General features: G+C 38.8%; 2 protein-coding genes and 1 pseudogene across 17 annotated transcripts; 1 reads left to right on the top strand and 2 right to left on the bottom strand.

The window, feature by feature from the left end:
- Positions 1 to 101419: 101419 nt before the first annotated feature.
- On the bottom strand, positions 101420 to 106230 carry BBS10 (Bardet-Biedl syndrome 10). 2 transcript variants are annotated; one of them, XM_045187328.2, is made up of 3 exons: positions 105974 to 106230; positions 104032 to 105580; positions 101420 to 101711 (listed from the first exon to the last, which is right to left on the bottom strand). In XM_045187328.2, exons 1-3 carry the CDS (start codon positions 106156 to 106158, stop codon positions 101703 to 101705), a joined length of 1743 nt encoding a protein of 580 aa, XP_045043263.2. In that variant the 5' UTR covers positions 106159 to 106230; the 3' UTR covers positions 101420 to 101702. The 2 variants fall into 2 exon arrangements, with proteins under 2 accessions (XP_045043263.2, XP_024435501.2); XM_024579733.3 differs by lacking the exon at positions 101420 to 101711 and having other exon boundaries at positions 102040 to 105580.
- Positions 106231 to 108098: 1868 nt separating this feature from the next.
- On the bottom strand, positions 108099 to 287719 carry OSBPL8 (oxysterol binding protein like 8). 15 transcript variants are annotated; one of them, XM_045187329.2, is made up of 26 exons: positions 287585 to 287709; positions 242870 to 242923; positions 236450 to 236558; positions 220239 to 220277; positions 214015 to 214051; positions 203575 to 203712; positions 167318 to 167388; positions 162916 to 162993; positions 160791 to 160892; positions 158265 to 158468; positions 155939 to 156023; positions 154412 to 154583; positions 151081 to 151318; positions 150286 to 150470; positions 146766 to 146847; positions 146377 to 146475; positions 144535 to 144631; positions 140446 to 140544; positions 137902 to 137999; positions 136113 to 136202; positions 134468 to 134604; positions 132682 to 132867; positions 132265 to 132352; positions 116794 to 116899; positions 114987 to 115089; positions 108099 to 112504 (listed from the first exon to the last, which is right to left on the bottom strand). In XM_045187329.2, exons 3-26 carry the CDS (start codon positions 236489 to 236491, stop codon positions 112372 to 112374), a joined length of 2709 nt encoding a protein of 902 aa, XP_045043264.2. In that variant the 5' UTR covers positions 236492 to 236558; positions 242870 to 242923; positions 287585 to 287709; the 3' UTR covers positions 108099 to 112371. The 15 variants fall into 15 exon arrangements, with proteins under 15 accessions (XP_045043264.2, XP_024435485.2, XP_024435484.2 ...); XM_024579717.3 differs by lacking the exon at positions 242870 to 242923 and having other exon boundaries at positions 287585 to 287719; XM_024579716.3 differs by lacking the exon at positions 242870 to 242923 and having other exon boundaries at positions 287574 to 287710.
- On the top strand, positions 262200 to 262293 carry LOC112322169 (small nucleolar RNA SNORA48; annotated as a pseudogene).
- Positions 287720 to 288358: the final 639 nt, after the last annotated feature.

Below are 288358 nucleotides of genomic sequence, written 5' to 3'. Positions count from 1 at the left end.
CTGTTTGCCTCGGACTACTTTATAATGCTAAAGAATTTAAATTCAGTATTATCTAGGAAGGAAAATAAAAAACAAGCCCAAACTCTCCTGAGCCTAGAAACTATGCTTCCAGCAGTTCTTGCCTTTATCAAAGAATAATTAGTATGTGATATTCTGCTACCTACTGTGCTGACAAATTAAACCAAAATGTTTATCTCTGGCTCCATCTCCCCCTCAACTCGGCTGCTCTCTGGAAGAGCCAGCCCTGGCGCAGATGGACAACTGGAGCGCACGCGGCATGTGCGACACAGCCCGGGATCACACGTAGTTAAGAGCCAATACTCACAGGGCAGGAAGGGAGAAGGGCCACAGGGGTTACACTAGTAGACCGGATGGGGATCGTGGAAGTCACTGAAAGAAAGCTCTTCCATCCAAAATCTATCTCAGGGGGATATTGCCAAGAAGCAGCTTATCTCATACACATGTACAGTCAGCTCCCTGCAAACTTCGTGGTTTGGTTCCTGGAAATACCCATAAAGTTGAGAGAAAAACTTGTAGCATCCATAGTTCTTGGGAAGAACCCATCTTTCCTGGTGCCATTCAGATCTTGGACCTGATGTCAACCTCTATTGGACCTCTATTTTAAAAACTAATCATCTAATGACATGTGATGTTACTAAGAGCTGCTGGGAATTGGAACAATCGTCATCATTTACCATTCTTAAGTACCCTAAGGAAGCTTAGAAGTAGAGATTTTTAACCGCATCCACCTGGTTTATCATTTTTCTCTTTCATGCATATACTCCAAGTATGTATATAACAAGACCACCTTACAGAAATAGCAAAAACATAAGCACATTAAAGTAACATGGACCTAGCCTGATCGCCAGCAACAAACCCACTGCAGCCAACATGGCTTCAGAGCCTTTTCGCTCCACACCAAAGCCACAAGGCCATTCATATAAAAAGTTAAATTAGGCCAATTAACATTTTAAATGCACAATTCCAAAGTTAGTTGTACTACTTTTTAAACTCCTTTCTTTTTAAGCTCCTTTGAAGGAAGAATAATATTTTCCTTGCTTTTGTCGACCACACAATATCTATTTCAATGCTCAGTAAATACATCCTCTTCCTCCAAAAGACTGTAGAATTCATTAGGCACAAAATAACATTTAATACATATATTTTTTAGAAATTAATAAAAAAGAATATTGACTTGAAAGAATACTGAACTGTGAAAATTAAAATTAAGTCAATATTTGAATTCCTGTGATTTATCAGTAAAATAAATCACAAGTAAAATACTGTTGAATCAAATGTTTTATAAACAGGTACTGACGGATCTAAAGATAAAATTCTGAATCAGCTCTTGGGAGGAGGGTGGTTTGGAGAAAGTCATTTATAGGTTCTGGGCTTTATTTTTCCTACTCCATCCTGATGAATCTTAGAAGAAAACGAGGGGTTGGGTTAGAAGATCATCTCTACAGTTTCTTCCAACTCCAACTCCTGTGACTGTAATGTGTATAATCCATAAGGATAAGCAGGTACTGGCCCATCAACTGGTGGGCCAAATGAGTCTTTCTAAAACATATTTTAAATTGTATTTTGTTTTTAGAGAGAGGGGAAAGAAGGGAGAAAGAGAGGGAGAGAAACATCGACGTGTGAAAGAAACATCAATCGGTTGCCTCCAGTACGAGCCCCAGCCGGGGACTAAATCCACAACCCAGGCTTGTGCCCTGACCAGAAATCAAACCAGCAACTTTTCACTTTGCAGGACGACACCCAGCCAATCGAGCCACACCCGTCAGGGCAAAATGACTCCTTATAATGAATAAACCATGAACAAAGCCAGCCCCGAGATGGCCTCCCACAATCCCACTTTCTGATATTCACATGCTGTGTAGTTCCCTCCCACATCATGCTAAAGTTGGTCTGTTTGACCAGGATCATACAGCAAAACTGGCTGCACGTCCCGCCTAGATCAAGTCATAAAATCAGGAGAGGAATTGAAGCCTTTTGCTGACAGCCCCGTGAATGTGCCTGGGCTCTCCTCACAGCCTCAGTCCAGCTTTCACGAGCTGGCAGCCCCAGCTGACAGCCTGACGGCAGCCTCGGGAGCCAGAATACTCAGCTGAGCTGCCCCTGGGTTGCTGACCCTCAGAGACCATGCACTACAATTTTGTTGTAAATTGCAAAGTTGGGGGACACTTTGTCATACAGCAGTACACTTTTCCATCCCAAATTTCTTCCCCTTCCGGTGGCACATGACTGGTGTCAATTTCACCAGTCCTGGAAACTACCCAATTTGTTTGGCAACATATATGTTGTAAGAAAAGGTACAAGTTAGGACTGACATTTTCTTAGCCATCTGGTTTTAAAACTAAGCTTCACTCAACCCATAAACTTTGTTTTTGAATCATTGATCGGCTGCATCTCAACCCACAACCCAGGCATGTGCCCTGATCGGGAATTGAACCAGAGATTACTTTTTGCTTTGCGGTATGATGCCTAACCAACTGAGCCACACCGGCCAGGTCCACAACTTTTTTAAAGAACCAACATGATTACATGTGGTAGTGGTTTCGTTGTGATTTCCATTTCTCCTTTTTCAAGATTACACCTTGCCTTTGCCAAAGATTCCCTTCTTTTCTGGCTACCCAACTGCTGCATTATTTATCCACTCTCACGCTCTCTTCTTTGGCCTTCCTATGAATCAGCTGATTGCCTTAACAGAAACACATCCGGAGTGCTTGTTTCTTTTTCAATACCTCTTCAACTCATACACTTGCTCTTAACTGTATGACAAAATGAACTTTGAAGAACCTTGAAGACTGTTTATATGTTGGTTGCAAACAGTTCCCTCATGATTTTACCAAAGAAATAAAGGCAGTGTAAAAAATTATGACACATTAGAACAAGAGAAGGCAATTACTGGGTATTGTCTAGACAAGATATATCCACTTCCACATCATAAATAATTCACTGAAAGTAATCACATTCCCTTTTTTCCCTAGTGAAAAGGAAATTAGAAATTTTGTATAAAGTATGCATTATTGTACCTGAGCAGATCTTTGAGAGCAAAAGCTCTCTTACAACCTCATTGTAATGACACCAATAACATCTCTTGTGTATATTAGTTAGTTATGATCTTGAAGTCACATGGTCACTTGCTCCCCGAGCACATGCAGCTGATTCAACCTAGTACCAGTTATCTTTTTTGGCATAACAACCACTTAGAAACTTAGTAGCTGAAAACAACAACCACTTATTAAGCTGGTGTTGGCTGGGGTCACTCATGAGTATGTGGGCAGCATGTGGTCAGCTGTTAAGTGGCTGTGCTTCTGGGGGTGGGCTTGTCTGGATGAACTCATCTCTTGTCTGAGACAATTACCTCTGCTCTAAATTGTCCTGTGACCTTGAGCATGTTACCTAACCTCTCTGATCCTCTCTGCTGGATCATTCTCATCACTGTACAAATATGCTGTTATTTCTCTCACACCAAAAAAGTCCACTTTTATCTCCAGGTATCACCCTATCTCTGCTCATTTTAATAGCAACATGCTTTGTAAAATGTCTATACTCACTGTCTTCAACTCTGTTTTTGCATTCTTGCTAAAACCCACCTCAGAAGGTTTTAGCTCATAGCACTCTGCCCAAACTGCTCTAGTCAAAGTGACCCATGATCTTTTTTTTTTTTTTTTTTTTTTTTAATATATTTATTGATTATGCTATTACAGTTGTCCCATTCCCCCCCCCACTCCACTCCATCCTGCCTACCCCCCTCCCTCCCACATTCCCCCCCTATAGTTCATGTCCATAGGTCATACTTATAAGCTCTTTGGCTTCTACATTTCCTACACTATTTTTACCCTCCCCCTGTCTATTTTCCACCTATCATCTATGCTACTTATTCTCTGTACCTTTCCCCCTCTCTCCCCCTCCCACTCCCTTAATGACAACCCTCATGTTCTAGTTGTTTGCCTAGTTTGCTCTAGTTTTTGTTTTATGTGTGGCCGTTAATAACTGTGAGTTTGCTGTCATTTTTACTGTTCCAATTTTTGATCTTCTTTTTCTTAGGTAACTCCCTTTAACATTTCTTATAATAAGGGCTTGGTGATGATGAGCTTCTTTAACTTGACCTTATCTGAGAAGCACTTTATCTTCCCTTCCATTCTAAGTGATAGCTTTGCTGGATACAGTAATCTTGGATGTAGGTCCTTGCGTTTAATCTTGGGTAATGTAATTATGATGTGCCTTGGTGTGTTCCTCCTTGGGTCCAGCTTCTTTGGGACTCTCTGAGCTTCCTGGACTTCCCGGAAGTCTATTTCCTTTGCCAGATTAGGGAAGTTCTCCTTCATTATTTGTTCAAATAAGTTTTCAATTTTTTGTTCTTCCTCTTCTCCTTCTGGCACCCCTATAATTCGGATGTGGGAACGTTTCAAGGCGTCCGGGAGGTTCCTAAGCCTCTCCTCATTTTTCCAAGTTCTTGTTTCTTCATTCTTTTCTGGTTGGATGTTTGTTTCTTCCTTCTGGTCCACACCATTGATTAGAGTCCCAGTTTCCTTCTCATCACTATTGGTTCCCTGTACATTTTCCTTTGTTTCTCTTAGCATAGGCTTCATTTTTTCATCTGTTTTTCGAATAGATTCAACCAAGTCTGTGAGCATATTGATAACCAGTGCTTTGAACTGTGCATCCGATAGGTTGGCTATCGCTTCCTCGCTTAGTTGTATTTTTTCTGGAGCTTTGAAGTGTTCTGTCATTTGGGCCATTTTTTTTTTTTTTTGTCTTGGCGCCTCTGTTACTTTAAGGGGCGGAGCCTTAGGTGTTCACCAGGGCGGGGTAACGCTGGTCGCTGAGCTGTGACGCTGTACGAGGGGGAGGGGCCGAGTGGGAGCAATGGCGCCCTCCTCACTCTCCTCTGGACCTCAATCCTTCACTCCGCCACCCACAATCAAACTGGGCCACTCTGGTGCTGGTTCCCGAGTAAGTGGGCCTGTGCACACGCTAGGCCCCTGTGGTGACCCATGATCTTTAGAGTGTTCAATCCATGAGCCACTTCCAATCTTCGTTTTATCTGACCTATCAGCAGCCTTAGGCATGTACAATCAGTCCCTCCTCTTTGTAACACTCCCTTCACTTGGCTTTCAGGCAACATACCCACCTGGTTCCCCCCTTACCTCACTAGCTTCTTCTTCCAGGTCTCCTTTGCTGGCTCCTTATCTTCCCAATATATTAACGTCAGAGTTTCTCCAAGCTAAGTGCCTGGATTTTTCAACTCCTTCCCTTCCCCTCCCCTCCCCTCCCCTTCCATACCCTGTTCTTTGTCTGTACTGACTTCCCTAGTGATCTCATCAGTCTCCTGTTTTAAGTATCCCCTTTCTGAACCTTTACCACCAAACCAGTTATAATATATCCAGCTGCCTGCCAGATGTCTCCACTTGGATGTTGTGTGTTTCCCATTGCTACTGCAACACATGATCACAAATTTAGTGGCTTAAAATAACACAGACTTGTTACTTTGTAGTCCCACAGGTCAGAAGTTCAAAATGGGTCTCACTGAGCTAAAGTCGAGGTGTTATTAGGGCTGTGTTCCTTTCTAGAGACTCCAGGAGAGAATCTATTTTCTCATTTTTCCAGCTTCTAGAGACTGCTGGCATTCTTTCACTTGTGGCCCTTCCCATCTTCAAAGCCAATAGTGGTCAGTCAAGTCTGGTGCACATTGCCTCCCTCAGACACCGAGTCCTCTGCCTTCTTCTTCCAGATTTTAAAACTTGAGATATTTTGCTCACACCTGGATAATACAGGACACCCTCCCTATTTTAAGGTCAGTTAATTAGCACTTTTCATTTTATTTGCTGCCTTAATTCCTCTTTGCCATGTAAGCAAACCTATTCACAGGTTACAGGGATTAAGACCTAGATGGCCCCTTCCGGGAGCCGTTGTCCTGCCTGCCACAGATGTCTTCAGATGTCACATGTCACATATCAAAACCAAACTCCTGATCTTAGCAATCTTGCTCCTCTCTGTCTTCTTCAACTTTAGTCAATGACCACCTCACCCTTCCAGTAGGTCAGACCAAAAAGTTTAGAGTCATCCTTATCTTTTCTTTCTATTTCATGTCCAGTCTATTTGCAAGTCCTGGGGACTCCGTCTGCAAAACAGACTCAGAACTTGACGATTCTCGCCACCTGCAGTGCAAATACATTGGGTCCAGCCCCTCCCCCATATTGTTAATGGGCTCCTGGTCTCTGCGTTGTTGTCGTAGCCTCCTAACTCATCTCTCCGGTTTCTGCCCTAGCCCACCAGCACCCCATTCCCTGCTGGCCCCCACCAGTCTCTTCTCATGTAACATCCAGATGATACTTTTACTACACAAATCAGATCATCTAATTTCTCTGCTCAGCCCCCAACCCAGACTTTTCAGCTCCCTAAAAGTCACTGTCAGCCACACCACAGGACCTGGGCATTTCTCCTACTTCTTTGACCTCTTCTGTTCCATCTTCACAAACTTTCTTCATTCCACCCACGGGGCCTCCCTGCTTTGTAGCAACACTCCAGGCACCTCCTCAGGGCTCTGCACTTGGCAGTTTACTCTTTGTGGCATTTTCTTCTCCCAAAGGTTTTTATGGGCCTCTCTTCCTCTCCCTCAATCTTTGCTCAAAAGGCTGCTTGTTGGTGAGATTTTTCCACATCAACATCTTTTACCTTAAATTGCACATTCACAGATGCACACACACACAGAGCTTTTTCCTTCTTTATTTTTCTTATTTTTTAATTTTTTTAAAAAACAACAGAAATCTATTCTCCCACAGTTCTAGATGCTGGAAGTTTGAAATCAGGGTATCAGCGGAGCCATACTTCCGCTGAAGACTCTAAGTCCCAGGGGTGTCCAACCCGCAGCCCCCATGCAGCTCAGGATGGCTATGAACACGGCCCAATACAAAATCGTAAATTTATTTAAAACAATGTTAGTTATTTTGTGATTACATGTCACAATGTATTTAATGTGTAACCCAAGGCAACTCTTCTTCCAGTGTGGCCGAGACACACCAAAAGTTTCGACACCCCTGATAGGAGAACCCTTCCTGCTGTTCCAGCATCTGGTGGCTGCGGATGTTTCTTGGCTTGTGGCTGTGGACTTGCCATCTTCACCTCCATCTTCTGTGTCTACCTCCTCTTCTCCATGTGCCTCTCCTCTGGTGTCTCTTATAAAGGGACACATTTCACTGGGTTTAGGGCCCACTGGGACAAGATTCAGGATGATCTCATGTCAAGATCTTTAACTTAATTACATCTACAGAGACCTTTTTATCCAAATAGAGTTACATTCACAGATTCTGGAAAATGCACATATTTTTTTGGGAGCAACCACTCAACTCACTACAAATGCAGGAGACTGAATAGTTGCATGCCGCCCAAATTCATCTTGATCTTCAATATGATGGTATTTGTCTTTTTTCTCTCTTTTTTTTTTCAGTTCTCTCTTCATGATTATCTCATTTATTCATCAGCTCATTCATGCAACACATATCTGTGGAATTCAACTTTTATGCCACACTTTCCCCTATAATGGTATTGCTGCGACACATAAGACATTGCTCCTTGATTTCATGGAGCTAATACTTCAGTCATTAAATTCACCAAAAGTGTTTTTTTCCCTAAAAGATAGCTTTATTATTATGACAGAACATGGAAAAAAACAGTGAGTTGGGCCATGCTAAGAATTCAGAGAGCAACAGTTTTTATCATGAATGGTATCTTCCACCAGAGTCCAAGGATGAGATGATCTCTGCGAATAGGTATGGAATTGACCTCTGAGTTCCCTGGCAGCTAAGCAAAAAGGAAAACCTGTTGAAATACCTCCCTTTCACTCTCTCATGCCATGTCATTTTGGAAAGCCTAGCCTTTCCTTATGTACTTGGAGGAATTTACTAAATGGGCTTGTATGTAAAATCTGTTGAGTAGCATCATAAAATTATGTGCCCTAAATTGACAAAGTGACCAGGGGCCTCACGAAAGCATTTTACAATGCACTGGGAATGCATTGTGTTCTAGAAATGACAATGCGTGTACATGCTTGCTTTTTATATAATTTAAGAAAGCCCCCAGGAAGTTAGTATCTTACATTAATTAGTACTTAACTCCGCGTGTATATGTTGAGAACAGAATGTTTACTGTTGTTTTTCTTTTTGATGTACACATGTTAATATGAACGAAGGAGTTAAACTGGAGGCTTTTACCTGTTCCGCACTAACCTCACAGGGCAGAGATGAACTCAGTCGTTCTGACGGCCATGGCTCCACGTTCCTTTGTCGTTAGTTGGGTTTAGATGATGACCTTCAGGTCTAGAATCAGCACCATTCTCTCTAAGTTTGAGTGTTGGTACAACCCACAGGCCATATTAATTTTATTTTCAAATGTCAAAATTTTAATATTCAGAGCATTTGAAACTGTGTAAATGTCCTTACAGAATATATTTTAAAAACCAAAGTGTTATCATTGGTTTTATCCTGCCGCGTATACCAAAGCGAATCCCAGAGACTGCAGCAAACACATTTTCATTTTCGTATTAGTGAGGTCAAAAGAGGAAACGAGTTCATCACCTGGAAGCTAAAACTCAGTGACAGCCAAACCTCAAACTTACACTTCCACGAAAATTAAAATCTCACGAGTGTCAAATATCACTAGTGTGAGGCTCTTGGGTGGTCAGTCTTATTCACTCTAATAAACCTGAAGAACCCCCCAAATCAGTATTATAATAAACAGGTAATAGCTGTTTGTCTTTGACTACATATCATCTCTGTTCACTTCGCAGGCCCCCTCTCAGTCCACTGAGCCGCACCAGCCAGGGCACTACCATTACTTCTGGTATCTCAGTTACTTCAGACAGCATTCTATGACATTCGGTGCTCAATAAAATACTTTAACACCATTTTGAAGCCTGCTCTGTGTGCTATGGATCATTCATTGCACATGGATATCTAGACAAGGGGGCAAAGTGCTGCTGAAATACTTGGGAGTTTATTTATTTAGCTATAATTCCAAAGCTTGGGTGTGAATATTAAGGATAAAGCCTGGAAGACTCAGAGCAGAGAGCCTGTGCCACAAACTATAGAAACGGAAAGAATAGATGATAATATCACAGGAGAGGAGGATGGAAGTGAGCCATGTGTTACCAAGGCCTTGATATTCCTAAGACCCTTCCAGAAATTTAGACCAGACCTGGAAAACCCTGAATGTGGCAATTTATCTAAAAAAATAAAAATTTCAAAAATGATTGGGTTATAATGATTTGGTAAGACTATGTTTTCTACAGTCTACTCAACATAAATTGGGGGCATGAGATTCAAATTCAGTTATTAAGCATTTTATTTAACAAAAACTGAATGTGCGCACACCTGAGCAGTAAGTTCTGTGACTACAAAACTTATATGCAGCACACCAGCATTTACTGGGCTTCCGCAGCAGTGTGGGCACTACGCTAGGGGTCTTCTACGTATGACCACCTTTAGTCATTCCAGCAGAATAAGTAGTCCAAGAGGCTTGTTGGGTATTTTCCACTGGCTTCTCCAAATCCTTACCCCCACTGCTCTATGCCCAGGAAGGCTGACCGACATGAACCACATGAGCTGGTCAACCTTATCCACCTGCTTCTTGTCAAGTTTGGACAATGGGAAGGCCGGTGAAGAGTGAGATCAGGACACACGTTCCCCTGACTCGATGTCATATTGCCACGTGTGGTTAGAGCTCCTTTCGGGAAGCCCTCTGCATGTTGCTACTCTGTGAACTGAAGGTTTGTGTTCCCCCAAATTCATACTTTGAAGCCCTAACCCAAAGTGATGGTATTTGGAAGTGGGGCCTTTGGAGGTAATTAGGTTTAGGGGAGGCCATGAGGCTGAGATTAGACCTTATAAGAAAAGGAAGAGAGAACAGAGTTTGCTCTCTCCCTGCCATGCGAGGGCGCAGCGAGAAGGCGGCTGTGTGCGAGCCCTGAAGCGAGCTTTCACCAGGAACCAAGTCTGCCAGTGCCTTGGTCTTCCTGGACTTCCCAGTCTCCAGATCTCTGAGAAACAGTTGTGTTGCTTAAACCGCCCAGTCTAGCCCTGGCCAGTGTGGCCCAGTTGGCTGGGCATCGTCCAGCAAAGCATTCAATTCCCAGTCAGGGCACATGCCTAGGTTGTGGGTTTGGCCCCCAGACCAGTCAGGGCTCTTCTGAAAGGCAACTGATCGATATTTCTCTCTCCCATTGACATTTTTCTCCCTCTCTTCCTCTCTCCCTTCCCCTCTCTCTAAAAATAAATTTAAAAAATAATAAGAAATAAGCCGCCCAGTCTATGGTATTTCATTATGGCAGCCCCAGGTGACCAAGACAGCTACCCTCTCATTGTTCCAGGAACTGCTGTCTTCTGTTGCACCTCCGGAGAAGGTAGGAGCTCCCTGATATTGCTAGTCTCCAAGTACTGCTAAATTCCTTCTTGGTTTCCGTGACACCTGCCCCCATTTTATAAATGCTTGCTTTTCAGTGACCCCCTTGGCGTGTGCCATTTCCTTCCTGCTAGGACCCTCACTGACACACGTGTATCCCCTGAGTGGAGACTTCTCAGCAGGGATTTCCTCATGTTTTGGGGCTAAGTAATTTTTAATGTCTCTTCCAACTCTGAGTCTTTTTATGCTGCTTACAGTTATACCAATACAGACATTCATTATGTTTGTATTCAATTATACATGAAATAGCAACACAGTTTTGTGAAAACTCTACATTCTGTTGAGCAAATTATTTTGTCTACCCTCCCAAAAGCTGTTATTTTGTAAACCCTGAATTCAAGAGAAAAACAAAAAAGAAATGGAGGAAAAGTGACAGTCCATTGTCAGTGCTGGAAGGCAGCCATCACATCAGGGTCCCTCGGGACAGAGGCCCTGGAGAGTCTGCGGCCTTGGCCTGGGGCGGCTAGTGTTCTAACTAGAGGTGGAATGCAGAGCCAGGAACTCTGCACACGAGACGAGGAAGGATTCCTGTCCACAAGCTCAGCTGGTCACAAGACTCAAAAGTTTTGTTTTGAGGTGTATGTTATTGCTCCCGAAAGCAGCATTTCTCAGTGAAGTGTTTCTTTTGTGTTTAGCTCCCTGTAGAGCCTGAGTCCGCAAACTCAGTGGCCAAATACAGTGAGAAAAGTAATGATAGAAAGGGCCCAGGGCCTCTTAAACAATTTCAAATCTCTCCCATCTCCTTTTGTCTTAAAAGCAGGAATAATAGCAAAATTGTTGTTCATGCTGTAATTCTTGCTCACAATACCTAACACTTGTCTAACGCTTTATAATTCATGGAGCTTTTCATTTTCATCCTCAAAAGACTCACACACAACTGTGAAAATAGATAGGACAGGTGTTTTCTTCCATTTTTGTTATTCGGTTTTTTTTTTAAGGCCTCTTAATGTCTATCTCTTTCCATTTCAACCCTTTGATTTTTATGAGATTTCACAAATGTGACTTTTCCTGACCTTAGTGATGTGTTAGTAATGCTATGTGTTCTATATTGTTTGTTACATATCTGTTTGCTGACTCTCTACCATAGACAAAGAGCTATAATCAGTGTTTTTGCAGATGCTGGAACAATGGTTTCCCATAGAACTTCTGCTATGATGAAAATATTCTACACCTATAGTGTCCGATATGATAACAAGTAGCCACACATGTGGCTGTCGAGCACTTGAAGTCTGGGTAATGCAAATGAGGTACTGAATTTAAAATTTTATTTAATGTCAATTTAATTTATTTTGTTTAATATTATTTAAATTTTAAATATTTGAATTTAAATAGCTAACGGCTACTGGTTGGACAGTACAGCTGTAGAACAAAAGTAGCTACTCCTGTTTTGTAGGTCCCCAGAATGCAAAGTGATTGTATTACAGAAGTGGGTGGCCAGCAGCCCCATGGCTTCAGAACAACTGCAAACTATCGCATAAAATTTAATTGAGTGATGTGAATGGGATAACGTGAATGGAAGAAAGGCTTTCAGGAAGTACTATGATGGAGAAAGGCAGAGCAGAGGGAAATGAAAGAAAGAGAACTGCTTGAAGAAGTAAGGGAGATGGATCGTGGAGAGTAGGTAAGTAAGAGGTAGGTGTTTCACACATTCCGATGAAAGGCTTTGAGGCAAAAGTGAAGTGAATGTGGGTATTGATCCTAATTAATGAAAGGTGGCAGAATATGCCACCCCAAAATATTCCTCCTTGACATTTTGATTATTTTGAGAAACAGCAGACACAAGAGAAGCTCTGAAAACATAGTAGAAGTTGCCCTATTGTAAGGGAAATTTGTATTTATAAGGAAATCTCCATTTATAAGGCTGTCTCGCTCTCTGTACCAGGAAGAGAAGGATGACTAAATTATAAGAAACTCTTGTCAGTGGAGAAGACACCAACTTCTCCACACCCTCTCTATTTTTTTCTTTAGCTGAAGATGACATTTAAGCCTGAGTTCTAAGCCATCTCTGAGAGTTATGCATTTTTTTCCTGGGCATCTCCCATTTATACATGAAGTATGCATGTTAATAAACTTCTTTTTTCTCTTATGAATTTGTCTTTTTGTCACAGAGTTGCCAGCAGAGAATTCAGCAGGGTGGAGGGAACATTATTTTCTCCCCCTGCCCCACAGGAATAAATGTAGGAATGTGCATAAAGCACTGAGTCCAGAGGCAGACAGCTGGTAGACCCAGGAGTAATGGCAGTTCTCATCACCATCAGATGCTCCCATAAAGCATTCATGAGTATAGACATAGACCACGTGGGGAGAGCAACTCTAAGTCACCAACCAACAGGATCAGGTGGAAAACGGGGCCTAGTTTCAGGGCCCAAAGACCCCACAAAACATAACAGCAATGGGTCTGAGAATCGGGGAGAAGTGAGGGTGAATTTCATCAAGCCTTTATTCGAGCCTAGGGCAGGCTTGGTGGGTAGTCTAACTTGTTTGAAGGGGCTGTAGTGGGAGAGACAGAAGAGCAGGGACAAACACTGGGTGAACTTGAGGCTTCAATATGAAGAGAGAAATATAACTAGTAAATGTCATAAAGTTAAGAAGGTAGAATCATCAAAGGTGATCATCATCAAGGTGAAGCAGGCTTGGCCACAGATGGGCATAACTGGTCTAAAGAAACAGCCTCAGATGGAAGGGAGGGTGATTAGTGCTGCCTGTCTAGAAGACAACCACGTGTGTGGAAACCTGACACTCAGGTGGGAGAGTACAGTGGAGAACATTTGGATGAGGATAAACGTGGAGAGAAAGCAAAAATGATAAGTTGTGGGAGGATACTAAAGACAGTTCCATCAGAAGTAGGAAATAAAAGTTGTATTTTTGAATCAGGCAGCAAATGCTGGCCAAGCTACAGAAAATTATGCTTGGTTCAGTTAAAAACAGTGCATCAAATAAATCTGTACTTGAAAGTCAGAGTATGGTGGTGATTAACTGAATGGACCGCAAAGGTGAACAGGTCTAGCTTGGTGGGACTTGTTCTGAACTCCTCTGTTTGCATCATATTGGAAATGGAGACCCCTACTCTTTCACAAATAATGTTTATTTTATCTAATGACTTTCTGCTTCACTTCTCTTTCCCTTTAACACACGCCCCGCCACACACACACTCCTACCAAACACAGATTGCAGGACAGTGCTAGTCAAACTATCTGGGGGGAAGAATCAGTTCTTCTTTTCCCAATACATCATGAACTTACACTTTTATAAAACACAGCAAGAATAATAACTAGAAAATGGAATAAAAAGATATACAAAATACAAGCCAAATTTTCTATTCCTAAATTCAAACACATATAGAACCACTCTGACCTATTGCTCTAAAACTTTCTAAATGCTTACTCTTTATTTATTACTTATTTCCTTATAGGCTGTGTTAAAAATATAATTTAGATGACAAAAACAAACTTCATTTATCAGTTCATGGAGCAGACAGCCTCCTTCTAGACAACTGCAAAATGGGGTGAAAGGCAGGAAGCTTTTTATGGCATAAAGAATAAAGAACAAAGAAAAGAACAACAGAAAACGTCTGATCGAGGGGAGTCACATAGTTCGCGGTGACAAGGAGCAAGGAAATAGACAGAGAGCCGAGGCTTGGCTTGACGTTTCTGGTCAAGTGGAGCATTTTCAGGGACAGGAAAGTTGTCTAAATTGCAGTTGGCTGACATGGCACCTGGGCAGGAGTGGTTCTGTCTTGGACCTAGAAACTGATGACAACAACTAGCAACAAATAATTTGTCATCTGGCACCTGCCCACGGACCACATTTTGAATAGCATTGACTTAGGTGCATGAAGATTTGTTGAGTGATACATTTCTGTATATACACAACACAATTCAAAACAGCACAGTAGTTCACCTTTTCCTCGAGGATTTGTTCCAGGTGGATGCCTGAAACTGTGGATAGTACTGAATCCTGTATATACTATGTTTTTCCTTATACATGCATACTTACATTTTGGCTTAAAGGGAGCCCTTTACAGCTTTTCTTTGACATATCTGAATTGCCAGTGTCACTACTCTTGTGCTTTGGGGACATTATTAAGTAAAATAAGGGTTACTTGAACAAGCACCGTGATACTATGACAGTTGATCTGATAAGGGAGTTGGCTATTAAGTGACTAATAATCAGGTAACACAGGAAGCGTGGAAATGCTGGAAAAAGAAACAATTTATGCACCAGATGGTGTGATATTTCATCATCCTACTCAGAACAGTGTGCAATTTGAACTTAGAAATTATTTATTTCTGGAAATTTCCATTCAATATGTTTTTGAACCGCAGTTGACCGTGGGTAACTGAAACAGTGGAAAGCAAAATTATGGATAAGGAAGACTACTGTATTATCTTTCTGCACTTCAACTATTCACACCTTTAAAATAAAGAAGACCATTTAAAGTTAATCTTGGGGAGTCTGGATTTTATTTGAAAAGGCCTTTTAATTTCTTTTCTAATTTTCTTACACTCATAAATATTAAAAAATATCAGTTTTCCAATGGACTCTTGGGTTCAAATAAAAATATATTGGAGACCCCAAATGAATTCTATGGCTATGGATCTCTAATACCCAATCTTTTTCTGTTTAATGTGTTTCTTGTTAAGAATATTGCAATTCTTGAATAAAAAAAATTTAAGATACTTATATACTATACTGTGTCGCCATGAAAAAGAACTATCAGGAAATGATTGAGTTTTGACAAACATCAATGTTTTATTGTTGAAAATAAGGACTTAGAAAAAGAAGTGTAGCCAAGAGAGAGGTGAGGTCTAATACTGCAAGGATTTGCAAATGTGCAGAAGTACAAATTTGTTCATCAAAAACACATGAACACAACTGGCTTAAAGGTTCATTTACTTAAAAATTCCCTCATCTGACATGTTCTTTAACCCTCCCAAATATTAGGATTCATGTATAATCATATTAGAGACCTACAAAAGGAAAAGAAGATGCATATTATTTAGGAAAAACAACCTTGGGAAAAGCTGTAAAATTAAAGCTCAAAAGCTGTTGGCATTTATTTCTCCCATAATTCCTTAAAATTTTGAATACTTTGTATTCTATTTTTATAGAATGTGTTTAGTGTTTTAACATTTCCAACAATAACAATGAGCAATCTAATCTGACTTCTATTTAAGAGAAAGACTTTCTTGGTGTTTTATTCACTTTATTACTATATAACATGAAAAAGAAATGTAATGGGTGATCCTTGATGGGATCTTAGATTGGAAAAAAAAACCCAAACAAAAAACCCTTGACAAGCCATTTTTTAAGGCAATGGAAAAAAACTGAACGGAGGCTTTGTATGACATGATTTTATTATATCAACATTAAACTTCTTTGTGTGATGGAACTGTGGTAGTATAGGAGAATGTCCTTGTTCTTAGAAGACACATGATGAAATATTTAGAGATGAAGTGTCATGATATCTACAACATACTTTCAAATGGTCCAGGATTTTTTTTTTTTTAAAAAACTCACATTGAGCCCTGACGGGTATGGTTCAGTGGATTGAGCGCTAGCCTGCAAACCAAAGGGTCACCGGTTCAGTTCCCAGTCAGGGCACATGCCTGGGTTGTGAGCTAGGTTCCCCAGAGTGGGGCACCAGGGCACCCAAGAGGCAACCACACGTTGATATTTCTTTCCCTCTCTTTAAAAATAAATAAAAAATATCTTTTAAAAGTACACATTGATATAGACAGATAGATGATAGACAGATAGGTAGATAGATAGAGCAAGCCAGTGTGGCAAAATATTGATTATTGGTATATTTAAGTAAGTCTGTTCCTAGCTCTGCATGGCCTGGAGCAGAAATGCAAATGGAAGCTCACATATCACATGTCTACATATTTAAAGTTATAAGGCAAAATAACAAAAGAGTAATACATGTTCTATCCTTTAATTTGACTATTACCTTTTTCTGTGTATATATATATTTTTTTAATTTTTACTGTTATTCAATTACAGTTGTATGCCTTTTCTCCCCATTCCTCCACCCCACCCCATATATTTTCATTTAAAATTTTTTTTTATTTTTAAGTATATTTTATTGATTATGCTATTAGAGTTGTCCCATTTTTTCTCCTCTTTATTCCCCTCCACCCTGTACCCCCACCCACCATCATTTCCCCAACTTAGTTCATGTCCATGGGTCATACATATAAACTCTTTGGCTTCTCCATTCCCTGTACTATTCTTAACCTCCCTCTGTCTCTTTGATACCTACCATTTGTGCTTCTTATTCCCTATACATTTTCCCCCATTCTCCCCCCTAACACTCCCAGCTGATAACCCTCCATGTGATCTCCATTTCCGTGAATCTCCTCCTCTTCTAGTTGTTCGTTTAGTTCATTTTTGTTTTTGTTTTTAGGTTCAGTTGTTGATTGTCGTGAGGTTGTTGTCATTATACTGTTTGTATTTTTTATCTTCTTCTTTTTCTTAGGTAAGTCCCTTTAACATTTCATATAATAATGGCTTGGTGATGAACTCCTTTAACTTGACCTTATCTGGGAAGCACTTTATCTGCCCTTCCATTCTAAATGAAAGCTTTGCTGGATAGATTAATCTTGGATGTAGGTCTTTGCCTTTCATGACTTTGAATATGTCATTCCAGTCCCTTCATGCCTGCAAGGTTTCTTTTGAGAAATCAGCTGATAGTCTTATGGGAACTCTTCTATAGGTAACTGTCTCCTTTTCACTTGCTGCTTTTAAGATTCTCTCTTTATCTTTAATCTTGGGTAATGTAATTATGATATGTATTGGTGTGTTTTTCCATGGGACCCACTTCTTTGGGACTCTCTGAGCTTCCTGGACTTCTTGGAAGTCTATTTCCTTTGCCAGATTGGGGAAGTTCTCCTTCATTATGCTTTCAAATAGGATTTCAATTTCTTGTTCTTCCTCTTCTCCTTCTGGAAACCCTATGATTCAGGTGTTGGGACATTTAAAGTTGTCTCAGGGGTCCCTAAGCCTCTCCTCATTTTTTTGAATTCTTGTTTCTTCATTCTGTTCTGGTTGAATGTTTATTTCTTCCTTCTGTTCCAAATCATTTATTTGAGTCCCAGTTTCCATCCCTTCACTGTTGGTTCCCTGTACATTTTTCTTTTTACTTTTCATAGCCATCACTTTTTCCTCTATTTTGTGACCATACTCAACCATTTCTGTGATCATCCTGATTACCAGTGTTTTGAACTCTGCATCTGATAGGTTGGTATCTCTCCATCACTTAGTTATTTTTCTAGAGCTTTGATCTGTTCTTTCATTTGGGTGATATTTCTTTGTTTTGCCACACCTGTTACATTGTAAGGGGCAGAGCCTTAGGTATTCACCAGGGTGGGGCAATCCACATTGCTGCATTGTGGCATTCTATGTGGGGGAGGGGTCAGAGAGGGAACAATGCCACTTGCTCAGCACTCACCCCACTTTCAGTCACTTCCCCCACTACCCACAAGCAAATTGGGCCCTGGTGCTGATTCCTGGGTGGGTGGGTTTGTGTACATTCTAGGACCCTGTGGGTCTCTCCAAGGAACTCTCCTGTGAGACTGGGAGTGTCTCCTGCCACCACAACCCCCACTGGTTTTTACTGCCAGATTTTGAGGCTTTCTTTTTCTGTGCTGGAACCCTGGATTGCATGCTCTGTCTCACTCCCCAGTTGTTCCTCCTGGCTTATCCACATGCAAATGTGGGACCACATGGTCTGCCAGCCACCACCTCGCCATATGTCCTCTCTGCCCTTGCTGCCTGTCTCCACCCCTCCTACCTGTCTGGATGAATGTTTCTTCTTTAACTCCTTGGTTGTTGGACTTCCATACAGTTCGATTTTCTGGCAATTCTGGTTGGTTTTTGTTTTTAAATTTGTTGTTGTCCTTGTTTTGGCTGTGCAAGGAAGCAAAGTGTATCTACCTACATCTCCATCTTGGCCAGAAGTTATTTGTGACTGATATTATCTTTATAATAACCTAGAAGCTAAGTTCAAATTTAGAATTCACAAACTCTGGACTTCTGGTCAAGATGGAGGCACAGGTAAACACGGCTTACCTCCTTGTACAACCACAGCAAAAATTACAACTAAGCTGCAAAACAACTATTAAGCAGAATCAACAAAATTGAGCTGTATGGAAGTCTGACAACCAAAGAATTAAAGAAGTCACTTTAATTTAGATGGGTAGGAAGGGCAGAGACATGGAATAAGTAGTCTCACACCCATGTGTAAGGGGTAAAAATCAGAAGGAATATCTGAAGAGCAAGAGACCCCAGCCACACACCAGGCCCCCTAGTTGCAGGAAGATAAATTCTCATAACTTCTGGCTATAAAAACCAGTGGGGGTCGGGTGGTGGAAGAAACTGCGATTCTCAGGTGTCTCCTCTTAAAGGGTCTGAACAGACTTAGGACTTACACAGACTCGCTCCCTCTGGGCTCCAACACTGGGGAAGCAACTTGAAAGGCACGAGTGGTACACAGGGAGAAACTGAAGTGTCTGACAGCAGGGCAAGTGCCAAGAGACAGCTCCCTCTTGGACAAAACTCCAGTGGCCAGGCAGCAGCCATTGTCCTTTCTCTAAGCCCTCAGCCACACAGAGCAACAGAATTGTGACACCATATCTGAGACTCCATCAACCTGGTTCACATGGGTTCTCCCACCCTGGCAATTACCTAAGGCTCTGTCCCATCAAACTTATGGGTGTGTTTTTCTACATTAGGCTATGCTACTAAGACAGGGAGTCAAAGCAGCTCTATCTAATACATAGAAACAAACACAAGGAGGCTGCCAAAATGAGGAGACAAAGAAACATAGCCCAAATGAAAGAACAGAACTCCAGAAAAAAGAACTAAACAAAATGGAGATAAGCAATTTATCAGATGCAGAATTCAAAACAGTGGTTATAAGTATGCTCAATGAACTCATTGGGTACTTCAATAGTATGCAAAAGACCTAGGCAGAAATAAAGGTTTTACTAAGTGAAATAAAGAAAAATTTACAGGGAATAAACAGTAGGGTGGATGAAGGTGAGAATCAAATCAATGATTTAGAACACAAGGAAGAAAAAAAATCAATCAGAACAGCAAGAAGAAAGAATTAAAAAAATGAGGACAGAGTAAGGAGCCTCTGGGACAACTTCAGAAGTACCAACATTCAAATCATAGAGATGCTGGAAGGGGAGAGCAAGAAATTAAAAACTTATTTGAAAAAATAATGAAAGAAAAACTTCCCTAATTTGGTGAAGGAAATAGAGATACAAGTCCAGGAAGCACAGAAATTCCCAAACAAGATAAATGCAAAGAGGCCCACTCCAAGACACATCATAATCAAAATACCAAAGGTTAGAGATAAAGAGAGGATCTTAAAATCAGCAAGGAAAAAGCAGATAGTTACCTACAAAAGAGTTCTTATAAGACTATCAGCTGATTTCTCAAAAGAGACTTTGTAGGCTAGAAAGTACTGGCAAAAAGTATTCAAAGTGATGAAAAGCAAGGACCTATAACTTAGATTATACTGCCTAGCAAAGCTATCATTCAGAATCAAAGGGCAGATCAAGTGCTTCCCAGACAAAGTAAAGCTAAAGGAGTTCATCATCACCAAGCCATTATTATATGAAATGGTAAAGGTACTTATTTAATAAAAAGAAGATCAAAACTGAACAATAAATGACAGTAAATTCAGAACTATCAACAATTTAATCTAAAAAAACAAATTCAGCAAACAAGTAGAACAAAAATGGAATAATAGAAATGGAGATCATTTGGATGGTTACTAGTTGGGAAGGTGAAGGGGTAGAATGGGAGAAAAGGTGCAGGGGTTAAGAAGTACAAATTGGTAGTTACAGAATAGGCAGGGGGATGTTAAGAACAGTATAGGAAATGGAGAAGCAAAAGAATTTTTATGCATGACCCATGGACATGAACTAAGGTGGAGGGGGATTTACAGAGGGAATAAGGGGTGCTCGGTGGAGGGGGCAAAGGTGGAAAAATTGGGACAAGTCTAATAGCATAATCAATAAAGTACATTTTAAAAAAAGAATTCACAAACTCCTACAACTTTTATGCTTACAATATAGCAATGCAAGGAGAGCCAGCCCTGGTCCTCCTGGCCTGCAGTCAGCCCCTTTCTTTTCCCACTCCAGGTCCATTCTGCACCATCAGAGGCCTTAGGCACATGTGTGTGAACACCTTAGTTCATGCATTCAAGCACCATCTGAAGGGTAGCAGAATATGCCAGCCTCAGATATGCCACTTTGGTGTAAGGATTATTTTGAGCTAAAGACAGTTGAGAAGCAGCAGATGTAATAAAAGCTCCCTGCCCTCCCTCTATTTGTCTAAAAGCAGAACATAAATTTTCAAAGGTGTCAGTCCTTCCCTCTCTGCCAAGACGGACAAAAGTTAACCCCCTGAGATAACTAGATCCTCTCGGCCCGGAGATGGCACCAGAGGTACCTACATGACAGGCTTTGCTGACCAGCTATTCTCTACCATGAGCTGCCTATGGATTTGCCTTCCCATCATTTGCTGCCCCTAGAGATTTAAGGCTTTTTTCCTCCCTTTATCTTGTGACTTCTGTAAACACTTGTTCCTTTGCTAAAATACTATATAAATTCAAGTTGTACCTAAATCTTTGAGCTACTTATTTCCCCCTGGGTATCTCCAATGTGTATATGAAGTATACATGTTAATAAACTTCTGCTGGTTTTCTCTTATCTGTCTGTCTTTTGTTATAGGAGGCCTAGGCAAGAACTCAGAAAGGTAGAGGGAAATTGTGTTTTCCTCCCCTACACATGCATACCACAGCTCCCCAGTCCCACAAACAGCTGTTTCTTGGCTACCTTCAGGCCAAGTGTGTTCACTGTGAATGAGGTCTAACCTCAGGAAGTGGGAACCTCCAGAAAGATTAAAGTGGCAGGAATTTCATGGTCTAGGATACCTGAAGCATGGAATAAAAGTGAGAGTCTCTGGGTGGGAGATGAGCTCAGATGGGTGTGTCTCTTGGCCCAGAATACTCCTCACGTCTTAGGGAACAGCAAAGCAACCCTCCAAAGTGTGTGGTAGTATTGGATCTAGGTGAAGGGATATAGATTTTCAATTTTTAACTTTAATATTTTGTCATGCTTTTTCCTACTTTTCTAAAAATGCATTGGAGATGATTTAGAAAAATATCGATTTTGTATCCTATTCTTTTTACGTATCATTCTAACAATTGCAGAAGAGGAAACATAATTTTCTCTTTACCTTTTGGTTTTTTTTTAGCCAAGGGCCCCATAATAAGAGATGGATTAACAAGAGAAAAACAAATAAATTTATTAACATGTATACCTCATGTATAACTGGGAGATACTCAGGAAAACATGAGTATGTCCAAGAGATGGCTTTAAGATTCCAGGTTAAATACCATCTTAATAGAGAAAAGGGAGGGTGGAGGTAGGCCTCCGAGGGGACAGCAAATCATTTTTAGGAAATATGAATGGACTCTTGGAAGAATAAATGCGGGTATGATTGTGACAAAATCTTCTCTGTGATAAGAGTCAATCTTCCCTAGTTGATTAAACTCTGGGGAGGGACTCTGTGACAATGGAGTTCTTTCTGGAGGCTCTGTCTTCAAGGAGATGAGGGGAGTTCAGAGAAAGCTGCTTCATGCATTTACTGTTTTTCAAGTGAATACAACTTAAAATAATACGCCAAGAAGACATACCTTGAAGTGGCATTCCTGAACTCCTACAGTCATCTTTTGGTGTGGCATATGCTGCTTCCATTAACAATAATTATTTACTAATGATTAAATTTCCTTGAAAACAAACAAGCACAAAGTCTAATATGGACACATAGAATTTTGAAATTATAATTATTTTTTTAATCCTCACCTGAGGACATTTTTTCATTCTTTTCAGAGAGAAAGGAAAGGAGAGAAGGAGACATTGATGTGAGAGAGACACATGGATAAGTTGTCTCTTATACATGCCCAGACCGGGAATGAACCCACACCCCAGGCATGTGCCCTGACCAAAAACTGACCCCACAACCTTTTGATTCATGGGACAATGCTCCAACTGAGCCACATGGGCCAGGGCTGAAATTATAATATTTAATAGACACCAATTATCCTGGTTCAGTATGCAGGGCTTCAGCCCAGTCTTGCAGGAAAAGTTAGATAAGATTTGAGAACCTAGACAGAAGAGGAATAGGGAGAGCTCTTGTGGTGGAGAACGCAGGTGAGAAGTAGTAGGAATACCTCTGATATAGCTGGGAATATGACAAATCTGCCTGACCAGTTTTGAAATAACTTCTGGCTATCACCTCGGAGGTGGAGCAGAGTTTTTCCACCCCAAAATATGCTTTTTGGGAAATACTGATTATTTTAAGATGGTTATTTTTAAGAAACAAAACTAAGAAAGAATTTTGACCTTCTCCCAAACTGTGTAAAAGAATTTAGATAGAGGATCTTGTGGAAGGAAGTTATCATCATAAAAAACAATAAATAGTTTAATGTGAACTAAGTGTGATAAACAGGGAGGAGCCTAGCAAAGTCTCTTGCTAGGGGTTAGACTCCCCTCTGTGTCCCATTGCTTCTGGGTGGCCTGGCAAGAATTTGTTTACCCAAGACTTCCAGCCAAGATGGAGGTGTAGGTAGATACATTTTGCCTCCTTGTACAACCAAAAGAAGGACAACAACAAATTTAAAAACAAAATATAACCAGAACTGCCAGAAAATCAAACTGTATGGAAGTCTGACAACCACATAGTTAAAGAAGAAACATTCATCCAGACTGTAGGAGGGGCAGAGACAGGCAGCCAGGGTGAAGACTCACAGCAAGGCAGCAGCTAGAGGACTGGGGCCAGCAGGGTGGTGGCTGATGGATGGGGCAGTCCCACATTTGCATGTGGATTACTTGGGATGAACCACTGGGAAGTGAAAGAGACTACACAACCCAGGATTCCAGTGCAGGGAAATAAAGCCTCAAACCTCTGACTGAAAACACCTGTGGGGGTTGAGGTGGCAGGAGAAACTCCCAGCCTCACAGGAAAGTTCGTTGGAGAGACCCACAGGGTCTTAGAATGTACACAAACCCACCCTAGCCACCCTGCCCACCATGGATTCAACACCAGAAGGGCCCAATTTGCTTGTAGGTAGTGGAGGAAGTGACTGAAGGCTCACCGAGAGCTGAGAAAGTGGCATTGTTCCCTCTCTGACCACTCCTCCACATAAAGTGCCACAACGCAGCAAGGTGGGTTGTACCACCCTGGTGAATACCTAAGGCTCCACCTCTTATTACATAACAGGAGCACTGAGACAAAAAAATACGGCCCAAATTAAAGAACAGATCAAAGCTCCAGAAAAAATACAACTAAGCGATGAACAAATAGACAACCTGTCACATGCAGACTTCAAAACACTGATAATCAGGATGCTCACAGAAATGGTTGAGTATGGTCACAAAATAGAGGAGAAAGTGAAGGCTATGAAAAGTGAAATCAAGGAAAATGTACAGGGAACCAACAGTGAAGGGAAGGAAACCAGGACTCAAATCAATGGTTGGGAACATAGGAAGAGATAAACATTCAACTACAACAGAATGAAGAAAAAAGAATTCAGTAAAATGAGGAGAGGCTTAGGAAACTCCGGGGCAACTTTAAACTTTCCAACACCTGAATTATAGGGGTACCAGTAGGAGAAGATGAAGAACAAGAAATTGAAAACTTATTTGAAAACATAACGAAGGAGAACTTCCCCAATCTGGCAAAGGAAATTGACTTCCAGGAAGTTCAAGAAGCCCAGAGAGTACCAAATAATTGGAACCCAAGGAAGCACACACCAAGGCACCATGATTACATTACCCAAGATTAAAGATAAGGAGAGGATCTTAAAAGCAGCAAGAGAAAAGCAGAGTTACCTACAAAAGAGTGCTGTAAGACTCTCAGCTGATTTCTCAAAAGAAACCTTGCAGGCAAGAAGGGGCTGGAATGACATATTCAAAATCATGAAAGGCAAAGACCTACATCCAAGATTACTCTATCCAGCAAAGCTATCATTTCGAATGGATGGGCAGATAAAGTGCTTCCCAGATAAGGTCAAATTAAAGGAGTTCATCATCACCCAGCCCTTATTATATGAAATGTTAAAGGGACTTATCTAAGAAAAAGAAGATCAAAAATATGAACAGTAAAATGACAACAAACTCATAACTATCAACAACTGAATCTAAGAAAATAAAAACAAAACCAAAAATGAACTAAACAAACAACTAGAATAGGAAGAGATTCACAGAAATGGAGATCACATGGAGGGTTATCAGCTGGGAGGGGGTGGAGGAAGAATGGAGGTAAAGGTACAGGGAGTAAGAGGCACAAATGGTAGGTACAAAACAGACAGGGGAAGGTTAAGAATAGTACGGGGAATGGAGAAGCCAAAGAACTTATATGTACAACCCATGGACATGAACTAAGGTCGGGAAATGATGGTGGGAGGGTGGGTGCAGGGCAGAGGGGAACAAAGGGGAGAAAACAATGCGACAACTGTAATAGCATAAACAGTAAAATATATTTTTTAAAAAAGAAAGAATTTGTTTACCCACTGTTTGCTCCTTATCTACCTGTGAGTTGCCTACTTTCCCTTTGAAGTCTAAACTACTAGCCCCTTCTCCTTATTTCAGTAAGGCAAATAAGGCTCATCTGCCCCATTTGTCTTCCTGTCCCCTGTTCTTATGGAACCCCCCATGAACATACCTACTAAATTTGGTTATTTTCTTCTCTTAATCACTCTCATGTGAGTTTTATTATTAGCTTAGCCAGACGAACTTAGAAGTGAATAAGGAAAATTATTTTATCTCCCCCATACCTCCCTGGGTAAGAGATAAGAAAATGAAAATAAACTATCTTCATTCTTGTAATGAGGAGCCCTTGAATTTATGGGAATTGCTTCCCAATGGTTTCTCTGCATTTTTTTTTAAACGGTGAATTTCTTACAAAGAAGGTCCAAATTCCTTATTTTAGTTTAAATTCACACTGTTATTTTTATAGTTGGAGCGGAGGGTAACTGTGAGCTGTTCACTAAAATTGCCAGAACACGTCAGGCCTTAAGGGATTTATATTTCAAACCTTCTGACTTCACTGTTTTTGCATTGATTGAAGATATTGACTGAACTTATAATCAAGTGGAACGTCAGTCAGAGTTGGAGAAACCTCAGCTGCTGCCATGCTAAATAAAGGCTTTATTTACCTGAGGAAGCAGAGACTATAAAGATGACTTTAGATGAAAGGATAGGGGTTCATGAGAGTTCCTCTGAAAAAAAAAAAAAGGAAGGAAAAAGCTTCAAAGCACCAAAAACCAGGTTAGCCTTGAAGATGACTCACTGGAAATGACTTTAGCTAGAGTGACTATCAATTAGGCTAGTCGCCAGTGTTTGCTCCCCCTGAGCAAGAAGGTTGAAACTGACTTCAGATGCTTAGTCATTAACACACACATGGGAATCTGCCAAAGAATCTTTGAGGAGCAGAGGCACATGGGTACAGAAGACCTCAACCCAAAAATTAGGAGAATACATTAATAGGACTACTAATAGAAACTATTTATGCTTCTTAGAGACAGCATTAATTCTGAAATTGCTTTTTTCTGTTGCTTTAGGAAAAAAGCTAAAATGAAAGAGATGCAGAGTATGTTGCTGTAAATAAACCATTTACCATTGATGAGATTGTCATTTACTCAGCAAGCACTTCTAAAGCACGGATGCTAAATACTGGAGATGAAAAGGTGAATGAACCAAATAGCTGTAGCCTTGAGCAGAGGAAACAATGTTTTAGGAGTTGTAATGGAGGCAAATGGAAATAAACGGAGGCAGTACAGCGAAGGCAGCATGTTTGGAGAGGGTGGTCAGGGAAAGGTTTACAGAAAAGCCCCATGGGCCGATTCTCGAAGGATGAATAGGAGTTTGCCAGTTGAAGCAACGCTTTCTCTAGAGGAAAAAACATACCAAAGTGTATCAGAGCATTAAAATTTGTAATGACTTTCACATCGATTCAGTTAATTAGCTCTTTTCATTGCAGAACTTTTTTTTATTCCAAGCTTTACCTTTTTCTTTTACTTTTCTTTATGTTTTAGACATGTGTTTGTGGGCAGTTGGAGAGGGGTGAAGCCGACAGCACCCAGAATGACATCTTCTGGATCTGTTCTGTGAACCTAGTTCGTCTAAGAGATTCCTGGAAGAACCATGTGAATGAAAAAGAGCATTTTAAAACTTTGGTCTTTCTCAAAGGAAAAATAACCCTATTCTTTTCTTCACATAGTTAACTTTTGATTATTCAGGGAAGTAGGGATGGAAATTAGGATAAGCAAATCAGGAAAAATAGGGAAAAGAAAAAAAGGAAACAACAGTCAAGTTAATTTTTTTTTAAATCAGAGTAAAATGAAAGAATTAAAATCAAGTGTGTCGGTTTCTACACTGATATGGACTGAATTTGCCCATTAAAATCAGACACTGAGTGCTTGATCTTAAAAAAAAATAATAACTGCCCTAAATGCTATTTTAAGAAGCATTTGAAAAATAATGGCAGAAAGGAAACAGAATAGTAATAGAAATTCAGAGTTATCTCAAAACACGCATTTGCTCACAACTTTAACGTATTTTCTCCATCAGACTTCATGCCTCAAATGAAGTCATTTTGTGCCTGGTCAGGGCCTGGCCCTGCGTGGTCGGCCTGGGGCCAGCTGTAGTGTGGGGGTCTTTGACCTCATGTAGGAAAGATTTCACATGTGAGTCCAGGTGACTGTGAGGATACATTTATTAAAGCTGGGGACGGTGAACCAAGGAAGGGCTAGCACAGAAGCAGCAACAGGAGAGCCTAGGCTGGGCTGCCTTAGCTCCCTGGGAGGTCAGAGGGCTTTGGGGACAGGGTCAAGGGCCCGGGACAAACTGTCAGCTGCCCACTACCTTAGAGTTTAGGAGATGCGTGCCTGTGGGGGAAGACGTGGAAGAAGAAGAAGAGGGGAAGGGGAATGAATGGCACGGGCTGCTCCCCAGAGGGAGAGCCTGCGCTGGGTCCTTTGTCTTGAGGCTTTTCTCTCTCTCTGGCAGGGGGGAACCTTAGGGACATCTCAGGGGAGGGTTCAGCAGAATATTCACCTGTTCTCCAGGTGCCCTTGTAGGGTCATGGTCTCTCTGATTGGTCAGTGACAGGGCAGGGGCTCTTTAGTCATTGCAGTTGGTTCAGGAGTCACCCACCTGATTTTGCCACTTTTCTGGGCTTGGAGCTGAAACACACCAGAGGCCTAGATGTTATCTCCAGGGAGGTGACCTTCTGTATCTGACTATACGTGGCTCAGCCGTTTTGTTCAGCTATCTGTCTCAGTTTCCCTATTCCACTTGCCAAAGAATTTTTCCAGCTTCTTATTCTCCTGCCTCTGTTAAAGCCAAACTGGCAGTTTTAGGTGTCACTAACCCACACCTACAGTGCAGTTCCCTGTGGAAATATGAAGAATGTGTCTCAAAGTCGGTTATGCCGGCAGCACCCAGTCAGGGAAGTGGAAGCTGCATGCGGTTCTTCACCAGAGAGAGTTCATGTGCAAAGCTCGCTACAAAAGTGCTGGGGGACAAGGAGCGAAAGGAGGTCAGCGAGGTGGCACAGAGAGAACAAGTGCGGGAAAAGGCGACCACTCCTAGGTCGGGGTGAACAAAAGGAAAGCTGGGGTTATCCGAATCTAGAAGCTTGCTGAAGAGGTCATGGCCCTGGCGTTTGGATCTCTGAAAGGCGGGTGCTGCCCAGCTGGTGCTGACACCTCAGAAGCAGCGAAATGTGGCTGGTTCTGGTAGCGTCAGGAAGAAGCTGAGTTTGTTACCCACTGACCCTGCTGGAATGAAGTGCTGTTGCTGGACTAATGCTGACAGAAGCAGCACTTTCCTGCCTTTTTCTAATGTCCTTTGTTGGCAGAACCCAACAGGAAGCCAGCTGATAAAGAGGGTGGCTTTGGAGCTGAGCGGTAATATGCCAGTTACCAGCACCATCTATCCCCTTTGGCTTAGTCAGCATTCACACATGAGAAAACACACACACAGTATATATTTGAACATCCACACGCAACACTTTGTGCTTCTGACTGACAAGACTCAAGTATCTGGTACAAATGAAGGTGCTCTAACATTCTCCCCCAAATGTGAAAGCACAAAGTCCCAGGATGCCCATTTAGGGCAGATGGTCACAGTATCCATTTCTGGATGATGTTAACAGAACTAGTTCAGTTATATTCAGATAACCTAAAGATTATAGTATAAAAGTAACCAATAAGGGGAAAGGAGAGGGGATAAAAAAGAGATTAGCTAGAAAGAAAACATGCAGAACTGCCTTGGTTTTCACTTCTGTATCTGCTCAAGATCCATATTTGATATTTATAAATTCCTTATTCCACTATGTGTTCCGTATTTTTACCTACTTTCAAAACTCTGAATCTTTACTGTTCTTTCTTTATTGCTGCTGTTTTCTGTTAACTTTTTCTATTGGGTCAGTTTCTAAAGGGTGCCCCCAGGGGCCCTCTGGGGTTCCAGACACAGTTCTCTCTACTCCACACAGCAGCAACCCCTTTTCCCCCTGGTAATCAGGATCCATTCCCCACGTTCCCCATGGAAATCAGGATGCATTACCCAGCCACTTTGGCAACCTCTTCTTTGCCTGTTAATCTAAGATTCTTGAAAACTTAATCGGTTGCTAATGGAGAATTAAATGTCTCAAATTTTACTCTATTTATACACTAACAAGTTAACCCACTACAGTTTTGTGGATACCAGAAAACACAAGTCTTCTGAGTCAGACACAAAGGACTGCTTATTATTCATAGCAATAGAGTTAGCCAGGGGGCCAGCATTTTTCACCTGTTCCCCAAACTCCAGTTCCCACAGAGCGACATGCAGAAGGCCAGACAATACATGTACCCGGAGAGGGTTTTGTTGTAGGAGACAAACACTAAAGTTAGGTAGTTGAATTGTTTATATTGAGCACTGAGCACATTCTTTGCTTTGGACAGAGACATCTTTATTTTCTAATGTTGTAAGAAAATGTGATTTGCTCTGGAGGCAGAGATTCTATCTTCCAAGGCTGTTCGCTACATAAACAATCAGGAAAAGATAGTATAGAACAAAGGGCAGTCCAAACCTAACTTGCAATACCTGCAGAAACTGAAAAATTCTTGGAGAATTGTCTCCCAACACTTCTTCATGTCACATTACAAAAGATATACGTGGTGGACATGCCCCAGGGAAATTCACTCTGTTCATTCCTGCAGGTTACTGTTAACCCTAACGGTTTCCTGGTAAAGAAGATGGACCACATGGAACTCAGGGTTTCCTTTTATCTAGAGAGGGTACCTCTGTATCTTATAACCCTGAAAGTTAGCCAGGTAGCCTCCTTGACATCATTCCCTCAAAATTGTAAGTGTGGCAAATAGGGTCATACCACTGGAATGGGAAAACGTCTAACCCAAGTGTAATGGTCTGAATATTTGTGTCCCCTCAAGATTCACACATTGAAATCCTAAACCAAGGTGATTGTAATAGATGAGGCCTTTGGGAGGGGATTAGGTCATGAGGTTGGAATCTCATGGTTGGGACTAGTGCCCTTATAAAAGAGAGTTCAGAGAGTGCGCTTCTCCTTCCACACGAGGTTACTGCATGCCCTCACCAGACACTCAGTCTGCTGGTGAATTGATATTGGACTTTCAGCCTCCAGAATTGTGAGGAATATTTGTTGTTTATGAGCCATCCAGTTTATGGTGTTTTGTTATGGCTGCCTGGATGGGCTAAGACATCAGCAAAGAAAAGAAAGGAAAGAAATGAACTTGGGCCTTTTTTTATAGCCCAGAGCAGAGTTGATTGAAGCCATTTCAGGCCATTCTCTAGAAGTCAACAGTTACAACCTTCTAAGACATGGACATGAGCCCTATACCCTCCCAGGAGAGGGCATCTGTGATGCCTGCACGGCTTTTTCTGAATTTCAGGTGAGAGGAAACAGCTTCCATCAACCCAAATACAGAAGAGAAGTCACATTTTTAGTTTTCTGAGGAAATTCCATACTGTTTTCCACAGTGGCCTCACCAGTCTGCATTCCCACCAACAGTGCACTAGGTTTCCCTTTTCTCTGCATCCTCTCCAACATTTGTTTGTGGATTTGTTTATGTTGGCCACTCTGACTGGTGTGAGATGGTACCTCAATATGGTTTTAATTTGCATCTCTCTGATGGCTAGTGATGGGATTATACCCTAAGAACCCTGAAACACCAATCCAAAAGAACCTGTGCACCCCAATGTTCATAGCAGCACAATTTACAATAGCCAAGTACTGGAAGCAACCTAAGTGCTCATCAGCAAACGAGTGGATCCAAAAACTATGGTACATTTACACAATGGAATGCTATGCAGCAGAGAGAAAGAAGGAGCTTATACCCTTTGCAATAGCATGGATGGAACTGGAGAGCATTATGCTAAATGAAATAAGCCAGGCGGTGAGGGACAAATACCATATGATCTCACCTTTAACTGGAACATAATCAATAGAAGAAAAAAGCAAACAAAATATAACCAGAGACATTGAAGTTAAGAACAATCTAACAATAGCCAGGAGGGAGTGGGGTGGAGACAGTGGAAAGAGGGGATTACAGGAACTACTATAAAGGACACATGGACAAAATCAAGGGGGTGGGTGGAGGTGGGGGAGGGAGGTGGGTTTGGCTGGGGTGGGGTGGAGGGATGGGGAGAAAAGGCATACAACTGTAATTGAATAACAATAAAAATTAAAAAAAAAAGAAAACAAAAAATCTCCAGCTTTTTTTATTAGTTTCACACTGCATATCTTTCTTTATCCCTGAATCTATCTGTCTTTATATTTAAATAAATCTTCTTGTATACAACAAAAAAAAAAAAAAAAAAAAAAAGAAGAGAAGTCACTTTATAGAAGGGTAAAGTCTTCTTTTCTAAGTCAGTTTTTACCTTATGGTCAAAGAACATTCACCGGAAATGGGGCTTCTCTAATTTTGCTGAAAGAACCTCTGGAAAGATAATACAGAACTGGGACTGTCAGAATATCACCACCAATGTGTGCATCATCTTGGACAGGGTATTAACTCACTGTGGTGGATTGGTGTCCCTGGAGAGCCCTGTGCTGGAAGTCATAACAAGATTACCTGACTTTGTCCCTGTGTTATCAATCAACCCTGTGGTTGATGAAATTATATAAAATAATCAACCCTGGCTGGTGTGGCTCAATGGATTGAGTACCTGCCTGCAAACTGAAAGGTCACCAGTTCAATTCCCTTTCAGGGCACGTGCCTGGGCTTCGGGCCAGGTCCCCCATTGGGGGTGTGCACGAGGCAGCCAATTGATGTTTCTCTCACACATTGATGTTTCCCTCCCTCTCTTTCTCCCTCCCTTCCCCTCTCTCTAAAAATAAATAAATAAAATCTTTTAAAAACTCAGATAAGCCTTTCATGCAATGACTATGACCAAAAGCAGTGAAGTAAAATAAAGCCAGCATAAATGAACCCCTATTAAATCTAGAAAACCTGTGAATTTAGGCTACTGTCACTAAATATCAGGATTTATAATTTACAACAAAACTGGAGAGAACTGAGTACTTTTACTTGGCCTTTTCTCTCATTTATGCTTATTGCCTGGCCTCTGTACGCACCTGAGTATGGGACCCTGATCTGGTTGACAGGCCCTACCCCACCTGATACTTGGGTTTCCTCTATAACATCTTCAGTCTATGCATAGTCACAGCAAATCCCTCCCTGAGGCAGCCAACTCCATCTGTAATCAGCTCTGAACATGAAGAAGTTCTTACTATTGAACTGAAATGTATCTTTGTAGAGTCTCCACTAATCCTAGTGCTATTCCTGGAGGCACAAACCATGCAGAACATTAATAAATACCAAATAATGCAATAATTTTTGCAGAGTATTGCAAAAGTATTACATGCCCCGGGGTCTGGCATGTAATAGGCACTCAGTAAATGTTGGTTTCCTTCTCTGCTTTATTTTTTCATTTAACAACTATTTCTTTTAACAACATAGAATGTCTACCATGTGCAAGACACTGCACTGGGACCTAAAAATAAAAAGATGAATAAAACACAGTCCCTGTATCCTGAAACTAACTGGTGGGCTGAGACTGATCTATGTGTATTCTGTTATAACACTGGGTTAGAAATATGTACCAGACCCCCAAACTAGAGCAGGACATTCTACTTTATTTTTGTGGGGAACTAGGGTAGCTCAGGTGTGTAGTTTGAAAATCATTTATCTAGGACTTAAAGGCTGGTGTGTACTTTCAGAGCAGAAATCACATCGCTCATGGCTCAGTGAGAATATGTAATTAATTTGGCTTGGTGTTAGGGGGTTAAGGACCTAAAGAGTCAGCATCAGTTGGAATCTGCCTTCACTAATACTTTCATTTTAAAATTTTAGAAATGTGAAAAAGTCTGAGACAGTAGTCAGCACGGTGAGCTGTAGGTACAAAGAAAAAGAACATCTGGCCCATTTTTTGGTTATTTACACATAACATGGAAGACAGTGTCAAGGGCAGAGAGGCAGAGGGCAGGGAGATGTGAGGAGTCCCTGCCCAGACCTTGGGGCCTGTAGATAACACTTAACCTCATGATCCGCTTATTACCCTCCCCACCCTATGGCCTCTCACTGGAGGTTTGGGGGTTGAGTTCAGTTTGTGATCTCTGCAACTAGATAATGTTTAAGTTAAGATAACTCACCATAAGGAGGGAATTCTGACAATTGGAGGGAATGGAGGTTTCTAAATATATATTTGAGAACCTCTCTGACACCACAAGCACAAGCAACAAAAGCAAAAATCAGCAAGAGGAACGATGTCAAACTAACAGGCTTCCATACAGCAAAACAAAACAAAACAAAAATAAACAACATAATGAAAAGTAAACTCAGATATGGGAGAAAATATTCACAATCCCTATACTTAATAAGAGGTTAATACCCAAAATATATAAAGAACCCATTCAATCCAATAACAACAGCAAAACAGTCTGATTGAAAAATGGGCAGAGGAATCAATGTTGTTGTTTTGTTTTTTCCAAAGAAGACATCCAAATAGCCGACAGGTACATGAAAAGATGCTCAACATCACGAATTACCAGGAAAACGCAGATTAAAACCACAACGATATCACCTCACACGTTACAATGGCTGTTATCAAGAAGACAGGAAATAACAATGATATGGAGAAAAGGGAACCCTTGTGCAGTGTTGCTGGAATGAATGTAAATTGATTCAGCAAGTCTAGAAAAAAGTATGGAGATTCCCCCAAAAAATAAAAATAGGACTACCATATGATTCATCAATCTCACTTCTGGGTACATTTTCAAAAGAAATGGAAAATAGGATAATGAAAAGATATGTCCACTGCAGCATTATTCACAACAGCCAGGGTATGGAAGCAGCCCAAGAGTCCACCAAGGGAGGAGTGGGTAAAGAACACGCGGTACCTGTATTACATCACTCAGCCTTGAGGAAGGAGATTCTGCCATTTCCAACGATATGATGGACCTTGACAGCATTATGCTAAGTGAGAGGAGCCGGACAGAGAAACACAAGTACTGTATAATACCACTCGTATGTGGAATCTAAAAAAGCCGAACTCAGAGAAACGGACAATAGAATGGTGGTTACCAGGGACTGCAGGGTGAGGGCAATGGGTAGATGTTGTTTGAAGGTACAAACTTGCAACTAGAAGATGAATAATTTCTGGAGATCTAATGTACAGCATTGTGACTATAGTCACCAACAGTGTATTACATATTTCAAAGCTGCTAAGAGAGTAGATCTTAAACGGTCTCACCACGTTATGCTAATTACATGACTGAAAGTGTTAGCTAAGCTCTGGTGGTAATCATACTGCAATATATAAACACAGCACATCAACATGTTGTACACCTTGAACTGATACAACATTATACATCAACTACTTCTCAATAAAAGAGAGAGGGAGGGCGAGAGCGATAGAGGGAGAAAGAAAGAAAGAAAGGAAAGGAAAAGAAGGGAGGGAGGGAGGCAGGGAGGAAGGGAGCTCTTTCTGCAGAGAGCTCCTCTGCAGTACTTTGCTGAGGGAGAGAAGGAAGCCTGTTTCGCTTTTGCCAAATTGCCTAGCAAAGGATGTGGGAGAGAGGGAAAACACGGCCACTCTGAGGAGCGACACAAGACAGGCAGGCTTCCCGGAGTTGCAGGGCAGAGCCTAAACCAGAGCAGGCATCACAGCTGCAAATTGCACCCAAGGCTGCTTGCAGAGTGGCCACCTGCAGGGCCACCAGTCCTGGACCTGCTGGGCTGTGGAAGCACAGGCATGCTCGGGAAGCACCGGACACCTCCAAGGGACAGGGTCAGACGTGGAGGCAGGGCTGGATAGAGTGTGCGCATACCGGCTCACTGCCTCCTGCACTCCACATTTCCATCCTCGATACCTATGCAATATAAAAATTGGGGAAGCCCTCGAACTTAAAATTCAAGGTCACAGACTTGCTTAGTCCTGATTATTTTATATTGTATCTCTTTAGGTGGACAAATTTCCCAAACTTTGTATTTGGACCATGAAGAAAAACTTTTCTCAGATCCTTTTTGCAGTATTTATATTTACAAGAGTTGGGATCAAACTATGGGTAGGATTGATACTCTCAAAGTGAAAGCAAGTCTTTGCCATCCCCAAATAAAGGTATATAGGCTTTAGGACAAGGAAAGTAAATAATCAGGTTAAATATGTCCTATTTAAACTCCCCCTGGAGTCCTCTGAATCTTGTGTTTGTTTAAGTGCCATACCTGAAGAATTTTAAATTATTATTATTTTATATATCTACCTTCTCCAAACAGAATTTAAGTAGACAACCCAAACCATGTTTAAAAGCTGGTAAACAGGAGAATGGATTCACTCCCAACCACGGCATGTGAGAAAGGAAGAGAGGGAAGCGCGCTGTCTCTGTCCCCAGTGGCAAGCCTGTCAGTCTTTCCTACAGAAATAAAAGCAGCAGCATTTGCAGGAACAGGTACTAAAATAATTTTGAAGTATTAGTTTTCCTCTGTTAAGTTTTTATTACATCCTACACTTCCATAATCAATATATAGTTTTATTTTATATGCTTAACATTTTATGTAATGGATAATTTCATTCTGATTTTTTTTCACTCAAGATTGTTTTTAAGATCTCAACATATTGTTACATATATATCTAGTTCATTCATTTTAATGATGATAGTCCACATATGACTGTATCACAGTTTATTTATTGATTATGATATTATGAAGCATTACCCTTAATAGTAAAGAACTGGAAATAAAAGGCATATCTGCAAACAAAAATTGTTGAGTAAATAATGGTATAGCTACATCATCGAATATGTCCAGCTAGTATAAAGAATGAGGGGAAGACCTTAACTTGGAAAGATGTTCATGATAAATTACTAAGCATATAGAATGATCTTGTTTTTGTAAAAATAAAAACCCCTTTATATGTGTGTTGTGTATATGATGTTTTCATGTTTGTATAAACATGAAAAACATACTCAGTAAGCCCAATGAAAAGATACCCAATAACAAATGTTCATATGGCATTTACTTGGCAGTAGAACTGGATTGGTGGGGAGGGAAGAGAAGACTATATATTTTATATGCTTCTGTGTTGTTTGATTTAGCATGTGTTACTTTTACAGTTTAAAATAGCCACAATAATAAAACACTAGGGAGAGAAAAGTAACTCTTAAACTCAATTTTTGCTTCAGACTCATCTTTGTTGCTAATTGTTAAAATGCCATCTCCCAAACAATCTCTCCCTGCCCACTTCCCTCAAAAATATTCCTGAAAGTCTCGATGTCTATGCTAATTTCTCATTTTTGTGCCCACAAAAAACTGACACACGTTAGTTCTCTCTACTACTCATCTTTCCAGGGGTGTTTAAATTTTTGAAGGGCTGAGGCTGGGCTGCAAGCTCTAACTTTATTCATCTGAACACTTTTACAATCTCAGACAAGGGGGGCATGGCGAGGGGAGCAGTTTTAGGGAAAGAAGTCATTCTGGTGGCCCTCACTCCTGAACCCATAGGAGACCACTTACTGCAACCAGAGGTACTCAGGCCCAGCCACGGGAGAGGGGTGCTGCACAGCTCCTCACGATCACAATTTTAGAAAACCCTTTTCCATTTCATACTGAAAAGGCTTTTCACACATCATTCATCATCTTGTGAAAATAATAATAATGATAATAATAATAATTATTTATCCTCACCTGAGGACATTTTTACATTGCCTTTTAGAGAGAGAGGAAGGAGGAGAGAAGCATGGATTGGTTGCCTCCCAAACACACCTGGCCCGGGGATGGCATCCGCAACCTGTCAGTTATGGATGATGCTCCAGCCAACCGAGCCACCCCGGCCAAGGCCATCTTCTGGAAATGAAATCGTACAGATTCCAGATTCTCCTCACCTTTGCTGTTCTTTTAGACAGCAAAGGCGAGGAGAAAATTTTATTTATGTTTTCTTCTTTCTTGCTACACATAAAGTTCTTGAATCTATAGAGAAATCGACGACCAGTTATTTATTTTTGTCCAAGGGGACGAGCCACCTAGATTTATCCTTCAAGGATAGGATTGCTTGGACTCAGCTCTACGACCTGAGGCAAACAACTAATAACGTTGGCAATATCTCCTAAGCTGTCGTTCTTCTATGGTGGGTCTGCCGGAGGACCCAGAAATCCCAGGCCCACTTGTCAAGTTGATATTTCCAGGGGTCTAATTTGAAACTTTTAGTTGTGGTGAAGGTCAGTGAGACTGGTTCAATTTACATTTTCAGCTCACTTTAAATGCTGGAAGAATGGACACAACTGTCCTTGAATGACAATAAAAAATTAAAAACCTAAACATTAAAAAAAAGGCTGGAAGAGAAGTGAAGCCAGCAAAGGTCTCCAACCCCACCCCATCCCACTGCGCTCTCACTTGTGGTCTGGGAGGCAGCTGGCCGGCCAGAAGGGGGTCCAGGTGTTTTGTTCTTATTTACCTTGAACTCAGTGTTGCCTTTTACTAGCTCTCTGATGCTTTGCATATTTCCCCACAATATAAAACCATTTAACCAAAAAGAGGAAAGTAAACAGAGGGGCCATTATCACAGGACACTTTACCGATTTCCTTTGCAGCAGTGGCTCTCAACCAAAGCAGGTTTTGTCCCCCAGAGGACATGTCTGGAGACGGGCTACTGGTGTCTGGTGAACAGAGGTCACAGATGCTGCTGAATGTGCTACAGGGCACAGGGCAGCTCCGCACAGAGAACTCCCCAGCCCCAAACGCCAATGATGACAAGGCCGGGAAGTTCTGCTTTTAGATACTTGATCTACTGCTCGGGTGTGACTCTCGATGGAGTCTGTGGGGGCTCCAGAGATTCTCAGGTACTCCTTTGCTTGTCATTGCAGAAACTAAATGGACCCAAGTGGCTTTTGAGTTCTATGACACAAAATTAGCATCAGAATAAAATCTCTGGTGAACATTAGATGTATCATCTTCAGAGAACCTAAGTGAGATGTTTCTAAATCTCAGTAAAAATATACCTTTTGGTCTTCTTGCAGTGTTGTACTAAACAAGGTAGAAAAATGTCAAAACTGCTTTAAAGAGTATACTGTCTCTTCAAGGAGAAGTCTGTGGACCACCTGAACCAGAATCACCGAGAGTGATTATTTAAAAATCTCCATCTACTACACCCGTATCGCTGAGTGTTACACATGCTCCCTAAATTCACCTGTCTGCCCCTGCCACGTCGCAATAAGCAAACACCTGTAGAACCACCAGAACACTGTCTGACAGCCAATAAATGTTAAATGATTAATGATCATTTGAGGGTATAATAAAAATTTGGTCTTTGTCCCTGATTCCTAGTACAAAGCTCCTAAAACTCTTGGAATTAACTGGCTTTTGGATGTTAGTGAGAAAACTCATAGACAGCCCTATGTAGCTACAGGATGGGGGCTGGTTGCCAACCAAAAAAATCTGTTTGATTAGAGGGTTAGAACTTTTATCTCTACCTCCACCCCTACCTCTGGGGAGGGGAATGGGGCTGGAGATTGAGTTCAATCGCCAGTGGCTATTGATTTGAGCAATCATGCACATATAATGAAACCTCCATTAAAAACCCTAAGTAATGGGGTTCAGAGAGCTTCCTGGTTCTGGCAGAGCAGTATGCCAGGAGAGAATAAGGAAGCTCCACCCTACCTTCACCCCACCTTCACCCGACCTCCCTCCATACTTTGCCTTATGCATCTCTTCCATCTGGCTGTTTCTGAGTTATGTCCTTTATAATCAACTAGTAGTAGTAAGTAAATCATTTCCCTGAATTCTGTAAGTCATTCAAGTGAATATTATATCTGAGGGTGGGGGTGCGATAAACCCCAAACTGATAGGCAGAAGTACAGGTGCCTGGGAACCCCACTTGCAGCTGAAGTCTGAAGTGGGAGCAGTCTTGTGGGACTGAGCCCTTAATGTGTAGGGTCTGTGCTAACTCTGGGTAGTGCCAGAATTGAAATGAACTGTTGGACACCCAGCTGGTGTCATAGAACTGGAGAACTGGTTGGTGTTGCAATGATGTACTTCATGTCAGAAAAAGCTACATAATTATCTTACCCTAAATTAACATAGAAGCCATGGAAAGAGAGAGTAAATCATATATCAGGAAAATAATATAGCTTTAAAATCTTAATATGGTAACTTTTCAATGATATTTTTAGTAAGTTAAACTATTTTAGAATTTTTTTCCTAATTTTTGATTCCACATATATTAATATATTGTGCTTATATATATTAATTATAAAGTACCAATCCCATATTCAAAGCAAGGTATTTAAAAAATATCCACCACCCTCAAAATGTTCCATGATATCATGCAAGACCTTTACTAACGCAGAATCTATAGTTTATCTACCAAGAATTCTTTATATAAACAGTTAGTAATAATAACTCCCAAGAAATGTGACTCCTACTTAGAATACTGCACCAGCAGAAATGAATGAGTAGCACATTTTTAGATGCTGCTATTCACACAGTATCTGTGGGAGGACAAGGAGAGTCCTGTAGTCTTTTCTTTACACATCATTTACTTCTTAACAGCACGTTGACAACATGTGAGCAGCAAGAGAGAATTTGAAGACTCAGTGCTTCAAAAAAAAAACAAACAAAAAACAAAACTTTGATACTGCAACTTATTCTAGAATCCCAACTTTTAAGGGAAAAAAGTATAGGATATTTTCATATAAGTCAATATCCCTTATCAGAAACCTTTGTGACTGGATATTTAATAACTCAGAATTAAAAAAAAAATTAGAAATGTTATGCATTTTATACCATATTTTACGCACTTGCTCAGTGGAGTCTGCATGAACCAAGTTGTGACCCCCTGAAGTTCATATGTTGAGGCCCAAACTCCTATGCTACTGTATTAGAGATAGGACTTTTAAAGAAGGGATTAAAGTTAAGTGAGGTCATAAGGGTGGAATCCTGTTATGATAGAACTGGTGTGCTTGTAAAAGAGGAAGAGCACCAGGGATCTCTCTTTCTCTGCTATGTGAAGACACAATGAGGAGGCAGCCACCTGCAAGCCAAGTAGTGAGCCCTCACCAGAATCAAATCAGCTGGCAACTTGATCTCGGATTTCCCAGCCTCCAGAATTGTGAGAAATTGTCGGTTGTTCAAGCCACCCAGTCTGTGGTATTTCATTATAGAAGCCTGAGCAGAACCACAAAAACAAACATATTAATATTTCTGCAGTGAAATATATGACTATTAAAATTTAGAGTGCTAAAGACTATAAATAGACTAGTATTATAGTTTATTTACTCAACAATAAATCAGTAAGTGAAAAAGTAGAATAAATATTAACCAAAATTTTTTTCATTTCTAAGAGAAATAATAAAATTACAATTATATACAGGTTAAAACTATAATTAGACCAAGTTAAAGGTCTATATGTGAATACACACACATACAAACACATATATATAAATGTGTGTGTGTATATATATATGTGTGTGCACAAATGCACATACAAACATTCAATAAATGTTTCTTATTTCTAGTTACTTGAAGATCTTGCATCAGAGGACGTGTCAGTTATCTATGTACAGTTAGATATCAGATGGTGGGTCAGGAGCAAGATCCTCAAGTGAGGAAGCAGCAGCACCTATCCAAGGCCTTTAAGACACTTCCTCCAGCTTCACTTCTGCCCATGATGGAGTAACTGGGTCCAGACTCGCCCTCCTGCTATAAAAAAAATAAAATATAAGTGGATAAAATACATTAAACAGCTGGTTTTGAGCATTAGGTAGGATTCACTGCAAGACTGTGAGGCGTGAGAGAGCAAAAACAAGTCAGGGGGGCCCTCTAATCACCCCCACTTCCTCCTGGAGGCACCATTCGGACCACAGTGCAGGGATGTTGAGCAGGGCATGGTGGTATTGTTGATGCCTCAGAGAAGTGAAAGTCGCTGGGATTTGTTGATAGGTATACCAAATAGGAAGGTGGAATGCAGAAAAAGGGCCCTAAAAATCTGATTTGGGCTTCTCCTGAGTCTCTTGATGAAGAGTAAGCTGCAAATACATGGAATGAAATTCCATGAGGCCAAGCAAAGAAAGACTAGGGAGCTATCAGCTGAACAATTCCCAGAGCTCACATGAAGGTCTGAGAAAAACTAACTAGCCTTAAAATAAAGGCCACTCTTAAACCCACTGTGATAGGCTTAAAAAAATAAGCCTTGAAACATTCAGACCTTGAAATGATCAAGCCTAGCACAACAATGGCCAACACTCCTTTGGGCACTCTTTATAGGAGCCCCAGAAGATACAATTTTACCTATCAATATCCAATGTCCATTTACTAGACATTTGAAAAAACAGGGAAATGGGATTCACACCCAGGAGAAAAGGATCAACTGGTAGAAACAGATCTAGAAATGACAGAGATGAGGAAATGAACATTTGGGACTTTAAAGTGGCTATTAGAAATATGCTCAAACATTTAAAAGAAAATATCAATACACTGTATTTTTCGGACTACAAGATGCATCGGGCCATAAGACACACCTATGTTTTAGCGGAAAATAGGAAAAAAAACCCCTGCTCCACCACTTCCCCCCACCTGCCCCCTGCAGCGAGCCGTAAGCTACATTCGGACTATAAGATGCACCCCCATTTTCCTCCCAAGTTTGGGGGGGAAGTGTGTGTTATACTGTATTAGTCAGTGGGGATGGTAGAGGCTGAGTGAGCATGTGTACTGTGTGGCCATTGCGTTCAAAATGACTGAGCAAGTAGAGCAAGGTATGTGCATCAAATTTTGCATTAAACTTCAACATTCTTCCGCGGAAACTATTTGGGTGACTCAGAAGGCTGCAGCGAAGGACAACTGGTGATTGGCAGCTTCATCACAATTCCCCCACTCATGCATCACATCTCATGCAGAGTTTCTTGCAAAACATCAAATCACCCAGGTGACTCAGCCCTGCTACAGCCCACATTTGCCACCCAGCAACTTCTGGCTTTTCCCAAAACTAAAATCGCCTTTGAAAAGGAAGAGATTTCAGACCGTTGATGAGATTCAGGAAAGTACGACGGGGCAGCTGATGGAGATTGGGAGAATTGTGTGAGGTCCCAAGCTGCCTGCTTTGAAGGGGACTGAGACGTCATTGTCCTAGGTATGTTGTTTCTTGTATCATTTATCTTCTTCAGTAAATGTTTCTATTTTCCATATTACATGCCTGGATACCTTCTGGACAGACCTCATATATGTAATTGATATCCCAGAAATAACAGAAGGACAAAAAAGTATTTGAAGAATTAATGGTTGAAAACTTTCCAAAATTAATGAAAGCTCTAAATCCATATGCATTAATTTTTCATCACCTTATAATATTTTACCACAAGCTTAGCAATTTTGCATCAAGAGGCTGACATAGAAATCCTGTCTTGAGTTCCCAGCCTGTCAACCTGCCCCACAGATTCTGGAATAGCTAGCCCCCACGATCATCAATCATGTGAGCCAATTCCTTAAAATAAATCTTTTCTGTATGTGTATATATTATATTAAAAATCATATCTGATTGATTTTGTCTCCCTGGAGAACCCTGACTAATACAGTGGCCTTCTGAATATTCACATTGCTTTCAATGTTCAATTTTTGTACATCTTGATTTATGACAAAAGTAGTGGTATGTGTTCACTGCTCCAATTTCAAATCCATTTTATCAGTGTGTGGTCATGTTTTGCAAGTTTTACTCTTTGCAATGTTTTCTTTTCATTGGTTCTTTTAAAAAAGATTTTGTTTGTTTATTTTTAGAGAGAGGGGAATGGAGGGGTAAAAAGAGGGAGAGAAACATCGATGTGTGAGAGAAACACTAACCAGTTGCCTTTCGCACTTTCACCAACCAGGACTGGCCTGCAACCCAGGCATGCGCCCTGACTGGGAATTGAACCATCGACCTTTTGCTTTACTGGATGATGCTCAGCCAACTGAGCCCCATTGGTCAGGGCACTTTTCATTCGTTTTTGCTTGTCACTGCATAGGAAACCTTCCACAATTTGCCATTTTGGTTTTGGCCATATATTGTTTTTGATTTGATATTCTATTTTTCACTAAGACACCATGATCTGTCCCCTGTAATAACATTTCTTACTGCATTATTGATTAAAACAGATAACTCCTTTTCTTCCTTTCCTCTTCTTCCTTGCTACCCACAGCGGCAGCTTTAACTCTTTTCAAAGAGCAAAATTAAACCCAAATTTTAAAATAAAAATGTGTATGGCAGATGTGATACTGATGGGTACGAGCTCTGAGACACAACTAAGGTCAGAACTGTTTTTGCTCACAAGTGAAGCTTCTCCCTGCACTTACAAAGACCTTCTCTTTTTCAGAGTCTTTGGGGTGTTGTAATTGCTGATAAAGGATTGTGGACCTGTACCCACCTCCTGCTGAAATGCCACACATTTGGAAATCTACTTGTCCTTGTTTGACTAAGCAATAAGACAGAATGTTCTCCGGGAAGAGAGCTCTCCCGCCGCCCACTCTGGTTGCACATAGGACAGAATAAGGTGATGGTGATCTCATCCTCTGGCTTGACTTCCTTGGCCGGGCTGCCAGAGCAGTGGCGCCCAGAGCCTCCAGATCCATCAGGCAGAGCGGACTGATGAGCTGGCCTTGGCTCTCACTCCTCTTTGCTGGTCTAGCATTTTAAGCCCCGGACAAGTTGGCACGCAAAAGGAATCCCAAATATCAAATCCTGTAAAAGCTTCCCTTGCTCTCTGAGGGCCTCTACTGTCCAAATGTTTGTCCTTGATGAATATGCTTTCTTGATCCACCAAATCTGTGCCACCTATTAGGAAATAAGGTGATTCAGGGATTGATGCTAAGGAGCTGTGCACACCTGAATTCTCTTCTAGAGTTAGATGCATACTCAAAAAACTATACTGGTCAACAACGCACGTTGTATTCTTCAGTCGGGGTCTGGCCAAGCCTACATGCACACCCACGTGACCTACAGCAGACCATGTGCAACTTGGTGAATGCATTTTACCCAGATTCGTCGGAGCTCTTAGGCTTTTTGTCTTAGTCTCTGGCCCTATCAAGGAAAAGGAAGCCAGACCTACAGCATAGTTACAATCTTCCCTGTTGAAGGTGAAATGAGGGGATGCAGGAGGCATGGGAGGAGCAGTGAATATCTCCTGTAAGAGCATCCCTGATTTGTATTCTTTGACATATTATCCCATAGACTTCACTTCTAGGCCCTGTGGGATGAAAAGTACCCAAAGAGTCAGTATCAGAACATTTTCCCTAAAGCAGACTGATTTCAACCCTTCTGATAAGACTGTTCTCCCCAGAAACCTCTCAGAGATTCTTCTTGCCCTTAGTCCTGTTCTCGAGGGAAGAGCAAAGGTAGCCGAGAAAGTGGAACTCTAAGCCTCGCACGGCCAACACAGTGGATGTTTTACAAAGTGAGGTTGAATACATCAAAATGGAACAAAACTTCTTAAAATCGCAGTCATCCCCTAACTCAGAATGTAGCATAGAGGATGCCGCTCAAGTCATTTGCCTACTTACTACCCTGGAGAAAAAAATGATCTCTTTGGTCTGAGGCTAATGGTGAACTGAAGCAGTAAGAGATGTAAATGTAGTATTTGTTGCATTTGGAAATAAGGGATCAAAATAAGTCCCAACTTCTTCTTCACTTGTGTTTCTTTCTGTACTTTGGGATATGAATCAAAGACATCAAAGATTTTGCCCTGCCAAATATATGCCAGACCTCAACACAGTCTCTGTAATAGAGGTCACCCTTTAATAAGAATGCCCAACCCACAGAGATTTATTCTCATTCCACCCTCTGGATTGAAATCTTGTCCCAATGAACTTGTCTGCCTGGGCTGTGTTCAGAAGAGCCCAGACCTGAAATCCAATCATCCTGCGCGTCAGAGCACTCACCCTGATGTCATCTCATCAAGTCCGTCTTCCTTTACAGACGACACACTCTCATGGCTTAGACGCATCTTCATTCACGCGACCTGAGTCGTCTTTTTAAAACTTGTTTTGTTTTTTTATCTTAGAGAGAGGGGAAGGGGAGGTGAAGGAGAGGGAGAGAAACATCGATGTGACAGAGAAATACCGATTGCACCCCAACTGGGGACCGAGCCTGCAACCTAGCCGTGTGCCCTTACCAGGAATTGAACTGGTGACCTTTCAGATTGTGGGATGATGCCCAACCAACTGGCCTGACCCACACCAGGTGGAGAAAGCTCATTCTGACATGTAGTCAGATTCAGACCGATTGCCAAGGCTCATTGAAAACTCATTGATAATATACACAGTCACTTGTTGATTGAAATATTATCACTGATTAGCCACTATAATCAGTGACTGCTACTATCACTGATTAGTGTAATCCTATTTGTTCATTATCTCATGATAGTAGCTTGAAACTATACCCTTGATAGTGTTAATTTAAAAATCCATTTTTGGTATTTATGTGTTGAGAGCTAGGAAAGAGGGCTAGGCAATTATAAGCATTGCTAAGCATAAAACCTCTTGAAGGTCACCAGAATAGATAGGGGAGAGAAACAACATTGTCAGCCAAAGTAAGGGTAAACAATACGTGATTTGCAGAGGGCTTATTCTGAGTTACAGCCAATTAGTTAGAGGGCCATAAAACTTTAGGTGCCAGACTCATCTCAGGTCTGGACCCTTATCTTTAAACTGAGGGTACAAATTAAGTGGGACAGACAGATGGTTCTTATCAACAGGAGACAGACAGATAGTTCCTCCTGACCCCAGAGCTAGGCAGAGATAACCGCAACTCCCGCTTTTGTAACTTGCTTGCTTGCTTCTCACCGTATAAAAGAGCTAGCCTGTGAGCGTTCGGTGCGACTCCCCTTTGCAGCCTTAACGGGCACCCTGGGAGTTCGCCCCTGCGCAGGTAAAAATAAAGTACCATCTAAGTGCACTCCACACATCTCCATTTGATTTTCTGCTCGCGTTCGGGATACAACATATGCAAGTAAAGGCTTAACAGCTTCCATGAATTACATGTTCAAAAATGAAATGTTTTAATTTCAGCTTTTTATCTAGTACCAAAAAATGTCAGACTTATCCCAAGCCTAATGTGATATTATTAATCCCATCTTACATATGAGGACACTGTACAGACGAGGCACAAAGAGGCGGCATAAAATGTTCAAGGTCACATACGTAGTACAGCTAGCACTTGAACTCAGGGAATTTGCTGACAGAAACTGTGTTCCTAAGCATTATGTAAAACAGCATCTCACTAATATCTTCCCATTTCAAAGCCCGAAGGCCTTCCATTATCTGCCCCCTTACCACCCCCTGCCCCCTCCACACCTGTGGTCTCATTTACTGCCCTGCTCACTCCACATCAGTCACACAGGCCTTGCTGTTCCTGTAATATTTGTAATGCACGCCCACCTCAGGGCCTCTGAAGCTGTTCCAGCCACAACCCTCTGTCCCCAAGCATCCTTATGACTCTCCTGCTCACTTCTTTTGGTATCCATTCAAATGTCATCTCAACCAAGCAGCCTTCCCTGACCTCCCCGTCCATAAATGAATCCCTTTTGTCCTCTGTCTCCTCGCTCTCCATTATCTTAACCTTGGGAACTGTGATGTTTACCCAGCTCTGTCTAGAAAAAAGATGATCACTTTTCTCTATGGGTTGATTATCTGAATGTGAAAAACAAAATAACACTTCTAGAAGAAAGTTTAGGAGACCACCTTTATGATTTGGGACTAGGTAAAGATTTCTTAAGACACAAAGAACAGCAGCCATAAATAAAATGGTAAATTGGATTATATAAAATTAGAAATTTCTCTTCACCAAAAGACATCATTAAGAGAATGAAAAAGGGAGCCACAGAGTGGGAGAAGATATTTGCAATACTTACAACTGACAAAGAATTCTTATCCAGAATACATAAAGAATACTGCAAATCAAGAGAAAGACAGGTGGCCCAATAGAAAAGTGGGCAAAAGACACAGACAGGTGCTTCAGAAGAGAGGTCATCAGAATGGCCAATAAGCGTATTTTTATTTATTTTTAAATTTACCAAACATGTGGAATTCCAATTAAGATCCAAGGATCAGAAATTCCAGAAAAGTCAAGTGCTGTGAGGATGTTGCCAGAGAATCAAGTACAAATAAGACAGCATCCGTGTCCACAAGGATCAAACCCTTAAAATACACAACGTAATAAAGTGAAAGGCAGTAGGTATAAAGACAAAGATTAAAGCTCATGGTGGCTACATAGCTTAATCTGAATATAAGAAACAGGGAAGCTTTAGACGAGGTGACACAGAGCTGGGCCCTGACAAGTGATCAGATGCATGCGCTGAAAGTCTGCACCTTCCCACTCCAAGGGACCTTGCAGGTGTTCTGTGGATGGTGGAAAGGGAAGGAGGACATAGGAGCAAGTCAGTTCTGAAAAAGTGGGACCCTTTCAAGGACTGGTGAGCCATGGAACTAGAAACATCAGGGATCACTCTGCACACACTCAAAGAGAAAAGCGACCAAAGGCACTTCCTCTTTCATTCACTCACTCCATCCAGCAGTGGAATAGACTCTGCCCCTGGTTTGGCTCTTGCTGTCTGACCCCCTCCCCCAATTCTCAGTCTCGCCTTTGCTTGCAAGCCACTGAAATAGATTCCTTTCGGTTGTTTCACATTATTTTTCAGGGTGCAGGTTTGATCTGATGATATCCTTACAACTCATTTTGGGTTTCGTTTCTGTATCTTTAGTGAAGTCACTTTTGTAGGTTGTCAGCCTTTGGCCTCCAGAAGCTTCAGGACAGGTAGAACATGTGCTACTATTTCAGCTAACTTGTTCTGGGTGTGGGACACAAAGTGCTGCTCCTTTAAAAGATTTCCAGTGTGAGGCTTCACAGAAATAATGAAAACCCTGTCAACCAGTGGGCAAGAATTTCAAAGCAGCCCTTTTATCTCTGGTGTGGGGGCGCTCAGGTCCGCCTCCTTGGCTGTCAGTCATTCCAGTTCAAGGCGCAGTAGCTTTGCTGTTCTCAGAAAACAGTGAAGCCCTCCTGGAGCCATTTGGCAAAGGCGTTAAAAAAAATTACCTGACTTTCCAGAGAATGTAAGTCATTTGCAAGTGGGTCTTCAGTGGAATTTCAGGGACACCCTCCTCAACAACAGAACCAAGCACAAGTGTGTGATCCTCGCTGGCATGTTTTGCTCCGATTCATTTAGGTTGCAAGGATTTGGGTGGGCTCTTTTCTCTTTTTGCTTTTTCTGAGGGGAGGAATCACTATAATTGTCTAAAAATAACAACTCCCTTTTTTAACATTTTCCTGTAATTTTAATTTTTGATTTTAGAGAAAGGAGAGGAGAGGGAGAGAAACACTGATGCGAGAGAAACATCAACCAGGAATTGAACTGGCAACCTTTCGGTTTCCGGGACTTTGTGAGATGATGCCCAACCAACTGAGCCACACGGGTCAGGACCCTTCTTTAGCATTTCCTTACAGTTTTGTGCAGGGCACTGAGAAACAGGAAAGAATTACAAGACCTAAGAAAGACTTGAATAGGCTTTCTGAGGAACAAAGGAAACTTAAAAAGCTAAAGAAAGTGCATTAAGTTCATCAACAACAGGTTAGAAAACACCCCATGTGAAATCTTAGTGGATGGCTGCAATACTAATAGTGAAGTGAACCGCAATTCAACCTTAAATTTCACCACCAGCCTAGGGGCACATTCTTTGGGTGTGTGGTTTTCAAAGTGTGTTCCGTGGAGCCCTCAGGCTTTCCTAGGGTTCCCGAGAGACAGAGTGCCTCAGGGGTGGAGGTACTAAACCTGCCCATCATCTGAGGCCTCCTGTCCCGCTTCGACAACGTGATCTGGGTTTGTACGTGTTTTACAATTGGTGTTCCCTGTAAGGTTTGTTTGAATCTGTAAAATGTTCAAGAGTGAGAGAGAGAAAAGAAGAAAATCATTTGGAAATTGCTTGGAAATCATTATTATGGACCATTTCTCTCAGCATCATCTAAGAGAATGTCCAATGAACCTCCAGCTCTTCAATAAAGTGCAAGCACCTCAAAACTGCAAGCAGTTCCCTTAAACATGGGCATGCAGGGCACCTGCCTACGGCCCTGTAAAAAAGGGGGCCTCGTGTTTTTGAGTGCTGTTCTTGAAATTCTTCTGTGTCTCCCCTAGTACCTGGGACTGGCTGGTTCCAGCAGTGCATCCAGGGGAAGAACCCCTAGTTCACATGGCTCCTGGGCCCTGTTTTTCCTCTTTAGAGTACTTTCTGAAATTCTCTCTGGTATGGGTAGTCAACCAGTTGCCCCAAGGAACTCTGGAACTTGTCCCTATGGGTTGTTTGTTCTGTGGCTGGACGCCAGCTCCAGGAGAACAGCCGGACCAGCACATCGTTCCCACTGGCCAGGGGAGTATTTCTTTCACAGGACTGTTTAAGATTGGGGTGCCAGAGCAGTGCTGACATTCTAATGTGGGGTTGATGACACTCACAGTGGACATAAGAAGAAATCAGGGCAGTGGGCAACTGACAGTCCTCTGCCTTTCTCTGAACTTGAGCTACGTGTGAGGCCCTGAGCACTGTCTGTTGAGTAGCCCTGGGGCACCTTTTCTGGTCTCCAGCAAAAGGTGGTTGATGGCAGCAGCAGGAACCCTTCACCTCCCACCCCTTGTGTTGCACTCAGGGCAGTACCACACTCCTTTTGCGGGCTATGCACTGCGTACCAGGTGGTGCTCTGGGGGCCAGGCCTGTCTACGCCAATGGCTTTTAAGATCGCTGCTGTTCAACGGCAGCAGTCCCTCTCACCAATGTCGTTTCTTTCCCCTGATTCATATGGTGACATTGTTCTCTCTCAGGTGGGTCTTAAGGCCTGCCTGATGAGGGATGGATATTCCTTAAATAAATGGAACTATGCTTTTCCTACTAGGCCAAAGGCACCTACTATGCTTATTACAGGTGGTGGTGTGGAAGGTAGGAATATGTTTAACTTTAACAGAGTTTGGGGCTTAAGTTATCAGAAGGTGTAGCAGCTTCTCCTTTTGTGCCTTGGAAATCCCTGAGCACCATGTAAGATGCTCAGCTATCCTGCTGAAGAGACCGTGTGAGGAGTCCAACTGGAAAGGGAAAGGCCTGAGAATACACAGGGAGAAGAAGAGCCCAGCTGAGTCCAGCTTCCTGCTGTCCTTGCCAAGGGGCCGGACTTGTGAATAAAGGAAGCATCTTGAATGTTCTAGCCTCATCCACAGCTGCATGAGGGTCCTGTGTGACATCCACCTAAGTCCCAGTCAATCCTATGGAATCAAGAGAAACAACAAAAAGGCACCCAGCCACTAAGTTAACTGATAACTAAACCAGAACTCCACAGGCGAGGATGGGTCTTGGCATCAGGCATGGATGAGAGAATGTTGAGTAGGGGATGTGCAGAGAGTACCATTAGTAAGCCCCAGATCTAGAATCACAAAGCAGGGCTCACAGCCTGGATGGGCAGTCAGGGTGCAATAGGAGGCACCCATATCCATCACAGCTGTGCCCATGCTTATTAGTGACTTCGCCATCCTTCCCCACTCTCTGTCATGCTCACTCTGTCAGTTCACACTTGATCAAGAGAGCTGAGGCATCAAAGAAATTCAGTGTGACATCTGTCTATAGCTAGGCCAGGCAGTAAGGCAAGGTGAACATTCAGCTGGCAGGAAGCTACGGACAGGAAGCCAATACCTGATTAGATGTTGTAACAGAAATGGCCGAAGCTGATTACAGTGAGTCCTCTGCTCTCCGGTCAAGGGCACAGATTTTATCCCAGTTAATTTGGCTTTATTCCATGGCCACAGACTAAACCTTTAACCCAGCCAGCTGTCCAAATTGGATTCCCTCCATTTATCTTGGAAGAGGATGAGACACCATGTCCAATTCATAGCTTTTCTCAGGGAAACACTGTGCTGTGAGTGAGCCCATCTGTAAGAGTAGCATCTTCAGAAAAATAACCAAGTTTAATAGTCATTCACTCCTCTCCTTCCTCCCCATACTCCAGCCTAAATTTGTCCCTCTGTTTGAGGTCCCTATGTATGTTAGTGGGATCGCCCACCTCTACTCAGTCCCCCAAGTTTAAATTTTGACATCATTGTGAAGTCTCTCTTTCCTTCCATCCCCTACACCCAATCTACATCTTGATATCACTTCTTCAGTGTTCCGTAACTCACTCTCTTTATTTCCACAGTCCTACTTTAGGTCCACATAACTTACATGGAAGCTTCCAGGGGCTTCTTAAGCAGGTCCTACTCTTTTTTTTTTTTTCCCAATCTATCTGTTGCATCTCTGCAAGAATAATTTTCCTAAAATATGTTTTGATCATGTCATTTTTCAGCTCACCGTCCTTCAGTGGCTCTCAAATTTCCTACAACAGAACCACAAACTCAAATGCTTTTGGATGATTTAAGTGTAAGATGTGACTGAATGTTTAGGGAGCTGTGCAGACCTTCTGGCAAGTGGAGAAAATGGACCCTGCTAAAGGCATTTGCAATCCATATTTTTAGAACTACTGTTCTCACCAAATGAACCACAAAATTTCACAAAATAAAGTCCAGACTCTTCATTTCAATAGCCAAAGCTTTCCATTACTGGATTCAAACCTACTTTTCTAGACCCATGCTTTCAGTGTTAATGTGTGGTGTAGAGACGGCATGGATATGGCACATGACCATGACTCTTCCAACCCTGGTCCATGAGAGAACTGCCACTGGCCATGGTCCTGTTCCCTGTTGGGCTCACATACAGCCTCAGGATCCTCCTCAATGCAATGCTCTAGAGAGCCCAGTGGGCTTAGTCTTCCAGTTGAAACCTAGTTGCCATTGTGTGTAGCTCATTTCTGATCAGCTCCAGCCCAGGCTGAATCCCCTGCGTTCACTGTACTGTTCTTACCATGCAGACCAGAGCATTTCAGCTTAGTTGAAAGAAGCAGCTTGGTTTAGCTGTTTTTCCCTGGCTGACACTCTGGGCTGCCTCATAGGCTGCATGCTCTAGGCTCAAACCCCTTTTTAGGTGAGTTGCCTCACCAGTCACTACAGGTCCTGGCAGGAGACTGATTATGATCCTGGCAGTTTGCTCCAGAGAGTGTTGGATGAGAAAACCATCTTAGCAAAAGCAGATTTCTTGGGAAGTCACTCATTCTTACACCCCACCCCTACCCTTGCAATGATGAATGCTTTCGAAAGACCAGACCCATGGTGACACCGCTGCTTTAGCAGGACTCACTCACAGCACAGCTGGCCCACCGTATTCAGACTGTAGGTTGTTAACATTGTCGACATAGATTCAAGCCTTCTAGAAGCACCATAACTTAGGCTGCCAGTGGGATTGGGCTCAGTGGTGTATGTGGCTTGTGGGAGATGTTTATACTATGGTGCCTACGTCAGACTGTGTCCAAGAGTTCTCCTTTGAGGAGTTTATTCCATTCTGTAACCATCCCTTTACTTTTTTTCAATTTAATTGGGGCCTGCATTTTCCAAAGAGTCCAGTTTTCCTCTTTGTTTGGCAAGATGCTTATACTTTCTTCTAAAGCAAAGGACTACTCTTTGTCCTAAAAGAGAAAGTAAGACAGATTCTTATCACATCGCACAGACCAACTGGAAAACCAAAGGGAGGGGAAGGAGGAGTAGAACCATCTACTTCACAGCATACCCAGTGGGCCTCACGAACCACATGCACCATGGCCTTGGCCCACTGCGTGTGTTTCACCTGTTTAGAGTTCCAGGTTTTTGTTTTATCTTGACTTTTTACGCTTCAGAATAAACTCTGCTATGGACTGAATGCTTGTGTCCTCCCAAATTCAAACATCGAAGCCCTAACGATTCATGTGACCATATTTGGAGGAGGGGCCTTTAGGAGGTTTGGACCACAAGGGTGGGGTGCTCAAGAATGGTCCTAGTGCCCTTACAAGGAGAGACATGAGGGACACAATCTCTCTCTACCATGCGAGGACGCAGCAAGAAGATGACCATCTGCAAGCCAGGAAGGGGGTTCTCACCAGACATGGGATCTGCCAGCACCTTCATCCTGGACTTTCCAGCCTCCAGAACTGTGAGCAATAAATACCTGTTGTTTATAAGCCACCCAGTCTATGATAATTTGTTATGGCAGCCCAAGCTAACTAAGTTAACCCCCCACAAGTATTAGTTATATTTGAAGAAAACAAAAAAGGTAAAATCCATGCTGAAGACACCTGCCAAAGCACCTCCCAGGGAGAGTGATTATTTCTATCAGTTCCATCTCCACAAGGGGTGGCCAGAGGCATCACACAGGGAGAATCCCCTAGCAGAATGGGAATGTGTCAAAGTCGGGTTTTTGTCTTTAATAAAGACAAAGACACCAGTGGGACTGTGTGTGTAACTGAGGTGGCTACATGTGGAGAAAGCAGAACCTGATGGCCCCTGTGGGGAAATGAGCCCTCAAACCACCCATGTGTCACCAAAAGCTTGCTCCTCATTGGGAATTTGTCTCAGCCATGGTCAGGGCAGCCCATCTGGTCCCTCCCTGGCTCAGAGGACACACACTGTTCCCAGGGCCTGCAGCGGAGGGGGTCCGTTAGCCTCAAGGTCCCTGGTGCACGAGGAAACTCATGAAGGGTTTTAAAATGAAATTTTATTTTTATCAACTGTTTTCCCCAACTTAATTTATATGATCATTATTTTTATGGAGAAAATATATAATTTTACCAATGAGAGGTACAATGTCATTCTTACCACCGCCTCCCCACTCCTCCACCCTCTGCTCCATCGCTGACAGGATGTCTCCGGATCGACGAGATGCAACACCCAGTAAGGAGTTTTGCCCCGAACGGCCTCACAGCTGACTATTGGAGGGCTGAGGATGGCGACCTGGCTGGTAAGGGCAGACAGGAACCTGGGACAGTTACCAAATGTTTGCAAAAACCCAAACTAGTAAGTATGTGGACAAATGGACAAAATTATGTCCCTTTCCTGATCATCACAGGGCATTTTGGGTTCTCTCATAGTTAAAATTTTGTTAGGAAACAGGAGTGCTCAGAAAGACTAAAAACATCACAAGAGAGCATGAAGAATTAATCAGGGAAAAGCATAGAGAGAAGGCTGTAACAAATAAGAGCATATACAATTTCTCTCACGGTATCAATGGTCAATCTCTTGATACTTCAACCTTTCTCAAAGCCACCTATTATTTCCATCATCCCGGAATCTATTTCTCAACAAATATTCAGGTTTTTAATTATTGCCTTATATAAAGTCAACTGTACATCTCCCGTGTTTTGTCTTGTCCTCTTTCTCCCAAATGCTGCCTGAAATGGCAGCCCAGGGTATAGGGTGTTTGATGTTCTGAGTTACCAGGAGGTCTGGGCTGTAAATAAATCATAAATGTACCATATCATTCATGAATTATTCATTTCACTTGTGCTTTCTATAGAACACTATGCATCAAAATCGAGTCCAACGTATGGAAATCTTAGGTGGTTTCAGATCATTAAAATAGCCGGTTATTCAGCCTTGTAGAAAGGTTTCTTTAAAAAAAAATCTATGTCTCTATAAAAATTCTTACCATCTGGAAGAAGTACAGTCCTCCCTACATATACCAAAGCCATAGAGAACACAAGGGGCTCAGAGAGATAGAGTCCTAATGTAATGGGGTGTATATTTCAATTTTTTACATTGAAAATAGTGCTTTCTCATAATGTGAACCCTTTTCAGTCTTTGGGCTTGTATCCCAATTCTATGGGCTGAAAAGATATTTTCTCCTTTTCCACAAATGGAACACAGGCTTCCCCCAACTTACTAAGTCCCCAACTTATTAAATTCCAAAGCTTCCTTCAGAAGTTGTTTGGTTGGAACAAATCAGACACATATTCTTCAAGAAACATGAGGAGTGGTTCTGCCCCAAGAAGAGCTCACAGCCTGTTAACCCATAAGTACCAGAAAGATGGACCTAATGCTAAAGAACATGGTGATCAAATACAAGCATACCTCTATGAAAAACCCTGTTTTGTATTTGAACTTGGGATGGGAAGAACAGATCTCTTGACATTGCTTCTTTGTTCCTGTCTTCCTCAGATGTAATATCACATATGTCTGAGGCTGTTGCAGCCAGGCCAGGACTTGGAAGAGTGGGAAAACCAGCAGAAATTAAGAACCACCACACTAGTGGATATAAACAATGAACGGGACGAGACTTCTTGCCAGCACAGGCCCTCGGCACCTCTCCTCCCTTTTAGGCAACCTCCCAAGACATTTAGAATAAGTGAAAAGGTTTTACTCTCTGGGCTCCACTAACATCTTATTTTTAAATCAAAGTTATTTTTCCTTCCTGATATACTAGGAAACAGGACCTTCTGTTCTGGACACCATTTTTAATAGTTCTTTTTGCCTGTAAAAAAGTGAAAGCAAACCCAGAATTGAAATTTATATCAACTCCCCCCCCCCCACCTCAAGGCATAAGTCATAGGAGGTTTGCTACACAGAGAACTCAGATAAGACCCACCTGTATTTCAGTGGACCATGTTCTCGAGACTTCTGTCATGTGTGTGTCATGGCGGTTTGGTGTTGGAGCGTGTGAGAGTCAGTGAGAGTCTGTGTGGTGTCCTGAGGTCCGGAGGGTGGGAAAAGGTGGAACTAAGAAAGCAGGAACTCCAGATACTGAATCAGTGCTGTAGAACTGGAGACCCAAACTGTTCTTTCATTCATTTATTCATTCTCTTTAGTTACTGAGCACCTATAGTATGTGCAGAATTATGCTGGGTCCTGAGGGGTGCTAAGAAGAAGATATCTGATCCTCTTCCTTAAGAAGCAATGTCATAGAAAGATAGACATGCAAACAATTACAAATTAAATGCAATTGCCACAGAGTAGATATATACATTCAAGCAAGGGAAGCAAGAAAATAAAAACACTTAATTCAGTTGCATTGGCATGGTGGTCGTAGTATGAGATTCTATTTTGAAAAGAGATACATTGAAGCCAGGAATATGTCAGTTTTAGTCCCAGGGCAAAATTCTTAGGTTGACCAGATCACCTCTAGGGTGAGCTAGAGAATTATACTTGGGAGAGTAAATAGAGGTTTTCTCAGATTTTTTGTTTTGGACTTTGGTAGGAATTATGTTTGTTAATGTCAGGGGTAGGTATACATCAGAGGGCTTTTTAAAAGCTAACAATTACTGAGCACCTGCTATGTGTGCTAAGTACCATACGCAGATTTAATCTCACAACAGCCCCCTAAGGCAATGACTACCACTGCCCTCTGGATTAAGAAACAGAACCAATAGGATGTAAGCTCCCCCTCTCTGTATATAACCTGTGCGTGCCTATTGGCTTATTGAGGAGGTCTCCCCTGATAAACCTGGCATTGTGGAAAGACGAACGTGTGCAAGTGACTCTTTTCAGGGATATTCCCTTGCTCATGACAGTCTGATTGGCTGGTGCCTTGGCCCCATTTGGGGTTAAGTATTTGAATCTCAACCCCGACTCATCCCCTTACCCATTCCATTAACTTAGAGATAAATTTCTTAACTTACTGGCCTCAGTTTCCTTCTCAGTGAAATGAGGGGTGAGAATAGTGCCCTGCTTGCTGATATAACATGAGGATTATTGAGAGAGTGTAGCCTTGGCTACATGGCTCAGTTAGTTGGAACGTTGTTCCATGCACTGAAAGGTTGGTGGTTCAATTCCCAGTCAGGTCACATGCCTGGGTTGTAGGTTTGATCCCCAACCAGAAGGCAGCCAATCGATGTTTCTTTCTCACATTGCGGTTTCTCTCTCTCTCTCTTCCTTCTTCTCTCTCTAAAAATAAAATAAAATAAGTAAATGAGAGAGTGTAAATTAAGTGCCTGGCATAGAGAAGGTGCTCAAAAAAAAAAAAAAAAAAAAAAGGTAGCTATCCTTACAAGGCACTTAGCACTGTGCATAGAGTAAGTGCTTCCTAAAGAATAGGTATCATCACCTCATTGTTATTTAGTGCTTATTGACATCCTCTAGAAAACCCTGTGCTGGCCGAACAGTGGAAACAAATGATCTCTATCTGCTGACTCAAAAATTCTGCAAATCTATGGCAGACATATTTCTATGACTCCAATACCAGAAATTGATGTGCTGTCAGAGATTCCCTTTAGAAGGACATATTTTCTTGGGGTGCGACCTGTGCCTTTCCATTGCTAATGGAATGATTTCATGTGCATTTGCACGTTAGGCGGAGTCGCCCATTAGAAGACTCATTGTACAATATGTTGTCCGTGTTCCAAGAGGGCAGGCTCAGGGATACCCTGATTGTGTCCAGATGGTCTGGGCTGTTTATATGGAACTATGTCATCATCATTAAATCAGGAAATTTTCAGCCAGGAAAAAAGCATTCCAATTCTTCTTGGCATACACTTGTAATTTGCACATCTCGATCCTGACCCTTCTGTGGATCTCCCTGGGCCTCCAGCTCACTCCCGAGGTTTGGCAGCACCCCCGCCCCACCCACAACTCTCCGATGCTGCCTGCAGCATTCCTGCATTGGCGTCTGCATTTCCGGATGGAATGACTCTCTCTTATTTAGGTGTCCCCCTTTTAGCCAAAAAGAAATAAATGATCTAATTATTATATAATACTATGAATATTTAAAATTATTAATTATAGTATGGATATAATAATATGAATTCTAATTATTATAAACTCTCTCCTTGATTTTCAGGCCCCAAGTAAGGATCCTAAACAAACTCCCTTCCTTGGGACAGTTTTTAGAACACGCTTCCCCCAAATATGGCACCTTGACAGACTGAATGTTTGAAGCTGAAGGAATCCGAGAAGCAATATGTGCTGGAAAGACCTTCCTCACTTTCCCTGAAGCAGGACATAAAACTTTATGTGAGGAGTGCTCTCTCTAAATCCGGAGAAAAGCAACAAACAGACTTCGCTGGTTCCCCAAGTTTACTACACTTCGCTCACACGTTTTCATTCTATCTCATTTTCCCACAACTCTCCACTCTTTGTCAAGCCTAGTATAAAACACCCAGGTTTGACCACTTCTGTGGGTCTGTTTCCTCATGGAGGTTTTCATGTCATGTAAAAATTATGTTAAATAAACTGATATGCTTTCCCCTTGTCAAACTGCCTTTTGTTATAGGTGTCCCAAACAAGAATTTAGAAGACTACAGAATAAAGATATTTTTTGTCTCCTATACTTGCTTTTCTCACATTCCTGAGGTGACTTAGAAATTTATCTCCAACCAGTTCATTGTCTCCTACACTGAACACAATTCCTCATCAAAAACTTTTGAGGTCTAATATGTTCCATAATTCTAATATTTTTCATAATTTAGAATTGCCTGGCTTTTAGAAAGGTAACATGGGACACAGGCTGTACTTTGAGTAACATACCAGGCAGGATCTGGGGAAGCACCCCATAATCAAACACATTTATACTTTAGTATCAAAACATAAAAATAGTCAACCAAGAGGCAGATGATCTTGTATCATGTCTGGTCAGATTTTACAACCACGTGAGTTCTCCACAAATGTGTAAGAAAACATTTTCTTTCAGAGCTTTTGGACTTTGAAATCGTAGTTATAGGATTATGGACTTGCGATAACAATTTGGTTCATAAACAAACTTTGCAAGAGAAAGAAGTCTTCCGTTTTATGATTCTTTCCACATGAATGGTGTCCCTATGGCCTTGCACTCAGCCACCGGGGAAGTAGCAGAGGAAGGTGGTTGTACAGACTGATTGACTTGATTGGTAACCTTGGAAAAACCAGACTGGGCATGCTCCACTCAGCCCTATTGATTTTGCTCTTGGGAGGGAGCCAGTACTCTGCCATGTTAGGACCTGGCCCTCTGCCTAACTTAGTCACAATCTGTATTTCAGCCTCAGAATTTATTTATTTTCATTATTACTAATGAAGATGTGTTTTGATCTTCACCTGCCACCCTTTGTTTTGTTTCTCAATTGGTTAAGAATTCAGGTGAGAAGAGACCTGATCCTTCAGAGATTCCACTGTTTGGTCCTTGAGTGGGAGTGTGGACATATTGAAACAGTAGAATTTTGGTTGAGAACAACATTCCTGTGGGGAGGATTTGCAGGATGCTGTGACCTGGGGCTTTGGGGCCTAGATTTGGATGTGCGGGCAAGGCCTTTGACTTGGGTGGTTCGTGACGGTTTCCTTAACCACAACAGAAGGTGCTTGTGGTTTTAAGGAAACTGCAAGGTATTTACTGTATTTTTCCGTGTATAATAAGCACCCTTTCTGCCCAAGTCTTTTTGGGCAAAAATAAGGAAGTGCATTATACATGGGTATAGTGATTACATGCCATGGGTATAATAATCCCGTGTATAATGCACACAAAAATGTGGGTGTGCATTATACATGGCAAAATACAGTAACCTTTGCTCCAAGAGGTCCAGGCAGGATATCAGATACAAGTGCCCCCAGCCCAGACTGAACACTTCCACTTTACACTGTCCTAGGCTTGTGCTTTGGGCATACTTCTCCATAGCTCATGCACCACTTTCTTATTTGCTTATATACGAGGATCTGCCTATCTCAAGTATACTTTGGTCCTTTGAGACCTAGTATCTTGTACCCCAATGTTTTGCGTGGTGCCTGACATTTAGTGAACATTCAATAAACATTTGTTGAATGAATGAAGAAACACTGTATGCAGCCTCTAAAAGAAAAGGCCAGACACACCGTGTAGTTCAATCTTCATAAGCTGAGACCCTGCAAGGCAAAGGAGACCGGAGCACCAAGACTGGGTGTTGCGATCTAATTTTATTGCCTACTGCCTTGGCCCTAGGAAGAGGGACATTAAGATAATATTATTGAAAGAAAGAGAAGAGAGAAAGAGAGGCAGAGAAGGAGGGAGGAAGACCAGGTCATTGACTTTCAGGACTAAATACGCATCTACCTGTTGAGAGGCACTTTCTCTCCTTCCTCACAGCTAAGGTAGAGTAGAAAAAATTATTCAAAATGATGTCTGGCCCATCAAATGTTATTTTTAAAAGGAAGAATGTAGAATGTGGAGGAGAGGTTGAGAATACGCGTGAGTGTGTGAGAGAGAAGTGAGCAAGCTTGCAAGTGAGGAGGACGACTTGCATGAGAAAAACAGAAACTGAGTGTGTGTGAGGGATGGAGACAGAAACACGAAGGAAGAGGGGCAGGAAGGAAAGTGGGAGGGATGGAGAAAGGAAAAGACCTAATTCATATAGTACCTAGTATTAAAACAGGAGTTTTCTCATTATCAGTAGAAGTAGTAGAAGCTTTCAAAACAAAATAAAACAAAACAAAGCAACAACTTCATAAAGTTTAAAACACAACCTCCCAGCTGCCTTTGGATGTAAGATGTGGCCCACTGATCTCACCAGGGAGCCATGGCAATAAGATAGTCTTGGTCCACTGGCAGTTTTGCCCGTAGACCTTGACCAAGGGGCCTTGTGCCTCAGGGCAGCTTGAGGTTCAGAGCATGTTTCTTCAATTTTATTTATTTATTTAAATTTATTGGGATGACATGGGTTAATAAAATTATATAGGTTTCAGGTGTACATTATCTCTATATTGTGTTACGTGTTTGCCATCCCAAGTTGACTCCTCTCATCGTCATTTATTCCCCCTTTGTCCTCTCTTTACCTTCTTTGCCCTCCCCCACCCCACTTTCTCTCTGGTAATCACCATACTGTTGTCTATGTCTATGAGTTTTGTGGGGGTTTTTTGCTTAATCCCTTTACCTTTTTTACCCAGCCCCCCCAACACTCCTTCCCTCTGACAGCTGTCAGTCTGTTCTCTGTATCTATGAGTCTGTTTCTTTTTTGTTTGTCAGTTTATTTTGTTTCTTACATTTCACATACAAGTGAAATATATGTTACTTGTCTTTCTCTGGCTGACTTATTTCACTTAGCATAACACTCTCCAGGCCCATCCATGTTGTTGCAAAAGGTAAGGTTTCCTTTTTTTTTTTTTTTTTTTTTTTTTTTAACAGCCCATTTCCATTGTGTAAATTTACCACAGCTTTTTACCTACTCACTTACTGATGGGCACTTGGGGCTGCTTCCAAATTTGGCTATTGTAAATAGGGGTGCATATATTCTTTCAAATAAGTGTTTCAGGCTTCTTCAGATATATTTCCAGAAGTGGAATTGCTGGGTCATAAGGCAATTCCATTTTTAACTTTTTGAGGTAACTTCATTCTGCTTCCCACAGTGGCTGCCCCAATTTGCATTCTCACCAAAGCACAAGCTTTCCCTTTTCTCCACATCCTTGTCAGCACTTGTTGGTTGTTGGTTTACTGATCATAGCCATTCCAATAGGTGTGAGGTGATACCTCGTTGCAGTTTTAATATGCATTTCTCTGATGATTACTGACGTTGAGCATCTTTTCATATGTCTATTGGCCATCTCTATTCCTCTTTGGAGAAGTGTCTATTCAGGTCTTTTGCCTATCTTTAAATTGGACTGGGGGATTTTTGGTGTTTGGAGTTTTGTGAATTCTTTATAAATTTTGAATATTACCCCTTATTAGTTGTATCACTGTGAATATGTTCTCCCATCCTGCGGATTGTCTTTTTATTTTGTTGATTGTTTCCTTCAATATGCAAAATCCTGAATTTCTTTAAGTCTCCTTCTGGACTAGGACTAGCCTAGGCTAGCAATGTCATCTGGGAAGGGCACAGCAAGCTTGCACTAGATTCATGCCTTTGGGGACATCCTGGGGTGCTGAGCCAGGCCTCAATGCCAGAGGCCAGCTTGGTGAGCAGATGTTTCTTTCACACGATCATATGTGACTGGTTCACTGGAGTGATCCTGACAAGCTGATATAGAGAAGCTCCAATTTTAATATAAAAAGGGGCCCCACACACACTTGGAGTAGCCTACCCACTAGCTCTGCTCTTCCATGATCATGTTATTCTGAAGAAAGATGTAGAGCCCACCTAAGAAGTTAGGGAGGGAATTACTGAAATAAGTGGGGACTTCTGGTCAAGATGGTGGCATGGGTAAACACAGCTTGCCTCCTTGCAAAACTATAACAGGGTGCAGTCGAGGGGGTACCCAAATAGGGATTTGTAATGGGATCCAGAACTCAGGGTGTGCAGGAAATATTAGTAAAAATACATATAGGATGTCCTCACCCCTCTCCCCCCAGGTCTGAGCTGGAGGATGGGACACATGGGGCAGGGCCACTGAGAGCTGTTTTGTACAGCAACAGCTGTGCAGCTAACCTCTGGCATGGTCACTTAACATTATCTATTACATATCTATAACCTTTAACTGGTTTCATGGATATGTTAAATAGCTGTGGCCATGCTTTGAGCCAGGGAGATGGAAGTGACTTCCACCCAAGGTGTAACTAGGAGGCAACTCCCCCTGGTTATAACACCTGCGTGAGAGCTTGGAGATGATTTGCTCCATGCCATGGGGCCACACCTGCCCAGACTTACTATGGCAGCCCAGTAAAGAGGATGAATACGGGAAAGCTGGCAGGTGTAACTGATTGTGGGAGGAGTCAGAAATGGGGCTGCAGAGGAAGACTGGCACTGGGATTTAAAACCCAGGGGTGGCAGCCATGCCTGGTTGGGACCATGTGGCTTTGGGGTGCTCCCTTTTGCCACATGGCTTAGGAAGAAGGAGAGACTTTGCTGGGAAGGAAAGGGGTGAAAGGACTCTTGCTGGTGGGCCATGAGAAGGTGCCACATGGTTTTGGATTAACTGGAGATTGTGGTGGCCACACAGCTGATGGTGCCAGGAGCCTGAATCATGGACTTCTACTTCTTTTCCGGAGATATGGTACTCTGGACTGCACAGAGGGAGAAGGAAGGATTGTGTGTGTCTATGGGTATTCTAAAGGACTTTAGTATTTTAATGAAGACATTAAGTCATTACTCTAAGTTTGCATAACATTTTGAATAAATAATTTCTTTTCACCAATCTCTGGCATTGAGAGACGTCTTTCCCCTGGCAGTGGACAAGGTGAACCTAGTACAGGGTGTAGGAGGTCCCCAGAGAAAAGAGGGAGGTCCTTTCAATAATAGTATATCATTCACCCCCTGCCCTGGGTCTCTTCTGTAACGAAACCACAACCCAACTATAGAATAACCATCACTCAGAACATTAAAAAATCTAGTTGAATGGAAGTCTGACAACTATGAAATTAAAGAAACCACATCCATCCAGACTGGTAGAAGGGGCAGAGATGTGGAACAAGCTTGTCCCATGCCCACTTATGGATAAACATTTGGGAGGGATATCTAGGGAGCAAGGAGTCCCAGCCCCGCACTATGTCCCGCAGCCTAGGGTTCCAGTGCCAGGAAGATATAAGTCCTATTATCTTCTGGCTGTAAAAACCAACAGGAATTGAGTCAGTGGAAGAAATTTCTGAAGTCCCAGGCAGTTCCTCTTAAAGAACCCACACACAGACTTACTCAGCCTCACTCCCTCTGACCTCCAGCACAGGAATAGTACTTTGAAAGGCACCAGGGGCATAGAGTGAGAAACCTAAGTGTCTGGCATCAAGGCTGGAGCTGGGTGACAGCTTTCTCCCAGACAGAAAGGCAGAGGCCATTGTCCCTTTTCTGAACTTTCCCCCAACAGAGCCACAGAGTCAGCAGGCAAGTGCCATATCTGAGACTCCATCAACCTGGCTAACACTTTTCCCTGGTCCGGGGGTGCCCAAAGACTGTCCCAATCAACTTGCGGCCCACCAAAGCTGCTTTCCCATGTGAATGCCTGGTCTTGGCTCATGCTTCACAACTTTCTAAATCCTCTCAAACAAGCAACAGCCAGCCTCATTGAACCCCCAGGCTCCATACCTCTTGCTAAGTGGCCACAGGCCCAGCAGTAGCAGCAGCCAGCCTAGATTCACAGCTTGGCCTAGTCTGGAAATCTCCAAGTGTAGCACAAGTAGCAGCAATCTCAGGTTGCTTTATAGCTCAGGCAGGGTGGCCCCAGGTAAAACACAAGTGGGGGCTGACCTTGGCCTGAACCACCCAGGAAACCACAGAGCCTGGGCACCCAGTGGGCAGTTACAGACCATGTCAGAGCATTACCACCCTGCCCCCACACAGTTGATCCTCCACAGAGGGCGGAGGTTGGTGGTCACTGGTCACAGCCAGTCCTTGCATCTGACTGACTTGGGTAAATTAGGTCCCTCCCATTGACCTGCCACAGCAATCAAGGCTCAACTACAAGAGGTGTGTGTACTCAGCCCACATGAAGGGTGCACCTTGAGTACTCAGCTTGAGTGATAAGGGAGGCTGTGCCACTGGACCATACAAGACACTTACTAGATTAAGCCATACTATCAAGACAGGGAGTCGTAGCAGCTCTACTTAATACATAGAAAGAAACACAGGGAGTCTGTCAAAATGAGAAGGTAAAGAAACATGGCCCTAATGAAAAAACATATCAAAACTCTAGAAAAAGAACTACACACAATGGAGCTAAGCAATCCATCAGATGCAAAGTCCAAAATACTGATTATAAGGATGCTTAAGGAACTCAGTGAGGACCTCAACAGCATAAAAAAGATCCAGTCAGAAACGAAGGATATACTGATGGAAATAAAGAACAATTTACAGGGAAACAACAGTAGAGTGAATGAAACCGAGAACCAAAACAATGAGGTGGAACATAAGGAAGCAAAAAACAGCCAACCAGAACAACAAGAAGTAAAAAAATTCAAAAAAAAAAAAAAAGAAAGAAAGAAAGAAAGAAAGAAAGAAAAACAAGGTTAGTGTAAGCGGTCTCTGGGACAACATCAAGCACTCCAACATTTGCATTGAGAAAGAGCAAGAAATTGGAAATTATTTGAGAAAATAATGAAAGAAAACTTCCCTAATTCGGTGAAGGAAATAGACATGCAAGTCCAGGAAGCACAGAGAGTCCGAAACAAGATGAATGCAAAGAGGCCCACTCCAAGACACATCATAATTAAAGTGTCAAAAGTTAAAGATAGAGAATCTTAAAAGCATCAAGAGAAAAGTAGTTAGTCACCTACAGGGGAGTTCCTGTAAGACTGTCAGCTGACTTCTCAAAAGAAACTTTGCAGGCTAGACAGGACTGGCAAGAAATATTCAGTCATAAAAATCAAGGACCTACAGCCAAGATTGCTCTACCTAGCAAAACTATCATTTAGAATCAAAGTGTAGATAAAGAGCTTCCAAAACAAGAAAAAAACTGAAGGAGTTCATCATCACCAAACCATTATTATATGAAATGTTAAAGGGGCTTATTTAAGAAAAAGAAGATCAAAACTATGAACAATAAAAGCAAACAATGTAAGCAAACAAGAAGAACAGAGACAGAATCATGGATACAGAGAGCATTTTGATGGTTGCCAGATGAGAAGAAGGTATGTGGGAATGGATGAAGAGGTGAGGGGACTAAGAAGGACAAATAGGTAGTTACAGAATAGTCATGGGGATGTAAAGTACAGTATAAGAAATCGAGTAGCCAAAGAACTTATACACATGATCCACGGACATGACCAATGGTGTGGGGATTGCCTGAGGGAGTCGGGAGTCCTGGGTAGAAGGGGACAAAGGGGTAGAAATTGGGATAACTGTAATAGCATAATCAATAAAATATAATTAAAAATATAAATTAAAGAATTTTTAAAGAAGAAATAAATGGACTACATTTCCCAGAGGACATTGTAAGGCTCTAAATGTATATATCCAGTTTGGGGCAAAAGGAATGCTGGAATTTTACAGAGAAAATACTTGAATTGTGGAGTACTGTATATGTTAAATTAATCTTGGCCAGAGTGCAATTGCTTTGGAATATAACATGAGAGCCAAATCAAAAAATTTCCCTAAAAATGGAGACAAAGATTCTGCTTCACTCAGTAAAATTGTGTTCTCAACGAGTAGGAAGTGGGAACAGTGAGAGATGGAAGAAAATAAATAAAAAAGAGGCTTTGGGTCAAGAGGGTGTTGTAGGTAGGTAAATGCATTTTCCCACAACTGAATCAAAATTAGAACTAGACTAGAATAACCATCATTGAGGCCGCCTGATATCTAGGCAGACTTATTGAAACTCACTTCTCTGAGCTCCAGTCCTGGGGCAGCAACTCAAATGCACCAGAGACACACAGGGAGGAACTGAATTATCTGGCATTAAGGCAAGAGCCGGGGACAGTTTTCTCCCAGACAGAAGTGCTGACAGAGGCACTTCTATTTAGTTCTTCTCTTTAGTTCCATTCTTTTGATGAGAACTTCACCCACAGAGCTGGCAGGCAGGCACCACATATGACTGTCCATCAACCTGGCTCATACTGTTTGTCCCACCTTGGTGATTACCTGAGACCCCTCCTCACCCAACTTGTAGGGTCACCCAAGACGTTTCCAGTGGCTTCTCCATACAAATGGCTCGAGTTTCAGACTTTCTTAAAATCTCTCGAACAAGCAGCATTTGGCCTTAGAGAGCCTCATACTTCTCACTAAGTGGCCCCAGGCCACGCACTAGTGGCATCTGGCCTTGGTTCACAGTACAAGTATCAGCCACATGCAGATCCATTTGTAGCTTATGCTGGTGGCCCTGGGCCAAACACAGGTCATGACTGACATTGGTCTGCACTTCCTGGAAGGCCCCAGAGCCAGTGCACCCAGTGGACAGCTTGAGACCACGTTGAAGCACCACCCAACCACCTCCATAAGCAACACACTTAAGGGTCAGGCTCAGGGGGCACCTACTGAAGTAAGTCCTGCTCCATGGGATGAGCCCCTGCACAGCTAATTCTTCATGGCAGTCACAGCCAGTCCTTGCAGCCAATTGACCTGGAGGTAAATCCCTTCACTGATGTACCAATAGCAATCAAGGCTCAACTATAAGAGGAGGGTGTACTCAGCCCACACAGGAGGGCGCACCTGGAGTGCCCAGCTTGGGTGATAAGGGAGGCTGTGCCACTGGACCCTACAGGACATCTACTAGCCTGGAAAACATAGCAGCAGCTCTACCTAATACACAGAAACAAGCACAGGGAGCCAGCTAATGAAGAGACAATATGTCCTAAATGAAAGACTAGAACAAAACTCCAGAAAAAAAACTAAACAAAATGGAGACAAGCAGTCTACTGGATGCAGAGAGTTCATTGGTCACAGGATGATCAATGAAGTTAGGGGAAGAGTAGATGAACTTAGAACTTCAAACAGCATGAAAAGGGGCAGAGAAACCATAAAAAAAGAAACAGAAATGAAGGATACAGTAACTAAAATGATGAATAATTTACAGGGAACCAACAGTAGAGTAGATGAAGCCAAGAATCAAATCAGCAGTTTGGAATAGAAGGAAGCAAAAACATCCAACAGAACAGGAAAGAGAAAAAAGGAACACAAAAAACTGAGGATAGTGTAAGGAGCCTCTTTATCCTCACCTGAGGACATGGTTGTTGATTTTAAAGAGAGGGGCGGGGAGGGAGAGAAGGGGGGAGAAAAACATCGATGTGAGAGAGAAACATCAATCAGTTGTATCTCATATATGCCCTGACCAGGACTGAACCCACAACCTAGGCATGTGCTCTGACTGAATATTGAACCCTGCAGTCTTTCAGTTTATAGGATGATGTTCCAACCAACTGAGCTACACCTGCCAGGGCAAAAACCTATTTGAAAAAATAATGACAAAGAAATTCCCTAACTTGGTGAAAGAAATAGAAGTAAAAGTCCAGGAAATGCAGAGAGTCCCAAAAAGATGAATCCAAAGAGACCCACACCAAGACACATCATAATTAAAATGTCAAAGGTTAAAGACAGAGAATCTTAAAAGCAGCAAGAGAAAAGCTGTTAGTTACCTATAAGCAAGCTCCCATAAGGCTGTCAGCTGATTTGTCAAAAGAAACTTTGCTGGCCAGGAGGGACTGGCAAGAAATACTCAAAGTGATGAAAAACAAAGACCTGTAACCTATATTATTCTACTCAGAAAAGCTATCATTTAGAACCAAAGGACAGATAAAGAGGTTCCCCCACACAAAAAGCTAGAGTTCATTACCACCCAACCAGTATAACATAAAATGTTAAATGATCTTCTTCAACAAAAAGAACAATGAAATGACAACAAATTAAATCTAAAAAATAATAAAAGATCAAGCAGAACAGAAACAAACTCATAGATACAGAGAATATCTTGACAGTTGCCAGATGGGAGGGGGTTTACGGGGATGGGTGAGAAAGGTGAATGCATTAAGAAGTATAAATTGATTCTTACAGAACAGTCATGGGGATATAAAATGCAGCATATGGGATATAGTCAATATTCTAATAACTATGTACAGTGTCAGATGAGTATGAAATTCCGGAATGATCACTTAGTAATTTATATAATGTTTAGTCACTGGGTTGTACGCCTGAAACTAATACAGTATTGTATGTCAACTATAATTGAAATTTTTTTAAAGATTAATAAAAGAAATAATTAGGGACTAATGGGGGACAAAACATGACACTATTTTATGAAAACAGGTTGTTAGGATGAACAGGACATTGAAATTGGGAGCTTTGGTGGTTTTGCTACAAGAAGATGAACAGCCCTGAGCCTGACAACGTCTTCAGAGTGTCTGAGCCTACGCTGAGATCATAGCTTACAAGGATTCTCACACTTAGGAAGTGGGTGCCTTATTGAAAATGCAGATTCCAGGGTTCTGATTCCTTGGTTCTGATTTGTAGCCTTACCTGAGGCCCAGGCACCTGCATTAAACTTGCTTCAAAGCTGCTTCTGATACAGGTGGTCCATGGACCACAGGCTGGGAAACACAGATAAAGTCAAAATTCTTCTTTAATGATTAAAAGAAAAACATGTTACAAATGCAAACACAAGCACTTCCTCCAAGTCACAAGGTTAAATTCCAGGCCCCTACAGAGCCCTATTTGGATCCTACCCACAACTTTCTACCCATCCCTGCAACCTGAGGTCTTGACCCTCTCCTTTTATGGGGTTTCCCAAGCACACAAGCTGTTTAGATGGTAAGGAGGGCCTTGTATGAATCTGAAGGCTATTTTCTTTCGTGCAAACAGTTCTTCTAGAACACTGTGTAACTGTTTTTTTCCATGAAGTGGTAGGAAATAGGGGAATGTGGTAGTCCTTTTTCTGGGTTCAGAAAAGAAGAGAGCAATTGTCCAGCACTTGAGTCTAAGTTTAATTTTTGTACATGCACTGCAGCTTTTAAAAAACATTAAAAAAATACTTTCCCCAAGCAGTTGAAATGTAATTGCTTATACTGGCATTTTCCATGTAATAAATTAAAATGATAAAGGAGCCCTGGCCAAGTAGCTCAGTTGGTCGGAGCATTGTTCCAAAGACCGAAAAATAGTGGTTTTGATTTCCAGTCAGGACACATACCTGAGTTACAGGTTCGAGCCCCAGTCGGGGTGCATATGGGAGGCAACCAATTAATATTTCTCACTCACATTGATGTTTCTCTCTCTTTCAAATCAATTTTAAAAATAAAAATAAAATAATCAAGAAAATATTTACCGTAATTGATTGTAAAAGGCTACTCAAGCGGCTGCAGAACACACAAACAGCCCTTTTCCGATTTTAAGAGGGTGGGAAATAGTTAACCTGCCTATTCGACTGGTGCTCAGAATATGTTTGTAAGAATAAAGTCCATTTTCTTTTTCTTTTTTTTTGTCAAAAGTCGTTGCTTTTAATTGTTATTTCATATTTATATGCCCAAAGAAATGAATGGGTTTAAAGTTTATTTAATTCAACAGCTTTTTCCTGTTGTCTCAGAATTTCACCTGAAATCTAAAGCTGAGAACAACAGCTAAGGAGTACTCTAAGTTCTAAAGAAAGAGATGTTGGACATGCCTACTTAGGGCTTTATATAAGTGGCCACATGTGATTGTGCGACTCTCAGCATTTTATCCACCTTCAGCTTGTCTAAGGGAAGGCTAGGAATTTGGTGGAGGAAAGAGGCTTTCTTTGAAGAGAGTTGTTAGTTAGGAGAGTGGGCTCTGGACTGTCCCTCTGCCCCAAGCCAAGTGAAGAAAGCATCCAGAGAATGCCCTGGAGCTGGGGCTGTCGTGCCTGCCACTAGAGAAAAGGGCAGCTCCACTAGTCCCCAGCTAGATGCTCACTGAGGCACAACAGTTCTCCTCCTATTCCCCAATGTCCGGGCCCCCAATGGACTGACCTTCTAGGTTTTAGTGGGGATGGGAGGGAGGGAGGTAAGTCTGTACACTGCATTCCAAGAGACCAGGTGGGCACCAGGGGCAGACACTGGGCACAGGAGAAAGAACTGCATGGGAATTACCCAAAGAGTGCATTAGACAGAGTGGAAGTCTGGGTGTGGTCATGGACAATGTCCTTCAAAGTGCCTGCAAATGATCCTCACAGGAAAAAACAAACCAGCCTTTGAGTTTTTTCAAAGAGAGAGAAGGCATTCAATGGTCAAGAGAGATGTTCAAACAACTGGCTAAATCCTCACATTTTGCACCTCTTCCTATCACCCTCTTTCCTTTCACCTCTTTCTCCCAATGTGGAAGAGTCAGTAGAATCCTGGAGGACAGGAGAGGATGTGGAGTCAGAACAGACCACAGTCCCCTCCTGGTTCCAGGGTCTGAGCATACACTAGGCCTGAGCAAGGAAAGGGAAGAAGGTTTGAACCAGAAGAGAGTGCAAAAGTCTGACATGATTGGTCAGATTTTCTAATTACTGAAAATGAGATCATTCTAACACCTGGGCAGGTAAAGCCAAGGATCTGCCTGAGATACTGTCTGAGGGCAGGGAAAGGATGTTTGATGTTAGCAATAGAGGAAAAACAAAACAAAACAAAAATGTGTTCTGGCTGAATCATGCGGAGTCCTGCCCATTATTAACCAGATACCTTTGCAATGTGCATGGGCAGCAAAGGATGGAAACATGAGTAAGGCTATTGCTGTCAACAAATAACTTGATCAAGTGTAGCAGGATTCCTTAGTGAGACGGAACGTGCTATTTGTTCTCTGTGACTGTCCAGCCTCCCCAGGCTAAGGAGAAAGCTGGGATCACTGGCTCTTTTCCCGCAAGGAGGTTTGTGTTTCAGGGTAGACAGCAAAATTACAGGAAGACAATCTGTCCTTCTAGCTTTTGTGAAAAGTTTTATAATTTAAAAAAAAATATTAGGCATCCAGTAAAAAGAGGCAGAAGAAAAGAAATATCTTTGAGGGCCAAGAGAGGGGGAAATTTTCCCTAAATGGAAAGGGAATAAAATTCAGCTGGATCCAAGGGCAGCTGGCCCTTGCCCCTCCTTCCAACAGCAAGCACCATAACCAGGAGGACAGAGCTTGGAGTGGGTCACGGACAAAGGGCATGTCCCAGCCATTGGGTTCTCTTCAAGGCACTGTGAAGGCCTGCATAATAAGACCAAATGATGGGCTGGAAACTAGAGGCTCATAACTCTCACTATCTGGGCTCAGGGGTACCATTTAGGTGCCTTAAATTCTCATTCATCTCTAGGGAAGATTGAATTCTCCAATAATCTGGAGGTATTTGGACATGGAATCAGATATAATATTGTTTTTTAATTGACATCCATTGACCATCTGAATTTGTAGTTGAAACCTCATATCCACTCCATGAGCAAAGAAACAAGCCAAACTGTGCCTTGATAAGTGCCAAAAGAGAGGTGTATGTTAAGAAGTTCAAAGAAAAGTTTCCTAACAAACCACTGCAGGGAGGAGATAGATTTGAGATAAACTTTGCATGTTACAGAGGGTTCCAAGTCACAGCAAGGGAGGAGGGATGAGTGTAGAGCATCAGCGTCAGCAAACGCACGGAGATGGAAAAGTCCAAGAGAAACTGTATAGAAGCTTTACTGAAGGAGGGTGGGAAACTGGAGGTTGCCGCTGGAATCCAGGTGAAAGGTCATGAAGGGCAGTGACCTTCCATTGCAGGAAAGGCTGTGCTAGGCATGGAGGTGGGAGATCTTAGACCCCTGTGGGTGTGAGACCAGAGAGGCCTTTAGGCATCAAGCCCAGCTGACAGGAAATATTATAATGATATTATAGAAAGGGAAAAGAGTGGAAGAGGAGCTGGTTTACAGTGGACAAGTTCTAAATTTAAACTAGTTTAACCTGGTATAGTATATGGATGCACAGCTCAGTAGCAATGTCGGGGGAGAGTCAGGAGGGCCTGAACAGCAAAGTTGCCTGTGTCCCTTACAGAATGTCTCAGAATGATTTGGGGACGGGGCAGGGGGGTTGGGGGGGGACTGGGCTGTGATAATGAGGCACAGAAAACTGCCGTGTGGAGAAGGGAAAGAAAAAAAAGTATGGCTCGGTCCAGATACTGGACCAGAAAAGAACTGGTTTTAAAGAATGTTCTGGTTTCCTTGGGACTTACCCTCATTTTCCCCAGTGTTCCGTTTAGCCCTGGGCCCCTATGTCTTTCCCAGCACCTTCTAGGCTTCCTGTCCCATGGACTTTTCTCAAAAAATGGGATGAATACACATCCGAGACCCAAATGGACTTCCTGAGCTCGGAGGAGCACTGCCTCTTTTGACTTGGTGGACCTGGGTACTGTTTCTTTAACCCACTTGGTCTCAGTTTTATTACCCCTCCCCAGTTGTTTTAATAATAAAATACAAATAAAAATGAAGTTAGTAGGGTTTTTCTTGTAGAGCAGAAGTAAGATAATGCATAATAAAGCAGCCTACAGAGTAACTGATAAACATCGAACCCTCAGCAAATATTGCCCCTTCCTTCTTTGTGCCCTGCACCTGTCCGGAGTAATTGCAGGTAGAGATGAGGGCCCCCTGATGAAGCAGGCCTGAATTCCCCCGGAAGGATGCGTGGAGACCTACAGCCCTAGTCAGCTCTATAGATGGCAGCTTCACCCTTTTAGTTGCTCAGGCTGAACCCTGAAGTCATCACTGATGCCTCTCTCGCTCTCACATCCTACACACATCCCTCGGCAAGTCCTTTTGGCTTCGGGCTTTACCATCAAAATGTATCCGGAATCCGACAGCTTTCAACACCTCTGCAATAGCTACACACCCATCCACCGGAATCTCTGCCCCGGCTAATTGCGGCAGCCTCCTACTTGCTCTCGCAGCCTCTCCTCTGGCCCCTCATCCCCAGACTGTTTTCCCACACAGCAGCCGCAGTGATCTTTGTAAAAATGTAAGTCAGATCACATTCCTCTTCCGCTTAAAACTCCCCAGTGACATGTCACCTCACTGAAGATCAAATCTGAACACTCGACCATGGTTAACATAAACTCAGTTCTGGCTCCTCTCTGGCATCATTTCCTACCTCTCTCCTGGCCCTCTGACCTCCGAGCAGTGTCTGGACAGGCTTGGCCCTTGCTGTTGCCTACCCTTTGAATGTTCTTCTGCGATACTGTACAGTTCCCTTCAAGTCTCTCTGGGATATCTCCCAATCTCTTTTAAAAAACAAGGAAAGAAAAAAATCTTGAAATCTTATTTCATCAGAAAATTTCTCTCTCCCCCTTAGACAAAAGAGCAACCTCTCCCTAGCCCTTTACTCTTTTCTGTTACCCTGGTTTGTTTTATCCTTCCTAGCATTTATCATCACCTGCATTACCTGTTTCCTCATTTAGTTGTTTTTTAAAAGGTTCTTTCCACTAGACCATTAGCTCTGTGAGAAAGGGTTCCATTTCCCCCCCTCCACTTCTGTATTCCCAGTACCTAGGTGATCATGGTGTCTCATTTCTTTTCACCAAGAAAAATATCCCTGGATATGCCTCTTGAAAAGCTGCTCCAGGAAGGCTCCCACCCTAGTTTTTCCACAAGGCATGTTGGTTTATTTCCATCATGTGACATCCGATTAGTGTCTTCTCAGACAACTTGAAAGTGGTCTACACCTGCTGGCCCAGGTCTCCGTCACAGGCCAGGGATCCCCCACTACTTGAAAGTTCGCTTTCTGCCAGTTTGCTTTTAGAGAAGACCTACATTAATACCTTGTTTTGCTAACTGAAAGAAATACAAAGCAGATTTTTGCTTTCACAAAAAGTGAAAAGGGGAAAGGTGAAAATAGCAGTCAACTTGGTTTTGCAATTAGCTGTTGGGGAGGCAGGGCACACGGGGGTAGGTGGGGGGTCAGCGCTGGAGGGTCCACTGAACTCCTTCCCGGGAACCACGCTCAGCACCTCAGCATCAGCCTCTGTGGCTTTGAGCTCTGCCTGTTTGAGCGTTTGTGCTGTTTTGTGCCCTCGTTAGCAAGACATGCCCTAAGCTGTCAGAAAAGCCCAAGGGAGCTTGTAAGGGTGTTATGCTTAGCATACAACTGGACATAATTAAGCATATTTGGGGTAATTTAGTAGATTCTATCCTGGATCTGGGAATGCTAAAAATATTTCATATACATTAATGGTAATTGCTTTTTCACCTTTTTGCAATTCGGGGTTAGGAAAGGTTTCATAGGAATGCTCTGCTTTCAGACAGCACCAGGAACCTGTACCTACCTCTTTCATTACAGTCCTCTATGATTGGCAAGTCCTTTCTATTGTTTGCTCTTTTCCCGAGTCTCCTCACTGGAATGTGGGCCCGAGAGGGCTGGAGCTGCTCGCCTTCACTCAGGCCACGCACTTTCACATAGTGGCTCACACACTGGAAACTCTTAATAAACTACTGTTAGCTGAGTGGTGAATGAACGCATGTGAATGTAGTGGGAAAGAGAAACGGCTGTTCAAACAATCAAAAGAAAGTCTGGCTACAGATGCTTCCAGCTTCTTAAGAGGTGGTGTGTTTCTTAAGGGAGAATAGACTTTCATGCTGCTCCCTTCCGAGTGTAGGAGACTGGTGTGCCAAAGACTTTGATCTCATTCAGGGAATCGCTCATTTCTCAGCTTCTATGGGTTCTCTGCGCTACTGAAGGGCAGACATCCCGAGAATGGCCTTTTGTTTGGAAGAGCACCCTATTGAGGTCAAGGATTTACTAAGGGAGGCTTTCATGAGTTCACAGCAGTGAAGTAGAGAATAAAACTGTTCTACATTAAAATGAGTAGTCTATTAGCTTGCTAGGGCTGCCATAACATAGTAAAACAGACCAGTGGCTTAAACAACAGAAATTTATTTTCTCACAGTTCTGGAGGTCAGGAGTCCAAGATCAAGGTGTTGGCAGGGTTGTTTTCTTTGGAGGCCTCTCTCTTTGGCTCGTAGTTTGCTACCTTCTCCCTCTGTATTCCCATGGTCTTTCCTCTATGTGAGCCTGTGTCCTAATCTCCTCTACTTATAAGGACACCATTAATATTGGATTAGGGCCCACTTTAATGACCTCATTGTAACTTAATTACCCTTTTAACGACTCAGTCTCCTCCCTGGTTGGTGTGTCTCAGTGGATCGAGTGCCGGCCTGAGAATCAAAGGGTCACCAGTTCAATTCCCAGTCTAGGGCACATGTCTGGGTTGCACGCTATGTTCCCAGTAGGGGGTGTTCGAGAGGCAACCACACATGGATGTGTCTCTCTTTTTCTCCCTTCTTTCCCCTTTCTAAAAATAAATAAAATCTTAAAAAAAAAATAGAGACCCTGTCTCCTTGTGTGACTGGCTAATTTCACTTAGCATGATGTCCTCCAGGTTCATCCGGGTGAACCTGCATTTGGCAGTTACACATTGTAGGATTTCCTTCTTTTTCAAGGCTGAATACACACACACACACACACACACACACACCCCACATTTGCTTTATTCATTCATCCATCAGTGGACAGACAGGCTCTGGTCTATTCTGGCTACTGTGAGTAGTGCTGTAATGAGCCTTGGAGAACAGACATCTCTCGAAGGTCCTGGTGCCGGTTGCTCTGGATAGACACCCAGCAGTGGGATTGCTGGGTCCTATGGCAGTTCTATTTTTAATTTTTTTCAGAAGCCTCCATAATGTTTTCCATAACAATTTCCATCAACAGCATGAAAGAGTTTCAATTTCTTCACAGCCTTAACATCCTTATTTGTTGTCTCCTTTTTTTGGTGTCGTCTTTTGTGTTTTCTTTGATAATAGCCGTCCTAACTGGTATGAGGTGATACCTCATTTTGATCCCACTTATTTGAAGTATCTAAAATAGAGTCATAGATGCGGAGCAAAGAATGGTCGTTACCAGGGACTCGGGGAGGAGGAAATTTGGCGGCGGCGTTCAATGGACATCAAGTGTCCGTCGTTAAGATGAGTGAGTCCAGAGATGTGCTGTACAGCACGGTGCCTGTGACTAGCAGGGCTCCGGTGTGCACTGAAAACCGTTAGGGGTAGGTCCAAGTTCTGTGCTTCCGACACACACACGGAAGGAGGGGGGCGGCAGGAAACTCTGGGAGGCGATCAATACGTTTATTACCTTAACTGTGGTGATAGTTTCATGTGTGCGTGCGTGTGTTGAAACCCATCAAATTGTATACATTAAATATGTACAGTTTTTGTGTATCAGTCACACTTAGATAAAACTTAACATATCTCTAAATACAGTTACATTCACAGGTACTGGGAAGTTAGAACTTCAACATATGAATTTTTGAGGGGAACACAATCCAGCCCATAACAAACAGGTGTCAGACAGAGGATGGGAAGCTGAGAATAGGAGGAGGAGGAGGAGGAGGGAACACAGAAGCCCCACCCCATGGAGGGAAGCCAGGGATCCTGTGGAGGGAGGCAGACAAGGTGGTAGAGCCCACAAGGTGTCTGCCCTTCTTCCAGAGGAATGCAGTTGGGCTGGGCATATGGCCGCCCAGATAAAAGCTGCATTTTCTAGTCACACTGTGGCTACATGTGGCCATGGACTATGGAATGTGAGTTAAAGGGAGGGACCGAATGTCCACAATTAAGAACAATCCGATCACCCTGCATTTCGACTCTGTCTGTTACCTGTGAAAGGGAGCATGGACTCGTCTGCAGCCCAGCTCTGACTGTGCAGCCAAGGACAAGGCTCTGGGGGAGGCGGGGAGACAAATGCAAGGAGCTTGGGTACCTGCGTGACCATGTGGAGTCATCCTAGCCATCCCACTACTCCCCTCAAGGCTGTTATGTGAGAGTGAACTACATGTCTGCCTTGTTAGGCCCTGTATTGATGTGACTGCATTATCACAGTCCTGCCATCACCCAAATTAATACAGGCAGCAAAATATCTTCCGTGGCCCCATGATTAAGGTATTAAAAAAAACACTTGCTATGAAAATTTATAACTTAAAAATAGCAAAATGTATAATCAACTCACTGTAACCATCTAGTTTTATTTGTTCATTCATTTTATTTTTTTAACCCCACCCAAGGAATGCTTATTGATTTTAGAGAGAGGGGGAGGGAGGAAGGAAAAGTGAGAAACATCGACATGAGAGAGAAACATCCACCAGCTGCCTTTCATACGCGCTTTGAGCAGGGATGGAACCCACAACCCAGGCATGTGCCCTGACTGGGAATTGAACCATCAAACTTTTGGCTTGCCAGATGAAGCCCAACCTCCTGAGGCCAGGGCATAACCATCTAGTTTTAGATTTTACTAACTTTTAACTATGTTTACTCCATCTGGCTTTTTTTTTTTTTTACTTTATCTGTTTTTTTAAAGATTTTATTTATTTAGTTAGAGAGAGGGGAAGGGAGGGGAAAAGAGAGGGAAAGAAACATCAGTGCGTGGTTTCCTCTCATGTGGACTCCACTGGGGACCTGGCCTGCAAACCAGGCATGTGCCCTGATTGGGAATCGAACCAGCAACCCTTTGGTTCATGGTCTGCACTCAATCCACTGAGCTACACCATCCAGGGCCATCTGTTTTTTTTTTTTTTTTTAAAGAAGTTTTAAGAAGAGGGATATTTTATTTTAAATTATCTGCTAAACTGCTCAGCATTGTAAAACTATTGATTGTTTCAAACTTTGAAGATGTTGGCTACATGTGAACTTCTTTCACTGATGGAAAAAAAAAATCAGAGAAATATGTGCTGTTTTCCTCTTGTAAGGTGTCAGTACATGAGAGCAGGGGAGGGGAGGGGAGGGGGGGAGGGAAGAGAAGGACCATAGGAAGTGGAATGCGAAGTGGATTGAGAGTTTAGTGGGACCAGGAAATCTGAGCAAAGAGTGAGTACAGCAATGGAAGCAGCTTGGCTTTGCAGAAATCTTGGGAAAATCACTGAACTCTCTACAGAATGTAGGATAGGGACTCATTATTTTTTTTTAAACATTAAATATATAAGCAAGTACATAGACTAGAGGACTTAGGGACACAAAGATGGCAGTCAACATGTGTTTATACATACATGCTTGCATGAAGAAATGGATGAAAGAATGAACCTGGTACTGGGCTACTAAGTGAAATGTCAGCTGTGGTATTTAAACCCCAGAGGACCTCCTGGACCAGGAGGAAAGCAGAACAAATGCGTGTCACCTGTCTGATTCTTCTAAGTTTCTGACCCTTAATCTAGAATTTTAACTGGTACTCCTTCACCTGCCCTGTACTGAACCTTCATTTGCCTTTGCCTTTGCAATTACTGACTCTCAGTTTGTCTCCACCTCTCTCACAACTGTGAAGGGGGATGCTAGTTAAGAGGCTGATTTGCCACCTGCAGTGAGGTATTTAATTTGCTTTATTTGGCCATTTTTTCTCCCAGTAAAGAGTACATAAATCACTCTGCGCTCTGAGGGCAATGCCACCGAACCATGAATATTTTGATCTCTTGATGCCTTTCCAAACATGTGCCTCATGTTTCCTAACATGAAAAAGCCAATTATGAACTGTCCGAATGTAAGGACCGTGTGTTTAAGAGGCAGATAGGGGCCAGATAAGAGGGGTACTGGTTTTTAAATATTTTCTTCATGGTTTTCAGCCTTTCCTAATTGGGGTACAAGTGTATGTTTAGATAATCTGTTTTGTCCGATATAGGGAACCGTTCCACATGGCAGTGAGGAACGTAGCCCAGCCCCTGATTTGGAAAACTGGCAGGGAGCGAGTGGGCACACAGGAACCGAGTGGGTACACAGGAACCGAGCCCACAGATCGGTTTTCCTGTGGGGAATCAGGTCTGCATTGTACCTAGGCTGCTTTGAGACTTGCTTTTTGATAAAACTCCCTCACCCTGAATTGAGGCAGCAAGTGTGAACTACATATCTTTAAAGTAACTTCCTTAAATCTGTGCTAAACCTCCCAAGTATGGAGTAACCAGTTCAACCACTTTTCCCCTTGCATTTGCAATATCCTTTTCTTTGAAGTAATTACCAACATCCTCTCCTTTGTTATCTGTAAAAGGTGGCCATCTAAAGTGAACCTGTACACAGTAAATGAGGACTGTCCGGATGTAATGTACCCAGAAAAGCAATAAAAGCCTGTCCAGGCAGGGGCCCTCTCTCACTTAGAGAGCTGCCGTGCTGTTCCTTTTCTCCACAGGACTCCCGTAGTCCGTGTGAATTTTTTCATTGCAGCCACAACACACGGACCCCGGTGGCTGGAGTCCGCATCAGTCTGATTTTAAAATATTAAACCTATTTCCTCCTCCTGTAGAAACCCTCGTTTCTGAGATAGTAACTCCATCTGCACATGCATCTCAAGGTGGAGCGCCAAGGCTGGCGATCAAGTTTCCCAATAGGCCTGGAGAAATTGCCCTAGTTAAAATTAGTGGAGAAGCCCTGACCAGGTGGCTCAGTTGGTTGGAGCGTCGTCCTGTACACCAAAAGATCGTGGGTTACATCCCTGGTCAGGGCACATACTTAGGTTGTGGGTCTGATCCCCGGTTGGGGCACATATAGGAGGAAACCAATCAAAGTTTCTCTCTCTCTCTCTCTCTCTCTCTCTCTCTCTCTTTAAAATCAATAAATATATCCTCAGCTGAGGATGTTTAAAAAAAATAATTAAATTAAATTAATAAGGAAAACCAGAAATTTAAATGGTTATTGTGTTGTCACAATGCCCATGAATTAGATTGGGAGACTGTATGGAAATACAAGAATAATTTTAGTCTGGCAGCAATTTATAGTGTCATATGTGGAAGGAAATTTCTCAAATTTGGTTATTCAAATCTCATTTCTATTTTAGCCAGTCTGTAGATCCTGTGTAGAGGATCAGATTGTGTAGATAAAATTCTTGGCAGAATTTCTGGAAAAAGGACCCTTCCAAGATTATCTGATTCTACAGAGGTCTGTGTCTTTCATTGTCCTTGACTATTTTGCAGGTATGTAGAAATTGAAGTTAACTTGTGGAAGGCCAATAGTGATGCCACTAATTCCCATTGTTAGAAATACAAATGAATGTTGTCTAATGAGGGTGCACCAATTTCCAGTCCATGTAAGAGGCCGGTTTTGCATCATTCAGCAAATTCAATTCAGGATTCCTGATTGCTTAAATACATGCTTTTCCTTTGGAGTTTCCTTTGCATCAGTTTTTACTTCTTACTGGCTTCCTCAATAAATAGTGGGTGAAATAAAAAGAAAAACCTTTGACACATTTATTTTATATTTGTATGAGTCACAATTTTTAAAAATCATTTTTTAGCATCCTGATTCTCCAGCCACTTAGTTCATCCCAAAAGTTGGGTTGGCAAGGAGCAAGGAGAGAACCTGGAGTTTCTGAGTGAGTATTTACCGAGAAGCGACTAGTTGAATGAGCTACTTATCAGGGCAAAATAATGCTTACCCTCATTCCTGCACAGAGAGGCACTAGATTTGTTTATTTCAGTACAGAGTTTAAAAAAAAAAAAACAACACACATTACATGTTTGCACAGGCAAATTTGAGGACTGCTGCCATTCCTTTTTTTTAATCCTACATTTTAACAAGTTCACTTACATAACAAATAAAAAAAAGGTAATAACATATGTTTTGATGGCCTTAGCGAAACAGGATAGAAAACAAATGCCATTGGATATCTCTCCCCCTCACCTCCCAGCACTTATCCTTTTACCCGTTCTCATGTTAATTCTATTCTCCCAGTCTGCCTGTCTACAAGTTTTGACTTATTGGCTGCTAGCATCTCAGTATCTCTTACTGGTATCCATTGTGGAAAAAAACAAAGGCACCATTAGCATAAGTCTTTTTTTCAAAGCTGTCCACAGGAGGAGCATTCTAACTTGGGAAGGAGGGTGGAAATTTTTAAAGGGCTTCAGCAGGCAGGGTCAGCTGAAGTTCAGCTAGTTTCAAGAATATTTGTTCAAAGATGGTTCTCAGGAAAGGGAGGAATTATTATAACTAATTAGTGGCCATTGTTTGGACAATTTGAATTTACCAAGAGCAGTGGGAGGAATCAGGAGGGGCTGAGCTCATGTGCAGATGAGGATGCAAAGCAGCAGCGGACAAGGACATGGAGGCCCCTATGGAAATGCTTCAGTCCTTGAGCCACAGAGACCCTTTCTCCACATGCAGTTGGCTAAATCCTAGGAAAGGATTTGTATGGATCTGAGTTGGTACATGTGCCTATCCCTGAACCACTCACAGTGGTCAGAAATAGGGTCAACAGCAAAGAGCTGCTGTCAAGCCAACCTAAAAGCTAGAGCAGGGAGAGGAGCAGCTCTTGAAAGGGAGTAGCCTAGACCCAACCCATGAGTTATCACAGTGAGCAGGGCAGCCCCCACCCTTTCCTTCCATTTGTGTCCATGAAATCCCTCTTTTCCTCCTTCCAGGTAAACAGCTCAACCTTGCCTTTAGGGGAGGACCAAATCGGAGGACTCTGCCTAATGAGTGTGAAGAGCAAACCTAGTAGGAGAGGAGAAAGCTACTTTCTAGAGTATCCCCCAACTAGAACCGCTGAAAAGCCATTTTACTGTATTAAAGACAGAAACTGACATAGCCCTAATGCCCAGATTTCTTTTCCTGGAGTCCTTAGAACTTTGTAAATGATCTCTATGGTCACTTAGGGAAGATAAGCAAGTTTGATTGTAATAAACATCTGAGTATTGGCTGTCCTCTGTGTCTCTTCATTCTTTTCAGTATCATATTTTTAGCAACAAAACCCTTTCAAGTATCCAATGCCCATTATCCCTCTTTCTTATAAAAATAAGACAGGTCTGCCCAGTGAAAAAATTAAGTTACTGGTAAAAATATTAAGATTAAGAGGAAAGGGTACTTCCAGCCAACACGGAGGTGTAGGTAGATACACTTTGCCTCCTCACACAACCAAAAGACAGACAAAACAAATTTAAAAACAAAATATGACCAGGATTGCCAGAAAATTAAACTGTATGGAACTCTGGCACCCAAGGAGTTAAAGAAGAAACATTCATCCAGACTGGTGGGAGAGGCAGAGACAGGTGGCCAGGGTGAAGAGGACTTACCGCAAGGCAGTGGCTGGCAGAGCGGGCAGTCCCACGTTTTCGGACAGATAAACCAGGAGGAACAACTGGGGAGCCAGACAGACCACACAACCCAGGGTTCCAGCACAGGGAAATAAAGCCTTTAAACCTTTTACTGAAAAAACCTGTGGGGCTGAGGTGTCAGGAGAAACTCCCAGCCTCACAGGAGAGTTCGTTGGAGAGACCCACAGGGTCTTAGAACGTACACAAACCCATCCACCTGGGAATCAGCACCAGAAGGGCCCAATTTGCTTATGGGTAGTGGGGGAAGTGACTGAAAGCCGGCTGAGAGCTGAGCAAGCTGCATTGTTCCCTCTCTGACCCCTCCCCAACAATGCAGCAAAGTGGGTTGCCCCATCCTGGCAAACACCTAAGTCTCCGCCCCTTACTATGTAACAGGTGTGCTGAGATAAAAAAAAATATGGTCCAAATGAAAGAACAGACCAAAGCTCCAGAAAAAACACAACTAAGCAATGAGGAGATAGCCAACCTATCATATGCAGAGTTCAAAACACTGGTAATCAGGATGCTCACAGAAATGGTTGAGTATGGTAGCAAAATAGAGGAAAAAGTGAAGGCTATGTAAAGTGAAATAAAGAAAAATATACAGGGAACCAACAGTGAAGGGAAGGAAACTGGTACTTAAATCAACATTTTTGGACCATAAGGAAGAAATAAACATTCAGCCAGAACAGAATGAAGAGACAAGAATTCAAAAAAACGAGGAGAGGCTCAGGGACCTCCAGGGTAACTTTAAAGGTTCCAACATCTGAATCATAGGGGTGCCAGAAGGAGAAGAGGAAGAACAAGAAATTGAAAACTTTTTTTTTTTTTTTTTTTACTGCTGTGGCTAGGACTTCCAATACTATGTGAATAAGAAAGGTGGAAGAGGACATCCCTGTCTTGTTCCCGATCTTAAGGGGAACACTTGTAGTTTTTGCCCATTGAGTATGATGCTGCCAGTGAGTTTGTCTTATATGCCTTTATTATGTTTAGGTGTGTTCCCTTTAATCCCACTTTGTTGAGAGTTTTTATTGCAAATAGGTGCTGGATTTTATCAAAAGCTTTTTGTCTTCCCATTTTGGCTGCTTCTTTGTATTTTCTGCCTTAGCTGCAAAACTAATCAGTCAACAAACAGATCAGTTGTTGATCTAATCAAGCTGTGATCAGCAGCCTGGCTTAAGGTATCTCACAGCAGGGCAGAGTAATTCACTATTGCTTCCCCTCAGGCTGATGCCACTTAGAAGGGAGTGCTCTGTCTGAGAAAGATGGCTTCTGTAGTACAGGGGATGACTCAGCACATGGATCTTGGTAGCTGTTTCTTCAGTTCTCTCCCCAGAGCCCCACCCCAGACTCTCCTCAAGCATTTCTAGTCCATTCTGACCTCCCTCTGCCAGAGCCCAGGGTATGTGGCTGCAAACGAAATTGTGTGTGTTGGCCCTTGAAAAGTCTCTCTGCATCTCCAGCCATCTCTCCCTGGGAGACAGAAACCCTGTTGCTTTTCACAGTTGGATATTATCTGGGTTCCTTTCCAGCTCTGGTGCTGTAGGCTGGGGAGCCCAGCTTGGGGTTTAGACCCCACAGTTCTCAGGGGGAAATCCCTGGATGCTGAAATATCCCTCGGGCACTTCAGCTGCTGCCCATGGGAGCCCAGCCAGCCCTCTCATGCCTCCTCTGCACTCCCTACCAGCCTTGTTGTGGTGAAGTGGTTTCTTCTGTCTGTCGTGATTATAAGGCTTCTTTCCGGCGAGTGTTTAATTGATTATTCTTGATGATTTTTCTACAGTTTAGTTGTAATTCCAGATTAGTCCTGGGAGGAGGTTAGTGTAGCTTCTACTTACTCCTCCACCACCTTGGATCTGAATTTCTTCTTTTCATTTCTTGAGCGCAGATTCTATTTGAATTGGTGATGGAACCAAGGTAAGCAAAACTTAATAACTGCAATGTCTTCACTGTCTACATTATGGTTGTGTATTTCTTCTGTAGTCATGACTTCTGTCTTCTTGATGTTCAAGTGCAGACCTCTGTTATGCTTCTCTCTCGTAATGAAGCCAATGCACATGGATCTACACAAAGTGCTGTCAGGATGTACTGCTTAATTAAGAGTCAGCAGCTCTGTAAGACCTCAATGCTTTCTCCAAATTTCACTTTCATTAAAAGGTCTCTGTGGAAACTTCTTGCTGCAAAATAATTTCAGGGCAAGTGGCCCTTACGCCCACATCAGCAAGTGTGACATTTTTGGCGGCAGCTGCTGTGCAGGTGAGCCCAGCCGACTCTCAGAGGAGCAGCCAGGCCACCACTTGGATGACCATGACCACAGCCAGGGCAGCCGGGACGCTGAAGAACGTGCTCCAGAGAAGAGCATGCCCGGATGAAATGCAGACAGAGGAGCGTGTATATCCTTCACACCATTCTTAGAGTGTGCTGCCAAGGGGTTAGTGACTGGGGAGGAAGCCTACGCATGAGCCCATGTTGGTCCCCGCACGCTTTCGGTCCTGCCATTCCGTACCACTACTCCTCACAGCCCTGGGGCCTGAAAGTTCCAGCCTCTCCAGAGGCAGCAGTCCCAGACTCTTGGTTGGCTCCCTGGATACCCCGTCCCTTACTGTTTAGAAATTGAAAACTTATTTGAAAACATAATGAAGGAGAACTAATCTGACAAAGGAAATAGACTTTCAGGAAGTCTAGGAAGCTCAGAAAGTCCCAAAGAAGTGGGACCCAAGGGAGCATGTACCAAGGCACATCATAATTACATTACCCAAGTTTAAAGGTAAGGAGAGAATCCTAAAAGCAGCAAGAGAAAAGGAGACAGTTACCTTCAAAAGAATTCCCATAAGACTATCAGCTGATTTCTCAAAAGAAACCTTGCAGGCAGGAACGGGCTTGAAAGGAGTATTTGAAGTCATGAAAGGCAAGGACCTACATCCAAGGTGATCCATCAAAGCTATCATTTAGAATGGAAGGGCAGATAAAGTGCTTCCCAGATAAGGTCAAGTTAAAGGTGTTCATCATCACCCAGCCCTTATTATATGAAATGTTAAAGGGACTTATCTAAGAAAAAGAAGATCAAAAATACTAACAGTAAAATGACAACAACCTCACAATTATCAACAACCGAACCTAAAAAAAGAAAACAAAACCAAAAATGAACTAATCAAACAACTAGAACAGGAACAGATTCACGGAAATAAAGATCACATGGAGGGTTATCAGCAGGGAGGGGGTGGGGAGAGAGGGGGAAAAGGTACAGGAAATAATCATAAATGGTAGGTACAAAATAGACAGGGGGAAATAAAGAATAGTATGGGAAATGGAGAAGCCAAAGAACTTATATGTATGATCCATGGACATGAACTAAGGTGGGGGAATGATGGTGGGAGGCAGGTAGCAGGTGGAGAGGAATAAAGGGGAGAAAAAAGTGAGACAACTGTAATAGCATAATCAATGAAATATATTTTTAAAAAGATTGAGAGGAAGGAAATATCTGTCCTTATTTTTTATATTTTGCAAGAAGAACAAGTTGGTTACACATTATGGTCTTTAAAGTCAAAATCCCCAGAATTTGAACCCTGACTTCCCACTTAACTTGCTCCATCACTGTGGACAAATACTCAACCTCAGTAAGTCCCAGTTTCCTTATTTGGAAAATGAAAAGTAACACCTACCGGTATGTGAGTAAATAGCAAACCATTGAATCTGAAATATATTAAAATTTAATAATGATCAGTTTTTCATGATGATGATAATGATGAAGGTACCAAAATATACTCACTTATATGTTTTCAGCCCCCATGACTATTTTTAAAATAGGATTTCAGGATTAGAGGGGAACTCACAGAAGACATCAGCCAGTGGACAAGCCTCTCTAAAGATACTTCATTTGCTCCAGGGCCAGAAAGGAGGAGAGCAAAGTGGGGATCAATCGGAGGAGCAGGATAAACCTTTGCCCTGAAGAAGGGGGCAAGAGATCCAGGGAGCCAGGGACAAAGGAATTCTCATTTTAGAGAGCTGGGTCCAGGCTTTGTCTTTTAGGTTGTGTGTATTCATCCACGTGTATGTGGATCTATGTGTGTTCATGCGATATGATGATTAAACAGCATGTGACATCAAGAAACTATCAACATTGACACTGATTACAGATGCTGGTGAATTACCAATGTATAAAGGGGAAATGAAATTTGGCTTAGCTGTGAAAAAGTAGTACTAATTACAGTCATTTACATGAGCCCCTCACCATTTGCGCTTAATTACCATGCAGCAGAATCACAGTCATGTGTATCATTAAATATGTGCCCGGTTAACTCTTATTTTAGTCGTCTTGACTGAGTCATCGTCTCTGCTCTGCTAAGACACCTGCTCAGAGACACATTGCTTAAAGTCTCCCCAACGTGAGGGGCTATCAGGAGGGACCTGATTCCCTGAAGTTGCAGAACAGACTGTGAGGTTGTATTGACAGTTACTCCAGTTTAAGAAGACAGCTACAGACCACATCAAAGCCCCACCACCCTGCCCCTGCACAGTTGATCCTCCACAGAGGACAGAAGTTGGTGGTCAGTGGTCACAGTCTTTGCATCTGACTGGCCTGGGTAAATCCCTCCCATTGACCTGCCAACAGCAACCAATCTCAACTACAAGAGGAGTGTGTACTCAGCCCACACAAAGGGCACACCTCAAGTACCCAGATTGGGTGATAGGAAAACTGTGCTGCTGTACCCTACAGGACATCTACTACACTAGGCCACACTACCAAGACAGGGAGTCATAGCAGCTCTACTTAATACATAGAAACAGACACAGGGAGGCTGCCAAAATGAGAAGACAAAGAAACATGGCCCTAATGAGAAACCTTATTGAAGCCCCAGACAAAGAGCTAAACACAATGTAGATAAGCAATCTATTAGATGCAGAGTTCAAAACACTGGTTATAAGGATGCTCAAGGAACTTAGTAAGGACCTTAACAGCATAAAAAGATCCAGTCAGAAATGAAGGATATACTAACTGAAATAAAGAACAATCTACAAGGAAAGAACAGTAGAATGGATGAAGCCAAGAATCAAATCAATGATTTGGAACATAAGGAAGAAAAAACACCGAACCAGAATAACAAGAAGAATAGAGAATCCAAAAGAAATGAGGATAGTATAAGCAGCTTCTGGGACAAATTCAAGAAGTCCAACATTCATATCATAGGGGTGCGAGAAGGAAAAGGGAAAGATCAAGAAATTGGAAATCTATATGAGAAAATAATGAAAGAAAACTCCCCCAATTTGGTGAAGGAAATAGACATGCAAGTCCAGGAAGCAGAGAGAGTCCCAATCAAGATGGATGCAAAGAGGCCCACTCCAAGACACATCATAATTAAAATGCCAAAGGTTAAAGATAAAGAGAGAATCTTAAAAGCAGCAAGAGAGAAGTAGTTAGTCCCCTGCAAGGGAGTATCCATAAGACTGTCAGCTGATTTCTCAAAAGAAACTTTGCAGGCTAGATGGAATTGGCAAGAAGTGTTCAAAGTTATGAAAAACAGGGACCTACAGCCAAGATTGCTCTGCCCAGCAAAACTATCATTTAGAATTGAAGGGCAGATAAAGAGCTTCCCAGATAAGAAAAAACTAAAGGAGTTCATTATTACCAGACCATTATTATATGAAATGTTAAAGGGACTTATTTATGACAAAGAAGAAGATCAAAACTATGAACAATAAAATGGAAAAAATACAAATCTATCAACAGTTGAATCTAAAAAACAAAGTAAGGAAACAAGAACAGAGACAAAATAATGGATATGGAGAGCATTTCGATGGCTGCCAGATGGCAGGAAGGTATGTGGGAATGGATGAAGAGGTGAGGGGATTAAGAAGGACAAATAGGTAGTTACAGAATAGCCATGGGGATGTAAAGTACAGTGTAGGAAATGGAGCAGCCAAAGAACTTACATGCATGACCCATGGACATGAACAATGGTAGGGGGATTGCCAGAGAGTAGAGGGGGGCAAAGGGAAAAAATTGGGACAACTGTAATAGCATAAACAACAAAAATATAATTAAAAATAATAAATAATATTTAAGGGATCCGTGATTTAAAAGCATCCTTGCTTAATGATAATTTATTTCAAGTTAACTCGATATGCAAGTCAATGAACATCCCCAGAATACATTTGCATTTCCATAAGACTTTAACACCTTGTCAGCTTAGCAAGAGAAGCAGGGACAGAACTGTAGTGTTGTGGTTAACAAAGGAATAGAAGCCTGGGTGGGGGGGGGGGGGTTAGTTACTTCATGACTGTCACACATTGAGACGGGCAGATTCCAATGTCCCTCCTCCGTGGGTCCCACTTGCTGCAGTGAGTCTGGGTTTTGCAGCTTTTCTGTTGAAAGACCTTAAAAGGACTGGAATTTGGTTCCTCGGTGACTAATTTCCCCTGTAATAAAGAATGACAATTTTAAAAATAAATCATTTGGTTATCATCCTTGGAGATTAATTGGGTAATTAATTTTAGCTGAGTGCTTCTGAAACATAAAGTGCATGATACGTCTTAAGGATTGATGGCCCCGTGTCCTCGTTAGGCCTGGAGGACGGAGATCTGATCACAAACGCCGCGGTCATGGCTGCCTCCCCGGGGGCTGCACCGACCCCCTTAGAGAACTCGCTGGGAAGGCAGATGATGTTCAGGGTCATTTTCTCTCCCAAGACTGAAACTCTGAACTCTAGAAGAAAGAACTCAGCTTCCTGGTGGCCCTGCCACAGGCTATCCATGCACCATATTGATTTTTCTGGGCAGGGCATCACTTTCGGGGTGGTGCTGATGCAAGTGGCTTCTTATTTCCATGGAACCCTTGGCCAACACAAGAATCTCGGGGACTATGGTGCAGCTGAAGCCCGTGCTTCCTTTCTGTAGCTGCTGGCTTTTGAACACACCGACAACTAACATTTTTTAAAAAGAGTAAGAAAGAGACAGGATTGAGTTAATGATTAAAAACATGAACTTGAAGTCACCCAGCCTGGGTTTGGATGTGGCATAACTGTTCACTAGCTACATGTTCGTAGCTTTAACTATTACTTCTATGTAGATAACTCCTAAATTTAACTTAGATTTATTATTTAAAAGTGACTATGCTAGACTCTTTACAGGACTTGGCGACTGCAGTAGACTAGGCCAAAAGCTGTGTCTGTGTTCTAATCCCCAGAGTCTGTAAATATTAGCTCATGTAGCAAAAACAAACATACAAACAAACAAACACAACTTACATGGCAAATGGCGTGATGACTTTAAGGAGGTGCTTATCCAGGATTATCCATGTGGGCTGTAATCGAGTGACACCTCCTTACAAGAGTCAGTCAGAGGGCTGAGGGGGATTTGACAGAGAGAAGAGGAGGAGGAGGATGTGACCAGGAGGAGGATGGGACCCGGAAGGCAGAAGTTGCAACAATGTGGCCACAAACCAGAGAAACCCTGGAGCCACCAGAGGCTGGAAGAAGCAAGAGATTCTCCCCTACAGTCTTTGGAGGGAACACAGCTATAATGACACCTTAATTTCAGACTTCTGACCTGCAGAACTTGGAGAGGATAAATTTGTTATTTTAAGCCACTCAGTTGGTGGTAATTTGTTACAGCCGCCACAGGAGTCTGATACATGGGTAACTGGGTGCCCGTAGGGTTCGAAGTCACAGGACAGGGCCTGACATAGTTGCCAGTTTCCGGCATAGCCCTTCACCAAGACTGAAGGCAGAAGCGCAGGTCAACGAAGAAGGTGGCGAACGCTGTTTGGGACATGCTGGCTGCTGGAATGGACCATCTCTTCTGGGTCTCTCCCCCTTATCCTGCTCAGTACAGCCCTCACTGCTCTTCACCTGGGCCAGCTTGTTTTCGCAGTGAGGAACTTCGAGAGACTCCTTCCAGGACAAAGGGCAGGCTTGCTCAGTGTTTGCATAAAACAGCATGTTCCTCAAGCCCAGTGTCCCCTTCCTGTTACACGATCCACTGCCTATGAGGCGTCTTGTCTGGCTCACCGTTTTACCCTCGTGGGACTTGGCTGCAAGGGCACTGCTGTCATCAACATGCTGAGGCTCACGCCGCTAGCTGGGCTGTGAGTACTTAGGACCTTTGTCTCTGGACCATGAGCCTTGTTTCTTTTGCCTGCACACATGTAACAGTACTAGGCTCACTGAACTGCTTGAAAGTATGGTAAAATCAACCTCAACCAGACCTGAGTTGAGGTTCTGTGGGTCCTTCTGGAAACACGCAATAGGAGTTGAGTAAATGAGTCTGCAGCCCACCGGAGACATTCGGGCTCGAGATAACAGACTTGGAAATCATCACATGAAAAGTCCTCGTCAAAGCCATGAGTTTGAATCGTGTCACCCCGGAAAATTTTATGAAGTGGGAAGGGAAAGGAAGAGAGGGGGTGGTAGGGAGAGAACCCTGAGGAACACTGGTGTTTATGGCGTAAGGAGAAAGAGAACTCAAAAAGTAGATGAAAATGATGCAAATATTTTCCTACATAGTCTCTGAATCTCAGTAATCTTTCACTTATTATCTTTGATTCCTCTGTCTTCTTCTCCTGCACCTGATTGGTTGTTGTTTCTAGTCAAGCCTTGAATCACACTTTTTCTCACACCCATCCCTTCTCTCCATTCCGAGCTGACATTCGAGCTTAGACTCCACATCTACTGCATAAATTCTTTTCAATAACCTCCTAATTGCTCCCCTTGCTTCTGTTATACCAGACAATCTGTCCCACACAGTGCTGCCAGATTACTTTTCTTAAAATATCACTTGGGTTGACTCACTCTCCCCGGTTAGGAATAGTCCATAGTTCCCAGTATGTCTGGGGTTCCTATTTCTTTTGTACCCATTGACCCTGACTCTTATCACAGAACAAGAACTGGCATTAGGAGAGATCACATTTAATTGTGAGAGAGAAGCAGCAAAAGAATGGGGGCGGGGAGAAAAATGGGAAGGGCACTCTAGGCCGTGAGGGGTTGTCTTTGTCCAGTATTGGATGAGTTTTGCTCAGGGCTGAGTAAGCTATAAGCTGCAGGCCAAATCTAGCTAGCCACTTGTTAGTGTAAATAAAGCTTTATTGGAACACAGCCACTTCCGTCATTTGCATTTTTTCTGTGGCTGCTTTTGGGCTGCAACAGCAGGGTTGAGTAGTTGAGGCATCGACCGTCTGGCCTGTAAAAGTCTACAGTATTTGTATCTGGCCCTTTATAGAAAAAGCTTGCCAACTCCTGGTCTAGTTACAGCTGCAAGATGGGACATACGAGAACTCAAGGAATGTAGAAAAGGATATTTTAAGAAGTGATGCTAAGGGTCACCAACTGGATGGGTCCTGGGAGATGGCCTTTGAAAGTTTTCTGTAAAGATGTGGATTACTTTTAATGCTGGCCAGCTTCACTGCGTGGTCTCAGAGATGGAGCCACAAGGCCATCCCAATGAAACCCTCTTCGTGTATTAATCCCTTGGCATCTTTGCTTACACCATTAATCTCCCTTCCGAAACGTCTCCTCACACGTCTATGCCTACTTGATTCCTTTAAATTCCTTCCCTCAAACTCCAGCTCCGGTTCTGTCTCTTTGCTTCCCCTGTCCTTACTGAACACAGGACATTCACCTTGCATGCTGATAGCCGCATCTCATCAGAGCTCCCTCGTTCCGACCTTATAGACTGCTGTGTGTTTTTGGTTAGTCTTTTCATGGTGCGGAGCTATCTCCCTACAGATCTCAAGCTTACTGAAGCCAAGGACTGTGTCTTCTATATCTTTTCACCACTTCCACAGCTTCTGGCAAAGGGACTTGAAAAAAATTGTGTTTGATAAATTTACTTGTAAATAATGAAATCATCAGCAATACTAGAAAACAGATTATCTAACTTCCAAGCCCCACAGAAACGCTATGCCCAACACTTTCACACAGTGTGGGTCAGTTTTTAAGCCACTGGGTTATTGCATAAAATGCCAAACCTAATAATGAGAAAGCGAGGATGACTGGGCTCTGATCTGTGATATCCACCTTGCTGATATCCGGGCCTGAAGTGGTGGCCTTAACTCCTCACCCTCCCTGAGCACCGCTCCCGAAAGCCCCAGCTCGGAAAGGCCGGCTTCTCAGGCAGGAGGAAAGTTTGCTGGCCGTGCATGTAGCAGCCTTCCATTGGCGCAATCTGGGATCTTGGTGGAAGTGTGGACTAATGTCCTATTTTTCTGTTTTAGGAAACATGTTTCCAGGAGTTGTTCCATATATTTCTTTTTTTATTTAAAAAAATACTTAAAAAAAGATTTTATTCATTTACTTTTAGAGAGAGGAGAAGGGAGGGAGAAAGAGAAGGAGAGAAACATCGATTAGTTGCCTCTCATATGTGCCCAACTGGTAACTGAATCTGCAACCTGGGCATGTGCCCTGACCAGGAATTGAAGTGGCAATCTTTCACTCTGCAGGACGATGCTCAACCAACTGAGCCACCCTGGTCAGGGCTAAAAACACTTCTTATTTGAAGCATAACACACATGTATAAAAGTACACCATCCCATAAATGTACAGCACAATGAACATTACAAACTGAAAACAGCTGTGTAACCAGCTCTCAGATCAAGAAACAGAAGGTTATCCACACCAAGAAATCCACATCATGCTCTCTTTCAGTCCCTGGCTCCCCAGCAGTCCAAAGGGACTGCCCTGCTGGCGTGTAACAGCATCGACTAGTTTTGCCAGGTCTTGTACCTTATATAAATGAAATCATGTGATCCGCGTGTTTGTACCTGGCTTCTTTTGTTTGTGAGATTCACCCGCGGTGTTGAGTGCAGTCGTAGGCTATTCTTTCCCATTTTGAATAAATCAAATGTGGCACATTTACGCAATGGAATGCTATCCATTTCATTTCCGTTAACAACATCTTACACTGGAAATCTCAAAAGCTCAGCTGTTGAAAGTGAAGTCCAGTGCTGCAACGAACACAGCATTATTCTCAAATCTTTAATTCCACAGAAGCTTAGTGGCATCAGCATCTTGCTAAGGATAATGTTACAGGCATTCTATCAGCTTCTGAGCCACCAAAGCCTGTTTTGCTTCATGTCTGTTACTGTTCTTCTAACACATAATAGTCTCTTAAATTCCATTGTTAAGCATCATTGTTGATTTTGGAACTGTATTCGCACAGCAACATCTTTTCAGAATAAAAATAGAGCAACCAAAAAAGTCAGCATGCACATTAAAGTAACTTGATTTATTACCTCTGAAGACTTTCCATAGCTGTAAAAACATCTTACTTTTAATGACGAAGACTATGCTGCATTTAGTTTACTCGGATGTGTTTTTCCTCGCACTGACACACACGCTCAGAGACGCACAGGCACACACACACAGCTCACTCTCACTGACCAGAGGCTTTTAGCCTCAGCACCACTAGAGAGGTTCAACTTCATTGACACAGTTGATCCTGCAGGAATTATTACTGTTTGGATAGAATCTGAAACCCATGTGATAGGAAAATTCACAATGTCATGGTACCTCTCCCTAAAAGTGCCTGCATAAAAGTATACTTCTTAAAATTCAGATTTATTGAGGTATAATTTATGTCTAATACAGCTCTATGAATCCCAACAAACATGTACACTCTTGTAACCACTGCCACAATCAACATACAGAATACCCATCATCCCTGAGTTTCTCACACTGCTTTGTAGTCAACTCCCACCCCCAAATCTGCTCCCTGGCAGCTGCCTGTCTCAAAAGGTGTATCAGATGGTTTTCCCTCCTTTGTGGGACACAGAGAAGCAGAGCAGAGGCTCGTTCCTGGCGCCCTCTCCAGCCTGCACCTGCAGGGCTCCCCCTGTCCCCGCCCCACCCACCACATCCTGTGCCTCAACCTCTCCACACTTCCACCCACAGCTTTACCCCTGGTGTCCCTTTCACCTAGAACGCTCTTCGCTTCCTTCTCCATCTAGTCAGTTCCCACTGGTCTTTGAGATCTCAGGTTCACATCATTTCCTCAGAGAAAGCTTTCCTGACTAGTCCCAATCCTTCCACGCGGCCTTGTGCACGTGCGAAGCAGCAACTCGACATTGGTACAGTATCATTTGATTAGTGGCTATCATCACATTAAACTGTGAGCTTCATGAGGGCAGGGACTCTGCCGGGCTTTCTCATGGCGTATTCTGAGCATACAGCTCAGCAGTAGGGACTCAATGAAGACAACGCAGATGAATATATGCTTCGAAGCTAGCACTGTTCTAAATGTTTAACTTTGATTCTTTCAAGGGTGTGATTAAATAAATATTATTATTTCTGTTTAGCAATTGTAATGGTCTTAAAACCATAACTTTTTTGCTGTTCCTCCTTCCAAAGGGTGGAGTCTCATTCTTCTCCCATTGAACGTAAGGTGACTCAGTGACTCACTTCTAATGAATAGAATAAGCAGAAGTGACAGGATCAGAGAAGACATTGCGCTTCCTCCTTGCTCTCTCTGGAGTCACTCGCTATGGGGGAGCCAGCTGCCATGTTGTGCAGACGCCTCAGCAGCTCTATGGAGCGGCCCATGCGTGAGTAACGGAGGCCTCCTGTCAACAGCGTGTGACTGAGTGAAGCCGATCCTTTCACCCCAGTCAGGTTGTAACCCAAAGCCGGTCTGGCTGCCTGCTGCTACGAAAGCCAGTGCTCGAGAGGCAGCTGCTGATGTAAAGGAACATGGTTTATTTGCAGATGCCGGCCATCTGGAAGATGAGGGACGCACGTCTCAAAGCCCATCTCCACCTCTCAGTGGAGGCAGAGGATTTCATAAGGAGGGAGAAGGGAGCAGAACAGAGAGATCGAGGGAGGGGGTTGAAAAGTTCTCTGTGTGCAGATGAGCCCAGTCCATCCTGATCAGGGAAGTGATGGTCCAGTGCGCGTCATCCTGGTTTAGTCACCCTGGCTTCACATTATCCCCGCCTTCAAGTCATCCTGGCTCCACGGACGAAGGTCAGCAGATCTCTTGGAACTGGGACGCCTGAAGGTCAGATATGTTCATCTATCAGCCACATATCAGCCAGAGTCCGCACTTACAGACACAACGTCCAAAGAATGGTGGGGCGGTTACAATTTCCAACGTCACAATTTTCCACTGTCACAAAGTCTTCAGATTACTGCAGCCCTGACCAACACCTGGAACAATAACCTTATGAAAGACCCTAAGCCGGAACCGCCCAGCTAAACCGCACCCCGATTCCTGACTCCCAGAAACCATGTGAGGAACAAGTGTTTGCCATTTTGAGCCACTAAGTTCCATTATGCAACACTAGATAACTAAAAGGACTGATGAGGGAAGTAAAGTAAAGCAAGTTTAAATAGGTTGTTAAAGGTCACACGGCTAGTACACGGCAGACCCATGGCCCAGACACAGGTGTGTGTGGCTCTAAAGCCCACGTGTCTGCACAGTGCTGCCTCCGGAAGTCGCTCAGTGTGGCAAATGCAGACTCACTTGGCTGTGCGATTATGAAGTCTTTGCAGATCGGTTCATGTCACAGTTTCAGGAGGTCGCTTTCCGGATTTCCAAAGGAGCTGCTGACTGGAAGAATTTCCAAAAGAATGATGAATAAAAAGGAAATTCTAATGAAGAAGTTGAAGGGTACTGTACTATTTAAAGAATTTCTTTGAAGACGTTTTGAAGATGAGACTGAAGCAAGTTTGTTATAAATTAAAAAGAGATAACTTGAAAGTAACCTTTTTCCTTGGCTATATTATGGTGTTGTAAAACAGTTTTCACAGGGTGTGAATGAATTCAAGTAGATTGCTCGATTTTTATATATATTTGTGTTTAATGTTATTATATATCTCTAATATATGTATGTATTTAAACACTTATATTTAGTACTTATAAAGGAATAATCGAAACTCAGTGTTTCCCTGAGATTTCTTAGTTACCATTCCCAAGGCCCAAACTGAGGCAAAGACTTCTTAAAGGACCCAGAAAGTGACAATCTTAAAATACAACCTTAATTAGTCATTGTAAGCTAATTATATGCATGCCTAGTGGTCTTCCAGTCTATGTTGATTAGACCTAATTATCTCCATCCCATCATCCTGGAATGACTCATTTCCCTTTCTCTCTCTCTGCCTCCCATTTTCCCAACCAAATTAATAAAACATTCCTTTCATCTAAGCACTCCACTAACCTTTATATTCTTTCCTTATTAAAGCATTGCCTCAGTCCCCTTCTCATGCAGGAACATTGCTGAGCCACGGCAAGTGCTGGAAGCATCTCTCTCTGTGGTTCCACCTTTATGTCTTCCGGGTGGGACTAATTGAAGAATCCCCAGTGGCACAGAACACGGAACACCTTGGTTCTCTCAATGACTTTGCCTTTCCAGAGTCTCCACTGACCCTGGAGCTGGGGAAAATGTGTAATACCGAGAAACAGCACTTGGGGCTCTAGCCAAAGGAAGCCCATTCTGGTGATTGCTTTCAAAGCTAATGATTAAAATTAGTCTCCTGTCCATTTCACAGTCCTTCCCCCGAGAGCAGCTCCCGGTGCGTGCTGCGAGGCGTCGGCCTCTCTTCTCCCTCCCTTTTCATGGCCTGCTTCTTGGTTGCGGGGTGAGTGGAGACTGGCGGAGCTAGTTCAGCTGTGCGAGCACGTGAGTGCTGGCACACTGGAGGTGACAGCGAGGACATTGTCCAGTTTCAGTTGGTCCTCGCTGCTACTGTACCTGCCACTGGCGATGAAAAGCTGGCAGTGTCTGTGGCAGGGATGGAGTTTTAGGGGGCCCAATAAATAACCCCCCTCCCCGCTGAAAGGCAGACACAGGAGTCAGGCGGAGGGAGACAGAAACACCACAGTAACGCCCGGTAAGGCTCACACTGGCCGGCAGGGCTCAGAGAGCTGCGTGCAGCAGGCAGGGCAGTGCTCCGTCTCTGAACCACCCAGGCCTGGTTTCCAGCACGACTGACTCCTGTCACAGGCCTAGACGCTTGAAGATGACCATACATGCTTCCTTTCTCCGAACCAAGAGAAAGAAGGGGAGTGCTGAGCCAGGTCCACACAGTTCCTCCACCCAAACGCACCAGTCGGGTAAGTCCCTTTACCTCCCCGGGGGACAGGCAGTGAGACAGAAAGATGAGAGTCATCTCAGTCAAGCAGGTCAGAAACAACCCATTAGCGCCTAAATATGTACGCATATTTGTATATGACTTTATAAGCAGCGTAGTGAAAAATAGGGAAGGGTACCTGGTAGGTGGTTCTCAGGATCACCTGGTTGGGGTGCAGACTGGGGACCGGGGTACATGTGAAAGGAGTGAGGTGATAAGCAAAACAGGAAAAGAAAGCAAGTCACTAAGCACAGTATGATGTGATCACTACATGTATATGAACCTGGCGATGTCTGTGGCAGAGGTGGGCTTTAGGGGACTGTGTGTGTGTGTTTGTATGTGTGTATTTGCTATTGCATTAAGGGCTGATATTCACAATTCTTCAGTCTGCATTGAAGGGTTAATGCTTTGCCAATGAAGGGGATACCACATAACTGGTTCATAAACGAGCTTGTGGAATGTGCTTTCAGGTTAAGCATGCCATGGGGACTCATTTCTCTGGCTGCAGCAGGGGCGTCCCTGTAGCCGGGGCACAGATCGCGGAGTTGTTCACAGTGAGAACCCCCTGGGGGTTCACGGAGCACATCCAACCGGTAGCTGGGTGTGCTTACTCTGGGCGCGAGAACTTTGGTTGCCATGATCGGGGGAGGTAAGAACACCCCTCTTTTACTTGATGCTAAATACATCCAAAGGAGCCATGTGAATGACAGAGACTGCAAGAATTAGGCATATTTTATCATCATGTTAAGCTAAGATAAATGTGACTAGATCATATTACAGCGTCATCAATACATGGGGCTACAGACTTGGAAATAAAATTTCCTGCTGAAAGCTACCCTTTAAAATGAACAAATAATTGTTCAGAAGAGAGACATCAGCCACCTGTAGGAAACAGAATGGCTTCCAGGCTGGTAGAAGTCAGCAGTGATTTGGTATTTTACGAAAAAACTGTCCATCAGAGTTGAGGAAGCACGGGCAACAAACACAAGTGGAGCCACCGAGGCACATGTTGCTGGGTCTATCCAGGCACCGCTCGGGAAAAGGGAGCCTTAGTCATTCTCTCGGTTGGTCTAGTCCTATCTATTCATGGACCCATTGAACTTTAGTGAGGGCCTGCTAGGCCAGGCACTACGCTGCTGCTGGAAAATGGAAATGAACAAGTCAAAGTCTTCATGGAGTTTGCATTCAGTGGGGAAGTCAGTCAACACACACACACACACACACACACACACGCACTCCAATAACATGAGGTCAGTGCTCTAAAAAGGCTTAACAGGGTAGGGGAGATAGAGTGAGTGAGGGAAGTTATTGGTAGGGAACATGGCATTATTTCAAATTGAAAGGTCAAGAAAGGTATTTCCGAGGAGGTGATATTAAAACAGAGATAGGTGAATGAAGTGAGGAGTGAGCTACCTGCAGATCGAAGGGGAAGAGAATTCTGAGCAGCCAGAGCAGCGAGTGGAAAGCTCCGAGGCTGGAATGAACTTGTCTGTGCTCAAGGAACAGAAAGGCAGCTAGTTCTGTACTCGTTAGTGCTGTTTGTCAAATGTTCTGGTTGTTTCTCCTTCCAAACACAAGGTAGGACTGCACTACCTGGTTCCTCTGTCGATGGGTAGGTCATGTGATTAGCTCTGGACAGTGAGTCATGAGCAGAAATGACAGGGGCCATTAATGGAGAGACCCAATGAAGGACCCTCTGGAACACTTTCCTTTTCTGTTTCTGGCGTGGTGATTGAAATGCTCTAGACAGTGGCTGCTCCGTCAGCCTGACTCCCAGAGTGGGAAAGAAAGCAGTGTGGGAACAGCACCCTAGCTGATCCCTAACAAACGTGAATGTGAGCAAGAAATAAATTCGAGTTTCAAGCCTCTGAGACTCGGAGTTGTTACCTTACTGTGGCCCGGCCTGTCCTGACTGACGCAGTATAACCGGTGGGGAGAAAGCTGGAGGAGAGCGGTAGGAGATGGGATCTAAGGGATGGGCAGGGGACACATTGTGCAGAGCCTTGTAGACAACAGCAAATTTGAATTTCATCCTGTGCGAATGAGAAACCTCTGGAGGACTTTGAGCAGGAAAATCACATGATTTGCATATGAAAAAAATCAGTCATGTAGAGGCAAGTCCTTGTTCGTGGGAAACATATGCTGAGGTATTTAGGGATAAAGGATAATGTCTACAACTTACTTTCACGTGGTTCAGTAAAATGTGTGTTCCGTGTGTCCACGCACACGCCCTTCGGGGGTAAAATGGCAATCGACGTACCTAGGTGAGGGAATTGGAGGTGTTCATTGTACTCTTTTTCAAATTTTCAGAGAGTTCACATTTTTTAAAAATAAAACGTTGGGAGGAAATCACTTTAGGGAACTACAAAGGAAGCGAAGCAAAGAGGACCAGGAGGAGGCTGCTGTGAGAAGCGGTTTGGGCTGGAGAGGGCATGTGAGAACTGGGTGCATGTGAAGTCCGCGTTGTGCGTGGAGCCAGCAGGCTTTGCTGCTAGACTGGCTGCGGGATGTGAAGGGAAGCGAGGACTCAAGGCGTCTCTTAGGTTTTTGTCCTGAGCAAGCTTGAGGTTGTTGATGCCATTCACTGAGATCGAATCGCAGGGGAAGACCTCAGTTTAGGGGATGGGTAGCAATTCTGTTCTGGAAACATGGATGGTGAGCATCCCAATGGAGACTGGAATGGCAGTTGGACAAGGGAGTTGGGAATTTAGAGAAGAGGTTGGCTGGAAGTGTGCAATTTTGAATAATCAGCATGGTAATGGCACCCCAGTCACGGAGCTGCACAGAACCCCTTGCAAAGCAAGTGTTTGCTGGTGGAGAAGAGGGTCAGACTGAGCACATGGTGGGCAGGGGGCAGGGCCACAAAGTTAAATTCGATTTCCCCTCAGATTGCATGCTTGCTGAGCAACACTTGATTATTACTTGACTTCACATATAAATCATGCACAAAGGAAAGCTTGGTCAGATGAAGCTGGGATATTCTAGTTCCCAGGACAGTTCTCATAGTAAATCATTAAATTGATCACAGAAGTTTGGTTCGAGTCAGCCGGAGACAGATCCGTCTCCAACCTGCTGACAAAATCCGGTCTGGCACTCTTCATTAGCTCCCAGGAGCCTGCTAAGAAGGAATGTTTCCAGAGCTGGTGAGAAAACCCCAAGCCGGTGTAGCTAAGAGAATATTCCCTGTTTTGGTTATAAACCTTTTCTTTTGTTAAAGTTCTATTGATTTGTCGCTGTGTCTCTCATGTACTTTTCCTTCCGTGCTTTTTTCTGTATTGTGGACACTAGCACAGACGGCCCCCTTTCCTCCTCTTTGCCAGCCTCCCCCGGTCCTCCGCCCCCTTCCCTGCAGCCATCCTCTCCACATTGTTGTTTGTGCATTTCCCTCTGTCAGAATCCCTATTACTTTATTACTACTGGGGAGTATTCTCTGTGTTTGTTCTAAGTTTTTTTAAGTTTCATTTCAGTGTGGATAGTATTCAAAGGGTTTAAAAATCAAAATGATGAAGTATACATTGACAATTCACCTTCCCACCTCTTCCCCACGTGTGTTTCCCTGCAAATCACCGCCCCTGTCCACTTTGTGTATCCATCTGAAGTTTGGGTTGTTACCAATCTCTTGCTGTCACAAAGACGCAATGAATACAGGGTTGGGCAAAAGTAGGTTTATAGCTGTTCATATGGAAAACAATACAAAAATGAATAAATAATACAATAAACTGTGCTTCACAAACTCCCAACTGTAAACCTACGTTTGCTACACCCTGTTCATATGGTTTCTGAGCTGTAGGTTTTGTGTCTGCTGTGCTGTGATGATGGGAAGCACATATTATATTCTTTTTGGGAGGGTTGAGTAATTTCTGATACAAGTTCAGGCTCAAACTAACTGCATTCCTCTCCCCCTCCCTTTCAGTCTGAAACGTGGACACCATGACAATTCCAGTAAAACGTGATTGTGAATACACAGCTGCTCTAGCTAAAGCAGGTCAGGGATGTTTGGGCTCAAGTATTTAATGCCTATTGTTGTGGGGATAAAAGTGGCTTGTGCTGACTGAATGGGGGAAGAAAGGAGGTTCATAAAGGTTATTGGAGAATATGTGTTTACGAGAGGTGGCCTGGGATGTAACTTAATAATAAAAAACTCAGCTAATAAGTTAATAAATGTAGTTGTATTTGTTTCCCTCCCATGGTGTAGCAGGTTATATTTTCCACAGATAGCTGCCTCAATATATATCATCTCATATGCTCTTCTTATACTATGACATCGACACTCTTCCCATTGAGTGGTGGGGCCTGTGTTCTCTCCACTTGAACTTCAGCTGACCGTTGGGACTGCATCAGTCAGCAGAATACACTGGAAGTCATCCAGCTAAGGCCAGGCAACTCCCAGATCCATGAGAGGTATTAACAGTGACTCAGAGGTAGTAGGTTTTGAGGTTATTCATCCTGCAGCAACAGAAAACAGGAACATGGCCTTGACTTTGAGTTGTCTTTACATTTCCTTTGGTCTTGGTTCTTTAATTTTTATTCCGATTTCACTGTGATTTTGTCTGTTTTTGTTGCAGTCACCCCAAACCCTTTGTGGAAGAAGGTTTAAGTACAAGGTAATTACATTTTAAGAAGTGCTCTTCTCTCTATCCAGTGATGTAAATTCTGTGGCCATTCTATAAATAAGGATAACCCATGAAAGCAAGCCTTCCCACAATTTTTGAAGGACTATTTTTAATTAAAAGAAAAATAGACTTTGTGTATACCTGTTCCACAGTTTTTGCCTTTTTCTCCCCCCAAACAGATCCTTTGTCCATGAAAGTTTGATAGAAATAATTATGAGCTCATTCAGCAAATACTGATAGTTCCTCAACAGACATATATTGGCCTACTCTTGTGTGCCAGATATGAGACCAGGGGCCAAATGTACAAAGACTCAGCCCCAGTGTACATAGGGGCACCTCAACTAGTGATTATTTGTAGCTGTAAAGCACCCACCATTTGCAAGGCATGGGGCAGGTCTGAAAAAGCCTTGGAATGTCTCCAGTGGCTAAGGACTATTTAAAACAACAGCAAAACAATAATAACGCAAAACTATCAAATGACCTGGCAGGCAGTTAAGAAAAATGGAAAAAAATTTATACAGCAAATTTATAGTACGTTCGTATAGCTATGAATTCAGTATAAGAAACAGAACCCATATTCACAGACATGAAATAATGTTATTGTGTAGCATAAACCTTACAAAATAAAATTACATTTAATGTAAAAGACCATGCATGAGATATTGTATTATAGGTTGTTATAGTTTTAAAATACATGATTAGTCATAACTTTTTCAAGTCTACCTGTTATTAAATTTTTTAAAATAATTTTCCTAGATCCCATCCCCACCCCAGTAGTGTCACTGTCTGTCCATGAGCCGCTGAGGGGCTGCATCGTCGGCCTGCTGGGGTGTGTGCCGCACCTGGCACTGTGCGCGCTGATCAAGGACTTGTGAAGTGAGTAAACTGGAAACATGTACTCAGGAGAACAGATTAAAGATAACAGTTTTATTCAACAAGCACTTCCGAATACTTGGAGTAAACACAGTACTGTCTCGGATGTTACAGAGAAGTACTAAAAGTAGAAGACACTGCCTTATCCATGGGTAGATGCACAGTATCACCAGCATTTGTAAACCTTTACAATAAAATTAAAACATTTAAACTTCACCTTAGAAATAAATAGTTCTTTAATTATATGTTACTATTGAATTCTGGCTACACACCAAATACAAGAAGAAAAAAAAACAGCAAATACATTAATTATTTTTATAAGCTCTTAGGGACCAGGAGAAAATTAAAAGTATGAATTCATACCCTTTCTGGAATTAACTTTTAACTACAGACATGAAAATAAGTTCACAACCACAAAGCCCTATTTCTGGTGGCATCTACTCAATGGCGTATGGATGGCGAGAATCCAGGGTTTCCACATGGAATGGAAATAAACGAGGACCACATAAAAGTAAAAACCAATTTATGTTTTTTGAAAAAGGAATACAGATTCTGTGCTCATTGCTTTAGAAGTTATGAATATGAAAAATAAATTGTTTAAAATGAAGCAAATAATGTATTTTGTATCATAAACAGTTAAAATAGGGTGGCACTTGAAGACCGCGTCGAAACCTGAGATCAAATGACTCTACAAACTAAACACAGACAGGAGAGGGGGCAGGTGCGCTGCTAACGACTTTCTAAGTTGCGCTGTTTTTCCTGCCTTGACTGAATTAGCTTGAGAATCAGTGGTCATAAACCTGCTTCACTATATGGCTTGAGTTGGATTGTAACTGTTTTATAAAGAACTCATCTCATAGCTCCTCTTCTGAATCTTGATCATGAACTTCCTGAGGCTGTCTCTTAATACTGATTACCAAATCAATGGTTAAAATTTTTGCCAAACACTGAAGAACTGAAGTTAGTACCTGGTACTTACCAGACACTGATTCCAAACCCGTCTGACTGCTCACCACGGGCTGATTGGCTTGCAGTGCACGGAGAGCTCTAACATATACTTGTGGAAAGCTGTGATTTCCTCTCTTAGACTTACACAGGATTTTGGGAATGCTTAAAAGTGCATTAGCTATTACCACACTCATTAGGGTTGCCTCTGATTGCTGGCTTTTTCTGGCATAGTCGAGGAGATAGTAATGTAACAAGATCTCAAAATTCCCACCCACTGGCAAAACACAACCTGCCGATACAGATGAGGAGCAGTAACTCTGGGAAGTACCCACCTCCAGCGACTTACATCTCACGGGCAACATAGTCCTCTTTCCGGCGATTTTGGTGATTGACAAATTTTCATAAGAAATTTCTATCCTAGTATTTTCCGTTGTTGAATCAGCAGTAGGATCACTCCTAATAAATGGATCACGGTCATCCATCACCCTGGGTTTGTTTGCAGATAACCATCTCAGAGTTTCATCTGTCTGCCATGTATCTGTGGGCGTCACTTTTGGTGTTGAACATGAAGTATGTGTTTCTAATTCTGCACTTGGAACGACCAAATTCGAATATACTTTTAAATATGTTTGAGTTTTTGCCAGTTCATCTTCGTTCTTTACATCTATGCCTTGATATGGCCTTTGTATTGAGCCATTAACAAGTTCCGATGACTGACCACTTTCTTTGTTTTTAAGAGGACCTGATGTATAATTTTGGCCACTGACTTGTGTCATGTAATTTAGATGAAGGTCTTTAAATAACTGCCGAAGCATTCTAAGTGCTCCGCGGAAAGCATCCTCATGTTGTCGAACCAGACCCTGCACTGGTCCACAAAGAACCACACAGTGCGGTATAAAGGAACACGCGCTAATCAGGCCGAGATGAGCATACCTTTTGGATCTAAGTACAAGGGGCTTACAAAATTCCAGCGCAGCGGTGTTCGAGACTCCGCGATGTGAAGAGGCTTGTGGCAGCACAAAGGGAGAAAGGCCCGTGATCCTCTGGATAAGAGAAATTTCTTCGGATGATAAACATTCCACCACGGATATGCCATTCACCTCTGCATAGTAAATAACTGAGTCTGGTTGTTTCACACTGGATAGGAGCAATTTTACATTCTGACTCTGTAAATATTTCATTATTGCTCTTGTCCTTTCCATAATCCAAAATTGAGATGTCTGAAGCTGTGCCTCTGAATTTAGAATAAACTCGGATCCCGAAGTTGCAAAGACGGGCGGCACGGTTTCTGTCGCTAGCGCTACTCTTATGTCCCCATCTGCTGGACAGTACACGGAAAAGTCTCTGTGAAGCACAAGCCCCGCTATGATCCGGGAATCTGCAACTGGAAGGCCAGTGACACCAACGTTCAACTCTACAAAACAGTCATCCACTAACTCAAGCACTTCTTCAAACCCACGTTCACCAGCCATACACTTGAAAAAGTAGTCACACACTAATTGTGAAATAAAGCTGTGGTTATGTCTTCCCACTCTTCCACAAAAGTACGCTTCTAAGAGCAACTCTAAAGAGCTCCTACACAATGTTCTCTCTTCAGTGGACGAAGAGAAGATGGACAGAAAGTGTCTGCTTAAGCAGTGGTCCATAACATAGTCTAATATTTGTGTCTGAAATGTTAGAAGAGCTTGGGAAATATATTTCCACTGACAACAATTTTTCCAATGCCTTCCCTGGGTTTGAATATTTTTGGAAATGAGAGTGTCTTTTCCTTTGTCTGTGACTGCATGAAGTTCTCTGAGCAAATGGCAAAGAAAGATAATAAATGTCTTAGCACCATCTCCTGTTTTTCTTAGATGACTGGAAACACATGCCACCATCACCCTGCACAAAAAAAGAAATAAAACTACTCAGATTTTCAGTGGGCTGCCTTCCGACATCTAGATCAAGTTGAAACCACGTTTTTACAACTATGAGCATAAAACGAGAATGCTGTCCCTTTGCTATGTCCTTAGTTTTCTCTTTTCCAGGTTAGTATTTTCTATTCCAAGATTCTAGGAGCAGGGGGAGAAGTGAGAAATATTCTTAAAAGTTGACACGATTTGACGTCCAGGGCGGTGTTCCCCAGGGCTGCGCTCTAACCCTGAGCATACACTGGTCTCACCCAACGTCAGTGTCTTCCAGGAGCACAGCCTCAGGGGCACCGAGTGCAGGGAGAAAGCCTGGGGCGGCCGTCTCTAGTACGCCCTAGTGGGCTGGAGTGTGGAAGGCGGGTACCTGGCCACGGGATGGTCTAAGTGCAGCGCCTCCAGAAGGCGACCTCCATCCCGGCTGAGCAGCACCTCGCCGGTGGGCCTCGTACACAGAACCTGCCGACCCTCCGGCCCCACGCAGCAGCTCATGATGGTTTCCAGCACCTCTGCGACCTGCAACGCCGCCTTCACAGACCCGGCAGCTGCCATCGCCCACCGGGTTCGCCCGGTGCGGGTCGCTCCCCGCAGAACCCCGCGACCGCCGGGGCGGAACCACGCACGGCCGGAAGCGGAAAAGGCTGGGAAGAGCCGGAAGCCGGGGCAGCTGGGCTTCTTGGTTGGGCGCGGAGGCTGCCCTTCACGCATCAGAAAAGCACCGCTGTTCTGCCAGTCGGGGATGGCGGCCCAGTAGCCCGCGAAGGTAGAACAGGGATGGGGGGTTCCTGAGAATTGCCCCTGGATCGGAAACCGCAGTCCCTTCCCAGATTCCTGTTGAATTCATTTCCCTCCGGTGGCTTCAGCTGCCGCCAAATCCCTCCGTGTCCCAGGCCTGCTTCCGAAGTCGGCGCTATAGTGGAATATAAATGAGGGAATGATACCGGGGGTAGAACTCGGTTTGTCCCTGTTCTCGACCAAAGCCCCTTGTCGCTTCGCACACCATCTCTGCGCTGGACTCATACATATTCTGCCCACTCTGCATCAGCTGTTCTTCCATTCACGATAGCAGTTTGGGGATGCAGGACGGACAGCGAGAGCTGCAGGCTTTGTGCTCTTCGCAGGGGTCTTTGCCACATTTCCTGAGCTCAGATATCAATGAAATCGCGGCCACAACAGTTTGCTTGAACTTTAGCAGAGGTGACCTGTGAAGATGTGGCCACATTGATGGTCAACAGCATATTTTAAAAAACAGTCCATTATTGGATACATTCTAACGGCAGGAAAAGAGGAAAAAAACCCAAACCCATCCTGTTAGGCAGAAAGGCCGTCCTGTTTTATGTATTAAAAAAAACACTCTCAAAGATGAAATGGTCAGGAACATGGGCTTAAAATTTAGCCCTGGATTTGCTCTGCCATTCATTTATCTGTGACATTCAGCAAGTAACCATTTTTGTCTCCAGTTCTCTCACCTTAAAAAAGTGGAAATAATAGATATGTAAATGAAAATTCTCTTAAGGTTTTGAGGGGGGTGACAAGGTTTACAAAGCACTTTTTTTTTTTTCCATGGTGCCCAGCATATACCAAGCACTCAACAGTCTAATTTTACAGCTCATCCACACGTCACCAATGTATGGGCCCAAAATCTGTGGGATATTCTGTAAGGGGCAGGGGTTGATTAGCATAACAGCACAACACAGGACACCTATTGAGTGTGGTTAACATCAGTAAGAAAATTATCGTGTAGACGTTTCATTGGCTTTGAACAGTGAAGGGCAGTTTCCCTTATGCTTTATTCCTATGCTATAATGTGTAAAGTCTTCCCTCCTTTCTCCCAAAACTAGTAAGAGACGCAACTCAGTATGAGCCAGAAGCAACTGGGCCTTGAGGAGAGAGCAAGAAAGGGAGAGGAGGAGGATGGAGAAAGCTGGAGAGGAATAATTTCTTGGAACTCACCTGATGCTGACTCAGTATAAACATATAGGTGTTCTGAAGGGGGAAAAAACTTTTTCATATGGGTTTTGTATATATGCTTGTTTAATAGTATGACACCTGCCAAGGTTCTTCCCATCACAAAGGGGTTACATACTCAATATATATTAGAGCAGAAGGTTATTCCAAACATTTAAAAGTGGCATGATTGGAGTTTCATTTAAGGGTACAGAGGAAAGAGAATGGGCATTGCAATCAGACTTGCATTCAAACTTGTGCTCGCTATCAATCTTACTCTATGACGCTTTTGGAATCATTTAACTTCTCTGAGCCTCAGATTCTTCCTCTATAAATTGGGGCTAACTTCCACTTATCTTAAGGTTATTATTAGAAGTCAAGAAGAATGAATATAAAGTACCAAGTAAATTAGGGATTCTAATTGTTAAACCCCTTCCAAGACCTGAAATGTCCTTCAGAACTACATCCATCAAAAATTTTAATTTAAAAATTAGTACTAAGTAATTTAGTCACCATATGTTATATTCAAAGTCACTTGATCACAATTTTCTTTTTGAAAATTTTATTTAGAATGCCTACTTGTAGAAGTTAGCATAATTTTACAGATCATTAGAAAAATTCAGTTTTTTCATCTCTGCAAACATAATAGGTCAGGAATAATAGGTTAGAAAGGTAATACATTACAAAACAGAAGCCTATGACTATCTGTACATTTACGATGCACCTTAAGGAAAAGAAATGGACAGTGTGCTGTACTGCACGTAACATACTTTTATTCTATTATACAAAACCGACCAGTGGTCGTGTTTGACTTGGTAAATGGCCATCAATCAGAATATTTCACTCAGCTGTGTATTTAGCTAAAAAGTGGGAAAGATTTCAACTGACATTCTGTGGCTCATCAGTCCAAATGTCTTGTGGCATTTTTCTTTAAATAAATTTCAATATTGTATATTGTAATACTAAAATAATATTACATGATAAATGCATCAATATAATGTTCTACTGTTTTAGAAAGTAATTCACATTCATTTTGTCATGGGTTTCTTGCAGGTCTTCTAACTATATTAATGATACCGAGGAGACACTGGTCCTATGAAATTTTAACAGTCCATCTTAAATTAAAAACTGTAACAAAACAAACAGTATGTTAAGAGTAACAAAAAGTAAATTAAATATACTGAATTCACACTATAGGTAAACAAAATGCAACCAAATTACATAATAGTGGCAGATTACACATTTTTAAAGAATCTCTCAAAATAAGATAGAAGCTGAAATGTAAACTTAGTGATTTGTGTACACCCCCCATTGACTCAAATTGGAAAATTTGGTATAAATGTTAATTTTAACATTTTAGTGCTGTACACTTAACATCATTCAAACTAATCTGCAGAACCATGTATGGCTCATCAATAATGCCGTTATTACCTATCAAACAAAATAACCCCCAAAATATTCATTGCTCACTAGAAATGCTAAACACTGGAAAAAAAGGAATTTTATACATTTGTTTTCTTAAATGTTTGACTAAGATACTCTTCAAAAAGTTAAAACTGCCTTTCACAGAATTTTGTGTGTTTATGGCACAAGTTGACACCCAAAACAGTGTGAATTCCATCAAAAAGGCACTGTTTACAATACTCAGAAAAATCTGACAAAGGGCTACTTTAATGATGTTTGAGAATGAAGAATATATTTGAAATAGGTAAACAGACAACCCCTTATAAAAGTACAGCATTACCATCGAAATATACTTAGCTATATAAAAGGAAATAGGATGACAAAGAGAAATGACCCTTTATGACACTTAGGCCTATAAACACTGAATCATACTGTACAGTTCTGTAACACAAAATGAGTAGAAGTATTTCTTAAAGGCACAAAAGCGTGAATACTACTAAATGAGGGTTATATTTTACAAGGCCAACTTTTTCAATGGAATGGTGACAAAGATTACACTATATCTTCATAAGTGATACAAAAAACTACTGACATGAAATACAAGTAAAATATCTATTGCTGAAACTTATTTCACATGCCCTATTTATTGTCTTTTCCTGGGCCAGCTACATCTCACTAAATGGTGAATGACTGAAGGCATAGTACATTTAACAACCAAAATAGAAAAGCACATGCCAATAATTCCTACCTAAATTTTCATGTGAAAAAAATAAAATTTTTGATTAAATGAAAAAGAAATAAGGTTTTAAGTCATATAGTTCTCACACAACTGAGAACTATGCCGCATTTTCCAGACGATAAGACGCACCCGCCCAAATTTGGGAGGAAAATGGGGGTGCATCTTATAGTCCGAATGTAGCTTACCTGGCTCACTGGGGGGTGGGGAGGCGGGCAGCGGTGGAGCAGGGGTTTTTTTCCCCTATTTCCTTCTCTAAAACCCAGGTGCGTCTTATGGTCTCGTACGTCTTATAGTCCGAAAAATACGGTAAATCACATTTATTATGAATCCATTTGTGAAGGAAGATTACTTTCAGAGAACATTCAAAGTCAATTACATATGTGGCTAACTACAAAGTTAATTATGTCTTTTGAAGGATTCACATACTAAGCCTGGTATACGTACTGATCTAAAATTAAGCCACCAATTCCTGAGTTTTGTGTTCAGTTTGCAGAAAGCAACTCATACAAATAAAAGCATAAGAAGACTAGATTAGATACATGCTTTTAGTGTAACAGTCGTGAGTAACCCTGCTCTTTCTTACGAAATAGTTTTTGACTCTTTGGGTGATAAGTACCCATAACATCTGCCCTAAAAGGAAAATTTAAAAAAATAAAGAAAACAACTACCTTCCCAATCTTAGAAGATACCTATTCAAATAAACACTATTTAGACCAAATGTATATAACCCACAAGTGGATAAGACTAAAACCCCAAAAGGGGGTTACCAACAAAAATTTTAAGTTTTCAGGGTTTAATGATAAAATGACTTTTGTGATCAGCCAATCAAGTTATATATAATATAAATTAATACTAATTTAAAACATAAAAAATATCAAATTGTACAATATTTACAAAATATATATCAGTGAATAGGCAGTTGAGCATAACATTGGTGGCAGAATGTGAGTACAAAAATCCTATCAAGTATGAAACAAAAACCCCCACTTGTTATACCTATACTTATACTGGATATAGGTTCATCTTAATTATGTTTTAATCAATTTAAAAAATGTTTTACATGTACATATGGAATACAGCGATGTTTTGCCAAAAATCCATGGGAAGTGGCTCTTCATACAACCTAAGAATCATTAAGATAGATATATTGGTTAGGAAGAAAAAACAGGCTTTTTATCATTTTCAATGTTCATAATTTAGCAACCATCCTTTGACTTTATTTTTACCATGACATTAAACAGCTGATGCATCTTACTAGTGCCTAACAGTCTGTTCTCAAAGGCAAACGTAGACAGAGCAATTATTCTGACCTCATTTTCATTAACAACCATTTCAAAATTGATCCTTTGGGGATTCTAAGATATATCTTAGAACAACATGTTCCTAAGCTTAACTTACATTTGCAAAAATTGCTTTGAGTACTATATTTATGTAAAAACATAAAGTAAAAATATTAAACTAGGAACAGTTTAGGAAAAATTTTGCCTGTGACTGAACAAAAGGAATCTTTAAGAGTTATGGTTTTGCAACAGAAGTTACCAAGACCAAGGAGGAGAATAAAAAAACTAAACTTCAGAACTTTATGATCTTCTTAAATGCTCAACTTACTGCACATTTTAAAGAAACCAACTTTATTGTACACATAAATGCCACCACAAAAAGTGTCTTTTCTTACCACCTCTCTCCTGTTTGGCTTTTGAAGTAAAATGTTGGTTTTAATTTCTTCTACTTATTCACAGAACACACTAGAGTCTAAATGAAATCTAAAATGAGTTTTTCATAATGAAAAAACATGAATTATTAGCATTACATGTGCCCTATAAACATTTCTAAAATTTGGCCTGTGTTATTGGACTGAGTTTGAAAAAGTAAGAAAAAAGGACAGCAACCAATTTCGACCACAGTTTTATCAGCCAAGTGCCTAAGGTGGTGTTATACAGGTACAACAAAGATAGAATCGACAGACCCAAGCAGCTGCATACCAGTTTACACTGATATACACATTACACGTTTGTACCTGTAGCTACAAATATTAAATTCGAGGGTGTAAAAAAAATCTTGTATAAACTTTAAGAAAAGCAATTTGCCACCTTGTATCTATCAATATATCAATTTTGACCACACTTTTTTCTTGCTGTTTCTAAGACAATTGAGTCAGATGCATTGGAAAAGTTTTTTTTTTTTTAACAGTACAGTCTAGTGAACTATTTAATATGTGTATTATCCCATCATTTCCCATTTTGTAATTCCTTTTTGATAGAAGTTTGTGCCTATTATGTAGAAAACAGGTTATCATACATATATTTATAATATTAATAGCATTTTTGTTATGAACATTAGTGCTACATCTCAGAACATACTATAGAATACGAAGACTACTTACTATCAGGTATACATAAGACACAATTGTGTACACATGTGGATTTATCGTACTCACATGTACACACATTCTCACAAAAGCTAGAAATGTGGCACTTAACACATAGCTCACTTTAATAACCAAATAGAACAGCTCTTGTATCAGGTTAAGGATAAAAGGTATGAAAGGTCAAAACCTCCGCATTTGTCTCTAAGGTTTCGTTTCCGAATGATGTTTTAATAAAGACCAAATCAACTTGAACATTGGTCCCAGGCCGGATCTGATCACTCCAGTCCATTGATTCAACTGTAACGAACTATTTAAACATGAAGTTTATTATGATTTGGAGCAAAATCAGGAGAAAAATGATGAAGTAGTCTTTTTGTTGCAGAAAATAATCCGTTGCAGGTGCGCTTGAAACTAAATGATTTCGAAGAGCCATAACATTTCTACAAAAATAAGCAACAGTACATTTTTTAATTATTTGTCAAAAAAGTTAGTACAGAACTTATAATTTGATCTATGGCCCACAACACTTAATTACAGTAACAAAAGTAGCTAGCTCAATCAGTTACTATTACTAGAACAGAGAGCTGATTATGCTATATGGCGCTATTATTAGGTCATGTCTAACTCTATATTCCACATTGTACCAAATATATCACTTAATGATGTGCATCAAGCATAATTATTAATGTTTGGTGATTTGAAATATATCACCTTCTTTATTGTTACAGTAATTTTAAAACAAAAGTTTTGCTTCTTAGTTGTTCCACTAAGATATTTTTATCTTAAAGGAGACAGAGGTGGAATTGGAGAAAAACTGTAAATTACCCAGGAAAATATAATACAACAGATTTCATTACATTGCTAACTTAAAGAATGTTCCACAAGTATTTCATACCTGAATACAAATAAAATGTCAATTTAATCATGAGGTGAGTTTAAGTTATCCTCATGCTTTTGGCTGGAAAGGACATATGGACAGAGACAAAGGGGGGAGGATCGAGGGTGGGAGGTGGGGATGGGTGAGGTGGGGTGGAGTGGTGGGGGAGGAAATGGAGACAACTGTACTTGAACAACAATAAAAAAATAAAAATAAAAAAATAAAATGAGACATAATGGAAAAAAAGTGAAGAACTTTTCTTTTTCTGACTTCTTCTATTAAAGGCTTTCCGGTATAGAGAAAGAAAAGGAGGCAAAACAATTACAAGTAGGCTCAGTTTACAAATATAATTAGAAAACTTGAACACTTTATATAAGGGCTAATGATACCAAGATGCAGAAAACAGGCTCCCTGCTCTAGAGGAGCTAATGGTCCAAAGGGGCAGGGGCCGGCGGGGGTGGGGGGGTGATAAAGAAACACTTACAAAAATAACTCTGTAGTGCAGTCAGTGCTCATGTATGGAAGGAACATGTATAGAGAGCTTGGCAAGCTGAGTGGAGGGATTAGTAACCCTACAGGGCAAGGTGAGTGACTGGACATGCTACAGAAAGGGTGGCACTTGAGTTATATTCTGAAGGATAAACAAGGATTTTTTTTTTTTGGATGGGCAGGGAAGGAGGAAGGGCCATCTCAAATGTATATTCAGTGTGGGCAAAGACCAAAAGATGTGAGAGCAGAGTAAATTCTGAAGATGTGAGGAGTTTCATTAAGACTCGAGCATGGGATAGGTGTAAGGGAATAGCAGGAGATGAGGCGGTACGAAAAGGGAAATATCTTTAACAAAATCTTCCGGAACATCTAGTACTAAGCACGGAGTATACAAAGCAGGTTGACGAGTATGAAGGGATTAAACGACGACGACAACAAAACCTCAGTCAGACAGCAGTATGGTCACGACCAGAGGGAAATGAGGACATTGAGGGTGTAGGGGAGGCAGGAGAGGGGACATTTAACAACCAAAACAAAAAAGCTCATGTCAGTAATTCTTCCCTAAATTTTCATGCGAAAAAAATAAAATGTTTGATTAAATGAAAAATAAAGATATAAGGCCTTAAATCCTATAGTTCTCAGACAACTGAGAACTAGAAATCACGTTTTTTATGAATCCGTGTGTAAAGGAAGGTTAATTCCAGAGAGAGACATGACTTGAGGTGGTGAACACACAATACAATATACAAATGGAGGTATTATAGAATTGTACACCCTAAACCTATATGATTTTATTATCCAATGTAACACCAATAAGTTCAATAAAAATAAATAAAATGGGTTACTATGGGTTTTATAAAAGTTATTTGTAAAGTGCTTGGAACAGTGCCTTGCACACTGTAAGCAACTCTATAAATGTTTATTAGTATGAAAAAAAAATTTAACATCTGATATAGCAATGGGAGGCAATCAGTCGGCCGCTAGCAATCCATTGCTAGCCTTAGCAATGGAGCAGAGTAAGCATCCTTTTCCCTCTAAGGAACCTTCGCAGGTGTTAATGAACTTCAGTTGCTGGATCATGGGGAGGGTGTGTGGGGGAAGGTCTGGGACTGTCAGTGGAGCACTTGAAGGTCTCAGAGTAGTGGCTCTTTACCCACTGTTATGAAAATATTTCAGTATTTCAAAAACTGGTGCATCATAATTAAATATTAGCCATGAACGAAGGGGACTGCAGAATCCTTTGTTGAGGAACGTTTTCAGAAACCACCCCACTTCCACATCCAGCCCAGCTACAATACATTCCTAGTACGCTACGGTAGTAAGATAAAGAGATTGCAATTTCACCCTCACAGCTGAGAACAACCAACCTCCCCAGTCCCCCAATAGTTTAGCGCTAAAAGAATTTCATACATTTGTCATCAAGTGACAGAAGCCGAGGTTCTATTCTAGTGTAGCGATGATACTGCAAATGTAAAGTTTGCGTATGATTTCCTATGTAACAGGATCCTTAACTACTCCTCTGGACTCAAAGGAATGTCACTGTCAGTATATATTACCTTTTAATTTCTTCCTGTGTTTGTTTTATAGATTCGATGGAATTTTGAATGTCTCCCAGTTCTATCCCTTTCTTTCTTCTTGTACTTGGTTTTACTGATTGAGCTAAAAGAACATTTAGAAAAATGTGGTGAAATAGTGACCATATTTAATTATAAAAAATCTACATTTCAGCTTAATGATTCTCATGCAATAAAAATTTTCCCAGGCATCATTTTTATGATTTAAAGATTAACATAATAATATGAATACTCTACATTTTTGAAGTTTCAATCATATCCTTCCAAAACTAGAATACTAAAGATATATTTAAAGTAACCATGAATTAGTAAATTTTGGATGGTATCAGTTTTATTTTTTAACTAATTAAAACAGACAAAAATAGTTCATTAAAATACATATATTAATTTGGGAAAGGTAATACCCTCTTCTAACTCTTGCCCATCTGCATACACCTGGGGAAGTCAGCTTTTTGAACCACATTTTCAGTTTTATATTCATTTTAATGTCATCTTTATTCCCCTAGTCACCTAGACTTTAGGGTGTCCCATCTGCGGGCCACAGGCTGCATGCAAGGAATTTTTTGCTTATCTGTGGTGGCAGATATCACGAAAATTATTCACAGACCTTTTTTTTTTTGCATAATTTTGCATCAGTTCTCATTTGTGTTTGTGTATTTAATGTGTGGCCCGAGACAACTCTTTTTGCAGTGTGGCCTAAAGATGCCAAAAGGTTGGTCATCCCTGCACCTTTCCCATTGCTTTTGATACCTCTTCTACAAACTTTTATTGGCATCCTGCCACCTGTCTTGGGTTTCCCCCCCCCCAATTCCCCTTATATATCTACTCCTTCCTTTCTGTTTTTGTTCAGATATCAACCTCTTTCTAGGTCTCAATTTTCTCATTTGTAAAATAGGGCTGATAACATACAAACTTCATATGGTTGTAGTGAGGTGTGTTTATAGTTCGGCACACATTAAGTACTCAATAAATGTCAGGTAATATAGTGGAGGGATAAGAGAAGAGAGTGAAGTAAAGAGCCAAAATATCTGCCTATATTACATACATATTGCCTTATGGGATATGTGGCCTTAGGCAGGTGAACCTGTGTCTCAGTTTCCTTCTTACTAAAAGGGGAATAACAGTGTGACAAATACTGCCTTCTAGCACATGGGTGACATGTAACTCCTGTTTTTAAACCTTTATTCAGTTTATTTCTCTTTACTCCATTAGCTTACCCACTGCCTGCATTTCTTAAGCCTAGACTGCTGTACTGTAATTCACTATAAATTCATCAGAGTCCCTCTAACCACACTCCCTCAAACTTAATTCAGCTACCTTGCCTTTCAACCCTTAGCTAATTTTCTTCTACTGATTTCCTGGCATTTTTCATTTACTCACCTCTCGTGTTATCTCTGTAAAAATGAGCTCTCCAGTTTAGTGTTAGCTTAGAGACTATGCCTTTAAAGAAATCTTTTTCTCAAGTGTTTCGGATATTACCTTAATCCTTTCTTGACTATATCTCAATGTAGTTCAACACAGTCTACACATTATCTGACTTGAACAAGAATGGCACACTAGTTAATTTGGTCTCTAATTTTGATATAGTTACATTTTAACTTGTCTGTGATTTCTGAATACTACACTAATTTATTCTGAGAATGAAAAACTCTTTTGAAGCACAGAACTAAGCTCAAAGCTCAAAAAACATTTCATGCATTGAAATGACAAAGCCATCAACAATTTTTCAGAAGCTAGTCATTTAAAAAATTAGACTCCTTTAGTGAATAATCTGCAGTAATATTTTTACCTTCACTTCCAGATGAGTCCTGGATATCAGGTTCTGGGGATGAATAGCCTTTTGCCACTTTCTTCTGTTGTCTGGTTGGCTTATGTTTCATTTTGGGGACACTAACCTGAAAAAAAAATCATGCTGTTATGTGAACTTAGCCTTTATAATTAAAGACCAATGTACAACTGTCAAAACTATCTGTTCAAAGGCATAATACATAGACATAAAAACAAAGATGAAGTAGTCTAATTAAATTTAACAAATAAGATATAATACATAGTCAAATTGTTTTATTTAACTTTAATAGAAAATATTAATTTGGCACAAATATCAAATGAAGATTGTATGTTTTTTATATACTTTCCCTCCCACTCCTGATCACTGTCCATTCAGCCTCCCCACCCCCCACTAATGGTTATTCATTGCTAATTGTTTATATATCCTTCAGGAGACATTTTAATGCAAACACAAATATAAATACAGAACCCCCCTTTTCTAACTGTATGAGTACCTCTAGTTGAATGTTAAATAATAGTGTTCTTTTTAATCATATTACCTTATTCCCAACATTATAAAATTTCCACTGAATGATACTGGGTTTCCAATAAAATTATCCACTTTTAACAATATCTGGATAATATAGAAAGCATCTTATAGTAAATAACACTATTATTTTGCAGAGCATGATTTAAACTTAGTAAAAGCACCTGAGTGCATGAACAAAAGCATATCAAACCGTCCACTAGGACTAAATTTTCCTTAGAATAATAAACTTTATACTTTATTTAATAAAAAAGCTTGCAATTTCGGAAATAAATCTTAAATTTAAAAACCCAAATGCAAGAAAACTAGAATCAAAAGGGCAAGATAACTTACATGCTTAGAAAAACAGGAAACCAGTTGTCATATGCCTTTAACTCTGTTCTTAGCTATTTACTGTTCTTCACAGGAACTACCTCTAATTACCTATTCCTTGAAATAATTTTGTAAAATATCATTCATATGCCTAAAATCATAATACAATTTTTAAAATTTTATTATAGAAAATAATTAGGCAGGTTATGTATTCAGCCTACACTGTGTCCTCCTTCTTCACGTGATGGAGACTTAAAATTCTGTAACATTTAGAATCCAAATCCACATTCTTAAAGTAGGTTCATACTGAAGACTGATGACTGGTGAGAAGCTATTTCAAATGACAAGAGGAGTCAGCAATCTAACATTTGATATACAGAGATTTATTATGATCATAAACTCTACTTTTATGAGGAAATACAGATGCACCGTGTGTCTCTATCACATTAGTGTTGTTAAAGGAAGAAACAAAATTTAAGTATTTTTTGAATTTCTAAATTGTGACATGTGTGTATAAGTATATTTTGCCATTCAATAATTTTTGAGTGTACAATTCAGTACATTCACAATTTCTCCTTCCCTTGGTCCCTAGTAAGCTCCAATCTTTCTATGAATTTGCCTATCTTATATTTGATACCATATGTAGAATCATACAATATTTGTGTTTCTGTTTTCAATTTTTTTTTTGTAGTGAAACTGGAATCATGTCAAATCTATATTTAACTTTAGAGGAACCCCCAAATTATTTTTCACAGGGGTGGCGCCATTTTATATTCTTGCCAGCAGTATACGAGGGTTCTAATTTCTCCACATCCTTATCAACATTTATTTTTCATTTTAAAATTATTACCATTTTATTGGTGTGAAATAACTGACCTCATTGTGGTTTTGATTTGCATTTCCCTCATGACTAATAATGAGCATCATTTTATGTGCTGTTGGCCGTCTGTACATCTTCTTTGAATAAATGTCTATTCAAGTCTTCTGCTTATTTTAAATTGTGTTGTCTTTTGTTGCTAAGTAGTTCTTGATATATCCTGGATACTAAACCCTTATCAGAAAAATGACTTGCAAATATTCTCTCTCATTCTGTAGGTTGTCTTTCACTTTGATAATGTCCCTTGAGGCACAAAAGTACTGAGTTTTGATGAAGTCCCATTTATCTATTTTTTGTTGTTCTGTGTGTTTTTAGTAACATATGTAAGAATCCATTGCCAAATACAAGATCATGAAGATTTGACCTGTTTTCTTCTAAGAGGTTTATGGTTTTAACTCTTATTTTAGGTTGTAAAATAAGAGTTAATTTGGAGTTAATTTTTGTGTATGGCATGGGGTCCAACTTTATCCTTTTGCATGTGGTAATCCCAATGCCCTAACACCATTTGTGGAAGAGACTGTTCATTTCCCACTGAGCAAGCAGCCTGGCGACTTTGCCAGAAATCAACTGATCATAGATACGGGTTTATATCTAGACTCTCAGATCTAGTGTTGGTCTATATGTCTATCTGTAGGTCAGTAACACACTGTTTTGATCACTGAAGTGTTGTGGAAAATTTTGAAACTCGAAGTGTGAGTCTCCGAACTTTTTTCTTCTTTAAGATTGTTTTGGCCATGAGGGCCCCTTGTAATTCCATATGAGTTTGAGGACTGGCTTTTCCATTTTGGCAAAAAGAAAGCTGCTGTCATTTTTATAGAAAGAGCACTGAATCTGCAGCTTTCTTTGGGTAGTACTGACATCTAGGCAATATTAAGTTTTCCTACCTAAGAACACAGAGTGTCTTTCCATTTATGTGGGTCTTCTTTATTTTCTTCAGCAATGTTTGATAATTTTCAGCGTACAAGTCTTTTGCCTCCTTGGTTAAATTTATTACTAGGTATTTTATTCTTTTAGGTGATACTGTAAATTAAACTGCTTTCTTAATTTCCTTTTGGAATTGTCCATTATAGGTTATAGAGAAACAACTGATTTTTATACTCATCTTACACCCTGCAACTTTGCTAAATTTGTTCATCTGTTCTAATAGCTTTCTTACATGGATACTTTGGGATTTTCTACATACAGAATCATATCATCTGTGAATAAAGGAACTTTACTTCTTTATTTCCAATTTGGATGCCCTTTTTTTTTTCTTGTCTAATTTCTATGGCTAGAACTTGCAGTACAAAGTAGCCGTGGTTAAAGTGGGCATGCCTGTTCCATTTGTGATCTTAAGGAAAAAGTTTTCAGTCTTTCACTGTTGAGTCTACTGATACACACACACACACACACACACACATTTTAGGGTGCTGCATTTTGTTAAATGCTTTTTCTATGGCAAGTGAAATAAGCCTGTGATATATCCCTTCATTCTATTAATGTGATGTATTATACTGATTAATTTTCTTATATTAAGCTATCCTTGCATTCCTCTGATAAATCCCACTTTGTCATGGTATATAATCTTTTTAATATGTCACTGGATTTGATTTGATAGTACCTTATGGAGGATTTTTAATATTTATATTATAAATTATTTTGGCCATCTGTAATTTTCTTTTCTTGTGGTATCTCTATGTGGCTTTGGTATTAGGGTAATGCTGGGCTCATAGAATGAGTTAAGAGATAAGTTAGTAGAAGAGATGAAGTTTCCCATCTCTTCTATTTTTTTCTTTGGAAGAATTTAAGGATTGGTGTGTGTTTTCTTTAAATGTTTGTAGAATTCACCAGTGAAGCCATCTGGGGCTGGGCTTTACTTTGTTTGGAGGGTTTTTCCCCCTAAGGTTTTATTTATTTATTTTTAGAGAAAGGGAGAAAGAAAGAGAGGGAAACGTCGATGTGCAAGAAAAACATCCATCAGTTGCCTCGTAGGCACCAAGTGGGGATGTGTCCCGCAACCACGTGCCCTGATGGGGAACCAAACTGGCAACCTTTTGGTTTGCCAGATGGTGCCAAACCCACTGAGCTACATCAGTCAGGGCTGTTTAGAGGTTTTTTGATTACTGATCCAATTTCCTAATTTGTTATAGGTCTGTTGAAAATTTCTATATCTTTTTGAGCCACTTTATTTAACAGGTGTTTTTATGAATTTGTCCATTTCATCTCAGATAATTTGTTGGTATGAAATCGTTCATATTATTCTCTTATAATCCTTTTTATTTCTATAAGGTCGATTGTAATGGCCCCACTTTCATTTCTGATTTTAGTTATTTGTGTCTTTATTCTTTTTTTTCTTAGTCTAGCTAAAGGTCTGTCAATTTTGTTGACGTTTTCAAAGAAACAACGTTTAGCTTCATTCATTCTCTCTTGTTTTTCTATGCTCTAGTTTGCTCACCTCTGTTCTAAATTTCATTCTGCTAGCTTTAGGTGTAGTGTTCTTGTTCTAGTTTCCCATTATATATTAAATTATTAACTTGAATTCTCTCTCTGTTTTTGAATGTAGGCATTCATAGTTATGTATTTCACTTTGAGCACTGCCCTTGCTGCATCTTGTAAGTTTTGGTGGGTTACGTTTTTGTTCTCATTCATTTAAGTGTTTTCTAATTTCACTTCTGATTTCTAATGTGATTAATTGGTTAAGATGTGCTAATTTAGACATATTTGTAAATTTCTCAGTTTTCCTTCTGTTATTGATTTCTAGCTTTATTTCCTTGTGGCTAAAAATCCTTTGGATGTTTCAAACTTTTGAAAATGTACTGAGACATGTAATATAGCTTAACATATGGTCTGTACTGGAGAATGTTTCATGCGCACTTGACAAGAATGTGTATTCTGCTGTCGTTGGGTAGACTCTTCTCCCTATGGTAGGCCTTGTTGATTTATTGTATGGGTCAAGCCTTCTATTTTCTTGTTGATCTTCTATCTAGATGTTCTATTCATTGATGACAGTATTATACTGAATGATGCATCCATTGCTTAGAATGGTCTATTTCTCCCTTTATTCTGTCAATGTTTGAATCATATATTTGGGGGCTTCATTAATTTGTAGATATGTAGCTGTCACATATTCTTGTAAAATTGACTCTTTTATCAATAAATAACATCCTTCTTTGTCTCTTGTAACAGTTTTTGACTTAAAGTTCATTTTGTCTAATATTAGTATAGACATCCCAGCTTTGGTTACTATTTGTATGGAATAACTTTTTCCATCCTTTCATTTTACTCTATTTATGTCTTTCAACCAACAATGATTCTCTCATAGACAGCATAAAATTGGATATTTATTTTAATGCAATTTTCCACTCTGTTTTTTGAGTGGAGAATTGAATGTATTTACATTTAATGAAATTATTGATTAGAAAAGACCTACTTCTGCCACTTTACTGTTTTCTGTATGTCTTATACCTTTTTTGTTCCTCATTTCCTCCATTTCTACCTTCTTTTATGTTTAGTAGACTGTCTTGCAGAAAATTATTTTAATTCCCTTCTCATTTCCTTTGTATATGTTTTAGATATTTTCTTTTGATCACTATGAGAATAACATTTAAATCTAAATTTATAACAATCTAGTTTGAATTGATACCAACTTAATTTCAATAGCACATAAAAACTTAGTTCCTATAGAGCTCATCTTCCAACCCTTTATGTTGTTGTCACAAATTATATCTTTATATACTGTATGCCCAATAACAGATCTAATTATTATTCATTCATTTATTTTAAATACTGTTAAGAAATAAAAAGTAGGGTTATAAATTAAAACTACAATAACACTGGCTTTTATATTTGCCTGTCTATTTCTCTTTACTGAAAATCTTTATTTTTCATATGGCTTTTAGTGTCATTTCAGTATGAAGAATTTCCTTTAGCACTTAATTAGGATGCCCCAAAAGCCCATTTAGGTTTTTCCATAAAATAAAAGACACATTTTTCATTTTCACCAACAACTTCATTGAGCATGTTGGCTTTCTCCTGCATGGTACTGACTGTTCTCAACATTTGGATTTGATTGCTATCAACTTCAACCAGTCTACCTGATGGTGGAGCATCGTCCAGCAAAAAACTCCAGCACGAAACTTCACAAGTCGTTTTTGATATGTTCAGTTACAGCACCTTCTCCATACACTGCACAAATATTTTTTTGCATTTCAGTTGCATTTTATTTCTCTTAAAATAATAAAGCATAATATGCTGAAAATATTCCTTATTTTCTTCCATCTTTAATATTTAAATGGTGACATAAATATTCACTAATTTTGGTATTTAAAAAAAAATTCACGCTGCTATGACAGGTGTCACAGTACAATCTAACAAAATTGTTTCAAATGAAGTTCAAGACAACTAAGCACTACTAGAGCCATCATACGGAAAAAAACAAATGAGCTTCTGGCCAACCCAACACAACAGGTCGAGTGGCACTGAACTCTCTCAGCTTTTGTTTATCGGGAAATATCTCAATTTTACATTTCCACCATTTCCAAAGGATAGTTTTGCCAGGTAAAGAATTCTTGGGTGAGAAGATTTTTCTTCCAAAATTTTAAATATGTCCTTTCATGCCTTCTGGCTTCCATGGTTTCTGATAATAAATTGCCTATTACCCCTATTGAGGATCCTTCATATGTGACAAGTTGCTGCTTCTTGACCTTTCGAGATTCTCTTTGGTTTTTGACAGTTTTGCTTATTATATCTCGGTGTGGGTCTCTTTGAATTTATCCTACTTGGAATTTCTTGCATTCCATGGACTTATAGATTCGTATCTTTTATTAAATTTGGAAATTTGGAGGACTTCTTTCTTCAAATATTCCTTTGCTTTTTTTCTCTTCCATCTATTTCTGTGACTCCCTTAATGCCTATGATGATTCACCTGATGGTAACCCATAGGTCCCTTAGGCTCTGTTCACTTTTCTTCATTCTCCTTTTTCTTCCTCAGATTACATAATTTCAATTGTTCTATTTCTAAATTCATGGATTCTGCTGATAAATACCTCCAGTGAATTTTTCATTTCTATTATTATATTTTTAAGCTTTAGAATTTTTTTGGTTTCTTTGTACAGTTTCTCTTTATTGATATTCTGATTTTTTAAATACATCTTTTTCTTGATTTCCTTTAACTCTTTGAGGGTATTAATGACAGTTGTTTTAAAGTCTTCTTCTGGAGGGATCAAAGATGGCGACAGAGTAGTGGGCAGCTCCCTTCATCTGCTCTCAGACACTGACTAGACTGGAAGTCAGAACAGAGCGGAGAGCCAGTGAGAGCATCTGGGAGTGAGAGTGTGGGTGCAGAAGAGTGCGTAGGACTGCTCAGGCACCCGGCTGCCTGTGGGGCGCCTGCCGGACTATGGCAAGGGCTTTTAGGCAGAGAGGGAGCTGAAGACCGGGCTTTCTAGACAGACTACTACTGCCGCCCAGCCCAGCACTGCTGGCTGCACAGAGTAGGGGCGGGTGTAGATTGGCTCTGGACCCACAAGTTACCAGGGTGGCGAGAGAAGGCCCGGTAGGTGTGGGCTCCAGAACTGGCACAGTGAGAACAGGCAGGCATGAGGCTAAAGACCTCTGGAGGGTGCAGGGACAGCACACCGGTACCGTCTTGTGTTAAGAGCAGAGCTGAGGGCATCTTCCCAATGCTCACTTTAAAACTGGCGGAGGCCCTGTAGGGAGGTGGTCAGTCCTGACTGAAAGACTGTGATTTTTGGGGAGAGGGAGCATGGGAGAACAGGATCCCCAGGATCCATGTTACACCATGGGGGCCATAGAGAAACTCTTTAAAAAAAGGACTTGGCAGGGACCCGGGTGCACAGGCTTGTGTGCGCAGGTAGGATCTAGTAGCTTTGCTAACCAAAAAAACACAAGCAGAGAAAACACTGAACGGGAGGACCCAACCCAACATGGCTCACAAGCAGAGGGCAGAGCAGAGTGGAGAATTTGGGCTGAACTTCCTGTGAGAGAACAGCGGGCTTGGGTCTGGAAGGCAGGAGCTGAATGCCTGAGATTTGCTCCCATCAGCCAGAGCCTTTCACAGACAGGGGAACCCGACACTCACCTCACCTGCAGGATTACAGGCTTGGCAGAGTGGTGAGGTCAGGCCCAGTAGTTGCCTGCTGATGTGTACATTGCCTCAGTGGAAAGAAGAAGAAGGCCCTGAGCCAGACACTACGTGCTACACAGCTCCTCGGGCCCCGATTTACTAAACCCAGCAGAGCAGAGCAAATAGAGACAGGTGCCACTAGCTATCTTCTCTCCTGCAAAGCAGTTTAACATTCATTTTATATCCTTCAAGTTTGGGCATAATATGGTACTATGTTTTATAATGTAGTTAATTTCAAATCTCATATATTGCTCTTCCCTTCTCTTACTCCATACTACCCCTTCCTCCACCTTTGTGTATTTCTTTTAAATTCTATTCTCTCTTGCTAGGACTTGTTGCCGCTCCAGCCTCCCCAAACCATTTGTGATTGTCATTAGTCATCTCACATTCCTTATCCCATTATTAAAATACCCTTACTCTCTCTCCACCTTTATCAATCTTTGCTCACAGGTAGCAGATAAGGTGGTGGTTGTTATACTTCTTCAATCTTATTTCTAGATGGTGACTACCTTTGTAATTTAAATCTCAAATTTCACTGTCCCCCTCTCCTTCTCCATATTGCCTTCCTCCTGTCCTTCCCTTTTTTTATTTTAAATGTTGATTTTTCCCTGTCTTAGCCAGGTTTTCATCCCTCACTTTTCATATTCCTTCTTCCTCTGTCCTCTCAAAATAATTTGTCTTTCCTCTAGACATCTCCTAAGTTCTTCCTTCTTTCCTTGTGCCCTCTTATTTCTATTCCACCTGTATAAATCTTAGCTCATTGGTTGTTGATATGTCTGTGGTGCAGGTTTTTCTGCAATTAGGGCCATATTATTTTATTATTATTTTATTTATATAAATATTTTCATTGTTGTCTATTTTTTCTCTCACTAGATATGTACAAGTATACATAGTTTCTTTAAATTTCGGGTTTAGCCTAATACTGCACACTTCTCCTCTCTAACTCCGTTCAACCTCCCATCCTCCCTTTTACTTATGCAGTAAATTTTATTTTCTTTCCCACTGTGCCTTGTCTCTATTCCCTGCTTTTATTATTTGCCCCTCCCTCTACCCTCATATTTGTTTTTCCTTTCTTATAATAGTCTTAATCTCTTTACACCTGACTGACATTGGCACATTGGCTGTTGATAGTGTAACTGTGGGTGAGGGATATCTTTGCAGGTGTGGGTTCATTTCCTGGGCTGTTTGATTTTTGTTCTGGCAGCACCTGTACAACAGGATACGAGATGTGGAGGGAGGAGTGACTTTCGGTCTTTAGCCAGAGGGAAGAACCCACCAAAACCCAACTACGACCACATAAAAGGCATAAAGGACAGCAGAAGAGCATCAAGCTCAAGAGACCAAGGAGATTGCACCACTGAGTCCCACAGGTCTCCTACCACAGAAGATCACATGATGAAGACAGGCAGTCAAAGCAGATAAATCTTACAAGCCGAAAAAAATAAGAAGAGCCATCTAAAATGGGGAGACAAAGAAACAACCCTCAATCGAAAGGAAAGGAGGACTCTCCAGAAAGACTGCTAAATGAAATTGAGGCAACCTAACTATCAGATCTCAAGTTCAAAATAATGGTTGTAGGGCACTCAAGGAGCTCAGTGAGAACTTCACAGAACTCCAGGGAAGCTTCAAGGAACTTACTGCAAACTACACCAGCATGAAAGGACATAGAAATTATCAATAAGAGACAGGAGAAAATGAAAAATCAATATCTGGAATGAAGAACACAGTAGAAGGAATTAAAAACAGGTATGATGAACAAGAGGATCAAATCAAGGACAAGGTAGAAAAAAATAGCCAGGCAGAGCAAAAAAATGAAAAAAGACTAAAAAAAAAATGAAGAGGGATTAAGGGAGCTGCAGGACAACATGAAACATACTAACATCCATATAATAGGGATGCCAGGAAAAGAAGAGGAGCAAAGGATATAAACTTGTTTGAAAAAGTAATGACAGAAAATTTCCCTCTCCTGATGAGAGAAAATGTCATGCAAATCCAGTAAGCACAGACGGTCCCAAACAAGATGAACACAAAGAAGCCCACTCCAAGACACATCATAATTAAAATGGCAAAATTCCAAGACACAGAGAGAAACTTAAAGGTAGCAAGGGAGAAACAAGTAGTAATGTATAAGGAAGCTCCAGTAAGGCTAGCAGCTGATTGCTCAACAGAAATACTACAAGCCAGAAAGGAATGGCAAGAAATATTCCAAGTAATAAAAAGTGACAGCCTGCAACCAAGACTACTAACTTAGCAAGTTTAAAATGGAAGGCAAAATAAGGAGTTTCCCAGACAAAAGAAGGCTAAAAGAATACAACTCCACCAAACCAGCCTTGCAAGACATGCTAAAGGGACTGCTTTAAGATGGAAAAAAAGGAGTGAGAGAGAGAGGAACACAGGTACAAAGGAGGTACAATGGCAGTGAATAAGTACCTATCAATAATAACCTTAAATGTAAATGGATTAAATGCTCCAATGAAAAGACACAGAGTAGCTGAATGGATAAGAAAACATGACCAAAACATATGCTGCTTACAAGAGACCCACCTCAGAACAAAAGACCTACACAGACTGAAAGTGAAGGGTTGGAAAAAAATATTCCAAGCAAATGGACTGCAAACAAAAAAGCTGGCAGAGCAATACTTGTATCAGACAATATAGATTTCAAAACAAAGGCCATAAAAAGACACAGAGAAGGTCACTTCATAATACTCAAGGGGAGAATTCATCAAGAAGACACAAACATTGTAAACATATAGACCCACCATTGGCACACCCAAATATACAAGGAAAATCTTGGAGGACTTCAAGAAAGATATAGACAGCAACACACTTATAGTAGGGGATTTTAACACCCAACTATCAACAATGGACAGATATTCGAAGCAAACAATCCACAAGGATACCTTGACAGTGACCAACACCCTAGATCAAATGGACTTAACTGGTATATACAGAAACTTTCACACCAAAGAATCAAAATATACATTCCTTTCAAATGCACATACAACATTTTCAAAGACAGACCACATGATAGGACACAAAACAAGCCTCAACAAATTCAACAAAATTGAAATCATATCAAGCATTTTCTTGGACCATAATGGCTTGAAACTAAAAACTAGCCTAAAGGAAAAAACTCAAAAACAGTCAAACTCATGGACACTGAAGAGCATGCTATTAAACAATGAATGGGTTAAGAATGAGACCAACGAAGAAATCAAGAAGTTTCTGGAAACAAATGGAAATGAACACACAACAGCCCCAAACTTAAGGAACACGGTGAAGGCAGCACTGAGAGGGAAGTTCATAGCAATACAGGCCTACCCAAGAAAGAAAGAAAAACTCAAATAACCTAACCCTACAGCTACAAGAAATGGAGGAACAACAACAAACAAGCCCAGAGCAAGTAAAAGGAAGGAAGTAATCACGATCAGAGCAAAATTAAATGACATAGAGACTAAAATAACAATTCAAGGATCATTTCTTTGAAACAAAACTGACAAGCCTTTAAGCAAACTGATCCAGAAAAAAACAGAGAGGGACCACATGAATAAAATCAGAAACAAAAAGAGGAGAAATTATAGCCAACACCAAAGAAATACAAAAGATTGTAGAAATTACTATGAACAACTATATGCCATGAAATTTGAAAACCTGGGCAAAATGGACAAGTTTCTAGAAACATAAAATCTTCCATCTGAATCAGGCAGAAGAAGAAAGCCTGAATAGACTGATAACAGCTAGTGATACTGAAGCAGCGATCAAAATGCTCCCAACACTCAAAAGCCCTGGGCCTTTCACAGGAGAATTTTACAAAAGATTTAGGAAAGAGCTAATCCCTATCCTGCTCAAACCATTCCAAAAAATCCAACAAGAAGGAAGACTCCCGAACTCTTTTTATGAGGCCAGCATCTGCTGAATTCCAAAACCAGATAAAGACACAACAAAGAAAGAAAACTGTAAGCTAACATCGCTGATAATCATAGATGCTAAAATCCTCAACAAAATATTAGCAAACCACATCCAGGAATACATTTAAAAGATGATACACCTATGATCAAGTGAGATTCATCCCAGGGGTCCAAGGATGGTACAATATTTGCCAATCAATAAATGTAATACATCACATAAACAAAAGGTAAGACAAAAAAATCACACGATCACATCAATAGATGCAGAAAAGGCATTTTATTAGCTACAGCACCCATTTATGATAAAAACACTCAGCAAAGTGGGAGTAGAGGGAGCACACCTCACAATAATAAAGGCCAGATACAAGAAACCTACAGCCAACATCATACTCTATGGACAAAAACTAAAAGCCTTCCCACTAAGGTCAGGAACAAGACAAGGGTGTGTGCTTTCATGCCTTCTGTTCAACATAGTATTGGAAGTCTTGTCACAGCAATTAGACAAGAAAAATAAAAGGCATCTAAGTTGGAAAGGAGGAAATAAAACTGTCATTGTTTGAAAATGATGTGATAGTGTACCCAGAAAACTCTATAGACTCCACCAAAAAACCACTTCACCTAATAAGTGGATTTCACAAAATGGTGGGATACAGAGTCAATATTCAGAAGTCGAAGGCATTTTTGTATACCAACAATGAAATATCAGAAACAGGTATTAGGGAAAAGTCCTGTTTACTATAGCAACAAGAAAAATAAAAGTACCTAGAAATAAACTTAACCAAGGTGATAAAAGACCTGTATTCAGAAAACTACACAACCCTGAAGAAAGAAATTAAAGAAGCCACAGATAAGTGGAAGCATGTATCGTGTTCATGGAGTGGAAGAATTCACATCATCAAAATGGCCATACTACCCAAAGCATTTTATAGATTCAGTGCAATCTCTCTAAAATACCAATGACATATTTCACAGATATAGAAGAAATATTTCAAAAATTTATATGGAACAATAAACGACCCCGGATAGCCTCAGCAATTTTGAGAAAGAAGTACAAAGTAAGAGGGATCATGATACCTGATATCAAAGTATACTACAAGGCCACTGTAATCAAAATGGTCTGGTAGTGGTATAAGAACAGACACATAGATCAATGGAACAGAATAGAGAGCTCAGAAATAAACCCAAGTTTCTATGATCAATTAATATTTGATGAAGGTGGCTGGCACATGAAATGGAGTAAAAATACCCTCTTCAGTAAATGGTGTTGGCAGATCTGGACAGGTACATGCAAGAAATTAAACTAGGCCACCAACTTGTACCATACACAAAAAATAAATTCAAGGAGGTTAAAAGACTTAAATATAAGTCATGACACCATAAAATTCTTAGAGGAGAACATAGACAGGAAAATTTCTGATATCCCACACAGCGGTATTTTCACTGATATGTCCCTTGGGGCAAGGGACATAAAGGAAAGAATAAACAAATGGGGCTACATCAAATTAAAAAGCTTCTACATGTCTAAAGAAAACATCCGCAAAATAAAAAGGGAACCAACCACATAGGAAAATGTATTTGCCAATGATACCTTGGACAAGGATTTGATACCCAAATTATACAAAGAACTCACAGGACTCACACCAGGAAGACAAACAATTCAATTAAAAAGTGGGCAAAGGACCCGAGCAGATAATTCTCCAAGGAGGACATACAGAAGGCCCAGAGACGTATGAAAAGATGCTCAGCATCACTAGCCATCAGAGAGATGCAAATTAAAACCACAATGAGATACCACTGCAAACTGGTGAGAATGGCCATCATAAACAAATCAACAAACAACAAGTGCTGGCGAGGTTGTGGAGAAAAGGGAACCCTAGTACAGTGTGGGTGGGAATGCAGACTGGTGCAACCACTGTGGAATTCCTTAAAAGCCTAAAAATAGAACTGCCTTCTGATCCAGTGATTCCACTGCTGGGATTATACCCTAAGAATCCTGAAACACCAATTCAAAAGAGCCTATATACCCCTATGTTTATAGCAGCGTTATTTACAGTAGCCAAGTGCTAGAAACAACCTAAGTGCCCATCAGTAAATGATTGCATCAAAAAATTTACATTTACACAATGGAATACTATGCAGCAGAAAGAAAGAAGGAGCTCATACCCTTTATGATACCATGGATGGAACTGGAGAGCATTACGCTAAGTGAAGTAAGCAAGGCAGTGAAAGACAAATACCATACGATTTCACCTATAAGTGGAACCTGATAGATAAAACAAACAAATGAGCCAAAAGAAGCAGAGACATGGAAATAAAGAACAAACTGACCGGGACCCGAAGGGAGGGGGCAGGGATAATGAGGGAAAGATGGGGAATGTATACAAAGGGCCCATGGACAAGGACAATGGGAAGGGGATTGTTTTTGGGAGCAGGGGTTGGACAGGGCAGGGGAAAGCAATGGGGGGAAAATGGGGACAACTGTAACTGAACAAGAATTTAAAAATACAGTCTTTTTCTGGTAAATCTGATGCCTGGACTTGATCTGGGATGGTTTCTGTCAATTAGTTTCGTTCTGTTTAATGAATCATACTTTCCTATTTCTTTGTATGCTTTGTAATTTTTTGTTGAAATTTGGACATCCACTTATTATAATATGACGACTCTGGAAATAAAATTCGCCAGCTCCCCCAGGGTCTGCTGTTTTCCGGATTGTTGAATTTCTTCAGTGAACTTCCTGAACTAGTTTTGAAAGTAACTGTATTCCTTGTTGTGCACAGTCCCTGAAGTCTCTGTTGCTTAGCCGTGCTAAGCCAGTATTTTGACAGATTTCCTTGAACATTAAGAGCTAAACAAATAAAAACAGAATGCAAAAACAAACAAAAAGTACTCTCCTGGTCTTAGCAAACTGACTCTATGCAGGAGCACTCTAATGCTAATACCAGGGTTTGCAATGAGCCCAGGTATTAGCCTGAGATTAAAGCTTAGAATTTTTTCAGGTCTTTTTCTGAATATAAATATCCTGCCTTGGACATTTGCATGGCTTTATAAATTTCCCCAAACACATGGGGCTTTTCATGCTCTAGTTTGCCCAAGGATCTCTCCCCAGCTTTTCTTTCCTGGGCCTTACACGACCTATCGTATGTTTCAAAGGTAGTCTTCTGCCCTGGGTGTCTGCAGTTTGTTAGTCTGGCTAACAGAACTTCCACGCATTGCCTGCAGCCTCTCTAGCTGAGCTCTGAATCAGACGAACCAGAGATGTGGGCCCTGCATAAACCTTTCAGGTAGCCCCCAGACAGGTTATAATAAATGTATAAAACAATTTGTAAGGTCTGCTCTCCTTCTGGAACCAAGACTCACACTGAGAATGTAGGAAAATTTCAATGCTACTGCACCAGGAAGGGACTGCGGCCAGGGTAAGTAAAAACGCCATAAAGCTTCCCTTCGGCTTTGAAGTCATCTCTTTCTTGATTCAGTGTCACCTAATTACTGCAACCCTCTAAATGTTTTCCAGAGTTCTGGGAGTTCTGGTTCTGACAGTTTCTACTTGCTTTTCTGGGGGTTGGGGGACAGGGGAATGAGAGCTTGGAACTGCCTACTCTGCCATTTGCTGACCCCAAATCTTAAGTTTTGAAACCAAGTTTTAAGTGCTGGTGGCCAAAGATCCTAGTAAGGATTTAAAACATTGTATTTCTAGCAGATTTAGATACTTTTTTGTTACATACCATTGGAGTGCGATGTTTGACTTTGGTCTGGATAACGCCATCTTTTTCGAACTGCACCATATCATTAAGGGGGTCCCAGGGTCGAGTACTAGGAAAGTTAAAAAAACACCATTTGTTTAGTGACTAAACAAAACACTCAAGAACTTTTTCAAGGGTTCGATTAGATTTTCTTTGGTAATTATAAACAGAGCTATAAGATTAAGATTTGTCATATATAATATTCTGATCCTCAGCTTATTTTATAGGCTAACTACTATCATGAAGTCAAATTTATAATAAATAGGACATCAAGTTTAAATCTCACACTAATTTATATATATATTAGGATATATGTATATCCTAATACAAAACTGACTAACAATAAGCATTCCAGAAATAAAGGCAACAAACTAACAAACTATGCTGATAATTACTTACTCTGCAAACTTGTAATGCCATTCTCCCGTGAGCGGATCAAGTTCAAATAACTTGCAAGCCCACTCTTCATTTTTCGTTTTCCGATCTCTGGCAGATTGTCTTTGAGCTTCCTCTAAAATGCACTTCTCTTGAGTAGCTTCCGTTTGGTCTTTTACGTTTATGGCTCGAGTTACTCGCTGCCAGAGTCTAATACGTGTGCAGAAATAGTATAAAAAAGCAACAGAAAATCAAATATAAATTAAATAGGTTTAATTCTCCTTGAGAGAAAATGATACCAAAGTGAGTTTTTGTCTTTGACACAGCTTATACTGAAATGCTCACAAATGAGTGCAGATATAAAAATGTCATCCCTGAGTAGAGCGACAGAGTGGAGACTAATTCTTCTCTTGGCAAGAGAAATTTATTGCATGGGTTCTTAAACACACGGCAATGAGTAGAGCTGGCCCAAGATAACAGGAATGTAATAAAGGCTCAAGAATCTAAATTCTTAATAAGCTCCCCAGATAAGTTTTATACATACTATTTAAGATCCACTGGCATCAAAGATACAATATTGTAATGCCATGTTTCTCAATCTTGAATGTAGGAGTTATCAGGAACTGTTAAAATGAGAATCTCTGGGAGTAGGCCCAGTTGTTTTTTTAAAAATGTCTCCCAGGTGATTTTAATGTGCAGCCAGTGTTGAGGCCGCTGATTTAACAGAAAAGACTGAAGTAAAAATCCTTTCTCCTACTAAAGTTTAGTTTTATATCAGATAAACAAAAATGTAACATGTACAGTCCACTAATCTGGGAAGATAGCACATTGGGACTGAAAGAACAAAGGCAGACAGACGTGAGTTGAATCCTAGATCTGCCACTTCTTGGCTGGTGGACTTAAGTTTCTTATCCTAAGACTTGTTTTCCTTATCTTTACAATACGTTAAATTGGGTTCATATCTCTAAAGTTATTGTATATGTTGGCAAAGCTTTACTCTGAGTCAGGAGCATTATGTGGTTACAGCTGAAACAGAATTTCAGAACTGGTACATAATATTCTTTCATCTTTGACAACTCAATTTTGAGTGGAAGTACACAAACACTTGAATCCAACTGGAGAGAATGATAATGCATATGGCAGTCTGTAGTAAGGACTTGACTGCATAACGTATACAAAGTACCCAGCACAGTGTCTTTTCCACAGATGCCCCCTCCTCCTAACACAAAGAAATACAGTAAGAATAAAACTGGACAATGTGTATACAATATATTTGGTTCAAAAGCATTACAGAATTAGCAAAAATTTTATGACTTTAAGAGCAGAAAAATGGACTTAATTATTACCCAACTAATACAAGTCCTCCTGAAGCCTGCATGTCCACTGGCATTATTCATGTACTTTAGAATAACGAAACAAAAGTAGATTTCTGCGCCACATCTTTCAACTAGAGTTCTACATAACTTACCCAGGTCAGAAAACAGCTGCTAAATAAAACCCACGAATCATTAATTAGCCCCATAATTGTATTCAGATAAACTAGAAATTCTTTTTTTTTATTTTACTAGGCCCTGGCGCAGATAAGAGTAAAAAGGAAAAAGTTTTGACTTGGAGCTGCAAAAATGTAGCATGGTTTGTATTAAATTTATTTGACGTTCATATAAACTAAAACAGAATCCTGTCATATCTCACAAAAACTATTTTGCTGAAGTAAAATATGACTGAAGGCAGAGAAAAGTGATCACACTTTTGAGGGATTAAAAAAATACTCTATGTCATCATAAAATTGGCTGAAAAATGGTATACTTACTTCTCTGATTCAAATTCCCCCTGCTCTTCAAATTTTACAGTGTGCCTTATTAATCTCCGTTGCTTAATGTCTGGTGTAGGGTTCCAGAAAATCTCTGAATTATCAGTCTTTTTGTCATTAATAAAAACTTCACTATCCTGTATTTAAAGAAATTAAACATTAATGTAGAGAATTATCTTTATTTACAAGGGTGTTATATTGTTAATACTATAATAATAATACTACTTCCTGATATTTAATCCCACAGCTAAACACATTTAAAAAATATATATGTAACTAGTACTTTTCTAAAAGCCCAAATCTTTTGTCATTTTTAGAAAAACACTAAGATTAAATATGTAATACTAGAATTTTAAACTTTGACTGAATACATAGGAAGTTTGTGAGAGTTTGCAAGTTTTACTTAATACGCAAATTTCAAACAGTTATATGCAAAGCCTCCCAACCATGTCGGAACTGCCAAAGTGGACCGAAGTGCTTGCTGCAACTACCAGGAGATGCAGGTGACTTACACACACAACACACAAAGAAAAACATGGGAGCGCCTCGTTCAGCATTAAAAACTTGAGCACGACATCAATTTCATTTAAAAAGATTTTTATCTTTTGCCCTATGATATTCAGACATAAGTTAATTTAAAAAATTACAGACGGTATGTGACCTTTAGTTAAGTTTCTAGATCCAGTTTATTTTTCTTGTATTTCTTATCATTTTCTGCTTATTATAATGCATAAAATGCTACACCTAATTTCACAGTGAGAATGCTTCTAGGCATTAGCATGATGTGATACATTTTATTCATTTAAGCTTCTGTTAACAAAATTCCATAGTTCTGAATTTAGGTCAACAGAGAAATAAATAAAAGCCACTGCTCTCACATACCACTACAGCCTTCCCAGGTTCCTGATAAGGAACTATGACGCTAATTGGAACCACCCCTCCCTGCTCGGTGCCAGGCAGTATAATGCTGTACTAAAAGCACAGCCCTGGAGCCACAGTGCCTGGGCTGGAATTCTCACTCCATCACTTAATTTCAGCCAATTTTTAAAACTCTGAGTCCTCGGTAAAATGGGGACAATAACAGTACCCACCATAAGAGTTATTATATTAAATATTAAATGAGTTAATATGAGGGACATTTTTAAACAATACAGTATATAGTAAGTGATACATTAAATGTTAGCTGGTTTTGCTGATTTAAAGTTTTGGAAATGTAACACATTACCTACAACTAGATATTGTTGATAACAGAGCAAAAAATGTTTGTTAAGCTGCAAAATATAACCAGAGACATTGAAGTTAAGAACAATCTAACAATAGCCAGAGGGGCACGGGGAGGGGACAGTGGGGAGAAGGGTTTTCAGGAACTACTATAAAGGACACATGGACAAAACCAAAGGGGAGGGTGGAAGCAGGGGAGGAAGGTGGGTTGTCTAGGGTGGGGTAGAGAGGTGGGGAGAAAATGCAGACGACTGTAATTGAACACTAAAATAATATAAAACTTGAAAAAAAAAGTTTGTTAAGCTGAAGCTTATGTTAAATAGTGATGATTTTACCAATGGAATAAGTGAGTTTATAAAATGTGATGTTAATTTTTTCCCTAGAATACAATTTTTTTGTTAAGATAAAATATAAAAATACTTACCCAATGGCCTTCCAAAGTAGCTAAGACTTCTTTTCCCAGTTTAAGTTTCCCTGATATTTGATTGACACAGTCACTACTACCTAGAAATGGCTTTTAAAAGAGAAAATGCTAAATAAACATTTTGCTTTTAATTTACATTTAGATACAGTGTAGGAGAAAAAAAACAGAAAAAGTAACTGCATAGTAACAGTGCTGTTGAAGGCAGAAATGGTGAAATACTAACTCAAATTTTAGTTATAAATGTTTAGTAAAAAGAAATTTGAATTTGTTGTTATGGAAAAAATAGGTTTAAAAAACCAGACTCTGTGAAGCTCAAATACGCATATTAAAACAGATCACACTGATATGCCTGACTCGAGTCCTGCGCGCGCTCTCATGTGACTCAAGTGTGCTCTACCAACGCTGCGATATTCGGAGCGAAACTAACTCAGGAGACCTAGAGGATGTAACTAATCCACTAAAGAAAGAACACCCCTCCTTCAAAATAAAACAGTAAAATAATACTCGACCAAAAATCCCTGCAAAAAATAAAATCACAAGAATTACACTTTGAGTTACTATGTTGTAATATGGATGTTTCTCCTCAGTGACAAAATTTTGGTGCTCCAATCTAACCCTTAAATGTGTCATAAATTACTTAAGACCTCTTTAGTCATGATTTTCAAATATTATTATCACCATACAAAGATTTGCTAAGATGAAAAAAAATCAAACAAATGGTATTGCATCTAATAATAATGCTTAAAAGGTTCTTATTAGAGAAAAGTTGCTGATCAGCTGGATATCAACACGGGGGCTAACAATAAATATGAAATAGTTCATAGAAATATTTTTATCTGAACATAATATACTGTCTTATACCAACCACTGAACCGTGAAAGGTCTTAATATTTCCCTTTCACTCTAAGGCAGACAGGATTTTCCAAAGCTTGTCTCATGCGTATCCGCCCTTCCCCCCAGCCCACGTGCTCTTCCTCAATGATACCTTGCCACCCTCCACTGAGAAGTGGAGTCTACACTCCTTCCCCCTTGAAACTGTGTAGGTTTGTAACTGGTTAACTAATAGAGGATGGTGGAAGTGATACAATTTGACTTCTGAGGCAAGGTCATGGATGGTGATGCAGCTGTCACTTTGCTCACAAGGACACTTGCACTTGGAGCCCTGAGCTGGGGTAGTCAGTCTGATGCCTTGAAGCTGCCATGCTGTGAGGAAGCCAGGCTACGTGGAAAGGCCACGTCCACAGGTGTTCAGATTAGCAGTCCGGGTCTATTAGTTACCCCAGCCAGGCACCAGACATGTCTCTAAGTGACGAGACTTCAGGTGATTCCCAGCCTTAAGTGAAGAGTCACCTGTAGCCTGCAAGTCTTCCTCACTGAGGCCCCAGGCATTATGTAGCAGAGATGAGCCACTACCAGTATGTCCCGTCCAAATTCCTGACCCATAGAACCCCTAAGGATCAGAAAATGTTGTTTTCAAGCTGTGAGTTTTAGAGTAAACGGTTGGGCAGAAACAGGAACACAACTCCGTCTTCGTGTACACCGCTACAGCTCAAGCACTGAAAGATTTCTATCCATTTACTTCTTAGATCTCATGCCACCCATTTTATTAATTAAAATTTAAAAATAAAAAATGAGTTTTTATTGATTTGGATCTCCCAAGTTTACCCTTTCATGAATTCTGCATCCTTATATTTAGTCTTTAATTAGAAACTAAACTGTGTTCTTAGTTTAATATTTATAGAACGCCTCCTCTTTAATTAGGTGGTACCTTCTATCATTCTCTACTAACCTTTAGTTTAAATTCAAGTATTGCACTATATCCAGTTTTTTGACATGTAATATTGACTGTTCCACCAAGCTCCAGTGTCATTGTGCCATAAAGAATTCCTAAAGAAAAAAAAACAATTTTGATAAAAGGCTGAAGAGAGACACTGGCTGACAATAAGCAGAGCTTTAAAATCTAATTTCCTTCTAGGAGAAACTAATAATGCAAGGGTCTTCTACCCTTCTCAATAACAATCTATAATGTACATATAAAGTTAGTCCTGTAGAATTTAAATAGATAATAATTAATCCACATTATTTGCAGATTCTGTATCTGCAAACTTACATACTCAAATACAGGATCCGGCACAAAAAACACCCCCTTTTTATTACAAAATCTTTTACTACAAAATCATAAGCATGTAATTCTGTAACATAACAATACCACACTCAAGCACACCATATGACATTTTAGGTGAAATGTTCAAATTAAAACTATAAATTATCACACCCATATTATTACCCTGCCAACCAGACTCAGGCAGGTACTGCTGCCGGACCCTGTACATTAGTAATCCCCAAATCACCACCCGCAGCATTTTTGAAGTCATGGGCATGGGCAGACTGGCGAAATTGTGAGTTGTCCAATGTGCACATTCTCAGCTTAGGTTGAACAAGGCGATATTCTGCCTTGTTGTTTCATCTCTCAGATGGTAGTAGGTATCTTTTTTGCAGTATAATTAGTGCCATTTTTCACATTTTTGTTGGTAATTTTACTGTTTGAACTGTCTCCCTAATGTAGTACTGAAGTGCTGTCTAGTGTTCCTAAGCACAGAAGGCTGTGATGTACCTCACAGAGAAACTATGTGTTAAACCTCGGTTCTGATGTGAGTTATAGTGCTGTTGGCTGTTAGCTCAACAGTATGTTAATGAATCAATAGTATATATTAAGGCGTCTTTAGACATAAACAAGGCTACGGGTTGATTGGTTGATAAAAATGTGACACGAGGCACACCGGAAGTGTTTCTCCTAGGAGCAATGGTTCAGTACTCATTAATTCAGTGTTTGTGGTGACTTTATAGAACACAACTACTGCAAATAGCAAGAGTCAACTGTGTAAGACAAACAAATAAATCCCCCTAAATAGGTTCTGTGGCTAAATGCTGGGGAAATTCTGAGTTGGACAAAACAAAAATCATGTGCGTGTATCTGCTCCTGGAACAAGCTGTTAAGGCACTCTTAATATGCAAATGCACGATGTTCATTTCCAAGAGGGGAACAAACTCTGCAACACTTCTCACACTCATTCAGCTACGGAACTCTTATTATGTAAGACAATCTGTGACACTAGTGACTTGGGGAACAGATCTTAGAAAATACACAGGGTAGAAAATAATCATTATTTCCTATGCTCATTCACAAAGGGTTATAATTGCTTCTTTTTTCCATGGAATAAGAACAATACTATGAAAAAAAATTCCCCTGTTGCTGGTTGGATATGGTATTGGGTATCATTTTATTTATTTCCAATGACACAAAATTTGAAAATATATTTATCAATTCAATTAGTAATTTCAGATATTTCACTTCATGTTTATTTCAAGAACCACACATGAAGCTCTAAGAATTATCTAGCCTTTGGCCACAAGTTGGCCATTCTTGTACTTAGCACTAGGTTGGTTCATGGTACAGTAGATGGGAGTCGATAAGCCTAGAATTTAGTTTCAGCATTCTTATTAAATATCTGGTTTGGCCTTGGATAAGATTCTTAACCCTACCAGTTTTCTCATCTGTAAAATGAGGCCATATTAAGTAAGTTCTATGTTTCTATGAATCAGTTCCTAAAATGGAGGATAATTAGCTAAAAGAGTTTTTTTTAAGAAATGGGTTGGAAAGGAGGATACAGACAATGACCAACCTGAGCTGATGGCCTACAGCACAGTAGTGCAGATGGAGAACCTTGACTCTGCCACGTCCTAGCCGGGCAATGTCATGCCGAGTAACCTCTTTGTGCCCATTTTCATTGTCCGTAAATAGGGGTAATATAACCTGCTTTATCTGGGCTGCTAGAATGACTGAAATTATAAAGTACACAGACTAGCTGGGTGTCTGCACTGTTGAAAATTTATTTTAACACCTGTATGTGGAGGAAACATAATATGCTAAAGAAATTTCTAAATGAGGATGAGAAAAAATTTTAAGGGACTTGACAAACTGAAAAACAATAAATTAAAATTTTAAAAAGAGGTGGTATTGTAAGAAGATGAAAATCACTTTCAAGGATTCTGAAATAATGGGTAGTTTCATCAAATTTTTAAAACCTGCACTTAAGGCAAATGAAATTCCATTACTGTAATTAGTATGTGTCACATAAAGTCCACTGTACATTAATTCACCACAGAAATATTCAGCAGATGACAGCAATAGTATTAAGTATCTGTAAAACAAGGATGCTTTAAAACAAGACTGACTTCCCATCAGTCTCAAAACATAACAAATTACAGCTGTATCCATTTATTTAAAAAGAAGGTTTTAGGAGTATCTCACTCAAGAATGGAAAATATTTACCTTTACAATGAGCATATGGCATTGTCATTACATAATCTTCACCTCTATTCAAGAAAGTCAATCGTGCTTCTCCATCTAATATTGCAGACAGTGAGTTCCCTGAAATAAATGTTTGTTAAATTCCCCAAAATTAATTCAACCAATTCAAAAGAAATGAAATATATTTAGGACACCTACCAGATATCTATATGGTATGTCTTAAAAATAAAAATGTCTCAATCTCAATGTGCCCAAACATATATTTGTTATCTTATATCCAAAACATGTTTGATTCATATTTCCATTCTTATAAAATGAGTACTTTTAAAAGTATAGTTTTGTGCCCTGGCCGGGTGGCTCAATTGATTGGAGCATCATTCTGTACACCAAAAGGCTAAGGGTTTGATTTCCGGTCATGGTGCGGTCATACCTAGGTTGTGGGTTTGATCCCCGGTTGGGGCATGTACAGGAGGCAACAGGTAGATGTTTCTCTCTCACATTGATGTCTGTCTGTCTGTCTGTCTGTCTCTCTCCCTTCCTCTATCTCTAAAATCAATAAACATGTACTCAGGTGAGGATTAAAAAAAAGTATAGTAATATGCTCATTTATGTTATTCACATGAGGCTCTTACGAAAAATCCTGAACATTTAGGACATGCAATAACACACTATTTCACTGTATAGCTTAATTTGCCTATTTTTGAATAAAAACATTTTTTCTTCGTAAGTCACATTATTTAAGTCCCAAGCTTTTATGTACTTTTGACATAATAATGTTATAGATACTTTAGAAAAATAAAAATACACATAACCCATGAAAATAATAACAAAATTTCAGGGTATTTTCTTTTAGCTTTTCTCCCATATGTATTCCTCCCCTATCACCAATTTTATTGCAGTGTAACAAATTATATACAATAAGAGAGCCATTTTAAGTGTGCATTTTGATGGCTGTGACAATTGCATACAGTCATATAACTACAACCACAATCAAGATACAGAATTTTCCATGACCCCCAAAGATTTCCCCTTGCTCCTTGAGAGTCAATGCTTTCCTCCATCCCCAAGAAAACACTGGTCTGGTTTCTATCACTGTGGTTTTACCTATTCTATAGATGGCACCACAAAACACGTACTTTATTGTGCTTGACTTCTTTCAATTAGCAAAATGGCTTTTAGATTCATCCATGCTCTTATGCCAACATTTCAGGCTATTTTAACACTATCAAAAACTCTAGTGTAGCTCCCCAGCTATTTGAGTTTTCTTTAATTTCCTTCAGCAATGTTTTGTGGATTTCAGTGTGCAGGTCTCACATCTTTCATTAAATTTATTCCTAAATATTTTATTTTTCAGATACTATTTTAATCAAAGTTGTTTTTTAAATTTCATTCTGCAAGTGTTCATTTTGTACAATTGATTTTTGTATTCTGACCTTGTATTCTGCAACCTTACTAAATTTACTTAATAGTTTTAGTAGTTTTTGATATATTTTTATGAATTTTCTATGTAGTGCAGGTATGTATATGGCTTAACTTTTTCCTTTCTAATCTGTATGCTTCTTTTAAAAATTATTTATTTATTTATTTATCTATTTATTATCAGAGAGAGGAGAAGGGGTGGGGGAGAGGGAGAAAAACATTGATGTGAAGAAGAAACATTAATTGGTAGCCTCACATCTGTGCCCTGAGCAGGCAATGAACCAGCAACCCAGGCATGTGTCCCGACTGGGAACCCGACTGGGAACCCAACCGGCAACCTTTCACTTTGCTGGACAACACCCAACTAACTGAGCCACACCGGTCAAGGTTAACCTGTATGCTTTTGAACTTGCCTACCACACTGGCTAAAACTTCTAATACAATTTAATACAGAAGTAGTGAGAGTGAACATCCTTACCTTCCTCTTGATTTTAGGGAAAAATTATTCAATTACCACCTTAGGAGTATGAAGTTGGCTATATATTTTTCATAAGTCCTTTAATTTGGTCCTAATTTGTTGACAGATTTTATTGTGAATGGGTACTGAATTTTGTAAAACACTTTTCCTACATTTCTTAAAATGACAGTTTTCCTTTATTCTATTAATATGAATTACATTGATCTTCAAATGACATACCTACCTTATATTCCTGATATAAACCCCACTTGATTATGATATTCTTTAAATATATTGATCATGATACTCATACATATCCATTTTATATACCCTTTTATGTATGTTCAAATATTACCCCTTATAATATTGATTTGTTACTAATCTGCTAGAGACTTTACAAGTATATTAAAGAGATACTGATTTATGGTTTTATGGTTTTCTTCCAATGTCTCGTTTTGGTGGATTGAATAACGCTGGCCTTATAAAATAAGTTGTAAAGTATATTCTCCTTCCTGTTTTCTGTAAGAAGTTGGATACAAATGATATTTTCTTCCTTAAATAGTTAGATGAACCCAAGGTATCTGGGCCCCGAGTATGTCTTTGAAGGAAGATTTTATGTTACTAATTCAATTTCGTACACTGACTTAAGACTATCACATTTTTATATTCCTTCTTGAGTCAGTTTTGGAATCTTGTGTTTTTCAAGGGATTTGCCCATATCATTTTAAGCCGTCAAATTTCTTGGCATAAAATTGTCCTTAATATTTCCTTATCATCACTTCTGACTCTAAAGGAACAATAGTGATTCTGCTCATTTACTTCTGATGTGTATTTTCTTAAAATTATAAATTTCCCTCTAAACATACTGCTTTTGCTACATCACATGAATCTTAATGTTATATTTTCATTACCATTTAGATTAAAATATTTAATATTTTCTCTTGTGATTTCTTCTTTGGCCCATGAATTATTTAGAAGTGTGTTATTTAATTTCTAAATATTTGGAATTTATCTTGATATCTCATCATTTATTTCTAATTCTATTTCATTGAGGTTACAGAATATACTGTATATAATTTTAAGTCTTTTAAAACTTAGGGAGTTGTTTTATGGTCAAACACATGGTCTAGACCAGTAAAAACACTACACATGTATTTGAAATAATGTGTATGCTATAATTGTTGACTGTAATATTTTAGAAATACCAAATACGGTAAGGAGGTTGATAGTGTTCTTCACGGTTATAAGCTATTTACGCTATAGTCAGAGTAAGGGTGTGGATGAAAGGAAGGTGCAATGGGAAGGAAATAACAAATATACGCAACCTTCAGAAGAAAGCAATCACCCTTTGAAACAAACATAATCTAAAATGAGGCAAAAACAAAACAAACCCAAATAAAACTAACATTAAGGGAAATAAAAGACATCTTGAAGAAAAATAAAGGCGTACATCAGGTTCCTGGATGAAAACCACTGTCCGAGTTCCATGTTACAGACCTATGTTCCATGTTGCCTATGGTTCTCCACCTCCTCAAGTAACCAAAGATTGCTTTTGGTTGACATATTTTATTTTTCCTATCTTACCATGATTATTTTTTCTTTCAAGTTTAAAATTCTTCAGTTAAAATTTAATTTATTGATTTTTCTCCATTTAAAATTAATCTTAAAAACCAAATAAAAGCATTTAAGGTTATAGATTTTCTACTGGTGCATAGTTGTGGTCATGATTTATTTCAGATTGTCAGTTTTTGGATTAAGGTTTCTTACTGTAACTATATTTCTATTCCCCCTTGTACTTGACAAAAGCTTTTATTGGTATGTTTTTGGGCGTAAGGTTAAATGTTATTACTAACTGACACTGGACCAAGTATTCTAACTGCACGCGGATTCTTTCTCCCTCCGTCAAAGACTGAAACAGAAAAACCACCCCTCAGGTACATAAGATGAAGAAGTACATAATGCACTCGAAGGGCTACATACTGGGCAGTCATCACTCTGTTTTTTAGTAAGTGGAGTTTGTGATAAATTTACACATACGGCGTGTATACTTAGATAAAATGGGTCATACCTGTCTTTATGAATGGACAAAAGATGACACTATAAAAGAAAAGCCTGTATCAAAGTAAAGACACCTAAAATGACATAAAACTTTCTTACTGAAAACATCTGAAGACACCGCCAAAATAAAAGCTCACTAAACATATACTATCTTTCAGAAAGAAGAAGAAACTCACCATAGAACTTGGACTTAGCCAGGATACTACCACTAAGGCAAAATCCGTCCTTCCGGTTACTAACATAAAAGGCAGATATTGGTGGGTGATGGGACACCTATTGAACACAGGAAAAAACATAGAATACAGTAAGTATATTATTGCAGTATTATCAAAAATTCAAATCTTAAAAGTATACTCTATTAATAAAAACAAAAACTTGGTAAGTAAAAATTAAATATTGATAATAATCATCCATCTCCAAGATGTTCCCAAGGAACCTCACCTCCTGGTATTCACACCATATGGTGAGCTCCTCTTACATGGTACCAAAGTTGGTTTATGAGGAAGGGATAGTATGTCGCTCTGAAATTAGGTTATAATGCAGAGCCCATCTTGCTGTGTTTCTCTCAGATCATTATCTCTAAGAAGCCAGCTTGTGTACTGTGAACAACCCAATGGAAAGGCCCAAGTGGTGAGGAACTAAGTCCTATTGTCAAAAGCCATGTGATGAGCTTGAAAGTAGAATCTTCCAACTCGGTTAAGCCTTCAGAGGATTGCAAAGCTGGATGACATCTTGAATGCAACCTCATTAGCGACCCTGAGCCAGAACCACCCAGCTAAGGAGCCTCCAGGTTCCTGAACTTCAGTAATAATAAATGCTGCTTTAAGCCATTACGTTTTGGCAGTAATTTGTTACACAGAAATTGATAACTAACACAGTGGCTATTCTTCATATAAATTACGAATAAGTGTAGGAAACTAACCAAAGCTTTGACAAATATGTTACTTTAGTTACCTAATAATTTTAATATATATACATATATCTTATGTTTTCTGAAACGAGAGAAAGCTTAAATCAAACTCTTCTCAAGAATTATAGTGAATTAAAATGTAATAATCATTTTATTATATTAAAAATTAATATAGATAAGTGGCTGCAATCTGAGGAGTATATTAAAATTTCTAAGCAAGAGGAAGGTTCTCAAATGCCTCATGGTCTCCTCATCCTCCTTGCAATCCAAGTGATAATTATTACAAGGATCCATTATTATTTTAAGATAATGTCATATTCCTCAGATTTGTTAGGATGAGGGGGAGATTAACAATCATGAATATAGATGTACATAAATTTAAATTAATGAACGATTAAAACTAAGTATTTTCTGACTGTGTACTATATGTACAATAAAGAGATGAATTGTGGAGCTGTATACATTCAAAAAGCTAACAATTCAATTGGGGAAATATTCTATAAAAAGTTAATACAAGTGTTAAAAGAACAGCTGAGTGGACAACCACAAAAAATAACAGAGAAATGTGAGAGGAGAGAAATCACGAGGAGCTGCGGTCACCCGGGTCATGACAGATGGGCAGGTCGGGGGCTGTGTGGATGAAGAACAGCTGAAAAGAACTATTGGGATGGGGGAATTAAATGTAAAAATACTACGAAAAGAAAGAAGTGTCATACTGAGTTACCTAATTGTGAACAGACAGATCTGACTCACACATGCATGTAAGTTGAGATAAATTTTAAAAGATATGGAGGCCCTTGAATGCCGCACAAATGGATATAAATTTGATTTAGGAACTGGAGAAACACTGAAGAACTTTGGCAAATGGGCGGTTGGGGAGGAAAAAATTATTTTTGGCCACAGGATTTTATGACTCTAATAATAATACTCGTGAGTGTGGTATGTAGTAGTACTCAGGACTAAAAGGTAAAATGATTACTAACTGTTCATTAATAAAGGTTAATCAATAGTGACTTTACTAAATTAATATTTTCTATAAAAATATCCCAGTAACTTCTAAAAATATCCCAATAATAAGTTTTGTTTCTCTAAAACACATTTCTAATACCTGTTCAGCAATATAAAAAGTTTTGCTGTTTGTTCTGGGATGAATCCACAAACAACGGAAAGTCTCACCAAGAATAGGATTATAAGGTTTCTTCAGTCCCTAGTAAAAAACATAGAAGGTTCAAATTACACATATGGAAAATTCAGAATAGTTCAAACCAGTCAAGTTGTCTTTAGCTGTATTATGTAGGAGCTACCCTTACAAAACTTCACAGTAGTGACATGAAATAAAGCTAAATAACTTCAATCACAATACAGGACTAAGTGATTAAGTATTTTGCAATTTTGCTAAAACAAGGCCTTGCAATGCAATTATTAATAAATCGAAAGATAACAAAAACCAGAGCATTCATATATATGAGGCTGAAAAAAGTAAAATATAAACATTACCTTTGGCTTTTTATAGAATCCTGATAAATACCATTTCACTACTTTCTTCAAACGGAAATAAGGATTTTCTTCAAGAGCAGTCCTAAAAAACAAAATGGTAAACCGAAAGATTTTACAGGATATATCACAAATTCTCCCTCATATTCATCAAGCCAACAAGTGAGTATGAGATATGACTGAAAAGCATTATTCATATTTAAAATAGATGGCAAAAACAACCATGTATATCAGTTTGTAAAAATTTGTCATCATCTGGCTACTTTCTTCCCTATTTTTCCTATTCTTTGACATGCTGCCCAGGTCTTTTCTCAACTAGTTTGAAAACTCCAAACCAAGATTTTTCAACTGGGGTTCTGTAGAACCTTAGATGTTGCTAAGGCTTCTGTGAGAAGTTGTGATTGGAAAAAAAAAATGGATTTTGAGATCTATGCATTGTTTAATGCCTAGCATTTGCAACAATGTGCCAGTGGCCAAGCAGCCTCATTAATAAGTTTGTAAGAGGTCTTCAGTCCCATATGTAAGAGAAGGGCCATATCCACTTGATTTAGTGTATTCTCGTTTGTTGATGTTAATTAGAGAAGGTCAGTGGTAACTGGTGAGTGCTGTAGTACTTGGAGGGAGGACAACGAGCTGACGTTAGCCTCTCCGGCACAAACCACCTCCCTAAGTATAGGATTGTATGTCTTTTTAACCCCTTGTAGAAAACAAAGAAATTTCTAATCACAAATATGGAAGATATAAAATAACTTAAAATAATCAAAACGGGTTTTAACCCATTTTTAGCCTTCACCCTCCCTATGTGCCACCAAATGATTTTCTACAGCAAACAAATTCTACCAGTATAACATGTAATCAAAGAATAATTTTCATTTTAAAGAAAAAAATATCTAGAAGTCCTGACTCAGGTAGCCCCTTGCCATATTGCTGATACTGTAAACATTGCAAAACATTGACTGTATACTTGAGAAGTGAATTCTACTGAGAAGCTAATTTATTATTTATTTATTTGAAAATTTAACTATTTATTATATACCCTTTAAGAATGTCTGAAGGTCCGATGTGGTGATTTTTGAAGATAAACTGTGAGCTGGAAGGGGCTAGGCCTAAGCTTACTGACACTTGTGCCAAGCTGAAAGGCTGCACTTTGCGGGAGCACCAACCTTCCAAACTCTCTTCCTACCTTGACTTAAATTCTCGTACTACAATAGTTTACCTTACATTTTACATACACATGGGACAAACAGTTTAAAACTCAAAGCAATATAAAAAAGTATATATGTCTTGCTATTGTCCCATCTCTCCACAGTCTCCCTACTTATGTCCTGTAACTTCTTTTAGCTTTGTTTAAATAAAGTTTTCTTTAAGCATGAAGAAAAAACTATGTACTCTTTTTCTATTAAAAAAAAGTATCAAACCACACACATTCTTCTGTGCCTTGCCTTTTTCACACGCACACACACACACACACACACACACACGCACAATGCTGAAGACCTCTCCTTACCAGTTTACAGAGTTTTCTTGAGTGCGGAAGCACTCTACATCATTTAACCAGCCAGCTGTGGCTGGACACGTGAGTATCTCTTCTTGTACTGTCGGGTTGGTCAGAAAGTTCATTTCGTTTTTTTCTGTGCTATGGCTCTAGTGCTCAGCTGTCTTTAACTTCATTCAAAACAATTTTGTTAGATTGTATTGTGACAGCTGTCATATCAGCATGTGTTTTTTATAAAATCACCGAAATTGGTGAATTTTTGTGCAGCCATTTTAATATTGAAGATGGAAAAAAATACACAATATTTTCGGTATACTATGTATTATTATTTCACGAATAGGTAAAAATGCATCTGAAATGCAAGAAAAGATCTGTGCAGTATATGGAGAAGGTGCTATGACTGATCAAATGTGTCAAATGTGGTTTGGAAAGTGTCTAGGTACCACTGACATTTTGGTCAAATCATTCTTTGCAATGGGGCTCTCTTATGCTTTGGAAGGTTTAGCGGCACCCCTGGCCTCTACCCACTAGAAGCCAACAGCAGGGCATTGCCAACATACTCAAAATATACAAATCAATAAAGTTACTGGTGAAAATTAAAAATGTGCCTTTTATCGAAAAAAACTAAAAAGACTTTTTGGCCAACCCAAAATGTCATTTGTATACGTGGAGCTGTATCTGTAGCTCCACAGGACTGCTGGATCAAAGGACTCACTGCATCTATAATTCTGGTAAGGACTCCCAGATTCTCTTCAGAGGTACTGTGCTAGTTTGCATCACCCAGCAGTGCGTGAGTGCCTGCTGCACACAGCCTTGGCAATAACATAGCGCGTGCTACCAGAAAAGTGCAACCTTTCAATTTGGGAAAAATGTGCATCTCTCAAGATCTTACTGTGGTTCATAGGAATCTATCTCACCCTCCAAGAGAAATGAATTTCCAGACATAAAAAGAAAGAAATACAATAAAATATAAGGCATAAATGGGGTATTACAGCCTTTGGACTTCTGGTCAATGTGATAGGTGAAAAAGCACCTTATGTCTGAATCGCATTTTTCTTATTTTGTGTGAGGTATGCATGTTTAGGGACTATTTCTACTTCTTCATTTTTAAACTAGTCATTTCCTCCACTCCTTTTCTATTAGGTTGTTGATCATTTTCAATCACTTTGTATAAGCACTTTTTATTTTATGGAGATCAACATTTTGTCTATGAATCAATTTGCAAAAACCTCCACAACTTATCAATGATCTTTTGATTCAGTTCATCATTTTTGAAATGTTACTAATACAACTAATATATTAATAATGCAACTAATAAACAGAATGCAGATATTTATACAGAACCTAAAAATCAGGTGACAGGGCAGAATTTACAATCTTAGAGGACACAGTGCCTTGAAACACCACTGCAGCTGGAGTGGTCAAACTTGGAAAGGTATGTACAAAATCGCTGTCTTTTACTGCTTCTCCAAACACCTGTTGGGACAGCGACAGACAGTTCCTCTCCCACCTCCTTTCTGCCTGCCTTATTCAGAATTACACTCAGGATCAGCTGGCAGGAAAAAAAGCAAAGATGAAAGTGGGAATTTACTCCAAGAGCCAGCAACTGGCGGGCATCGGGTAAGCTGTACGTGCCTCACGAGCATGCCGAGACAGTAAGTAGAAACAAAAGCACGAGTCCCAGAATGGGACCTGAACACCGGCTGAAGTGAGGGAGAACAAAGAATGCCAGCTACTTCCCCCGGTGGTAGGCCAGCGAAACACTCAGGGAGCCCATGAGAGCGGTGCTGCCGGGTGAGGGGGAGAATTCCTGTCTTCTTCAAGCTTGTGATCTCTCAGGTCAACTGAGAACAGTATACCAAAGTATTAAATACGCTTCCTATTCAGGTCGACTATAGGAGTGGTGGAGAAGACAGTGGTATCTCATTACAGCCTAATTTTGGTAAGGCATAACCACTGAACAGAACCCTGAAAAATCTCTAAAACCTTGAAGTTATCTTCTATTTTAAGAAGTAAGAATCTACTTACTCAGATAAGAAATCTGCATGGTAGTAGTAATCTGAAAGTTTATCCAGGAAAGAACGAGGCTCCAAAATGAATGTCGGCAGAACCACCCTGGACAGGTCCATGCCGGGACGCACTTGTTTGAGCAGCGTCCAGATAAGGCTTTTGTTTTCTTCAGACACAGTTTCTGTTTGAGAAGCCTCACCTGCCTTTAACAATTAACAAAAATACTGAAATGTTATATTTATTTCAGACACACAGATGTGTAGAAAAGGCAACTAATGTTGAAAGTCTGAACTCTCTTTTTGACCATTCCAAGCAATCTTGAGAAGTGAAAATAACCCATTAAATAAATAAAGTCTATAGCTATAAAATTTAGGTAAAAATGAAAATTGTAAGAGATATAAAAGTAAATGATATACTCATAAATAAAGAATCCATTACAAAAATATTATACTCCATTATACTATTATTAATTCTGTGCCCTAGCAATAATAAGAAAGTGATAAATTCATGTTTCCTTGCAATTTACTTTGTATCTGGCACAGAAATCTAGCAGCATCTTATTTCAAAAGCAAATTTGAAGGAAATTTAAACTTTAAATTTAATAGACTATATTCATATTTCTATGAGTACTATGTTTTTAGTTGTTTATAAATCCTGATATATTTCATATATATGCAACTTTTAAAATAAAATGTCTCACAGAAATATTTTTTTTGAAAATAAACAATAGGCCAAACAACTAACATATTCAATTTCATTTGAAAATTTTCAAGAAGCAGAAACCTCAAATCTCTGAAAACCACAGACTTTTACCTCTCCCAGTTCCTCATGGCTCTGTTCACTGTACGTGGTCTCCTTTAAAGGCTCGACAGGCTCAGGTTCGATGTACGAGTCATCTTGTCTTTCTGATGTGTCCGTGTCACTTTCTTCACTTTTCCCCATCACCTCATTGTCAGACTCATCGTGCTCTTGATCATTTTCTTTATCAGATTTATCAGAATACATATCTTGGTCCTTAAAATGCTGCCGTTCAATTTCACTATCATTTAACCTTAAGAAAAAGAATTATTGGAAGGAAGAATAAAAGAGGTTAAGAATATTCAATTTATAAATAAGGATGATATGAAACATTTACCGAGAAGTTACTGTGTGTCAGACATTGTTCTCAGTGTTTTATACAGTTTTAGTCATTTACCAGCAATCCTGGAAACAACCCTATGAGAGAGGTAATATTATTCTCACTTTACAGATTAGTAAATGGTACAGAGAAGTTAAGTAAAAACTCTGGGAAAATGTTAAAAAATATGACACTGAGCTCTTTGGCTCTCTACCACTTGGGGCTAAAATTGTCCAAAAGCAAAATTTTAGACTATCACTTGCTAGATTTTTTTCTCAGTTTTGCAATCATCACCACCTGAGTCAACCTCACTGTCACTTGTGGTCTGAAGGAAAACTTCATGTCAAGATCATCAGAGAGACTTCCAAGTGAACTGGAATGAAGTTCGGCTTTCCACTTGCACAGGTCTCCAAAGTTACTCACAATAAGTCCAAGAATAAGATGAGAAAATGTAAAAGGTAAGTAATTATATGTATATAATACCTGATTGATAAGTTTAATCTTGAGAAAAAAGTCCAAGGAGAATTGGAAATGAAAATATTAGCCTAAGGAAATGAACCGGTAATCTAACATGGGTAAGAGGCTATAACCATTCCTGTTTACACTAACCCTAAAGTGTTCAGGGTTAATAATCTGAACAAAAAAAGAATATTAAAAAAACCTCACTCACAGAATCAAATTTTTTAATTTAGAAATTTCTTATTTAGGAAAGTATCTGTGGGTTTCATTTAGCATAAATTCTTATAGGGATGAACCCTAAAGTACTTTACAAATGAATACATGATGCCACTATATATAATTGATATTTTAGCAATGCGTGAAATAGTGTCAGAGCAAAGAAGTCCTATCTGATTCCTATGTTAGGCTCTATTTTTCTAAAATCTTCATTTCTTTGGATTTTAATCAGAGAATTACTAATAGAAATTCATATTTATATATGTATTGTTTTCCTTCTTTCCCTTAATGATCACGTATTTTAAAAAGTAGTCTAAAATTGCTCTCTCTCCTTTCTTACCATCTATTCTCTCCTTTACCTCTCACGATCTGGTTTATGGTCCCCTAAATCCAGTGAATCTGTTTCCTTAAAGGTCACTAACGATCGCTTAGTTAACAAACCCAATGGCCTTATCTAATCGTCCCCTCCTTTGACTTCTCCCATCACCGGACTTAGATGATGATTATTTTCCTTGAAATAATCTTAATACTTGGGTTCCATGTATAAACGTAGTTGTATTTTTTAAGTTCTCTGATCCCTCTTACTTCCTTCTACCCTTAAATACATTCATCCTCCTTGGCTCTTTTTTTCTTTTCTCTATCCTCTCTCTCCTTTGAGAAGTTATCCAATTGTTATTTGACTTCCAAATCCATGCATGAATAAGCTTTAGACCCATGTTTCTAAATGCTTGGCTAATATCATCTACGTCCTGGGACCTCAACCTGTACTATATTTAATAAATTATTATCTCCCGAACATGGTCCTTTGTTTTACTTTACCATCATCTTCCCTACCACTCAAGCTTAAAGTCTGGTAATCTTCTTTAACTTCACCCACTGCCTGTCCCTTACACCCAAGCAGACTTTAAGTTCCAAAGCTAGGCTCCCACCACTCTTATCTCTGCATCTTCAGCTCCCAGCTCACTTTCGGTCATATAGTCAAATAAATATGTTGATTCTACTTTTATAAAAATCTGTTATATTGATCCTCTCCCTGATTCCCTAGAAGGATGCTATGTTTTAATCCTATAAATTCTGATCCTATATTACCCTAAAGCATCTTTCCTTTGGCTGTTTATGTTACTCTTTTCTTCCTAATATTTATACCTATCTGGAATTTTTAGGTCTCAAATGATACAAAACATCTCTTCAGAATCACATAGCTAACCAACTGTTGTACTAGATTCAAATTTAGGATCATTTCAGATTCATCTGCCGATTCACAATGTGGTAAATTATACAGAAAAATGTATGGTATCTCCCACAGAAAAGGGGCAAAGTTTAATGAATAAATAGGTGAAGCATATGAATTTTTAAGGTCCCCAAATAAGGGCATTTAAAGGTTACCCGATATGCAATAAAAACAATGAATAGTTTATAGCTGAAGAACTTCGAGGAAAACAATTTCAGGAAGAGGCTCCCCAAAACACCCATTTCTATATAAATTGTGCTCCTGTCCCCAATCGAATCCATTCAAACTTTTGTTCTGAGGGTTAAGAAAAAAACTCCAGATTATAATTCTGCAAAGAATGGATGTAGAAGGTCAGGAAATACAGGTTTTCAAAGAGTGACCCGCGCTAACAGTAGTAAGCGGCCGCAGAGCAGAAACTGGGCGTGAGGCAAGGGAACACAAGGGAAAGTCTAGCGTTTTTCCTACAAAGCAACAAAGAGATCTGAACCTCAAGCCAAGTACTGAGTTTCCCTGCAGAAATATTTTTTAGTTTCCCTTGGAGAAATATTATCTTAGTACTAACTACTAGCATTTAGTATTAAATGCGGCAGGGGATAATACCACAATAAGAGACAATTCCAACTCGAAACACAATATAAGAGGAGAATTACACAAGTACCAGGAAGAATAAGTCTGGTGGCATTACAAAAAAAAAGTGCCATAGAACAGCAATAGAAGAGCAGATAATACCATTTCATGGTTAAGAGGCATGAAAGTCTTCACATGTGATCTGGTATTTGAGATTACTCTTTAAGAATACATAGTTTTGTGATAAGAGAAACGAACAGGGAGGACTAGAACTCATTCTCAAGGAAGGGAACACCACGCACAAACACGAGATAGATAGCATGGTTGCATTCGGGAAGTAACAAATAATTCACATTAGCTAGCATCAAGGAAATAACTTTCTGTACCTTCTCACTGTAACTAAACAAATCTTAAACCTGGTCTTAGGCCATACAGTACGAAGATAGCCAAGCTTCAATCCTAGATACACTACAAAAATTCTAAGCCTGCCAGCTAAGCTAATGAACAACACGGTCTCTAAAACAATCACCAAATCAGGGGCAGTATCTACTTACTGGAAGTTGTCACCACTGTGGAGATTGTTAGCACGTAACAAGCCATACAAAGTCACATGTGTGTTCTCTGATGAAATGCTCAGGTCATGCTCCTTCCCTTCCCTGATCATTGTACGTTTAAGGAGACTAGAGCATTTCAGCGCCAACTCCAAAGCATCCATCCAGCACCTTCCTAGAAGAACACAGATTCATAAGCAGTGTAATTGAAGAAACTATAAAAACTAGCATCCATCTAAATTTAACACTGTTAGCCTTTAAGCATACTATTATTTCTTTGAGAAAAATGCACTGGAAAAGTTATTTTGAGCATAAAGTCTTATACAAGGATTTTTAATCCAATTTTTCAGTTTATCATGTGATTTTACATGCTGTAAGTAAGTATTTAGAAACTACTGGTAAATGAAGAAAATATAGTACACATTGGTAAACAGACCTAATGAAAATACATGTATTTTATTTTTCAAATCTTAGAACATTAATACGTGTTATAATTTGAAGGTACCAAAATAGGTACATAAAACACCCTGAAGGGTTTGTTATGTTTGTACTATAAGTAAACTATCTAAAATAACCCTTTGTCGTTGATAGCAGGTCTATCCCCAGGTTTGGCATCCATTCCACTTACACGCATGAAAAATTTTAAGTCAGGAAAATGCCTGTATACTAATTAGTTAGTATACTAATACTAATTAGCTAGTATTAGTATACTAACTAATACTGTCCTATTAGTTAGTAGAAACATTAGTAACCTTATTTTTTAAATTAAAATTTAGACCTGTAATTAGCAGAAAAACATACTAGTTCACTTAAAATTCATACATATTTGTTTCAACATCTGCTAGAAATACCATTCAAATAAAGTACTTTCATAACAAAAGCTCATGCCTATGATATTTTAATTTTAAAAATAATTATCTGGTAAAAGTAAACTTTGGAAGGTTACCAGAGTCCTTAGGCTAGGTTAGTCTAAACTACACAACATAAAAGTGAGGCAGAAATCCATTATCAATTATTAAGGTTTTAAAGTTACTTTGATTTGAAATAAATAAATTTTGTTCTCCCTGTATTTGCTTCAGGAATTAACTATTAAGTTAATAAGTACAGAAAAATGTCTAAGGTTAAAAAAATTTAACAACAGTGTATGTGTTTTATAAATGTTCATACTTAGTGGTACAATATAATAAGTAGTATTAAATGTACCTCTAAAACAATAAAACTTGATGAGTTACCACAGAGAACACTAACCAGGTCAAAAAAGATGTTAAAAGGTCAATGGAAGACTAAGAAGAAAACTCTAGGCTGCTAATCTACCACTCAATTACCCAATGCTTCCTTCCTATCAGATTCCTCTGTTGTCTACCAAGTTAATGATATATTTGGTGTTCTAAGCAATTTCTGATTATAACACGTCTGCTGCAAATACCATACTAGAGACAGTCTTTTCTCCCAAAGGAAAACACACAGTGGTTTATTAAATAAACCCTTAAAAACGAGACCAAAATCCACTCCATTAAAACCTGTATTTACCATCTGACTCGGAAGTAGCTCGGATGATCAAGTAACTGCTGGGTAAGGGCTGAGTTATGGACCCCACTGCTTCGCCCTTGGGACCCTTAAAATAACCAAATAAAATAAAAATAAGCAAAATAAATGGCATACAGTATTATGAGATCTCAACTTTATATTATCCATTATTACTGGTAACAATCTAAGTTAGGCATGGATTATAATTTAAAAGCAAACAAGCTTTAATTTCATGCTTGTTGAGAAAGTAAAGCTTCCCTCTTCCAACAAATATACCTCCTTATCAAAAACTGAACACCTTGTAGTTATCATTAAACATTATTTCTGTACACTGTTCACATATTAAAGGGAAACCTAAATTTTACCATACTAGATAAAATTTTAACAGAGAATTTCTATCCCACATATACTACTAGAAAAAAAATACTTAATTTCTAGAAGCCCATAAACAGATAGAAATATATGGTAGTTATAATTTACAAGAAAAAGAAAAAAGACTTCTTATTAGGTCTAGGGAAAAAATAAAGCTCCATTTTATAACCAATGATTTACTTGTTTATAAATACCAACTATAAAAGCTAGTTTTATTTAACCAGAAACAAGAAAGAAAAAGGAATTTTATTGTGTGGCTGGGGTTATTTGTTTTAGAAGTATATGACAGCAAGAGCTCTACAGTAATTAGTACCACCACGGCTCACCTTAGGTGCACACAGTTCTCATCTAGAAAACAAAACCTGAGGACTGAGTGGCTCAGCTGGTCAGAGCATCGCCCTGATACGCTAAGGCTGCAGGTCCGATGTCAGGGCGCATATAAGAACAGCCCAATGAATATATGAACAAGTGAAACAACAAATCTTTCTCCCTCTTTCCCTCTCTCTCAAACCAATAAATAAAAATTAAAAACAAAATCTGAGGATTGAATTTATAGTATAATTTTGATAGAAAAAATAATTTTAGGTTGTCAGATCAAGGACTAAAATGAACTTTAAGAAGTACATAAACATTCAAAAGTAAAGATGCAGATTCAAAATGAAATAACAGAAAAATCAATATGATTTTTAATAATTTCTTAAATTCCTTAGAGTAGTAGTAAAGAATAAATGCAATATACAGAAAGTTTTGAAAACAATTTCTTTCCCTTGAGAATCACATTATATATAAACACCACAGGTTGTAAGGCTTAAAATCTTTCCCTTATAGGAAATATCTAATTCCAGCATGAAACTAACTCCGTAACCCTAAATTTATTTCTGACTCTAGACTACTGAAATAAAGGTTAACAGTCCAGGTTTTTCCCTAGGTATATGCATATTGCCTAATTAAGGAATACCAAAAGTCTTTAAAAGAGAACCTACTTTTACCTAGCCCTCATCTCAGTTAGGTGGTTCTCCTTAAAGGAGTCCTGAACCCTTAATTCAAATGCATCCGACCTTCTTTCAAATTAAAACAATGATTGCTTTGTAAAAACTTAAATTAGACTCATTTTATTCGTTAGCACATCTACCATTTGAAGAATATCTTGGTAGTTAATCAAATAAGGCATTTCTACTTTCATGATTAAGTTTCTGCTATTGTAATACAGGAGTGACCACAGTAATGCATTTTAGGTATGGAGCACAGGTGGCAGGCACAATGCCCGAGGGCCGAATCCTGCCCTCCGCCTTGTTTTATCTGGCCTGGCACCTTGTTGCTACCCAGGGGCAGCGCAGAGCTCTCGCTTAACTGTTAAGAGGCAGTTGCATTTATACAGTCCTAAAATTACATTCGGCCCTTTGAAGGCAACCATGAGTTGATGTGGTCCCCGGTGAAAATGAGTTTGATACCCCTGGATAAAGCATTAGAGCTCCATCTTCAAAGAAAGTTACATCTCAAGAGTAAGTAGGACTGTGATTGCTTATAGGCTTCTTCTTAGCACATATTTGCATCACCAGAGGAGAAAGCAAAAAAATAAATGGCAGCTTCTGTTCCAGGGGATCTTACAATTTTGATAACGAGAAAAACACAGTAAACATGATACAATGTTACAAAGTAAGATTATTCATTGCAATTTTTTTTTAAAGTATAAACTGAATCCCCATGGCAAAGGATAATAAGGTACAAAATAAATTAGAAAACCATTTTCTGGAGAAAATTTTAAGTTAGATCTTAAAGGTAAAAAGGACCTTTAGTGTGCATCTCATTGTGAGTAGAGACAGAGGAATAATGCCCTTGAAAACAAAAATAAATTTATAAGTGCTGGCAGAGGAGAGCACTCATTAGATTAACTGATTTGTCTCTGTTCTCCTCACAGATTGTCACTTTACCTTTTACCTATATAACAAGTGCTTACCTTCACGGCCCAAATAGACTGCTCCAAAGGATGAAAAAGTTTGAAACAAAAGCCATCCTTTTTTGATGGCCGCTCAATGATTTCACAGGCATTCAGAAGGACGGTTCCTACCCACTGACCATTTTTTTGGGTTTTATAGATTAGTAGCACCCCTGGTTTCAACACACACCACAACTTGGTCCAGCTCTTTAGAGTACCACGAATCTATAGAAAATGAATTTAAGAAATAAAGCTCTGTTTTTCTCTTTGTGCTCCACAAGATACAAACCACGTAATAGTAAACAGTATGTTTTAATCTAAAATTTCCAGAAAAAATGAACAAGTTAGAGTCAATAGATATTTTTTAAAGCTACTAAATAACAATCACTAATTTAAAAAAAAGAAGAAACTCTTACCTTTTGTGACAGCATGGGTAGGTCTGAAGATTATTAAGCTAAGTGAAATAAGCCAGCTGGTGAAAGACAAATATCTTATGATCTCATATATAGAATCTAATGAACAAGGCAAACTGACAAAACAGAGACAGAGGCATGGATACATGGAACAGACTGACAGCTGTCAGAGGGCAGGGGGTGGGGGGGACTGGATGAAAGAAGGGGAAGGGATTAGCCAAAGAACATAACGTGCACAGCCCATAGACACAGACAACAGTGTGGTGATGTTCAGAGGGAAGGGGGTGGGAGGAGGTGGACAGTGTCAACAATAAAAATAAAGTTGAAAAAATAGTATGAATACTGCTTCCGAGGACCTTAAATTTTAGCAGGAGAATTGGGTCAATAGTTTCAAAATACTATATACTAAGTAGAAGGGTTTTCCTAACCTTCCAGGTCAGGTCAAGGGCTATTAAAATATACTTCCCTGATATCAAGATTTGCCCCTTAACATCTAAAATAGCTGTAATTTTATTTCTGTTAATATAAGATTATTCTACCTTTTAAGGTTTTACCCCCCTACTACCACATAAAGAGTACTGAAAACACTGCCAGCACACACTAGGAATTCATTCCCTAAATATTTGGTGAGTGGTAGAGAGAAGGAAGAACATCCAGCCCTATAATGACCTTCTCTAAATTACATGATTCTAAGTAATTACATAGCGTATGCCATATAAACTTCTTGGGTAAATTTAAAACACGTTACATAAATTTCTCTAGCCTTATAAAACGTTCCTCATCCTAGGGTTTAATGCTATGTCAGAAATAAGTCTACAGCCAGTTTTTCCTATTCTATTTCTGTAATCCATTAAAAGTATTTCTATGCAAGTCACTGAATTCAAAATACTGAAAAAGATGCTAATATAATATTGAGACTAAAAGCTAGGAACTACTCTCAGTTGTATTTACTGTAAAACATCTATTCTATCAATGCACTTACATAAATGATGAAATACATATAGGGCTCCCAAACTCCCCAAAGAGGCATACCACAGTAACTCTAACGAAGAAAAAATTAGAAAGAGGAGTTTGGAGCCAGGCATGAAGAAAAAGAGAAAATCTTAAAGAAAAGGTATGTGTATATGTAAAGGAGATGGAAAGATGAGAGTTACTCTGAGATAAGATTCTGGATCTTGGTGATGTGATAGTAAAACATGGATGGCCTATTATCAAAATGAAGGTAAGACTTAGAAAGTCGGCCAGGGGATGAGTTGGGAAGTTTTGGAAAGTTGGCTGGGAAATCCCATGTCAAAAGACAAGGGTAGGTTTAGCCCTAAATAACCCAAGTAAGATCTGTAGCTTAAAGTCTTTGAAGCAGAGCCAAAATTAGAAGGCGTTTTAAGCACAACATTGAAGAGGACCCTAGCATTACTTGAAACCATCGCTAAGTTCCTATGTTAGTAAGAGAACTTCAAGGACAGATCTCATAAAGATTTTAGGTTGGAAACTGTGCCAACTCTTTGGGAAAGTGAAAAGCTTTCAGGGCTGGGGTAATTTTTAGGTCAGTGCCAGGTACCAAAACTCCTTGGGAGTGAGGGTCTTTACAAGATGATCCTTAAAGTTAGCCTTAGCCTGAAAGAGCACTACCAAGCATCCTTCAGATAAGAACGACAAAGATGACAGAGTGACGGAGATGATCAAGAAAGAAATAAAAATAAGTGGGAATAACGAGACACCAAAAAAGGTAAGGTACAGGAATAGCAACATGTACATTTCTCTGAACACTAATCCTTTTCAAATGATAATTTTAGTATTCACTTTGTCTCCTATCTTCTCAATAATGTATATACCAAGTCTGCAATAATACTAAATGGTAATTTAAAAAGCAAGCAAAAACTTACAGCATATTGATTAGACTACACAATGTCATACAAATCAAAAAGCCTTTTTAAAAGAACTGCATATTTGATGTAGTGTCAAGACAGACAACATTAAGGTTCCTGCTCATTAAGACTGGAACGGAGAGCCTCTGGGATACAATTAACAGTTTGTCAGTGAAAAACAATCATGCTGGCAGTTACTGATGTCTTGTAGGCTTCAGTGCACTCTGGGCTCTCCTATTCCAGCAGGTAAAGATTCAATACAAACTGACCTTCAGCCAATCAGCCATAACAATAACAGAAGGATCTGTGATTGTACTGAGTAACTCCTTTGTGGCTCTTTTCTTTTCTTCTCGGTAATTTTTCTTTTGCACCTATTTTAGGGAAATAATAGAAAAATTAAAAACTCATTAGAAATTAGCAATTTCTCTTAAAAATTTTAGGCACATAGAATGTACATTATAAAATTCTAACCCTCTTAAAAATCTAGCATCTTAGGATAAAAGAACTATTTTTTCTGTTTTGTTTTTTTTGAGAACTGGTAGAAATTTTTAGAGAAGTTAAAATCTATGTTTTTCCTGATCACTAGTCCAGTTCTCTGTATCTTTTTAAAGAATTTTACATTTTTTAAATTACACAATACATAAATACAATCTCATGGTAAAAATTTTAAACAACACGGATAAAGCTAAAATGCCATCTTTATTATACCCTCTTATTCCAATCCACAGAACTGACCACTGTTAACCTTTTTGAAAACAGTATCTTTTCAGGACTTTGCTATGTATACAACCTATAAAATTATATAGCTTCTCCTTTTTTGAGTTTATAAACATTAAATTTTTTTTCTCCCATTCAGTATTTTTTTGGAGCATTTCCATGACCACCTCATTTTTTAAATTGCTACACAGAATTCCTAGTATAAATAATAAGAGCTAACACTTACTGGGTATGTTCTGTGTACCAGCGACAGTTCTAGGCACTTTACAAATATTACCTCATTTAACCTTTACAATAACCCTGGGAAGTAAGACTACTAGTATCCTTAATTTACAAAGAGCAAACCAAGGCACAGGGAGTAGTAGCTTGCCCAGGATCACACAGCTAGTAAGTCATGGAGGCAGGATTCAAACAGAGGCAGACTGGCTCTAAAATACATGTGCTTAACCACCATGCTATATTGCGTCTAAAATTTTTCTTAGTATATTAATATTCTCATACTCTTGAAATCTACCATTAACAGTTTTTTCATATTATGAACAATGTAGCAATTGTTTACAACGGACAATTTTGCTCTTTCCTGACACTAATATATAAAAAATAATTAAGAAACTACAAGGAAATTAATTCATTCAAAATATCAAAGTTTTACCTTCTTAAGCCAGTTCTGAGATAATATGGGAAAGCAGCAGTGAATTAACATAGTCTCACTCCTGCTTTGTTGTTATTACATGAACAGGAGAAGAGTGGTGGTAACCGATCTGTGAGATACATACTTTTTAACTCTCACACAGAATCTTCCTACTTCCATTTAATGGTAAAGAGACTGCACACAAATAACAAAATTTTAATATTTCTACAGCCAAAACACTGTAGACTTTTGATCTTTATTATCATGCATATCTGAATTAACAGTGGATTTTATATGAAATTGCAAATGCATACAAAATGAGATACGGGGGTGGGAAGGGGTAAAACAGACTACACAGTCATTGGAAAGCATGTGTTCCTTAGGCTCCAGGATCTGTGGCCAATCTGGAAGGCCGCCCCCATACTGCACATTTCTTAAGAGAACCTGGAAATCTGAACTGGCGATTGTTGAATTTTTAAAACACTGTGTAGGTCAAAGAAAATACAGCAGGTCCTCAAATAACATTTTGTTCTACATTGGTTTGTTATAATGGTGATGAGATGCTACAGGAATTTAACTCTTGTTTATATTAATTAGCTTATGGTAAAATTGGTTTTGTCATACATCATTCATCACAGTTTCAAAAATCTACTGACAATGTTAAGTGAGGACTTATTGCACATCTACCCATGGGCCAAATTCAGCCCACGACCTAGCAGTTGGTAAACTCGAATTTCAAAGTGCACCAGAGCTGCCCATCAGGTGCCTCACGACCCAGTGGTGTGTTTGACTGGAGCACAGTTCTGCGGAGACAGCTAGTCCTCAGCCCCAGCAGTGGCCACTTAAGGCATGGAGGAGCTCCGGGATAGTCATCATGCAGCCGTTTCAGTTGACTCCAGAATGCCGTACAAATATTGACATTTTTTATGTGTGCCTGCCTGGATTTTTTCTTCTTTCAGGAAGACACGTTTATTTATCTTATTAGCCTGCTTTCAAAAGCACAAGTAAAGCCTAGCGTTAGTCATGAAATAACTGTGGAAACTAACCTTGAGAGATTCTTTTTTCGTGAGCTTGCTTGAAGCTGAACTGTCCCTCTCCGAGCCATTATAAAGTTTAGATTCAGACTAAAATCACATAAAAATGAACAAAAAAATTTAAAACCTTCATGTATTCCACACATGACATAAAAATAATGTTCAAGCCATGCTTGTGATATTCTTCTCATTTATGGCTGTTATTCAGGCAAATGTTGATTTTCAAATACTTATTTTTCCACATAGTATAGTATTAGGACTTAAAAATTAATTCACATTAAACCCACAAAACCAAAAAAAAAAATAAGTAATCAATAAATTAATCTATAATGTGGTTTCTATTTTCCATGGCTGAATGGGGAAATTTGTAATAATAATGTACGTCTTAGATACTATTAAATTACAAATACTTATAGTATTAGTTTAAAAGTTAATGAAAATTAATGGCTGCTTACTCTTTGCCAAGTATATGCTAAACACTTTATGTGCACTGCCTCATTTAATCCTCAAAGCAACCCCCTGAGACAGCAGTAGCATCCCCCTCTTGCTAATAAGGAAATTAAAACCAATAGATTAAATAACTGACTTCCTAAGGTCACACAAAGTGAATAAACAGATAAGCTGGATCTGTACTCTGGTCTAGCTAATTCCCAGTCTCACGTTCTTAGCCACCTCACTATATTGATTTCTCACCTTTTAAAACTGTTCATATATAATCTCAATCAGACTCAAATATAAGTCTTATCTTCACGAGCAATAGGAAATCTGTTTCCTAGACATGACAAGATCTGGCTTGGTAGTTCCTAAAAGATTCAAGTATATAATAGGCCAGCAGGCCAGAAGGGTATCATATAAGCTCGATAAAAGATTCCACCAAGAAACTGTTAGAACTGATAAATGAATTCAATAAAGTAGCAGGATACAAAATTAATATCCAGAAATCGGTTGTATTTTTATATGCTAATAACGAACTAACAGGAAGGGAAACTAAGAAAACAATCCCATTCACAACTGCTACAAAAAGAATAAAATACTTAGGAATAAACCTAACGAAGGATGTGAAAAACCTGTACTCGGAAAATAATAAGACATTGAAAAAATAAGAAGAAGATACAAGTTAAGTGGAAACACATGCCATGTTAATGGATAGGGAGAATTAACATCATTAAAATGTCCCTACTCCCCAAAGCAACCTACTGATTCAACACCATTCCTATCAAGATTCAAAATACCAAAAATCAAGACAAATCAAATACCATTTCACAGAACTAGAACAAGTATTTCAAAAATTTATATGGAACCACAAAAGGCCCTGCATAGTACCAGCGATCCTTTGAAAGAACAAAGTTGCCTCCAAGTTGGATATCACGCTGCCCAATATCAAATTATACTATAAGGCCATAGTAATCAAAACAGCATGGTACTGGCATAAAAGCAGACACATAGATCAAATGAGCAGAATACAGAGCGCAGAAATAAAGCCACATCTTTATAGTTAATTAACATTCAACAGAGGAAGCAAGTACATACAATGGGCTAACGACAGTTTATTCAATAAATGGTTTGGGGAAAATTGGACAGTTACGTGCAGAAGAATGAAACTAGACCACCTTCTTACACCCCACACAAGGATAAATTCAAAATGGATCAATGACTTGAATGTTACACCCAAATCCATAAAAATCCTACAAGAAAACATAGGCAGCAAAATCTTGGACATTGCTCATAGCAATTATTTTACTGGATGTATCTCCCCCAGGCAAGGGAAAACAAAGAAAAAAAAATAAACAAATGGGACAACATCAAACTTTTGCACAGCAAAGGAAAAACATCAACAAAATAAAAAAGACAACACACAGAATGGGAAAACATATTTGCCAATATATCTGATAAAGAGTTAATATCCAAAATTTATAAAGACTTACAAAATTCAATAGCAAAAAAACCCCTAACCCAATTAAAAAATGGACAAAGGACCTGAATAGACACTTCTCCAAAGAGGACATATAGATGGGTAATAGACATATGAAAAGATGCTCAAAGTCACTAATCATCAGAGAAACGCAAATTAAAACCACAATGAGATACCATCTCACACCTGTCAGAATGGCCATCATCAATACATCAACAAAAAGTGCTGACAAGGATGGGGAAAGAGGGGAACCAACCCTTTTGCACTGTTGGTAGGAATGCAGATTGGTGCAGCCACTGTGGAAAGCAGTATGGAGATACCTCAGAAAATTAAAAATGATCTGCTGTTTGACCCAGTGATCCCACATCTGGGAATATATCCAAAGGAACCCAAAACACTATTCGAAAGAACATAAGCACCCCTATGTTCACTGCAGTGTTATTTATAATCACCAAGATATGGAAGCAGCCCAAGTGTCCATCAGTAGATGAGTGGATTAAACAACTACACAATGGAATACTACTCATCTGTAAAAAAGAAGAAAATATTACCCTATATTAACTTTTGTGACAGTATGGGTGGAGAACATTAAGCTAAGTGAAATAAGCCAGTCAGAAAAAGACAAATACTGTATGATTTCACTCATATTTGGAATCTAGTGAACAAAGTGAACTAACAAGAAATATGGGGACAGACTCATAGATGGAGAACAGGAGGACAGCTGGGGGGATAGAGGAAGGTTAAGGGATGGAGGGATTGAGCAAGAAGGAATAAAGAGGACTCACAGACAACAGTGTGGTGATTGCTCTGGGGAGTGGGGTATAAGGGGACTAAATAGTAATGGAAAAAATATAATGAATGTTAAATTAAAAATAAAATAAATTACTAAGTTTTCAGAATGAACAGGTTACCTTTTAAATACTGAAAATCATACACTATTTTTGTTGGAAATACTTCACTAAGTTTTCCTTCTTTTATAACCTTACTGACCACAATCATAATGATGAAGGCAAGATTGTAACTCACTTTTTTTGACTCCAAAGCAATGTTGTTCAGTAGAGCTCTCTGAATGACAGAAATGTTCTATATCTAGTTGTCCAATATGGTAGCCACTAGTCATATGTGGCTATTTGAGCACTTGAGATGTGGCTAATGTAACTGAGGAATTGAATTTCTAATTTTATTTCATTTTAATTAATTTAAATTTAAAGACTCACATATGACTAGGTGCTGCTGTACTCAAAGGGCAGTTCCAAAGCATACTGCCTCATTAAGGTACGTAAACTTTCTCCTTAGGCTCCCCGTTCCCCCTTCCACCCCACATCCACCCACCTACCACGTGGAGACTACATACGGGTAGCTGTGGTATGCAGGTCTGGGGTTTAAGTGTTTAGACTTCTGAATAGGAAGGAATGCCAGTACACCATACTTTCACCAATCCTGGTATTAACAGCGTGAAAATAGGATTTTAAAATTCCATACACTGCATTCTATCACTAGCTATGGCAGACCCAAGATAATTATTTCCTCTATAATTTTAATTACACATCTCATATAAAATGATCAAGGCATTTCTCATGTATATTTATGTATAAAATATACATCTACATATTTAGTACTTCCATCCTAAAGTATTTTTACACATTTGACAGATGGATCTTTATATAATGAATACTTGAAAAGATAAGTGCAAATAAAATTTGTGTAAAATTATAGATTAAAACATATCATGGAATCTTCTCAACTGCTCCCAAGAACAGGAACAAAAAACATAGTTTTTAAAGCAAAGCCTATTGTTGAGAATAGCAGAGAATTTACAAGCTTAAGAAGTAGGTTTTCTTACTTCATATTATTGGTTCAAATCCACAAACATAAAAAGTTTCTCCTGCTATTAAACCTGACTAGAAATAACGGGCAAAACCCAAATCCCTTGACATTATGGAAATTTAGTGAATTACAAACCCATAGGAAAACCGAGGCATCATACAGTATTTCTCAAACATGTACTTTGAAAGAAAAAACAAATCTCAACAGACCTAAGAATATATACAAGTATCCCAGTATGAGAAATATTAATTTAGGGAACTATACCTTTTTCTAAGAAAGAGATCTTTGGCCTTTGGTAAAATGTACACATTTTGACTGTCCTTCAAATGAACCCCAAAAACTTAAGTTTGTTTTTTTTTAAACCATGAACTCTGAGAATTTCTCTGAAGGGGGGAACTCTCAGGCTTCAGTCTGAGAAGTACTGCTATAGCAACCGCGTCAGAAACAGTGTAGCTCTACAGAGGGTCTGGTTACCAATAGGCTGTATTTGTGAGTAAACAGCAACATTAAATCAGCCCCAGTGGAGCTTCCTTTTTTCCATGCATACTACATGGTTTAGCTGTACCAACATAAGGCCATCTCATAAAAATCTGACAGGATCACAGTGTTAGTTCCCTCATCTTAAATATTAGAAAAATGCTGTAATCATATATTTGGGGAAAATAATACGCTTACCTTGCTCTTTGACATAGAAAGTGAAGAGTCATCTTTATTTTGAGAGATGTCTTCCCTTCCTCTTTCAAAACCTTCAAAAACATTGTGATTATATCAGTTGGTACTTTTGAACATGTGTAAGCATTAAAAAGCAAAAGCAGACAAGTCATTCAATTTCAAATATACATTACATTTGATGTACATCAGTACAAAAAGCCTAGACCAAACATAAGATTTTAAACTATTCTAAGGTTAAAGATTTCTAGTACAATAATTCTTTAGGATATATTAAGGCTTTCAAAGGCAATGAAGTCTTTCCCTGAATCCACCAACATCAAGCTAAACACCTCTTTCTCTGCTCCTAGACTACTTAGCGTGGATTCAGGCCTCAGGGAGCTTTCAGTCTTCTAGTGAGCTGTTTCCTAACAAAGAATCCTGATAAAGCAATCCAACATACTTTTCCCGCCTCTTGCCAAACTGGAAAACAATTCCAGGATTGGTGATAAAAGATGACCAGGACAATAAATCTTGATTGAGGACGAGACTTAAACAAATCTAACAACGTGCTTATTGTGAGAATTAAATGAGAATGCACTGAAAGCACTTAGCATAATATTCTACACCAAGTATACATTCAATTAATAATGACCCTCATTATTATTGTTATTGTCACTGACTACTGCTATGTAAATTCTAAAAAGATGAATCTAAACTACATGAAAGTATTGGGATAAATATGCACATCCTTTTAATCAAAATGATTAACACAGTAATGCAACACTTTGTCAAAGTAGTTAACAAATTAATGTTATAAGGGTACAATTAGAGAAATGTTAATACTGAGATTTATGTGACAGGCACAAAAGGAGCTGTACTCATTTTAATGAAGTTTTTTCTATTTTTGAGGGTAAGTAATATTAACTCTTCCCTAAAATGATTTGTTCTAAGTCCAATAAAAGCCAATATTAAAATATTAAAAAATCATTTCTAGCGTATCAATGATACCATTCATTCTATATTTGGTTTATATCAGCTAAAAGCAAATCCATTGAATTTTCCTATATAAGAAATTTATTGAATTTTTCTGTAATTATAAATAAGGAATCTCTACCCTCCCCCCAACTCCCATCCCTCTGGTAAGGAGAATGATCACTCAATCCCAATAGGGGAGAAGAAAAAAACCTGTTTCATAAACGCAACATGAAATTTTAAATAAAAACTTATCAGAATTTGAATTTTAATTTAAAGGAAACCAAAGTTACATAATTCAGTTTAAACATTCTAAAATATTTATTCAGAATAAAATAGTTGTAATCAGTAATTCTCAATACTAAGACTAATATAAAGTACTTCAAAGACCTTCTAAATATACGTACAAGAGCACAAAGATTTTCTAAAAGTATATATTGTAAATTTAAAAATGATGTCTTTTTATTCTCACAAAATAGATGTTTACTTCAATTTCTCTAGTAAAGTTTTGTATTCAGCTGAACCTAGACAAATCCATTTATTAGATTAAGAAAAACACCTAGTCACTGTGTCTACATTCACATATTATTATAAGAGCAGAACAGTAAATTAAAATAAAACTACACGTTTCAAGTTCAAATAAACTTTTCTTAACATGAAAATATGTCTCATGGGGAGTTTCAAATGTTGGAAAAGGATATTCATAAACCTGGGTTGTATATTATCTGTAGAAACCAATAATTAAATCACATTTTAAAAGATTCTCTATACCTCAAGTTTGGAAATCACATAATTATTTTAAAATAATGGCCCTGATGTCTTCCAAGTTATTTAAAATTATTGAGGCATAGAGCAAAAATGCTTTTTACGTCTGGCCAAATATTTTGAGTTTCAACTAAGGGCAAGTAAGTACGTTATAACCATAAAATACAAAGAACATGTAAAAATGTTCAAAGGTCTTAAAAAGAAAATACTGCCATGTTGAGCACTAAGTTTTCAAGGGTAATTCCAAGGAAAGCAAAATGTCACACTAGGGAACTCTCTTTATGCTGGATAAAGTTGGTTTCCTGCCAGGACTCAAATCAATGATTTGGAACAAAAGGAAGAAATAAACATCCAACTGGAACAGAGTGAAGAAAAAAGAATTTTAAAAAATGGGGAGGCTGAGGAACCTCTGGGACAACTGTAAACAGTCAAACATCTGAATCATAGGGCTGCCAGAAGGAGAAGAACAAAAGCAAGAAATTGAAAACTTATTTGAACAAATAATGAAGGAAAACTTCCCCAGACTGGTGAAGGAAACAGACTTCCAGGAAGTCCAGGAAGTCCAGAGAGTCCCAAAGAAGTTGGACCCCAAGAGGAACACACCAAGGCACACCATCATTAAGTTACCCAAGATTAAAGATAAAGAATCTTAAAAGCAGTAAGAGAAGAGAAGAGAGTTACCTACAAAGGAGTACCCACAAGACTATCAGCTCATTTCTCAAAGGAAACCTTGCAGGCAAGAAGGGGCTGGAAAGAAGTATTAGAAGTCATGAAAGGCGAGGACCTACATCCAAGATTACTCTATCCAGCAAAGCTATCATTTAGAATGGAAGGGCAGATAAAGTGCTTCCCAGATAAGATCAAATTAAAGGAGTTCATCATCACCAAGCCCTTACTGTATGAAATATTAAGGGACTTATCTAAGAAATTGAAGATCAAAAACTATGAACAGTAACCAACATGAAGCCAACATGAACAGTAAAATGACAACAAACTCACAGCTATCAAACAAATGAACCTTAAAAAAAGAAGAAAAACAATGAAAACAAAAACTAAGCAAACAACTAGAACAGGAACAGAATCAGAGAAATGGGGATCACATGGAGGGTTTTCAGTGGGGAGGAGGAGGGGAGGAATGAGGAGGGGAAAGTACAGGGAAGAAGCAGCATAATTGGTAGGCATGAAATAGATGGAGAGAGGTCAAAAATGGTATAGGAAACAGAGAATTCAAAGAACTTATGTGACAACCCATGGACATCAACTAAGGGGGGGATGCTGGAGGGTTTGGGGGTGCAGGGCAGAGAGGGGATCGAGGGGGGGGAAATTGGGACAACTGTAATAGCATAATCAATAAAATATACTTTTAAAAAGTTGGTTTCCTAAAAAACACGCAAAACAGTCTTTATTTTAAAAAGCCTGTTACAAAAGTATATTTATTAGAAGCCAAAAGGGCTCCGACACAATTATTTGTGAAGAGTTTCATTTTCCACCATATGTGGAAACTTAAATTACTTTAGAATTACTTTTTTATTTAAAAAAGTGATACCGATAAAATCCTAAAGCCTACAACACATTATTGACCATCACCAATAATGCAGAATAATTTCAGATCACAACTTTTCACCAAGTTCGCTTGTTAGTGGTTTTAGGTAGCAAATTCCTTTCCTACTATCCTCTCCCCACTGCCACAATGATACAGAAACCTGTTACTCCATCAAAACGGCTAAAATGAAAAGGAGTAACACCACGTACAGGTAAGAATGTGGAGTAACTGGAACTCTATCCCTCACTGGTGGGAGTGTAAAGGAGCATAACCACTTTGTAAAACTATCGCCAGGATCTAGTAAAGCTGGGTGTATCATACTCTAATACACAGCAGTTCTGACCCTAGATCTACCTAACAGAAATGAGTGTGTATGCTCACCGAAAGATAGGTACAAAAATGTTCCTAGTAGCTTTATTCATAAGTGCCCAAATCTGAAGCCAACATAAATGGCTATTAATGGTAGCCATTAAATGGTAGAATAAATTAAAATATTTACACAATGGAACATTACAGACATAGAATACAACCAGTTACTACTATACAAAACAATAGGCATAATATTGAGTGAAAGAAGCCACCTCACCCCTTCAAAAAAAAAAGAAAAAAGAAAAAACAAATACTGAATGATTCCATTTATGTAAAATTCAGGAACTGGCAAATCTAACCCATGGTGTTAGATGTTGGAACAGCGGTCTACCTTTGCTGAAGGAGGAACTGACTAGGAGGGGCATGAGAGAATGTTCTGGGAATTGGGAAGTAGTTACTTACATTTATACATATCCAAAAAGGTGTGTACTTCACTATAGGTAAGTTATGCCTCAATAAAAAGTAAATTAAAAACTCAGATATCCTTCTCTATTCTTCCAGATCATTAGACCTCTTTTGCTTTGACATTCTTTCTCACTCAGCCTATATCCATTTACCTATTCTGTACCTCATTAATTCTGATTCATTCATCAACACTGATGTTAATTATAATAATTAACACAATAATATTAATGAAAACAATAAAGCAATCACTATTCATTTGTAGGAATACTTGTGATTCTAAAATACTATGCTAGATACTTTACTTACTTTCTAATCTTTAAAATAATGCCACAAAAAATTGACTATATTTTATATAATTGAAAAGACTGAGGCTCATGAAATTTAGTAAATTGACTAATATTAGTAAGTGACAGTATGAGAATGGACTCAAACTTAGTGTAACTCTAAAAGTCATGCTGTTTCTCGAATGCCTGGCTGCCTGTTCTGGGAGGCCTTGCTTTAACCGTGTGGGCATATAGTGAGCTGGCCCCTTCTCTGAGTCACACAGCACTTCATACACATTATCACAACATACTTCAATGACTTGTTCTCATGTACATGTTCTGTACTTGACTGTGAGTTCCTGAAAAGAAGGAACTAATCCTTACTCATCCTTTTAAATACAAAAGAAACTGATCTAAAAATTAATAAAAATGGACTCCGCTTGTAATGGTTTTTAAATATGTTAAATATAGCACACCTTCAGAAAAATGCATAAAACATAGATGTGTAATTTGATGTATGCAGTTAATATTTGCATAACCTCCACCCAAATCAAGAAAGAGAATTGTCAGCATCCCATAAGATTTCCTCCAGCAGCACCCTTCTTGATCACCATCCACTCTTTTTCTCCTGAAAAGTAACTATTTTTACTTGTACAGTTGTTTTTTACCAGCACGTCACAGCAGGCAATTCATTCATTTTTATTGCTGATTAGAACTTCACTGCATGACTCTACCACTATTTACCCATTTATTGTAGATACACATCTGGGTTGTTCTTAGTTTGTCCCTCTTGTGAACAAGGGCGCTACAGATATTCTGAGGAACGTACCCTAGTAGACACACAGATGCATGCGTTTCTCTAAGTTTTAAACCTAGTAGAATTCCTGCGTTATGTGTTGTCTTCAACTGTAAGGTACCAAATTGTTTACCAGTTTATTTTTCCACTAACAGTGTGTCAGAGTTCTTTCTCCATAACCATGGTAACATCAATATTGGTAAATTTTAAATATTTTTTTGCCACGCTGTTGGGTATGTATCTATGTAGAATAGTATACCAATAAGGCTTCATTTTGCACGCCCCCGATTACTAATAACGTTGAGCACTTTCTCACACGTTAGGTATTTTAATGCTTTCTTTGTGAAGAACCTCTTCAGACTCGCTGTACAGGTTTTAAAATCTCGTTGTTTATCTTTTTCTTGTTGAATTTTGTAAGAATTCTTGATGCATTCTCTCTATTGGTCCTCCACTAGCTGTATTGATTACAAATATCTCCCCACTCTGTGGCTTGTCTTTTTATTTTCTGTGTAATTCTTTTTGATGAACAACTCAGTATTTAATGTGGTCAAATCTACCAATCTTGTTCTTTAACAGCTAGTGCTTTTTGGCCTTAAGAAAGTCTTCTCTAAATCCATGGTCATAAAGATAGTTTATTTTCTCCTACTAATCTAATGGAATACTATTCCTCAATTAGCACTCTGTCCTTAACTTCTAATTTCTTAATAGAATGTAAGTGCTGTTACCATTGATAAGGTATAACCATTTTATATACTTCATGAACAAATTTGGTTTATTAATATTTAGATAGAGTAAAGCAAGTTTTATGCTGCTTCAGTCTTGTTAAAATGAAATTATATACCTATACCTGCAAATGCAGATTTAATAGGTATTTATAAAATATAAAATTGTTGCTACATTGAACACAGCCGAAATTTAGAAATTATGCAAGAAAAAAAATCTCAGAGAAGTCGAAGTACACGAAGAGAACTCTATCTGTGCACTAAAGCTAACAGTATGTCTATAAATGATTTTTTTGCTCAAAGTTCATTTACTCCGGTTTTTAGGAACTATTCTTGATTTAATGATCACATCTAGAAGTTTCACCTGAGATTAAGGAAGGAGACAATAAGTAAATATAAACTTAAAAAACTGTACTGTGCCATCACTATGAGCGGGCGATACTAAGCAGATTTTCCTAAAGAAAACTAAAATGAAGAAAGGTTGTGCTCAAAGCAGTAAGGTAAGTTATCTTTAAATATCAGATTAGGTTGGTCCGAAGGCTGTGGGTTATTGTTAAACTGATTAAATGTCAGATTAAATAATGCATCTAAAAAATTTTTTCAGTACAATGAAATGACCAAGAAGAAATTTATTTTTACTTAAAAAAAAAAACATAAAAAGCTGCTTGCTTCTTTGAAGTCTGATATGCCATTCGATGTCTTGTCTGATAAAACATATTTTAAACAGTTTTTTTATCATGGCTGGTTATAATGCAACTGTTCATTATATTAAGTGGAATATGGAAGCATCCCTATAATTACGATTTTCTCTATTTCAAGAATTAGGAAACAAAGCCAATCGTTCACTTTGCCATTCAAACAACTGATCCTGAATGACATTCAATATATTTTATGACAAGAAAAACTGACAGTTCTACCTTCAATTATCTAATTAAGTAAATATAAATTTTAAAAAAGGTGGAGGAGTATTGTATTTTTTATTAGGCTCACATGATTCTTTAGTATTAAAAGTAGACTGAAGGCATGAAGGTCAGCCAAATGTGTTCAAGCAAGCTAGCTAGCTTGAAAAAAAAAAAGAACATGGAGACAGAGACAAATATAGAAATGGAAGTCACATTGTAAAAGCAAGTAGAGTACTTAACATTTAAAAAATTCGGTATGATGTATCTTAAAAGCCACTTCAAACAAAGTCAAACACCAAAATTTACACCATTTTGAGAACATAAGAAAGAAGCATGCTAGTAGCCACGCTGCACTGAGAAGACTAAATATGGATTATGAATGTTATTTAAAGCTTACACTACTGAGGCAACAGTTCAGAACTACGGTTTCCAATTCTTTTGAGAAACATTGTTAGAAAAGAAAATGAAGTCAGTGAATTTAAAATAATTTATTTAATTGCCCAGGTAACACCTTCTACAAGGTTTTTCCCACCACAAAAGGAATGCATATACCACCTATCAACATGAATATTCACAAAAAGCCAAGAATAAAGGTTAGTGTGAAAACAGAAAATATAATTCGAATTTAACAAAACCTAAGTGTCAGAAAAATATATAGTTAAAGTAAGCACCAGTTTCAGTCAATATTTCTTTTTCATGAATATTAATAGAATATTTTTATTTTAAAAGAAAAATATAACTAGAAGACAGTAGGTATAACTATGTAGCAGTTTAAATGTTTGAAAAGAAAAAATATTGTTTATTTTAAAATATACATGCTATATATGTGCTATAATAAATCTTTTTCAAACAATAAAAGATAAATTTATATTTACCTCTCATTGACCAATTAATTAATGTCTAAATCACAGCTGTCAAATACCTAATTTCATTTAATAAGTATTATCCTACAATAACATAACATTTTCTTAGCAAAAATATATCATACACAAACACATCTAACGAGTAAGGCATTTCAAAAATTAGGCAGAAAACTTCACTTTCAAGTTAGGACTTGAGCTATTAAAGCTTAAACTAAACATCAATTTTAATGTAGTTATTGTTCTGCTGAAAATAGCCAAACAAATTATCAATATTAAATACCTGGGTTTCATTTGCTAAAACCTCAGAGTAATTTATTTATAGAATTTTACATTATCTCAAGTCCAGAAAAGGCTTTAATTTTATCAAAGGCTCATACTATTTATTTCTATAATTAAAACAAAAATTTAAGCTAGAAGCACTGAAGATTTGTACTTTATTTACTGAATCATTAGTTCTCAAGTTTGAGCTTAAGAGAGAGATTGTAAGAGAAAATATGGAAAAGCCAAGTGATACAGCAGCAGTTACTAAAAGCTAATCTTTCATATAGAATTGTTGTGTTTAAACCAAAGCAGTTTTAAGATATTAAAAGGCCTAATTTATTTAAATGACAGCAAGAAATTAAGAATAGAATGTAGACTAAAAAACAAACCTGGCAGCGAAGGAGAAAGTTCATTATATCCTCCAAATGAAGCATTCCGGATAAGCTTTCGGCCATCAATGCGTGGAGGAAATAAAACAGGCGAAACCACAGTACAGGAGGAAAATCTACGTTGTCGTGAGCTCTCTTCTTTCATGGTTTAGAAAGCCTATTTAACGTATATGTTCACTCAGAAGGCTAATTAGATCAGTATGGCAACGACAGGCTTTTCCCTCGCATCCAAATGTAGCAAAACCCACCAGAACAAACAAAGGACACACACATTTAACAGCAAAGGAGAAGGACCAGAGGCTGTCAGATCAGCAGTAAACAGAGAGAGAAAAAGACCAACAGAAAAGGCATTAAACCACGGTGCTATTTTTTTAAATGACCTGATAAGCAAGAAAGGCTATTCTGCTAATGTTTTATCTTCCAGGAATGCCCTACACTGAACTGCTGCTTTAGGGGAAAAAAAGCAAGATCAATACTTAAGAGATTCAGGATGAAGTAATAAAACCAGTTTCCGTAGTATCCACCACACTACCCACCTCTTCTGATTCTTTCCTTTGCAGTTTTTGCTTACTTCAAAAATGGATATAAACATGACACTGTCTATCCTTCCTGAAGCCTCTAGATTTAGATCTAATCTACTGCTTGGTTCAGCCATGATTAAGAATTCATAAGGAAAGATATTCTTTCAAGTACAATTTTAATGTATTCCAACAGCTAAGGCAAATGATAAACATTTAACTTTCACCTCTGGCAGGGATATATGTCATTAAGAGAGTCTTAATCCAAACCAATTAGCACAGAAGATTAAAAAGACACCATAATAATCCTGTATGCTCCAATATATGTTCCCTTAAAACAGGTATGAGTTGCTACAGTTCTTTATTACATTTAAACTTTTCAAAATATATAATCTACCAATGAGTATTTTCCACTTAAAACTCTTCTATTAGAAAATGCACTTTCTATTAATAATGTACTTTATATCACAGTAAAGAAAGAAATCTCTTCTCTTTCTTTACTAGGTTAAAACTAAGTGACTGGTATGATCTCACAGTATTAAATCTAACAGGAAAGTACCTACAGCCAAAATGTTAAACTATGTCATGTCTTTATAGCTAATCTGAAAATTCCAAAAAATTTTTTCCTAGTTATATTAAAATCCATTTACCTTACTCTACCTTAATTGAAGTGAAAAAATTCTAGTAAATTATTTTCTTTATATATCCTAGAATGGTTTTTCTGGTCACAGTTTTTACTTTCAGCCTGTAAATGCACCCCCTTAGTAGGACAACAACTAATTCGTTACAATTGATTTAGTGCTTCATTTAAGTACCTTATGATGACAGCAGTTTCCTTCTTCATTATGCACACACTTCAAGGCTGGTACTCCACTCATACACTTCGGCATTCCCTATAACCTAAGACTTTCTCTTTCCTAGGAAAACCACTTAAAAACAAACTCGATTTCCTGTATATAATATTCTTTCTTAGGCAAAGAAATTTCAAAATCAATTAATGATGAAAAGTTTATGGCTGATAACCAAAACTACAACAGGGTTTGTTTTTGTTTCATTTTTGCTTATCTCTATTTCATGAAATATAAATTAGCATTAATTATAGATAATAGAGAAATAATTATAATTAATTCATACAATGGTGCTTGTCTCTCAAGGCATAAAGGACATAATGACATAATACCACAAAAGGCATTATATTGTAATAATTCTGCAGGATTTAAAATTAAACTCCTTGGGTTCAAATCCTAGTTCTATCCTAGCTGTATATATTTGAGCAATTAACTTAATTTCTCTGGGCCTGTGTTTCCTCACCTATAAAATGCTAATAATATTACCTACATTATGAGATTATTATATCAAATTGGATAACATGTAACATATAGAAATGTACCAGGTTGAAATAGCAGAATGAAGACAATGACCTAATGTGTTCCCTCCTAAATCTCAACTAAAATTACAGAAAAGGAGTATTTTTAAAAAATGATAAACATGTATGGGCATGTATCCCACAAGTACGTATCCAGAAAAGGTTACATCAACAACATTAATTTGACACTGGAAAGTATGCGATAAACAAGCAGTCACTGTCTTGCAGACCCAAGAAAGCCAAATCACAAACCAACAGCAGTAAAAACTAACCCTACTTATACCAAAGGAACACTTTGCACATAATCCACAGCACCACCTTCCTCTAGATGAGGAATCCGATAAGCTACTGCATCAACAATAATACTGGAATCAGGACGAAAGTATAAGTAATGCCTTCAAAACTGGAAGTAAAATGACCTCTAAATTAGGATTACATACTCAGCCAAACTATCAATAACATATTACAGTAAAATATTTTTTTGACTATGCAAGATCTCAAAATTTTACTTTCCATGCATGTTTTTAAAGAATTTACTAAATTAACTCTTCTCACCTGGAGTGGAGGGGTTACAACAGAAGTAGGCCTAATGCACTAAATATCTACTCTTCGAAATGAATTAACTTTTTCTCCCTGTATCTATAATGGCTCTAACCACACACATATCCTTGGTAGAACTGAGAAAACAGTCACTTAAATTATTTTCTTTAGTCCTTACTTCTCTCATAGGACCCCAATTGAGAAAGGCCATACTAGAATATCGTAGACTCTACCAAAAGGTGATAGCAAATTAAGAATACATGGGCCCTGACTGGCAAGGCTCACTTGGTTGAGTGTCTGCTCACAAAGCAAAAGGTCGCCAATTTGACTCCTGGTCAGAGCACATGCCTGGGTTGCAGGCCCAGTCCCCAGGGAGGGCATGTGCAAGAGGTAACCAATCATGTTTCTCCCACACAGTGATGTTTCTCTCCCTCTCTTTCTCCCTCACTTCTTCTATCTCTAGAAATAAATAAATAAAATCTTTAAAAAGAAAAAATGCATGGGATATAGGAAACAGGACACTCAGTAGAAAATAGCTGTCATCACCAAGAAGTTCCCTACCACTGTACTATCCTCTTTTTAAACCAAGGACAAATTGTTTCCATGAGCTTTGCCCAAATTCTTTTCTGACCTTGGCTTGTCTTGATAGCAAGCTAATGAAATTTCCTCTTTCCCCCATGACCTGATGCTTGGATAAGCTGAGTAAGCTGAGGATACTTCCAATACATTGTTCTTTTTTTTTGTTTTTAAGACTCTATTTTTACATGTAGTTTTAGGTTCACAGCAAAAGTGAAAGATACAGAGATTTCCCACATATCCTCCGCCTCCACAAATACATGCTTCCCCTACTATAAATCTCCCCCATCACAAGGGTACATTTGTTATAGATGATGAACCTACACTGACACATCATAATCACCTAAAGTCCACAGCAAACCTGAGGGCTCACTTTTGGGGGTGTACATTCTGTGGGTTTACATAAATGTATAATGGCATGCATCCATCATTACAGTATCAGCAGAGTATTCTCACTGTCCTAAAAATCTGTGTTCCCCCTGTTCATTCCTCCCTCCCCTGTTAACTTCTGGAAACTACTGATTTTTTTTTACTGTCTCCATAGTTTCGCCTTGACCATGATGTCACACAGGTGGAATCACATAGCATGAAGCCTTTTCAGGTTGGCTTTCTTCACTTAATAATATGCACTTCAGGTTCCTTATGGCTTTTCATAGCTTGACATCTCAATTCATTTTAGCCCTGAATAATATTCCATTGTCTGGATGTATCACAGTTTATCCATCCACTCAGCTACTGAAGGGTATCTTGTTTGCTTCCAGGTTTTGGCTGTACCATTGTGCATTCCCATCAGCAATGGATTAGAGCTCCTGCTGCTCCACAATGATGACATCAGTGTGCTAGCTCTTGGCTATTCTAATAGGTTGACAGTGGTTATAGCATTGTATCTTTAATTGTGCAATTCTTTTCATATGCTTATTCATTTGTCTATCTTCCTTGGAACTCCATCTTTCTTACTCCATCTGAATGGTGGTAAATAAATATGGTACCCGTATTTACACAAACTTCACAAAGCTTCCATTAACATTCTTTAAATTGAAGATTTAAAACTAGTTGATAAACTCACTTGATGAAAATACATAGTAAAGTAAAAAAAGCACTGACTTCAAATAAAACCAGTGAAAACAACAACAGGAGCTAATATGTCTGGGTCCTGCATCTGGCTCAATTATCATCTGCCTTGCCTTCACATCAAATAATTGTGAGGAGAAGTATAAATATACATGTAAATAGTGTTTTGATCAATATAAAGTGTTTTGTAAATGCAAAATAGTAACAATAACTTACATTTTCAAGTCTATAATCAAATTCAAAGAAAACCAATATATTCCAATGATCTCAGGGAAGTGTGTAAACAAACTTATGGGCAATTAACTTCACAAGAGAAGCACAAATACTCTCTTCTTCAATAAAGAAAAAAAAACACTTTTAGAACTTTGAGAAAACAATTTTTTTAAGGCAACTGCTAATTTAAAACCAAAGTCTAGATTTATTATTCTAAACCAAAGATCTACTTTTAAAACATTTTTATGTATCTCTTGTGATATCAATTTAATTTCACAATTACTTGTAGTCACTCTGGATTCTGTAGTAGTTTTAATGTCAGACTAGGGATCAAATTATGCTCAAAGCCTGATTTACCTCTCTTGAAGACCTACAGCCCGGTCACGTTTGCTGTGTCATGCCGGCTAGATCCAATCACCGTACAGTTCACAGCGAGGCTGAATACTTAAAACATATCTGGGTTTATACTTGAATTACCATTTCTCCCATTTTACATTACATTATTTATGTATTAAAAGAAGTAAAAATTAGAAAAAAATAATGTTGCCAGGTCATTAAAATAATTTATATATGACACATATACATTTATATTTATGCTCACAATGATTTGATGTGGGGGAAAGGCAGACAATTTTGAAAGTCATGTCAGACATTTATATTAGAAATAGATTTTAACCTATGGATAAACCTACTTATTTAAAAATGCTTTACAAAATTCAAGTCACTACTTGTTGGTAAGTCAGACAAATCAATTTAGTGAGTCACAAATAGTATTTTAAAAAATAAAGTAGAAGAAGCCAAGGTAGGAAAAATAGAGTACACCACATTCTGATATCAAAAGGCAAGTTCTTTCATACATCATTTGTTTTATGCTTTTTATATAACATATATGTGTATATATATAATGTTTTAGATAGTGACATAAAATGTATTTCTTACATGGGCCATGGTCAAAACTGGAAAACATGACATAAACAATATTATTTCTTTTGCTATTCCTTAAAACTAAAAATAACTAATTGCAAAACTTTATTAACAGCTTGCCATTGAAGAGACCAACTACATACATTACCTCTGGTCTTTCAATATTAAAGTGGCAGACACCCAAACAGAGGACAAAGCCACAAAAGGCCATAACGAAAAGATTTTCTAGATGTTCCTGTCCAAGGAAAATGCCCAGCTTTAATTTCTCTTTCTATAGAGCCAAAAGATTAGGACTGGAGAAGGCACCTCACTGTAATCCTAGAGCTCTGATGAGTTCTCTGGACAAACTCCGGACCATCGCTTTACAAAATGATGAATGAAATAATCTAATTTGGTAGTTGGAAACTCCACTTAAATTCTATAAAGTTCCACATGAATAGTCATGATAAAATACACTAGTTTAAATTAGGACGAAAGTATAAAAACTATATACTTTATCTCAAATTCCAAGATAATAAAACAAGGCTTTAAAAGATTTTAAAGTCCTTAAAGCAACAAGAAGAGTTGAAAAAAGATTAAAATACTGAAAACAAAAGTAACCAACAAGAATTTAAGAAAGTACTATGTCCAAACATGAAGAGAACCACTACCCTATAAAATGAACTAAATATATGAAAATGTCACTACACAAATTCAGCAATAAGTTCTGTTACAGTGCAAGCAATTCAAATAAAAATACAATTCACACACTGAAGTGGCTCAGGCTTAGCAAACAAGTCTATTAATAACCTTTCAAAGAACATATAAATTGAGATGGGAGATAATGACCTTTCCTTAAAAACAGAATAAAGCTCAACAATACAGCTCTCTGTCAATTTCCATCCTCCGATATGGCAAAATAGTTTCTTAGCTGTAATTAGTAATACCTTGTTGCTGATTATATGGCTTAAAAATTACATAAAGCAATCTTATTATCCTACATTTTCTCAGAAAATAACTCTTAGGTTCTCAATATTAACTATGTTCTCAACATAAAAGCACATGCAAATGAACATATAAAATTGAAAGGATGGCCCAAGACAGTCTTAGACTGAAAAGCATTCTTGTCTAGAGATCCACATTCACTGCAATAAGTACAAGATAGTACTTTCTGTGGGATGACAAGTTCTTTTAATAACTCATGTGTATTATATGATCATTCAACAAAAATTTAGTGAGCACCTACTATGTGTTAGCCACCATATTAAGCACAATATACTTATGAACATAATAGTCCCTAGTTGCTACTCATTATTGAGCTTTTCAATATATGTGTGAATGCATGTTCATTAAAAGCTGATTTAAACGCAGAGACTATTTCTACAAAGTAAATGTTCAATGACATGCTTAGGCTTATAAGACTGTCCACAAAAATCTATTTAACTAAAAATGTACTAAACTAATAGTACCCATGAATGCAACCACTATAATATTACCTCATCATTATACAGTAATTAGTGTTTATATATATATTCTCAATAGATTTAAATAGCAACAATATGATGTATAAAATGAGTAGTATACTGATTTTATAGATAAGGTAATCAGGCTCTGAGAGACATATGCTTATGGTCACAGAATAAACTAGAATAGAGCCAAGGTTAGAATGTAGGAATGGGAGTAGCGTTTACTTTCCTACTCCTCCTCACTTTCCTTTCCCCAGGCCTATCAACACAGACGCAGCATCAAGCAGTTTTGTGGTCAGATGAGACTCAAAGACCAGGGATAAAAACGAAGGTCCCAGGCAACAATCGGGTCTGTGATAGGGAGGGGGAAATGAGGTACAGTTTAATGATAGTGAAGAAGAAAGGGTAGTCTGTAGGAGAGTCCATTAACTGGATCATCCTTTACATATAAATATAGTTTGTAAATCAAAGACTCAACTCAAAACTTAAAAAACATCTATGTTTCAAGGATTCTTCCACTAGAAATCTGTGCAAATATTGTTAGGGAAAAAAAAAGCTACTACTCTTTCCTTCCATATAACTAAGTTCTCAAAACATAGCACATAAAGAAAATTGCATTCCCTACTACACCCATTAAGTGTTCCAAAAGTAATGCAACTTCTAGCCCTTCTCTCTAAGCATGAGATCCCAGTTACAAGACAATGTTGTCTTTTAGCATGACAAGCATGAATACTGATCTCTCCATTCCCTCTCCCAGCTGTTACTCAAATATCAGTGCCAACGCTCACATCTTTTTCCTTACCCACCAGAGAATCCACCCAACTGAGGAGGCTTTGAAATTGGACATAAATTAAGTGACAGGCTGCCACACTCTAGAAATTTTGTAATGATGAGACCAGCAAGGTCCTGAAGCAGCTCTTTTGGTTCCACAGTTGTATCCACGTATCCAACTAACTTCATGTTCTATTACTCCATTTAGTGACAAAAATTTCCTTATATTTACCATATATCCACAATCTCCTCGCACAGGTAAATGACACAAACCTATAGTTCCTAGATTTAAATGCTGTGGATCACTAAAAATTTCCCCCCAAATTGTGGCACTACTATCAGCGTTTTCATCTAGATAAGACATTTTTAAACACGTATAATTCACAGTCTCTATCAACTTATAAAGAGACATTAAACATCAGATAGCAAGAACACTACAATTTCATAATAAAGGACAGTCCTTTACACTGAAGGAATTCAACCTAATGACAAACTCTTATTAGTGTACTTATTTTTCTCATTTAGTTACAGAACTAGGAAAGAACCACAGGGACAAGTACCAGTCCACTGTAAAAAATGAGAGCAATGCATTTATTCTATATATGCATATACAAGAGTGTCTATAACATATGTACATTTTAAACATCATTAATAAAAATGAAAACCTAGCTAATGACCGCCAAGTTAAGAAGAAATAGCATTATAAGTGCCTTTGAAGGTTCCCATGAGTGCCTCATTGCACCCCCTCCCTTCTAACCATTTTCCCAAATTCTGTTTTACTCATTCTGTTTTTTACCATGTTTCTATCCCTATACAATGTATTGATTCATTTTACTTTCATTCATTTAAAGTTTTTAAAGTTGAAAAACTTTACATAATTGTCATCATACTGCAAGAATTTTAATTCGTTTTGTATATTTTTCCCGGTTGATGTCTGTAGCTTTAAATCATTCATTGTTGTATGAGAGTCTACTTTATGAATATACTGTAATGTAGGTATGTTTATTCCAACAATGATAGCACATTTGGATTTTTCCAGATTTTTATCTCTTACAAACAATTCTGCTAGTACATATTTTTTGAGAGTGTCACTAAGTCTAGGGTGTACTAAGGAGTATAAAAGCTAAGTTGGGGTGTCTAACCTTTCAGTGTCTCTGGGCCACACTGGAAGAAGAGTTGTGTCAGGCCACACATTAAACACACAAACACTAACAAAAACTGATGAGCGAAAAAAAAAGGTTTTAAGTAAACTTATGACTTTGTGTTGGGCCACATTCATAGTCACCCTGGGCCAAATGCGGCCCATGGGCCGCAGATTACATGCCCCTGAGGGTTTGTGTAACCCTCACCTTTACTGTGTAATGCCAAAACTGTTCTACAGAATCATTCTACCAACTCATGCTTCTGCCAGCAGTAAATGAGAATTCCTGCTGTTTCACATCCTCACTGACATTTGCAATTGTCAGACTTTAAAATTACTTCAACCTAGTGGGTGTGACATTTACCTTTGCCAGTTTCCTAATAATATTAAGCATCCTTTCACACTTCATCACCATCCCTTTTACCTCTTCTGTGAATAGCTATTCATGAGTTTTGGACATGTTTTTTTTTTTTTTTTTTTTTTTTTTTTTTAATTTATTTATTGTTATTTAATTACAGTTGTATGCCTTTTCCCCCATCCCTTCACCCCACCCCAGGTGAACCCACTTCCCTCCCCCCTCTCCACCCTCCCCCTTGGATTTGTTCATGTGTCCTTTATAGTAGTTCCTGTAATCCCCTCTACCTACTGTCCCCGCCCCCACCCCCCACCCCCGCCCTTGCTATTGTTACATTGTTCTTAACTTCAATGTCTCTGGTTATATTTTGTTTGCTTTTTCCTTCTATTGCTTATGTTCCAGTTAAAGGTGAGATCATATGGTATTTGTCCCTCACTTCCTGGCTTATTTCACTTAGCATAATGCTCTCCAGTTTCATCCATGCTGTTGCAAAGGGTATAAGCTCCTTCTTTCTCTCTGCTGCGTAGAATTCCATTGTGTAAATATACCATAGTTTTTGGATCCACTCGTTTGCTGATGGGCACTTCGGTTGCTTCCAGTATTTGGCTATTGTAAATTGTGCTGCTATGAACATTGGGGTGCACAGATTCTTTTGGATTGGTGTTTCAGTGTTCTTAGGGTATAATCCCAGCAGCGGAATTGCTGGGTCAAAGGGCAGTTCCATTTTTAGTTTTCTGAGGAAATTCCATATTGTTTTCCACAGTGGCCTCACCAGTCTGCATTCCCACCAACAGTGCACTAGGGTTCCCTTTTCTCCGCATCCTCTCCAACATTTGTTTGTGGATTTGTTTATGTTGGCCATTCTGACTGGTGTGAGATGATACCTCATTGTGGTTTTAATTTGCATCTCTCTGATGGCTAGTGATGCTGAGCATCTTTTCATATGTCTCTGGGCCTTCTGTATGTCTTCCTTGGAGAAGTGTCTGTTCAAGTCCTTTGCCCATTTTTTAATTGGGTTGTTTGTCTTCCTGGAGTGGAGTCGTGTGAGTTCTTTATATATTTTGGAGATCAGGCCCTTGTCTGAGGTATCATTGGCAAATATGCTTTCCCATATTGTTGGTTCTCTTTGTAATTTGGTGCTGTTTTCTTTAGCCATGCAGAAGCTTTTTATTTTGATGAGGTCCCATTTGTTTATTCTTTCCTTTATGTCCCTTGCTTTAGGGGATGTGTCTGTGAGGATGTTGCTGCGTGGAATGTCTGAGATTTTCCTGCCAATGTTTTCTTCAAGGACTTTTATGGTGTTACGGCTTATATTTAAGTCTTTTATCCATCTTGAGTTTATTTTCGTGTATGGCGTAAGTTGGTGATCGAGTTTCATTTTTTTGCACGTAGCTGTCCAGATCTCCCAACACCATCTGTTGAAGAGACTGTTTTTGCTCCATTTTATGCTCCTGCCTCCTTTGTCAAATATTAATTGATCGTATAGATTTGAGTTTATTTCTGGGCTCTCTATTCTGTTCCATTGGTCTATGAGCCTGTTTTTATGCCAGTACCAGGCTGTTTTGATTACCGTTGCCTTGTAATACAGTTTGATATCAGGTATTGTGATACCTCCTGCTTTGTCCTTCTTTCTCAAAATTGCTGCTGCTATTCGAGGTCGTTTATGGTTCCATATGAATTTCTGTAATGTTTGTTCTATATCTGTGAAATATGTCATGGGTACTCTAATAGGGATTGCATTGAATCTATAAATTGCTTTGGGTAGTATGGCCATTTTGATGATGTTAATTCTTCCAATCCATGAACATGGTACATGCTTCCATTTGTTTGTATCTTCCTTAATTTCTTTCTTCAGTGTTGTGTAGTTTTCTGAGTACAGGTCTTTTACCTCCTTGGTTAGGTTTATTCCTAGGTACTTTATTTTTCTTGTTGCTATATTGAATGGGATTTTTTTCCTGATTTGTGTTTCTGCAGTTTCGTTGTTGGTGTACAGGAATGCCTTTGATTTCTGGGTATTGACTCTGTATCCAGCTATTTTGCCAAATTCATTTATTAGGTCGAGTAGTTTTTGAGTGGAGTCTATAGGGTTTTCCATGTACACTATCATGTCGTCTGCAAACAGTGACAGTTTCATTTCCTCCTTTCCAATTTGGATGCCTTTTATTGCTTTTTCTTGTCTGATTGCTGTGGCTAGGACTTCCAATACTATGTTGAATAGGAGTGGTGAGAGAGGGCATCCTTGTCTTGTTCCTGATCTTAGTGGGAAAGCTCTAAGTTTTTGTCCATTGAATGTGATGCTGGCTGTAGGTCTCTCATATATGGCCTTAATTATGTTGAGGACTGCTCCCTTTATTCCCACTTGGCTGAGTGTTTTTATCAGAAATGGGTGCTGTATCTTATCGAATGCTTTTTCCGCATCTATTGATATGATCATGTGATTTTTGTCTTTGCTGTTGTTGATGTGATGTATTATGTTTATTGATTTGCGAATATTGTACCATCCTTGCATCCCTGGGATGAATCCCACTTGGTCATGGTGGATGATCTTTTTAATATATTGCTGGATGCGGTTTGCTAATATTTTGTTGAGAATTTTAGCGTCTATGTTCATCAGCGATATTGGCCTGAAGTTTTCTTTCTTCGTTGTGTCTTTATCTGGTTTTGGGATTAGGATGATGTTGGCTTCATAAAAAGAGTTTGGGAGTCTTCCATCAGTTTGGATTTTTTCGAATAGTCTGTGAAGGATAGGGGTTAGTTCTTCCTTAAATGCTTTGTAGAAATCTCCTGTGAAACCATCTGGTCCAGGGCTTTTGTGTGATGGGAGTTTCTTGATGACTTCTTCAATTTCCTTTGCTGATATTGGTCTGTTCAGGTTTTCTGCTTCTTCTTCATTCAGTTTTGGAAGATTATATTTTTCTAGAAATGTGTCCATTTCATCTAGGTTTTCAAATTTCTTAGCATATAGGTCTTCATAGTAATTTCTTACGATCCTTTGTATTTCTGTGGTATCAGTTGTAATCTCTCCACTTTCATTTCTAATTCTGTTTATTTGGATCCTCTCTCTTTTCTTCTTGATAAGCCTACTTAAAGGCTTGTCGATTTTGTTTATCTTTTCAAAGAACCAGCTTCTGGATTCATTGATCCTTACAATTGTGCTTTTAGTCTCTATGTCATTTAGTTCTGCTCTGATCTTGGTTATTTCCTTCCTTCTGCTTGCTCTGGGCTGTCTTTGTTGTTGTTCCTCCAGTTCTTGTAGGCGTAGGGTTAGGTTGTTTGTGTGAACTGTTTCTAACTTCTTAAGGTAGGCCTGTATTGCTATGAACTTCCCTCTCAGGACTGCCTTAGCTGTGTCCCATAGGTTTTGGGTTGTTGTGAGTTCGTTTTCATTTGTTTCCAGGAAGTTTTTGATTTCTTCCCTAATCTCGTTCTTGACCCATTCATTGTTTAATAGCATGTTATTCAGTCTCCATGATTTTGAGTGTTTTGGGTTTTTACCCTTGGGGTTGGTTTCTAGTTTCAGACCCTTGTGGTCAGAGAAGATGCTTGATATGATTTCAATTTTCTTGAATTTGTTGAGGGTTGCTTTGTGTCCTATCATGTGGTCTATCTTTGAAAAAGATCCATGGACACTTGAAAAGAATGTGTATTTTGCTTCTTTGGGATGAAAAGCTCTGTATATATCAGTTAAGTCCATTTCCTCTAGGGTATTGTTAAGTGACACAATATCTTTGTTAATCTTTTGTTTGGAAGACCTGTCCATTTTTGATAGTGGGGTGTTAAAATCCCCTACTATAATTGTGTTGCTGTCAATATCTTTCTTGAAATCCTCCAAGATTTTCTTTATGTATTTGGGTGCTCCTATGTTGGGTGCATATATATTTATAATGTTTATGTCTTCTTGGTGGATTCTTCCTTTGAGTATTATGAAGTGACCTTCTGGGTCTCTCTTTATGGCCCTTCTTTGGAAGTCTATTTTGTCTGATATGAGTATTGCTACCCCTGCTTTTTTTTCCTGTCCGTTTGCTTGGAAAATTTGTTTCCAGCCCTTCACTTTCAGTCTGTGTGAGTCTTTTGTCCTGAGATGGGTTTCTTGTAGGCAGCATATGTGTGGGTCATGTTTTCTTATCCATTCAGCTGTTCTATGTCTTTTGATTGGAGCATTTAATCCATTTACATTTAAGGTTATTATCGATAGGTAGTTATTCATTGCCATTATTTCCTACCTGTGTTCCTCTGTCTTTCTCTTTTCCTTCCTTTCCTTAAAGCAGTCCCTTTAGCATCTCTTGCAGAGCTGGTTTGGTGGAGCTGTATTCTTTTAGACTTCTTTTGTCTGGGAAGCTCTTTATTTGGTCTTCTATCTTGATTGAGAGCCTTGCTGGGTAAAGTAGTCTTGGTTGGAGGCCTCTGGTTCTCATTACTTGGAATATTTTTTGCCATTCTCTTCTGGCTTGGAGCGTTTCCATTGAGAAGTCAGTTGCTAACCTTATTGGGGCTCCCTTGTATGTTACTTCCTTTTTCTCCCTTGCTGCCTTTAAGATCCTCTCTTTGTCTTGGAAATTTGCCATTTTAATTATGATGTGTCTTGCAGTGGGTCTCTTTGGGTTCCTCTTGTTTGGGACTCTCTGTGATTCCTGGATTTGGGTGACTTTTTCTCTCCTCAGATTAGGGAAATTTTCCATCATTACTTTTTCAAACAGGTTTTCTATCCCTTGCTCTTCTTCTTCTCCTTCTGGTATTCCTATTATACGGATGTTGTTACGTTTCATGTTGTCCTGCATTTCCCTTATTGCCTCTTCATTCTTTCTGAGCCTCTTTTCCTTTTCTTGTTCCTTCTGGGTGTTTTTTTCTACTTTATCCTCCAGCTCGCTGATCCGATCCTCTGCTTCATCAAGTCTGCTTTTAATTCCTTCTACTGTGTTCTTCAATTCAGAAATTGTATTCTTCATTTCCTCTTGGCTCTTGTTGATATTTTCTATTTCCTTTTTCATGTTGATATAGTTTGCAGTGAGTTCATTGTAGTTTCCTTGTAGTTTCTGGTAGTTCTCTTTGAGCTCAGAGAGCTCAGTGAGCTTCCTGATGACCATTGCTTTGAACTCAGTATCTGATAGTTGACTTGCCTCTTTTTCGGTTAGTATTCTTTCTGAGACTTCCTCCTTTCCTTTCATCTGGGAATTGTTTCTTTGTCTTCCCATTGTTTGTGAGGCTCTTCTTGTTGGCCTCTGCTTCTTAAATTGCTTTGTTCTGAATCCCTGGGTTTATGATATGAACTTCTATGGTAGAATGCCAATGGGATTCGGTGGTGCTGTCTCCTTACTCTCCTGTGCTCACTGGTCTTGAGCTGACGTTTATGTGTTTAACACGGTCTAACTCTAGTCTTTTCAGCACTCCAGGTTTTGTTGTCGCACCTGTGGGAAAAATAGAAAGGGGGGGAGAAAGAAAAGGAAAAAACAAACAAACAAACAAACAAACAAAAAAAACCAAAGATGGGAAGGAGGGAAAAAGGAAATAGGAAAGGAGGAAAGGGAGGAAGGAGGGAAGAAGGATTAAAGAAAGATCGGAGGCAAGATAAGAAGGAATTTTAACAAAAATTAAAACATAGAAATAGATAAAAGAAGGGAGGAAGAAGACATAAAAATGGTAAAGGATGGGAGGAAGAAGGAATGAAAGAAAAAAAAGAGAGAGAGAGGAAGAAGGAGTTCAGGGGGAAAGGAAAAGGGAAAAAAAAAAAAAAAAAAAAAAAAAGGGAAAAAAAAAAAAAATCTTCTGTTGGCTTTAAACCGTTCAGGTTATTTCTGCTGTTGTCCTGTCTGTGCAACGGGAGGCGGTGGTTGGAAGGATTGGTTTCACTTTTCTTCCTTCCTGGGTCACACTCTTCACTGTTTTGTAGGTGTGGTCCCTGGCAGGCAATCAGGCCGTTGATCAGCCGATCCAGCAGCTTTGTTCTTGGGACTCTCGAGTGGCCGCTCCAGCCGCTTTGGCTCCGGACGCGTGCGCGCGCAGCAGGGGAATCCAGCCGCTTCGGGTTTGTGACGTTATTTGGGCTCTGAGCGCGCAGCCGGCCGACCAATCGAGCCGCCCAGGCTAGGGAGGCTGGCGCGCCGCAAACTGCTGGTTCAGCCGCCTTGGTGTTACGTCTCTCGCCAGCCCCTTTGTGCTTGGGAAGTGCGCTTCCAGCCGGCCCTACGCTTGGTGAGCGCGCAGCCCGCCGCCGAGCCAGAGGCTCTACGCTTGGGGGCCCGATCCAGCCGCCCGGGGCTTGAGACTCTCGGGTGGGCGGGGCCGCCCTGGGACCGAATCACGCGGTCCTCGGTTCCGAGGTTTTGGGTCTGTGGGTGGAGCAGCTAGTCTCTGCTCCAAAAGATCTCGGAGGTTTCAGGTGTGGGCGCCCCTCCGGGGTTTCATGTACGGGCCCCGTTCGCTAATCTGCGCGCGCGCTGCCGCGCGCAACCGGACCTCAGGTGAGCGCCGGTGCTGCTTATCCCGCGTTCCCCGTTCGCAGTCCAGGGGCGGAGGGGGGAGGGGCGCCAGGGGCCTCGGCCACCACCGAGAGTTCTCTAACTAGCCCCTGAGTGTCTCTATTTTCTTTTTCTTTTTGAGAAATTCCTCCTTTTCAAGCCCCCCTGGTCCAATCAAGCACCTGGCTGCTCACAGCGCAGCCTGGCCCTCTCTCAGGACTCCTGCAGCAGCCCCTGCGCCAGGGCTGGCGCCTCTGCAGCCCTCGTACCGCGCGGTCCCGGGTCCCGGGGACCTTATTGTCCTTGAGCACTCTTCTTACCGTCAGATCTTTCAGTGTCCTCTATCTTTGGTCTCTAATCTTCGTATATGCTGGAGTACTGTTGGCTGTTCGCTCTGCTCCTCAGATCAGCTAGGTATTTCCCTGGCACTGAGGGGAAGTGAATTCTGCTCCCACCTATGTTGCCGCCATCTTCCTGTATATCCATCGAGTTTTGGACATGTTTTTCTAGTGGGTTTTAGTCTTTTGGTTGATCCATAAGAATACTTTACTTTTCCTGAATATTTATTATTTGTTAGTTACCTGCATTGAGATCTGCTTCTTTACTATTTTTTATGGTATCTTTTAATGAACAGATGTTTTTAAAGTCAACAAGGCAGAATGTCAGTCTTTCAGGCTTCAGGGGTGCACGTGTGTGTGTTGTGTGTGTGTGTAAACCACTTCTCCCACCAAAGATATAAAAATATTTTTCTGTAGTTTGTTAAGTTTAAAAGCTTTATCTTTCACATTTAATCTGGAATTGATTTTGTAAATAGTGGGAAAAAACTGTTTTCATTTTTTTCTCATATAAACTAATTTCCCCCAAATGATTTATTGATCAATATGTTACAAATTGAGTTTCCATATATGCTTGGGTGTGTTCCTAAGTCTCTGTTGTGTTCCATTCATTTCTTTGTCTATTTGAGCAATAACACCTCTTGCACTATTTACTAGAACATTATAGTAAGGCTATGTAACCCTCAACCCTTACTTGGCTCTGCTTCTTCAGGAATGTCTTAACTCTATTTTGCCCTTTGCTCTCCCTAGAGAATTAAAAAAAGGTCTAATCGAGGTACTATGACCATTTCAAGTACCATGAAAATCCTGTTAAAAAATGGACTCAAAACACATTGAACAGGTAAAGTCAATTTGAGAAGTGACATGCTAATAATATTGAATTTCCCAATTGGAAACACAGTATATCTCTCCATTTACTGAAAAGACATAATGTTATACTTAGAATATGTAAAGATTTCACATATCTTTTTTTTATTTATGGCTATGTACCACATGCCATTATTTTAAACAGTATTTTTTGATTTGCATTTTTCTAACCATTTGTTACTGGTACATAGAACTGCAGTTAATATATATCCAATAACTTCTTAATAATGTTAATAATTTACCTGTGAATCTGTATAAACAATTATACTAGCTATAAAGAAAAATTTCTTTCTTCCTTTACTTTTATTACTTTTACCTTATTGACTGGCTGAATTTCAAGTGCACTGTTCTAATGAAGTGTAGGTGGTACACACCTTTTTCTTGTTCCTAATTCTATACATTGTTTGTTTATGCTATTACAGTTAGTTGTTCCAATTATTTCCCCTCTGCCCCTGTTCCTCCAGCCAACAGTCAATCTCCACACCATTGTTGACATCCATGGGTCCTTCATACAAGTTCCTGTCTAATACCTTCTCCTTCCTTCAAAGAGTCTCCACCTCCCACCTCCTCTCTTACAGCTGTCAGTCTATTCTGTTTCTATGCCTCTAATTCTGTTTTGCTCATTAGTTTCTGTTCATTAGATTCTAGTAATAAGTGAGATCATATGGTATTTGTCTTTCATTGACTGGCTTATTTCACTTAGCATAATAGTCTCCAGTTCCATCCATGCTGTTGCAAAGGTAAGAATTTAATTTTTAAAATACTTTAATTTTTACTGCTGCATAGTATTCCATTGTGTAAATGCACCAGAGCTTTTTTATCCATTCATCTTACTGGTGGGTACTTAGGCTCTTTGCAAATCTTGGCTATTGTAAAAATATACTGCTATAAACATAGGGGTGTGTATATTCTTTCGAATTGGTGTTTCAGGATTCTTTGGATATATTCCCAGAAGTGGAATCACTGGGTCAAAAGGCAGTTCGACTTTTAATTTTGTGAGGAAACACCATACTGTTTGCCAGAATGGTTGCACCAGTCTGCATCCCCACCAACAGTGCAGTAAGGCTCCCTTTTCTCCACATGCATGCCAGCACTTGTTGTTTGTTGATTTAGTAACGCCAGCCATTTTGACAGGTGTCAGGTGATATTTCCTTGTTTTAATTTGCATCTCTCTGATGGCTAGTGATGCTAAGCATATTTCCATATGGCAGAATCTGAAGGATGGGATGCCGGGGTCTCCCATGGGAGGGGCTTCCATGAAGTTCAGACTTCAGGAAAGATGGTAGCTGTGTTCTCCCATCCCCGTGCTACACATCTGAGTCTGTCTAGGGTTATTTCCCTGAACTTGGCAAATAAGCCCCTGTTAGGAAAGCAGGTGGGGCCTCCAAGCCCAGAGTTTGGGCCTGCTGGAAATCCGGAGCGCATTGCTAGGCTCTCCCATGAGGGGAAAGCACCAGACTGGCTCCCGGGAAAGGGTATGGAATGGCCACTTGGGAAACGTAAGGCCTCTTTAATCAGAGGACTGTTGTCTTTCATCAATTCTGAAAGGTCCTTAGCATTATCTCTTTTAATGTTGCCTTTAATCCATTAAATTGTAATTCGCAACTTAATCCTATTGGTGCAGACATTGGTCTGGATGGTGGGTAGTTTATGCAGATTCTCTCTGATGGTGGCTTGTTACCCCATGTGTTTACTGATTTTTCCACACCCTTGCTAGCATTTGGTGTTCTCAGTGTTTTAAATTTTAGCCATTTTAATAGGTACACAGGGCAACTCATTGTTGTTGTTTACTGATTTTAAATTATGAGCTCATATGTAATTCTTTGAGGCCTGGGTTTAAAATACTCTTTCTCTAAAAAGAATCTCTGTCAACTATTCTGAGCAGCTATGAACACTATTATAACCCAGTATCACTTTAAACCAAAGTGGGAGGTATTTTTGGTTTTGCCACAGAGAGTATGAATTCTGGCTACAGGCCTACATTAGCATGTACTTGTGCATCTGAAGGAAGAGTCCCTCTCTTGTCCATTCTACCAAGAGACAAGTCCAAGACAGGGAAATATGGTACCAACTTCCTCTGTGGGCATTTTTCCAGTTTTGAGTGTTCCTTTTTAAACTAAGAATGCTGCCCTTCATGACTCTTAATTTCATATAGAGAGATCTCCAATTCAAATTTCCATCATGAATAAGCCACAGGCCTTTTCTCTTTTCTCTTGTTAAAACCTAAGCTTTAGACTTTCAGATATTAGCAATTGTTAGGACAAATGCTGGCTCCAGGGCTCATCAGGGTTCCTAGTCTGTCGATAATTCTGCCACCTTCCATTAATTTTGCTACTTCACTGACAGTTCAGCCACACTTTAAAAATCAAATTTCAAAACACTGTATCTAGCATTTTGATGTTCTTACTAGGGAGATTTTTTTTTTTTTGAACATCCAGATTGTCATGTTATTAGAACTGAAAGTTCCCTTAGATGTTTTCATGGTTCCCAGTTTTTGTCCCTACATTTTCTAATTACAAATTAAACTCTTGAAGTCAGTGGCTGAGAACATCATTTTTGGCTTGCTCTTACTCTCTACTATGGAATTATGTATTGAGCAGGCTAAGCAAGGGCCAGTTCCATAAAGAAGACCACTGAAAAATACTCCACAGGGGTTATTTGTCCATCTGTCACAAACACCCTCCCTTCACCTAGAAAAAGATAAGTTTGCTGGATTTTCACTGTTTCATCCTTAAGTAAAATTTAGATATGTTCAAGGTTACAACAACCAAAGGAAGTGAAAACAACAAAGGTACACACAGATGTATTGTTTAACTTCTCTCAGAAAATGTGCAAATGTTACTTTGTAAATTAAACTGATATTACCTTGCTACATATTTATCAAAAATACAGAAAACTTGCATCTACATGCATCAAATAAGAAAAGGAGAATTGTAGCACTAAACTGTATAGTTGAAATTCTTTTACCACTCTTGCTAAGAGTTATCTGACATCTCGGACTTTGGAAACAAATGGGGTAAAATCCCAATAGAAAAGAGCTGAGAAACTAGTACATGTGACATTTGATACTCTTTTCATGTTGTCTTAAGTAAAAAAACAAACACACACACACACACACACAATTTACCCCATAACGCCATATATATATATATGACGTTATGGGGAAAATTATCCTTCAGTGCTCTTAATGTTCATCTTACTGCTTTGTTAAAGTAATAAATTACTTTGTTAAAAACTAGTAAGGCCTGGCAAGGATAAGACAGGCTCCTCTCATCTTTGTAAAGATACTTAAAGCTAAATTATTCTTTCTCACTTTTCAATAAATGCTTTCAAAGTATTAGAGTAAACATAGATATTGCAACATTTCAGAAGAGAAATTTTGAAAAAATATTTTATTCTGGTTTTCTTTTTTTATTGACTATGCTATTACAGTTGTCCCAATTTTTTCTCCCCCTTATCTTTTCTTAACTTGCCAAATATTACTGTATATTCTTTCTTATTATTTAACAGGTACTTTCATAGCTCTTTGAAGCAACTACCCAAATTCAAAGAATTTCAAAATAGAAAACAGCAGTGTCTTAAGAAATAACTTCAGAAATCTGACATATTTTGAGGGCTGAAAATTAAGTAGAAAATTAACATGAACTCTAATTCATACTAATTCTAAAAAAAAAGAAAAGAAAACAACGACAACCAATAGGTATAAAACAAAGCACAGGATTTGGGGGAAAGAATTAAAGGTAGAGGAGCTGGGGTGGGGGGGATAAATTCAAGTTCTCTTTTAGGTAAAACAATTTTCATGGGATATAACACACATATTCAAGAACAGACTTGATGTTCCACACACAGATGGGCTCACACATGCTCAGAACTGACCCGAGGAACGCCTTACCAAGGAAGGAGGAACTGCTTCGGTTCATGGAAGAAACTAACTCCTGGGTCTCCTCCTGCCTGTGAGCCAGTTTAATGAAGGTACACAGTGTTAGTCACCTGAGATTATACCAGCAGTGTCTACAGCTGTCACCCTGGGGATCTGGTACGTCTTCACACTAGTAAGCTCTCTGTCAAAGAAAATCCTTTACTTTGACGCTTTCTAGTAAGCTGTACATGTGTCATGTTTAAGGCTGCCAGAGCATTCAGTGGGTCGGGCTTCCCAGGTTTAAGAGAAGTTTCTAAAAGATAAACACAACACTAAATAGGACATTTTAATCCAATATTTAGCCTAGATAAACCAAGCATGATCTAAATTAATTTTAATAAAACTGATTAAGTAGGTAAAACTTTTAGTTTCAGAGTTTTTAAAAGTTTAAGTACTTAAAAATTAACTTGAAGTGGACTCATTAAAGCTTTGGCAAAACAACATTTCATATTCTCTCACAAAGTGCCACAATTGAAAGATAATGTTTTTTAGATAAAACCATGCAAAATAGCCTTTTATGACCAAAAAGTGAAAGGGTTGCTACAAGATAAATTATATTAACTCAACAAGCTTTGGTAATAACCCAGCGAATGACCTATAATTGAGTTGCTAGGCTCCCGTGGCTTTGCCCTTATTCAAAAGTGGAGAGAATAAGGGAGACAATAAGCCTAATTCACCTGTGTCTGTCTTTCTTGAAAACAACGGACATACATTAAACTCAAGGAATTCACCATACATAAAACAAATGCCATCCTACTGAAAAGTCAATACTCAGTTTTCAATAAATCATGTAAGTTAAAATTATCTTGGGGTAAACCAGTACTTAGTCTTTGAATAAGGGACAAATGTGACAAATACACAATTTTTGGAATAATCTCAGTCATGATCGTAATCTAAATGTCTAACAAATAAAAGAATATCTTGATGTCTGTGGGCTATAGTAAGGAGAGTCAGAGTCTCCCCAGTTCCTCCAAAAAAGAAAATCCTAAAATGATGAAAGGAAGACACTATAAAAAAATTGTTTTGAAGGGATAATTATCTACTATAAAGTGGTATGAAATAATAAGCATGAAAGAGACTCAGCTAAAAAGCAGAAAGAATGAAAATCCTTGCTATTTTGAAGCACTGGCAAAACATAAATTTCTAGCACCATAGCATGTGTAACAAAAAAGAAAACAGCTGACACTGTAATTCACTCCAGTACAGGGGACTGGTTAGTAATATGGGCTTTGACAGTCCTGAATTTGAAACCTGCCTCTGATACTTACTGGTTTTGTGAATTTAAACAATTTTTTTAATTCTCATCCAAAGACATGCTTCTTGATTTTAGAGAGAGAAGAGAGGGAAAGAGGGAAAGAAACAATAATGTGAGAAACATTGATTAATTGCCTCCCATACACGTCCCAAAGGGGACTAAACCTACAACCCAGGCATGTGCCCCGACCGGGAATCGAACCTGCAACCTTTCAGTTTGCAGGGCATGCTCCAACCAACTGTGCCACACTGGCCAGGGCTAAACAAATTTTTAACATCCCTAATGCCTAATTTTTTCACTTTTAAAGCAGACGTAGTAACTGAGCCTCTTCTTGTGGGGCTGTTTGCACATACCACTGCTGGCATGATAGCGAAACTCAGTAAGTGCTCAATAGATGGTAACTATTCATATGAGTTCAACAAATGCCATCACAGCAAATGCCATTACTTTCCTGCTGCATGGTCATCCACTCTCTTGCAGGATTCCCTTTTAGCAAACACAGAAACAATATTACATGTGAGGTTCATGTTGGAGAACCGCTACCAGCACATGAAGATCATCCCCAAAATTGCATTTATTCATTTGAAAATGGGACTGTAAGCTTTACGAAGGCAGGAATCAGCAGATAAAAGATGTACATGGTGAGTCTTGATTCAACAGGGGTAGGAGGTGGAATAGGAATAGACTCCATTTCCTGGTGGGCAAGTTGCAAGGACACACAGAGAAAGAGCATGTGAGATAAAACACAGTGCTGCAGTTGTCTTTGACAATGAAATGTACCACAGTTCACCTAATTCAGTTCCTTCCACATGCAAAATACTCTCAGTGCCCTCCCTCACCTCCCAACCCCCACCAAAATATCATCCTATTGCACCACTAGATGTAAGGCCGGGATCTGGTTACCTTGAAATCAGGTTCAAGTGCAGATGGTTCTCCTTGGGTTTAGTTCCTCACATAGAACTTACATACAACTCCTCCTAAGCCAAAATACCATCACCTCAAAAGATAACTTTGCCCCACTGCAAAAAACCAGGGATAGGATTGAAATAGACTCTTGAGTTCTAAAGATGCAGGGGATGGAGAGTTACACAGAAGACACGTAATAGTACCATAACAACTGTGAAATCTGCTCAGTTTATGTCATCAGCAACTTGATTAGAACAACACAATTTCTGCTCCCTGAAAAATAGCCTTCTGTGAATCTTGACTCTGCTTCCGGAGTCCTGGCTCCATCCTCTGAGTCATTCTTCCTATTTCATAAGAAACAGTCCATTTTATGTCAGCGTAGCTCTCTCCATCTGCTTTCTGAACATACAAGATTGGAATCCCCCATGCATACAAAAGCTCTTTTTAGTTGAAATATGTCTATTCTTTTCTGTGTATGCTGTGGTGCTTCCTTCCATTAGAACCATTTTTATAAAAACTTTGTGGGTTTCCTATGAATTTTATTGAAATTAATTCCATTAGATGACACATCCATGAGTTTCTTTGAGATAGGCCACTTTCTACTTTGGGCTGAGTGTCATGGTGCCGTGGGACATCAGACTTAAGAGTCCTTAGAAGGTTTTTTGACTAGCTGAGACATTCTGAAAAGGTATGCCTTTAAGACTATTTAAGCCTCTAGCGGAAAAGCTCTAAAAGGAGTTGTCTTAAATCTTTCTGAGGTCTCGACAAAGAATTTTACAGAAACACTCTTGATCTGATCTTTACTCTGAGGCCATTTTTTACTAACAGCACCCTGGGATTTGAGAATTATTAGATGAGCAAAGTGAAGGGGGAGGATATTCCACAGTGGAGAACCAGAATAAATAAAAGCATAGTCCCACTGGGAAACGGTGAAGAAAGCCATCTATCTGGGATCTTTATGCGAGGAAACACAAAGCAAAAATAGAAGGATAGAGTAAAATCAGGCATACGAAGAGCACTGACCACCTTTACTATGCAGTGTCCAATTTAAGCTCTCCGTGGCCAGTTTCTCCTTGCTCGTCCAAATGTTACTGCACCAGATACACATGGAGAGCTTTGTAAGTACACAGTCTCACCCTAGAGATTTTGAAGGGCTGCGGTAGAATCTGTATCTAAGCAAAGTTCCCAGGTGATTCTCAGAAAGAGCCAGAGTTAGGAGCCACTGCCCTAGGTGACAGTCGGCAGTTGACTTCTTGAGAATGGGAATGACATAAATGTAAGCATCTAAATGGAGTTTTTAGTTACAAGCATGAATAATAAAAAGTGCTGTGCTTTATTTAATAGCCATAGATTGTTTTTGTTTAGAATTAGTATAAATTAGAGTTCATGTTAATTTTCTACTGAGTTTTTTCAACCCTCAAAAATATGTCAGATTTCTGAAGTTATTTCTTAAGACATTGCTGTTTTCTGCTTTGAAATTCTTTGAATTTGGGTAGTTGCTTCATAGAGCTATGAAAGTACCTGTTAAATAATACAAAAGAATACACAATAACATTTGGTAAATTAAGAAAATCAGAATAAAATATTTTTTCAAAATTTCCCTTCTGAAATGTTGCAATATCTATGTTTACTCTTCAGTTTTTTCCAATGCTTCTACAGGAGAAACGGAAATACTTTCAAAGCATTTATTGAAAAGTGTGAAAGAGTAATTTAGCTTTAAGTATCTTTACAAAGATGAGAGGAGCCTGTCTTATCCTTGCCAGGCCTTACTAGTTTTTAACAAAGCAGTGAGGTGAACATTAAGAGCACTAAAGGGTACTTTACCCCCATAAACACGCCTCTCTCCCTCTCTCACATACACACACACACAAGGGGGTACCACCAAAATGGAATTTATTTATTAAAAAGTTATGTATTTATACTTACATGTTTATTTTTTATATCCATAAAAACATGTTTATTGAGGAATTCAGAAATGGAATTATAATCCTATTATTCCATTTCTGAATGGATTTCCTTCAAAGCAACCCAGTGAGGGGTGTGGGTGGGAAGGAATAAATGAAACAAAATTGGCCACGCACTGATAGTTACTGAAGACTGGTGAAGTTTATACCGGGGTTCACAAAATTATTCTCTCTGCTTTTAACACTGAAAAATATCTACTTAAAAAAACTATTCAATCAGCCAATTTCACTTTTCAAAGATACTGAAGCCTAAATAGGAGAACTCTAATATAGAGCAGTAGTTCTTTAATATATACTTTAATATATTTTATTGATTATGCTATTACAGTTATCCCATTTTTTCTCCCCTTTATTCCCTTCCGCCCTGCACCCCACCTCCCACAAGCATCCCCCCCTCTTAGTTCATGTCCATGGGACATACATACAAGTTCTTTGACTTCTCCATTTCCTGTACTGCTCTTAACCTCCCCCAGTCTATTTTGTACCTACCATTTAGGCTTATTTCCTGTACCTTTCCCTCCATCCTCCTCTCTCCCCCTCCCTGCTGATAAGCCTCCACGTGATCTCCATTTCTGTGATTCTGTTCCTGTTCTACTTGTTTGCTTAGTTTGTTTTTGCTTTTGTTTTTTTAGGTTCCGTTGTTGATAGTTGTAGGTTTGTTGTCTTTTTACTGTTCATAGTTTTGATCATCTTCTTTTTCTTAGAAGATAAAAAACCAAAAGATAATGATAAAATCAAAAGATTATCAAATGTCACATGCACTAGTTTCTCAGCTCTTTTCTGTTGAGATTTCCCCCCATTTGTTTCCAAAGTCTGAAAGGCTGATAACTCTTAGCAAGAGTGGTGAAAGAATTTGACCTATACAGTTTAGTGCTACAATTGTCCTTTTCGTATTTGATGTGTGTAGAGGCAAGTATTCTGTATTTTTGATAAATATGTAGCAAGATAGTATCAATTTAAACCAAGTAACATTTGCACATTTTCTGAACGACTTGGTGACAACCCGAGGCATTTAAATATGGAGTAGGTGTTAGTTAGGTTACATAATTATTAATTTTGTTAGATGTAATAAAGGTTTTGTGGTTATATAAAAATGTTCTGATCTTTAGAGATGCGTTAAGTATTCAGAGGCACAACATCATGAGTTCTATAATTTACTCTAAATATTTTAGTTCCACCCCTAAATAAATGAAACAAACACAACAAAGCTAATTGCTTAAATCTACTTGGTGGGTGTATTAGTGTTCATTGTACTAGTTTCTCAAATTCTCTCTTTGCCTGAAAGTGTTCTTGATAAATACAAATAAGGGTAAATTACTAGCAATTAACCCTTTTGTTGCTTCTTTAAGTATCAAGTTAAAGAATTCCCCTAAATATTCTAGTGTACAGTTAAATGAATCAGATAAACCACATCTAAAACAGTAAAAATTCTGGTGCACAGAATGGAAAAACCAGGTAAGATGTATCCTTTCAGAATTTTGTCTTAATGAAACTTATTTACATCAGTGTACCATATATACATTTTCAGGCTTCAAAAAACATTTTGGCAACAAAAATCCTACCTTTCCAAAAATATATTTAACAATTAAGCAATAAATGTTAACATAGCATTTTTATCTTCTGGCACAGTTTTCCCAGTTCTAACAATGCTATATAAAAATGCTTCCCTCTAGCCTTGGCTGGTGTGGCTCAGGTTGGAGCATTATCCCGTAACCAAAAGATTGCATGTTTGATTTCTGGTCAGACCACATACCTAGGTTGTGGGTTCAATTCCCAGTCCGGGCACATACAGTTCCCAGTCTGGGTTCACACGGGAGGCAACCAATCAATATTTCTTCTCTCACATTGATGTTCTTGGTTTTGAGAGCATAAGTCTTTTCACCACAGCTACCAGTAGTACCACAGAAGAGTTCAAAGAATTTGATTAAATAAACTTTAGCTAAGGAGTAGAATCCAATGTATAACCTTATCAATGAAGAATAAGGAAGTGAGATCCATGATGCCCAGGAGTCCCCAATACTCTTTTAGACGGTCTAGAAGGTTAAAACTATTTCATAATATTCTTTCATTGCATTGATATTCCCACTGATGGTACAAAAGCAACACTGGGTAAAGCTGCTAGCACCTTGGCACAAACCAAGGCAGAGGCAGCAAACTAGAGAAGTGGACACCCATTTCTTCACTGCCATGAACTTGCAGGAACTGGCCAGTTTTGCTTATGAATGTTTTTGATGAAACAGTAAAAATATTAACTGTAAACCTTGAGTACAGATGGTTTTAATATTCCATGTGAAAAATGAGAAGTATGTATAAAGCACCTCCTTATAGTATATTTTAAATTGCGTCAACACTTGGTAGATCTACATAATTCAGTCAGCAACTATTTTCCACATGACTAAGGCATAATATTACAAAATCATGTATGATTAAAGAGCCATTCAAAGTTCAAGATAAATCAACGGATTTTAATTCAAAAGTCCAAAAACACTTACTGATACGGTTTCATAGTCCATATTGTAATGAACATTTAAGAAAGTACCACTTGTCAATTTTGGTGTAGTATCAAAGAAGAATAGCCACAATTATGTATAAAAGCTATTATAGCCAATGACACAAGTGTGAGGCCAAACTGTCATATCAAATCATCACATCACAACGGACTGACTGCAGAAACAGATATAAAAATTCAGGTGTCTTTTTTTAAAATCTAGAAATCAAAAGGAATTTCACAAATTGTAAAATAGTAGTTCCTGACCAGAGATGATTTTTGTCCTTCAAAGGACATTTGGCAATGTCTAGAGATACTTCTAATTGTCACAACTGGGTAAGTGCTCTTGATATCTAGTGGGCAGAGGCCAGTGATGCTGCAAAACACCCTGTAATGCACAAGACCATTCATACAAGACATCATCCAGCCCAAGATATTAATAGTTACAAGGCTGAGGAACTTAAAAGAATACCATTCTCACAGAGTTATTTTTTCATAAAAATATGGTATTCATATTCACATGTATGGGTTTCTTACTATAATATTAAATGAATAGTAAACAATTAAAAAGTTTCCTAGTTTTAATTTACAATACAGTAAATATCAATAAGTTGACCCACATAAACAAACCTCTTTGGAGTCTGCAATAATTTTTACCAGCGTAAAGGAGTCCTGAGACCACAAAGTCTGAGAATCAATAATTTGAAGAATGGTATAACTAACAAAGTATGCTGGAGAATAGAAGAGAAATTAACGAACTCTAAAGAAAAACGTTCCCATTTCAAGAGTAGCATGGATGACCAAAACAAACAAAAAACACTATAAAGTCAAAGGTTCAAAAGAAAAAAGTTATGATAGACCCACAATGTCATTCTCCCCTTAAAAGGCCACCAACAAAAACCATTAAAACTACAACCCTTACCCTGGCTATGAGGACTTGCTGGACTAAAAGACGGCTGATACAAATCTTTGGTGGGTGTTGGATAAGCTTCTTTCCCTTGGCGATGACTCATCTTTCCTGGGGTCAGAAGTTGAGATTCTTCACTGTTTGCTATCACAGCTCAAGGAAAAAAGGGAAAAAGAAAATGAGAACTTCAGTGCTAGATTTACGTAAGTGCATACTTAAAAACATGGAACAGAACTACGACTGGGCCTGCCTCAATGGTTGCATTAATTTTACCAACTCAATACTTGCACAATTGTTTTGTTTTAATTTGTTATCAATCCCAAAGAAATTGATAGGTCTGTATGAGTAAATTATACACATTCTGGACATTATCAAAATGAAAATGTATATTCGACTGATAAGAAAAAGTACTCCAAGGTTTACTGAGCTATTAACACATGTACTAACTCTTTATATTTATCAGCAGAGCAATAAGACACACAGCCATTTTGCAGATGAAATATAAATGGTCAATAAACATATGAAAAGATACTAAACCTCATAAGTAATCAGAAAAAAATACAAATTAGTAGCAGAACAAAACAGTATTTTACATTCACCAGAAATTCTAATTTTCATGGACAGTAGCTACAATTCCTGTTTTAAAGATGGGAAACTTGAGGTTCAGAGATTGCCTTGCCTAAGACTAAGTAAAAGAGGTAAGATTCTAACTCAGGACAATTTGGTTCCAAAATCTGGCTTGGAAAAGGTTGCTGCCTCAATAACCAATTTAAATAGTGTTTCAGGCTGCTATCCACCCATTTAGCCAAGCTACTAATAGAAGAAAGCAATGCCCCATTCCAGAGAGAACAGAAAAGAGAAAAATACTCAATGGAAGAATAGGGCAAATAATTGTGAGCAACACCACAAAGCCCTAGGATCTTTCCACATACTTTCTTATGTTTCTGTGCTTTCAGCCTACAAAGCTCTACTTTTATTTTGAGCAAGAATGAGTCTGGTTTCACTCTATATTTAATTTTTATCTTAACCAAAACTTCACGTTCACATTTTTATCATGGTATCTTTCAATTAAATTGCATTAACATGTTTCCTATTGTGCTAAGTTTTCAAAATTATATTTTAGCTCCTTAAATTTCAAAGCAAAAATTCAAAGACTTTCATTTATCATCCAAGACATAAAAAATTTATTTTCACATCAAGTCTATTTAAAAAAAAAAACTACTTCCTGTTGACTCCTAAATTTGTATCTCCTCCTGAACTCAAACTCACATACCCAATTGCTTGCCTTAAAATCACCTCTGTTCTTTAACAGGCAACTCAAATTTATCCAGAACATAATTTTTGATTCTGCTTCTCTTCCAAACTGCCTCTCTCCTACTCAGTTAATGGAATCACTATTTCCCTCCCCCCACTTTCTCAAGCAAAACAAACAAACAAAAAACCACTTAGATGTATTACTCAGTTTTTCTTTCTTTCACTTCACATCCCACTTATCTCAGATACTCATATTCCACCTTCAAAATTTACCTTTTGAAGGTAAATTGTCTTTCTATGTATCCCCACTTTACAACTACCACCTGTTCCAAGCCACTATCACCTTTCCACTGGATCACAGCAGATGTCTACCTAGTCTCCAGACTTATAGCTTGCTTCTCACTTGCATAGAGTTCATTCTCTACAAGAAACCCAAGCAATCTTTCTAAATCATGAACAGATTTGCATCATGCAGAAATATCAATGGCTGTTCATTAAACATGCAATAAATTCCATGGTCTAAGGATTCAACAGTGTCTGGCCCCACTTATCTTCCCAGCCTCATTCTCTACCACGCTCCTCTTTCCTCCCTTGGCTCCAGTCATAATGGCCTTCTTGGTATTCCTCAAAACACATCACCTTGCCCCAGTCTCTTGGTCTTTCTACTTCTTGATCCCTCTACCTGAAATATTCCTACCCCAGATCTTCTCATCATTAACCCCTCTCATCACTTTCTGTTGTGTTCAAATATCATGTCTTCAGAAAAGCCCTTCATGGTGCCTTTTGATAAATAAGTTCCTATTTTAATATAGTATAATTTATCAATTACTTTGGGTTTTTTTCCACTAGTGTGCACTCCACTACAGTTATACTCTATCACTTTACATGATTTTTAGTATAGCTATTATCACTACCTGAAATCATGTCATTTATTTCTTCATTATCTGCCTTCATTAATCTGTAAATTCCGTAAGAGAAAGACATTTTGTCTGCCTTATTTTCCCATAAGTCCTCAAGTCCTGGTAGGGTCCAGGCACACTGAAAGTGAATGTGTGTGTGTGTGTGTGTGTGTATAATTTATATAAATATATTTTAATATATTTTATTGATTATGCTATTACATTTATCCCATTTCTTTCTGCCCTTTATTCCCCTCTGCCCTGTACCCACCTCCCACCAGCATTCCCCCACCTTAGTTCATGTCCATTTGTCATAAATGTAAGTTTTTTGGCTTCTCCATTTCCTGTACTATTCTTAATCTCCCGCTGTCTATTTTGTACCTACCATTTATGCTTCTTATTCCCTGGACCTTTTTCCCCATTCTCCCCCATCTGCCTCCCCACTGATAATCCTCCATGTGATCTCCATTTCTGTGATTCTGTTCCTATTCTAGTTGTTTCCTTAGTTCATTTTTGTTTTGTTTTTTTAGGTTCAGTTGTTGATAGTTGTGAGTTTGTTGTAATTTTACTGTTTGTATTTCTGATCATCTTATTTTTCTTAGATAAGTCCCTTTAATATTTTATATAATAATGGCTTGGTGATGATGATCTCCTTTAACTTGACCTTATCTGAGAAGCACTTTATCTGCCCTTCCATTCTAAATAATAGCTTTGCTGGATAGAGTAATCTTGGATGTAGGTCCTTGCCTTTCATGACTTCGAATACTTCTTTCCAGCCCCTTCTTGCCTGCAAAGTTTCTTTGGAGAAATCAGCTGATAGCTTTATGGGAACTCCTTTGTAGGTAACTGTCTCCTTTTCACTTGCTGCTTTTAGGATTCTCTCCTTATCTTTCATCTTGATTAATGTAATCAGGGTGTGCCTTGGTGAGTGCTTCCTTGGGTCCAACTTCTTTGGGACTCTCTGAGCTTCCTGGACGACCTGGAAGTCTATTTCCTTTGATAGATTGGGGAAGTTCTCCTTCATTATGTTTTCAAATAAGTTTTCAATTTCTTGCTCTTCCTCTTCTCTTTCTGGCACCCCTATGATTCAGATGTTGGAATATTTACAGATTTCCTGGAGGTGCCTAAGCCTCTCTTCGTTTTTCTGAATTCTTGTTTCTTCATTCTGTTCTGGTTGAGTGTTTATTTCTTTCTTCTGCTCCAAACTGTTCACTTGAGTCCTGGTTTCTTTCCCATCACTATTGGTTCCCTGTACATTTTCTTTTATTTCACTTTTCATAGTCTTTACTTTTTCCTCTATTTTGCAACCATACTCAACCATTTTTGTGAGCATCATGATTACCAGTGTTTTGAACTCTGCTTCTGATAGTTTGGATATCTCTTCATCACTTAGTTGTATTCTTTCTGGAGTTTTGATCTGCTCTTTCATTTGGGCTACATTTTTTGTCTCGGCGCACCTGTTATATAGTAAGGGGTGGAGGCTTAGGTATTTGCCAGGGCTGGGCAATCACTTCACTGCATTATGGTGCTATATATGGGAGAGGGGTCCGAGAAGGAACAATGCCACTTGTTTAGCCCTTGGTGGACTTTCAGTCACTTCCTCCATTACCCACAAGCAAACTGGGCCCATCTGGCACTGTTCCCTAGTGGTTGGGTTCGTGTACACTCTAGGACCCTGTAGGTCTCTCCAACGCCCTCTTCTGTGAGGCTTGGAGGTTCTGCTGCCTCATCCACCTACAGGTTTTATCAGAGGTTTTGAGGCTTTATTTCCCCACACTGCAACCCTGGGTTATGTCTGTCTTGCTGCCCAGTTATTCCTCCCAGTTTATTCTCATGCAAATGTGGGACCACCCACTCCACCAGCCACCGCCTTGCTTGCCCAGGAACTCCAGCCGCACCTTGCCCCAAGTCCTTTCCACTCCAGCTGCCCGTCTCTACCCCTCCTTCTGGTCTGGATGAATGTTTCTTTAGCTCCTTGGTTATCAGACTTCCATACAGTTTGACTTTCTGGCATTTATGGTTATTTTTTGTTTTTAAATTTGTTGTTGTCCTTCTTCTGGTTGTGCAAAAAGGTAAAGTGTATGTACCTACTCCTCCATCTTGGCCATAAGCCTCAAATGTTTTATATTTTTATGAAACTTCACTTATCAAGAAGTATATGGTGGCTCCTTCAGTTACTAAACAAAGGTCCATTGAACTCCTAAACACTATTCTTGAAATTAAAAATGTATGGTGCTGGTGTGAAAAGACAAACTGACCTAAAGAACATAACAGAGAGCTTTCAGAAAAAACCCATGATTATGTGGAATACAGATATACAATAAAGGTAGGGAAAGAAAAGACTATTCAATTACTGATACTGGAAAAAGTGGTTATTCATATTGGATGAATAAGTCCCCATCCTCAAACCACAAAGAACAATTATGAAATCAAAGACATAAATGGAAAAAGCAAAACATGAAAGCTTTTAGAAGAAAATATAAGAGAATATCTTTATAGACATGGAGTAAGGAATGATTCTTAAAAATAAAATAAAATAAAATAAAATAACTTACCATAAAAGAAAGAATTGATAAATTCCACTACATATTTTTTAAAAATTAAGAATGTAACAAAAGATACCATAAAAAAATTGAAAAAAAAGAAGATATTTGCAACACGTATTTAACAAAAGGTTAGTATCCAGAATGTTTTAAAAAATACTCATAAATCAATTAGAAAAAGACTAACACTGCAATATAAAAATGGGGCATGGGGATGCATCAAAAAGAACAAAGTACCAAGAAATAAATTTAAGAAGGTGAAAGATTTATACAGTAATTCCCTCTCATCCATGGTTTCTAGATTCTAAAAATCTTCATTATTCTAGGAGTAATAATTCATAACTTTTAAGTTGTGTATCATTCTGAACAGTGTGATAAAAACTGGTGCCATCCCTCTCCATCCCATCTGAGATGTGGATCATGCCTTTCCCCAGTATAGCCATGCTGTATGTACAATACAATAAGGTATTTTGAGAGACCACATTCACATAAATTTTATTTCAGTATATATTACAGTTGTTTTATTTTATTATTAGTTGTTGTTAATCTCTTATTGTGCCTAATATATAAATTAAACTTTATCATAGGTATGTATGTATATGTATGTATAGGGAAAAACATAGTACATACAGGGTTTGGTACTATCCACAGTTTCAGCCATGGGAGTCTTGGAATGCATCCCCCATGGATAAGGAGGGACTACCTGACAGTGAAAACTGTTATGACACTGATGAAAGAAATTAAAGAAGACACAGATGAAAAGATATTCTATGGCTGACAGAATAGAAGAATTAGTATTTTTGAAAATTTCCATACTACCCAAAGCAATCTATGGATTCAACGCAATCCTTACCAAAATTCTAATGGCATTTTTCACAAAAATAGAGCAAACAATCCTAAAATTTGTATGGAATCACAGAAGACCCTGCATAGCCAAAAAATCTTAAGAAAGAACCGAAGCTGAAGGCATTAAGCTCCCTGGTTTCAAGCTGTATTATGAAACTCTAGTAATACAAACAATATGGGTAGATATTGACATAAAAAAGACATAAAGATCAGGGGCACAGGATCAAGAGCCCAGAAATAAACCCCTGCCTATACTGGTAATAAACGTATGACAAAGCAGTCAATAATATCAGTTGTCCGGGAAAAGGACAGCTTCTTCAACAAATGCTGTTGGGAAAAGTATACAGTCACATGCAAAAGGATGAAACCAGACCACTATCTTACACCATACACAAAAATTAACTCAAAATGAACTGAAGACTTAAATGTAAGACCGAAGCCATAAAACTCCTGGAAAAAAGCATAGGCAGTAAGCTCCCTGACATCAGACTCTGTGACCATTTTTTGGATCTGACTCCAAAAGCAAAAATAAACTACTGAGATTACATCAGACTAAAAAGTTTCTGTGCAACGAAGAAAAACCATCAACAAAATGAGAAGGCAACCTACTGAATGGGAGGAAATATTTGCAAATGAAATATCTGATAAAGGGGCTAATAGCCAAAATATATAAAGAACTCATATAACTCAATAGAAAAAAAATCCTATTAAAAAATGAACAGAGTATCAAAACAGACATTTTTCCAAAAAAGACATGTAGATGTTCAACAGGTACAAGAAAAGGTGCTCAACATCACTAATCATCACAGGAATGTAAATCAAAACTACAAACCACAGTAAGATATCACCCCACATTCCTTAGCATAGCTATTATTAAAAAATCAAGAAAAAAAATTGTTGGTGAGGATGTGGAGAAAAGGAAATCCTTTTGCACTGATTGTGGGAATGTAAATTGGTGCAGCCACTGTGGAAAACAGTATGGAGGTTCCTCAGAAAGTTAAAAATAGAACTACCATCTGATCCTGCAATTCCATTTCTGTGTATGTATCTGAAGAAAATAATAATACTAAGTTGAAAAGATATATGCTCCCCAATGTTCACTGCAGCATTACTTACAATAGCCAAGATATGGAGACAACCTAAGTGTCTATCAATGCATAAACTGATAAAGAAAATGCAGTTCATATATACAATGGAATTCCACCCAGCCACAAAAAGAACGATATCTTGCCATTTGCAACATGGACAGACCTTGAGGGCATTATACTAAGTGAAGAAAGACAGAAAAAGACAAGGTAGAATTAAAAAAAAACAAACAACAATAAAAACTGAACTTACAGGTACAGAAAACAGACTGGTGATTGCCAGAGGTGAAGAGGTTGGAAGGGGATGCACAATGGGTGAAAAGGGGGTCAAAGGTACAAGCTTCCAATTATAAAATAAATGTCAGGTGGATGTAACATACAGCATGGAGACTATAGTTAATAATACTGCACGGCATTATTTGAAATTTACTAAGACAGAATACCTTAAAAATTCTCATCACAAGAAAAATATCTATAACAATGTATGCTAATGGATGTTAATTAGACTTGCTGTGATCACTCTGTAATATATACAAATTGAATCAGTATGTTATTTACCTGAAAGTAACAGAATGTTGTATGTCAGTTATGCCTCAATTAAAAAAAAATGATACAAAAAAGGGGGAGAGACTTGAATGGTGATTTCGTGGAAGAAAAGATGCAAATGGTCAATAAATACACAAAAAGATGCTCACTCTTATAGTAATAAAAAAATACAAATCGAAACTACAAGAAATATTTTATACTCGGTAAAATTGACAAAAATTAGTGAGTCTGAATACAGCAAATAGATAAGGGTGGGATCAACGAGACATTTTAAGCACTGATTACCGGTAGAGTATAAACCAATACAAGCACTTCGGAAAACTACTTAGACTTGTATTAAATTTCAGCATATCCTAGGGGTCCAACAATTCCACTCTTGGCTTTACAACTAGAAATACTCTTATATGTGTGTACCAAAAGGCAAAAATTAGAATGTTGATAGGAATACTGTTCGTAGTAGCAAAAATTAAACCAACTTTACTCATCATTTGAAGACAGGATGGATTCATATATGGTGGTATATGCATATCATAAAATAGCATGTAGCACTAAAAAAGGAGAGACCTACAGCTATACTCAATGACATGGCTGAATCTTGGGAAAAAATGTTAATTACAATAGCAAGTCCTAAAAGATGACATGTTATCATGGTTCCATTCTGATAAAATTAAAAACCAAGCAAACCTTAATGATACATACATAATTTTAAAATAACATAAAAGAGCTATTTTTTAAAAAAGCAAAGAATGATAAAAAATACAAAACAGTCATCTATGGGTGGCAGGCCCAGGGAAAGAAGAGAGAAGCAGCACACAGATGAACATGAAATATTTTTAAAATTCAAGTTATTAAGTGGCAAGTTCAAAATTTACTGACTGTATAATTATGCTTTACAATCTACATATGCTACATTTTTTGTAGTATCAGACAGTACACTTAAGGCCAATTTAAAATACATTAAGAGAAATACAACTAACAGAATTAAGGTTTGCTTAAGTATTCCATCAGTAAGACACAGGTAGCTACGTTTTGAGTAACTTTAGTACGTAACAAAGGAAATAGTCTAAGAAGTGTACATTTAGTTCCATTCACCCATTTCTAACTCCTTAGTGCCTGAGATATTACTGTTATGATTTTGATAACCTTGAAGTGAGGTTTGCAGAAATAGCAATATACAGAGTCTACCTTAGAAAAAAACAGAAAGCCTATTTTTCTCTCACCCCATTCACAAATATTAACAACCACACAAACAAAAACGGATTTGCATAATACAAAAATCAGTTTGCTATCCTCCATCATTTGCAGAACTCAAGACTACTTAAGTATAAATTTAAAAAGGGTAGTGACTTTTGTTTTTATCTGTATCCCTTGGCATGAAAGTGACAAATAAATACTTGCTAAATGACTGAGTAAATATTTGAGGAATGAGTCACTGCATGATTTCAGTGTAGTTTATGACATTATAATCAATCGCCTCACCTACTAAAGATAGCATTACAGTGCCCTCTCCTGTCTGTACTTTGTAATGGAAGTAACCTACTTGGCCTTTCATATTGCTTTACTATCTTAACTACAGTAGCAACTAATCACACTGGAATAATTAACAGTAATGTAATTAACATACTAGCTGGAACTTCTTCTAAGGAGACTGACTCTGTAACTACCATTCTTTAACTTCTGAATTCAACTTATCAAAATATAATCTAAAGAATTTTATAAGCCTCAGAGTCTGGTGTATGCCCTTAATCTAAGTGAAAGCTAAGATAAAATGAAGTTAAGTAATTATTTTAAAGTCTAAAATAATCTCTATTTAACTTGGATGGATCTGGAGAGCATTATGCTAAGTGACATAAGCCAGGCGGTGAAAGACAAATACCATATGATCTCACCTATAAGTGGAACCTAATCAACAAAACAAACAAGCAAGCAAACTATAACAGGAGACATTGAAATTAAGAACAAACTGACAGTAACCAGAGGGGAGGTGGGAGGGGATAAAGGGGGGAAAAGGGGGAAGGGTTGTCAAGGAACATGTAGAAAGGACACATGGATAAAGCCAAAGAGGGGTAGGATAGAGGGTGAGAGGTGGGGATGGCTGGGGTGGGGGGAATGGTAGGGAGGGAAATGGAGACAACTGTACTTGAACAACAATTAAAAAAAGAAAAATAATAATAAAATAAATAATAAAAAATAAATCCCAAGTCTCCCATTACAGAAGATATACCTTTCCTCAAATACTTGAAGAATTTAAATATGTTGGTAAATAGTACAGATCCTAATAAAGTACTACATGAAATTATTTTTTACTCTAAAAGATACACTGTCTCCAGGAAATAGTTATACAGTCACTTTTTACCTGTTGGCAGAGTACAATATAAACTCATTCCTAATATATGCTGTGTATTTTTATTTATATAGGCTTAAAACATACAACCACAATAAATTTCCTCTATTCCAAGTAAAAATTAAACACATGCACTTATAAAACCCTGCTCCTAAAATAGAACCATTTCAACTGATATTAAAAATTAAATTCTATTTGTAAGGTTCAGCAGTGGCCATCAGTTCACCTGAGCCAACATTTGAATGTATGAGGCAATCAGAGAAACTGAAAAACTCACAGAAAATATCTGCCAAGGGTTACAGGTAAGGCTGAACAGGAAAACAAAAATGTTTTGGTATTTGTGTACTCTACTTTCAAAATTCCTGTTATTCTAAATAATGCTGTTTGTAAAATAAACAATATATTTTTAAAACTATGCTGCAGTTAAAAAGGAGTTTTAGCATATTACCTTAATTACCTCTCTTTATAGGAAAAATACATACATATTATAAGCAGTATTAGAGACAAACAGCAACTGTTCTAAAACATTTTCATAACCAAATTATCTCTTAGGTAAAAATTCTGACAAACTAAAGCAGTGTTTCCCATTTTCATATGGCAGTGAATTCCTTACACCATGTCCAGCCTCAAAGTAGTATGACTTATGCTTCGTGGTGACTGCAGAAAGAAATAGGATGAAGAAAAGGTCCTAAATGATTAACTAGATCATAGATTAAGTAAACAATCTTATCTTTAGATAATCAGGATGTAAATATACAAACACTATCAATCTCTGATGGACACTGAGTGACCATTTAGATTCTTTACTTTGTATTTCAATGCCTGGAAAAAAAGCAGAATGCTTAAAAATCAAAATCAAAGTACCATATGCTTTGTATAAGAACACATCAAAACATTGCCACGTCTCCAAACATGCTATTCAAACTGTAGCTACTTACTTGACGGTGCAAGGACATCTTTGCTATCACCAAGAAGCTTTTAAGGCAGGGTAATTGAGCAGCAAACACACACAATCCAAACAAGGAAGAAGCACAATGCATCGGGATTGAAGCGGCAGTGAAACAAAAGGACAAGGAAAATAGCATTAGTTTATAAGTAGAAAGCTCATGCACATCAACCCTAATAATCACAGTTCACAGAGAATTTCCTTTTCCACACACAAAGAGGTCTTGGCTTAGGAAGTATCCAATATTTGTTTTATTCTGTAAAATGAAGGGAGAAAGAGAAAAGTAAAGTCACCCAAGTATTTTGTTTTGAAAATTACTCAAGTCAAAAATTACTTTGAATTATAATTTAAGATTTGGGTTAGGAGTAGTAAAAATTATTTAGAAATGTAAGGTACAGCCAAAAGTTATTAATTCTTAAATTTAAATGGTTTAAAAATATACAACACCCATGCAGTATTAAATATTAGTTCTGCATGCCATGAAAGCACTTAACAAAACATAGAAATTCAGTCTATTTTTTTCTATAAAAAGAAAGGAACATTTACTGAGTTGTTATTATATTCCAAGCATTGCGCAAAGACCTTTTACAAAGACACCAACGAAGTAGAACAATTATTTTCTCAAATGGCAAAAAACAAAGAGGAATACTGATTAGAATGATTAATTTATTAGCTCAGACAAAATTTTCTTAAATGAATAACTTGTAATCAACTAAAAGAAACAGAAAAAAAGACTGCTGGCCTGTTGTCTAGTAATTACTTTAACATACAATGTTACACTAAATGTCACCTATGGACAAGTGTTTTGGTCTCCCTTGGTAGGAACAAAGTCCTCAGCTCTCCTTCATTTCAGACGAGATCGGGCGCATTCAGGGTGGTATGGCCGTAGACTCTCCTTCATTTCAAATACTAAGAATGGTAATAAATCAAAACTAAAGTACCAAAAAAAAAAAAAATCCCACCAATTACATTATTACTTGGCTTTATTTAAAGGGGGTGAGGGAGTCTTAATTGGCTATGACAAAAAAAAAAAAAATTAAGAAAGAAAGAAAGAAAAGAAATAGCAGTTGTTTGCTTTTGTCTCCCAGGAAAAAATCTTGGCCCTATTAGTTCCCTAAAGTGATGATTATTTCACAATGCTTGAAATTGTGTTCTAATGCCTTTTAAAGGCATTTGCTCAAAAATAAATAAATAAATAAAGGCACTTGCTCTGTTCATTATTCTGTAGTTGCCCATTTATGCACATTCTTCTAAAAGCTAATTTTAATTTCACAGGATAAACTTAAAAAAAATACAGCTTTAGTGACAACCAACTAATTGTGCTCAAGTCCTTATTACCATGTGAGTACAACTAGCAAGTATGTGGGAACAGATCAAAGCATTTATGGTAGGCAATCTCTAAAATGGCCCAGAGACCCCACTTCTTGGTGTCCAATCTCCTCTTTGAGTGTATGCTGGACTTGCTTAAATCACTTCTAATGAACAGAATATGGCACAAATAAAGGCATCTCACTTCTGAGATTAGACTGTAAAAAGACCAGGACTTCCCATCTTGTTCACAGTCTCATTCTTCCTAGATACATCACCCTGGGGAAAGCCAGCTGCGCATTAGGGAGGCAACCTTACAGAGAGTTTCCTTACACAAAGGAACTGAGAGGTCTGTCGACGACCACTAAGTGAGCTTTGAAGTGAATTTCCCACCTTGCCCCTTTTGCCCTCCCCTTCCACCCACTCAGTCCAGCTTTCAGAAAGACTGCAGCAAGCCGCCTCTCTCCAGTAACTTGACTGCAACTATATAGAGATTTTGAGCCAGAGACAACTAGCAAAAGTGTTCTTAGATCCCTGACCCACAGAAACTAAGATAATAAATGTCACTTTATACCACTTACTTTTAGGATGATTATCATCAGTAAATAATATAATATTGGGAAAGTGAAAAAAGTTAAACTGATAGAGACAACTATGGGAAATTTTACAAATGTTTCATGGACATCTTAAAAAAAAAAGTTCCTGTACTGATATGAATAATTACTCATTTACCTAGATTTACCAGGAAGCTCCTAAAGGAAAGCATGGTTCTAACCATGTATACAGGGTTGGGAGTATTTAATTTCACAGGGCCGATCATATTTGAAGGCTTTGAGTTGGTCTTCTATGTAGGACTAAAGATTAAATTTACTTTCACTGTACAGGTGTTATTTCTCAGATACTGTTGATTAACAGCATCAGCTTCTTTGCAGCTGTACCCCTTGCCTGCTTATTCCCAGAAAATAATCCCCAGCATATATGGTAACTCCTAAACATTTGTTTCAAATTATGCTGACTTTCAATTTTATACCCCCAACCATGTTTGGGCATATAAATCTGATTCTATTGAATTAATCCAGTATTTTTTTCAGATTGAGACACTAAACAATAAACTAAACACAGACTATTCCAATCATAGATAATCCATCCACCCAACAGTACTGGATACCTGCTGTATAGATAGGTATCATTTTAGGCACCAAGGATAGTGAACAAAACAGACAAAAATTCTGCCTTTGTGGTAGAAATGGTTTGGTGTGGAAGATGAACAATAACATAATAAACAAGTAAAAATCTGTTATGTATTATATAGGATAAGTACTAAGGAAAAATAAGCAGAAAATGAGGACATAAAATGTTAGGGAAGTAGGAGTTAAAATTTCAGACAGGGTGTCCTACTAAGGCTTCACTCCAGAGCTGACTGCGTAAAATGAGGTGACTTACCTTAGGACATAAAAAGGAAGAGTATTCCAAGCAAAGGGAGGAACAAGTATAGAGGATTGGTAAGGGAGCAAGTTTGGACTGTTTGGGGAACATGGTCAAAGAGGTGGAAATACAAGGCAAGTATGAGTGTAACAGATGAAGTCAGAGAAGTAAATGGGTGCGAGAGTGTGAAGGACTTTATAGGACCCAGTCAGGACTTTGACTGTATTCTGAATGAGAGAGAGGCCACTGAGAAAAGGAGTGACAAAAGCTGATTATGTCTTAACAGGATCGCTCTGGCTGCTATGTTGAGAATAGACTAGAGGAACAGGGTATAATCAGTTAGGTTACTGAAATAAACTAGGGGAGAGATGAAGGAGGCTTGAACCCAGATGGTAGCAGCGAGGGTGATGACAAGTAGTTGAGTTCTGAATACATTTTTAAGGTAGAGCCAACAGGATTTCTAAACAGACCAAGCATGGGAAAAAAGAAAGACGGAGGAATCAAAATGAAGTCACGTGTTGAGGTCTGAACACCTGGAAGGGCAGAACTGCCATTATCTGCGATGCAAAAGGCAGTGAGAGGAGCTAGTTTACATGGAGGAATATAAGCAGCTCAGGTTGAAACAGGTGAAGTTTGAAATGCCCATTAGATATCTAAGTCAAAATGTCAAACAGGCAACTGGATAAACAGACCTGTACAGGGAAAGGTATAGGCTGGTAAAAAAATATTATAAATTATGATACGTGTAAGAGTTAGGATATATGACCTCAATGGCTTAATCATAGTAGATTAAAAAACGCCACAAGACAAAAAAACAGGCATTAGAAAACACAGGATGAAACAACAGAACTAAGAACCAAGCTGAAACACTCCAAATAAAAGCAGAAACACAATAAAAAATAAGCATTTCCTCAGAAATCTTCAGAAGGATGTGGCTACAAAAGGCATTAAATTGGGATGCAAATGAAATCCTCCCAGAGTTGCTTGCAAGTGATGTGAACGGGAAAGAGGACATGAGTAACTGAAGACTACCAATGAATTTTACCTCACGAACTCCTCTGCACACGACTAAACTGCACACTACTGACTTCTTACCACTTCCAGGACCAGGGTCTGATCTTCGCAGTTCCGTGTTGTATAAACACGAGGAAAGACAACGTGACATTACTGACGTGGAAACACTCTACACAAGTATCTTGGAAGATATTTTACAAATAAGAAATACACAGCTAGCTACTCTTTTTGATTTGCTGTTAGCAAGCCAAAATACAGTCTTACTACAATCTCAAAGAATCCAGGAACTCTTCCTCAGCTTGTTCAGAAAAAGACCATTAAGACAGGCCAGACACCTTTTCTCTACTTGAGTAATTTATCATGTTTGCCATTATCCCCTGGACAATGTCCACGCAGTAATCTCAACAGTTTCTTTCACATAGAAATAAATTCTCTATTTTGAAAATAGTAAAATGATAGTGACACGCCAGTATACTACCAACGTACTTAAATTAAAAGCACGGAATACAGCCATTGTCTAAGTCATTACTGATCAGTCTACAAATCTCAGGAAAAGAACATTATGCAAAAAAAATGTGATTCTGTTTTAATGTACTTCTGTATTTCCCATGTATAATTAGCATTGAAATCTTTGAGAAATGTAAAGGAATAGGTAGGAGTTCATAACCAACCACACCTTTTGCCCTGGGAACCCTCTCAGTCCTGAGTAATCTAGCACAGATGGCCACACTATTACACAGAAATAATCCCATGAGATCTATGCAGTAGCTTGATTCCACTGCCTTTAGCACAGCACCTCCTTAACATACATACTGATTTGGCTTAAGTCATCTTTTGAGCTTAAATGAAAGCATGAAGAGCTTGTCAAGCACTGATAGTTAGTACCACGGGAAAATAAAGATTGAAGCAGGTGGCACCGCTGCCCACTAAAGCTGATCAAGTGGTATTCCTAGAAGCAATCCTGCCACAGCTCTCAGGGAAGCCACAATTCAGAAGCAGGGTTATATAAAACATACCAAGAGTGTTCTACTTAATGTTATTTTTGGCTCTTACAGTGAGAAACTTCAGTGAGGGATATACCATATTTTGCCACGTATAATGTGCACTTTTTGCCCAAATTTTTGAGGGAAAACTAAGAATGTTCATTATACATGGGTAGTGCTAATTCCGTATCTATATAAATGTTTTTAATTCTTTTATTTATGCTTATGCATTAAAAGTGTAACTCTAGAAAGCAATAATGATATCCGTGTGCAAAATAATACCCTGGAGACAACAGTTTTGTTTCTAAATGTAAATAAATACATAATTTAATTAAAAAATTAAAATGAAAGATTTTTTTCCTGAAAGTTTGGGCCAAAAACATGTGTGTGCATTATACATGGGAGTGCATTATACACAGGAAACTATGGCACAATGCAGCTGAGATCTCTCTGTTCTTTCAACGGGAGCCATCACTCTACACATAACTGAACTTTTCACACTCCTGCATTCTCCTGAAAAACATACATGTGCACATTTCACCCCTGAGTTTCACAGGAGAGATTTTAAGGAAATATTCTTCTGGGAAACAGAGCTTATTACTGCTAAGTACAGAACATAACCTGGCTGGCCAGGCATTTGTTGAAAAATGACCTAATCACACATTTGATTCCACTTCTAGGAATGAATACTAGGCTGATCATCCAAAATGGTCATAAAGATGTGCCTGTAGATATGTACCATAATATCATGTATAATATCAAAACAAAAATCTATTTAAAACAAGGTATTCAATAAAAATACATTCACACAATAAAATACTATGTATTCTTTAAAGGTTTTTTCCACTGACTGAAAAACATCCATTATATATTGGCTTTTTTTTTTTTTAAATCCTCACCTGAGGACATGTTTTTTTAAATTGATTTGAGAGAGAGAGAAAGAGAGAAAGGGGTATCAGTTGCCTCCCATACATGTCCCTAGTGGGGATCGAACCCTCAACCTAGTATGTGCACTGACCAGCAATTGAACCCACAACCTTTTGGTATATAGGACAATTCCAACTAACTAAGCCATCTGGCCAGGACATATATTGGCTTTTAAAAGTAGGTTATAAAAAACTTTGTATGATATGCCTCCACTTTTAAAAGCTTTTATATGTAAGATGTACACATATGAACACACTTAGGAAAGATGTCACCAAAATATTAACAGTGGTTTGCTTTATAATGTAAGATTTTATTTATTATTATTTTTATGTTGTTTAAATTTGCCACATTAGTATGCATTAGAAAAGATTAAACCTATTTACATTTTAGAAAAAATAAAAATGTTTTAAACTGATATTTTCAATCTACACTAGCTACTTCTTATGACAAAATCATCTACGATTAAAAACAGTGCAAAATGTTTTAGAATCCTATTTGAAATCCTAAAAATATATAAAAATGTTAACATTTCAAACACAGCACCATATATATTACTCACTGTCTCTTGAACTTCAGCAACTTCTGAATATGGCAAGATCTAAAAAAGAAACAAATTTTCTCAGGAGTGATTTAATCTCATATACCAGAATCTGAATCTAAAGAGCACCCACAGATATCAAAAGAATTAAGAGGTGCATTAATCTTTTAAGAAGTAGCAAAGAAAAAAGGTACAATATTAAGTTTACACTAGAAACTGAATCCTTTCTTTAAAAAATCCCAAGGCTTCAGAAAATTAGAGTCAATCTTCCAACCTGTGAAGTTCTTTCTGGAATGTTCTTTGTTTTTTCACAGACCTAGTTTTTTCCTCAGACCTACCTGGCTTCATTCAAAAACTTCATCCAAAGCATTACTACCTGTATGTTTGGCCATTACTGCAAATTAACTTCTTTGTTCTAAAATTCTATTAACAAAGGAAGGGCTTTGAACTTGTTTTATAAAATACCTTTATGTCAAAAATAGCACTCAGCAGTTTCCCTCAGAATCAAGACTCCAGGCCAACTTGCCTATTTTCCAACGGTACCATCTTCCTTTCAATCACTCAGACTTAAACCCTTGAATCATCTGAAACTCTTTTCCCCCAGCATATGATCAAGTCATTAAATTCTGATGTTTTTTACCTAGAGAATGTCTTTCTCACATCAAGTCTCTTCCCATTAATACCACATAGGCCAGACCCACATTACCTCATTTATCACCGTTTGCATCTGCCTCCCTTTCAATAGACAGCCCTGCGTTCACTCTTGCCTCACTCATTCATTTACTATGTTAAATACTGGAATTTAAAAACATGATAAAGACATGGTTCCCACTGCCAGGAAAATCATCTATATTGAAATTTGCGTGTGCTGTAATTTATTTGACGTTGAGATAAGTTATCTCCAGTCTACCCAAATTACTCATTCTTGAAGCCAGCCCCATCATTAGCAAGTGATTTAACTTCTCTGAGGTGTATTTTCTCCTCTGTGAATAGTTATTAAAGCTTACAACTTCCCAGAATACTTTATAGATTTTTTATTTTTACTTATTTATTTAAATGAGGTCTACTTTATAGATTTTTTATAGACATCAAGCAAAATTGCTTAGAAGTGCAACAAATAACAAAGACCAACAGAGGACCGAGAAGGGAATGATTTATTTACCAACTATCACTTTAGCCATGTTGCTCCTCCACTTAAAAACATTCGATAGCACCAATTCTTTAGAAAATAAACTCTCGAAATTTACTTAAACCTTCTACAATTTTGGCTCAATTATCCATTCCACAGAAATATGTTGATCTTCTATGACACAGTCTCACAACTCCAAAACTCCGTTTATCTAAATTCAGTCTAGTAAAATGGATTGCTCAGAGCGACCTGCAGTTCTCTGCCTACTTTCTGCTTCCCTGCTCAGTAGCTCGAAAGTTCACTGACCCTGAAGGCTCAAATCAAATTGCCAATTCCATGACCAAACTTCAAGCTCAAGTTATCTTTCCCCAACTCTGATCTTCTACTATCAATTTTTTGACAATGTATATAGTTCACTATCTAATAGTATTTTCTCTATGTTACCATTAAAAAAATTAAACTGTTATTTAACTTTTCCCTAATATTATAATGGTCTAGTACAGCACTGGCAAATGCAACATTCTGCAATGACGGAAATATTCTACATCTGTGCTAATCGATAGGGCACCTACTAGCTACACATGGGTACACATGGGTGCATTTGCTGAAATGTAGCTAATAAGACTGAGGGATTCAACAGTTAACTTAATTACTTTAAATGTAAATTACTCATAAGTGGCTACCCTTTTTGTACATATCAGGCCTAGTACAACCTGACCTTTCCCCAGCTCAACTTAACTGAGCATTTGCTATCTAGCATTTGCCACTAATCCTTGCAGACCAATCCTTTTCTCAAACTTCCTTCCCTTCCTTAGTTTCCCAGCTATTTTCTCTCCATTCTCTTCTTCCCTCTCTCTGCTTGACTCCCTCCCCTTTCTGCCCCCTTAAGATAGTTATTCCCAAAGGCTGCATTCTAGAATCCCTTTTGTCCTCATTCAACATGCTTTCCCTAGATAATTCCATTGACTTGATTTTTAAATGGGCTCTATTCACTGACAATTACCCAAATTAATTTCCCACCTCTTCTGAGCTCTAACCCCTTAGGCCATCCCCATCACCCTCCTCGAGCACTCATTCTTCTTAGCCCAGATCAAATATCATATCCTTGCTCAGGGCCTTCCTGACTTCCCAAGTCAAGTACAACAAAGGGATACTCCATCCTAGCCAGGCCTAACTTGGAGATATTCCATCTGACTGTCACTGCATCCTTCTATCAGGCAGAACTGCAGGGAGGAGTCCACATAGCTCCATATATTTCTAAGGGTCCTGACCCGCATCTCTGTCTTCCTGAGACTAAGGAGGTGGAAAGACCACTCACTCACCTTTCCTCCAAACCTCAAACCTCAACCTTATGGTGTTGGGCAGCCTAAACACCAGTCTGCCTAACAGACATACAAGGACCACACATGGCTCTTATCTCTGCCTAGAAAACTACCTTCAGGGCTCTGTTCAAAAATCACTTCATCAGAAGACTTCCATGATATTCCTAAAAAACAGCAACAGCCATCCCCTCTCTTCCAGTATTCTCTATTCTCACCCTACTTTATTCTTCATCACAACAATCATCACATAATACAGTATATAGTTATGGGGGGGTTTGGTCCTTCTCCACTACAATGTTAGTTCTACTGGAGCAGGAACTTCAACTGCTTTGTTCTTTGTTGTATTGCATAAAACTATGCATGGTAGACACTCAACAAATACTAAATGAATGAAAAATGTATAAATGAAAAAAAAGGCTTAATCACTAACATGTAGTTCGCTAAGTTCCTCTGTGTACTAAATGAATTCGTTTAAATTCTCTTATGGCAAAAAGCAAGTCTTGCTCATCTTCACACTCTACAAAACTTACCATTCTGCACACTTACTACAGAGACCCAAAGAACTAATATGGACTACAATCTTGAAATCTGATCTAAGCCTAACTCTCTAATATTCCCTGGGCAAATCCTGAATAAACATCTTGAATTTAATTCTCTTATTTGTTCACGAGATCTGTCCTAAAATTCTGTCATATTAAAAATTCAACCTAGAAAAGTACCTCAATGCTAAGAATACCCTTAGTTGTGCTTAAAGCACACTCCTATTTTCTTCAACTACCCGTCTTGGCCATCATCTGCCCAAACTCCATTTTTAGTAATTCCCCCATCCTTTCTCTTAAATAATTCTGTCCTTTACAAATAGCATTGTTACAGGTTCACCATCAGTTTTGAGTAATGGAACATAAGTTGCATTTGTCCAATAGTGGTGATCTCTTGCCAGGGTTACACCAACCTCCTTCATCGAGGTCTTCGTATATAAGGAAAGTTCAAAATCAATCAACATGGCAATTGTAACTAATGTCGTGCAGCTGGTGAGACTACCAGTGAAGTCTGTGGTTACAAAATCATAAAAGAAATGCTTCTCTACTAAAAAAAATTAAACTCATAACCTTGGCCTTTGACTCTATTAACATTCTCCTCTACATCTGACCTAACCATCCATAGTTACCTGAGAAGGTTACAAATCAATGGCACAAAAGAAACCACGTTATCATCACAATCGTGCCGGGTTAGGTATGCAGCTGGTTACAGGAGAGAGCTCATGCATACAAATATTTCCGCGTGTGTGAAAATCAAACTTGGAATTTCATTTCAGCCAATTCTTCACACAGATGCATGAGCCTCCATCATGACAATGATCTGAATTAAGACATAGGACTCGTACAGCATAGGGAATATTTGGTAATAACTGTTATAATAGCTATGCATGAATCCAGGTGGGTGCTAGACTTATCAGGGGATCACTTCATAAGTTATATAAATGTCTAATCACTACACTGTACACCCGAAACTAATATAATATTGAATGTCACCAGTAATGGAAAGACAATTTAAAAGGACTGAATATAAATACCTTCTTTCTATAGTTCCATTCTATTTCTAACATGTGCCTGATTATATATTATGTTGTTCAGTATCAAGCCACAGACAAGACTGCTAATAATAGTATGGAAACATCAACCTCCATGACTCGTATCTACCACACATGAAAATTCAGTTAGCAACTGTTCACATCTCAGCAACGACTTGGTGCCTAAAAACCAAAATATTCACCCCAGAGAGAACAGTCAAAATTAGTTTCAAGAGAACAAAGCTCTGGGTTAAATAAAATAAATCATGTATTACATACTTTCAAAGTATACATTAGTTAATGCATATAAAAACTTTAAAGGGATGCTTTAAAAAACTAGGTATAAAATAGATCAGTTTGTAATAGAAACACAATAGCCTTTATAGTCAATGACAAGAATAACAGAATTAGAGTATCTGTATTGAAATCCTAACATAGCCCACTGACTAGCTATGTGATCTTAGGTAAATTACTAACCTCTTCAGAACCTCAGTTTCTTCATTGCTAAAAACAGAGTAATATATTATATACTTCACATTACTTTGGAAAGGATAAATGAGAAAGTGTGGGAGACATTAAGCCAAGGTCAGGACTCACAATAAGTGTGCAAAAATTTTTTTCTCTCACACAAATATAGTAACCCAAATATAGAAAGTGCAGAGTCTGGAAATCTAGGGAAAAAAGCAAAATCCAGAAGAGACGTATTTTCTAGTCTGCTGCTACTACTGCCCTACAGGTTTAAACCACCTTTCACCTAGATCATACAACTGCATGCTAACTTGTTTCCGGGGCTAACTGCCTCTGTTTCTATGGTTCTCGGCCTCAGTTCCTCATGGACATCACCTACGAGACTTTAAAAGGTCCTGACGTCTGGGTCTCAGCCTCTGAGATTCTAATTCAGTTTGTTAACAGAGTACTGTAGCCTGAGCACTGGAATTTTTCCAAACACCTCCGATAACTCTAATACTCAGTTGGTTCCCCCCCCAATATTCCATAATTCTGCCAAGATAATTTTCCTAAGCTACAACTCTGAACAGGTTATTTCTCTGCTAAAATACATAAATAAATAAATAAAAATCAATGGTTTGACATTACCTTAAGATCTTAAGAACAAAAACCCCAGAGTGTAAATTTTGTATTATCTGATTCTAACATAGGTGAGGTGCAGTATATAAAAATGATTAAAGCTTGGCCTCTAGAGACAAAATGTATCCCAGTTCTGCCACCTACTAGTCATGTGACCTTAAGCAATTTACTTATCTCTGTTTTCTCTCTATTAAATGGAGGTAATATACTACCTCATAGAGTTATTAAAAGATTACATGAGTCTACCTGCAAAGCACTTGGAATAGCTCCTAGTACAAAATAGAAACTTAATAAATGTTAGTTGTTACTCATTTCCCCTAGCTTTATTTTCTACTAATTCCCCTAAAGCCGCAAGCAATATTGCCTGTGAGACCTAAAACCTGCTCTGAACATACTGTAGTAAGAAATCTCGCAAGGTACTGTGTGGCACAGATGTATACTCAACGAAGGTAGGGTAGTTTGCTAGACTCAATAAACATTTGGCCAAAATTAAAGTTGATGTGCATGTGTGCATGAGTATACAGGTACATTAATATAAATTCATATGCCTATACACACATACATAATAATTAACTTCCTCCCCCAAGCTCTTTCTTGTTCCATTGCTGCTATTTGCACTATACTCAGTTTAAGGTGACTTCTGAAATCATAAGCTAGTGAAAACCTACTAAGGTGATGGGAAGTCTAAATAAAAATCCTTCATTGCTCTATTCTCACTAGATAATTGGCACATGAAGATTTTCTCTTTCAATCAAATTTATCTTCATGTATCTCCAACATGCTAAAATCTGAATCCTTTGCATAAAACCACTTTCTTAGGTTAATGGGACTCCCATTTTTTTTAAAGTAGGAATAAATTTATTTTAAGATTCTTAATGCACATAATTTTAATTAAGAGTTAAATGTAGGGCTGTGGGAGTCTTGGCTTTCATTATATTCTGCTTACAAAATGCACCTACATGTCTTAAAAATGAGAAACAGCAAGTGATAATGCTTATGAAAAATCTTTAATCCCTACTTTAAAAATCTGAATGATTGCATTTATGGATATTAAAAGAAATAATAAATCTTTAAAGCTGGTTTCCCTCCTGAAGTCTAGTTTAGCAAAACAAATAGCTTTCTATCGGTAAATGACATAATCTATTCACTCGGGAGTTAGTTATCTTAATAGTTCTCTACTTTTGATCTTCAAGTTGTGGGCATGTCAGAGCACGCAAACATTTATCCTATACTAATGAACTGTGCAATACAGCTACTGTTCTCTTGAATCTCTGGTACATTTTCAGCCACCACCTTAGCCATTCTAAATGCAGGGAAGACAAAGCCAAAAAGAAAGTAATCAATTTCTTTTGCAAATGAGAACTGAGTTACTTATTAGTGAAATAACTAACACCCTTCCTAAACCCATGCCCAGTAATGGACAGGGAGCAACCTTAGAGCAGAAGAGAGTATAGTACCACAGATGTAAGAAGGGGGATTGGGAGCCATCTTTCTGTGCCCTTTTCTCTTTGTCATCCTGGACAGATCATTGTTCATCCTGCCTTTACCACCAGGGCAGAAAGCAATTTAAAACCAACCAGAGGCATTAAACGCAGTTCTAATGACTTCTGTTTTTAAGCTGTGCCCATGTGCAGATGCAGTGTGCACGTAAGAGCAGGAGAACACACTGTCCACTGCCTTCCACTGCACTTTCCCCCAAATCAGCTACGCGATTACAACGAAGGGGGCAGCTTGTGGAAAGAACTATGGTCCATAGTACAAACACTAAGGAGTTCCACAAGAAACAACATATGAGTGGAAAAGGCAAATGAGGACTGATGAAGCAACAATTTTAACAAGAGATTCTCTACCCTAACACACGAACTGCGCCCTGGAGTAAACAAGCATCTCCGTGCCCTGCCCTTTCTATCTAGGGCAATATGAACAAGGGAGTTAAAATTCCCAGGAGGATATTATATCCAAGAAAGTACAGCCTCACAAACAAATAATTAATGTTCTTATAAGAAGACCAAGTGTCGTTAATGAAAACAACATGAAAAATCTCAGTAGGAGGAAAAATTAGTGAACCAAACTTGTAAAAAAAAACCCTAAAAATAACCATAATGAATATATTCAAAAGACATGGGAGAATATTATTTTTTTAAAAAAGCATAACCAAGCAATCATAAAGAAAATAGCTAGAAATACTGGGTATAAAAATACTATGGTGAAATAAAGTATACAGGAGGTTTGAACAGAAAAAAGATACAATAATAAATTAGTGAGCTAAAACAGTAATAAAGGAATTCAACAAGAAAGTATAAGGAAAGAAAACGTTGAAAAAAATGAGATAGAAGATAGAAGGAAAAATGCCACATTCACAGAACAGGAGACCCCCCCAAAGAAGACATGATGGATTTTTAAAATAAAATAATATTAAATATTAAATAAATTAAAAACCTATACAAAATGGGTAAATTTCTGGAAAAGTATGAAAAGATATAGACTCCCCCAACTCTCACCCATAGATATATATCCACAAAACCACAGGCTCAGCTGCATAGAAATTACAAAGAAAGAAAAACAATTTGTATATGATATGAATCAGACAAAATATTTAAACCTAATAAAAACAAAATAAGTTGCATGCAGCAGACACCTGTTAAATGTCAACATGAAAAAAGAAACAAAACACAACAAAAAAACTCCTTGCAGGTACAGATCATGTTTTAACGGTAGGTACAACCATGAAATAGGCAAATTTTATCTTGGCCACCACTCCCTCATTCCACACCCCTCCCCCTCATTCCACACCCCTCCCCCTCATCACCTTCTGGGTCTCTTATCAGGCAGCTCTCAATTATTTTTCCTTAAATGTTAGTTGCTGAAAGTTTAAACAAGTAATTCTTAAACTTTTGGATCTCCAGATTCCCTTATATTCCTAGAAATTACTAAGGCTCCAAAGAGATGTTGTTTATGTGGATTTTATCTATTGATATTTGCTGTATTAGAAATTAAAAGTGAGAAATTCATTATCTCAACTAGGTAATCAAGGTCAACATCAATGGTGGTTAAGTCATGTTGACAGGGCACAAGGTCTGTCCAGAAGGTATGCAGCCATGTACTATGAAAACTAGAGGCATTTAAGGAAGAAGGTACAAGATATAAGAAACATTGCACAGAAGACAATGACGCCTCAGTCTCCTGTAAAGCAGGCACCTTGGGACCTCACACAGTTCTCCCAATCACCATCAGCTGTCCCATCATATTCTCCTAAATCTCATCAATGTCTGAAATCTCTTCCCTTTCACAGGTGATTTTAATTTTGGGAAAAGCCAGATATTGCAGGGTGCCAAGTCTGGGCTGTAGTGGGACTGAGTTACCTGGGTGATCTAATGTTTCACCAAAGAACTCTACAGAGACGTGATGCATGAGCGAGTGCACAATCGTGATGAAGCTGCCAATCACCAGTTGCCCATAACTGTAGCCTTCTGAATCATCCGAATAGTTTCCGCAGAGGAATGTTCAAGCTTAACAGCAAAATATGATGCAGATTCGTTGCTCTACTCAGTCACTTTGAATGTAACAGCCACACAGTACACATGCTCACTCAACAGTGTCTACCACCCCCACTGACCAGTACAGTGAAGTCATCATTGTTCACTCATGCGCAATCCAGTCCACTCTCCTTGGCTTTCAGGTGACATTGACATCACACAAACCATTCTTGTTATGTTAACAATAGCTGGACTTTTTCCAGACGGACCTCAGTATACCCTTGATAATGTGAAAAAATGACATTTACCTTTGTAGTTTCCTCCAAAAAACCTTTAGGCCCAGTCTAATCATGAGAAAAACATCAAACAAATCCCAATTGAGGAACACTGGGCAAAATATCAGATCACTACTTCTTATCACTATCAAGGTCTTCAGAAGACAAGTAGAGTCTGAGAAACTAGCACAGTCAAGAGGACCTTAAGGAAGCATGCCAACTAAATGCAATGTGCTATCCTAGATGAGATACTAGAACAGGAAAAGAATATTAAGTAACAACTAAGACATCTGAATCAAGTATAAACTTCAGTCAATAATGTATCAATAAGGATTCATTAATTGTATCAAATATAGGATACTAATATGCTAATAAAAGAAAAGCCTGGGGACAAGGTATTCAGCAACTGTGTAACTATGTTCACAATTTTTCTGTACAGCAGGTCTTGGAATAGTGTGGTTGGTTCAACATTATATGTTGATGAGATGCCACAGGAACTTCATTCTTGTTTGTGTTAATTAGCCTGCAGTAAAACTGGTTTTATTTGTCGTTTTGTTTAAGGTGACAGAACCTATTAACAATTTGTGAGAACTTACTATAAGCCTAAAACTATTCTAAAAAATTAAGTTTATTATAAAAACAAGAATATACAAGCACACACTCCATTATTCAGCAGAACAATGATATCACATCTCATATAGTCTCTGAAAAAGTGCACTATACACACATGAGAGAATGAGAAAAAAAGGCAACTAATACCAAATGCCATCGTACTACTACCAAAATAATTTTGACCTCATGGATTCTATGAAAGATGCTTGAGGAGTTCCATAGTCCTGGGAACAGAATTTGAGAAGATCTCCAAGCATAATGGAAACAGAAAAGATTTCTGGCTTGCAATTCTGCTGATATACTGTGTAGAGATGACTGGCTAGAGAGTCTACTTTTTAAAAACTTACTCTTTCTCCAACCCAGTTCTCAAAACTTATTAAAGAGTCCCATCATACACCAGTCATTTTTTTTTACCTTATTCAAGCCTCTACTAAGAACAAAAACAACCTCTAATAAGTCCAAAAAATGACAATATAAGATAGAATTTAGGTACCCTATTAGCCCAGTCTAATCATGAGAAAAATACTGAGAAATACTGAGAAATATTTTCCCACTTGGGTAGTTCAAACATTACGAATATTGAAATACTGTTAACCTGTAACTTTCAGAAGTTAATTTAATATAAAGCATACCTATCAAATTCTTTTACCCTTTTTGTAAATGTCTCCCTTTAGTAAAAGGTTCAATAAAGTTGTAAAATGGCAGAAAGACAAAATACCTAATACAATGTAGGCTGGTTGGTTTGCTTGCTTTAAGGTAAAGGCTAGTCAGTCATTCCCTCCAGCTCCCATTTTTCTAAGCCAGTTAGGGTATTATGTGATACCCCTCGTGAATTAATAGATCTAGGCAATGTTCACCAATGGCTGCTATTATCACAAATAGACAGACAGACTAATTGTATGCCTCTTCATGGTAACAGACAACACCATCAATGAAGTTGCACCTGAATATGAGCAAGCCTCTAACTCTAATAACCAATTTGCAAGAAATATAAGTGACTGAAGAACACATTAATCAATCACCACAGGGAAAAATCCAGATTGTGAGAAACTCTATGAGACAAACTACTTTATTTCTTCAACATACTGAAGAGAAAAATTAAAAATTGAAAATTATTGCCCTGGCTTGCAGGCCGGGTCCCCGGCTAGAGGCATGCGAGAGGCAACTAATGGATGTTTCTCTCCCTCCCTTCCTCTCTCTCTAAAAATAAATAAATAAAATCTTTTAAAAAAATTGAAAATTATTGACAGATGGATAGGAGACTTAAAAGATTATAAAAGACTTAAGTAACTTATCAACCACATCGAACACAAAGACTTTAAAAAAAAATTGTGAAGCAATCAGGGAAGTTTAAGCATTGATTAGTTGTTTAAATTATATTAAAGAATATTCATGGTTAAGAAAAGTTTATATTTTAGAGATGTATACTGAAATACTAATGAATGAAATGATTTACAAGGGATTGGTTCAAAAAATATGGAGTGGAAGGATGGGCATATAAAGGAAACAAGACTGACTAGGCTGATAATTGTTGAAGATGGGTGATGGGTACATGAGGATTCGTTATATGCATTCATCCTTTTGGAATATACTTGAAATTTTTCATAATAAAAGTTTAAGAAAGATAACTTATATTAACATTTTTGAATGTGTGATTAACATAAATCGTTGTAAGTAGCATGTAACTACTGGGAAGATGAAGCTGTTTCAATATAAGAGAAAGGAGTAAGTAGGTAATAAATTGGTGACTAAAATTTCTAGTTACTGTATTACTTTATATAAGAAGATCTCTGCAAGAAGAGAATTATATAATTTAGGACCCCATTTCTAACTGAAAACTCTCCAGGTGAGATGCCCCACCAGACCACAGATTTTAGATTATCCAGCAACAGGACCCACTTCACTGCACTGAAAAGCACCAGGGGTTAGTACTTGGATTATCTGAGCAGGCCCAACAAATCACAAGGGCCCTTTTAAGAGGTAGGCAAGACAGTCAAAGTGAGTAGTAGGAGATGTGATAACAAAAGCCAGCGGTTTAGGTGATGGGAGCCAGGGACCATGAGCCAATGAATGAATGTAACCTCTAGACACTGATAAAAGCAAGGTAATCATGTCTCTCTTTCCCTCAGGGCCTCCAAGCTGCTTCTGATACCTAGAAATGACAGATAGTAAATTTGTGTTGTATTAACCACTGAATTTGTGGTAACTTGTTACAGCAGCAGTAGGAAATTAGCACAATGACCAACCGTGAAATTTAACAAAGAAACCTCTTTCGGTTCAAGTATAATGATTTTATCTGCCTTTCAAGACGCTGAGTTACCTACAAGTACATGTGTTCATGCCAAGCACGGACAACCAGCTGTAAGAGAATACTGTAGGTGGAATTCTTACATTAGGCAGATCATCTAACTAAATAATCTCTAAATTTCCCACAAGACCTAAAGAGGAAAAGTAGCCACAGGACTAAGAGGTTTGCAAAGGCTCTGCTGGTAGCGTAATCATTGTTAAACAGGAAGAAAAGCAATCCTTAAGTATTTAAAATTAGTCAAACACTTAGCAGGCAGGTCACAAAAAATGTTCAAATACTAGATAGATGAGAATATGCGCCAGATTTGGTAATCCTCAAACTTGGACTGAGGCCCATTTATTATAGATGAGACAAGAAACCTCACAGCTCTTTCCCACCCACTCCCACGGTACAATAATGCTTTGGAAAGATTGGTAATTGGCACATGGGCAGCATAACTGACTTGAACGCACACATGTCTTACAGGCCACTTATCAGAAAACTGTACAGCAAAAATACTATCATTACAAGTATGCTATGACTAACAGCACATAATTTACTAAATCAATAATGAAGCTAAACTAACAGTATTTATAACAAAAATAGCAGCATTAAAAAACTGTGACCCACTCAAAATAATACTTCATGTTATCCCCAAATTGAGGCAATTCCATTAATTTCATGCACACATGCAGCTGTATAATATGACCAAACATTATATATTAGTCACACTTCTTAGAATATGATTATATCTCAATAAACTCTTATACCAATTTTACTTTATGAGCACCAAGTCACAGTAATCATGAAACACCTTAGTAAGTATGTAAAAATCAAAGTTTCAGAAAGCTGGACTATCTCTAGGCCCATCAGGAAGACAATGATTTCCTACGTTTTGAGAATTACTGAACTAAATCATCGCCATAGCCCCTTCCACTTCAGAAAGCCTTTGACGAAAAGTACCCGATTTAAGTTACGACCTCAAGAAAGATTTCAAACGACAGCATGACTTTCCCTAAGGTAAGGTACATATTCAACTTTTTCTTTCTGAAAGGATATTTCAGTTTAATCTACCTCAATTATTTAATAGAAATTTGAATCCTGTACTTAAGTATTTCTTACTGGTTTATTTCTAAAGTGATATAAATTCTGGACTTTTACAAAATGTTTTAAGACATATTAAATGTCAACTTGTGTCCTAAAGTGTATTTAGTACCATGTATTTTTCAATATTTACCACCTAAGACTAACAACACTACCACAAAAACAGAACTACAGGCAACTGGAATAATGAATGAACAAATAAATTGTTTTAAAAATAGTAATGTCAGGTGGAAGAAGAAAATTAAATGGACATTAAAGTCAGACTGGATCCAAACTTCCACAGCTCCACACCAAAACTACGATAATAGTATCTTAATTAATAAATGACTTTATCTCTCCTCCAAATCATTTTATATCCTGCTTCATTCTCTCCAGCTCCCAATCCAACTACATAAGAATACTTGATGGCATACCATTGCCTAGAGAACCAAGTTCAAAATTCCTGGTCTGGCACTCTAAGCTTTCCATAAATTTGGTCTCTGCCTGCCACACTGATCATTATTTCCGTGAACACCACTCCCTCTAATCTACCTTAGTCAATTTTTCCCTGAATAAACATGGGCAATTAGTTCCCAATTTAGCTTGCCTCCTGCTATTCTCCCTTCCTAGAATGTTTTTCGTGTTCATTTTCAATCCTATGATCCATATTATCTGTGCTAGTTTCTGTTCTCCTAAGAAAGCTTCTCTAACTACCCCAGTGTATAGCAATGGCCCAGTTTTCCCAGTTTGTGAGCTATGGTTTGGTTTTGTCCCTCCCTTAACACTTAGTAAATGCTGTTATTGCCTTATCTATCTGTCCCACTATCTAGTCTTCCCCCAAATTAAAATGATTCAAAAAGACGCACTGTGTGTCTCTCAGAATCTCCTTTACCTGTCACGGTATGTAGCACAAAGGATACATTCAAAAAAAGAAGTTTACTGATCATATTTTTAAAACCAGTACATGCAATCAGATTTTTTAAAACACTGCCACCTCATACTAACACGGTGCTTTTTATTTTCAAAGAACTTGCTTGTTTCCCTGGATCATACTGTCCCTATCAAGTAGGCAGGGTATTCTTGCCTATATATTTTTTATTGAAATAGAATATTTGCCTCAATATTTTAGGCAGAAAAACTGAGAATCAGAGAAACTGTAAAGCCAAAATAACTGAATAGCCTAGGGCTTTTTTCAATGTGTTGTATTGCCTCTCTTGCCTTCTAACTATTTGTCTTTTTGAAGAGAAGTCTTAATATTAATACTTCTATTAACAATAACACTAGTAGATTTTATTTATTGGATGTTTCCAGTGTGCCCAGGTTTGTAATAGGCCCTTTATATATATTATCTCAAAACTCAAAACAACTTGAATGTAGACATTACTATTACCTTTATTTAATAAATGAGGAAACTAGAAGCCTAGAGAAATTAATTAATTGCCCAGGTTACGCAACTAAGCAACAGGGCTCAGATTTTAACCATAGCTAAATGTCTGCAGAGTCTAAGTTCTTAGCCTACTTTCCCTAAATCTGGAGAGCAACTAGTTTAGGCCATGTAGCTCAGAGCGGGTATTTCATAAATTAGTAACTCAAAAATAGGCCTCAAAGATTAGTTTCAAATCCAGAATATTTCAATCCTTCATATGGAAATTATAGGTATTCTCTCAAAAATAAACCCCAGTATATCACAGAAAAAACTTAATGAACAAGTAGGAAAACAACTGCTCTTACTGCTTTTTGAATAACTTGCTCCAACTTCTCAGGATCAATAGAATTTAGGAGAACTTTATTAATACAGTACACGTATTCTGGTATAGAATTTAATGCTATCTATTTGGATATTTATTTTAAAAGGTAACAATAAATTTTAAGCAATTCTATTCAGAAAGACAGGTAAAGAGTCGATACCTTGGTGGCAAAGTAAAGTATTCAAAGACAGACAGACGGACAGTTCCACAATGTAAACCGTGAGCTCTTAAGAGATAATAAACCCCCCTGAGCCTATCTCCCTATCTATATAAATGAGGATACACAAATGTCCACCTTTAATGGCTGTTATGAGGATAGTCTGACAAAGTATAGACTTAGAATATAGCAATTGTTATTACTAGTATTTTTATTATCACTAAGAGTTTTCCAATACTTCAATGAAAAGAAGTTGAAGTCTATTAGCTTTAAAAAAGATGCTATTTATGGAAAAATAAAGACATATTCTAAAACAAAACTTTAATCTTAACTTTTTTATGTGAAATTATAGTAAAAATAACTTACCACCAGTTTTCCACTTATAACCATGACAATAAACTTCATAAATGAAGCTTATTCCACGTTCATTTTATTCTTTATTAATGTTAGCTAGCATGTTGAAGTTTAACTTTTATTCTGACCATTTAAGAAACTAAAACAAGTCTGAACCAGAAATTCAAGAACGGTTGACACCAGATAGATTAACCCAGACGAGCAAAACTGCACTTTGCTGTCAATCATTACACTCTTCCTGCGTCGGGGCCTGAACAAAGGACATTCACTGAGTTAAAAGTTACAAACAGCCCAGTGCAACAGTGACTCCCAATTTCATAGCAACGTACATTATTCCGACAATACAAATTTGTCAAAGAACCTTTCACCTAACGATCACAGAGCTACCAGCTGACATCTTACGCAGTTAGCACCCTTACTTCAGATAACAGGAACATTCCTAATCAAGAGTATATAAATCAATTATTTAATGGAATCTCTCAAAATGCAACAGAATTTAAATTATCATGGGAGAAAATTTCTTTGTACAATGACAAATCATCATTTAATCTGTCCTGCTGGTGGGTTTTATTTTTTACTTATTGTATCAGGTATAATTAACCACTACTCCTACTTATTTGTTTTATTTTCAGAATACAATTCAATCATAATCACAAGGCAGCAATGTTTCTTAAATCTTTATCCTTTCATAGAAAGAATGTATGTGGCAACTGCTCTTAATTCTTAGTTATTTTGTTTCATGCCTTCTACCTGCTCATACCTTCACATATGTGAGATTTGGAGGCATTTAATGTCCTCAATTTACTGAAATCCTCTTGATTTCCCTAAGGCAGAAAGTTTCCGGGAAAAACATAAACACAAACTATTATATCCGTATGTCTTACACTATACAGCTGGGAAGGAGAGGGAAAAGAGGGAGGAGATGGGGCAGAAAAATTAGAAAACTGACTAGGTTGTGCTTCAACATGATTTAAACTATCTGTAATTTTCACATCAACAGAGGAGTGAAAGTATTATTTTTAAATACTTTCTTTAAAGTTTGTTTTAAATACATTTTTAAAATAAAATCAAGGCTCACATCAAACATAGCTGTAGATGATAGTACCTTATTACGCTGTATTTGAACCACTCACCGAAGCTCGGTCAGGTTCTCCATCTGCCAGGCCTGCCTCCATCGTGAAAGAAGGTAGGTTTATGCTTCACTTTCCATTAACGTTTAGCCATTCTGTATATCAGGAAATCCTAGAAAAAGAAAACCATGTGTATTAGGAGTGGTACAAAATTGTGGTAAGTGGAAAATAAAGCATTAAGTATTTTAGGAGGGAGAAATTATTTTAGGCTGAGGTTACTAAGAAATCCAATAACGTAGGGAAAAAACAGATTTTGACATAGCCTTGAGGAATAATAAAGGTTTAGAGAAAAATGTTAGAAGGAAATATTCCAAGTGAAGAGAAATAGCAAGAGCAAGGCTAAAGACATGAAATTGTTCAAAGTTTGAAAAGATGCTTAAATCTGCTTTTAAGTAATGAAATATTACATATAATTTGTCCATTATTACACTGGCAACTAAGAAGTATGCTAATATTAACATTGGGGAGCATGTAGGAAAACAGGTATTCTTATACACTTTTGCGATAAATCATAACTTTTTTTTTGAAGGACAACTTAAAATACATCTGCTTCCATCCAACAATTTCAAGGCTAGGAGTTATTCTACGTATATACTTCTATAAAGGCACAAAGATACATAAATAAACACATCCAACAAAGTAATAGATACGATGGAAAAACTGGAAACAACCTTAATGCCTATCATTAGGAGCTTGCTTAAACTAAATTACAGACATAAAAAACTAAACAAACTTTTTGGCCAACCCCAAACCAGCAAATCGGTAGACTTCTAGTCATTTCTTAGAGTTCCAAAAACATTTCTTTTCTCTGTAAATATAAAAGGCTGTACTAACACATAAATGCTGGTGAAAATACCTTTTAACTGGGCCTTAAAGGACTGTCATTTGGTTTATTTGATGTAACGAATAAAGTTAGCCCAAGCTATATGTATTACATATATATGTGTGTGTTAATTTTTTAAAAGAGTGGGAAAGGCAGGAACTTAGAAGGTTTCTGCCCTGAACAAATCAAAGACTAAAACTGCATTAACAGATGTGGAGTACTTTGCGAGAAGACTTGAGGGGAGAAGGGATGGATGTTAGGAGCTCCTTTTGGACAAACACATTTGAGACATCAGTTAGACATCTGAGTAGAGATATCAAGGAAGCCCTTGGACAGATGTGAGGTTGAGGAGGAGAAGTCAGGCTACAAATATGAATTGGGAGTCAGCCTATAGATGGAATTTAAAACCATGAGACTGGACGAGATCTCCTTGGGAATTTGTGTAGACAGAGCAGAGGACCAAGTTCAGAGTCCAGAGATACCTCAATATTATAAGATCAATCTTTAAAGAATGAATGAATGAATCCCAATTTCTGGTTTTCAATTTTCAGAATGACTATATGTAATTACTTTATTTAGGTAAAGACAGAATTGCTTTATGTAAAAAGCAAGGGCAACACACACAAACACGAAGTAAAACTCAAATTATAACATGACTAACTTTAAAAGGGAGCAGGGAGAGGGGAAAAAATCAAATTAAGGATTAGTACCAAAAACTCCTCACCTTTGATAATAAGGAGTTAAGAGACATTGCTATCATGTCAAGAAACAAGTTTTTAGTATTTTCTTTAAAGCCAAAGACTTGAACTCAAAATATGTAACAATAAATCCTGGAAGGAGAGGGTGATTGATTGGATGCTTAAAATACAGGGTGGGGCAAAACACAGCTTTACAGTTGTGAGTATGCAAAACAGAGTTTATTCTTATATTATGATTTATTAATTATTGTATTTTTTCCATAAGAACAACTATAAACCTACCTTTGCTCTACCCTGTATAAGCACACTAATTTCCTCATCATTCAGAGGTGAAAGCCAGAAGATTTTTAAATAGTAAATATGGGAATAGAAAATTATTTAAGTTAAAACAGTAATTACAAACAAACTCAATGGCAGTTGGCTCTAGGGAGTAGGCTTGAAATGAAGAAAGGTAGTTTTTTCTGCCATTTTAATTTTTAAAACACTGTTTGTTACTTCTATAACCAAAAAGAATGTCTAATACAACTTTTGTAAAGGAGTACAGTGCATCACAGTCCTGAAGACTTTTTTTTTCTCAATTGCCAAGCTAAAGCTCGGCCTGCATCCTAATTTAAACATAATTACTAGTTGAATTCGAAGTTTAAAGACTATGTTCCCTCTTCTGTTCTTTTTAATCAGTACTCTAGCAATTTTTGAGGAACTAGTGCCTTGCTATCTATACTTAAATTTACAAAGTTTGTAGAGAAAGTAATTTTTATAAAAATTCTTCCCTATTTTTGGGCTTAGTTCGTTATTTCAGTCACAGAGAAAAGGAAAGAGTATCTACTAAGCAAAGCCAACATCTTTAACCCATAAGGTCATTTAATTCTAACAACCTTGTGACAACGTATTGCATGATGGCTGTCTGCGGGGAACCGTTCCAAGTGTGGGAAATGTGGCTTAGCCCCCACTTGGAAAAGCCAGTGGGGAGCGAGGTTGGCGGGCAGGACCCACATCCATGGATAAGTTCTCCAGTGGGAAATCAGGCCTGCATTGTACTTAGGCTGCTATGAGACTTGCTCTTGCTAAAGCTCCCTCACCCTGAATTGAGGCAGCAAATGTTTACTGAGTATCTTCATCTTCCTCAATCTGTGCTAAACCACCCAAGTATGGAGTGTGAGCAGTTTCCTCCTTGAGCTGTAACATTCTTCTCTTTGAAGTAATTAACAGTGTTCTGTCCTTTGTCCTCCTTAAAAGGTGATCACCTGTGGTGAACCTGTGCACAGTAAATGAGGATCGCCCTCAATGTAATGTGCCCAGAAAAACAACAAAAGCCTGTCTAGGCCGGGGTCAGGGGCCCTCTCTCTAACTTGGAGAGCAGCCACGCAGGCCCTTTTTCTCCACAGGATTTCTGTAGTCCGTGTGTGTTTGAATATAGCAACCACAACGGATCCTGCAGGATCCGCATCAGCTGTCTCTAAAGGCAGCAACAAGTCATATAATATTAGTATATGGCTTCCTATCTCACAGGATGCCCCAGAACATGTACACTGTTCTAGTAAACGTACATGTAACAGAAACAAAAATGCTCAAAAGCAAGAGTGTTATCAACGAACACACCACAGTTCTAAACTACGACATTTTATCACTGGAAACTGAATTCAATTCAATAATCTTAATCTCAATGCCATTTTGACCAAAAATTAGATTGCAAATAAGCACACCTTCATTAAGTTAGTCTGAACTAATCTATAGTATTTACACTAGGTCAAACCATACAGGAAAAAATAACATAATAAGAAATTAATTATATAAATGTGACAGTTCCTGAAAAACTAGCTAACACCAAAATCTTATTCACGAACGCTGTGGAAAAAATTTAAAAATCTGATTGCTTGATTAAAGCAGTCTATCTACCCCAACGGCTTTCATCAAAATTACTGCAAAACGGTATAATACACGTGCTTTCTAGAGTAGGATAATACTTAACATTTTGGCACCTATGAATTATGCTAAGATTCCCTCTAGTCTAAAAATATAACAACAATGATGATGCTGACGATAATGGAAGACCAAGAGTCAAGCCAAAAGCTGGACACTGATGGGCAAGGGGAAAGTGGGACAGAAATATGCAGGGCAAGTTATCCCACTGAGGCTGTACAACTTCAGGGCGATGGGTGAGAAGACATCAATCAGGGAGACAGAGAGAAGAAACAGACTGAACTAATCAGTTTAACTCTTAGAAGAGGTAAATGCATAGTAAAGAAATGGCCTATGATATAAAAATGAAAAATATTCTAAATGACTCCACTTCTATGGAGAAAATTTCTGGCAAGGTATGAAACAAATTCCATGTCCCATTATCTATGGACCAAGCACTAATATACATTATTCATGACATTTATGGTTTATAAATCTTAATACCTATTGTTGTTCCACATCAATTATATGTCATTCATAGAGCATAAAACACATTCATCAAATATTTATTTAAATCTTATCATGTAAAAGATACTGCTGTAAATTCTGCACATAAATAACAATACACATCATTCCTGGCCTAGTCAAAGACTAAGCTGGCTAGTACACTACAACGTAATGAGCTTCGGCAAAGGTATGTGCTACATGATATTACCTACAGCAGTACATAAGGATATTAAACCCAGACTTCTGGAGGTGGCAGAATGAGAATTCCCCAAAACACAAAACAGAATAAAAAACACACACAACCCAGTAGCAACCAGATCCCAGAACCCAGTTTGTAGTCTCTAAATATCACTTCTCATTAAAAGACACCAGGGCTTCTTGGAGAAATGGCATATATCCAGATCTAAAAAACCAAATGTCCAAGGTCAGCATAGAGTACCTTACATATCTAAGCAAAAAAAGCTACGCAAGAGTCCTGAAGTCATATAATGAACTCAGGAACCAACCTGAAGGGGATCCTAAAAGCCAAAGCTGGAGAAAATTTTTATCTATAAAAGGCAGTTTAAAAATCAAAGAGCTAATCATCATTTCAAAAAAAATTGGAAACAAAGCAAATTAAACCTATGCATCAAAAATTAGATCTTTGAAAAAAATAAAATTAACAAATGCCAGATAAGACTAAGCAAGGGGAAAAAAGAAACAACAGAAATAACCAATATTATGATTGATAAAGACATCACAATAATATCTCCAAACTTTTAAAATATCCTAAAAGGAAATTATAAATACTATAACAATAAATCTGAAAATGTCTAAAAATAGACAAATTCCTAGAACAATCCAACTTACTGAAAAGTCCACAAGAAGAAAAAGAAAATCAAAATAGCCCTATTGAATCCATAATAATAAAACTTCTCAACAAAGAAAATTCCCATTGCAAATTACTTAAGTAGTGAATTTTACCCAACATTGGGGTGTGGAAGGGACAGAAATCTTAAAAAAAATTTTTTGAAAAAGCAAAAATTAAAGGATCACTACCCAAGTAGTTATATAAGGCCCACATAAACCTGATTTAAAAGCAGACAAGGATTACGAAGACAGGAAAATTGTGACTCAAGACATGGATATCAAAACCCTAAACAGAGTATCTGAAAAGCATTATCTATACGCATACATACATATATATACATATATACATACAAATATTTGAAAAAATACATTTACAATTACTCCAAGCTATATGTTCAAAATGTTTATAGCAATATTATTTGTAATAGCCAGAATCTAAAGGGGGACATGTCCATCAAAAATAGAAGACACAAACAACTCAGTAAATTCAAACAATGGTATATGATACAACAAAAGAAAATGACAATTATATGGATTACTCTCATCAACAAAATAGTCTTACATAACAGTATATGATATTTAATACAGTTTACACACAGTTCAAAAATAAAACAAATTAATCAACGGCACAGAAACCCAATGTTTTATCCGCAAAGAAGCTGGACGGGGTAATGATTAGGATGAGACACAAAGGGTTTGTGAATGCTATCAGTGCTCCCTTTCTCGACCTAGGCAGTGTTTTCACAAGGGCTGGCTTTATGACAATACAATGAACTCTACATTTACTGTACATATGTAAAAAAGTCCTTTCTTTACAATAAAAAAATTAGTGCTTTCTTTATAATAAAGAAATTAATAAAACCTAAAGCAAAAACCATTTAAACAAGAGGTAGGTGCAGAACAGGAATAAAATTCCTTTTAGAGTTCTCAAACTCTAAATTCCTCATAAAATCAATAGCCCACTAAATCTAATATAATATGCCACAATATATTAGATGACAGTTTAGCATTCTTATAGCACAGTGAGTTGATGTCCTAACTCTATTCATCAGATACATGTAGAAACACTTTTTAAATACAATTGCCTTACGCTGCAACAGCTCAATTGCTTGAGTACAAGATAATTTGGATTGTCTTCATACTTAACTCTACTGCAGAAATGAAAAGAGTAAGGTGACAACATAAAAGCAGGCAATAGAAAAAAAGACTGAAAGGTTAATAAAATCATTTTCATGCTCTCTGGAATATTTCTGGAAATAATTATAGTTTTAAAATTTCAGGTGAGGTCTTGAAAATAGTTTATGCTAATTACCTAATATAGACAAAATTTTAATTATAAAGATAAATTAATAGTATTTTATCAAATATTTATGACAAATATTAAACATAAATATTATCTATTTATTAATATATTCATTTATATTCTTCCGTCATGTGGTATTTAGACTAATTGTTTTAAGAATGGTGATTACTATTTTTATAATTGTATATATGACACAGACAGGTTATAGTTGGTCAGACAGGTGACCATGGTAAATTTCCAATACTTGGCTTCAAGAACCTAAAAAAATCAAAATGACATACAAGAGATTATTAGCTTAATAAAAACTACCAGAAACACGAATCACAGTTTTTCCTCTCACTTACCTCCCACACACCACCTTGTAAAACTTTTCAGAGAAAACAACTTCAAACAAAAGGCTACAAGACAGAAAATAGGGATAATTTAATTGATTTGGAAAGCTTCCTTATGAACTTTTTGGCATAAACAGATATTCCAAATGTTTTTAAATGAAAGAATTAACTTGAAAAATACACAGTAATATCATAGTAGTTATAAAAAGTAACAGACAAGAACAAATGGACTCTCTTTCTCCTCTGGTGAAGTTGTTTCCTTCTCTGTGCACACAAAGGGCATCTAGTACAGAACTGAAACACTACTATTTCTACATTTATTTACCCATCTGCCTCCACCATTTAGATCCAAACCTCCATGATGACATTTCATACCAATTATGAGCGCCCGATATATGCCAAGATGGAGGACCCAAGTGCACAAAACACATGGTCCATGACATCATAGACTTTACATGAGATCATGGGAAGCTTCTCATACAAAGTGATGTTTTAAGTTGAGAGCTAAAGAATAAGTGACAGCTAAGCAAAGAATGGAAAGAGCCCTGGCCAGGCGGCTACTTGGCTGGAGCATCATCCCATACAGCAAAAAGTTGCAGTTTCGATCCCCAGTCAGGGCACATACCAAGGTTGTGGGTTCAATCTGGTCAGGAGGCAACTGGTCACTGTTTCTCTCCCACATCGATGTTTTTCTCTCTCTCTCTCTATATATATATGTATCTCTATCTCTCTCAATCTCTCTTCCTCCCTCCCTCCCTCTCTAAAAAATCAATAAACATATCTTCAAGTGAAGATTTAAAGAGAATTTTTAAAAAAAAGAATAGCAAGAAATACATTCCAGGTAGAGAATATGCATAAGCCCTAATGCCAAAAGCCACCCCCATATTCTTCTATATTTCCAGTAGCATTGCACAAGGTACAGTAGAGATATTACATCAGTGATAATGAGGTAATGGAGAAGGAGGTGTAAGCTGATGAAAGAATGGAAAAAAAATTAAGTGTACATAAAATAGCCTTATTTCACCCAAAGTTGTGTATTCTGAATTTCATATTTGACATAATTATTTGACATAATTCACATTTAAATATGCTATTTAATTAGACCTTTTAAAGAAATTAAACAAACTACTGGTGAGGGTCCATTCCATAGCTGCTTTTCTTAGCCATAGTAAGGTAATGGGAAACAGAAGCAATTAGAGAATGTAAAATCTTGACATTCCTCTACTCTAAAAGAACAAATTATTTTTTTAAAAACATCACTTTATTTAACTGATATTTTCTTCCTACAAGTGATCAGCACTTAACACAGTGTGAATAATAATATCCTTAACTGTTCATGAAAGGCACCTTGGGTTTTCACAGTAGCCAAAAACCGAATTCCTAATAATACAAACATGGTGTGATTGCAAAGGAGTGTAAATAACAAGACTAATGTCTCTGCCTACCAAAACAAGTGTATTAAAAAGTGGTGTGTGGTACTCTGATTTCTCTTCAGATTACATAAATCTTCCGCCTTTTAAAAAGTGCTATGTGGCAATATCTGGGCTAGATGGCAGCGTAGGTAAACACAGATCACCTCCTCCCACATAAAAATTACAGCTGAACTACAGAACCACCGTCATTCAGAACTGCCTGAAATCTGGCTGAATGGAAGTCCTACAACTAGAGAAATAAAGAAGTCACATCAAGATTAGGAGGAGGGGCAGAGACACAGAACAAGCTGGTCTCATCACACATGTGATTGATAAAAATTGGGAGGGATCTCTCACTGGCTGCAGAGATTCCTCCTTAGGAGTGAGGGGTCCAAGCCCCAAGCAGGACCACACCTAAGTATTTTGGTGCCAAGAAGAAAAGTCCCCATAACTTGTGGCTGTAAAAACCAGTAGAGGTTGAGACTAAGGGAGACCAGCGCCTGCTAAAGTCCCAGATTATTCCTCTTAAAGGGCACATGTGTGGACTTACTCAGACTCTCTCTCTCAGCTCCAGCGCTGGGGCAGCAGCTTGAAAGGCACTAGAAACATACAGGGAGGAAGTGAATTGTCTGGTATCATGGGAAGAGCTAGAGGGGCAGCTTTCTCCCAGACAGAAATGCTGGCAGAGGCCACTGTTCCTTGATGAGCTCTCCCCCCACAGAGCTGGCAGGTGCGCACCATATCTGAGACTCCATCAACCTGGCTCACACTGTGAGCTCCACTCTGGTGATTCCCAGCTTTTAGGCCCACCCAAGCTGTTTCTAGTGTCTTTTCCACACAAATGGTTTGTCTCTGCTCATGCTTCAGCTTCTCCTAAATTCTCTCAGACAGACAGCATCTGGCCGCAGTGTGCCCTATACCTCTCACAAAGTGGCCCAAACACCAGTAATAGCAGCAGCCAGCACTGGTCCAACCTTGGCCTTGCCTGAGTATCTCTAAGCCCAGCACGAGCAGCAGCCACCTGCAGATCACTTTGTAGATCATGCCAGGCAGCCCTGGGCAGAACTCAGGTGGCAGCTGACCTTGGTCTGTACCTCCCAGAGGGCCCCAAACCCAGTGTATCTAATGGACAGCTTCAGATCACATTGGAGCATCACCACCCAACCACCTCCACAAGTGACCCACTAAAGAGGTGAACCCAGCAGACACCAGAGCCCCACTGAAGTAAGTCCAGCACTGTGGAGTAGGACCCTACACAGCTGATCCTCCATGGTAGTTGGAGGTCAGTGGTTAGTGATCACAGCCAGTCTTTGCAGCTGATCAGCCTCGCACTGACGTACCAACAACAATCAGGGCTCAACTACAACAGCTCAACTGTATATAAGTCCCCACTGGGGGTGGGAGAAGATGCATATCAAGTGCCCAGCTTGGGTGATTGGGGAGGCTGTGACACTGGACGCTTCAGAACACTGACTACATCAGGCCACTTTACCAAGCCTATGAGACATAGCAGCTCTACCTAATACATAGAAACCAACACAGGGAGGCTGCCAAAATAAGGAGACAAAGAAACATGGCCCAAATGAAAGAACAGAACGAAACTCCACAAAAAGAATGAGACAAAAATGGAAGCAGGTAATCAACTAGATGCAGAGTTCAAAACACTGGTTATAAGGATGCTCAATTAACTTAGTGAGAACCTCAACAACATAAAAAAGGACCGGTCACAAATTAAGGCTACAGTAACTGAAATGAAGAATAATTTACAGGGGATCAACAGTAGAATACAGAATCAAATCAGCAATTTGCAATATAAGAAACCAAAAAATACCTATTCTGAACAGAAGAAAACAGAATCCAAAAAAAATGAAGACAGTGTAAGGAGTCTGTGGGACAACTTCAAGAGTACCAATATTCACATCATGGAGGTGATGGAAGGACAAGAGAGAGGGTAAGAAATTGAAACTTATTTGAAAAATAATGACAGAAATCTTCCCTAACTTGGTGAGGGAAATAGACATACAAGTCCAGGAAGCTCAGAGTCCCAAATAAGATGAACCCAAAGAGGCTCACACCAAGACACATCATAATTAAATGCTAAAACTTACAGACAAAGACAGAATCATAAATGCAGGAAAAGAAAAGCAGTTAGTTATGGGAGCAGTTAGCTTCCGTAAGACTGACAGCTGATTTCTCAACAGAAACTTTCCAGGCCACAAGAGATTGGCAAGAAACATTTAAAGTAATGAAAAGAAAGAACCTAAAACCAAGATTACACTACTGCCCTGACTGGTGTAGCTTAGGGGATGGGTGTAATCCTGAAAGCCAAAGGGTTGCCAGTTCGATTCCTAGTTGGGGCACATTCCTGGCTTGTGAGTCAGTTCCTTTTCTGAGGGCATTCACAGGGCAACCATTTAATGTTTCTCTCTCACACTGATGTTTTGCTCCTTTTCTCTCCTTTCTCCTCTCTCTAAAAATAAGTAAAATCTTTAAAAAAAAAAAGATTATACTACCTACAAAGTTATCATTTAGAATTGAAGGTCAGATAAATAGCTTCCCAGACAAGAAGCTAAAGAAGTTCATCACCACCAAACCAGAATAACATGAAATGTTAAAGGGTCTTCTTTAAGAAGAAAAGATAAAAAATATAAATAAAACTGCAATAAATACGTATCTATCAACAATTGAGTCTAAAAAAGATAAACAGGCAGTCAGAGACAGACTCACGTAGAACATTTTGATGGCTGCCAGATGGAAGGACATTGGGGGAATTGGGTGAAACAGGTGAAGGGATTAAAAAGTACAAATAGGGAAGATCCAAAATGGCGGAGGAATAAGTGGAAGCTACACTAACCTCTTCCCAGGACCAATCTGGAATTACAACTAAATTGTAGAAAAATCATCTGTAATAAACAACTGAACAATAGCAGGAGAGAAGCCTTATAACCACAGACAAACAGAAGAAACAGCTTCCCCACAATGTGACTGGTAGGGTGTGCAGAGAAGGGAGAGGGATGACTGGGTTCCCAGGGGCAGCAGCTGATGTGCCAGAAGAATATTTCAGTGGCTGGGGGAGATCCCCCTGAGAAGTGTGGGGGTCTAAACCCCAAGCTGAGCTCCCCAGCTGACAATACCAGAGCTGGAAAATAACCCAGATAACATCCAGCTATGAAAAGCGGCAGGGTTTCTCTCTGCCAGACACAGACAGCTGGAGTCATAGAGAGTCTTTTAAAGGGCCAACACATAAAATTTCATTTGCAGCCACTCACCCTGGGCTCTGGCAAGTGGGGGACAAAATGGACTAGAGATACTGTAGGAAGACTGGGGACTTTGGGGAGAGAACTCAGGGAGCAGCTACCAGGATCCCGGTGCTGACTCATTACCCATTATGCAGGAGCCATCTTGCTCAGTCATATCAATCCCCTCCAAGTGGCATCAGCCTGAGGGGAAGCAACAGCCTCCCCACAGGAATTACCAGTTAAAGAACAAGTATAAGTCCATGACCCATGGACATGGATAACAGTGTGGAGATTGACTGTGGGAGCAGGGGGTGGGAGTAAGGCAGGGGAGAACAATGGGGAAAAATTGGGACAAATGTAATAGAACAACAGTAAATTTTTTTTTTTTTTTTAACAAAGAAGTACAAATAGGCCCTGGCTGGGTGGCTCAGTTGGTTGGAGCATCATCCCATACACCATAAGATTGCAAATTTGATCCCTAATCAGGGAGTATATGGGAGGCAACCAATCAATGTTTCTCACATCGACGTTTCTCTCTTTCTTTCTCTGAAGTCAACGAACACATCCGCAGGTGAGGAATAAAAAAGAAAAAGTACACATTGGTTGGCACAGAATAGTCATGGGGATGCAAAGTACAGCAAAGGAATATAGCCAATAATATTCTATTAACTTTGTATGGTGTCAGATGAGTGTGAGATTTGGGGGGATGACCACTCTTTTAGTTATGTCATGTCTAATCACTCTGGTGTATACCTGTAACAAATATAATAATGTATGTCAACTGTAATTGAGAAACAAATGAGGGAGGATCCACATGAGAGAGTAAGAGGGGAATTTCCAGATGATGATGATAGGGATGTGCCAGGACAACAGTAAGCAGTACGGTGAAAGAGCAACAAGCCCAGAGTAGAACAGCAGGATGAGGCTGCAGGGAGATGTCTGAGGAATAAAAGAAAAGAAGATGAAAACTGAGAAATTATCTGATGTGTCTGATCACATCGTGAGGAATTTAATAGCTCTGTTGGAGAGGGATCAGTGAAATGTATATAAAAATTAAGGAAATGAAAAACTGAGGCAACTATCAACTCTAGGAAAAATTAGACAAAAGAAAGGAAATAATAATCAGCAGCAGCAACTATATAGCTCAGACAATACTTAGTCATAGCATGACTTAGTTATATAACATAAACATGAATATGATTCAACCAAAATCCGTGCTATAATCCTGAGGCAGATAGAGAAGCAATAATATGGATAGCATGATATGAGTGCAGTGGTAGATCCTTAATTTTAATGAGCCAATAGATGATGACTAGAATAGAAAAAATAGCCACATAGGCACTTTACTTGGAAATAGAAAAAACTAATATAACTAAAAGTATTTGTCTCTGGCAGGGGAACTTGGAAGTGGGAAGGTGGGAATTGCCATCTTTAATTGTAAGCTTTGTGGTGTTTCAATAAAAGTGGGTATGAAATTTAAAATAAAATGTAAAAATAAAAAGCATTTATGTGGCAAATATGTAGGGATGGGCAACACTGTGCACTATTGGTGTGAATGTAAAATGATACACTGTAGAAAACAATGTAAGGTTTCCTCAAAAAATTAAAAATAGATAACTGTATTATCTAGCAATTCCACACAAAAGAATTGAAAAGAGAGTCTTGAATGGATATTTGCGCAAGAATGTTCATAGCAGTATTATTTACAATACCTAAAATGTAGAGGTGTTTGCTGATAGATGAATAAGCAAAATGTGGTATACACAGACAATAGAATATTACTTAGCCTTTAAAAAGAAGGAAATTGTTTTTTTTATTTATTGATTTTAGAAAGAGAAAGATGGGGGGGGAAAGAAACACCAATTTATGGTTCCACCTACTTATGCATTCATTGGTTGATTCTTATATGTGCCCTGACCAGAGATCAAACCTGAAACCTTAGTGTATTGGGACGATGCTCTAACCAACAGAGCTACCTGGCTAGCAACTAAAAAGAAGTAAATTCTGACATATATTACAGCATGGATGAACCTTGAGGACATACTAAGTGAAATAAGCAAGTCAAAAAACAAATACTGTATGATTCCATTCTTATGAGGTACCTAGAGTAGTTAAAATCAAAAACATGAAGTATTGTAGAACAGTGCTTGCCAGGAGTTGAAATAAGGAGAAATATGGACTTACTGCTTAATGGTATAGCGTTTCAGCTTTACAACATAAAAAGGGTTCTGGAGATGAATGGTGGTAATGGTTGCAGAACATACAAATGTACTTAAATGAACTAAATGGTCATAAATAGTTAAAAATAGTCAAGACAGTAAATTTTATGTTATGTGCGTCTTACCAGAATCTTTTTTATTTTCAATTTTATTTTTATTTTTTTAAGTATTTCATTTTTTTATTTTTTTATTGTTATACAAGTACAGCTGTCTCCATTTCCCCTCCACCATTTTGCCCCACACCCCCAACCCCTACCTCCCACCCTCAATCCTTCCCCCCTTTGGCTTTGTCCATGGGTCCTTTATACATTTTCCTTGACTATCCTTCCCCTTCTTTCCCCCATTCCCCCTCCCCTGTCCACCTCCCCTCTGGTTGCTGTCAGTATATTCTTTATTTCAATGTCTCTGGTTATATTTTGCTTACTTGTTATGTTGACTAGGTTCCATTTACAGGTGAGATCATATGGTATTTATGTTTCACCACCTGGCTTATTTCACTTAGGATAATGCTCTCCAGTTCCATCCATGCTGTCGCAAAGGATACGAAATCCTTCTTTCTTTCTGCTGCATAGTATTCCATTGTGTAAAGGTACCACTGTTTTATGATCCACTCATTTACTGATGGGCACCTAAGCTGCTTCCAGCACTTGGCTACTGAAAATTGTGCTACTAAGAACATTGGGGTGCATAGGTTCTTTTGAATTGGTGTTTCAGGATTCTTAGGGGACAATGACAGCAGTGGAATTGCCAGGACAAACAGCAGTTCCATTTTTAGTTTTTTGAGGAAAAATTCCATATTGTTTTCCACAGTGGTTGCATCAGTCTGCACTCACACTAACAATGTACTAGGGTTCCCTTTTCTCCACAACCTTGCCAGCACTTATTTTGTTGATTTGTTTATGTTGGCCATTCTGACCACTGTGAAGAGGTATCTCATTGTGGTTTTACTGTGCATCTCTCTGATGGCTAGTGATGCTGAGCATCTTTTCATATGTCTCTTGGCCCTCTGTATGTCCTCTTTGAAGAAGTGTTTATTCAGGTCCTTTGCCCTGTTTTTAATTGGATTGTTTGTCTTCCTTGAGTGGAGTCGAGTGGAAGACTTCTTTGAGTGGAGTCTTCCTTGAATGGAGTCAAATGCAGTTGTTTATATATTTTGGAGATCAAACCCTTGTCCGAGATATCACTGGCAAATACATTTTCCCATACAGTTGGTTCTATTTTCATTTTGCTGATGTTTTCTTTAGCCATGCAGAAGCTTTTTATGAGATCCCATTTGTTTATTCTTTCATTTATGTACCATGCTATAAAGGCATAACAGTGAAAATATTGCTGTGTGGAATATGTGAGATTTTCCTGCCTATATTCTTTTAGGACTTTTATGGTATCATGACTTATATTTAAGTCTTTTAACCATCTTGAGTTTATTTCTGTGCACAGAGTAAGTTGGTGGTTAAGTTTCACTTTTTTGCATGTAGCTGTCCTGATCTCCCAACAGCATTTCTTGAAGAGACTATTTTTACTCCATTGTATGCTTCTGCCCACTTTGTCAAATATTAATTGACTACAGAGACTTGGGTTTATTTCTGGGCTCTCTATTCTGTTCCATTGATCTATGTGTTCTGTTCTTATGCCAGTACCAGACTGTCTTCATTACCTTGGCCTTGTAATATAGTTTGATGCCAGGTATGGTGATCCCTCCTGCTTTGTTCTTTCATGGCCTTTGTTTTGAAGTCTGTTTTGTCTCATGTAAGTATTGCTACACCAGCTTTTTTTTTTCCTGTCCATTTGCTTAGAATATTTTTTTCCCAATCTTTCACTTTCAGTCTGTGTATGTCTTTTGTTCTAAGGTGGGTCTCTTGTAGGCAGCGTATGTGCTGGTCATGTTTTCTTATCCATTCAGCTATGCTATGACTTTTGATTGGAGCATTTAATCCATTTACATTTAAGGTTATTATTCATTGCAATTTTTCATAGGTACTTATTCATTGCAATTTTACCTACTTTATACCTGTGTTCCTCTCTCTCTCACTCTTTTTCTTCCTCTTCTTAAAGCAGTCCCTTTCGTACTTCTAGCAATGCTGGTTTGGTGGAGGTATATTCTTTGAGCCTTCTTTTGTGTGGGAAGCTCCTTATTTGGCCTTCCATTTTAATTGAGAGTCTTGCTGGGTACAGTAATCTTGGTTGCAGTCCTTTGGTTTTCATTACTTGGAGTATTCCTTGCCACTCCCTTCTGGCTTGTAGTGTTTCTGTTGAGAAGTCAGCTGCCAGCCTTATCAGGGCTCCCTTGAATATCACTTCATGTCTCTCTCCCTTGCTGCCTTTAAGATTCTGTCTTGGAATTTTGCCATTTTAATTATGATGTGTCTTCAGTGGGCCTCTTGATTGGGACTCTTGTGCTTCCTGGGCTTGTGTGACTTTTTCTCTCATCAAATTAAGGATGTTTTCCATCACTACTTTTTCAAACAGGTTTTCTGTTCCTTGCTCCTCCTCTTCTCCTTCTGGTATCCCTAGCATATGGATATTATTCAATTTCATGTTGTCCTGCACTTCCTTAACCCCTCCTTCATTCCTTTTTGGATCTCTTTTCCTTGTTTTGTTCTTTCTGGGACTTTTCTTCTACTTTGTCCCCCAGCTCACTGATTTGATCCTCTGGTTCACTGAGCCTGCTTTTGATTCCTTATACTTTGTTCTTCAATTCAGAAATTGTATTCTTCATTTCCTCTTGGCCCTTGTTAATTGTTTCTATGTCCTTCTTTTTCATGCTGATACAGTTTATAGTCAGTTTCTCGTAGTTTCCCTGTAGTTTCTGGTAATTTGCACTGAGCTCATTGAGCTTCCTTATAACCATTGTTTTGAACTCAGTATCTGATAGTTTACTTGCCTCTATTTAACTTAGCACTCTTTCTTGAGGATTCCTCCTATCTTTTCGATTGGGGGTTGTTTCTTTGTCTTCCCATTATTTCTGTGAGTCTTCATGTTTGCTTCTGCTTCTTACACATTGATCTGGTTTGACTTCCTGACTTTGTGATATGAACTTCTATGGCAGGAGACCTGTGAGATTCAGTGGTACAGTCTCCTTGATCTCCTGAAGTTGATGCTCTTGGGATGCCCTTTATGCCATTTATGCTAATTCTCTGGATGTAATTGGCTTTTGATTGTTGTGGGGTCATTCTTTGGTGGGTCCTTCTCTCTAGCTGGTTAGGACTGAGGGTCACTCCACTTACCATGTCTTGTGTGCTTTTGTGCAGGAGCTGCCAGAACAAAACCACAAAACCCAGGCAACTAACCCACACTTGCAAAAACAACTCCCCCCACCCTGCAATCCCAGTATGAACAGGAAATGAACCAGTATTAATAAGGGTGTAACCAAATTAAGTCTCTTATACAAAAAGGAGACTTTTCTTATACTGAAAAAAAAATGATTTTGAGATGGTAGAGGAAGGAGCACTAATAAGAGTTGGTAGTTGGAACAATGCAAAGAGAGAAAGTAAAATTTACATCATGAATAAAAAAGGGAATGAAGAATGTGAAATGGAGTTTTCTTTAGCCATGCAGAAGCTTTTTATTTTGATGAGGTCCCATTTGTTTATTCTTTCCTTTATGTACCTTGCTTCAGGGGACATGTTTGTGAGGATGTTGCTGCGTGGAATGTCTGAGATTTTCCTGCCAAGGTTTTCCTCTAGGACGTTAATGGTGTTATGACTTATATGTAAGTCTTTTATCCACCTTGAATTTATTTTTGAGTATGGTGTAAGTTGGTGATCGAGTTTCATTTTTTTCCAGGTAGCTGTCCAGATCTCCCAACACCATTTGTTGAAGAGGCTATTTTTGCTCCATTTTATGCTTCTGCCTACTTTGTCAAATATTAAGTGACCATAGAGACTTGGGTTTATTTCTGGGCTTTCTGTTCTGTTCCATTGGTCTATGCACCTGCTTTTATGCCAATACCAGGCTGTTTTGATTACAGTGGCCTTGTAATACAGTTTGATATCAGGTATAGTGATCCCTCCTGCTTTGTTCTTCTTTCTCAAAATTGCTGCAGCTATTCGGGGTCGTTTATGGTTCCATATAAATTTCTGAAGTGTTTGTTCTATACCTGTGAAATATGTCACACCGGTCAGAGTGGCCGACATAAACAAATCAACAAACAAATGTTGGAGAGGATGTGGAGAAAAGGGAACCCTAGTACACTGTTGGTGGGAATGCAGACTGGTGCGGCCACTGGGGAAAACAGTATGGAATTTCCTCAGAAAACTAAAAATGGAACTGCCTTTTGACCCAGCAATTCCTCTGCTGGGATTATACCCTAAGAACCCTGAAACACCAATCCAAAAGAACCTATGCATCCCAATGTTCATAGCAGCACAATTTACAATAGCCAAGTACTGGAAGCAACCTAAGTGCGCATCAGCAAATGAGTGGATCAAAAAACTATGGTACATTTACACAATGGAATTCTACATAGCAGAGAGAAAGAAGGAGTTTATACCCTTTGCAACAGCATGGATGAAACTGGAGAGCATTATGCTAAATGAAATAAGCCAGGTGGTGAGGGACAAATACCGTATGATCTCACCTTTAACTGAAACATAATCAATAGAAGAAAAAAGCAAACAAAATATAACCAGAGACATTGAAGTTAAGAGCAATCTAACAATAACCAGAGGGGAGTGGGGAGGGGGTAGTGGGGAGAGGGGTTTTCAGGAACTACTATAAAGGACACATGGACAAAACCAAGGGGGATTGTGGAGGTGGGGGAGGGAGGTGGGTTTGGCTGGGGTGAAAATGCAGACAACTGTAATTGAACAACAATAAAAAAATGTTTAATTAAAAAATTTAAAAAAGAAAAAAAGAATGTGAAATGGAGTATAAGAAGGGAAGCATATAGTATTAGGTTTAAACAGAAATTAAAATAAAGTGACAGACAGAAAAAGGAAGAAAATAAGTAAATAAATAATAAAAATATAGGAGTCAAACTGGAGAAAAAGATCTACCACAGCACTATCAACAACAGATGAGCTAAAATTAATATAGGTGGTATGGGAATAAGAGGGGGGAAAAGAGACAAAGAAAAGCTTAAGATATGTGTAGAGGCATGGGATGTGATTTTGAAGTGATAGAGAATACTAAGAGTGAGGAGCAAAAACCAAGGTAAGACAGGGAAAAATTTAAATTTGAGACAAAAAGAAAAGGAAGGAAAAAAAAAGAGGTGAATAAAGAAAAATAAAAGGGCAGTATAAAAGAGAAATAGAAGAAATAAAGAAAAAAAACAGGCTAAGACAAGACAAAATTAAAAATTTGAGAAGAAAAAAAGAGTAGGAAGGGACCATATAATTTGAGATTTGAAATACAAAATTAGTGAAGATCTAGAAATCAAACAGAAAAAATGCAACAACTATCCCATCCACAGCCAAGTAGAAAGATTGCTAAAGGTGGAGAGAGAATGAGGATATTTAAGAGTGGGGAAAAAGAATGTAAGATGACCATTGACAAGAAAATTGGTTTTGAGTGTCTGGATAGGGAAGAAATAGTAAGAATGTGGAATGGAAAGAAGTTGTAGTAAGAGAAAACAAAATTTAAAATGAATATAATGAGAGGAAGGAAGAATGTAAAGTGGTATAAGAGAAGGGAGGGTCAAAATATGTGAATTAAAATAAACTATAGTATAAAATCTAGTGACTTAATATGCACAAACTTGCTAGACAAGAAATGAATGTTAAAAAACTGTGCAGGAAAGAAAATACCACAAATCATGGAGAAGAGCTCAGTGGATTTTGTTTTGGTTGCCTCTAGTATTTACCAGTTTTTTTTCTTTGGATCTGCCTCTGGTGATGTCAGATATTGACCCCATCTGACATTAGGTAGCCAGTTAGAGACTCCCAAGGATCTACTGTCTCTAGCTGTCTCCTTCAGTTGTTTAATCTAGTCACTTTGCACTCAGCAGTCTGGCTTACATACCATAGAGTTGGCTGAATCCCTCCCGGGGTCAGGGCTATTGTTTCCCCTTAGGATGCTGCCACTCACGGGAGTGGTCTGCCTGAGCAATGACGGCTGCTGCTGTATGGGAGATGACTCAGCACCGAGATCCCAGCATCTACTCTCTCAGTTCTCTCCCCAAAGTTTCTGTTACCAGTTTCTCCTGAGGCATCTCTAGCCCAGTCTGCCCCACCTTTGCCAGAGCCCAGGGTAAGTGGCTATAAGTGAAGGGCACTGGCCCTTTAAATGGCTCTTTGTGTCTCCAGGGGTCCATAAAGAGCAACCCTGCCACTTTTTGCTGCTGGTTGCTATCTGTGTACTTTTTGGGCTCTGGTGCTCTAGACTGGGGATCCCGGGTTAGGGTTTAGACTCCACACTTCCCAGGGGGATCCAACTGGTCACTCAATTATCCCTCTGGTGTCACTGCCTATGGGCGCCCAGCCAGCTCTCTCAAGTCTCCACTACGCTCCTTACCAGACAGGTTATGCTGAAGCTGCTTCTTCTGTCTTTCCCAGGTTATAAGGCCACAATTATTTTAGTTAGAGGAAAGTAGAATGGAATTTTTCTATTTAATATTACCATAATGTGAGACCAGATTCAAGACATATCAACTTTCTTCAACAATGGCAAGTTTGTCTGGTTCTGTTTGGAAATAAATCAATTAGAGTGGCATTGTGATCCCTCTCCTTGATATACTAGTTATTGACACTGAATCATTTAAAACTGGTGATTTCATTTCATTTGTGAGTAAATGACCCCGCACTTTCTCTAACAGGTTAAATCTTAAATCTTTCAAGTAAGCTAGACTATAAATTCACTGCTTCTTAAGGACAGCCCATAAATTAAGCAGTTCTAGAACTCTTGAAGTTTCAAAAGAGAAAAAAAGTGTCCATAAAAATCCAACTATAACATCTGAAAAAAAATCTCGTATGGTTAAGGAACACAGGCATGGTTCTAAGCCAATGTTTTATTTAATTGAGCTTTAAAACGTCTACTTTAAAATTGGAAACAAAATAATTCAGGACTGCAACATAATTAATCAGAGACCAAATAAGAGATATATTTTAGGCCAAATTATAAGGGGGAACTGAAAATAAAATATTTACCTAATATATGAAGAACTAAAACATTTTATTTTATTTTTTATTTTAGAGAGAGGGGAAGGACATGAGAAAGATGGAGGGAAACACAGATGTGACAGAAAAACACTGATTGGCTGCCTTCTGTACACATCCCAACTGGGGACCACACCTGCAATGCAGGCATGTGCCCTGACCAAGAAATGGACTGGCGACATTCCACTTTGAGGGCCAATACTCAGCTAAGTGAGCCACACCAGCAGGGCAAGAAATAACTTATCTAAGAGGATGCATAAGAAATACAGAAAAATGACTAAATGTAATAACATTTTAAACATTTGAAAAACACTATAAAGGAAAAAAAGGAAAAATTATAAAAGGAACACTACAAGGTTAATAATAAATAAATTATACAGTCATAAATAATGTATAAAAGAATCCCTTAAAGCATATATATATGATCTTAAGATTTCATTCACTTACTGATCTAATATTTTTCAGCACATCCTATGTGCCATCCACTGCTGTAAGAACTTAAGATTTAGTCAGAATAAGTGATCATTTTTATTATCTTAAGGATATGTAAGGGGGAGTTACTGACCAGAAGGGGGCATGAGAGACCTAGAAATGTAATATAACTTGACTTGACTTGAGTGGTGGTGACCTGGGTGTATACTTGTATGTAAACATTCATTGAGCTGCACGTTTATGATTTGTGCGTTTTAGTATATGTAACTTGTATATCCCTTTTTTTGTGAAAGCTCATTTGTATTGCGTTTCATGGCTGCTAACTGTTCTTTATATTACTTCAATTTGAATTCAAAGAACCTGAAAACAAATTTCTGGCATAGCCAAAGAATACTACAGGTCTCAATGTGATGACAGGTATTTTAAATAACCCAAAAGGAGAAAAGAGATGAAAATTAATAGGCAAATACTAAATTAAATCATTGGGCTCTACTCATCAAGAGATAGCTCAAAAATATTAGCTGAATTTTTTCAATGCTTATTTCTCTGTTAGCCAGATAACTAAGCTGCCAGATATGAATCTAACCACTTTTCTCTGTATCAGAGTTTCTCAACAGCCACTGATGTACCAACATCACAGTTTGCACCATGCACTACTAACAGTTACTTAATTTTTTTTCTAACCTTTATCTTTATTAGCCTATCTAATAAAAGTCCATGAACTTACTGGTTTGGCCACAGGTTGCATTTTTTCCTAATACACGTAAAAATACTTAACTCCAAAAATTAAAAATGTTCATCACTATACAGGTTAGTCATTTCACACTACCACACTAAATATTGGGAGACCTACCTACAACTGTTTCACTCCTTTGTCCACACTCTCAAGACATTCACGTTCCATGTTCTGCCATAGCAACATGAGATAATGAAGAATATTAGTAAACCTGAGTGGTGAAGATGGCAGTATAGGTAAACACACCTCTTCACACAACCACATCAAAATTACAATTAAATGATAGAACAACCATTACTCAGAACTGCCAAAAATTGAGCTAAATGGAAGTTCTACAACCACAGAATTGAAGACTACATCGAGACTGGTAAGAGGGGCAGACACATGGAATGGCCTGGTCCTATTCCCACTGTGGCACATACAAATTGGCAGGGATATATTGAAGCAAGGGGTACCAACCCCACACCAGACACCACAGCCCAGTGTTCCAGTGCCAGGAAGATAATTCCTCATAACTTCTGGCTGTGAAAAACAATGGACGTTGAGGCTGAGGAAACAGAAACTGCTGGATTCCCAGGCAGTTCCTCTTAAAGGGCCCACATATCTGTTTACTGGACTCACTCCCTCTGAGCTTCAGCACTGCAGACATACGGGGAGGAACTGAATTGACCAGCATCAGGGCAATAGCTGGGGGGCAGATTTCTCACAGGCAGAAGTGCTGGCAGAGGCCATTGTTTTTTTATGCGCCCTACCCCCACAAAAGCTCAGAGCCACAGAACCAGCAAGAGGGAGCCATATCTGAAACTCCATTAACCTGGCTCACACTGTTTGCCCTACTCTGTTGATTCTCTGAGGCTCCACCCCACCTAACTTCAAGCCCACCCAAGCTGTTTCCAGTGGCTTTTCCATACAAATAGCTGGGAGATGTAGCAGCTTTACCTAACAAATAAAAACAAACATAGGGAGGCTGCCATAATGCAGAGACAAAGAAACATGGCTTAATGAAAGAACAGAACATAACTTCAGAAAAAGAATTAAACAAAATGGGAACAAGCAATCTACTAGATGCAGAGTTCAGGACACTGGTTATATGGATGCTCAATGAATTCAGGGGAAGAGCAGATGAACTCAGAGAGAATTTCAAAAGAATAATAAAGGACATGGGAACCATAAAAAAAGAACCAGCCAGAAATGAAAAATATACTAACTAAAATGTAGAACAATTTACAGGGTATCAACAGTAGAGCAGATGAAGCTGAGAATCAAAGCACTGATTTTTAATATAAGAAAGCAAAAACACCTATTCAAAACAGCAAGAAGAAAAAAAGAATTAAAAAAAAAATGAGAATAGTGTAAGGAGCCTCTGGGACAAATTCAAGCATACCAACATTTGCATCATGGAGGTGCCAGAAGGAGAAGAGAGAGAGCAAGAACTTGGAAACCAATTTGAAAAAAATAATGACAGAAAACTCCCGGAACTTGGTGAAGGCAAGAAACATATGAGTCCAGGAAATGCAGAGAGTCCCTAACAAAATGAACCCAAAGACGCCTATACTAAGACACATCATAGTTAAAATTCCAAAGGTTAAACATAAAGAATCGTAAAAGCAGCAAGAGAGAAACAGTTAGTTACCTACAAGGGAGTTCTCACAAGACTGTCAGCTGATTTCTCAGAAGACACTTTGCAGGCTAGAAAGGAATGGCAAGAAATATTCAAAGCAAAAATAAAAAACAAGGACCTACAATACAATAAGAATATGACAAGTGATCTCTACCTCAATTATCATTTGGATCTAATATTGAAGTTGCTTCCTATGGAGTCCCTGCTTTATATTATCTCACTATCAAATTGAGGATTTGTGGTCAAAGGAATGATCACTATGAAGATTAAAAAAAATCTAAAAATATCTACTGGAAGAGCTGACTGGCAGTTCCACTTATCTGACTGATCTAATAATCTACTTCAGTCTTGATAAAGCAAATGTAGGTGCAGAATCAAAGCAATGACCAGTGCTTCCAAGGACCTGGACCATAATCGACCTACACTAATAACTTAAAATGGGGAAGCTATTTACCAACCACCTCTACCTCATCACATACCTGGTTTCTAAAATTCTAAGTTATGTCCAGTGCAAAATTTAGAAATGTCTTTTAAAAAAGAAATGTAATTTCAGTAAGAAGAAAAAAATACAAGGTCTCTTCCAGCCATGTACTATGAAAAACAGAGACATTTATTGAAGAAGATAAAAGGTACAAGAAACGTTGTATATAGGACAATGACACCTCAGTCCCCTTCAAAGTAGGCACCTTGGGACCTCACACATGTCAATCACCATCAGCTGCCCCATTATATTTACCTGAATCTCATCAACAATCTGAAATCTCTTCCCTTTCAAAGGTTATTTTAGTTTTAGGAAAAGCCAGAAGTTAGAGTGACAAATCTGAGCTGTAGGGGGGCTGAGTCACCTGAATGATTTCATGTTTCACCAAAGAGCCTGCACGAGACATGAGGCATGAGTGGGCGCACTGTCATGATGAAGCTGCCAATCACCAGTTGCCCATAACTGCAGCCTTCTGGGTTATCTGAAGTTTCTACAGAGAAATGTTCAAGCTTAATGTGAAATTTGATGCAGATTTGTTGCTCTACTCAGTCATTTTGAATGTGACTGCCACACAGTACACATACTCACTCAAAGGCATCTACTGCCCCCACTGATGAGTATAGTAAAGTCGTTGTTGTTCACACATGCGCATTCCAATCCACACTTCTTGGCTGCCAGGTCACATCAACGTTGCACAAACCATTCTCGTTATATTAACAGTGGCTGGACTTTTTCCAGACAGACCTGGTGCTATTCATATATTTCTACTGTAGCCTAGGATTTATTATTCACTATATCAAGTAATTAAAATGCAATAATCAAGATTCCTCAAAATTTCTAGTATGTGAAATATAAAGTAAAATTATATGAAATAAATAGAAAATAAAAACTTTGTCCAGGAAAGCACACTATTTAATTAGAAGGATCAAAAACACACATGAAACAAAATACTGATAAATTAAAATCAATATATAATTGAACACATGTTACATTTACCTTTTCTCTTATTATTATTATTCTAAAGAATGGCAGTTTAAGAAAAGAAAAATGAAAGCATCTGGGTGCTGTTTTGAAACCAAGAGTTATATTCCTTAACCAGGATTTTTAACTTCCATTTACATGTAGTCAAAAACAAAATGAAATGCAATCTGTATCTAAAATTTTTCTTGAACTCAATATGTTCCCACTAAGCACATGCTATAGTTTTGGCAACTGCCAGTAGAGCTACTCAAATATTCATGCAACAGACTGCTTTAGTCAAGACTAGGATGTTTCTGTTAAAGAGAGACAGAAGGAGGAAAAAATACGACTTTAACATAGAAGTGTTTCAATTTCATTTCCTGTCAAGTTTTAGAATTGGTATTTAGACACTTAGCTTCTGGTACACACTTTTGCTATTGCAGCTCCAATGTAGCTAACTTCTCAAACATCATACAGATGCAGCATTGGAACCTAGAGTTGCTTACTATCAGTGATAGAGAGACAAAGGAAGACCATCAATTGCTAAGCCCTTCTAGCCAGCTGAAAGTACTTAGCATCTTCCTTAATACAAACAATATCTGTCCTAGAAAGTACAAGCCCTTGTTGAGGGCAACATCTTTGAAAGGAGAAACAAAAACAAACAAAAAACAAAAAGCAACAACACAAACACAAGCAACCAGAGCAAAAGAATAAATAAAACAATTTTTTTTTCTATTTTCAAAAAGATGTTGGGTTGGGGGATATACACTACCTCCAAAACATATTATAAAAATAGAGTGGGCCCTGACCAGGTAGCTCAGTTGGTCAGGGTGCCTATCTCATTCACTAGGGTTGAGGGTTCAATCCCCGGTTAACCAATGAATGCATAAAAAGTAGAACAAATTGATGTTTCTCTCTCTCTCTTCATTTCCTCTCTCTCTAAATTAAAAAATAAAATAAAAGTGTGATATTGGCATGCCTCATATATATTAATGAAACAGAACAGGTAGTCCAGAAATGGAACACACATACATGGTCAATTAATTTGCAACAAAGGCACCAAGAAAACCCAATAGAATAGGCACCAATGGAAAAGAATAAGGATTTCAATACAAAACGGATATTCATTTAAAAAAAAATCTTGAGATGCTTGTCTCACATCAGACAGGGACAAAGTAACTCCTTGTTTATCCTAGGTTGGCTTTTGGTCTGTGCCCATGCCTGGTTCATGCCTTGGACACATGGCGGGGGGCGGGGGGGAACCCTTGACTCTAACGATAAACACAAAAATTAACTCAAAATGATTCACAGACCTAAATATAAAAGCCACCATTTATAAAACTTTTAGAATAAAACATGAGAGAAAATCTTCACTAACTTGCGATAGGCAAAAATTTCTTAGGCAACTAAAAACACAAACCATGAAAGAAAAAACTGGTATGCTAGACTTCATAAAAATTAAAAGCTTCTCCTCTTCAAAAACAGAATTAAGAAAATGAAAACACAAGCCAAGCAGAAAATAGGCACAATACATATGTCTGACAAAGAACTATGATCCAAAATATCTAAAGAACTCTTAAAAGTTAATAAGAAGACAAAATTTTTCAAATAGACAAAATATTTAAACAATTTACAAAAAATGATGTGACAATAAACACATGAAAAAAATGTTCAATACCACTGGTCATCAGTGTGATGTACATGAAAAACCACAATGAGACACTACTACATAACCAATTGAATGACTAAAAATATTTAAACTGACAATATAAGTGTTGACAATGACGGGAAGCAACTGAAGTTCTTATATTGGTGGTGGGAATGTAAAATAGTACACCCACTCCTAGGTATTTACCCAAAAAATGGAAAATGTCTACTCAAAGACTTGTGCATGGATTTTCCACAACAGCTTATCTAGTTTTTGTAATAGCCAAAAACTAGAAACAAGTCAAATGTCTATTAATAGGCGAATGGACAAACTGTAGTTTATTCTTTCATAACAAAGGAACAATCTTTCCTTTTAGTTTCCAGACAAAAGTACATAGTCTAAACTTCCATTTAGATGAAATGTGAGAACAGACAAAACACTATATAGTGGACATAATCCAGATCATTTGTTGCCTGGGGAAGAGTTGGGAATATATGGAAGGAGAACGCAAAGTGGAAAAGTAAACAAGGGTTTTGGAGGCTGAGGAAAAAGTTCTGTATCTTGATGGTGGCAGCAGTTACACGGGTATTTATCTTTGTCAAATGCATCAAATTATATCTGAATAAAGTAGTTTTCTTTTTTTTTTAAGTGATGTTGGCAGGTTAAATGGTAGAGAGCAAGAAAGGAAAGACTACAGAAATAGTGGAACACAGAATAACACCGTAAAAGCAATTCTAGCACAGTTAAAAACTAGGAATATAATGATGAGTGTATTTAATTCCATCTATAAAATGGTAATAATAACTCACAGGATAGTGTAAAAATTAAATAAGATAATTAACACAATACCTAGTACATCATAGAAACACAACTCTGGTTACTTGAGTCTGTATCTCCCAATGTTAAGTGTTAAGGTAAAGCCAAGAAAATAAGCAATAGATACGTGGACTAAATCATGAAAGAATTTCTAGAAAAAATAATTTTAGATGCCAGTTTTAAAAGGAAATGGATGGAAAGGATGGACAGTACTGCAGGTGGAGGGAATGGTAACAGGCAGAAGAACAGAGGCAGAAAGGAGCAAGTCGTGTGCAAGAGATGGCAAAATTAGCATGCCTGTGGCAGCAAGTCTATATAAGGGAGTATGGAAAAAAGGCATCTTCCCATTTGATGCAAACACTCATTTAAATTTTACAGTAGGATCCAAAATAGTAACTTCATCCAGTTGGTGCTATGACACAAGACAAATACATTCAACTGTTTAAAGTAGGGAAAAAGAAGTAGTTCTGTCCTTCTGTTGAAAAAATATGAATGCCTAACAATCATCTGCTTCAGTCTCTTGGAGGTTAGCTCTTTCCCCAAAGAAAAAATAATTATTAAAATATAACTATAGCTAAGCAACATATGGACTTGCTGTGCAGCTGTCACTGCACTCCTAAAATTTGGAAAGCCTTTACATTTCCAGAATCTGAATTCTCTAAGCAATTGTTATTTTGAAAAACAAGACAAAAAAAAAAATCTCCTCAGAGAACTATCCAACTACAACAAGAATTATTTCATAGCATGCTACTTAACAGGTATAAAAATGGTCAAATTGTATTTGAGGAGACCTAATGTGGGCAAGATCAGGATTCTTGAACACTTATAATTTTCAAGTGTTTTTTACATGTATATATTTAAGTGTGTTTAATAAGAGTGTAGGATTAACATTCTTATGGCATTCAAACTAACTTAAATCTTTATTAAGATTCTACATGTTTGGCAGACTAACTTCTCTCTCTATATATATATAGAACAGAAAAGTGTCATTTTGACATTTTCTCTGGGAAGAGATGGCCAAGAGAGCTAGTAATAACTTACACTAATTTAGTTCCCAGAACGAGAGAAATGTAGAATGAGAACGCGATCCACAATGAAAGGCAAAACATTAATGGGTAATAATGCTGACCTTTAAACAGAATAGCAGCTATGCAGCTATGGTGAGGACTACAGGATTAAATTAACTCAAGTCTCTTATTAAGAAAGGATGTTATGTAGTAACAGCTAATAAACAAGGTTTTATCTGCTCCATCTAACCCCAGAGCGATACCCAGTTAGAGGCTTTGGTTCAGGGTAGAACATGTGGAGACTAAAGGATAACCATATCTACTATTGCTTTCCTGGGCCTAGATGTTACACATCACTGTAATAGCTGAAATGTTTATGAATACAAAAAATTACTGATGTGTTACATCATTTAGAAACATAAATAATTTTCCATTTAAAATTTTCTTTTCATGATGATATTATTTTACACTATATAATACTTTCAGTCCTAGCCAGGAGGCTCAGTTGATTGGAGCACCATCCCATACACCAAAAGGCTCTGGGTTCCATCCCCAGTCAGGCATCCAATCAATGTTTCTCTCTCACATCTTACTTGTTTTCTTTCCGTTTCTCTCTCTCCCCCCACCCACCTTTCCCCTCTCTCTCTAAAATCAATCAACATATCCTCGGGTAAGGATTACAAAAAATCCTTTTCAAAGCCTTTCCTATATATACACACACGTATACACTAAAAAGGAAGTATCAATTTTAAGAACTACAAAGAAGGAAAAAATTAGAAGATTAACAATAAAATACTAATTAAGACCCACAACTGTTTTTTTGTTTGTTTTGTTGTCGCTATTGAAAGGAGTTCTTAGGAGGCTGATATCTCTAAAGATTATTTATTGTTTTTACAATGAAGATTGCAAATCTTTTTGTATCAAACACCTTCAAATGGCTAAAGAGATTAACAAACCATGAGAGAAGTACCTTTAAGTATAGTTCAAAGGCTTTATTGCTATAAATTAACTTATTTTATTTAGAGATGGAAAAGTTGCCAGTGGTACATCCTCAGTACTCAGATTACAGCTTAGACAAAGAGGTTCAACATTTAAAGGAATAAGAAAGGTTCTTATTGAGACACCCTAAGAGCTAATATTAGATAAGCGGAGGGGGGAAAAGACCATCTTGAATCTCTTGCTGAGAATGTGAAGTATATTTTGGGCTATCTACCTTTGAACCATGCAAACCAAATAGGGATGTATATAAAAAAAAAAAGAGAATAAGAAGCACAAATGGTAGGTACAAAACAGACAGGGGGAGGTTAAGAGTAGTATAGGAAAAAGGGAAGCCAAAGAACTTATATGTATGACCCACGGACATGAACTAAGTCGGGGGGGAAATTCGAGTGGAAGGGGAGTACAGGGCGGAGGGGAATAAAGGGGAGGAAAAAATGGGACAACTGTGATAGCATAATTAATAAAATATATTTAAAAAAAAGAAAAAAGAATACACATATATCAATAAGTAAATTTAAATTAAAACTGTCCCTGGATAAGCCACTGTTTGAGTCATTAGTTTTCTCAATGATTCTTCTTTACACTTTTTTGTGTCTCTCTGTCATAATAAAGTCTTATTTTTAAAAAATAACTACATTTTTAGAAAGTTTAAACAAAACATCAAATGAAATGGGCAAAAAAATTAAAATACATAAAGGTGACAAGAAAATATTGGAAAAATAGAAGCTAAAGATTAGGAATAAGAAGAGTACATAAAATGTTAGTAGAAAAAGAACATTATGAAAAAGATGAAAACAATTAAAACTGGATAAAAATTAAAAGGAAATAAAATCAGCAACTTCGGACACTGAAAACTGGGAAACAAAAACAATCTTTTAATCAATGTAATATTATAACATAGCAAAGTTAATTCAAGCTGAACGCCTTTACTCAAACATTCTTCAAACTGAAACTGCATGGCCAGTTTTCATAAAAACTTTACTTAGCACGGAGTCTCAGGCTGGAAAGCCAAAGAGCAGAGAACACAGCTTCTTCCCTCATACCAATGGCTTCTATGCCTAATGCCCTTAGCTTTTCTAAGACACTGATGTGAGAAGATGACACATTTTTAAAAGAATTCTTAACAAGGAGCCTTTGTCTTACCTCCCATGAGCAGTCAATGAGTACAACCAAACATAGACCCACCCACATCCCACAAGTGGTGTGAATTTTCAAACAAAAATCTTAATCAGCTCTAACAAAAGCTTTTTTTTTTTTGTCAGTACTAACCTGAAAGCAGAAGGTAGACCTGCTGAGTATACTAGTGAATCTTGTTTCTAACACACTTTTCCCCCCACTATTGTTTTTAACTTGGCAAGAACTTATCCCTATAAGTGTTTACAGGTGGGTTAAGACATTCATTTTTCACATAAAATTCAAGGAAATGTATGCCTTTGAAAACCTGGCATTCCTAAGTAAATGTTAGAGCTATTAAAATCTTCAAATGGGAGGATTTCCCATCAAAATGGAGGCATTGGTAAACACGGCTGGCATCCTCGCACGACCACAGTAAAAATTACAGCTGGACTACGAAACAAGTGCCACCCAGAATCGTCAGGAAATTGAGCTATATGGAAGTCTGACAACCAGGATTTAAAGAAGCTACATTGACCCAGAAGGGCAGGAGGGGCGGAGAAGCCAAGATGCACAGACGCACAGAGACATGGAACAGGTGGTCCCACACCCATGTGTAGTGGATAAAAATCAGGAGGGATAGCTCCAGAAAGAGGGGTCCCAGACCCACACCAGACTACCCAGCCCAGGGTTCCAGTGCCAAGAAGATAAGTCCCTGTAACTTCTGACTGTAAAAACCAGTGGGGGTTGGGGCAGCAGAAAAAACTGAGGGATTTTCAAGAGACTCCTCTTAAAGGGCCTGCAAGGGACTTAGGACTTATGCAGACTCACTCCCTTTGGGCTTCAGCATTGAGGCAACAGCTAGAAGGACACCAATGACATATGGGGAGCAGCTAAGTGTCTGGTATCAGGGTGAGTGCCAAGGGACAGCTTTCTCCTAGACAAAACTCCAGAGGCCAGGCAGTGGCCATTGTCTCACTTCTGAGCCCTCTTCCCACACACAGCAACAGAACGGCAACACTATGTCTGAGATTCCAATCTGGTTTGCACAGGTTGCACCACCCTGGCGATTACCTAAGGCTCCTCCCCATCCAACTTATCAGTACGCTTTTCTACAAAGCCGCACTGCAAAGAGAGTCAAATCAGCTCTACCTAACACATAAAAACAAACACAGGGAGGCTGCCAAAATGAGGAGACAAGGAAATATGTCCCAAATTAAAGAACAGAACAAAACTCCAGAAAAAGAACTAAACGAAAAGGAGATAAGCAATCTATCACATGCAGAGTTCAAAACACTGGTTATTAGGATGCTCAAGGAACTGACTGGGTACTTCAACAGCAAAAAAAGACCCAGGCAGAAATGAAGATACACTAAGTGAAATAAAGAAAAGTTTACAGAGAACTTCTAGTCAAGATGGCAGCATAGGTAGACATGTCTCACCTCTTCACATAACGACATCACAACTGCAACTAAAATGTAGAACAACCATCACTCAGAACCACCAGAAATTGAGTTGAATGGAAGTCTGACAACTACAGAATTAAAGAAACCACACCGACCCAGACTGAGCCAGCAAGGCTATGACACATCTGAGACTCCATCAAGCTGGCTAACACTGTTTGACCTGCCTTGAAGACCCCCAGAAACTCCACCCCACTCAGGTTATAGACCCACACAAGCTGCTTTCCCATATGAATGGATGGTCTTGGCTCAGGCCTCACAACTTCCTAACTCCCATGAAATAAGCAATAGCTGGCCTCAGTGAGTCCCAGGCCCAGCACTAGCAGCAGCCAGTCTAGATTCACAGCTTGGCTTCTCATAGGAATCTCCAAGCCCAGCACAAGTAGCAGCCATCTCAGATGGTTATATAGCTCAGGCAGGGTGGCCCTTGGCAAAACCCAGGTCGGGGCTCACCTTGGCCTGCACCACCTAGGAACCCCAGGGCCAATGTACCCAGTAGACAGCTACAGACTACATCAGAGCACCACCACCCTGCCTTTGTATAGCTGATCCTTCACAGACAGTGGTGGCTGGTAGTCAGTGATCGCACCCAGTCTTTGCAACTGACTGGCCTGTGTAAATCCCTCCCATTTACCTGCAAGCAGCAACCAAGGCTCCACTACAAGAGGAGTGTATAACCAGCTCACAAGAAGGGCACACCTGGAGTACCCAGCTTAGGTGATAGGGGGGAGGCTGCTTGCAGAACACCATTTACATTAAGCCACACTACCAAGACACAGAGTCAAAGCAGCTCTACCTAACACATAAAAACACACACAGAGAGGCTGCCAAAATGAAGAGACAAAGAAACATGGCCCAAATGAAAGAACAGATCCAAACTCCAGATAAAGAACTAAACAAAATGGAGATAAGCAATCTATCAGATGTAGAATTCAAAAACTGGTTATAAGGATACTCAAGGAACTTAGTGAAGACCTCATGAGCATACAAAAGATCCAGTGAGAAATGAAGAATACACTAGCTGAAATAAAGAACAATTTACATAGAAATAACAGTAGAGTGAATGAAGGCAAGAATCAAATCAATGATGTGGAACATAAGGAAGCAAAAAACAACCAAGCAGAACAACAAGAAGAAAAAAGAATCCAAAAAAAATGAGGATAGTATAAGCAGCCTCTGGGACAAGAGCTTCAACATTCATATCAAAGCAGTGCCAGAATGAGAAGAAAAAGAACAAAAAATTAGAAATCTATTTGAAAAGATAATGAAAGAAAACTTCCCTAATTCGGTGAAGGAAATAGACATGCAAGTCCAGGAAGCACAGAGTCCCAAACAAGATGGATGCATAGAGGCCCACTCCAAGACACATCATAATTAAATGCCAAAGTTTAAAGATAAAGAGAGAATTTTAAAAGCAGCAAGAGAAATGCAGATAGTTACCTACAAAGGAGTTCTCATAAGACTGTCAGCTGATCTCTCACAAGAAACTTTGCAGGCTAGAAGGGACTGGTAAGAAGTATTCAAAGTGGTAAAAAAGCAGGGACCTACAGCCAAGATTGCTCTACCCAGCAAAGATATCATTTAGAATGGAAGGGCAGATAAAGTGCTTCCCAGACAAGGTATTACTGAAGGAGTTTCCCATCATCAAGCCATTATTATATGGAATGCTAAAGGGAATTATGTAAGAAAAAGATCAAAACTATGAACATTAAAATGGCAATAAATCCACAACTATCAACAATTGAAGCTGGAAAGCAAACTAGGCAAACAAGCAGAAGAGAAACAATCATAGATATGGAGATCATTTGGAGTGTTACCAGTTTTTGAAGGGGGAAGGAGGAGAATGGGGAGAAAGGTGCAGGGATTAAGGAATGCAAATTGGTAGGAACATAATAGACACAGGGATGTTTCCTTAACAACAGTACAGGAAATGGAGAAGCCAAAGAACTTATATGCATAACCCACAGACATGAACTAAGTGGTGGCGGGGGGGGGATTGCCAGAGGGAATGGGGGTAACTGGGTAGAGAAAGCCAAAGGAGAAAAAAATGGGACAATTGTAATAGCACAATCAATAAAATATATTTTAAAAAATAAAAATAAAAATATCTTGGAAAGATAGCAAAAAAAAATCTTCAAATGAACCACTCACCATCTCTAAATTTCACAGATGAAAAAGTAAACTCAGAGGATACCAATAAATGGTAATTTTTTAAAAAGAAGAAAGAGGAGAATGAGAAGGAGAAGAAGTAAACTCGGAGGTGCTAAGTAGCTTGCCCAATATCATGGAGCCCAAAGAGACCAGAACTCAAGTCTCTTAAGTCCCAGCCTAATATTCTAAGAACAAAATATAAAGTCAATGGGAGAAATTATTAGGATTCAGCCTTTCAGATTTAAGATGTACTGATTAGTGAAAAAAAGTGCAAAACCACAATACATATAATCTCAGTTCTGCTTTTTAAAAACTTATATGGTGGAGTGAGTGAAGGAGGAAGTGGGACAGGAGGGAGGGAGAGAAAGGTAGGTAGACAGATTCGGGGTTCTGAACGATTCATTCATTTAACTAGAAATAGGAAACAAATCAAGTGTCAATAGCAGGAAAACAACTAACCACCAAAAAAATCCAGAAACACACACAACAAAATAAATATGTGGGCCTCTCCTTTCCTTGTCCTCAGATGCACTGAAGCAGTGTCCTTTGGGAGTCTATCACGGTGTCCGGCTCTTAGAAGAATTCTGGGGAGGGGGATGGACTTCAGGCCCGGTAGAAATGGTATAACCTCTCACAGGAGGCCAGTGGAGAAGAGGGAGAATTTGAGCAACTGAGTGCATTAGCAACAGAAAACTTTGAGTTCCTGCAGCTGTTGTATTTTCCAGTGAGCACATGCTGATGTAGAGATCACAATTTTGTTTATGATATATTGCCACTTGTGACAACATAGATGGTTCTTGAGGCTATCATGCAAAGTAAAATAAGCCAAAAGGAAAAGGACAAGAAACATATGATTTCACTCATATGTGGGATAGAAAATAGAAAGCAACAAATGAGCAAACAAAATCATAGACTCACACAACAGTATGGTGGTTACCTAAGGGGAAGGGGGGTTGGGTTGAGAGAAGAATTAAGAGGGTAAACGAGGTCAAAAATATGGTGACAAAATGAGACTAAATTCTGTGTGGTGAAAACAGTGCAATATACAGATGTTGTATTATAGAACTGTATACCTGAAACTTACATAATGTTGTTACCCAATGTTGCCCCAATAAATTTAAATACATGCATACATACATACATACATACATACATGGGGGAAAATCTTTTCTTTCTTTACAAAATTTTAGACAAGCAAATACACATATCACCCAGAAAAGAAAATGCATCTCGAAATGGCTTAGCCTCAGTCTCCCTCTCTCCACCTCTCCTCCTGTCCCTACTCGTGTGTGTGCACACACACACTTCCCAGAGATTTTAAGATGTAATTGGGGTTGACCTTGAAATTATCTTCATTTGTCTTCACATAAAATGTGGTCTTCCTTTTAGAATAGCATAACATTAACATGTTAGACTAATTCTAACAATTGAGGTAGTTAAACAAGTAAATGTCTGACTATAAAATGCATTTAAAGACATTTTCCTTTAGGTACATAATAATAATAGAAAGTCAATTAATGTAATTGAATATTTGTAATTTAAAAATTATTTTCATATAAATGCATATTGCTAAGGCAGTTTTTAATCATGTGAAAAACAGCATTCTTGGTAGACTAAACATCCTGAACCCCCTTTCCATAAGTTTATTATCACACTATGGCATTCTCTGCAAGATGGGTAAAGACACTGCTAAACTAGAGCTCAGTCCTCTAGGTAAATTATGAATTTCAAAATCAATAGGTCTGAACAATGAGATTTTATTATACAGTTCTCAGTAGAATCATATGCTGGTTAGCTGCCCCTCAAAGCTATTTTGATTTCTCATAGTTTTTGAATATTAAATATCTATAAAATATATTTCCTTCCCTCCTCTCCCCATGTCCTTCTCGACCCGCTGAAAGCTGGTGTCCACCTTGGCAATTCTACTCCAAATACACAGAGATCACTCACTGTCAGAGTTAATGCTTACTTCCCCACGCCTTTATTCAAGGACTCTCTGGAACCTGGTGTTCCCTCTAACCAATCCTTTTTTTATGCTTTCACAAGCTTCCCTCACTCTGTCCAGGATTTTGACACTAAAATATCTCAGGCTTTCGCTCTATTGCAGCCTCTTCTCTTCCTCTCACTTTCAACTATCGCCTTCATGCAGTACTACTGCCTGTCCACACCACCAACCCAGCACTTTCTCCTACACTCAAAAATCATATAGCTAATGATCTGCCAGAAAGATTCAAAAACTTTAGGGTACACCAGAAGCAACTGGAGAGCTTATCCAAAATCAAATTTCTGAACTCTGCCTCCAAAGCTTCTGAATCATTAGGTTTGGAAAGAACCCAAGAACCTGCATTACTAATAAGTTTCCAGGTGACACACCCTTTGAGAACCACTGACTTACAGATTGCTCCCTTGGAAAAGCCACAGGTACCTTAATTTCAACAGGACCTAATGGATCTCCCAGCTTTTACCATAGTCACCTCCAAACCATTCTCTACACAGCATCCAGAGTGATCATTGTAAACGTGATCATTTCCTGGTCCTTTATTTAAAATATTCTAATGGTTTCCAAGGAATCTTAAAATACAAACCAAAATCCTTAACATGGTTTATCAAGCCTTGCCTGACCCAGTCTTTGCCTATTGCACCATATGCTATCATTCTCTCTTTTTTTACACTCCAGCCACAGTGGACTCTTTCAGTTTCTGGCAAAAGCTACGGTATTTGCAGTTCCAAGATATTTCAACAAGATGTGCTGCTGGAAATATTTTTTCCTCAGCTCAAGTCATCTTCCTTGCCCCCTCTCCATTAGGTCGGCAAATTCTTATATCCCCTTATAGTTCTTAGCACTTTCCACAATGGTGATTACACAATGAATTGTGCAATTAGCAGTTTACTCTCTGTTCCTCACCCTTCCCACACACACAAGCTCAAAAAAGTCACATGTCTATCTAGATCCCATTGAATTTTCAGCCCCTTGCATAGTGACTTGCACTTAAATTATCTGTTGAATTAAATATGTCTTGTTACATTTAATTATTTTGAAACCTCAAAAGGAAAGGTATTATTTAAAAGGGACTAGATATGTTTTTCTAGCATTCTGTACTGCTTACAAATGAGGAAGCTTCATTAGACTCCACAATTCTGGGAGTTTGAGAAAAATAATACCTTAAAAAGATAAAATAAAATTTTCCTATCACAAACTCTTCTGTGCAACAAGATATATAGGTATATTATTGTTTATTATCTGCACCAACAGAGTACAGCACTGATTTTCAAAAGCCATTCAGTAATAAGTGTATAAGGCAGACTAAGATAATTTTTGCAAAAAAAATAATAATTTACTTGTAAAACTGCATCAAAGAGTACTCACAGGCTTAGCAACAGAAGTGGTTTTAGATCATGCTAAGAAGTAAGATGGGGTAGCTGCCTGGGATTAACCCTCAACATGAATAACCATAACCACAAATTTCATAATAAATATGAATATAACCAAGAATTAAAATATTATGCATATAACCAAGATTTAAATTATTATGTAAACACATAATCTACAGGTTCTGATCTCCTTTAAAACGGAAAGAATACCTGCCATCTATAATTCATTTGCCAACTCTTTTTCTCTGAAGTACAAGCTAAATTAGCATAGCACTGGCCTAAGTGGCAAACACAACAGATATAACTATCTTAAGATGTAATTTTAACTAATATAGCAGAATTTACATACAAATAAAGGTTATCTTCATTCTACTCATTTTTAGAAACCATTTCACGTTGCCACCACACAAAGCAATTTTGGAACTCCTCGTTTCTAATCACTTTCTTAACTACCTTCTAGGTTTCATTCCTTTGGTTACTGCTTCTATTTAACTGAAATAGCATTTCTCAATTTGATCCTTAATTTTATATATGATATGCAGTTCAGAATGACTTCCCACTTTTTCCAAATACCAATCCATTCTCAAAAGATGTCATTTGCCACCATAAAATGTAGGTTAAAAAAATGAAGCTGAAGGCACTTAAAAAATGACAAAGGAATTGTTCCAAAAGTGTTTTTTGTCCAGTCACACTACTGAAATAAATTCAAGCTAATTCTTAGACACATAAATTCTAGCATGTTTATTTAAAAACTGGTCATATTTCTACTTTGGGCACTACTCATAGGTATGAACCCTGACTTCTGTGTTTTTTCTAAATAAGAGATCCTGTAATGGAAAAGTACATTTACTATAAACTACACACTAAGACATGCAACAAAGAATAAAATCTGGTGGTCTACTATAGCAGCACAGCGTGGGAGATAGTTTAGTATACAGAAAAGATCATGTGTGTAAAATGACACAGGCCAAGGTTCAAATTCTTGCTAGGTCTCTTATTAGCTACATAACTAAGAACGTTACTTGAACATGGAGTCTCCACAACATGAATACTTCCATCTGTAAAATGGGAATAATGTCATCTATTTTAGGGATATTATAAGGATTATATTACATAACATATTATTTTATTTGAATTCTAGCCGCTAACATTTTCAAGGGTAATCCTCAAAAGAACCCAAGAGACTATCTGTTCCAAACTCTCCATTTTACTGAGACCCACAGAGACCAAGTGGTTGCCAAGGCCACACTACTACTTAACAGGGAAAGACAATACTTCTGGCAGGTTCCTTATTTTGCCAGTGCGTCTATTTACTAAATCAGTTGGTGTTTGTACTTCTAGGTTGCAAGTCTGTGACAGAGGGTCTCAAAGAGAGTTTCTGAGACAGTAATAAATCAAGGCTACCAGATGCTAATAAATCAAGGACAGTGCTAGCAAGTATGATACTGGCACTCATATAGTAATAATCTAGTCTTATATGTTAATTTACAGCTAAAACTACCTGATTCTGTATAATTTTCAGTTTTCTTGAAAGATCCTTTTCTAAGAATAGTATGAACATTGTTTTAAATCAAGGTACTAGAAAAAAAATGGATGTGTTTCTCATTTATTAAATATGTAACTGGTTATAATAAACCAAAAGAGTTACCCAGTTTCCTACAAGTAAAATTCATACCCATGCTTAAACCAAGGATTCTTTATTAAAGGATCAAAGCTTGAAATGAAAGATCTCAAGTTAATTCAAGACAATCTAAGGAATTTTATTATTACTTTTCTTACTCAATCTCAAAAGCAATTTCTTCATATTTTAATACAGATTAAGAATAGCTATCTTGAACATGAAAGAAAAATGAGTATTTGAGTGCCTCACTCTGGCCTAGATGCTTCTGGGTTTTGAATTCTAGGTATAAATTACCACAACCAAAGTACTCATCATCTTTAATTTATCATGCAAGTAACCAAGACATAATTACACTTCTGCGTGCCAGTTCAAAAAGGATCTATGAAAACCGACACAATGTTTAATATTTGAATTAAGACTGACTACCAAAAATGAGAAACCATGGATATAACTCTTATATTGAAAGCCTGTTCCTAAAAGAAAACTGATCCATATAAAAATGAAAAAATCTTAGAGAATACAAAAAAAATCACACATTTTCTCAATTTAATTAAAATCAAATTTGTCTCAGTCACAAAATGTATCACTGATTAATTTCAACTTCGAGTTTAAAGAAGCTAATCACTACTGGGAATTAAGAAGAAGCCCCAAATAAACAAGACCTTTCTAGTTACAATGCTAAATATATTAAGTAATCAATCTCTTTAAATGAACCTCTAATTTTACAGAAGACTTTTTCATCAATAATGACAGGGTATTGTTTTTTCAATTCCTACATCCTAATCATAAATTATTGGGGATATAAAAACCGTAACTTCCCAAATAATGAATCTTTTGAAAACAGCCAAAATATTATCTATAAATGCTGAAGATTCTATTTTAAAGTTTCAGGAACAATGAAAAAAAGGATCAAGGCTATAAACATAATAAAAGCAATAAAGGATATTGTAATGAGCCAGTCACAAAGGAAATTAATCATGACAACAGATATCTGAAAATGCTTAGAATACATGAAAAAGGTAAAGCAAGAGACATCTAACTACTATCTAATCCAATTTCTGGATGCTAAAATCAACAGTTTCACAGAAGATAAAGTTCACAAAATATTCAGTGAATAGATGTCAACGGCATTAGAGAATATTTACAACTTTGAATTTCTCTACATTATGCAAATACAGAAATTTCACAAGAGCCCACTTATTTTCTGAGGCTTCTTAAAATTTCAAATAAGTATGTACTATGAAGGTTCTATAATATCTTATATAATCAGGCCAAATCTGGGAGTTTAAGCCTACCAAATTACAACTCTTCTGTCAGGATTTCAACTTCAAAATAGTCAGCATTTTTAGAATATGGATTGCAAAAATTTCTGATTGCAGAAGAATTATAATTTCAATCATAAAAGATACACACTCCAGCAGTTGAAACCATAGCTGTAGAAAAAAGAACTACAATGTCTCTTGAGAGAAGAACTGAACAAGATTAATAGAGAGATGCAACAATATTATTGGAAGAGAGGGGGAAAAATGGATAAATTTAAATTTAGTTGCCTAGGGTAATTTATAGGCAATAACTATGAAGCCTGAGCATTCAGGAAAGGTGACTGGGAAATAAAATCACAGTAAGTTAAAGAAAGTTTAGAACAATGCCTGGAAATTTTGAAAAATATAAAATGAAAAAAGGAGCTGAAAATTAAGGCCCTCAATAAGCTAGCTAGACAATCAAAGCTCAAAATTTAAAGTGTCAAAGTTTATAAGGCAGAAGAGAAGGAAAAGGAATAGTGAAAAATATCAGTAAGTAATTAAACAAATTAGCTATAACTATGAAGGCAGAGTAAATAAAAAAGAGTAACACCTCACCAGTCTGGACCCAGTTAATAGGTATAATAATTAAGAATTCTAAACTATCAAAATGTCACAAGAGCCACAAGCTTAAAGGTAACATACCATTCTCTAGAGCAAAGTCACTATTTTATGCACAATTCTAAATGGACGCATTCAATTTCCAAGTAGCAAACTAAAAATGGCAAGTGAATCATAATGACACGTACAAGTTGAGGTTGATGACAAGCAAACAGAAAAACTAAGAAGCAAACAAGAATTCAAAAGAATAGAAGTTTTAGGACCAGTTGGCATAAAGACACACACACACGTATACAAATCAACAGTGAAGTAACGTCACTGTATCAACATCACAATTTCCATGACTAAACCTGCATTAACAAAAAATATAGTTCAACAGTTATGAGCCTTCTGTTTAAGAAGCTACAAAAGGACTCCAATAAAAGATAGTGGACTGAATATAAATTTTCTTGCCAGTTACTCCAGATACTCCACTGCAGTTAAAAACAATTCATATAGAAAGAAAGAAAGAAAACCGTAAGAGCAAAGACATTAAAATTGGGGATAAGAGGGAATTCAACAAACTTCTAAAAGATGAAAGTAGATGTGAAATTGACACAAGAAGCAGAGAAACCCACAGCCTCCTTTTACCCTTCACGAGTGATGCAAAACAGTGGGAACCCACATGGCTGACAAAACCTGGGAAGCGTGATTGCAAAGTAATGGTACAGCAAAGGGCAAGAATAGGGAGGGGCTAAAAATAGGAGAAGTAAATATTACTTGATTGACTGTATAAGGGACAACTACATTTCCCATCCCCCATTTCCAAGCAGTATCTAAACAACTGACACTTACTGCCAGGCAAAACGATAAGTTGGCTTTTATTAAAGAAAGTGAATGACTACCTAAGTAGGGAAAGATAAGTAGGGATGCTGGGACACAGTAAGAAACCTGTCACATCTGACATTTAGAGGACCCACAATCTGGAAGCTAGCTCCCCTCCCTCTTACCCTAAAACAATGCTTGCCAATTGACAGTCCCTAACCTGTACTGCCCTGTCCCCTAAGTATTCCAGTCAGAAGTTCTACTCAAAGGAAAAACCTAATAGGGAAAACAGTCCAAGGAACAGGGTGAGAAAGGACAGACCCAGACCAGAAACCTAGTCCTTTTTTTTGGGGGGGGGGGGGAGAACATGAATAGAAAACCAAGGATCACCAGGCATGTAAGAAAACCTTAGCATTAAAAAGAATGACTACAAAACAAACATAATAACCGACCAGAGAAGAAGAGGAGACAACTAAGGAAACACAAGATACCTTTTAAAAATGTACTTTATATATTCTGAGACTAAAGAAAGTATTACAACATAAAACAAGAATGGTAGAAAAAGAAAAAAAAAGAACAAGAAAATTCATAGGATATCCTCCCCCCACAAAAAAAAAATCAGCCAGAAACTATAGGAGAAAAATACACTAAACACAGAGCAAAGAGAATCACAAAATACGAAAGTAAAAATGAGACAAGGAGAATCAATTCAAGAGAGATAACATCAGCTTATTAAAGAGAAAACAAGCAAAAAAGAAAATGATGGGAAGAAAGTATCAAAGACAATAGAGGAGAATTTCCTAGATTGAAAGAAGAATCTGATTCAGACAGTAAGGGCAACTGAGTGCCTAGAACAAGTAACTGAAACAAAACCATCTGTATACGTCATTATGACTTTGTAGCAGGAATACAAAACAGAGAAGATCCTAAAAGCCTTCAGACAAAATAAAGAAAATATCTTAAAAGCATAGAGAATTAGATGACATACGGCTTCTATGAACCATCCCTGGATGCCAGAAAACCACCAAACAATGCTTTCAGGGTTCTAAAGGAAAATTATCTGCAACCTACAATGTTGTATCCAGCCAAACTATCAGTCTAATGTGAGAACAGAATGAAGACATTTTTGTACACTGAATAAATCAAAGTTTGCCTCTCAAACACACTTTTTTTAGGAAGGTACTTGAGAATGTAATCCAGAAAACAAGATCAAGTACATTAAAGAAAAAAAAGGAAGACCTGTAAGTGAATGGATCCAATGTTAAGAGTACACTGAAAGGAAAGGAGGTTTCAGAAAGAGACCCAAAACAAAAGCAGTCCAAACTGAGACAGAAATGCAGGCAATTCCAGATAAACAGGGAACACAGTGCGACAGATACTATGCTCAGAAGTCTGGGATGGGGGCAGAGGGACTGAGAGACTATGATGAAAGCAGCCAGTACAAGAAAAGGGGGCAATTGGAAACAGCAAGAAAACAGAAAGTCATGTCCAATTTTTTTTTAACTCAATGGCTAGGGTTTGAGTAACTGATAACAAATAAAATAAAATCTACTGAAGCTTGATGCTATCGACATTTTTCCTCAAGTGGCCCATGGGCTGCTTAACACGATCTGCAGGAAAGCAGTCACAATCTGCTAAGCACACTACCTGGCCCAGCATTACATAACATGTACATAATCCTAATAGCAAAACTATTCACTGGCTTTCATCACTTAGTGAGAATCTAAGGACATGACAGCTGGGGTTATTTGGGTAGAAGGATAGGAGAGGGATATGTTTATTTAGGCAATAAGAAGTATAGCTACCAGTTAAGAAAGAGAAGAAGAAAAAAAGGAAATACAGATGCCTAAATTGATAAATTAATAGAAATGTGGATAAACACTTAATAGAAACTAGTATATTTCATAAAAACAACATAGCTCTCTTTGTTGCATATTCATAAATAAGCCTCCCCCATGAACTCTACCCATCTCCTAAAAGGGGAAAAAGTCCTATAATTAAAGATAACTTTCTTTCAGTTTAAAATACTTTCAGGTTAACTCAGTTTTTAAGACAGAGGTTCTCTACCAAGGGTGAGTTTGTCCCCAAAGGGACATTTGCAATGTCTGGAGACATTTTTGGTTGTGTAACTTGGGAGGGCAGTATTAGCATCTAATTATTAGAGAACAAGGACGCTGCTAAACATTCTACAAGGCACAGGCAAGCCACTCACAAGTAGCTAGCCCAAAATGTCAACAGTGCCAAGCTGAGAAACCCTGCTTTAAGGGAACTCTTCAGATTTTACAGAAAACATTTTGTCATTTTTCTCTGCTCCTCATTCTAATGATGGCACGCGGTCATAGAGAAAAGCTTCTGTGGGCACAGGGATTGTAGTGATCGGTGTGAATGCAGACCTGAGGACTGCCCTTTGGGTCCTCCCGGCCTCTGAGGTTTGGCCACTGGCCCTCACTGAGTCATAAAGGCATATGCTGATGTATATGTTGGAACAGTATCCCCTTAGGGATTTCCTAACTTGGTCCCACCTCAGCTCCTGATGATACGAATATCCTTAGGGCCTCAATGGCCTCCTCTATGCAGCCCATGCTTATAGCTAAGGCAACCCTAGCTGCCCAACAAATAAACCCCAAATTTTCAGTCATTTCACATAATTAAAATTTCTCATTAAAGTTACAGTCTGGTGTGGTGCTTCTATTTGTTGCACGGCTTTCTCCCACATGGTAATTTAGGGACTCTAGATCCTTCCAAACTTATGGCTTTAACATATTATAAGAGCCCCAGCCTCTGCATCTGGCCTATGCAAGGGAAAACAAGAACACTTCAACCCACAAGTTACAACATATTTCAAATTCACATTCCAATGGCAAAACCTAGTCACATGGCCCCACTTCAATGCAGGATGGGAGGATGGGGGTAGAGGAGAAAATGACTGAGAAATGCATTCCTGGCTGAGCAACCCCTTCCCAGTGTAAACTACATGAGGAAACACAAACTATGGTGTGGTCGAGCTGAATCTGCCACAGTCGCCCTCCCTAAGACCTCTTTGGCATGGCCCCTCCCTTCACAGTAGTAGCCTCAGGACAGGCTTGCTGGCTCTCTGCTAACTTCTACTTCCTTCACTATGATTATGTGAGCACTTCCATACCACGTAAGAATCTCGGAAAACTCACAGGATGCACCTCTGGGCCTCATTCTGACTAAATACACCATTTTCCTCTCCTGCAGCCACCTCATGTCAGCGTAGGACCACAGGGCAATAAGCTAAATAAATGGTAAGTAGCTGTACAGGTTCTGAATGTAAGCAGTCGTGTTCTATAGCCTGTACTAATCTGCCTCCCCATACTTCTAAAATAATAGGTAGTAAGAGATTCTTCCCATCATCCTCAATGAACATTTATAAAGGATCCATACATATCTTGCAAAACAGCCTGGGAACTATTACAAATACCCCACTATGGTACATTGTACTGTTTTCTTTACTTCTGGATTGCTAATCTTAAATGTTATTGTCAAAACAATAGGCAAAAGTATACAGTAAGCAATGCTAGTCCTCAGAAGTCCTCCACTTTCCTGTGTACTTGAACAATGTACCTGTGCCCTCACGTCCAAGGCACCCTACCTCATTACTCTAACCCAGCTCTCTCCCCAGACCTACCAATTTCCCAACCCCATCAAAACATACCTACACAGATTTTGTCATTTCCACAGGGGTCTGAGCCTTCTTTGTTAGAAACTGTATAATCTGATAAACTATTATGCTTCTGCTAATGTGTGGCATTTGGCAGTCAAAAACCAAGTTAGTTTAATGGTGGAAAATTCAGCAGCAGGAGGCTTAAATAAACTTAAATGACTTAGATTGGTCATGGAAAAAAAGGATAGATTTCATTACATGTATTTGTGTCCCTCGAATAGAGTACATAATAAACATCCACACCAATTAAAAAAAATTAAGGTATTCATTTTAAAAACTGGAACAAGCCACCTTAAATACTATAACTAACATGTTCTTATATTTCCAGTAGACCCTAGAATTTCCTAGTGAGAAAATGGCAACTGAATAAATATGAAAGAATTATTTGACTTAATATATTTTTTAAATTAAAAAAAATGGGATGTCAAATACACACAAAATGGAAAAAAAAATGAGGCTATGTGCCATCTTATTACAAAGTGGACTTTCATCAGATCATAGTCAAAGCAGTCTCACAAATATCCTAAGGTCAAGACCTGTTATAAGGGGTATCGGCAAATAAACTATACGAGTCAGTATAATTCATTGGTTGAAAGAGCTTTGAAGTCCAAGATCTCCTTAAACTTCAAATTCAAATCCTTTTGCTAGACCCCACCACCTGGGCAGGAAGGCTACAAAGGACAAGAAAATAGCCTCATTTGAGGGGAGGAAGGAGGTCACTGTGAGGAATAAATATGAGAACATGTCAAGTAATTTTAAAGTGCAACGTGGGTTAACAGTCACAACATATTAGCTGTTATTATGATGATGATCAGCCATTCCTACTAACACAACTTTGGGAGCTATAACAATCTCTCTTTGAATCTATCGAGTTTTTAACAACCCTAAATCAAAAAGTTTCTCCTTATTCTGAAAACTCTTCAAGCTCTAAAACTATTTCCTCTTTTTTTTTCAGTCCTTTGTGAATATAGAAGATATATTTTATCTGGGTAACTGACCTCTTTACCATTTTGAGACTCAGACTCTTTTTAGTCTTTTTATAGTAAAAATCCCTTCCAAATATTACACTAACAATAGACTACTCCATGGGTTATAAACACTACAGAGACTTCACAAAGTATAATAAAATTTTGATACTCATAAAAGAACAAACAGCTACTGGAACAAAAAGTTTAGAGAAGAAATTATACAGAGGTCTCTTAGCCTGCTCAAAAAATACTAAGTTTTTTACATGACTCCACTCCAGGAAGACAAACAATCTAATTAAAAACGGGGCAAAGGAACTGAACAGACACTTCTCCAAGGAGGACATACAGAGGGCTGACAGACATATGAAAGGATGTTCAGCATCACTAGCCATCAGGGAGATGAACATTAAAACCACAATGAGGTACCATCTCACACCGGTCAGAATGGCCATCATACACAAATCAACAAACAAGTGCTGCAGAGGTTGTAGAGAAAAGGGAACCCTAATACATTATTGGTAGGAATGAAGACTGATGCAACCACTGTAGAAAACAGTATGGAATTTCCTCAGAAAACTAAAAATGGAACTGCTATTTGACCTGGTAATTCCACTGCTGGGATTATACCCTAAGAATCCTGAAACACCAATTCAAAAGAACCTATGCACCCCAATGTTCATAGCAGCACAATTTACAATAGCCAAGTGCTGGAAGCAGCCTAGGTGCCCATCAGTAAATGAGTGAATCAAAAGACTGTGGTACATTTACACAATGGAATACTATGCAGCAGAAAGAAAGGAGTTCCTACCCTTTGCTACCACATGGATGGAACTGGAAAGCATTATACTAAGTGAAGTAAGCCAGGCGGTGAAACACAAATACCATATGATCTCACCAATAAGTGGAAACTAATCAACAAAACAAACGAGCAAGCAAAATAAAACCAAAATAAAACCAAAGACACTGAAATTAAGAACAAACTGACAGTAACCAGAGGGGAGAGGGGAGGGAAGAAACTACAGGGGGAAGAAGGGAAAGGGTGGTCAAAGAACATGTATAAAGGACCCATGGAAAAAGCCAAAGGTGAGTAGGACTGAGGGTGGGACAGGGAAAAGTGGTGGTGGGAAAATGGAGACAACTGTATTTGAACATTAATAAAAAAAATTAAAAAAGAAAGGATAAATGAAAACCTGCAGTTTTTAAAAATAAAAGTGAGATTTCAAAATTAAAAAAATACTGAGTTCTAAAATAAAGCACAACAGGTAGAGCTCCTTCATAGTTTACAATCACTCAGATCACTAGAAAATATAGAGAACTTTTTTGGTAACTTTTCTTGTTAATAGCAGGAAAATCCCATTTCTTCACAACAATGAAGAGACAGATGGCATGACAGGCAAGAGCAATTTCTTCAAAAGCAAATTCTGTAGAGAAGAAAAGCCTAAAGGCTCAGATTTTTCAGCCATACATATCCCTTACTTGAGGCTTTAAAAATCTGAGGGGTCTACCATTCTTTGTGTTAATATTAAGAACACAAGGCTCCTTTCTATTAGAAAACATATGCTTGATTGAAAGAAAACGAAACATCCACATTTTGAAACATGGTAATACCTGGGTCAACTCAAAGTTCAAGTAGATATCGAATTTCTTGATAAATGCACTAAAACAGTTCTTAAAAATCTAAAGACAAAGAAATGTTTTAAATAATTTAATGATTGTTGATTTCTCCTATGTGTTAGCCATTGAGGTAGGCACTTTCATATACGTTATGTAATTTCACTCTCCCAACAAGCATATGGGATAAGATTATTACCCTCCTTTTACTAATGAGAAAACTAAGGCCCAGTTTTTTGCCCAAGGACACTTATTTATTATAAGATGTAATTAGAAATCCGACTCAAATTTTCTGATCCCCAGTTCAATTCTCTTGCTTTCACTGCACCACTGTCACTTTCAAACTCGAGCACCCTAAATCGTAGCTCTTCTCAGATGTGCTAACCTACTTATCTGGGAGAGGCAATAGTTGTGAGAGAAGAAAAATTCTTCCCGTTACCAAAAATAACTCACTCTACTTAATCTGATGTGATTACCAAGTCCCATTTAAATGCTTTGGTTCATGCCGCCTACCGCCTGAGAAAACTTGCTTACCTTCAGATATTATAACCATTTCTGCAAGACCAAACTCAAGAATCACCTCCTCCAAGAAAGTTTCCCTGATTAAATGACCTGCTCCCCTCCTCCTAAGCCAACATCCTTCTTTATCACCTCACGACTTACACAGTATCTACTTCGGACTACATTATCACATATACCTCTTTGTTTTCCAGTCATATGTCTGGAACTACATTTTTTCTTTCAGTAACTATTAAGCATTTTCAGGGTCAATGGTAAGCAAAAAATGGTAAGCAAGGTCCTTGTTATCATGGAGAGATTATATTGTCTGCAACTTTAACAAAGGTAAAAATAACACAAAGGGTAAGGATATGAATTTCCAGGACAAGGATTCCTTCCCTACAAGGTCTCAGAAGAAAGCCTGCAAACTTGATAACATTTTTTAGGCAGAAAAAAAATCCCTTCTATCATGTCCTCCAGGTGACACCCTCAACCTCATGCCTTTGAGAAAATATATGAGGGGGTGAGGGACCAAGGTGGAAGGAAGGAGAGATCTAAAATCTCTCAGGGGGTTCCCACATACTGACATGAAATCTTTATGCTTAAGTCCAGACATCTCTTTCTGTGCCCCATCTACAAGAAAACTATCTTTCAGCCGCAATCGCTACAATCAAGCACCTCCATCAATCTCCTTGCACACAGCCACCTTCATTAATGAAGTACTCAGAGGCTTTTTATGTAACTTGTATTTATGTAATGTTTGTAGGTCATATTCCTAAGAATAAAGGAGAGCGTATGGTCTTCTATTTTGAATCTCCCAATGTCTGGAGATCATTGCTACAAATGTGCTTGGCTTTAAATAGTATAATATAAATATTAAAATATAATACTTCAGATATTGCTATTAGGAAAGAATTTTCCAAAATAGTATTAGAAAGCTACATTTAAGTATCAATTCTTTATTCTGTCTTTCATGCTTCAATACAAGTAATCTGCTCTTAGAGGATTATTTATAAACAAACCAAATTTAAATGTACTAAGAGCATTCCCTAGTTGAAGAAATTCTTCAATCTGTCCTTTAAAAAAAAGACCCTTTTGTAATGAAGATTTTGTAAATTCATAATTTTATCATTTTTTCCTTAAATCAAAACAAACTAAAACATAACCACATTACACAGAATTATATATTTCTTATTTTTTCATGGCTTATGTGTATTTTATTAGTTTTCTTTAGAACTGTATATTTCTTCCCAAAGTATACTTTAAGGTTTTTCAGTTCAAAATGAGCCAAAAAAACTAGATATTGCCAAATTTCTAAGCACCATAAATGTGTTCTAAGAAACATATCTGATTGCCTCTAAAATGTAATAACATTCTAAATGAAAAAATATAATTCCTTTTCACACATCACAGATACAATAATATTATGATTCAATAATAGAAATAAACCATGACCATTTTTAATTAAACAGGCATTTCTAAGCACCTGTGTACAATGTACTGCAGCTCAAACGGTGCAGGTGGAATTTGACCGCAAAGACTTAATCTGCATAATTAAAGACCTAAAAGGTAGTTCTTTTGTTTCATCTGGTCCCTTTCCCAGTACTCTTAACAAGCATGTTGTAGTCGTTCCACACATAGTTGTTATCAAAAAAAGAAGTAACAATATTTGAAATTAGTCATACTTTCAATAGAGGACAGACCTGCATACCCTTACTCTTCCTTCCCCAACCTGTTCTGCAGAACTTGCACGATCTTAATAATTTCATTGCAAAGCAAGTTCTGCAAGCACAGAAACTGACCATAGTCTCTCAGTGTGATCAGCTTAGATGCCTGATGGGATGCAGCAACCCTAACAAGCAATTCACCCATGTTCCTCCACAATCCTTGCTCTCCTTGGAATCCTAAAAAGTCAAAAAATGGTTTAAAATGGTTATTTTAAAAGACCTAAGAGACACTAATTTGAGGCTAAGTTTCAAGGGAAGTTAGTAACACTACCATACACAGGGCAGTTCTAATATTACTCAGACGTCATTTTAGTCTCCCAGCATCAGAAAGGCAAAAACTCCATTAAATTATGTATTTAAATCACACATGCTTATATCATCAGTTAGGTAAGTCTTCTAATCTGTTTAAGAACCCAAATACCTATTACTTCACACAACATCTAGGTAAAATGGAATGAGGTATGCCCCCCAGCGCAGACGTCTCCCAAAGAGTGTTAAATGACTTTTGTGAATGGAAAATATGCATGTACAGTTGCTTCGCCTCAGCCGGTCTTGAGTGGGTGTCTCAATGAACCAAAAGCACACTCCGTCTGTGAAGCTCCTTGGAACCTGATTCCACTCTTGAGAATGGGCTTTGAAACAAACTTTAAATTAAAAGTACAGCAAAGGCTTCGCACTGCTCTCTCGTTACAAGAAGGCCACGGGTACTGAGGTTCAGAGGAACACCACCGAGTCATCCGGCTCTGCAAGGGCGGGTGCAGCCTGCGGCGCGCCGCGCAGCCTCCACCCGGGCTGTCACAGGAAAACCGGAGCCTCGCCCGAACCGCAACGAAGTGACAGCGCCAGCTCTCCTGGGCGCGGGGGCTTCCGGCGAGAACCCGCCGTCCGCCCAAACTTCGGGAGGAGGCAGGCATTCGGGGCGGCTAAAATGCTCCTACCTCCCCCCAGCCCCAGCCGCGGCTTTGTGTGGCTGCAGACGCATTGTGATGGGCCCCAAAACACTCCACCCCCGCCAGCCTTCGGAATACCCCACTGCCAAAGGGGACAAAGGAGCCACAGAGAAACTCCTCGGCGCGGAATGCCCGGAGTCCCCGCCGGCCCAAGCTCAGAACGAGAGGACACGGAGGGGCAGTCGCCGAGGGGTGCGAACCCACCGCTCCCTAACTCAGAAACTCACCCGACACTCACCGATGTGGAGCCCCCGGATTGGCGGGGCTCAGGGGGCCGTTTCTCCCGGGGCCCTGCACACGTCCGGTCCGACCTCAACTTCTCTCCGCTGCTGTCGCCGGCGGCTGGAGGGAAGAGAGCCCAGCGGGCTTTGTCTCGCCGCCGCGGAGGCGCTGCACGCTCGACCCTCCAGGGGTCGAAGACTCGGGCCCCGCAGTCCGCCGGCCCGGGCAGGCCCCCACCGTCCGTCCGTCTTCGGGGAACGGGTGGCGGCGGCTGCCACCGCGAAAGGTAACGCTGCAGCCGTTGGGGTTGCCGCTACCACTACCGCCTGGCCCGGAGCACGTCGCGGCCTAATGTTGTCATCGCCCTTGTCGCCGCCTCTCTGGGCATCCAGAGCCTCCGCGATCCTTCACTTTCGAGCTCCCTCCCCAACCCGTTCCCGCCCCACGGCGCGGGCTCCGGCCACACCCCTTCTCGTCATGTGACGGGGCGCGGGGGGTGGCAGCCTGTAGGCCCCTGCTGCGGGGCGGGCGGCTACCGCGCCCAGCGACGGACAGCACCTTGTTCTGCTAGGCTTCTCGCCACCGAGAAGCCTCCGCACACCCGAGAGCGGCCGCGGGATGCGAGCCCACGGCCTCCCGCCCACGCCTGAGACATGCCGGGGCGAGGCCTTCTGGACCGGTCGTACAGGCTCCTGCCCGATCTCAGGAGACAACACAGTAGAGCTCCGAGCTCCGGGCTCCGGAGCCCACGCTCCTTCGGAGGCCGCAGCGTGAGACCCGCCTCCCCGCC

This window comes from Desmodus rotundus, chromosome 3 (genome assembly GCF_022682495.2).
Source record: "Desmodus rotundus isolate HL8 chromosome 3, HLdesRot8A.1, whole genome shotgun sequence".
Taxonomy (NCBI): domain Eukaryota; kingdom Metazoa; phylum Chordata; class Mammalia; order Chiroptera; family Phyllostomidae; genus Desmodus; species Desmodus rotundus.
The sequence above is the reverse complement of the archived record's forward strand: the minus strand, read 5'-3'. Positions and strand labels throughout refer to the sequence as shown.

Coding starts and splice junctions, on each gene's coding strand:
- BBS10 (XM_024579733.3), bottom strand. CDS start 106,158: ATGGCAGCTGCCGGGTCTGTGAAGGCGGCGTTGCAGGTCGCAGAGGTG. Junction 105,581..105,973: donor TTAGACCATCCCGTGGCCAG/GTACCCGCCTTC, acceptor TTTTTTGTGCAG/GGTGATGGTGGCATGTGTTT.
- OSBPL8 (XM_024579717.3), bottom strand. CDS start 236,491: ATGGAGGCAGGCCTGGCAGATGGAGAACCTGACCGAGCTTCG. Junction 203,713..214,014: donor AGATGTCCTTGCACCGTCAA/GTAAGTAGCTAC, acceptor TTTTTCCTTGAG/CTGTGATAGCAAACAGTGAA. Junction 150,471..151,080: donor GCCATGAGGAACTGGGAGAG/GTAAAAGTCTGT, acceptor TAATTGTTAAAG/GCAGGTGAGGCTTCTCAAAC.